Genomic DNA, 283751 nt, shown 5'->3' on the forward strand with positions numbered 1-283751 from the left:
AAGTTTGGCCTTCAGTTGTTTATTTTGAATACTGTGGGTTTTTGCCGTATCGCACTGAGCCCTCCGTTAAAAAAATTGAAGTGGTAGATTGTGATTTTATAGCGGTTCCGCAGATTTTAGCTGTTTTTTTTTTAGTACTGTTTCTAAATTATTGTAGGATTTATTGCACTTTTGGGTGGATTTGTCCTATTTTACCCTGTTTATGACAAATTCACACAATGATTAAATCGAAAATGGGGCTAAAGGTGGCTATAGCAAGTCACTAGGATAGAATCCACCTAAAGGTTGAATTTCACAGAATTTATCTCGTTTTTCTAGAATTCATTGAAAAAAAAATGGAAAATCGGGTTGTAGATTGGATATGGCAACTTGGGATCTATTCCATTTGGAGGATAACTTTTCAGATTTTATCCCGTTTTTTATCAAATTCACTGAAAAAAAAATGGAAAATCGGAGTAAAAATAGCAAATGGGAACTTCAGGTATTATTCACTTGCAGCATGAATGCTCAGAATTGACCCCGTTTTTCTCGAATTCACTTATCAAATCACAGGCGGCCCAAGCTCCAGCTGCGAGATGATCATCTTGCGCAATAACAGTCAAGGCGGAATTATAAGAGTTTGTATGGGCATATTTACGATCGCTCTGAGGAATAAAAAAATACGTCAAATTCTCAAAAAAAATACCTCACCTTACTTCCACAGTGTATCGCTTGTTATCTGACCGCTTACTTTGATGAAAAGAACCCATTTTGGCGATTTGTTCATTTCGAGGTTTTCAACGTACATAAGAAAAGCCAAAAAATCTCAAAACATACTTCCTCACCTGTGGCGGCCATTGCCATCCACGGAAACAACGTGCGTAATGGCCGATCACGTGCGACCTAACAAGTTTCCCATTTATCGCGCGAGATTTTTTCGCTGGAAAAGAGGATGTGGCCTTCCCTATAAAATATTTATCAGTCTGCAAGTTTTGGTGCTATGTTTCACCACTGTGATGTTCTAATTGTTGAGACCGGTCTGTATATTACTCACACCCTTGGAATTTACGCCAATTTAGCGTTAAAAAAAGTTTTCAGACAATTGGAAATTTTCCCAGAAGTCGCTATATACACAGATGCATGTGCATATATTGACGGAAAACTATTGATTTATCTTTGCTTGACAAGCAAAGTGTACATATACATAGAGGACTACGGGTTCTATGCACCGTCAGATAAAACATTGTAACAGAATATTTGAAGGGTTGAGTGCAAAAGAAGCCATTCCAAAAGGATCTCATTCCAGAGGGACATCTGCCCAAAATGCAGGATGCTTATATGAGAAAAAAAAAGAAAACCAAAGTTAAGTAATTCAGATTTAATCAAATTTTTAACAGATGACAATATTAACAAGCATTACCTTCTTGTCACTATTAACATGCATCACGAAAGAAGACAATTGAGAAATAACTATTATTCATACTAATACTAAGTCAAGGCTTTGTCACAGTTTATTTCTCAAAAAGATATTGTAGATGAATATGAAGAATGATTTTATCCAACCGGTGAAATTGGTCATAAACTACTGTGCATTACAAAATTTTTGGTTTAGGTCATGTTTTCCATACACAACATGGGGAGAACCAACAATCAAACATGCATGCTGGTGTCATACAGGTTTGTTTACATACTATTTCATGGGTTAAATAAAATCACTCTAGTTGTTCCTTTTTTAATGTTTCATATAAATTTTGGTTACCTTTTTCCTGCTATGATATCCTTTGTTGATAAAATCATCTCGATAAATAAGATACACTGTAAGTGTTTGGAACAAATAAACACTAAGGAGTGATTACTAAATATTCTTTCTAACCACATGAGCAAACCGTAATTAATCTAACTCAAAATTCAAACTTAAATTGCTCATCTAACAAACAAATAGTTAGTTTAAGAAAAAAACTCCTTCAGTTGTACTTAAACATGCAACACTTCCACGGAAATAAACATCTTCAGTACAAATAATTCAAGCAAATAACTTCAGGTGAAATGGTGATTTTTCGGAATTTGTGAAATATAAAGTAGACTACAGTGCACTAATACACAATAAATCCATTCTATCCCTTTACTCACTTGCAACTATTTGGCTCTAATTGTTCAGTACTATTTGACAGATTACAGAAAGTGACTCTTTCTGTCCTTCCAATTTGCCCTTATATACTTTTGAATAAAATAAAGTTGACACCTGATTGAGGAGTCAAGGCTATTTTATTCACCCATTCACTCACAATGGTTGGTAAGATTTCTTTTTTATATGGGTTGCTGTAAACATAAAGATATTCAACAAATTCTTTGCAATTTAAATGTTTGTGTCATTTTTTAAAATTTTACTGCTCTGGAAATGCACTGGATATGAAACTCTGGAACTAAAAAACTCCAAAGGAGGTTTTGTGGACAGATTCATGGGTCTGATGTGAACATGCTTAAGAGGTCACATTCTCTATTGATGTTCTCTGGCCATGTCTAGGTACTATTCACAATTTGGAGCTGGGGAATTTTGGATATAACTTGAATTAAGCATGCTTCAAAACCCAGTTGAAACTGTTAGAGTGAACACATGACCTTTTAGGTGTTTAATTATTAGTATTACACTGTGCCAAATAGCTTTCCTTTACTGATTTTATTTAAAATTATAAAAAGTCTTTCTCCTCAAGTTGCCTCCATTTCCAGTCTCTCCACATTCCATAATGATGCTGTTCTGTAATGCTCAATAAGACCCATCCATCGCTATCAACTTGCTCTAAGATAATTGCCACATCTATCAACTCTTCTGTGGTCTCCTTGGTTCAAAATTCCAAGGCTCTATCCCACTTGTAATGAAAAATCTTTGTCTCAACCTACCCATCCTTACCTGCCTCCAGTAATCAAAATCTACCATTTCTTCTGTTGTCATCACTGCATGGTAACACCCTCTTGGAACATTTATCCCTTTCTCCTTCCTTAGTTTGAAAAGATATTGCTCAGTGATGGCGTTAAGACCTTGGGATACATTCCTTCTTTCAAATAGAGAATCTGTAGGGTTGGAATCTGTGAAGAAAATCAGTCTCCATTAGAAAAGAAACTTTAATGACACTCAGCTGATGAAAGACTGTCTTTACCAAATTGGTACTAAAATGCACATTTGGCCTACTTTCATTAGGTCGGTTGGACCTCTTTGCTAATGAAGTACTACTAACCAAGTGTCAGTATGTTAATGATAATATGCTATGAATTAACTCAAGGGACAATGAAAACAACCTCATCCTTCTCTTGACCCAACAAACAAATTTAGCATAAGGCAATAAAAAAACATCCAAAACTGGTCATCAAAGGACACATAAAACAAAAGTAATAGTGATTATAGTTGTAATAATAATAGTAATAGTAATTATAATAATAATAATATTCCCCTAAACTACTTGGCATGTTACAAAAACATCTCTGCATAGTATAAAATAATGATAATAATAATGATATTCCCCTAAACTACTTAGCATGTTACAAGAACATCTATGCATAGTTTTAAGTAATAATAATAATAATAATAATAATAATAATAATAATAAAGTAAGAGAAAACCTAAACAGAAGAAAACTATAAATCACTCACAAATTCTGCATACCTTATAATAAGCATCTTTGGGAGGCTTGAGGAGCTCAAACAGGACAAAATCTTCATCATCTGGTTCACTAGCTATAAAAAAAAAAGCACACAATGCTTTCATTAGCAAATAACAAAAAACAAACAAGGTTTATAGAGATAAATAATTATGGAACAATGTAGCAAAAAACTCATCTTACAAAAACAAAGAGACAAAGAGTGAAAATGGTCAACATAATTATTAACTAACTTGAATATTGTTTTCATTTGACAGCTCTGTGTCTTTGTCCAGTAGTCGAATGTCTAATGGTGAAAGAGGAGGGGGGGGGAACAAATAGATCATCATTCATATCGTCATAATCCTCCTCAAAATCTCCTGATTCATACTCACCAGAATAAGCAACACCAAAACCAGCAGAAACTTCTTCCATGGTTTTTTCAGGACTAAATGGACTCACTCCTGTTTTGCATTTCTTGATTCCATCTTCCCCTATTATTGCACTGCTGTCTCCACCAGCACAATGCACAAAACAGTATCTGCCAGTTTTTCATAAACATATTTCTGGCATCCATTGAAGCTACAATCTGCTAAACAAAATATAATATTTGTCAATAAGTAATAGCTATCTATGATTGCTACCTTTAACATACATTTATTGATTAACCCTTTATACCTTAACATCAATAGGCATATTCTCCGTACCGTTCTCTATACATTTCCTGAGCTGTTGACAAGGAGAATTTGTTTAAAAATCAAGAGCTTTATAAGTTGTTGATCATTTCCTTGATTCTTGTGACCTTAATGTTTGATTCAGGGGTGATATTGTAAGGAGAAATTAGAGGCTGAACTCTTAGGGGTTAAAGGGTAAAGATTTTTTCTTTCATTAATGTATTGCAAACTGTACATAACTAGTAAAGCAGAACTGATCCTATTTAATGGTTCAGAGATGACCTTTCTACAAGTAACTGGAGTTGAGGCGATGGAAGATATTATTGCATGCTCAGTGTATTGTAGCATGATAGTATTTAAAAGTTTCCTGTTTCTGAATTCCAGCAGTGGATAACTCTTGTATTCCAGCACTGTTATTTTCCAGCCCCTCTCAGCTGTTCTCAGTTTCTTAGCAGGAGTTAACTGTTGTATTCCAGAACTGTTAATTTCCAGCCCCACACAGCTGTTCTGAGATTACCAGCAAGGAATAAATATTCTTTTACAGTACTTACTTGTATTTTCCAGCCCCTGCAAGCTGTACTGTCTTTTTTGTTTTCCAGCTGGAGGTAACTGTTATTTCTAAGCACAATTATTTTCTGGCCTCTCTAGGCTGATTGGAGTTTTCCTGCTCAAGTTAACTATTATTTTCCATAAAACAGAATAATGTTTTAGGACCCAGGACCCAGGCATGAAGCGAAGAAACCTTCCTTGGAAACCTTGGAAACAAGACAATAATGTTTTTAATTGCTCAGATCAAAACCATAAAATTTTATTGTTTGTTAAAAACAATGTTAGATAATGTTAAATGTTGTATAATGTTAAAATTATCAAGGCCAACAGTAATTCTGAACACAAAATTTAATAAATTTGACACCTGTGGAGTATGTAGCATTGCTTATGAATGAGACAAGAATGTGCTTTTAAATTTCCATCATACTTGAATAATGTCTGTGCAAAATTTGAGCTCAGATGTAGTATTTTCAACTTATAAATCTACTCCTAGCAAGTGGCCCTGGCAACCTATCTTTAAATGTAACTGCCAATAAAATAACCCTCCATCTTCATAAAGATCTAAGTAAGCTTTTAAGGCCTTCCTGTCATTTTTTTAAAGCATGGCCTCACAAACTTTTTCTTTTAGCTCCACTGATAAAAAAACATTAGGGAAAGCCAAATAATCAACAAGCACAACTAGTGCTTAAATAACAAGTTGGCAATTGACTGAGACACCATTAGCACCACAATAAAAAAAGCAAGAACCCTTAACTGGCTGAAACTTGCATCATTCAGTTGCATACTATTCTTCCCACATTTTCTAATAAATTAACCTATATTTAGAGGATACCTCTATAACACTGACACTAGGGAAGGTTCTCAGAGAGGTTACCTTTGATACTTTTATAACTATAAAAGTAATAGCTTTCACAGCAGTTTAAAGTGATTTAATTTTCAAAATACAGTTAAATTCTTCACTTATCACACAACAGCTGTGCAAAGCATATCAATTGTAAATAACAAATGTGGAGAGTTACAAATTACTTTCAGTACTTTATAGTGCAAGTAACATGTTCCTTACCAACAATTTTATCTGTTTTATTTCCATTTAGACTCAAGGGGTTGTAACAAAAAAACAAACTCAAATAATTTTACCTCACTTCCTAAAGCAAGAAATCACAAGACTAAACAACAAGTGTAAAAACTTAGACATACTTAGGCTAGAACCCTAATTCAAAAATAAAAAAAACTACCCCCCTGCAAAAAAAAATGTACCACTGTCTTTGGTACCATCCTGGTCCTCCTTTTCTTTTTTTTTTTTTTACTTTTCTTTTCTATCAACTTGCAAACACATACCATGCTTCTTCTTGATGAGAAGAGTTTCCATAAAAACCCAAATAACCAGAAAGAGTATTGGCAGGATAGATAACCAAATGAGTAGTGGTATTGAACTAAAGCTTGTGGCAATTCACCGACCTGACTATTACACCCTATTCTTTTTTCCCCAGGTCTATGTGAACTAGATTTTGAGCACAGAATGCAATACCTCGCCAAACATCTGCTAGGATGACTCACTTAAAAGTGTGCATGATTATCATCTCTTGCTGAGATAGCACACTTCACTTCATTTTTTTTATTACTACACATATGGGGGCTTTGGTAAGATTGTGGAAAGGAGGGACAACATTTGAGCAGCTGGGTGGGACAAAAATGACAGTGTGGCAGCCATTTATTCCCTCTTGGACGACAAAGTCTAGGGAACCTTTCCTTGGAAATTTAAAAGTTTGGATGTCCAAAAGGGTCCATTTTAGGCCACTATTTCTCAAGTTGGCTAAAAATTATATCTGCTACATGGGAGAGTGTCGACACTGATTTAATGAATAGAGTAGCTTTTACAGAATGAACTATATAAACATTATACATAGCAATGTTGTATCATAGATGATGTCTGTGTGGTCTTGTTTGATTTTTACCTTTGCCTTGCTCAAAAATATGAAATTGTGTCCTGAACAACATTACATTTTGGGGCACAGTGCTGTGATTTCTGACACAGTATATTTAAAGTGATAACTGATGGCAAAGGAATTAATTGATTGGTACTTCAATGATGAATGTAGAGCACAGCAATCAATGTAAACCATCATACCAAAAAACATGGTGACTGGTACATTCACCTAGAACTCTTTGCACAAGAAAATCCTGGAACCACTCAAAAATTCAAGCAGAAAAAATTTGAAAAAATTTAAAATTTGCATACATAATGTTGTTGCTTTGTGAAATATTGCTTTCTACATGTGTCTTACCCTAAGAATAAAGGTAAAATGTACAGACACCATCTTTGTCTGTAAGTGGATTGAATCTATTAAATAAACACCAGAAAAAATAATAATATTGATACATTCCCAATAGGCTGAGGGTTTAGTATAGGTATGCTGCGGTTTAGTTTTATCCTTGGTTTAATTATTTTACTTTTAATAGAGGCCAAATTGATAGTGACATATCATCTCACTATAACTTAGGCTAGGAGCTAAATTTTATCTTTTTTTACACAAAATGCATTTTTCATTCATATATCATTCACAAAACCAAAGGAAACTGATTTTTACACCTAGGACAAAAATTAAGCACAACACATACCTTTTCATAACTAGTGCATAATTTGCTAAGAAAATGTATACAATAGAGCTTACCACCTCATCGGAACTTTTGTTTACTTTGCTTTGCTGATGGTTCTTATCCATGCCTGTATGAATGGGTGAAAGGATTGGTATTTTCTTCACAAAGATAGTTGCAGAGAGTGTCTCCATTGATATATGGATCACCAAACACTCACAATGAATGTCAACAAGACGAAGTTCTTGCTAACAAGTGTAGGAGCAATAATCACTAATAATGGGCAATAGTCTGTATTGAATTAAGTATTCATTTGTGCATGAATTAGTATTTTTTTCATTTTAATGTTTGTAACACACAATTGAAAAAGTATGTAAAATGTGGTAATTTAGTTCAAGGGGCTTTCTTCTAAAAAGATCAAAAGAAAGAAAGTGGCAATGTCAGCCACTGATTTAAATAGAAACGCACATATTATTAAGTGTAGAGTAATTTTGCTGCAAATTTGTGCCCTTCTGGGTGAGCAAAGAGATCGAATGATGACCCAACTGTTACTTGCTGGAGAGCATAAGGAGCCAGCACCCTATCCTTTATAAGAGACCTGATCTTCATCATATGTGTAAGCAGTTTGTAAGTTAACTTTCTAGGATATGTGAAGTTTAACATCGACCATACATCCAATCTGAATTTTTGCGTAGCCCCATACATTTACAATGAATACATGTCTTCCACTGTACCCATAATAGCCATCAGTGTAAACACTATGAGATTGCTACATGTAACATAATACAAATTATTATGAGGCTGGAAGAAAATCACAAGAGATCTGTCCTGTTTTTTAATCGTGTGATATCTAGTGTTGCATGTCCCAAACAAAATGAAAAAGTCAGTCCTCGACACAGAAGGATTCAATGAATCCAGGTATCATGCAGCTACATGAAATCTACTGGAATTTAGCACAAAACTTGAACGCGATCTTTGAAGAATGGTTGTAATATTTAAAATTAAAAAAAATACTAGCATGAAGTGCAACGAAAACCTTACCTTATTGTACGAGCTCCAACAGAAAAGTAAGGAAAGCCATGAGGCAATGTCAAATAGACCTTTTTACAGTACTAGCGACTAAATACAGGAATGGCTCCGACCTGTAATTGGATGATAAACACAGTAAAAGATGAAATAACAATGCGAGTGAAAACACCGATCGGCGTTTTCACATTGCTATCTCATCGTTCCGCTTCGAGATACGCGGTTAACAATAGTCACGGGCAAGGAGTTAAAATATAACTTATTAACTTTTACTATTTTTATCATCCAATCACAGATCGGAGCCATTCTGTAATGGCCGTCATCTTGGAATTCCAAAACCTGAGGAAGGCTGGGGAGATGGATAAAGTCTTACCAAGGGGGTGGTGATAGGTTAATATCAACCATGACGGCTCGATCTGGAAATCTGTCAATAGTTCTTGTAAGCTATTAACTAGCACCTCCTAATTAGATTAGATGACAAATACTTCAGAGATATAATGATGAAAATGCGCAGCAACGCTATGAGAATTTTGATTGTTATTTAGCTCGCTGCACTAACACACGTTGTGGCCGAGGTAGACCCGTGTTCGTGCAGGAAGGAGTCGAATCAGGTCATGTTCATTTCTTTTCCCCATCCCTCCCGTCCCTACCCAGTCTGATACATTCCTTGGTCCCACTCCATCACAACTCTTCCGGCTTTTTCTAAGTTCCGCTATGGCTGGCTGCAAGCTGTTACGATATGTTTGTTTGTTCCTTCTTGGATATGTAGGAGCAGTCACTGCTACCTGTGAGAAGACAAGTGACTGTTCTTGCCGCATGAGTGATGGCAAAGTCTTGAACTTGGAGTCACTGCAGGGTAAAAACCCAGGTCCCAGGTAAAATTCCGTCGATCGAACAACTTTCACTTTTTATACTCTAAAATTTAATAATTTAAGAGAGTATTAAGAGTTAAATGACTGTTCTTGCGCCAGCGTTGCGTTAACCGACAGTTTTGAACAATCGGCAGAGGAATATTTCGTCTCAAAATTATTCGTTGTAGGGCACTCTTTGTGACAGGAACTTAGCGACATGTACGAAGTGTTTGGTTCACAGCGATCGCAAGATCTCAGACGAATGCACGCCCTTATCGGGTGGTACGGCCGCAATGCCCAAAATAGTATGTAATATGTTGTGGTTCAAGGAAATTCCTATGTACACGTACACACATGAACCCACTCATGTCAAGGACTCAGTCAGTGGAAAATCTACAGGGTAATGGGAAGCTGGGTCTTCTGTAATTTTGAAATAAAATAAACCGGGAAGGGCAGGCTAAACGTAGAGAGGTTATCATGGAAAATGTGTACAGGTATTTATATGGCATAATTTGAGATAGATTAAGTGGCACTGTTGCTTGCAAAGGACTGCATGCTGGATTGATGAACTTCATGATTCTGTCCATAGATCAATGTCAGTATCATGGCAACTCTACTTCTACCCCTCCCCTAACCTAACCGCAGTCAGCTAATAACAAGTTAGGGGTATTGTTGGTTTAGGGGAAGGGTGGGTGGGATAATGGAATTGATACATTAATCCCTGTACACTTCATGTCTCGAATACTTTGAACAAATTACAATTTGCTAGTATTTATGGTCATGATGGGGAGAGGGGGGGATCTGAGTAGAGAATGATTGCTGATTTGATTCCATGGAGGAAATATTACACAAATGTGAATTATTCCTTGCAGTCCATAACACTAGGTGATCCAATAATGTTTCGGAAGGAAGGCATCCAAACTTTGATTTGGTAAACATAGAGTTCTTCATTTGTTTTCTAGGAATTTACTTATTAAACAACTCGTGCCCCCTTCCCTTAATTCACTCAAGGTTACATGCCATATGTCATTAGGTCAACTTTTTCATCATGTGTATAATATTTGAATGCTGGTCAATGCTTCTGGTTTGCAATTATAGGCAATGGTGTGTTTCACACCTAAGTATGCAATGTCTAGTTGCTACAAACATACATACAGACAGAGGTTTGTTTGTAGCAACTAGTTGTTAAAAACACTATGTCTGTAATTTGTATTTGAAATACGATAATAAGTGAATTAAAAAAAAAAACTAGCTGCTACAACATCTAGGAAACAAAAGTCAGCCAATTGAATAGTAAGTTGTAATTCAATCATTGCAAGAATTGTGGTGTCAGATAAGACATGATTTAAAACCTACAAATCTTATGTGAGGTGGCTCAGGATCCTTCACACACCGCTTCCTCTGGATCTACCACTGCTAAACTCAGAGAATTCATGCAGCACAAGTTTGAATTTGTAACTAAGTGGTGTGATGTGGCAGTAAATTATTGGTATGTGATCCTGCTGAAGGCTGGTGAATTTAGCTAAAAATGTCGGTGAAGGAGATCATCTTATTTGACTCTTCATTAGTAGTTAAATTTTGTACTATGAAAGGATATCTGCATTTGAATAGACTATAAATCAATATACTTGTACATAATAATCATATGGTGAATTGGCATGCATTTTGATTTGTGTGTGAGATCTTTTTGAGATCTATCAGTGGACAGACACATACCGTAATTTCCGGTCGATTACCCGCACGGCCGATTACCCGCACCGGCCGATTATTGCATACGGCGAAAACAAAAGTCAACGGATTACCCGCACCGGTGGATAACCCGCACGTTGTTATTCAACTTTTTCGGTGGCGAAAACGTGACATTAAGGCGATACATTTCAGTCTTTCGATTCAGACACGTGCACAATTCTGTGTCAATATTAGCTTTATTAGCGGCAATTTCTCAAAAAAATCGATATCTCCTGTTCTACTGGGCCTAACAAGTCCCTTAAAACGGGAAAATTCTCTTTAGCTCAAGCTAGTGAAAACTGGAAATTTGTTACTGATGCGCCGGATATCCTTGGATTATTTTTGTCACCATCAAGGTTTTGTTTTCACGCGTGCCGATAAAAATTTGTTTGTCACGCAACTAATTATGCGTGAAATAAACTCGAGTTGGCATCATGTTTTCGTGCCGCTTTGTGGCACTTTTGATACAATAAAATTCATTTGAGAGGTGGAAACGCAGGTAGGTGAGAAATTTTTTCAATTCAACTTCCAGAAGAATTTAAAATTGTCACATAACCCGCACCTCCCTATTACCCGCAGTGGCGCGGATTTAATGCAAAATCAACAGATTACCCGCGGGTAATCGACCGGAAATTACGGTAAATGATGTGACCAGTAAAAATGTTTTGCTTTTTTGTTATGTAAAATTAATAGATGCCATTTTGCTGTGTGTCTGTTCAGTAATTTATCTTAGAAGACTCCTAGTGTGAATATCAGTGTTACCTTGGGCTGTGTCTGATGTGTGCCACTTTTTTGTTCTCTCTATGGTTTGATGTCATCTGTGATCTTTTACTGAACAGATCCATGGCACCATGGAATTTACATACATGCATGTTTCACTTTTTGTGTCAGTTCAGTGATGATATATAAATTATGCTCTCTATTATAATGCAGCTTCACTGACATGAAGGATAAAGACGACCCACCAAATTCATATAGCTGGAATCCCTGCACAAAGTTCAGTCAAGAGAATGGTTGTCAATATACTTTGGTGAGTCATTTTCAACTTGATTTTGAATTTGATAAACTAGAATTTTGCAACTCTAGTTTAAATTGCATACTCCTATGTAGCTATCTGCCATTAAGTCAGCTTTGTTAAAAGAAAAGAAAGTAAGTAGTTCATCTGTTAAATTAATCTGGCCAACAGTGGCACAAATTGACCAGACATTGACCTGTAAAATACAATCACAATTTTTGTTCCAATGGTAACCTTTCAGTAGCCAACAATCAGTAGAAGGTAGCTGTTCTTCACAACTACCTATGTTGGTTGCAAATGAAAGTAAGGGGTTGGAAGGTATATATCCTCTCCCCTTGGAGGTAACTTTTAGATTTTCATTAATTATTGATAAAAACCTGTTTATGTCCACAATTGTATTAAATCAAACATTTGATTGAGTGTTAGGTGTAATTCTGAATAATGATTGAAAAAACCAGACTGTGGTATGTTATAGGTTTAAGTTAGACTCTCCTTGCATGTCTAAAGCTATGTTAACCTACTTATTAACCTGATTTCATAAGTGTTGCATCTCCTTAGTGATTCTATTCCCCATCTTTTGCCTTTCTTTACATTTTTTTTAGCTATGCCAGAAAGCAGGTGGTAAATATTACCCAGTTGCAAAGGAAGTGAGCAGCTTTGATGAAAACAGTGATGGTGGCATAAGTATAATATACGCTTCAGTTACCGTTACATCACCATCAACATTCACAAGGTAACTGGTCATGACTTAGAATTTACTTTGATTTAGAAATTTGATTTTATTTACCCAACAAAATATTGTGACATGCAAATCAAGGATAAAAGTGATCATGTGATAGCATTTACAAAAACCTTCATGTGGCTTAGACAGTATGCATGCTATTTGATTTCTTTTAAAAGACTAATTTATTATAGTTTTACATAGTATTACTGAGATTTACACTCTGAAAAGACACAAAATAGATTTTCATTCATTTCAAGAAGTGAATCAGATGGCCCATATTGCCTTTTTCATGTGGGAGGTAAACGTTACATCTAATCATGATCAATTAATAAACCTTTAACTTGAATTTGTTTAAGAATATATTGCCATTTAAGTCTGTTGGTAGTAGTGGTTGCACAATTTTTGGTTTGTTTCAGAAATCTCACTTGTTCACTATGCTCACTTGTTTGATTATTAATTTTTATGATACTACCTACTTGTGAGTATTTATTAAAATATATTTACTATATGGGCAGACTCTCCATGAAACCACTGGAACACAAGTTAAAGGATGTAATCTTGCCAAACTTTTCCTTGTGTTGCTTCACCTGAAAAAATATAGGAAGACTACTTATCCTACTGATTCAGGGCACAGGTATTTGCCGGCTGTTACAGAGACAGCTGTTGTTATGATAAAGTTCAGACTTTTGTTGGGTCTTAATTTGCTAAGATGAAATTTTAGTCTCAAATACTTCGCCAGTAAGCTGGGATCCAAAGTCACAGTGTAAATTAGAGCACTCTTCAGGGCTGTCAGAGGCTCTTCAGTGCATTTATGTTTATAAAGTAAGGTAAGAATGATGGCAATTAATGTAGATGTAATGCGCAGGTGAAAATTTCTTTTCCTGGATTGATATTTGTGTAATACAAATCAATAAATATTATTATTATTACTATTATTGTCATTATTGTTGTATTTCTTTTCAGAAAAGCAACCATTAAGTTGAAGTGTGACCAATCTCAAAAAAAAGGAACGTTTAGTCCATTTGTTGAGGACAAAATAAATTCTACAGCGTCATCTTATGTAAGTACCAGGCCTATTTGGAGTGTATGACTATGTGCTTCTATTGCCAATTGAGAAAGAGATTCATGCACACTCAAAGGATTGAAATCACATCGATGTTCATTTTCTGATATGGGGCACCAAATTGCCATGACTCTTTCAGCTTCGTTTGTAGTGCATCTATTTATTTTGCTCTTTTTTGTTCTGTAATGTTTATCTCAGACCTCCTTGTATATTCCCTTCTCTTTGTTATTCAAATGTCTGTTTGGTTTAACCCTTTAACCCCTAAGCGTGACTAGCATCTAATTTCCCCTCACAAATCAACCCAGAATCAAACATTTAGGTCATAAGAATAAAGGAAATGATCACCAACTAAAGAAGCTCTTGATTGCTAAACTAATTCTCCTCCTCGGCATCTTAGGAAATGTTCAGAGAACAGTATGAAGAATATGCATACTGATGTTAGGGTGCAAAGGGTTATAAATATACTGAACTGTTCTGGTTTCCTTTCTCCATAGACAGCAACGTTTTCTACCAAATATGCTTGTTTCGAGAGTGGAGGACTAAGTACTGGCAGTATTCTTCTCATAGTGTACGTAAGGCGACTCAGCATCCGTAACTCAACCTTGCAGCTTAGATAAAATTAAATGCATTTATGCAATGAATAAAGGGGTTAATTCTCTAACTAAAATGAGATGCTGCGTCTTTGGGGAAGTGTAACAACTGAAGGTATTGATGACGTCATCATAAACAACGTTATTGAATTTAGGTAGCATGTTGCTATGGATGTTTACATTTCATGTAATAGATCAAGGAAGACGCCAAAATGTTGTAAGAACTTCAGTAACACATTTGGCTGGGCCTCGTGTGCCACATTTTTGTTATTACCATATTTTGACGTCGGTTTATTACTAGACAGACATACGGAAACACGGAATCTCTTTGTTAAACAACCTTGTCTCCCTGGGGTGGACGGTGTTTCAAAATGGCATCGTTAGCAGTTTTGGAAAAATGTTCCGTGAATTCTGACCTTTCTGTTCAAAGGGATCCTGAGTTAAAATAATTCAATGCCGACCTTAGAATATTTAGTTTGGGGGATTTCTATATTAAGTAATAATGTTTGCTGTTTCTCTTGTAGGTTCTTTCCATTGGTACTAATCTATTTCATCGCGGGGTTGTTATATAATAAAATTCATAAGGGTGTCAGCAGTTTTCCTGAAATGATCCCTAATCATTCTTTCTGGGGCGATGTCCCATTTTTAGTCAAGGTGAGTCTAGAGTTTATGGTAAGATGAGTGAAATCTTTGAAATGTTTCCTTTTGTTGTTTTCTTTGTTTGTTTGGTTCCTTTTTTGTGTTTTCTCTTTGTGGGTCATTTAAACACATGCATTCTACTGAGGTTCGACCTCCATAATGAAAATGCTGCCATTTGTGTCGAAAATTTTATAGCCTCTTTATTCAAGTCACTGGTAGCCCTCTAAATAACGCAGAGCAAATGAACAAAAAACTGAGCTAAACAGCCCTAAACCAGCCCGGAAAACCCACATGATGCAAGGAACGAGGAACGTTTTGTTTTCGTTAAAAACTAAGGGTGCAACCGTTCATTTCCATACAAATCTTTATATTAAATATGTGCATATTTACGGAGGTTTATTCTGCAAGCTTGGGTGACCTGTGGTTGAAATAAATGAGCCGCTTACTCGAGAAAATCCTGTCTAATTGCATACGAAACGATTGTATTTTTGTTTTGTTTTGTTTTATTTTAAATTTTCTTTCAAACCTTTATAAAATGGCTTTAGATTTTAAATTTCTTGAAATGAAAATGTTATTTTAAATGCTTAGATTTGGTCAAAATGTTCAGGCGATTTTGTGTCCGAAGTCAACGGCCCGCACTGAATCAAACCGAACGTGCCCTGTATCCATTTTCAACTTTGAGATATCACTAATAATCGAGATGATGTCTTTTCCCAAATGTGTGTCTTGAAATAAATCATATTCTGTATGTGAGGATGACATTAAAAAGACAAGATCTTCAGAAGTTAATTGCAACGATATCACTGCGGAAAACTTGATAACTTTAGGAAAGTCTGGTATCAACCAGGAACAAACCATTACCTTTCAGTTTTCGTCTAAGTGCTATTATCAACTGGGCCTCAAAGCCTCATGTTGGTAGCACGGCAAATCTATGGGGATATTCCTTCCTTATGATAGAATCTACCTCATTTCTCTTTACATTGATCTTAAGTGTTGTCATGACATAGCTAGTAAATTTGTCTAATCAAATTCAATTGCGTGAGCGTGGTTCATATTCCTATTGTGCACGCTCATGACTTCAGCAAGCAAATCCCTCGAGAAAAAAATTTTCCGTCGGGTTGAAAATGTTATCAAACAATTGGTTCATACGTCAGCTGTGCGTTCATCGAGATATATAGCACTTAGGAAGTTTAGAGAGCACTCAAGAAGCTAAAGTTGCTCGAGGCGTGGCCGAGAGCAACTCTTACGCATCTTTCGTGCTCTCCAAACTTCCCGCTTGCTTCATATCTCGATGAACGCACGCTGACGTGTGAACCAATTGTTAATTGACCCGTGAAGACTGATTCGTCACTTTTTACTGTCCGTTTCCCCTTTTCTTTTACAGGATGGCTGTGTTTTGACATTTCAGGGAATAGCTGGCTGTTGTAGACGTGTGTCTATGAAGTTCAAAGGGGACTCCTATGCTGAAATATAAGATTATACTTAAATTTCTTTTCTTTTTTTTTTACTGTAGTGATAACATTTGCGAATTATTATGTGACTTACGCGCAGGGTAATGAACGCGATAAGTTAAGACTTTTTATGCGTTGCTTTTGTGGTCAGCCTAGAAGATTAAGTTAGGGTTTAGGAAAAAAATGCCGTTAAACATTTTTTTTTGTAGCTCAGTGGCCCCGCTTTTGTGATTCTGTAGCAGCCTTGCTACTTTTAAGAAACGACTCAAAACATTTCTTTTCAGGAGAGCGTTCAGTACTCATTTATAATGCCCAATTTATTGTAAATTACTTATGGATATTTGCGTAGTCTTAGCACTGTATACATGTTTAATTGTTATTATTATTATTATTATTATTATTATTATCATTATTATTACTATTATTATTATTGTTAATATCATTATTTAAAATAATTAGGGACCGCTCATTATCTGTTGGGGGGGGGGGGGGTCGGAGAATTTTGCTTGTTGCCGAGGGTACAGCAATAGATCTCAAAAGACGTCAAAATGTAGGAAGTATATTGGTGACACACTCGGCTGCGCCTTGTGTACCAATTTTTTTTTTATTCTTGTCCCATTTTCCAACTACTAGTTCAGTAGTGTTAATAGCTGCGAGGATCGCTTATATCTCATTTCTTCACCGCAGTGCACATGTATAATTTTCATATATTTCCAGTAATTATTCACCACTTGGAAGGTTTATTTGGATCCAACATTATAACCAGCTCCCAGTTAGCTTGTTAGCTCAGCTGGTAGAGCGCTGCACCGGTATCGCAGTGGTCATGGATTTAAATCCCTTACGAGCCTGAATTTTTTTCTGTTCTCATTTCAACTACTAGTTCAGTAGTGTTCATAGCTGCGACGATCGCTTATATCTCAAATCTGCAATCTAATACTGAACAGGGTAATTGAGTTGCTAATGTGAATTGAGCTTCAAAGCTGACGCATCGAGTGTTAGCCCTCCGTCTAGGCGGATCATAATCTCCAGCACCTCAGTTTCTTTTCTTTACTGAACAACTCATGGCGTCAGGGAATTCATGAGAAAGAAGTGGCTTGTATACCAACCTTTTCTATTTCCTTGTATCCTAGTGGTAAAGGCACGAACGGAGCCAAAGTGAAAGACCCAAGTCTGCCATATCTACCCATACCTTATCTGATACCCCACCTCGTGGGTTGGGAACAGGGTCAATGAGAGAGAGAGAGAGAGAGAGAGAGAGAGAGAGAGAGAGAGAGAGAGAGAGAGAGAGAGAGAGAGAGAGAGAGAGAGAGAGAGAGAGAGAGAGAGAGAGAGAGCGCTCTTTTTTCACATTCGAATAGCTACTGAAACGACCAAATAGCGTGTAGAATAGGTGGGATCGAAGATGCTATGCAATCTGGGCCGAATTTACTTCATACCGCATGTGGATAGGACGTCAAAATGACGGTCAAGTTCGTATATATACCGGATTATATGTCTGAAATATTCCACGCTATGAATAGTTACGAATGACCGCCATCTTGGAATTCCAAAACCTAAGGAAGGCTGGGGAGATGGATAAACTCTTACCAAGGGGGTGGTGATAGGTTAATATCAAATATGGCGGCTGTCAATAGTTCTTTTAAGCTATTAACTAGCACCTGAAAGAGATTAGATGACAAATACTTCAGAGATATAATAACGAAAATGCTCAGCAACGTTATAGGAAAAGTTTCCGAACAGCCCCATACTTCATTATGCATACAGTCCTTTGTTAGAAGAAAACAATAGCGCAAATAATAGATTACCTTTGGGACTATTTGCTTTGTTTTCAAGAAGTTGAATTTTTTTTTACGTCTTTGTTCAAACCTTCAAAAAATCGCCGTTTTTTAATAAAAAATTGCGCTTAATCGAGCGCTTATTTAAAATATTTAACAGGCAAATAAAAAATGGCTATGCTTTATGAAATCTATAAATAAAAACAGCTTAAATTCCGCCTCATATTAGCCTCAAAATTGTTGTTTTTGAAAGCAAACATTCGTAATGCCGTCACGAAAACAAGTTTTGTCTAAAGAACATCTGACGCCTCCCCGCTACCATAGACTTAAGTTAATATATTCACACCTACTGCCTCATTGTCCCTCATTAATACATCCAAACCCATTGTAATTTTCGCTTTTTCTCACCTATTATATAACTAGTTATAGTTCTCACTAGAGCTACCCCCGCCCTACAGTACCATTTTCTTTTTTTTTTTTGAGTTGGGCTTGTTGTTTACAGTTGTAAAGACGCCGATCCTAAAAGTCCTCGCGCGCGTGTCTTTTTACTGGCAGCCCCTGACCATTTGCGGGAAAAACGTTGATACCTTGCGGCCGTGCAGGCGATCAAATCGAGATTTTTTCTGGTTATGATCTACCGAAAATACCCACATTCTCTCTTCTCCAGTCTTCCTCTATATTACACGGGGAGTCCTAAGGTGCCTCCTCGGGTTTTTGGCCCTCTGGGGCCAAAAACCCTGCGGGGGCAACAACAACCTATTGTAATCAGAAGCTACCTTTTTTTCTTATATATATAAATTAGCCTACAGGAAAGTTTTTCATTAAATCTGTCTGACGAGTGCGTAAGCACGAAACTCAGAGTAACAGGGAATCATGCGTGTTTCATTTTAGTCATTTTGAACTGTAAGATGTGCTTGCATAATGAAGTATGGGGCTGTGCGGAAATTTTTCCAGGTTATAAGAATATTGATTGATGTTTGGCTCGCTGCTCTGACACATGTTATGGCCGAGGGTTATGAGATGTTATAGACCCGTGTTCGTACAGGAAGGAAAATGGGAAGATCATCAGTTTATGGGACATCGATGGAGGAACCAGCGTGAGTAACATAAGTCCTTCATCAATATCAGATATTTTGAAAAATAAATGATAATCATTGCACAGGAAAATGTTATATTTTCATGAATAGGTAAATGAAGCTTGTTATTTTGACAGTTGATTTGGAGATCGATTAATTCCATTTGAAGATAGAAGGCTAGGAAAAAAGAATTGTTCGAGAATACCAAAATGAGTAAAAATTATGAGAAATCAGATGAAAAACACCCTCTCTTAAGCCAGTGGTGATAGACAAAGTGGTTTAGGCGAGTCAGGTCATGTCCACGTCTTTTCCCCATCCCTCCCGTCCCTTCCCAGTCTGATGCATTCCTTTCGTACCAGTCTATCACAACTCTTCCGGCTCTCTCTTTCTAAGTTCCGCTATGGCTGGCTGTAAGCTGTTACGATATGTTTGTTTGTTCCTTCTTGGATATGTAGGAGCAGTCACTGCTGCCTGTGAGAAGATAAATGACTGTTCTTGCCGCATGAGTGATGGCAAAGTCTTGAACTTGAAGCCACTGGATAAAACCTCAGGTCCCAGGTAAAAGTCCAGTGATCGAACAACTTTCACTTTTTGAACTCTTCGATTTAATTATTTAAAGAGAGTATTAAGAGTTAAATGACAGTTCTTGCGTTAGCGTTGCGTCAACCATCCGTTTTGAACAATCGGCAAAGGAATATTTCGTCTCAAAATTATTCGTTGTAGGGCACTCTTTGTGGTAGGAACTTAGCGACGTGTACATACACGTACACACATGAACCCATCCATGACCAGGACCCAGTCGGTGGAAAGTCTCCAGGGTAATAGGAAGCTGGGTCTTATGTAATTTTTAAACAGAAAAAAACGGGGGAGGGAGGCTTAACTTAGAGAGGTTACAATGGAAAATGTGTACAGGTATTTATATGGCAGATTTGAGATAGATTAAGTGACATTGTTGCATGCAGAGGACTGCATGCTGGATTGACGAACTTCATGATTCTGTGCATAGAAATCATGGTTTTTATTGCAGTGTTTGAACAACTGTGGCCTACCCCTACCCTAACCTAACCACAATCAACTAACAACAAGTTAGGGGTGATGGTGGTTTAGGGAAGGGTGGGTGGGCAGTTGCTTGGATAATGGCATTGAAGCTATGATCCCTGTATACTTCAGGTCTCAAATACTTCAAACAGATTACAATTTGCTAGTATTTATGGTCATGATAGGGGGGAGGGGGGGATATTTGTGTAGAGGTAGAGTGCTGATTTGATTCCAGGGAAGAAATATTACAGGAATGTGAAGTATTACTTGCGGTCCATAACACAAGGTGATCCAAAAAGTTTTTGGAAGGAAGGCTTCCTAACGTTAATTTGGAAAACACAGAGTTCTTCTTTTGTGTTGTAGGAATTTTCTTATGGAGGGACCCATACCCCCTCCCTTCATCATCTTAAGGTTACATGCCACATCTCATTAGGTCAACTTCTTTCATCACGTGTTTAATGTGTGAACACTGGTCAATGCTTCTGGTTTGCAGTAAAGGGCAAGGGTGTGTTTTACATCTAAGTATGCAATAACTAGTTGCTGCCTACAATATCAAGGAAACAAAAATCAGCCAGTTGAATAGTAGGATGGGATTCTGTCATTGCAAGAATTGTTGTGTCAAATAAGACATGATTTAAACCTACAAATCTTATGGGAGGTGGCTCAGGATCCTTCACACACCACTTCCTCGGGATCTGCTAATGCCGAACTTGGAAAATTCACGGAGCAAAAGTTTGAATTTGTAACTAAGTGGTGTGATGTTTTGTGAATTTGGCTAAAATATGGGGGAAAGATATCATCTTGTTTGACGCTTCACTGGTAGTTATATTTTGTACTATGAAAGGATATTTGCATGTGAATGGACTATAACTCACTATATATAATAATGATACAGTGAATTAGGCATGTGTTTTGATTTGTCCTTATTTGAGATCTATCAGAGAACAGACACATAAATGATGTGACTAGTAACAACTTTTTGTTTCTTTATTATGTAAAACAAATAGGATGCCATGCTGCTGTGTTTCTGTTCAGTAATATATCTTAGAAGACTTCTAGTGAGAATATCAGCTTTTTGTATCAGTTCAGTGATGAAATGTAAATTTAAGCTCTCTATTATGATGCAGCTTCACCGGCATGAAGGATACAGATGACAAGCCAAATGTATATAGCTGGAACCCTTGCACAAAATTCAAGGAGGGCACTAATTGTGAAGATGCTTTGGTGAGTCATTTTAAATTTGATTTTGGATTAGATAAACCAGAATTTTGCAACTCTAGTTTAAATTGCGTACTCCTATGCAGTTACCTGCCGATTAGCCAGCTTGGAAAAAGAAAATAAAGGTAGTAGTTAATCTGTTAAATTAATCTGGCCAACGGTGGCACAGATTGACCAGATATCCTGTAGAATACAATCAAAGTTTTTGTAATGTTCAACTGGTAACCTTTTAGTCACCTGTTGGTGGCCTATTGAATAGGAGTCACGACAGTCGACCAACAATCAGTAGAGGGTAATTGTTCTTCATGATTACCAATAAATGCATATATGTAGGAAGTCTGTTTTTTTATTTTTCTGTAGTCCAGTACTATATATATCTACACCCTTTTTTCAAAAACGGTGCAGTTTGAAAAAAAAAATATAATTTATACACCTTTTGCTTTCTCATGAAAAAGTTTCTCTTCTTATAGTATATATTATAAATATATTTAATTAAAAAAAAATATATATTAATTGATCGCCAATCAAAGTATAGGGTGGGCAGGTATCTACCTTCTCCCCTTGAAGGTAATTTTAGATTTTTGTTAATTAATGATAAAAACCCTGTTTTAGGTGCACAATTTTCTGAAACCAAAAATTTGATGAGTGTTTGGTATAAATGACTGAATGATGATTGATAAAACCAGACTGTGGTATGTTATAAGTTTAAGTTAGACTCTCCTTGCATGTCTTAAGCTACATTAATTTACTTATTAACCTGATTTCAAAAGTGTTGCAATTCTTCTTAGTGATTCTTAAGTCCCATTTTATCTTTTGCCTTTCTTTACATTTTGTTAGCTATGCCAGGAAACACCTTTTGGGGGTTATTATTCAGTTGCAAAGGAAGTGAGCAGCTTTGATGAAAACAGTGATGGTAGCATAAATATAACATACGCTTCATGTACCGTTCCGTCACAACCAAATTTCAAAAGGTAACTGGTCATGACTGAGAATTTACTTTGATTTAGAAATTTAATATTATATACAGCTACCATTACCCAACAAAATATTGTGACATGTGAATCAAGGATAAAAGTGATCCTGTGATAGCATTTACAAAAGCCGTCATGTGGCTTAGACTATGCATGTTACATGATTTCTTATGAAAGATTAATTGATTATTGTAGTATTACATACTGAGATTTACTCTCTGAAAAGACACAAAATAAATTTTCATTCATGACAAGAATTTGAGAGCCAATCAAATTGCCCATATTGCCTTTTTCATGTGTGAGGTAAACAATACCTCTAATCATCTTTGACTTTAATTTTTTTAAGACTAAATTGTCATTAAAGTCTGTTGGTAATGGTGTTTGGTTTGTATCGGAAATCTCACTTGTTCAATTATTTTATGATACTACCTACTTGTGTGTATTTTTTAAAAAATATTTACCATATGGGCAGACTTTCCATAGAATCACTGGAACACAAGTTAAAGGAAGCAATCTTGCCAAACTTTTCCTTGAGTTGGCTTCAGCTGAAAAAATTACAAAAATGACATATTCTATTGATTCAGGGCACAGGTATTCCCCAGCTGTCATAGGGTCAGCTGTTGTTATGATCAAGTTCAGACTTTTGTTGGGTCTTTAATGCTGAGTTGAAATTTCAGTCTAAATACCTCAGCAATAAGGTGGGATTCAAAGTCACAGTTTAAATTAGAGCACTCTTAACCCTTTAAATCCCAAGATCTCAGTAATCGTTAATTCTCCGCTCCAGCTGCTACATATTTCCTTGTAACTTAGTCATGAGAATTTGGTGTTAGATCAAGACAAAACCTCTACCTGATAAGTTTGAGAATTCTCATTATCTTTTTGCTGGATAAGGAATGGATATAAGGAGAAGTTACATGTTAATCACTCTTGGGAGTTAAAGGGTAAGGGCAATGAGGCAGCCTTCAGTCCATTTACGTTTATAAAGTTAGGTATGAATAATGGCAATTAAATGTTTTGTTTCTTCCCAGAGAAGCAATCATTGTGTTGATGTGTGACCATTCTGAAGATAGGGGAAAGTTTAGTCAATTCCATGAGCACAAAATCACTCCTAATAAAGAGTCATTATATGTAAGTACCAGGCCTATTTGGAGTGTATGTATGTGCGTCTATTGCCAATTGAGAAAGAGGATCACAGTCAAAGGATTGAAATCACATGATGTTTGTTTTCTGATATGCAGTAACAAGTCGCCATAACTCTTTCAGCTTCGTTTGTAGTGCATCTTTTTTTCATTTTGCTGTTTTTTGTTTTGTAATGTTTATCTCAGACCTCCTTGTATTGTCCCTTCCTTTTTTTATTCAGATGTATGTTTGGTTTAAACCTTTAACCTCCAAGAGTGACTAGCATCTAAATACGCCTCACAAATCGTCCCTGAATCAAACATTTAGGTCATGAGAGTAAAGGAAATGACCACCAACTAAAGAGGCTCTTGATTGTTGAAAAAATTCTCCTCCTTGACATCTTAGGAAAGGTTTAGAGAACAGTGTGGAAAATATGCATACTGATGTTAGGGTGCAAAGGGTTATAAATATACTGAACTGTTCTGGTTTCCTTTCTCCATAGACAGCAACGTTTTCTACCAAATATGCTTGTTTCAAGAGTGGAGGACTAAGTACTGGCAGTATTCTTCTCATAGTGTACGTAAGGCGACTCAGCATCCGTAACTCAACCTTGCAGCTTAGATCAAATTAAATGCATTGATGCAATGAATAAAGGGGTTAATTCTCTAACTAAAATGTGGTGCTGCGTCTTTGGGAAAGTATAACAACTGAAGGTATTGATGACGTCATCATAAACAACGTTATTGAATTTAGGTAGCATGTTGCTATGGATGTTTACATTTCATGTAATAGATCAAGGAAGACGCCAAAATGTTGTAAGAACTTCAGTAACACATTTGGCTGAGCCTCGTGTGCCACATTTTTGTTATTACCATATTTTGACCTCGGTTTACTACTAGACAGACATACGGAAACACGGAATCTCTCTGTTAAACAACCTTGTCTCCCTGGGGTGGACGGTGTTTCAAAATGGCATCGTTAGCAGTTTTGGAAAAATGTTCCGTGAATTCTGACCTTTCTGTTCAAAGGGATCCTGAGTTAAAATAATTCAATGCCGACTTTAGAATATTTAGTTTGGGGGATTTCTATATTAAGTAATAATGTTTGCTGTTTCTCTTGTAGGTTCTTTCCATTGGTACTGATCTATTTCATCGCGGGGTTGTTATATAATAAAATTCATAAGGGTGTCAGCAGTTTTCCTGAAATGATCCCTAATCATTCTTTCTGGGGCGATGTCCCATTTTTAGTCAAGGTGAGTCTAGAGTCTATGGTAAGATGAGTGAAATCGTTAAAGTGTTTCCTTTTGTTGTTGTTCTTTGTTTCGTTTGGGTCATTTAAACATATGTTTTCTATCAAGAGGGGTTCGACCTTCATAACGAAATTGCAGCCATTTGTATCGGAAATTTTATAGCCTCTTTATTTAAATCACTGCTAGCCCTCTAAAAAGGGCAGAGCAGTTGGACTAAAACCTCATTTTTCTCTACGCCGATCTTAAGTGTTGTTGACCCGTGAAGACTGATTCGTCACTTTTTACTTTCCGTTTCCCCTTTTCTGTTACAGGATGGCTGTGTTTTCACATTTCAAGGAATAGCTGGCTGTTGCAGACGTGTTTCTATGAAAGTCAAAGGGGACTCTTATGCTGAAATATAAGATTATATTTTAATTTCTTTTTCTTTTTTTTAATTCAGTGATAACATTATGCGAATTATTATGTGACTTACGCGTAGGGTAATTTACGCTATAAGTAAAGACTTTTTATGCGTTGCTTTTGTGGTCTGCCTAGAAGATTAAGTTAAGATTAAGGCAAAAAATGCCTTTAAACATTTTTTTATAGCTCAGTGGCCCCGCTTTTGTTCATGCTACTCCAGTCTTACGGAACTCGTTGCCGTTACCAATCAGATTTTGTAGCAATCTTGCTACTTTTAAGAATCGACTCAAAATATTTCTTTTCAGGAGAGTGTTCAGTACTCGTTTATAATGCCCAGTTTAGTGTAATTGTTTTTGGATATATGCATAGTTTTAGCGCCGTATAAATGTTTAATTATTATTATTATTTTTATTTTTATCATAATAATTATCATTATCGTATCATTATTATAATTATTAGTAAAAACTAATTAGGAACCACTCATTATCTATTGCGGGGGAGGAGGACGGAGACTTTTGGTTGTGTCATAAAATTTGCCTTATCCTCCCTTTCCCCCCCCCCCCCCCCCCCACAGGCTCTTAGTGATCTAATGATCTCTTATAGGCAGTGACGTTTCTATAGTCCACCCTTTACACTCTGTTCTCGACGACAGATGGCCTCGCCGTTCCCCCTGAAAACCATTTGATCCCCCCTCCCCAAAAAAATCTTCTAGTACCCCCCTTTTTCCGTGCGATAAATATTGATTGGTCTCTTAGGTAAGAGAATTTGTGAACCTGGCCTACATCAAGTGTAATACGCGCCTGTAATGTTTTCTTCGGTCGTTTATACGCGAGACGTGTTTAGCATTGCCGATGTAGTCTGCCGAACAGATAAGTTAGTGATCAATTGGTAGAAAGCACGTGTCCTCTTGTAGATATTTTTAGAAAAAACGCTGGTTTAGTCGGAGAGCACTGAAAAAAATGAAAAACTAAAAAAAATTTCATGATTTCAGTGCATTCTAATTAACACGCCACTGAGATAAATGCCTTGGACCTTTTAATTAAAACATTTAGCATTTAACGCAAATAGGGTTGTTAATGTCGAGATTTTTAACCGAAATTGCCAGACTGATTCATGCGGTCTCTTCTTTAATGATATAATTTAAACTTCTATAAAAATTTTTGTTACAAATCTAAAATGTAGTTAAATTCTTTCAATAATTTTTGCAGTAAAGCGAACGATGGATTTTATTTGGACATGGTTCTGTTGTTGTGTGCTTTCTCCTGATTTAATTTTTCTTTCCTTTTTCTCTGGTATATGTAATGATGAACTGAATTACGCACGTGTCTTGATTGGTTCTCATGATCTATTGGAAGACAGATTACATGATATTATACAAATAGATCCCATGTTGCCGAGGGTACAGTAATAGATCACAAAATACGTTGAAGTGTGGTATGTATATCAGTGACACACTCGGCGTCGCCTTGTGTGCTAATTTGTTTTATTCTTGCTCCATTTTGACGTCATCTGTAATGTGTAATCTATTACTGAACAGGGCAATTATTAACTGAGTTGCTAACGTAAATTGGCTGGGCGTGCGCATAAGGGTTTTAAAGGGAGAGACCAAAGTCTATCATATCTACCTACACCATATCTTATACTCCACCTCGTGAGTTGTTAACAGGGTCAATGACAGAGAGCTCTCTTTTCACATTCGAATCGCCCCTGAAACGATCAAATAGCGTCCGGAATAGGTGGGAGTGAGGGTGCCATGCCATCTTGGCCAAAGTTACTTCAAACAGCACTCGGATAGGACGTCAAAATGACGGTCAAGTTCTAAAATATTCCAGATTTAATATACATTAAAAAATATGCCATGTAATAAATGGTCACAAATGGTCCCGGTTCCCAAAACATGAGGAAGGTTGGGGAAAAGAGTAAAATTTTACCGAGGGGGTGGTAGACAGGCTAAGATCAAACATGGCGGCTCGATCCGAAATCTGTCAATAGTTCTTTTAAGCTATTAACAAGCACCTCCTAAGGAGATTAGATGGCAAATACTTCAGAGATATAATGACGAAAATGCGCAGCAACGTTATAAGAATGTTGATTGTTATTTCGCTCGCTGCTATAACACACGTTGAGGCCGAGGTATGTGAAATGTTAGACCAGTGTTCGTGCAGGAAGGAAAATGGGAAGATCATCAGTTTATGGGGCATCGATGGAGGTCCCAAGGAACCAGCGTAAGTAATATAAGTCCTTCATTAATATCAGATATTTTTTGAAAAATGATTGATAGAAAATTACAGAGGTTTTAATTAAAGAAGTCGTAAATAACCATAAATGTCTCTCGCACTGCACGTTGTCAAGTGAACGTTGAATGTCAAGGTTCGCCTGATTATAAAATATTTTAAGGTCAGAATGAAATCGAATTGGTGATTAGGAAAGGAAAGTTTTGAATTTATCATGGTGGAAAGTAGAGAGAAAAAGCTTCGCTCACTAGTAAACATATAAGCAAAACGCTAAGGTCACGCACATTTTAGGTTTTATGCGCTATCGTCTGTCACGTAATCCTTTTGGATAACTGTTGTCACGCTAGTCCTCCTTTCTTTTTCTTACAGTAAATCACTCCCACGGCTGGATGTGTCTTTTTGATATTTGTGAATGTACAGAGCTTCTTAAGAGTCCTGGTAAATTCATGGAATTTTGGGAACTAAAAAATGAAATGACGTAGGGAGGAGGGAAGGGGTTACATCCTAATCAGTTAAATTATCTTGTACGCAGATTTTCTGTAATCCCTAAACTACGATTAGATTGAGTGCTTTTAGTCAATTAAGTCGAGTATCTATATTTCCAATTAATGAACGGTGGTCACCCAATTATTTGCTTGAAACTTTCTTCAATCCTGGTTACAACCGTTGAAACATTTCTCCTTCCTCTATCAATGACGATTAAAGAAGAATTTGACCGCCCAGAGAAAGCTCGTCATTTAGAGAGGAGCCGGGTGACTAAGCAAGGTGACTAAGCAATGTGCTCATTTTTTCTCCTTTTCAGCTTCAAAGGCCTTGTAGTTCTGAGCCCTCCGGGTGTATTATACAAATTTGATTGGAATCCATGTACGAAGTTTAGTGCAGGAGCTGGATGCTCAAATGTATTTGTGAGTACATTTGAGAATATGAGAAGATAGTAAGAGATCGGTCAATATTTATCCCTGGCGGGGGGAGGGGGGGTGGTGGGGGTAAGGGGGATCAGACGATTTTGGTTGTGTCGTGATAAAATTTTCCTGATTCCTCCAATAACAAGAAATTATAATTTTTTTGCCCTCTCTCCCCCCCCCCCCCCCCCATTGGCGGTTAATTTGTAATCAAATTATTATAGTTTCTCGTTATATTCTATTGATGACGACTGATCCCCTCGAAAACCATGTGATCTTACTGAAATCTTCAAGGCTATGAATGATGATCGGTTCCTAAATCAATCAATCAATCAATCAATCAATCAACTCATAACCCACCCATCCCTGCTCTCCTTCCTTTCTACCATCGGTCGCTTCCCTGGTACAAATTTATTTTTCTCCCCAGCCTTCCCCTGCTGTTAAAATATAAAAGATGGCAGCTCTAATTTTCAATAAGGAGGTAGTAAACACTCGCTTGCTTAAACCACGCTTGCTCTGTAGGCTAATGTGGCATAAATATTCTTGTCACTAAGCGTTACGACGGCGGTAGCTTATTTTCACACAGTAAATAAGGAATGATCGTGAATAAAATCCCTGGCAGGAAAAGGTCAACAAACGAACCGAGGTTCGCACATTTATTTCATTACACTGCAAATCGTGTATAAGCTCGCAATCGTTTATCCGGAGTTAGAGTTAGAGTAGACAGCTTTGGAGGGAGTTGAAAAGACGATTTCTATTACCGCAAGGTGGCAAGGTGTTCCTCGAATCGCCCTGCGCAAGTCAGCTTGAATCAGAGTTATTAACTTCATCGCGACCAGTTATCAGGATTTTATTAAATGACAGCAACAGATTTATCTCTGCTGTCCCCAGTTCCCTCCGTCTGAATGGAGTTTAGTAAGGAGTGTAGAAATGAGAGTCAAAAAAAATTTGACAAATTAAAGTTTTTCTGGCTGAATTATAGGTGTTCAAGGCAGAGAAGGTTTTTGTTTTATTTTCTGCTTCAATTTCGTTTTACTTACGAGGAAGTTCAGAATCAAACGATTTTCACTCTACAATACATTATATAAATTACTCTCAGTAGTTTGTGGCATCGTTTACAATGGTCCCATAACAACCATAAAACAATCATGTAACTTTCAGAGAAAAATTGAACACCGCACACAGAAGCTAACAGTCCTGAAAATACTTACAGTGCCCAAACTTGCAGTATTTACAATATTTAACTGCTTGATAACTACTGGCGCCAGTAGTAACAAGTAATGATAACAAATACTCACAGTACTGAGTGGTAATGATGAAAATATTACACAACTTTTAAAACTTATTCTGGATACTTAATTTATGATTAATTAATTTAAAGCCAAAAAGTATAACACTTAAAAATAGTACCAAACAATCGAAATAAAATACCGCATAAGGACATTCAAATATAGAATCTTCGCTGATACACTTCTAATTTCGAAAGGAAAGTATAGTAAAGCTTTGGAAAGACAGGGGGAAAACGGAAAATAACGGCCTGGAAAGGATATACAAGCTTAAGTTAAAAGCATAATTTTTTATGAAAATTATTAAGTTACAAACTATAAAAGAAAAAAAATGTATCAATCCTTTGTTATAAATGCTTTATCCTAAAAAAAAAAAAGAGAAAAACAGAAAAAACCCTTTCACTTGCTATTATTTGCCGCTTCCTTAACAGGGTGTTTTAGAGCCAATACAAACAAATCGGAAACTAACCCTTTGATTAGAGGAAGTGGTTAAAAATCCCAACCGGTCAGAGGCAAACCACTTGGCTTTATTCAAAGCGCAAGCAAGGAGTTGAACTCGGGGCAACCGATAACAAATGCAGTTGAACCCTGGACCATCAGATTACAAGTTTATCACAATAACTGTTCGGCAACACAGACTCCTTGTTTCTCAACTATGAAAATGTAAATATATAGCCAGTTAAGTTAACCGTTCTTATTTTAATCTTAGCCGATTAAAGCAATGCAAAATGCGATGAGACAATAACGTCAAAATCAAACTTTATTCTTGGTTGGATCTCAATGATTTATGTGAGATGTTCCTGAGATCCGAAGTAGCAGATCGACTGGGGTGATACGGTTGTGAGCACAGCAAAATACTTGTACTAGATCTTCTCTAAATCCTGGAATCCGTAGAGCGTAGATTGCGGGATTCAAAAGCGAGTTGGCCACGTATGTCATTAGTACAAATATATCAATATAAAAATTCTCTCTCTCTTTTAGTACACTCCCTCGAATGGAAATGGATTTACTAGACCAGTCATAAGTTTGCTAAATTCGCACGGCCTGGGCCATTTTCCGCTCTGCAAGGGCTCCTCGAGCGCGCGTGAAAAAGCAATCACTGCTACCCACTTTGTACATTGTCCTTTGGACTCGGGCGATCACCGATCGGCCTTGAGGCGTCGTTAAAATTTTGCCTTAATGTTCCCATAGAATAGATGGTCGGCTATTAATAACTCTTAACTATTAGGCAGAATTGTTTTAAATATGATTAACACTCTAATCAAATCTTCTTATTCTAGATGTGTGAAACAACGTCCTCTAGCCCATATGCCAACTCTGTGAACAAATTTACAATTGAAAGTGATGGAACAACCACCATAGTTTATAACAAAATTGAAGGGGGTGACCACGAAAGGTATGCTTATTTCAATATTATCTTATAGTGAGCATTTCGAAAAACAAGCTCGTAATTCGAAAGCCTCAGATTTTCGTAGTTTCGTCACGATTGCATGTACCTTCAGAAATCTTTTACGTTCTAGGGAGGTTACCATCAATCTTAAGTGTGACAAAAACAAATACCCGGGGGAAATGGATGGCATCTCCATAAGAGGAACAACTGCAGTAAGTTCTATTGTCTCCTTATATGAGATTTGTTGATAAGAGCTCGTCTTTAGATGTTCGACGTCTTTTTCTTTCTTCTTTGTGTCTATCTTTTTTCTGATATTCGCTCTTTGTATTTCTTTTGTTCTTTACTTTTATTTATTCCTATTTCTTTTTTCCGTGGTTCTCTCAAGAAACAATTCAACGTACGTTGCTTACAGTGGCAATATTACCATTTTCAATTGCTGTGTGAGGGAGTATATATATAGTAAAATGTATTTCTTATCATTTTACCCATTCTGTAGGGGGGAATGTCAAAGAAACCGAAACGTTTACCTGGCCTCAGTTTTTGTTAGGTTGTTTTTCGATTGAGGGCAGTCAAATCATGACAAAGTTTAATGAATAGAGAATAATACCTGAACGCGCGTAGATATGGCATTTCTCTTCGAGTGTTTAACTCGATAGCTCACGAGTGAGGGCAGCTAACGAGTGAGATGCCGAGTTGAACTCGAGGAGGGAAATTTCATATCTACAAGCAACCATGTATTATTTTGTTTATTATATGAACACAACAGCCCTTTACTAAGAAGAATTCAACTTTATTAACGTATGAAAATAAAAGGATTGACAAATCCCGAATAAAAATCGTTCAGTACGTTGGCGCTAAGGCTCAAGCTGAAAAAAGCGGTGCAACGCTACAAAAACAAACAGTGGGCGTAATTTTCAATATACAAAATTCTCAGCTATTGACTTGGTCCTTACCAATAGAAGAAATCTTTCGGGTAGACGGCCAAAATCGTCTAGAGGCAAATCTTTCAGCTGTCGATTTTCGTTCTCAGCCGAGAGAAATGCCACTACCAAAGCCATTGAATAACGTATCTTTCGGTTTTTCTTTCCGTATTTTGGTTTTCTTCCTCTACTAGGAGAGTTTGAACGTCACTGTCTGTAAGCGATACTGATTTTTCAGTGTTTTGGCAGCCATAATCCACAAAAATTTTCGACAAACGATCTTGGATTGAGAATAGTGAAAGCTTCGCCGTTCATCCCTCAATCTGACCGAAGGGCGCGAAAGGCAAGTGACGTATCAGCAGCTGATTGGCGATATCAAATACTCGCGAAAAAATACGATATTTTTTTAAGTGTGTTGTTAACTCCATAGTTTATAAGATAATCACCACGCCCATTGGGTCCATAAGAGAAACACTACAAGAAACCAGTGAGAAGTCAAAGGGGGGTTGGTTTTAGTTTTGCATCTGTTCCCTGAGGAAGATGAGAGGAATGTTTTTAGTCCAGTCAAAGAGCATGAAGAGACAAAACCAATGTAATCCTGAACAACTTTTAACATTTGATTGGAAATTGTTCTATGGCTTATTCCGTTAAATATCGCACCTTTTAGTCAATCACGTATTTAAGGGCTAAAGCGCAGTTTAAGGAAGAATTACTGGGTCAAGAAAATTTTGCCAGTTGCTCAAATTTGTCCTTTCATGCATTGTAAGATTGTGCAAAGCAAAATTGATTGATGAGTATTTATGATAACGCACTGCGCAGAGGCGTAATTGTAAAATATTTACCTGCGTTCAGTTGTTCAAAGGGCGGATGACGCTATCCGACGCATAACTATCCAGCAGAGAATAGGTAACAAAACGTATTGCACTATCTACTGGATAGGGATTTAATCAGCGTATAGCGCTATCCACCCTTCGAACAAACTGGAGCTGATTGTTTTGTTTAACTTCCTTTCAATCTATCCTTATCGTGTTTCTTTTATTCGTAATCCTTTCTTGGAAATAAGAAAATGAATTACGATACAACAAGCTTGAAGTAAGTCGATTTACGATACAACTAGCTTGAAGTAAGTCGATTCCGATTTTTTATTGCCCCATTTTTTCTTTCTTTCTTTGTCGTTTCTTTATTTTTTTTGCTTGCATCGCATTTTATCCTGCAACTGCCTGCCTTCTTTTCTCTTTTTTTCTTCTTTTGATTGTTTGATTAAGAAAAGTCAAAGTGAAATCTTATTTAGCTGTATTTCCATTCATAGTCTGCAAGTCTAATGTCCAAGTGCGCTTGTGAAGATAGCTGCCCTCATCCTGATTTTAGTATAAAAAATGGGCTCAGCATTGGAAGCATCTTGTTGATAGTGTAAGTGCATACTATTGTTGATCCTATTACCGTAGCTTCGATTCCATTTATGGAAGTTCAGTTCGTACTTGGTGGTGTCCGACGCTCCATTGCAGTCGCGCTAATTTTACGCACAAACTGATCTCAATGTGTATAAACCTATAAATCATTAATCGTTGAGCAGGGGTGTCTGCATATGACTTCAAGATCTATTTGCTATGTTGAAGTATTCTCCACTAATTTGCATTGCTATGGTGAAAATAATATTAGTAGCAATAGAAATCTACCTTGCTGACGAACTCAGTTATGTCTAGTCGCCATCAGGTGATGTACGCGTACTAATCAAGGAGGTTATCGTGAATTATATAACCCTCAAATGGAGATATCGTGGGCTGTGGTTAAAAAACCAGTGCTCAAAGGGATCTCAATGATTATTTTGAGGGAGGTTGTGGATGTGTTGGCTAGAAATTTCCAGAGAGGTGAATTTGAAGTTTATACTGTCATGAAGTATTAACATAGTTTATAATTATAGTTAATAATTTAGTTTGTCATTTAACTATGATTTAATCTTTCGTTTATATTAAGATTGTATTTAACGTATGAATTAGATTTCCGAAGTTGTATGGGTTTTGAGCTGTCGTGATGAGTTTCCGAATTGTAACGACCTTGGCTAACTTCCTTAAGTGGATTTGCTTAGTTTGTTTACTGACTTAGCTTTGGACCCAAACGAAAGTTCATGTTTTGGCTAACACAGTCAGAGGTTGATCCAGTTGATCGGAAGCGTTGATTAAGTACTTTGTTGTTCATTACGAAAGTTGTTTGGTTTAGTGTTTTAACAGGAAATGTTTAATCTCTTAAGGTCAGCCAGCGGGCATGGCCACCCATATCTATCAGTAGTGAATATATAAGCATGGTGTTGTTTGGAGCTAACTTAGGAGAGAGGAGAGAAGAGAAAGAGAGCATACTAGAAGAATGTAGACAGTGTAGACAGCGTCAGAATTCTGAAGCTGAAGAAGAAGTCTTCAGTGAGAATCAGTGTGAGAGCTTAAGAGATTCACCAGAGTTACACAGAATGAAATAAGCTTATATGGTAGTAGATTTGTATACTGGAGAACCGAGTAATGAAAGAAAAAAGTGAAAAAGACAGTTTGAGAGTCTTGATGCCTTTTGCCGAATGCTAGTTCCCGCCCGAAATTTAATAGTCTTAACAATACAAGTAAGCTCTACATCCTGCAAGTTTTTTTTTATCTTTATCTGTTATAGGTTTTTTCCATTACTTCTACTGTATTTCATGGCTGGTTTATTATATAATAAATTCCACAAGGGTGTTAACAGCTTTCCTGAAATGATCCCCAATCATTCTTTTTGGGGCGAATTTCCAGTGTTAGTTAAGGTGAGTCTGTGATATGGTCATTAAAATGGTTACGGTACGGATGTCTGATTTTCTTAAAGTTCATGTTTGTTTGATTGTTTTTATTTTTGATGTACTCTCTGGAAAGGACATTTTTAATTTTTCTTTTTATTTTGTATTTGTCAAGAGATAAGGAAAGAAAAAGGAACCAAAGTATTTCTTCTTTGTTTGCTTTTACAGGATGGCTGTGTTTTCACTTTTCGAGGAATAGCTGGCTTTTGTCAACGTTTGTTCTTGAAAGCTAAAGGGGACTCCTATGCTGAAATTTAAGAATATCGTTTCTCGCGTCTTTTTTTAAAATAACTACATAATGAAAAAATTATCGATAAATGGTAAAATAAATGACATATTGGTTATAAAAGTTAAAGTAAGATTCTAATGAATGGCGAAACAAAAGGCTAGTTTCTGAAATAGTACGTGATCTTTATTAAGTATTTCGAAAGGAAAAACTTCTAATATTTTTTAATAAATGATATACTGAAGTACAATGGTGTGGTATATGGTAGCGATTAATCAACTTCTCTGTCTGCAAGTGTTCATGTATTTCACAGCATTGTGCTCTCTTGGGCACAGAGCAAAATTCTTTCCACTTTAGGAAGACTGGAATATTCGTAATGGAACAAGGATGGCAAATGATGGAGAAGATTAGCAAGGATTACTAATGAGGAAATTGAAAACTTGTGGCTAAATCTGTTCAGTGTCACGCAGCTAATCCCCTGAAATGTAGTTAACTCGAGTGGAAAGTGTCAACTGCAATGTCATTTCTAAAGGCAATTGCACTAAAGTGTTTCTTTGCTTCGCCGATGACTTTGGTTACGTTTTCGTATCATTTTTTCCCTTTTTTCTAATTTAGGACGGCGCTCTGTTAACTTGGAGTGATTTGAAATCTACATTTTCCTTTTTTCGTCAGAAGCGCACAAAGGAGAGTCAGGATGAATTAACATGAAATCTGTAAAGTTAATAGACCGACCACTGATAAAAGCAAATATTGCATCATTATTCTTAAGAAAAATTCAGCTTCGATATTAAATCGCTATTAAATCGTTTATAACAATAGAAATAATCAATAATGGTCGACCACTCTCCTCACCAACAAAATATATATCTGATATCTTATTGGAAGCCATAAACATTTGAAGGAAAGTTAATTTTTCGGGGGTCATCAGAACCTCTCTCTTACCACCGTAACAAACTAAATATTTTCGTCACGGAGTTTATATTAACGGTCTTCTTTTAGATCCTTTATCCCAGAACGTCATTGTATTGGGATTTCTTTACACTTAAATAATGATTTAAATGCCCATTTAATACTAATCTTATCATAACACCAAATACTCAGAGGCAGAAAAGGAAAACATTCCCCCATTACTATGGTAGTGTCGTTTTACATGGTGCAATTTCTAAGTGATGACGAAAAAAAATTGTGAGATTGCATGTTTTTGCTTTACCTCGCTCTTTGATACATGTAGGTTCAAAACATTTGCGCCGCTCTCTCGACCATTCAGATGCAAACATTAAACGAGTTGGTCGCCCGCGTTTTCCCGCGCTTTAGGCAGTTTGGTTGTTTTTTAACTCGGGTTCTCATTGGCTCTTGAAGGTATCTTCCTTTCTTCTGATAGGCCGTTTTGATTACCTTGATTTCGGTTTTGTGACTCAATCGAAAAACGCTCTGCCGCAGTTTTTTTTTTTTATTATTATTATTTTTTAATTTTCCTATCAAACAAAGAATTTCGTATTGTAGATGGCATTCAGTAGTAAAAGATGACGACAAAAACTCACATTTTACTCATTGCCAGTGAGTTTTCATAGACCCACTTTTGCAATAAGCTTTCTAGTCTGAAAACCCAAGAAATTGTTACTCAAGCCACAAAGATGCTTTTTTCCTCTAACAGCATTTTAAGTTGTTGTGTTGAACTGAGTTCGCACGGATATCAAAAGCACAAACATCGTCGAGGAATGGCTCAACCTAAACAGGGAAGGGAAAGGAGTTAAAGCAAAAGGAAAAGAAAATATTTGCTCGCGAATAGGATTTTTATGCTTTTTTCCCGATTATTAATGTTCTGTTATTGTGATAATTGCTGATATATGTTAGTCACGTGTAGAGAGCGTTGCATGACAATGCAAGATGCGTGACAGGCCTGGTTAAGGGGTGCGAGTATTGCAATGTATTGACCCCCTACCTTTTGTGGAGTCTTATACTCGTGACAGAATTCAGAGAGTCATTCACTTCAGATTTTTTCGCAAGTGACACGTTTGTTTGTACCCCACCTCCTCCCCTTATTCCAGCCACATGTCTTTGTTTTAGCTCAAGTTAATAGTTGATTTTATTGGCGTTTTTTTTTTTTCAGCTCTCACCTTTACTGGGCAAGCTATTTTTCCCAGATTCAAATATTTTGGGTAATAATTGATTCAGTTTTGATTACTGATTAAACCGGCTTTGGGCGTTTGCTCTCAGCCATTTTTACTCCAGATCAATGTGTTTTGTGATTTTTATGTGCCCAGTAAACGAGCCCGGGAGATGCAGCCCAGTATTTTAGTTACTTAGCAGGCTGGATAGGGGGAAAAGCATAAAGAAGCGATTCGTGCTTTCGTTTTCGTCTGCCGCGGCCCAGGGAAGGTAGGAACAATTAGATTTTTTCAGGTCCAAACAGATAGTTATGTTGGCCCCTACTGAGTTTATTATGAAGTCCTAAAGGTAAACATAAGTGGAGTGAAATGAAACGATTTCGGACTCGATCGAGTCCCTATAGAAATATTAGTCGCTGTTCAATCGATGATTGTTAGTCTTTTACGGCGAAAAGCATGAAAGATTAGCTGCTCTGTGTTGGTTTTACACTCAAGTCACAATGTGTGGATATGCTGTGAACAGCAAAGCGAAAATTTGAAGATTGTACGAAAGCGAATAGAATCAATCCCAAGAGTGTAGCGGTATCGAGGCTGCCTCGATCCAAAACATGCCTTGTAGTTAAAAGATATCTTCAATAGCTTTCAGTGCCGTAGCGCGTAGAATTTGACATTTACTGACTTAGTTGAATCTGGGCCCTCCCGAAGCAGTTTGTTTCATGGTTTTAAGATTTATCCTCCCTCTCTCTTCCCCCCACCCCCGTTCGTAAGCATATATATAGAAATTTGTGTTCCGATTATATCACTGTTCTTCCGTTCTTCTGTGTACCTTGGCTACACTAAGTAAATTTATCTAGGAAAGGGAGTTGACTAGTTTTTTTACTTCCTTGTTTCGACTCCGAAGGGAGGTCACATCAATAGTTCAGTGTGACTTCTTTTATGAAAGAATAAAAAAAATTGGTTGAGAACAAAAACAAAAGCAGACCAAAGTAACGTAATGTACTTGCAATAATGTAAGAAAATATTCTTCATTCACAAAAATTTCTTTCTTTCGATCTTCGTTTTTTGTTTTGGTAAACGTCGTGATTGTCATTGACACGTGACTCTGCTTTTGACGAGGGAATTTCAGCTACTTCCTTTAACTGCATTATTCTTTTTCAGCTTATGATTCAATAAGAATAATTTATTATGATAATAATAGAATTGATCATTATAATAATACAAACAATGATAACCATTACAATTTACTAAAATGCGATTGGTGTATTAGCTGCGTTATTGTCACTTATCAATAAAGGGCAAAATTACTGAGCGCTGATTGGTTGAGAGAGAGGGCATTTTTTTCTTAATCGAGGGCATTTTTAGTAATCAAGAGAGGGCATGATTACCTGTTAATGATTGGCTAATCCGTTGCATAGCAACCGTTCGTTATCTTGAAATTTTGATTTTCCTTCGTATAAATTTTTCCCTTTATTGATAAACAAGTAATCCCATGAGACCTCGTACTATTAAGGATTAATTGCACTTGAGTTTTCAAAATTTTCCAAATTTTGGAAAATTTTGAAAACTCTCGTGCAATTAATCCTTAATAGTACTTGGCCTCATTTGATTACCTATACAAATCATTCTGTACAGTTGTCAGTAATAGGACAGATACAAGGCCAAACATCTTCGGTAGAGACAGCGTCTAAAGGGAAAAATTCCTCCATTATGGAAATCCCCCAATAATTTTTTCAGGATAAGTTGTTGTTGCTATGGTTATTGTGATCAACTTTGTAATTGTTTGGTGAGGTTTTGATGCGCACTTGCTCAGATACTGACAGTGATCTAACAAACGTATTTGTTTTTTTCGGAAGTTGTAACGACAATGATTAATTGGCAACAGAACTTCGCGTCGTCCAATTCTGCTTGAAATCATACTCATGATCGACAAATCGGACTTCCGCTTCGCGGTCGTCCGATTTTGTTGTCACTCGAATGATTAAAGACCGAATTGCATTCCACTCAGTCCTCTTACCATTACTTATCATCAATAGAAAATAATGGGTCCATTATTTTCTCTTGTAATAATGTAATAGCTATGTCTATCTCTGTCTCCTACTTATCCTTCCCCATTAAATGGGTGTGACGTAGAAAACAGAGTCACCAATCGACAAGATCGACAAGCAAAAAAGGGGAAAAACGTAGTCATAATAAGCTGCACGCCACAAAAATTAAAAACAACATATAAACTAACAACAGAGTGATGAAAAGTCATCGGGACGAAAAACCTGTAGAAACATGATCTTCGACCAAACGAAGCGTTTGAACCGCTGTGAGAGTTAGAGGTTAAAAAAAAGCACTGAATTACGAGGATTACTGTGAAATGAAAGTTTCCTTGGAAGGAATTTTTGTTTAGCGCCAATCTACTTCTAATCAAAGCCTTGGTCCCAAGGAATAATCTTCTGTTTTCGCTCTTGTTGTCTAATAATTCAAGGAAATTTGTAAAACGCAGTCAATAAATATTTACATAGGAAGCAAAAGGCAAAAAGATGAAGAACAAGGAAGAACAAGGCTTGTAGAAATAAATACTTTGAATCGTTATGAAAGGTTTTTCTCGTTGCATGCTGTAATTTTGCAAAGAATTTATTCTGATACTCAGAACTTTCCAGATTCTTTTCCCACACTTTGCGTCGTACAGAATCTTTATTATTTTTTTTTGAAAAATACACGATATTGTTCACAAGATTATATTTGAGTCAACGTCCGATTAAAGACGACTGATTACTTTGTCATTGTCACTGATTACTTTGTCTACCCTGGCATCAGTCTCCAAGACTCTAAAGGGTGAACAAGCAGCCCTAATTAAACAAATTTTTAATGTATTAACTCTCAGATTCATTCGGATTCCATTTGAATTTACTTGCGACAGTTCATTGCTTCAAACCAATGTAGGCGTCCCTTCCGCTGATTCAAATGCCATCAAATTGTTTCTCTTACAGACAGAGTAATCTGCCTGTCTTAATCAGCGGATTGAACTTAAGTGCATGGGAAGGCCTACGCACATCGCTTGACAACGTTTTGTTTAATTCAGTGCGACGAATCCGTAATTTAAATCGAAGAAATGCCATGCTTGCAGTAAAAGTACTCATCAAAGCTGTGTGGTACTTCAGAAGGAAGTGATTACCCACAGTTTGATTATTTGATAAGTTTTTGATACGCCGTTGCTCAGGTACAGACATTGATCCAACAAATGTATGTTTAAGACTGCAAATGATGCCTGGGTGAGCGTCTCAAATAAAGAAAGGTCTGACTGATGAAGATTTATTTGTTCATTTGAAGTTCGTTGTCCGATTTTATCAAAACAAGTTTAACCAACACATTTGAGTTCTAAAGTATCGAAGTGCCTTGCATGCGAAGTTGGGTCATTTAAGATCGTTAACAATTTCCTATAAAAATACGCCCGTGCAGACCCTTCGAAACCTCCGAGTCATTGTAGCTAAAGTGAACTGAGATACAAAATGTAAATGACGAGTATTCTTTGCCTTCGCAAAGCTTTATCGTCAAGTACGACAGATGATATAGAAATAACTTGATTAAAAGTCTTTCTCGAGTATCGATCAAGCCGGGAATCAAACTCCTGAGAGGAGATAAAAACCACGACATTACTCTTATTTGCGGCAGTTGCTCTGGCTTATAACTTGGCTAATCCCGACAGTGTTAGAGAAATCTCCGAAAAAGAAGGTAATACCCCTTTTTCTATATTTACGTCTGTTTCAGTACACTTTCCAAGCCTCATCTAAATCGAAATAGATGTAGCTTGTAGTCGGTAAGACGGTCTTTTAACTCTGTTTTTAGAGGAATACTCATTAATATAAACCAACAACTGCATAATTGAAACTCGAGATTAAATCCCCCTTTTTTTCTCTGACATTTATTTAAATTAGAAACTTGTCCATGTTAATTTGCGTAAGTAAGAGGGCTTTTGGCTGATATTTATTTTTGTGCTGCTTCTCGAGATTCATATATGTCATGTAAATATTAAAGATGTTAGTCCAAGAATGAACATTGCCTTTTCTTGCATTACACGTAAAGTGCCCTGAGAATTGCAAGGCTATTGAGACATTCCTGACAGATCATTTAAGAGAATTATAAAAAAAAGAAAAAACACGATGAAGATTGAGTACTTTTCTCCTTGCTTTTGAACTGATGCTTGTCGATTTAGTCGCGAAAACAGACACACTTAAAACAGAAATTAAAACATATGGAGCACCCACCTGCCCCAGTTTCACGTAAGATCATCGCGTTCTTAAAAAAACTAAAAGCCTTTACGCGTTCTTAAAAAACTAAGAGCCTTCACGGTGATGACATGAAGTCACATGCCTGAATTACATTTTGTATTATATTTCCACGAGAATTATCACGCAAGCTTCGATTTTGAGGGCTATTCTGGTTTCCTCTTATAATTACACTGGGCTACAGTTTTTAAGACAGAGTGTGACCCACATAATTTAAAAAAATGTGTTCATAAAATACCTAGATGAGAGCTTTTGAATTAATTCAGCGTTTTCCTTAATACGAGCTGAAGTTTAGCAGGGAGCGAAGAATAATAAACGCATGCCAATGGTAATTTTTCTCTTTGTTGTGGTTGTTCATTTTGGTCACTCCAATTTGGTTGTGCAACTCCCCGTCGAATCACAGTTCGCAGTTATTGATTTAAAATTTAAAAAAAAAAAACAGTTATTATAAGTTCTACATGCAATGCTTGGGCAGTCTGTTTGATTTTAAACTTATTTAATCGTTTGTTTTATCGTTGAATTTACAGAGCGAAGATATTCCTGGATAGTCTCCAGGGACTTAGACTTAGGGACCGATAAGTTTTCGAACATTGGGATTAAGTAGATTCGTCAAGTTAGGGTGAAAAAACTAACTACCTACATCAATTTCAAAAAAGTTCAATTTAGGAAAAAGATAAAGATAAAGTCAGCACTGGTAACAATTTACATTGAAGGGTAATCAAAGAAAACAATCAACTTGAATTTGGTTTACTATCAGCAATGACTAGACGCTGGAGTGAGAGGTCAAGAAGGGCCTTAACTGACCTTAGAAACGGGGGAGATGTGAAAGAAGGGGGTGGGGGGGGGGCGGGAAGGGGGTGGCGGTGAAGAGCTTCAGTTGCCCTGTTCAGCTTATTGTGTTGTGTTTTTTATTGGGGGACAAGTTTCTCTCATAATGTCTTCCTTTATCCAGGATATGAATGGTTAATCGAGGATAAAAGGGAAATCTGAAGAAATGGAATAGGAAAAATGTACAAGTACATCTTCATGTTCTTCCAGCAAACTAAGATCTAACAATTATTTCATTCAATCACATGATAAGCACACACGATTTTATTTTAACCTTACATTGGAATACAAGGCATACTACAGTAGTTACACTCAAAACTAATTCATGCACAACAGATGATCGAATATTTTTCAGTGTACATTATTAAACAAAAAAATCATTGTTTTCCAATAATGCACTTCACTCTTTAAACGTCCTTCTCTACCCAACGGTATAAATGGGTAACCACAATCTGAAAGGTTAATCTGATGTTCAACTGTGTTTTTTTTTCCGAAGAAAAAACTTTCTCATTCTTCCATCAAACCAAGAAGCGAATTTCAGAGTGTACATGTGTTACTAAATACGAAATTATTATTTTCTAACAAGGTATTTGTCAAGATAATATGAAAACTGGACACCAGTACAGAGAAGTTACATGTACAAGGAAACCTTGTCACTTCATTCCGTTGTTCAAGAGAGTTTGTCAATGCTGAATAAGAGGGAAACACTTAATGCTTACGACTAGATTTAAAACGAGTCTTGTATGCTATTTACTTGAACTCTTTAACGGAAGATCCCACCCCTTCCCTGCACCGTGAGTCCCTACAATTATATTATAAAAATATTCCGACATAATGAACAATTGTTGTTCTTGTTGCTTTAGTTACTTGCACGAAACACTCGGAAAGAAAGAAATTAGTACCAAAACCATAGCCACGAAGACGTAAAAGTAATGCAAAACTATATTATTTCAGCATGTCCTCACCATGTTAAAATTTTTTTTTCGCTACAAATGAGATTTACTGGTGCGTTTAAAAGTTACATAAAACTTGCTAGAAACAAAGAAAATATACTTTTTTGGCTCCTACTTGGTGTAGAAGACAGTATACGTCACACTATTGTTTTCATTGTTTTCTTATTTCCGGTTGTGATGAAATTCTATTGTGACGTATACTGTGTCTTCTACACTAAGTAAGAGCCACTTTTCGTAAAACTTGAAACTAGGTCAACGGTCATGACTCTAGTGTGTAGAAGACTGTCTCGTGCTATTTACCAGGCCCTAACCCGGGCTACCTCTGTTAGTGGAGATAACTCAACCCGAATTAGTCCTTCGCCGTAGTTTTTCCGTTTCAAACACAATAATTGCTTTTAATCAAAGCACACTGGCTTCATGTTTATGAAAGAAGACCACACAATTTCTATCGGTTTACTGGCGTAAAAGCCCTAGCGGGATTTGGGAGAATAATAAACACATTTGTATATCACAATCCGGAGGCGAGTGAGTATAACAACCTATTCGAGTGTTCTCACAACATCCCTTGTTTTCCCAACGTACCAACATCCCAACGCGGGTAAACCGATAGAAAGTGCGGTCTTTACCATTGCTTTTATAAAACAAGCTCAAAAAGTTCTAATTTTCTATGATTTTACCGGTGCATTAAAAAATAGGTTTTCGACCAATCAGATCAAGGTGTAATAAGCTCGTTTTCTGATGAATAAATGTACAAAATCCCTTCTACACAAGCTAAAAAAGAATTCCCAACTTTTAACTGCTAAAAACATTCTCCTAACTCCAAATGTGTGCTCTTGCTGAAATAAAAGTTAATAGAAGCAAATACAAGGGTTATTTATCGCAGAAAAATGTCTGATAAAGCAGGAGCTTCATCTTCGCTACAATAACAAAACTAAAAGATTTACGGTAAATGGAAATCTGGGACCAATTATGGCTCACATGGACACCCAGCGAAACAGTAATTTATGTTTACATTTACAGGCCTTAGAGACCAGGTAAGTGGACGATTCGATTGAGGCCTTGGGCAACTATATTTCTTTTTTATTCCAAGCTTTCGTCGCTCTACGGTATCGTCAGAGAATGTAAGAAAATAGAAGTCTTGCATTCCTGAACGAAGCGGAAGATCTGCGAAAGCTTGAAATTAAATAAAATAAAAAAACCAATATCCTAAGGCCTGTTGCACATTTATACTAATATGCTTAAATCAATTTTACACAATTCACTTTTTGGGCTTTAGATTTCACGTGCAGTGTCACGTGATTTTTGATGTAAACAAACCCCGAAAGTTCGGACATTAAGTCGAGTTCGCAGCGCATGCGTCCAAATTTCGGCTTTGGAAATTTTTCTTAAATAACTGGCCACTTTCAAGAAACGTTTGTTCGCTCAAAACTGACATCTTTCTTTTATCATTTATTTGATCGTGTGTCAAACAAGTTGTCATTTCGCTGCCGTTGAAGCAGATGCGAAGGATGTTACAGGAGTCGTTGCGGCATGGAATAATCTAACTAGTTCTGCGTACAGTGATGTATCTGATCAGGTATTTTCAGTGTGTTTAGTGCGTAGATTGTTAAATAAATTCCCGTCTGACAGGAGATTAGTGCCCGCGAATCACTGTAGAACGCGTGGAAGCCTTGATTCCCAGAAATAACACCGATTTCAAATCTATAAACGTGTACGATTGCAGTTGTTTAGTAAGCGTATACCTAAACATAATGGTTACGACAAAGAGACGTGCTTATGGCACCTGCAAAAACGATTCACGATACCTCAACCCCTAGGTAAGAAACGCTAACAGCGATCCGGTCAAGTTTTTTCATTTTCCGGGGGCAGTTAGACAAAAGGAGAGAAGGCGAAGGTGGATAAGGTCATGTCATCGAGGTGACTCGTTCGTGTGCATGAAAAACAGCTACGTTTGTAGTCTACATTTTTTCGGTGGAAATGGTCCAACAGAAGTGGATCCTGATCCCATATCTGCTGTAGCTAGTAAAGAAAGGGCAAGTTAATGCAGTCATTCGTTTATATCATTGTTTTGTTTTGGGAGAAATATATATACCATGCCGAGGTGTCGCTACTCAATCGTAAACGGAAGGCATCTTGCGAACGAGAGGCAGACAAAGAAAGATGCAAGAAAGTTTGCCTTGGCTAAAACCCTTCTGACACTAGAGCGTCAAACTGGTGAATCGACAGAGGAATACGCAGTAGCCAAAGCCCTTTTAAATCTGAGCGTAGAGCCGACGACGAGTTCAGGAGAGCAAATCAAATAATTAAAAATTTTGTACAATCCAAACGGCTGCGACGCGTTAAAACTGTTAACAGTCTTTAGCAAAAATGGATTGGGTATTAGCATACTATGAATTATTAATTCGTCTAAGGCAGTGGTGTCGCCTTTTCGAAATTTGGATCCACTGGCAGAACTATTTTTTCGACTGCGGAGGTGATTTCCACTAACGAGGTTTTCAAGTATCCGCTCACTGAAATCCCCGTTCTTATAGATATTTTTTAAGCTCTGCCACACTCATTGCGTTGAAATCTGCTTTAATTTTGTGATCTACCATTCATAAATTTAACTCTCTTTGAAGGTTGTTCTGAGTTTCGCAAAATTTCCGACTTGCGTTACTTATGGTTAAAAAAATCGGTACATTTATCAACTAAGGAAATCTACACCTAAACAAGTAATTTCGTGTAAGATTCAGGCTTCCTCACGTTCTACAGCGATTCATGGGGACTAATTTCCCGTCAGAAGTGATTTTATTTAACAATCTACGCACTTAACACCCCTAAAATACCTGATCAGATACATCACTGTACGCAGAACTAGTTCGAAAGTGGGAGGTTATTTAAGAAAAATTTCCAAAGCCGAAGTCTGAACAAATGTGCGGCGTGCTCGACTCAATGTCCGAACTTTCGGGGTTTGTTTACATCACAAGTCACGTGACACTACACGTGAAATCTAAAGCCCAAAAGGTGAATAGGTGTGCTCTAAGAAAAGGAAGTAAAGGAATACGAAGCGTATAACTGAGTACACTTGCTTTTGTCATACATACCTACCTATCCAATGGGAAATGCAAAGAGTGATTATTGAAACAGTTTCAAAATAAAAGTTACTCACATTCGTTATCATGGGTAACTAATAAGTTACCTTCTTGTCACTTCCTCTTCTCTAAAATGAAAAAAAGAAAAAAATGACGAGTTACAATAAGGTTTGCAAAATCATCCCAATCCCTCACCGATATGACATATAAAAAACTACACATCTGGTAGCTGTAGAATGCATCATCTTTTTATAAGCATTAGCCAACACGAGATGCTGTCACAATGAAACACTAATTTACCTGAAAAAGATATCCTCCACAAACTATCTGTGTATTATTTACGCGAATAAAAGTTAACAGTGTATCGTCAGAACATTTTGGGTTCTTCAAATTCCCACGGAAGAATGTCAGTACTCGGTCTCTGGGTGATATGCACACGATTTGGGGTATATGTTAATAGTTACGTCGAGTAATCTTTTATAAAGGCTGATCAATTTCTTTTTAAAAGATAACAGCCAGAAGCGATATTACTCTTCGGGATATTACGCATAAGAGACCCTTCTTTTAAAGCCATGTAATTTCCATTTGTTTGAAACTTTTCTGTTGAGAATATTAGATGTAAACATCGCCAAAATATACAAAACCAGGTTTTTAAGCTTTGTTCCTATACTACCTCAGCAAAAAAAAGAAGCCAACCCGCAGGGAACTGTACATATTTAGTGACTAGAGTATTGTAACTTACTAGGCGCTTAATTAAATTCAGTTATAGAATCAGTTAGAATCAGTTATAGTTTTGTTATTTTTTATTGTATACTATACTATTTTATTGTAACTCAAGAACATGCTTTTGAGAACCATTCCGCGATATAGGGCCAGAGTGTTAACATCTTGACCTCGCAATGAGACTTTGGATTGGTTTAGCAAGAGAACGGGAACGTCATTTCAGAGCGGTGCGCCCAGCAAAAATACTGATAACAAACTGGGTTGAAAATGCCGTCACGTTGTGTTAAAAGGTGATTAAGCAAGGAAAACGTGCTGTGTATTCTTGTTCTAGAATTAATTGACTCTTGTTAAAATTCTCGTCCTAAATTTAGCATTAACCAGTTACAATTTAGGGCAAGGAAATGAATGTTACTGTACACTACGTGTCAAGCGTCAACGTGGATGACGTCGGCAAGATTTACTCCGTACCACGTGGTTTGGATACCAAATGAGGCGAATGTTATAATTCTGCTTTGACTTAAACAAAATTTGGGAAGGTAGTTTTAGTTCTATTTTCTGTAGAATTGAGCCCATTAAATACGCTTTTGTTTTCGTGAGAACGGCTTTCGTGATCTCTGTATTACGACTCCTTGATGGCTTTCCATATCGTAGATCATGGCAAGTGATGGTTAAAGCTCCGTCTGCGATGCTTTGTTAACAGCCGGCCTCTTTGATATTATTGACGATGATGAATTGTTCTTTTATATGATGCCTATTCTTCAAAACCTATTTTCTCATACTGGAAATTCCCCAGATTCAGTGTAGACGAGTGGAGCGATGTGGACTGTAATACCGAGCTTAGATTTGCGAAGAAGGATCTGTCTGAGTTATGTGAATGTTTAGAAATTCCGAAAAAAATTATATGCGTGCATAGCATTATTTAGTATATATGCTATTATCAAACGTTCATACATACATATCCAATGTTTAGTGAAATGAGTGAATATTGAAACACCGTCAAAATAAAAGTTACTAAGACTCATTATCATAGATAACAAATAATTTACCTTCTTGACCCTTACGCGCCTCTGAAATGAAAAAAAAATGACTAATTATGATAAGGTTTGCATTTAAAAAAATTATATGCGTGCATAGCATTATTTAGTATATATGCTATTATCAAACGTTCATACATACATAAATTATCCAATGTTTAGTGAAATGAGTGAATATTGAAACACATAGATAACAAATAATTTACCTTCTTGACCCTTACGCGCCTCTGAAATGAAAAAAAAAAAGACTAATTATGATAAGGTTTGCATAATCATCTCAATCACTTAATGAAATGATATAGAGAACCCACAGATCATGGTGGTTGAAGAATGCATATTTTTTCCAAGCATTGACACGCCAGAACATAAGCAAAAGACTTTTGGTGATTCTTAAGAAGAAATCGACGGCTCGACAAATGTTTACGATTTGATATGAAACACGAGTCGTGGGGACGGTTAGAGTTCGTTGCCTGACCGATTGAATTAAATTACCTTATGAGAACATTATTAGTGGAACGCATCCGTAATAATGCACACGTCTGTAGACGATAATAATAACATAATCCTTAGGTTTTCCCTATAAATAAAACTTGTGTAATTCACTGCCGCATATATTTAGTTTCACCCAGTGAAAAAGAGAGAAAAACTTGGATCACAAAAATGTATTCTGCATTGCCACCGATTAGCCACTGATTAGCCACTGATTAGCCAATTGGAAGTAAGCAGACGTTGTGTAAAAGGACGTTAACGCTTATCAGAATCTGCGCAGTCATCCTCTTCATTTCAACTTCACGAGTGTGTATAAACTTTAAGAAGGCCATGGATGCAAAGAGGGAGGAGGTTCGGTAAAGTGGTTAAGCCGAACCTCCTCATTACACCCGTTTTCAATGGGTACACCTAGAAACATCTTTCCCTTTTCCTTTAAATAGCCACACCAAAACATTGACGAACAGATACTCAGCTTCTCCGGCTATTTTGTTGGTCGTTTGAACGGTAGAATCACGCGATGAACAAGAAAGATATTACTATGGAGACTGTCAGTATAGTTCTTTATACGTTTCTGTCAGACGAGATTAATAAACTCATATAATACCCAATAAATGAATCACTATTTACTGAGCCACCACAGTTAAGTTCAGTATCCAAACAAATTTGGTGAACATGGTTGCTATTGTTGTAAATTTATAATACGATGCTTAAATCCGTTTAAGCGCATAGATATGATAAAATAAAGAAAATAAAACTCAACGTATTATTGAGTATATTTGCTTTTACCCAACATACAACATACATAGAGTGAACATTTAAACACTGTCAAAATGAAAGTTACTAAGATTCATTATCATGGATAACAAATCAATTACCTTCTGGCGTCTTCCACGCCCCTAAAATAAAAACAAAATGACTAATTACGATAGAGTTTACAAATACATTCAAGCCCCCGCTGATTTTATGAGGGAAGGGAAAATGGAAGGAATTAATAGTTAGCAGAGCCACCATAGTTAAGTTATCCAATCAAACATGGTGAACGTACATGACCCATAGTAGAGCTATGCATAGAGACTTACAAATAGACAGACAAACGGTTATTACGCTATCTTTCTAGATAAAACCGTCCCTACTTTTGTTTCTCGTTTAGTGCACAGCTTGTAAGGCTGCGTGATAATAGAGATTTCCATGATCATGAGCATCACAGTTAATTACCTTCCCTCTTTTTTCTCCCTCGGTGAAAATAAAACAAAACTGAAAAAATAATCCATATAGATGGTGTACAATCTCGGCTTTCGTGTGCTACTTGCAAGACTTTGTGCCTATAAAGAAGATCTCCATGATTTACTAGCATAGATAATTACCTTCCAACCTCTTCTCTCTCTCTGAAAAGAAGATCAAATAAGAAATTATGATCGAGTATAAAAGTACATCCAGGCCCCCGCTCATTTTATGAGGGAAGGGAAAAGGGAGAGAATCAATAGTAAGCAGAGCCACTAGAGTCAAGTTATCCAATCAAACTTGGTGAACGTTCTTGCCATTGTTGTAAATTTATAATACGATGCTTAAATCATTTTAAGTCCATAGAATGCGCTGTAATGAAATAAAGAAAATGAAACTCAATGTATTTTTGAGTATGTTTGCTACTATTAAACATAAATCCAAATTACTTAGTGTCTGTTTTTACTCCCATGTACTGCAACTCATAATTAAGGTCCAATTCCAATGTCGAATTTCTCATTTGACGGATCAACTTTTCTTTTACGTACTTTATAAGTACGGTAGGATTTGTTTCTTTTCCAAAGAATTTGCTGAGAAAGGAGGAATAAGACGAAAAAGCATGTATCGTTGATAGATATTTTATCCGTTTAAAAGTACATCCATAATTCCTGTGAAAAGGGAAACATAAGAAAATTTTCCTCTGTTCGCGGAAATGATGAAAAAAAATATGATATTTAACAAATAGAGAAGCCTTGACTGTGCTCTGTTCTGTTATAAAGCACGCAGGAAGCGGCTAGAGCACGAAAGAAGTGTAGGGAGAAACACGAGACGTAGTCGAGTGTTTCTTCCCACTTCTTGAGGCTTCTCTATTTGTTTTATAATAAAGAATCCGTTAATTCCCCAAGCATTACTTTCAATTTTCAAAACAAACTTTATTTCCAAAGCGAAAAACAATGTCGTCAGCATGCTCTATACTCTCATAAAGCACGCTACAATAAGCCAATCAGAATCCCTGTTAGAATGGTTCAAATAATCTGATTGGCTGTAAAAGACTAAAGCTGTCAAAAGTGTCAAACCATCAAAGTTCAAAAACCATCAAAGTTCACATTCTACGATAGTTTACAAACCAAAATAGTTCGGCAAGTCGAATTTTAACACTTTTGCCTGAAGTTTTTAAGTCTCTAATACAGAATCTTGAAGTGAAATATTCAGTGAACTTCAGCCGAATTATGGCTCATAAAAACACGCGAGTTTTTTCACATGAAAAGGTAGAAAACAAACTGTTCAAGGCGAGTGTTTTTTGAATGAACGACAGCCGAATTCACCGGAACATGAAGATCGCTCGTGATGACAGCGCCGCAAAACTCGGCTGCAGTGACTAATGTGGATTGCCACTCAACTTATCGGAAAGGATATCAGACCAAGCTCTTATTTTTTCACTCGAAAGGCGGCCGATGTAGTTTCTGAGGCTTGCTTTACTGTGATGACCGGAGATCGCCATGATGAGCGAGCCGCGGCGATGAACTTAGCATGATCATATTCGCTCAGACACCGTCATGATTAGTATGAATGTTAACAATTATGCCAGTTTGGTTACATATTTCATCATTTCTGTTTTGTTCTGTTTTGTTTTTGAACACTGAACTTTATATACTATACGAGTGTTAGCTGTGTTTGATTGTTATAACCGTACGTAAGCTTGCAATCTAACTGAGCGTGAAAATCTTTAAAACTCGGAATGTTTATTTTGTTTTTCCTTTGAGGATTTTCGTATCTGCTCACGTTTTAATAACGTATATTATGGCGCCTGGTATGTTTACAAACCTTTGTTTGATTCTTCTGTTGCTACTTGCCGGCTCGCTTCAGTTCCGAAATTTCACTTTCAATTATCGGAAAAAAAGCTAAAAAAAAGGCCCGGAAAAGCTCGAACATAGTACAATTGGTAGATGGCGTGACAGCCGTAGTTCAGTTCTATGCTCTATACTCTCATAGAGCACGCTCTTTCAACCAATGACAGCGCTCGTTATATCCGAACTTTATTATAAATAACTGATAGCTTTCATCAAACACGAAGCCCGAGATTGTGAAATGGCTTCTCAAAACAGTCTAATTTATTAGCAATAAACACAAAATCAAAACAAAGGCCATGCTTTTATTTTGTTTTTGCTTCCTTTTGTTTCATTGAAATGTGAAAACATGAACAGATTTGCTGGTCAATGTGATGAAAGATGTTTTTGTGATTTTTGCAACTGTGGCTTTTTAATTAGAGGCAGTCGCACTTTGCATTGACATCCCCTGTCGCAATTGTAGAAAGCGGAAGAAGCAGCTACGGACAAGTCTTCCAAGTCTCGAAAACCAAAAGAAGCTAAAAAGAAGTTCCTTTGCTCGAACTTTTGAAGTCCAAAAGTACAGTACAGAGATGTTGACAAGCTGCACGCGAAAATAGTCTTTACTCAAGCATGAACAATCGAACAAGCATTTGTTCAAGTATTGCATCCTCGGCTAATTGATTTCCAAACACACGTGTTAGGATATCCTAACACGTATTTTTGGACATGTGAAATATATATATGAAAAGGTGGGTTACAGATTCCACCAGATAAGAGTGCAAAGCTAGGTTTCTTTAATTGTCTAATTGTGTTTACGAGATTCTTCCAATGAGGGATGTCAGTCGTCAACTTAAGCTTTAAACGGAATTAAATTCGGAAATTTGCTCCACACACAGGAACTTCAGTGTCAGCACTAAAAAGTCAACAGACATCAGTGAAGAATCATCCCGGCTGGAGTTAACTCTGCTTAACGCGCCTCTTTTGTTAGCGCTTAGATATTTTCACAGTGCCTTTATGCCATGCTGTAATCTCAGTATGACCACATTTAGGGAAAAAGGCAACTCTTATATTTTGAAGTTCGTAGTAAAATAAACCTACGTTAACTGGAAAATATGTATTGTAAATTTTGATTTTCCATGGTCCTACCGAAAACGACTACAACCAAAAAAATATAATAGACTTTTCTGCGAAATTTCATTTCCCTTTTAAGTCAGCGAGCTGTAAAGTGGCATGGAAGGAACAACAATAACTTTTAATCCGTGATAACTGTCTATATCTAACTTGTGTGCCAATTGAAATTAACAAAAAGATGAAGCATATCAGTCACACGTAAAAGTCACCATTTTCCTAAGCAATAAACCACAATTACCGGAATGATAATCCAAGTTGGAGATGTTGGGAGAACAAGAGAAAAGTTGTGAAACCACAAACCGGAGGTAAAAGTATAAAAATAGGGAGGTCGTTGTTAAAAGAGACCAACGGTGACTACGTTATCTCTCTAGATAAAACCATCCCTACTTTTGCTTCTCGTTAAGTGCCCTGGAAGTCGAAATTGTTAAAATAAGGTACTTGTCAATAACACGCGTAAATCAAATTCGTTAAGTTAACAGAAACGCTTAACTGAGGACTACTAAGACAGAAACAACAACAGCCATTGAACACTTTAGCGTCTAACTATGTATTTAAAAAAATTGAGGTTACTATGAAAACCAGAACACTACCAAAAGACGTATAGTGATTTTTTTGAAAATAAATCGACGGCTTGGCAAAAGTTTACGATTTGACATGAAACACGATTCGCGGGAACGGTTAGAGTTCGTTACCTGACCGATTAAATTAAATTACTTTATGTAAATATTATTAGTGCAATGCATTGATAATAATGCACACTTCTGTAGACGACAATAATAAAATAATCCTTAGATTTTACCAATAAACAAAACTTGCGGAATTCACTGCCTCATATTTTTAATTTCACTCAATTAAAAAGAACGAAAAACTTGAATCACAAAAATGTGTTCTGCATTGCCTCTGACTAGCTACCGATCAGCCAATTAGAAGTATGAAGACCTTGTGTAAAAAGGACGTTAACGCTTATCAGAATCTGCCTAGTCATCTTATTCATTTCAACTTCACGAGTGTGTAAAAACTTTAAGAAAGCCATGCATGAATGCATAGAGGGAGGAGGTTCAGTGCAGTGGTTATTATAGGCATTATTACAAAAAAATTGAATTGTTGGTATTTGAAAGTTCTAAAAAGAAAACAAAATGAAAAATTACGATCAGGTATAAAAGAATATCCAAGCCCGCTGATTTTATGAGGGAAAGGAAAAGGGAATGAATTAATAATCAGCAGAGCCACCATGGTCAAGTTATCCAATCAAGCTTGGTGAGAGTACAGGAACCATAATAGAGCCATGCAGAGCACAGCAGAGCCACTCCAATCAAACTTAGTGAACGTTGTTGCTATTATTGTAAATTCATAGTGCAATGCTTAAATTAGTTTAAGGGCTTAGAATGCGCTATGATAAAATAAAGAAACTAAACCCAATGTATGGAGTATAATTATTTGCTATTATCAAACGGGCATACATATCCAATGTTTAGTGTATAGAGTGAATATTGAAACACTTTCAAAATAAAAATTATTAAGATTTATTATCATAGATAACAAATAAATTACCTGATCGCCCCAACGTGAACCCTAAAATAAAAAAAAAAATGACTAATTACGATAAGGTTTGCAAATACATTCAAGCCCCCGCTGATTTTACGAGGGAAGGGAAACAGTTATTTACGTTCCCTCTTTTGTCTCCTACGATGAAAAAGAAAAAACCGAGAAAATAATCCATATGGACTGTGTACAATCTCGGCTTTCGTGTGTTACTTGGAAGACTTTGTGCCGATAATAAAGATTATTATGATTTATCAATACAGCCGTGAGAGTACATGAACCATAATAGAGCCATAATTAAAAGCTACGATTTACCCCTCTCAAAAAAATCATCCCTTCCACTTTTATTATACGTATTATTTCCCAAAAAAGTTTAAATTTACGGTATCTAATTCTAAAAATAAATACATTGACTGTATGCAATATCGGCTTTCGTTTCCTACTTGAAAGACTTCGTGTTAATGAAGATTTCTATGATTTATCAGCACAGCTGGATAATTACCTTTTCTCATTCTTGAAGGGTCTGAAAAGAAAAGAAAATGAGAAATTACGATCATGTATAAATGTATATTCAAGCCCCCGCTGATTTTATGAGGGAAGGAATTAATAGTCAGCAGAGCCACCAGAGTCAAGTTCTCCAATCAAACTTAGTGAACGTTGTTGCTAATATTGTAAATTCATAGTACGATGCTTAAATCAGTTTAAGTGCTTAGAATGCGCTATGATAAAACAAAGAAAACTAAACCCAATGTATTGAGTATATTTGCTATTATCAAACGGGCATACACATCCAATGTTTAGTGTATAGAGTGAATATTGAAACACTGTCAAAATAAAAATGATTAAGATTTATTATCATAGATAACAAATAAATTACCTGATCGCCCCAACGTCAACCCTAAAAAAAAAAATACACGAGTATGAATTGAGGAAAACTCAGAGCTAAATGGATACCTAAACTCACTGTTTCTTTTCCTCGTATTTGTGCCTATTAAATGACGTGGACTGACCCCACTCGTGGGTCAAAATTCTTCTGTTACGAGCACGACGACTCGTACCGCAATTATGCATATTAGGTCATGCAAGCCCTCACTTAACTCCTTCAAGGGCCTCTGTAAGGTAATATTTTGTAAATTTTCGTTTACCGTATGTTAGTTAAAAGGCACGGGTAAGCAAGTCAACTAAGGGGCAGAAACTTAAGATTCGTATTCGAGAGACCAGCAAAGTATTTAATCGTATACCGTTGCTGGCATTGGTGTATAATCGTACTGTGTATAATCGTACTAGACAGTTTGTGCCGATAATGAAGATTTCTTTGATCTAGTAGCATAGATAATTACCGTGGAAATTCATTCTCTCTGAAAAGAAAAGAAAATGAGAAATTATGATCGGTATCAGAGTACATCCAAGCCCCCACTGGTTTTATGAGGCAAGAGAAAAAGGGAAGGAATTAATAGTCAGCAGAGCCACCAGAGTCAAGTTACAAATAGACTGACAAACGGTAACCACGTTATCTTTCTTGATAAAAATTGTCCCTATTTTTGTTTCTCGTTTAGTGCACAGCTTGTAAGGCCGTGTGATAATAGAGATTTTCATGATCCATTGCCACAGTTAGTTACGTTCCCTCTTTTTTTCTCCCTCGGTGAAAACAAAAGAAAAACTGAAAAAGTAATCCATATGGATTGTGTACAATCTCGGCTTTTGTGTGCTGCTTGAAAGACTTTTTCAGGATGATTTCTATGATTCACTAGCATAGATCATTACCTTCAAACCTCTTCTCTCTCTCTGAAAAGAAAACAAAATGAGACATTATGATCGGGTATCAAAGTACATCCAAGCCCCCTCTGATTTTATGAGGGAAGAGAAGAGGGAAGGAGTTACAAGTCAGCAGAGCCACCATAGTCAAGTTATCCAATCAAACTTGGTGAAAGTACATAAACCATAATAGAGCTATGCATAAAGAATTTACAGTAACCACGTTATCTTTCTAGATAAAACTGTCCCTATTTTTGTTTCTCGTTAAGTGCACAAGTTGTAAGGCCGTCTGATAATAGATCTTTTCTTGATCCATTGCCACAGTTAGTTACGTTCCCTCTTTTTTTCTCCCTCTGTAAAAATAAAAGAAAACTGAAAAAATAATCCATATGGATTGTGTACAATCTCGGCTTCCGTGTCCTACTTGAAAGACTTTGTGCCGAAAATAAAGATTTCCATGATTTACTTGAGAGACTTTGTGCCGATAATAAAGATTTCCATGATTTACTAGCATAGATAAGTACCTTCCAAACTCATCTCTCTCTCTGAAAGAAAACAAAATGAGATATTATGATCGGATATCAAAGTACATCCAAGCCACCGCTGATTTTATGAGGAAAGGGAAAAGGGAATGAATAAATAGTCAGCAAAGCCACCATAGTCAAGTTATCCAATCAAACTTGGTGAAGTTACATGAACCATAATAGAGCTTTGCATGAAGAATTTTACACCATAGAACGACAAACGGTAAACACGTTATCTTTCTAGATGAAACTGTCCCTGCTTTTGTTTCTAGCTAAGTGCACAGCTTGTAAGACCGTGTGATAATGGAGATTTTCATGATCCATTGCCACAGTTAGTTACGTTCCCCCTCTTTTCTCCCTCGGTGAAAATGAAACAAAAAAATAAATGAAATAAAAATTATATATATGGACTGTGTACAATATCGGCTTTCGTCTACTACTTGGAAGACTTTGTGCCGTAATGAAGATTTCCATGGTTTAATAGTATAGATAATTACCTTTCAACCTCTTCTCTCTCTCTGAAAAGAAAAGAAAATGAGAAATTATGATCGGGTATCAAAGTATATCCAAGTCCCCGCAGATTTTACGAGGGAAGGGAAAAGGGAAGGAATTAATAGTCAGCAGAGCTACCAGAGTCAAGTTATCCAATCAAACTTGGTGAAAGTACATGAACCACAATAGAGCTATGCATAAAGACTTTTACAAATAGACCGACAAACGGTAACCACTTTATCTTTCTAGATAAAACCGTCCCTACTTTTGGTTTCTCTTTAAGTGCACAGCTTTCGTGTGCTACTTGGAAGACTTTGTGCCGATCATGAGGATTTGTATAATTTACTAGCATAGATAATTACCTTGCAACCTCTCCTCTCTCTCTGAAAAGAAAACAAAATGAGAAATTAGGATCGGGTATAAAAGTACATTCAAGCCCCTGATGATGTTATTAGGGAAGGAGAAGGGAAAGGAATTAATAGTCAGCGGAGCCGCCATAGTCAAGATAGTCAAGTTATCCAATTAAACTTGGTGAACGTACATGAACCATCATAGAGCTATGTACAAAGACTTTTACAAATAGACTGTCAAACGGTAACCACGTTATCTTTCTTGATAAAAATTGCCCCTACTTTTGTTTCTCGTTTAGTGCACAGCTTTTAAGGCCGTGTGATAATAGAGATTTTCATGATTCATTGCCACAGTTAGTTACGCTCCCCCTCTTTTCTCCCTCGGTGAAAATGGAACCAAGAAAATAAATAAAATAAAAATTATATATATGGACTGTGTACAATGTCGGCTTTCGTCTACTACTTGGAAGACTTTGTGCCGTAATGAAGATTTCAATGGTTTAATAGTATAGATAATTACCTTTCAACATCTTCTTTCTCTCTGAAAAGAAAAGAAAATGAGAAATTATGATCGGGTATCAAAGTATATCCAAGTCCCCGCTGATTTTATGAGGGAAGGGAAAAGGGAAGAAATTAATAGTCAGCAGAGCCACCAGAGTCAAGTTATCCAATCAAACTTGGTGAAAGTACATGAACCATAATAGAGCTATGCATAAAGACTTTTACAAATAGACTGTCAAACGGTAACCACGTTATCTTTCTTGATAAAAATTGCCCCTACTTTTGTTTGTCGTTAAGTGCATAGCTTTTAAGGCCGTGTGATAATAGAGATTTTCATGATTCATTGCCACAGTTAGTTACGTTCCCCCTCTTTTCTCCCTCGGTGAAAATGAAACAAAAAAAATAAATAAAATAAAAATTATATATATGGACTGTGTACAATGTCGGCTTTCGTCTGCTACTTGGAAGACTTTGTGCCGTAATGAAGATTTCAATGGTTTAATAGTATAGATAATTACCTTTCAACATCTTCTTTCTCTCTGAAAAGAAAAGAAAATGAGAAATTATGATCGGGTATCAAAGTATATCCAAGTCCCCGCTGATTTTATGAGGGAAGGGAAAAGGGAAGAAATTAATAGTCAGCAGAGCCACCAGAGTCAAGTTATCCAATCAAACTTGGTGAAAATACATGAACCATAATAGAGCTATGCATAAAGACTTTTACAAATAGACTGACAAATGGTAACCACGTTATCTTTCTAGATAAAACCGTCCCTACTTTTGGTTTCTCGTTAAGTGCACAACTTTCGTGTGCTACTTGGAAGACTTTGTGCCGATCATGAAGATTTGTATAATTTACTAGCATAGATAATTACCTTGCAACCTCTCCTCTTCCTCTAAAAAGAAAACAAAATGAGAAATTAGGATCGGGTATCAAAGTACATCCAAGCCCCTGATGATGTTATTAGGGAAGGAGAAGGGAAAGGAATTAATAGTCAGCAGAGCCGCCATAGTCAAGATAGTCAAGTTATCCAATTAAACTTGGTGAACGTACATGAACCATTATAGAGCTATGTACAAAGACTTTTACAAATAGACTGGCAAACGTTAACCACGTTATCTTTCATGATAAAAATTGTCCCTACTTTTGTTTCTCGTTTAGTGCACAGCTTTTAAGGCCGTGTGATAATAGAGATTTTCATGATTCATTGCCACAGTTAGTTACGTTCCCCCTCTTTTCTCCCTCGGTGAAAATGTAACAAAAAAATAAATGAAATAAAAAATATATATATGGATTGTGTACAATGTCGGCTTTCGTCTGCTACTTGGAAGACTTTGTGCCGTAATGAAGATTTCAATGGTTTAATAGTATAGATAATTACCTTTCAACATCTTCTCTCTCTCTGAAAAGAAAAGAAAATGAGAAATTATGATCGGGTATCAAAGTATATCCCAGTCCCCGCTGATTTTATGAGGGAAGGGAAGAAATTAATAGTCAGCAGAGCCACCAGAGTCAAGTTATCCAATCAAACTTGGTGAAAGTACATGAACCATAATAGAGCTATGCATAAAGACTTTTACAAATAGACTGACAAACGGTAATCACGTTATCTTTCTAGATAAAACCGTCCCTACTTTTGGTTTCTCGTTAAGTGCACAGCTTTCGTGTGCTACTTGGAAGACTTTGTGCCGATTTGCGTTTTGCATTGCCACTGATTAGCCCCTGATTAGCCACTGATTAGCCAATTGGAAGTATGCAGACCTTGTGTAAAAATGACGTTAACGCTTATCAGAATCTGCGTAGTCATCTTATTCATTTCAACTCTAGGAGTGTGTTTAAACTTTAAGAAGGTCCTGAATGCTTAGAGGGAGGAGGTTCGGTAAGTCGGTTAACCTGTGCCTCCTCATCACACCTATTTTTAATGGGTACACCAAGAAGCATTTTTCCCTTTTCCCTTAAATAGCCAAATACTCAGCTTCTCTGGCTGTTTTGTTGCTCGTTTAAACGGCAGAATTGCCAAGTGAACAAGAAAGATATTACTATTGATATTATCAGTCTCTAGTTCTCTATACTTTCCTGTCAGACGAGATTAAGAAACTCGTATAATACCCTAAAACTGAATCGTTGTTTACTGAATCATTTGGGCTTCATTCAAGATTCCAGATACGTCAAAGAACACAAGATCAAGAGGGTCCTTTATACAGCTCTTATAAGCTACGATTTACCCCTCTCAACAAAATTATCCTTTCCACTTTCATTATAGGTATTATTTTACAAAAAAAGAATTGGATTGTTAGTTTCTAACTTAAAAAATAACCATGTCGACTATATACAACATCGGCTTTCGTTTCTTACTTGAAAGACTTCGTGTTAATGAAGATTTCTATGATTTATTAGCACAGCTGGATAATTACCTTTCATTGACTTCGAAGGTTCTGAAAAGAAAACAAAATGAGAAATCACGATCAGGTATAAAAGTACATCCAAGCCATCGCTGATTTTATGAAGGAAGGAAAAGGGGACGGAAATAATAGGCAGCAGAACCACCAGAGTCAAGTTATTTGCATATCAAAAATTCTCTACTTTGTACGAAGAATTCTCAATTCATGACCTGATATTTCAACGTAAATTATCGAGAAGGCGCCTTCCGATCATCTTTGTCTATTTTGTAAGTCACGCAAGCGCGCAAGCGTTACGACCGATCACGTTTACGCAACGTTTTAGGACAACTCGGCATCTAATCTCCATTCACTTGCTGTGAAAACCTAAAATCCTCAACGTAGAAGATAAACGAACGAAGTTTGAACTGTCAAAAGGAGATCTTGGTCAATTCCAAGAATCATGCAAATGATCTTTGACACGAGCGCAATTGAGCAAACACATGGATTTGCCTTGTTTTTAAGAAGTTGGTGGATGGAAGCTAGAGATATACCCGCGGATTTGAGGCAATCCGTGACCTCATTGGTGTATAAACTATGCACTGATATGCTTTTTCGGCCCGATTAACGCCTGCATTTTGAGAATTCTTTCGTACAAAGTAGTGAATTTTTGATATGCAAATTAGGGTCGAAGAGCAGGATCTCCTCTCATCACGCTGGTTTAAAAAATATTTCAGCTGAAGTTTCCATATTTTGTCTGTGAACTAACTGAATACACCTTGTAACTTGTAGCAAGATAGAATTCCGTGAGCTACATTGTTGCAGTCGCTGCGCGCTGGACGAAATCTTCGAAATTGACACTTTCGATCGCTGTTCACAGGGGCGGTCTGGCCAGAAATGATTTTTGGCTTGTGGTGAAGCAAAGAATTGGAGAACAAATAAACTATTTTTGAAACATGTGTCCTAAACCCTTCTCATGGCAAAAAAATAAAAGAAAACTTTTTTCCGACGGGAAGTCGAGAGGACCGCTCTTAGCGAGAGTGGCACTTAAAAGGCTTCCAAGAAAACTTCGAAACATTTTTTAAAAGTATCTGTCACGATCTGACACCTGTCAATTTAAGAGCGCGTAGGGACAAATCACATGCGCATTTTTAAACAAACAACAGTTCTAGTTGTCAGCGTGGCAAACAAATTCAAGCTGAATGACTCTGCAATGGTGAAATCTTCAATAAAAAAAGTCAGAGGATCCGCAGGAAAGTATTTTCCGAAGACAGCGGATTAATTTAGCTAGCTAATCAGAATCGGAATCATCGCTGATGATGATTCTTCTTTTCTTGGGCTTCGCGGACTTTGGGCTTTCTTATTTTTCACGGGCAATGTTGAACGTGAAGGTGCAGCCTTAAATTTTCCCGATGCAAGCGCCTGAGAAAACTCCTAGTTTACTGACATATTTGGGAAGATTCGCCGGCGAAGTGATGTTTCGTGGACGCTTACTGTTGATGTCTGAGTACTTTCTTGGCCGGAGCGGATTAAAATTAAGGACATTTTCCGCTGATGGTCGGCGGACGCTGCTTTGTAAGAATCGAGGCCTTTCAAATTTCTGTGCCCGCTTAATTGAGCGACGTAATTTACGGGAACCTCTGCATCCATCAGGCGAGATATACAAGTTTTTCGAACAGTGTGGTTGGTGAAATTTCCCTGCAGGCCTACTGATTGCGCAGCTGTTTTCATCAGCTTACCAATCTCGTTCTTGCCGAGTGGTGCTCTAATATACCAGATGTTGCTGCCAGGTCGTCGCCGATAATTTATGGCCAAGTAAAACCGGCTGTCAACGCTATTCATTTCTTCTGGACGGTGACTCTTGAATCCCTTGTAATAGAAAAAACTGGACAACGTTCGTTGTTTGTTGCCTGCGCGGTTGGATTAAATGCTCGTGTATCACCATTGCCGCGGCGGGTCTTAGATCCTCTTTCTGATTTCCAAATCAGGAATTTCTTGCCCGTTTAGTTGTCTGTTTGAAGAACAATGTCGTCCCATTTTAGTTCCCTGCTTTCGTCTCGGGCACGGAATCCAAAGTACAGTGCCAATAACCACCAAGCTGTGCGTTGGAGGGCTTCAGGGTTTTCAGCGCCGAATTCACCGGTGCGAAACAACAAATCTTCTTCGGCGTTGAATAGTTCTTTTGCAGCATGAGGGCGATTTCCTTTCGCTTCTTCAAAAACCAGCTGTTTCTTTTTAGAAAGAAGAACTTCCCTGGACTCAAGGAATTCTCAGTCTTTGATAATGTTCAGTTTGGAGTTCTTGTCGTTTAGATATCGTCGCAAGCTTCTTTGAAATGATTAGAAGAATAGGGGGGCAAGTTCCTAAAAACTAGAGTGGTGCTGTGTCGGTGGAGGGTATTAAAATTTATTTCTTTTTAATCAGCTCAGTTGGTATTTTAAATTGGTCACCGTAAAGAGATTCAGAGGCTGACAACTCGATAATTAGTCCCTTCTCAGACCTTTCCGGTAAACCCTCAAAAGTAACATAAAAATTTTAACATTTAATTAGGTAAAAACCGCGCATAGAACCGCGCCTAAAAACCGCGCGCCGTACACTTGTTAACCCCTTCTCAGATGTTTCCGGTAAATCGTCAAAGAAACATTAAAATTTGCTTATTTAATTGGGTAAAACCGCGCATACACTCCAAAAGATAATCAGTAAAAGAAATGGCTGTGGGCAGGTTAGTTTCATGGTAATTTTTACAGCTCCTATAAGCTACACTTTACCCTTCTCAAGAAAATCATCCCTTCCCACTTTTAGTAAAGATATTATTTTACAAAAATATTTGAGTTGTTGGTATCCAATTTGAAAAACATCTATATCGATCGTATACAATATCGACTTTGGTTAGCTACTTGAAAGACTTCGTGTTAATGAAGATTGCTGCGGTGTATTAGCACAGATAATTACTTTCCGTATTGTCTTAAAATCTGACATGTTTGAAAAGAAAGCAAACTGAGAAATTACGAAATGAAAATTCATCCAGGCCTGGGCTGAGATAATGAGAACACTCCTACATAAGAGAGCTGAATTTTCGCTTAGAACAGATGTAGACCGGCTAGGTTTAAAGGAAAGAAACCACCGTAGTTGTTCGGTTATAAGGCGCACTCGGCTATAAGGCACACCCCCAACTTGGCAACTCAACTGTCATGTTGACAAACTCAAAATATCACGGAAATACTTGGTTATAAGATGCACCGTAAACTGAAGAGAAAAAAAAATTATTTTGTTACAATACTGTTTCCTGTTTTTCCAATTAACTTGAAACAAAGCGAAAGAATCATGTACTGATTCGAGTTTAATTAACAAACGCAAAATTGTCGCACGCGTACAAAAAAGAGCAAGCTTGCACTTGATTGAACAAAAACCACATACATAAAAGTCAATTACCAACATTGCTTGTCCTTGTTATTAATTTAAATAGAAATAACAACTGTCATCAAGAAACTTTGTTTCCCAAAAATATTCACCTTTAAGACGCACTCAAATTTCGGCAGTAATTTTTAACAGAAAACATGAATTTCTCGGAAAAATAATGCGCCCTATAACCGAAAAACTACGATAATATAGTCAGCAGAGTCTGTAAAGCTAAGTTATTCATTCTAATTTGCTGAATGTGTATGAATCACAAGGAGGATATGCATGCAAAGACAGAGAGAGAAAGGGTGAGTCACTTTTACCTCTTACTTTTTAAAAGGTCTGGGAAACTTAAGTCACTGAGCGTACTTTAATTCAGTAACATTTGAATGTAAACCTACTGATCACTTGTAATTTCACGTAAACTACACTTTAAACCCAAAGTTTAAATCGTTAAAAATGAAAAGAACGATCAAAAAGTTTTAGAGATCTAGTTCCTAAGTAAGCCGATGATAAACACACGTTTACGAAGTCAACCTTGTCACTTCATCGATTTCAAATTCCTGAACGCGTATCACACATACGAAAGATACTCATAAAAGGATGGAGGCTATCCACTTAAGGATAAGAAAGCAAAAGAGGCGGGAGCCATATCAATCTCCCGTTTCCATAACCCTTAGGGACTTAAGTCACCAAGCGCAGTCTATTTCCGTTGGAAATATTGCGCATTAAAGAAAGTTAAAATAGTCTATAAAGGAAATATTACATATCGAATAGTTGTTAGAGACCTTTAGTTCCTTGGTAAGCTGAAACTATAAAGCATTTCAAATGAATTGGAATTTTATTGTACTGCATTCAGCTAAGTGCTCCTCAGTTTGAGGCTTCGCTCAATTGATAAGCGATCTAGCTTTTAGCTGTCCAAAATTGTCAATGTAGCATTATGCAACAAACTCATATACCGGTAGGTCATATACCTCTCAAGGACATCTTGTCACTTGAAAATTCACCATGCACACTGGTGGATTCCTCTGATGTCCAGTAATTATGATTGATCTTTATCATTATGATATAGAAAGCAAATTAGTGCTCCCAAAAGAGAACCCCGAGGTAGTCTATATTTCAATTCAGTTTGAGCTTGGCGCTGAATTTTGTCACTAAGAAGACATTTTGATATGCCTTCTTAGATAAATCATGCATTTTGTGTTGTTCAATTGCACTGATACAGGATTACGAGATCTGCCTAACCGTTAACTATAGCCTTGGAAGTTGAATCCCGTCTTATTTGTCTAGCTATTGGGTGGTGTAGCATGATTCGCTCTTGGTTTCCTCGCAATTTTTTTGTGATATCAGATTAGCTGATATCCTTTTTGAATTCCCTCTCTTAAACACCTCGCGATACTAACGCTCAAAGTGTGTACTATCGTCAACATTCTTAAATTTACTGCTGATAACATCATACTTTATTAGCCTTCATAATAATAATCGTTGAATGGGGCAACTTGTGTGTAACAGATACGAGAGGAGTGCGTTGGGTTACTTGAGATTTTGGTCAAGACCCTGCGGCAAATTAAGAGCATGTCCACGAGAGCACCGGCCAGTCGTGCTACATGCCATCTGACCGATTTCAATAAAACTTTACCAGTTTAAAGGGTCTACCTTAAACTCAAACAGACAAAGTGGTTTCTGTTTTGGTTTTTTCCGGGTGGAAAATAGACCACCCCCCGGTTTTTCTTGGCCTGTTCACCAAGAAAATCACCTCAAAATAGGTAAAATGTATGAAGCTCTCACTGCGATGGTATTCAACCAATTACTCTAAAGATTTGCGCACATATTATTACATCCTTAGTAAATCTATGATGCAAGTATCAGTAAATTTGATTGACCGCTTGTCAATCAACAGAAGCAAATAAACGACTGTGTTTTTAGACTTTTCGATTCACCCAAATATTTGACAACTTTGAGGTCAAATATTTCCATTTTTCAGAAAGTTACAACACTAATCTTAATTCCCCTTTATAGTATGTCATTTCATCTCTGCAAACCATCAAAAAAATGTTTGGGCACTACCATATTTTTGTCTTGGATGCCTTTTAAAATCTGCGACTGTGACAAATTTCTCTGAACTACACCTGTCACGCAGTTCTGGCTCTAGCCGGTCACTTAACCAAATAAGCCTACATTTTTAGCTCTTCATACAAGATGATTGATCAAGAGAGCTAAAAAATGAGAAAAACTTTCGAGTTTTTCGTAGGAATGGAAAATTTCACGTTTAGAGATGTGCATGTAGGTGAAAAATCGATTTGCGTTAGCGTTCCTTTCTTATGTCGTTTATTACTTTGGAGATTTGCTAAAATCATCACATAGGATCAATCATCTTGTATGAAGAGCTAAAGAATGTAGGTTCATGTGATCAAGTGACGGCCTATAGCCAGAATTGCGTGACAAGTCTAGTTGAGAGAAGCTTGTCACAGTCGCAGATTTTAAAAGGCATCCAAGACAAAAATACGGTAGTGCCCAAAGATTTTTTTAATGGTTTTTAGAGATGAAGTGATGGATTATGAAGGGGAATTTAGATCAGTGTTGTAACTTTCTGGCAAGGGGAGATATTTGACCTCAAAGTTATCAAATATTTGGAAGAATCGAAAAGTCTGAAAACACAGTCGTTTATTTGCCTCTGTTGATTGACAAGCAGGCAATCGAATTGACTGATACTTCCGTCGGATATTGACTAAGAATGTAATAATATGTCTGCTAACCCTCAGAGTAATTGGTTAAATACCATCGCAGTGAAGGATTCATACATTTTTCCTATTTTGAAGCGATTTCCTTAGTGAAAACCAAGAAAAACCGGGAAGGGTGGGCTATCTCCCCCCGGAAAAAATCAAAACAGAAATCAGTTTGTCTTTTTGAGTTTTGGGGTAGACCCTTCAAACTAGCAAAGTTTCACTGAAATCGGTGAGATGGCATGTAGCACGACTGCCCGGTACTCTCGTGGACACACTCTTAAATTACCCTACGTAAACATTATACGTGGAATGCATCAGTAATAATGAACACTTAAAATAAAGAAAATGAAACTCAATGTATTATTGAGTATATTTGCTAGTATCAAACACACATACATATCCAATGTTTTGCTCATAGAGTGAATATTGAAACACTGTCAAAATGAAAGTTACTAGGATTCATTATCATAGATAACAAATAAATTACCTTCTCGCCACTTCATCTCCCCTAAAATAAAAAAAAAAATGATTAATTACGATAAGGTATGAAAATACATTCAAGCTCCTGCTGATTTTATGAGGTATGGTAATAGGGAAGGAATTAACAGTCAGCAGAGCCACCAGAGTCAAGCTATCCAATGAAACTTGAGAGCGTTGTTGCCATTGTTTTAAATTTATAATACGATGCTTAAACCAGTTTAAGTCCATAGAATGCACTATGATAGAATAAAGAAAATGAATTATTGAGTATATTTGCTATTGTCAAACGTATATATATATCCAATGTTTAGTGCATTGCAACTCATAATTAAGGTCCAGTTCCAATGTCGAATTTCTCATTTGACGGATCAACTTGTCTGTTACGTACATTATAAGTACGGTAGGATTCGTGTTCTTTCTCAATGTATTATTGAGGATAATTGCTAGTATCAAATACACATACATATCCAATGTTTAGCGCATAGAGTGAATATTGAAACACTGTTAAAATGAAAGTTATTAGGATTCATTATCATAGATAACAAATGAATTACCTTCTCGCCACTTCATCTCCCCTAAAATAAAAAAAAAAATGATTAATTACGATAAGGTATGAAAATACATTCAAGCTCCCGCTGATTTTATGAGGGATGGTAATAGGGAAGGAATTAATAGTTAGCAGAGCCACCAGAGTCAAGCTATCCAATGAAACTTGAGAGCGTTGTTGCCATTGTTTTAAATTTATAATACGATGCTTAAACCAGTTTAAGTCCATAGAATGCACTATAATAGAATAAAGAAAATGAATTATTGAGTATATTTGCTATTGTCAAACATATACATATCCAATGTTTTGCTCATAGAGTGAATATTGAAACACTGTCAAAATGAAAGTTATTAGGATTCATTATCATAGATAACAAATAAATTACCTTCTCGCCACTTCATCTCCCCTAAAATAAAAAAAAAGAAAAATGATTAATTACGATAAGGTATGAAAATACATTCAAGCTCCTGCTGATTTTATGAGGGATGGTAATAGGGAAGGAATTAATAGTCAGCAGAGTCACCAGAGTCAAGTTATACAATCAAACTTGGTGAACGTACATGAACCATAACAGAACTATGCAGAGACTTTTACCAAAAGATTGACAAACGCTAACTGCGTTATCTTTCTAGATACAACCGTCCCTAATTTTGTTTTTAATTTAGCGCACAGCTTTTAAGGCCGTGTGATAATAGAGATTTCCATGATCCATTACAAAGGAGACTGATAATTAACAATTTTTTGCCGAAGTTTAACTCCGAAAACTTGATTTTGAGCCAGTTTGTTCTCAATGGAACTAATGGAACTGACCGCTCCTCAGACGTTTCCGGTAAATCCTCAAAGGAAACATAAAAAGTTGTATATTTAATTTGGTAAAACCGTGCACACAGTAAAAATGATCAGTCGAACAAATGGCTGTGGGCAGGTTAGTTTTCATGGTCGTTTTAACATCTTTTATGAGCTACGCTTTACCCTTCTCCAGAAAATCATCTCTTCCACTTTTAACAAAAAAAAATGAGTTGTTAGTATCCAATTGAAAAACATATATACCGATTGTACATAATATAGAATGTAGTGTGCTACTTGAGAGACTGTGTTAGTGAAGATTTCTATGATTTATTAGCACAGATAAGTAACTTCCACACCCTCTCAAAATCTGACATGTTTGCAAGGAAAAAAATGAGAGATTACGACATGAAGATTCATCCAGACCCGGGCTGAGATGATGAGAACACTCCTATATAAGAGAGCTGAATTGTCGCTTAGAACAAATGCAGACCGGCAAGGTTTAAAGAAAAGGAACTAATGTAGTCAGCAGGGTCTGTAAAGCCAAGTTATCCATTCTAATTTAGTGAGCGCCGTACGAATCACAAGGAGGCCATGCATGCAAAGACAGAGAGGGGTAGGGTTAGTCACTTTCACCTCTCACTTTTTAAAAGCCTGGAGGACTTGAGTCACTAAGCACATCAGTTGATTCAGTAACATTTGAATGTAAAACTGCTGATCATCCTTATTTCATGTAATTTCATGTAAACTACAATTCAAAACCAAAGTTTAAATAGTTCAAAATCAAAACAACTAACGATCAGAAAGTTTTTAGAAATATAGTTCCTAAGCAAGCCAAAAATAAATGCACGTTTACGAAGTCAACGTAGTCACCACATCGATTTCAAATTCCTGAGCGCGTATCACACATAGAAAAGATACTCATAAAATGATGGAGGCTATCCATAAAAGGATAAAAATACAAAAGAGGGGGAGGGGGGTTAGTATCAATCTTCCGTTTTCATGAGCCGGAGGGACTTAAGTTACCAAGCACAGTTTGTTTCCATTCGAAGTATTGCACGTTAAAGAAAGTTTAAATAGTCTTAAAAGGAAGTAATTCATATTAAATAGTTGTTAGAGACCTTTAGTTCCGAGGTAAGCTGAAAATATATAGCATTTCAACTGAATTGGAATCTTATCGTACTGCATTCGGCTAAGTGCTCCTTAGTTTGAGGCTTCGTTCAATTGAGAAGTGATCTTGCTTTTTACTGTCCAAAATTGTCACTATAGTATTATACCACAAACTCATACACGTCATATACCTCTCTAGGAAATATTGTCGCTCAAAAATTCACCCTGTAACCCTGGCGGATTCCTCTGATGTCCAACAATTACGATTGGTCAATTACGATGTAGAAAGCAAAACAGTGCTCTTAAAAGAGAACCCTGAGACACTCTATATTTCAATTAAATTTGATCAAAGTGCTGAATTTTGTCATTAAGTAGACATTTTGATAGGCCTTCTTAATGTAGCTAAATCATGTATTATGTTGTTCGATTGCACTGATACACGATTACGAGATCTGCCTATCCGTTAAAGGTGTTATCAATAGCTTTGGAAGCTGAATCACGCCTACTTGTATAGCTTGTATGGTGTAGCATGATTCGCCCTCGGTTTCCTCGCAATTTTTTTGTGGTATCAGTTTAGGTTATATCTAAATACACTGCTTTGCTAAATACACTGACACTTAAATAAAGTTATTATTATTATTATTATTATTATTATATCGATCCTTTACGAATTCCCTCTCTTGAGCCCCTCTCGATGCTAACGCACAGAGTATGCTATCGTCAACATTCTTAAATTTAATACAAATAATATTATACTTTGGTAGCTTTCAGAGCGATAATCGTTGAGTGGGGCAACTTGAGTGTATCAAATACTAGAGGAATGCATTGGTTTGGGATTTTGGTCAAGACCCTGCGGTTCCTCGTGGAACCTATGTTTATTTGAAGACTTCCCGCTTTGATACTCACCTAGGCTAACTTCCTCAAAAGTTACTTTTACGTCTTCTTGAGGTTCAAGTAAAGACCTGCAGAAAATTATTAAAAGTTGAAATTTGAGCTCATTGTGATGTTTCGTGTTTCTGAGTAGAAATATTCAGAGAAAGATTGTATTGTCAAATGTAAAATTGGATTTTTAGAAATCCTATGAAAAAGTTTCATTAAACTATCTACAAAGAATTGATTTCGCTTTTTACCTTAGTTCTTGTTCTCTCTGGAATACCTCTTGGCCATTTACGATAGTTACTTCTAACTCTTTGTCAAATCCAATTTTTTTTAGCTCTTCTTCCAATCGACGCTTCACTTTCTTCCCCTTAAAGTCCTTCACAAATTGTAGTACACTCTGCGGAGTATGGCAACGGAGTTTCACAATGATGGAACCTTCTTCAATATTTATGACCTCAGGATCAGCTGCTCCAATCGCATTCATTCTTTCTAGGCTATTTCTAATCGCATTTTCTGTTTTCCACCTGTAACGTAAATAAAATGCACCCAACGTCACCGCCGCACCCGCTGCCAAAGCAACTCCTGCCACAATGGGGCTGTCAATTTTCAATGAGACTGAGAGGGCCCCTCCAGTGATTGACGCTGATGCCTCAAGAGCGGCCCTGGCTGCCTCTGCCCCAACTACAGTACTTTCCCCAGCCATTCAATATGAACTCGCTGGCTTCCACCACACCGTTATGCCATGAGGTGCCCTACAAAAAAACAAACAAACAAACAAAAACACTATCAGCGAGATTTTGCTACGTGTAGTGCGTGTAATTAAACTTTTATTCCTGAGGAAAGCCTGGTTTAAAATTCGGTCGTTCCATGGTGTAAGAAATGGTATATACATCGGAATTTTGCTATGTTGTACAATTTCATTGGCTTCAACATGATCCCTTGGGAGGTGCAACTTATATGGCATGATGCCATTGGCTTCAACTGGAAATGAAGTATGTTTCGCCATTTCACGTGTTTTCGACCGTGTATTCTTTACAGACGATCTCTTTGCGCCGGTTGGTAGGAGTTTGTTCTTAGGGGAGTAAAATTAATATGTATCTTTTAGAGTTTACATGTCTAAGTTATCACATCTTTCGAAGTTTTTACACGGCAGACGGAGGAAAAAGATTCGATACTTGCTTTCGAAGTTCCTAACGAAAAGCGGCGTCAACATCTCCATTGTGAGCCTATTTCAGACAGCAGTCGACGCGGCGTTCAAGTTACGGGCCTCATCAATAGAAAAATATTTCCTAGCTTATCTCACAGCAGGAAGTATCGCATCGATGTATGTTCACAAAGGAAACCTATTGCCTATTGTGAGCTGTATGGCATTGGGATACATTTCAACCCAAGCAATTTTAAACACAAACCCTGTTGTGGCAGCGATGATATGAATCTGTCGATGGTGACAGTATCAGCGAGACCCATTGCTTAGTGTAGGCTGTACGGCTTTAGATACATTTCAGACCAAAAAATTTGAAACACAAAGCCCATTGTGGCGGCCATTAAATCGATCTTTCGGTGGCTACAACATCACTGAGCCCCGACGGTGGGGTAGTATAATTTACAATCTTGCTTCACGGCATACTTTCTCCGTACAAGTACCCTCTGTTCGTCATGCATCTTCAAAAGCTGTGGTACATCATTGCTTATCATTTTTAATTTGTAAATAACTGTTGGACTAAAAAGTTGTTCTAGCTTAGCATAACATTGTTCCGACTGAGAAAAGATGGCCAATTTTTGTGTCCAAAATTGACTTAGAGCTGCTAAGAAAACAGCTCGAAACAGTTTTTCCTATCATTTCATATTACTTTTTTTTTTAACTTTCCTTTAAACAAAAACCATGGTATTGACGAGAAATTTTAACTGAAATATAATTTTAATAACACCTCGTGTAGGTCGCAAATAAATCGCACACTATGAATAAGAAAAGCAGGTAATTTAGTGTTAACAACTGGGTGGAAAACGTAAATTAGCCACCGTAAAGGTTCGAACGCTCGAAACGTCAGCTTTTTTACCCTTTACGATGGCTAATTTACGTTTTCAACCCAGTTGTTAACACTAAATTACCTGCTATACTCTCCCACCGACGCAGCACCACAGTTTCTTTAGAAACTTACCCCTTTATTTATATGACGAAGAAAAGCTTGTTTTCCTATATGTAATTGGCGATGATGTTCGAGATTATGAGATTGCGCATAAAACTGTGTTCAACGAGCTCAACAATACTTAAACCTTCGCAAAATCGCGAAAGATCTGAATTTACACGGTATTTTCCAAGAATTCTCTTTTCTATACTTTAAAAGGTCAGCTAAGTCACATAACGTCGGCTATGAATTATTTAGAGCAATGACTCTAAAAGTTTAAGGTAGCCCACCGTCATTTTCTTTTCTAGAAAATGTTGTTTGACCCTCAAATCTGATATCTCAGTTTATTCGCACTGAGATATGATGCCTTATGAAATCTAACATTTTAGTATTCTGAATGCCAAAAATCAAAGAAAGCGGTTTACGAGATGAGATGAGGAGAGCCAATTAAATACGCTCCTATATTCTATGGGAAGCAAAAGTGATGATATACTGATGACATTTGGCCTTACAACCGACAATTCAAAGAAATATGACGTAGCAAAAGACAAGTTTGACGGCTATTTTGTAAAGCGAAGTAATATTATCTTTGAACGTGAAAAATTTCACCGACTTAAGCAAGAAAACGGTGAGCCGGTTGATTTCTTTATCACTGACTTATATGGCCTTACCGAACATTGTCAATTTGGTTTGTTACACGACGAAATGATCCGTGACCGTATTGTGGTGGATCTAGCTGACCAAAAGCTTTCAGAAAAGTTCCAGTTGGATGCAGACCTTACCTTGGAAAAAGCCATTAAAAGGGTACGACAGAGCGAATCAGTTAGAAGCCAACAATCTATAGTTAGAGGACAAGATGACGCAAGTCAACCAGCCGAAGTGGACGGAGTTCACAAGTCCAAACCTCAGAAGTCTCTAAGGACATCACAGAATCCTCAAGGGAAAACCTACAAGCACTCGGTACAAAGTGCTCATCCAAAGCGATGTAAACAATGATGTCTGCCAACGATGTAGTTTAAGTCCAGCTCACAAAAGAACCCAGTGTCCTGCCAAAGATGCCTATTGCCGAAAATGTAAAAAGAACAGTGCCCTTAGTTCGGACAAAAATGATAGTCTACACATAGATCCTTGGAAAACAAATGTCTCTATTAACGGCAATAGCGTTGAATTTAAACTCGACGCTGGAGCTGATCTCTCAGCTGCTCCTGACCTCATCGTTCTTAGGCTGAATGCTACATTTAAAATACTAAGAGGAAATCGACAGGGCCTGATGGGTACAAGCTCAAAGTCGCTGGAGTAATCTCCGCCAACTTAAAAGCCAATCACTTGGAGTCAAAGCAGGAAATCTTTGTTTTAGCGGATTTGGGATCTGCACTAGTTGGTAAGCCCGGCATTGAAGCTCCGAACCTCGTGAATGTTGTAAACGCTGTTAAAGAGTCATACATGTAAACATGTAAACATGTAAACATGTAACTCTGTTTGTAAGTTATACGTTGATAAAATTCCCTTACAACTAGGATGTCTGGAAAAATTTGAACAGATTCTCATGGCACAGCCCATTGTGTTTGAAAAAAGTTGTTCTCATGCTCTAAGGTCAACAACGTAAAATACTAGGGGCAATCTGAAATGTTCCAGTAGACTACGATTAAACTTGCAATGTTTTGCCAAGACCCCTGAAAGGTCAGGAATGGTTATGCTAAAGCTGAAAAGAAAACTTTCGTTACAAGTCTTGTTTATTTTCAAGCTGTACACCCTGACATTGTGCTCAATGCTCTGAATTAGCCGAATATTAATAACCCTTTGTATAATTGCATAAAAGTGAATGCTACAAATATTCATGAACGTCTTTCTGAACTGCATCTGTAAATTAGCTCACAAAAGGATAGTGAAGTGTGTCCAATTAGTGATAGAAATAGTGAACAGAGAACAACTGATGATGAAAATGAAGAAGAGAGAGAGGATCCTTCAAATTAATTTTGAGCACCCACTACAGAAACTTGCTTGCAGTCTTATTTAACCTTGTTATCTTCAGACATTGCATTCAGATGCAAATGACGTTTTCAATATTGCACCAGATGAAACTAAACATCCAGTTTCATTAATGACTGAAAAAAGATCTGGCCTTTTCCAGTTATATTCCCAAAAGGTAGATTTAGGTATATGGTGGAGAGAGCAGTTTGCTTATCACCAACAAGATACTTCAATGCCTGTTTGTCAAATTACAGTAACAGATTTGCAATGAATGCTGAGTATTTGTTCTTTGCACAGTTCATAAAAGAATCCGATAGTATTAATATAGCTGTCACAAAAGTTCATGGACTGTCTCTTACTGCATCAAATTTAAGGTCCAGTGTGCAAAGTTTATAAAATCTTTTACGTCAAGACCAGGCTTATTTGTTTCTAAGGCAGATACCAGGTACACCTCCCTACTGGAAAACGTTCGTGTGTAGAGTTGTAGCCATGGTAAAACAGCTTAGAATACTCACCTGGTTTGTGGCATCGTCCTGGGCTGATAGTTGTTTTATATATAACTATTTTGTCGCTGGGATCAAAGGTTTTCGAAGCAATGTTGACCTGCAGCCTGTTTTTAATCATTACAAAGGTGTAACCTTTGTTTGCTCCTACTTCACAGGGGATGGACTTGAATGTTCAGAGACTATTGTGAATGCAGCAAAGGAAGTTTAAGCCTCAAATTTGAACATTAGAGATGGCTTGAAGAAAATAGGAGCAGTTTTTCTTTCAGGTAGTGAAGCTGGTTCACAAGAATGTGTATACAGATGTATGCCAGAGCTTTGGTTAAGGAACGTTTTCCCAAGAACAGTTTGTGTGTTCACTGATTTCCCAGAGAAGAGAGTTAGAGTTGCAAAGAGTAAGCCAGAACTTAACGAGTTACATGATGATAGCGCAGACATACATAAATCAAATATGATAGAACGCTACGTTATCCAACCCAATACAATTGCTGCTGTTGATAACTTGTACTTGGTTGAATTTGCTGCATTCTATTACCAAGTATACAAGACTGACTGCATAAATGATGCACAACCAGGAATACTGACAGTTACCAAGTATACAAGACTGACTGCATAAATGATGCACAACCAGAAATACTAACAGAAGATGCCACAGAATTACATGTTCAATTACCGGCTAAGCACAGATTCTGGTGTCACAAGCTACTTACCTCCCAAAATGAAACTACTCAAAACCAATAAAGTTATGAAATGTAGGAAAAAGAAGGCTGAAGCTCAGTCTGTTGTTACACTAAATAGAGGACTATTTGAACCTGATGCAGAGACTGTCTCAAAAGTACTAGAAGCTTTAAGAAACAGTGAAGATAACCATATGGCGTTCTTTTTTATTCTTTAGACCAAGAAAATGACCAGTTACAAGTGGATATGCAAGACAATAGTGAAAGTGATGGTGAATTATTTAATGAACAATTACTGTCACATCTTGCCTCAAAATATATCTCTGATCGTGCATCAACTGTTCTAACAATCTCATCCCGTATTCAACCAGAGGAAATTTCGTAGGACTTGCTTCGAGAATCTGTGAGGTCATTAAACAACAAACGGTGTATTGCATATGATACTGTCCTTTTTTGGTGCAGGAACAAGATAAAATATATGCTTACTCAAAACCCTGAAAACAAAGACCCAATGTATCTTTGTATCACCAGGGGTCCTGGATCCGGCAAAGGTCATTTGATAAAGACAATATATCACACAGCAGCCTAGACATCTAGACATGCAAGAGGCAATGCTAATCTGCCAACAGTTCTGTTGATGGCGCTAACAGGAGTTTCTGTCATAAACATTGGTGGAACAACAGTTAATACTGCTTTAGTTATTCCAAAAGAAACAGGCAATAAACTTCTTCCGATGTGTGATCAAAAGAAGACGCAGATAAGTGTTTCTCTGTCTGAAATGAAGCTTACTATAATACATGAAATTTCGATGATTTCTAGCATCACACTGCTTGAACTACTTCAAAGGCTAGATTACACTTTTGGTGTAATTACCCATCTGATGCTCTTCACATCTGGGCAGAAAATTGTCCTGTGAGTACAACAACAAAAATCTAGAATAGTTGTACTGAGAACCTCTGACTAGTACCTATAAAAATTTAATGTTACTAAACAGAAGAGTATTGTTAAGAGGGGATATCAGTAACTTGTGGACTTGATTTTGAAGTTAAGATTAAAGAAGGTGCCAAAGTAATGCTTACTACAAACATCGATATTGCAGATAGAATTATTTAATGGCCAAATGGAAACTGTGGTTAAAATTTATCTTGACAGAATTACACAAAAACAAACAGTGGCATATACAAGTGTACGTTGCATTGAGTTGATCGACTTCACTTCAAGGGCTTCACATCATTCTCGGAGAAATCAACAAGAACTATGTCAAGGCAGATCCTAAAGTGTATCAGGATTATGACAAATTAAGGAGTACATGTGTTAACCGAGAAAAAGAAATATCGGTGAATGAAAAAGTGACTGCTAATTCAGTTGTACAGTTATGTCTTCTCAACATACGTTCTCTTAGAAAACAAAGCTGTGTTAGACACGATGTAAATCACTGAAAAAGCGATATCCTGGCATTCACCGATACACAACTTTTACCAAGAGATGGTGACTCGGATATTTCTTGATTCCTCTTACCTCTTACCTGCATGATAATGATTCAGATAAATTTTCTAGTCCGGGAGTTTGCATCAAAAAGAATATTCGCACTGTGTATCAGAAACGTTCTCCTTCTTTGAATGTGCTAAAATTTGGATTCTCTCGCGACAACAAGGAAGTAAAGCACAATGTTTCCTTTATTTTAATTTGTCGTAAAAATTACTTGAAAATTCAAGAATTTGTCAATGGCCTGAATTATTTATCAGAGCTCATACAGTTGATAAACTCCTTGAAGATTTCATCATCAACTATTTAAATAGCAAAGATAGAGAACCTCTAACATTGTTGATGGAGTCTTTGCATAAAAGGCCTACATTCATTTCTGGTAGTTTACTGGACCGCGTCCATATTAGACATGCACACCAGTCTTTTCTGACCATAATGCCATAGGAATAACTATACAAATACATGTATAAAACTTTGTAGAACTGTATACAGTTTGTGACATTTCATTAAAAAAAAACTTAACAATGAGATGAAGGGTGTGGTAATAATGCATTCAGAAATTTTGGCACAATTAAAATGAAATGTAATAACAAACTAGAAAAGGAACAATTTTATTGTCAATGGAATTTCCTTCCATTCAGTCTTATGAATATCTAAGACTGCACTCCGTAAAGAAAGCCTTGCAGACAGCTATATAACAATCTGATAAAACATAAAATTAATACTTCATCATAATAATTTTACAAGTTGGTTAAATTCTGTCGAGATCGATTGACAACCCGTATAAACACACTTTAATTTCATGTACTTTCATTTGAGATATCACCCACTAAGACATGTAAGACATCTGTTATCATGTCTAAAAATGCCTAATTCACTAGTAGAAGGATACAGAAAGAATATTGGTTAGATGTACAAGCTGAGAGAAGAACGTTATCATTTGGGTTAACTATCCCGCCAATCTACACTTTCAAATTGTCTGCTAGTTTGGAATAATTTTCGCCTCTTTCCTTTCAGTGTGAAAGAAAAGAAACTCCAATGATACCTGCTAACCTTTCATAGCTTTAAATACCCAAGATGAAGAAAATGCAGAAAGTTTGCTTATCTCATCTGACACAGACATGGAGAATGAGCCGTTGAATGTTGACAGTTCAATTGATGAGTCACATCTGCTGAACTGTGAGGAACAACACAATAACAATAAAGGTCGTGTAACTTCTGACCAGGAAACAGCACACATCAGTGAAAAACCCCAAATTACCACCACTAACCTCAAACCTGAACTTCTTTCTTCCACCCTGTCACTGAAAGTCCATACAACAATTATACAACTCCAGAGACCACTGTGGATAAAATTCTACAATCTGCTGTTGCTACAGGATACGTTCACAATGTTTCACAGATTAAAAATGGAAAGTACTTTGATTTTCAATTGCAGACGAAGCACAAGACTGTCAGAGCTGTCTGCTTTTCTCCGCCAAAACGAAAGTATTTCAGTAAGTACAGTGAAAGCAATGTTCCAGTGGAAATAAGGAAGGTTAGAGTGGATACTAACAGAGATAATACAATATTATCCAAACATAGACTTTCCAAGAGTTGAAATACCAAGCAGTGTAACTTTGGCCACACTAAGCAGTGTTTGCGTTGGGCGGCTTGAAGCGAAAGTCCTTCACCTGTCCCCCATCAAATGTTTTACAGTCTGGAAAACTGAGAATAATTCAGGCACACCTTTTAGACCCTTCAGACACAACAAGAGTTGTGTTATGGCAATAGTTTTTGAGTGCAGTCGCAGAGGGAAATGCAAAAATATTTTCTGATTGACTCTGCAAAAACAAGGACTAAAATCACACCATCCGATCCATTTACAGAAATCCTGCCAATCACGATAAAAAAAACCGAATGAACATACATTTAACAGTATAACACTCACAGGAGAAATTTTGGGAGTTAACAAGGTGCAATTACCATATCAATTAAGAAAACCTTTTTTCCCCTTGCATTCCACATAGCAGGCGTTGCATGTCACTCCTCAGGCAACCATGAATGAAAGCTGGCCCTGACTCAAAAGTCTGCTCTGTTCCTTACGCTGTTTTTGGACTTGCTTTCATGTATTTTTTTAACTACTGCTTCGTAAAGGGAATAGTTTTGTAGTCAGTGTACAATCTATGATATTGCCACAATACTTTGGTTATCAAGGAAAAGCCCCTCTAATGAATAGTCTAATAATCCTTTAGATGTACAGGTATTTTGTTTACAGTCAAACATACAGTTTCCTCTCAATAACTCTAACACTTAGTTTAGGCTGACTGCTACACAAGCTAAATAATGAAAAAATTTTTTTTAGAAATTCAAATATTTAGTTATCTGTCATAATTTTCAGACATCAGACATCAATTACATTGTTCCGTTATTTAGTGACCCATGGAAACACATTCAAATCTCAGTTGCCACTTGATTCAAGTAAAGAGTTGTTTGCACCAAAACAACTCAACCAAGGCCTCATTTTCCATTTCCCAGGGGCCCGTTGTCAAGCCTGCATTCAATGTCAACACTACTTCATTTTCCTTACTTTCCTAATGCGAAGGCTAACTTTCACAATTCAAACATTCCTGTTTCTTTCGAGCTCAGAGAGAAAATACGAGTTATTTGTATTTATCCATAGATGAAATTCTCGAAGTCCAACTCGAACTCGAACTTGGATCCAAACCCAAGCCTCACTACCGACGTAAACTTGACTAGTTTCTAAGTCTCACGATGTAGTCACTTCGGATGCGATCCAAACAAAGCACGACAGTTGACCCAGAAACCGACCAAAGTATCAACATAGATAGAATTTCATACTTCATACATTTACAACAAGGGAAGGAGACGTAAAAACAAACCAAATTATTGCGCCACTTTTAATTTCCATAGCATAACATGAAGCCTAACCGGACAAACCGGAGAGGGTGACGGTCATTCACTTGTAATGAATACAGTACAGCTCAGAGATAGATGGCCAACGCACGCGCAAAACCTACGCACATTTTTCGCGTTCAACGCAGTCAGCTCGCTCTGTCCTGCATTGTTTCGGAAAACAAAGGTTTTCTCTCTCTCAAAATGCCGCTGCAGAAGCGTCAAATCGACAGTTACATATCTCAACATCTAAGGGACCTAATGGCTGCTGTTTCAATGAAACGTTGAAACGACTTGTCACGATTCCACAGGATTTGTGAATAATTACTTTGATACCAGCCTGAGATCACGACAACTTCGTCTGAAGAATTTGAAATCACTGTGAAAGATGCGACTCGATCGAGAAGTTGGCTATATCAACTTTCGCCCGTAGGTCTTGTTTACTTTTAATCGGCGCTAAAATATTTCTCAGTTTTCGTTTAAATAATTAAACTGTTTCCTATAATTCATTTCACGTTTGAGTGTCTTTGGCTCACGCGAACGCAGGTAAGTATCTATGGCCTTTCGAAAGTCACGCCTAATTAGCTCACGTTCAGATGAGTTTTGTCAGAAAATACGGGTAGACAAGCTCTCTAATCTTGTATATTTTTTCAGGATCCAACAACTTCTTGTTTGATACTTGAGACGTTGCGGCCATTAAGCTCAGATGGCTCGAACATATAACGTACCAGTAGAACTTATGTATTCACTAGTCTATTTGGTATCTGGTGATTTCGCCAGCGAGTGCTTTCGCCAACGTCACGTTCGCCAACGTCTTTGGTCGCTTGGCCAACGTGATGAGTCGCTTGGCCAACGTCCTACTGGTCACTTCGCCAATGTATTAGTTTACTCTAAATAAAAATTTACCATTACTTCTTCTTGCTTCTGTGTGTTGTTTACTTGACTGAGCTGACTTGATTTCCCCGTTCGAACTTAGTTTCCTTCCGTTATTTTGTTCGGACTTAGTTTCCTTCTCTTGTACGCGCAACTTAAAACACAGTGGGCCCACATAAATGCACGCCACGCCACGCGTCACCGGCGCTGTATGTTGCTGAACTTAACTTAGAGCAATAAAGTCGCGTGTGTGCAACCTTTTCCTTAAGTTCTTCTATAAGGTTTATTTGTCGATAACAGAGATTTATATAATTACCTTTGAGACTTCTAGAACAGAGATTTATATAAATACATTGTAGACTACTACTACTACTAATTCTATAACTCCAGCGCATATGAATAGACGCGTAAACTCATTATGTTAAAACTTGTTAATTTTACCCTATTGTTCTAAATAAACCAATCCAATTGCTTGAAACTAACTGGTATGATATTTCGATCCTTCGAAGTGTATAAAACACACTGGCATGCGAAGAATGTTCATTTCAATCATACGATTACGACACTCTACGACTCATAACGAATTATCTCGGATATCTTTATCTCGGAATACTATTAATATCAGGATGGCTACTGCGCAGATTTTAAACTGTATTGTTTGTCACGAACTGGTACAGCCTCGGCAGCAAGCGGTTCAGTGCGATGGATGTTTTCGCTGGAACCATCGAATGTGTAACACCGGTAAGTTATATTTACTTATATATACTCTGATACTCTAAAAAGTAGAGACCTGGGCCAGGATTATAAGTTGATGGAGGATCTAATTTCTCTTTTATACAACTGTTGTTGCTTATCTTACACCTAACAGAAGACATCCCCTAAAAGTAAAAAAAAAACTCATTACACTGACCAAAACTGAACCGTGACCAATGTTATTTAGTTTCTTATATCATCTGACAGTGAACTTACTTAAAATGAACTTACTTAAAATCCATTATCGTCTAAAATGCGGGTCGCGGGTTTTTACTGTACTTTATTTACACCTTTTTTACCATTTTTTACTTTAAGGTAAAAGAGCTTGGCCTCCAAAGGGCGTACATGGACGACGATTCCGTTTACAAGTACATCAGGAAGCTAATGGCCCTCCCGTTCCTCCCGTATCCGGAAATCTAACCGATGTCCGACCTACTCGAGGAGCAGGCCCAAACTGACCAGCTGGGGAGACTTGTCCAGTAAATCCGACGACAGTGGATTGAGAGTGAAGTATTCACCCCAAGAAACCGGTGCGTGTACAAGGAGCCCGTCCGCACAAATAACGACCTGGAAGGCTGGCATAACGCCCTCAATCGCAGAGCTGGAGGACAATGCGGCTTGCCCTTATACCTTTTAATTGAGTTACTTGATCGGGAGGCAAAACTCACAGCTATTACAATTAGGCTGGTCTCTGACAACAAACTGAAACGAATTCAACGACGTACAACAAGAAACATTCAGGCAAACTATTCGCAAGTTGGGAGAAGTATGAGAACAACGAGAAAACCGCTGCTCAACTACTCAGGACGTGCTCGCGTTTGAATGGACCAGCGCGCTCTAACTGATCATGAACGAACTGAACTAGCGTGAAGTAAGCTGAGAATCAGAAGGTTTTGTAAATAGGTTTTGACTAAAGCATTTTTTTGAATCAGAAGGTTTTGTAAATAAGTTTTGCATTGAAAATATTTTGTGAATCAGAAGGTTTTGTAAATAGGTTTTGACTAAAACATTTTTTTGAATCAGAAGGTTTTGTAAATAAGTTTTGCATCGAAAATATTTTGTGAATCAGAAGGTTTTGTAAATAGGTTTTCCACTAAAATATTTTGCACTTGTAAATATTTATAAAAGTACGTATTGTAATTAAAATGTTGTTGATATTATACTTGTTATATTTTATTTCTGACTCGTTTTGAAGGCTGGAAAACAAACTGATTGTTTCTGAAAAATGTTAACTCGTTAATTCACATCGTAACGCATTTTTCAAGTAAAATTTTGAGTTATACATTTTTGGAACATATTTGGAAGCCATCGGAGTTTGTTATTCAACAGTTTTAAATTACCGCGATGTTAGTGCTCACACTTTTTTTTTGGCTTTTTCTGGATCTGTCAAAAATATGCAAATTGTTTGGAAGTCAGCCAAGTGAAACTAGCATTGACTTAAAATTGTTCTGACCCAAGTATCAGCATTACATCCAAAGCATCAGTAAGCACCCTTTTTACTAAGCTATTACTAAGTTATTACTAGATATTTGGCGTTGGCGAATTGACCAGTAGGAGGTTGGCCAAGCGACTCATCGCGTTGGCGAAGCGAACAAAGACGTTGGCGAACGTGACGTTGGCGAAATCACTCGTTGGCGAAATCACCGCAATTCGTCTATTTATTTCAAACGCTGTGGAAAATTTGTCGGCGAGAGATCCAACACCCGAGACTGGCGGCTAAGTTTACGTTTTTCAATTCAAAATGCACGTTCGCATAATTCTAATTCAGAACTTGCAGCTATACATCCTTCCTTAAGCATCTCGTAGTTGCTCGAAACAAGAAGAACACTCACAAGCTGTATGCTAAGTATCATTGTTTGTGTTAGTTATTCAGCTTGTGTAGTATATTATGAAACATTACTCACCCCATTGCTGGAGAACCTCCATTTCGATTTTGAAGTAGAGCCACTTATGTGTAAACTCTGAGTAGATAAGGCTGCATCCACTGAATTGATGGCGTGAATCGAAAAATCTTTAATATACAGCTTCGTTCCCTTATTTCCACGAAATTCAACAAGAGAGAAATTTGCATATGCTTTTCGTAACCAGTCAACGGATCGGCATTTTGTCTGCGCGTGCGCGAGATATTAAAACTTTGCTTAGATTACGATAGAGCTCTATCTCAAAGTTTTATTCATACCGTATAAATTAAACAAGAACGTGAAAATGACGATTACTTATAATTATTTTCTTTTGAAAGGAAAATATAACGAAATTAGGAGAAACGCACAGCAGAGAGAATGCGTGGTCATTCCCAACAAAAGGAATACAAGTATAAACGGGATAGGCGGGTTAGTTTTCCAATACAAAGTGATTGGCCAGAATGAGCACCGAAATATAGAAGTAACAGGGAGAGAGATTGATAATGGCATAAAAAAAAAGAGTAAGGAAAAAAAGCCTTCAGAAATGAGAGGTTGTTCTTCGAGGTTGCTTGGTCAACTGTAGGAACGATTACCACGCATTTGATTTGAACTTTCGGCATTCACATCCTAAATCTTCAAAACTTTGCCGAATCGATTCGAAGTTCTTGTAGTGATCCTAGCTCTCCCTCAGGCACGTTAAGGCATGGTTACAACGTGAAAACGAGGCAAAAAAATTATTTTTTCATTTCAGGTCGTTGTAGAAGATCAAATTTAACAAATTTCGGCGAGGTTATAACTATGGAAATTATCTATCATTCCATGCAATACCATTGCCATAGCAACCATAATTAAATCATAGTCACCCTTGACGACGCCCAAATTAATTACCTTACTTTAAATTGAAATGGGGCGAACCAAATCTTCAAGACTTGAATGAAGTTCGCCCGAACCGTATTGAGGAATAGTTAATTCATATGAGTTAGTCCTGCAAAGGCGTCGGCATCAGCCATATGTCCGTGGATGAATAGGTAAAAGTCAGGAAATCGTCACGGCAGCTTTGGGGTCAACATTGCAAGGCTAAAAAAAGAAGAAGAAGTTGAGCAGAACTAACTTATGTTAAAATTTTTCACATTTGAATCTATTTTCTTTCCCCCATGGCGCAAAATAGGTAGTCACTCGACAATGTTCCGATTCGGACGCCATTTTGTTTCACGGCCGTTGGGAGACTGAAACAGAAACTTCGAATCCCTCTCCCTGGGGAAGAATTTAATTGTATTTATGCCCTTATTCTGGGGGATATGGTGAAATGTACTATGGACTAAAAAGCAGACTTAAAGATGGCGGTCGAAGGAGAGGATTCTTCGAGCTCTCGAATTAAGATTAAATCGGGTCGTTTTTAACTTTAGGGTGCCTAACAGCCATTTACAATGTTCTTCTAGGCTACAAAATACATTTCAAGGTAGTGTTTTCTTAATATTTCCGTAATTCTTTAATAAAAAAATCGATGAGGAATGGCAATGGTCCATTCAAACCTTCGTAGACTTTATATTAGTTCATAAATGAATAAAGTGATCCGCAAACGCGGCTCGTATTACATGTTACATCAGCTCCTTAGTTTTTGGCGCGCAATTTGTCTTAAATTTCGAGCAGTTAGCTAGTTCAAGTAGCAGTGTGGAGAGTTCCAACTTAATAATAATAATAATAATAAACTTTATTTACGTGTCAAATAAGATAGCAGTTTTCCACTAAGTAAGGACACCTAAACTAAACTAATCTAATCTATATAAAACTAAGCATTAAAAATTTATTGGAATATGATAAAAGAGCTCTTCCCATATAAAACCACCCTACCCCGAAATAGTAGACCCCATGTTTATAACACCCTACCCTGTATAATAAGATAATAACCTTAATAATGAGATAATAAGATAATAATAATTACAATAATATGATCTTGATTATATTTAAAATATTTGAGATTTACATAAAATACAGTTCTTGCAATTAATCGAATAGATTAAACTTTGTATATCTACTTTATGTAGAGCGTTTTTTAAATTCTTGCAGCGTTCTTAGTGCTCTTATTTTTCCATCTAACTTAGACCAGATTACTGGACCTAAGTACCTAAGAGTGCTTACCATAGCGCGTAGTACTAACTCTAGGGATAATGAAATCATTGTTTCTTAAATCATATTTGTTGTTATTAATAGCAAACAGGTTCTTGATATTATTAGGGCACAGATCATTTTTAACTTTAAACATTAACACAGCTATGTCATGTAATCGCCTATTACGTAAGGTTTTTAAATTAGCCCTCTTAAGGAGGTCGCTATATGATGATATGCTATCACAATAAACAGCTCTAAGGGCCCGTTCTTGTACCCTCTCTAATTTTCTAGAATCACTAGCTTTGCAACAGTTCCATATAATACTACAGTAAGTTAAATAAGGCAGAATAGCAGCCTTAAAAAGTTGTAATTTAGCCTTGGCTGGGATTAACTTCCTTAATCTATTAATTACACCCACCCTTTGACTGCTTTTTTTACAGATGTTACTTATGTGATCAGAAAAATTTAAATTATCATCAATATTTACACCCAATAACTTAATGGAGTTATATGATTTAATGGCTGTTCCGTTAACATTTAGCTCTAACTGTTCATCATTTAGTCTACCTCCTTTCAATATCATTGATCCATATTTATCAAAGTTCCCTTTGAGAAAGTTCGTATCGTACCAATTTGTAGCTCTTTGTGCAGTATCCTGTAGTTTTGTTTGTATAGTATTGATATCCTTGTTGATTTCGTAGAACTGATGGTCATCAGCATACATCCCAATTTTTGAAGGAATTCCGAACGTCAAGTCATTTTGGAAAAGATTCCATAAAAGAGGTCCAAACGAGGACCCTTGAGGGCATCCTTTCTTGACCCTTTTCCAGGAGCTTGCAATTCCACCAAATCTTAGCCTATTATAGCGATCCATAAAATATGATTTCATTAGCTTGATGCTCTCGTTTTTAAAGCCATATGCCTCCAGTTTAGCAAGTAATAGAGAATGATGAAGACAATCAAACGCTTTACTCATGTCAGTACTTAACAGGCCAACGCTCATCCGATTATCCAGAGCATTTTTCCAGTCTTCCGTCAATGCTAGTAGTGCCGTTTCACAACTGTATCTCTTCCTGTATGCTGTCAGGCTATCGCTCAAACGTTCATTAAATTCTGCTGTAATCTGATTTGTAAGAAGTTTTTCAAAGGTCTTATTTACCATGATCGCTATACTTACAGGACGGTAATTTTCCATGTTCAAACGATCGTCCTTTTTATAAACAGGCACCCACTCGCTTTTCTTCCAGTTCCTTGGCCAATGACAGCTGGCGATACATTGATTGTAAAGAGCGCATATCGGTGTAGCAAGCTCCGAAAAGCCTATCTTAAAAGCAATGGGTGGAATATTATCCCATCCCGAGGCTTTCCTGGGATTTGTGTCTTTCAAGATTTTCTGAACCTCCGGCACTGTTATATCTTTGAATTGAAATGGTTTGAAATCACCCTTAGATATGCGTTGGTCTACGATAGCTTCAATACTTCGGTGATTTGACAGGTCAGAATCTGAAATATCGCTGGTAGGACCAATGTTATCTGCGATGGTTGAGAAATAATCAGCCATGGTCTCTGCGATATCCAACTTGTTGCTGATTATTGAATCATTGACCTTCAGATTCATGTCCGATGATTCCCTAACCTTCTTTGATCCAAGAAAAGGCATGAATGTTTTATAGAATTCATGTGGCTTACTTCCAAGGTCCTTGGACTTCTTCTCCCAAAAGTCTTTAATTGACTTACGTCTAAGTCGTGTGGCTTCGTTCCGTAACTTTTTGTGAAGTTCCCAGTCCTCTTGAGCTTTAGTTTTGTGAAATCTTGTCCTTTAACAATAGGCCGAAAAATTCGGACTGATCCTCAACGTCATCGAAGATTTCAGCCACATGCCATGGAGCTGAAGCTAAATGTTCTTTAAATAGCATCTGATCAAAATTTTTACGTGACCGAAAGTTGATAACTTTTGATTTACATTTAGCCACCCTTTCCTTCATGAAAGTATAGATGAGGGCGTGGTCGCTTAGACCTGGGTCAAAAACATCGCTCTTGGCAAAGTCCTTTGGGACGCTAGTTAAAATAACGTCTATTAGTGTCTCACTAACTCGATCTCCCGTTTTCTGGATTCTTGTTGGTTTAGAAATGAGGCAATCGAGCTCGTGTGTTTCTTGTAGATCTAAAAGTAGTTTACCTTCATTAGTTGTTGGTCTAAGACGATCCAAATTCAAGTCACCAAGCACTACGATGGAACTTCTTAGTAGGTTAGCCCAATTACAAATGTGATTGAGTTCCTCTTCAAGCTGTTGACGATATTGTAATGTGAAATTTGTAGGAGGTCTGTATAATCCAATTGCTATAATGCTTTTCGTTTTGAAGTGGATGTCCAATACAATTGGCTCAATGGTTTTATAGGTCTTGGCAAGTTTGATTCTTTTGCACGTTAATTCAGAGGATACGTAAGCTAAAATTCCTCCTCCTCCTTTCTTCCTATCGTTACGGTAGAGCACAAAACCAGGTATAGAAAATTGACTGTTTGGGTAGGAAGAGTCAATTTTAGATTCGCTAACAATCATAAGTTGAGTTCTAGAGTCTTTTATCAAGCCTGCCAGCTCTTCGAACTTGTTTTGAATACTATTGATGTTAAGATGACACATCAAGATCTCTCTTTTGTATATAATTCTTTCTGCAATCAGGACATTGTTCAGGGCATTGTTCAAATGGTCTTGCAACTCTCCAGGGATAACGCTTTGATGTCGAGAATTAGCATGTACCTCAGAAACAGTAATATTACTCCCTTCCAGTAAATTATTTCCATCATTTTCAAATTCACTAGCTAGCTCAATATTATCCAACTTAAAGAATGGTAGTTCAGAAAATAGGTCACATCTCGGGCATTTCCATGAAGTTAGTGTCGTAGCGATAATTTGAAGAAACTGATATGGTCTTACATTACCGCATTTGATGTGCATTAAGCAATCACAGGATGAACAGCGCAGACTGCGATGGTTTTTTGCGACTGTCCTGCTGCAAGATGCACACTTCTCTGGACCTGGATTTGGGTTGATATCCCCACTCTCGGCTAGTCGCTTTAATTGAAATGCAGATGTAGAATTAGAGTACCTTGTTAACCTCAAACTAAAGAAGCCCTTAGCTGGCGTGTTAGTAATAAACTTTGGTCGCTGAAAATTTATCCAAACCTTGTTCGAGAGGTAGCCAAAATCCTCCGTAAATACATCCCCATCTTTTGCAGTTAATTTAACATCATTTAGTCTTCCAATAAGCCAGATAAGAGTAATAATTTCGTATAACTTTCTGGAGCTTAATCGGATACGTCCGCACGCCATGACGCACAAGGACGAGAAACTTGTGTTTAATTAGAACACAATATCAAATCCCATATTCTCTGCCAAGGCAACAAAGATGTCTTTAAAGGTTGACTGTGCTTGGGCAAGAGTGTTTCTTAGAGAAACTAAAAGTTTAAGCAAAACTGAAAGGATTCCCGGTGAAGGAAATGGAAAGTTTGCTGCTAGATTGCTACAAGATAGATTTAAAATCTTCAATGAACATTTTTGAGAATACCCTGAGCTACACATAAAACGGGAAGACTTCATGCGGCATTACAGAACCATTGATGAAAAATTTTACAACTGGAAAAGTAAAACCGAAAAAGAAGCATACCTAACAGCATTTTCCTCAATGAACTGGAATGAGGGCAAAGTAATTAGTAAAGAAGGGTAAAAAGATCACTCGTTGACCAGCTGCCAGGCCTGTCTTTTATTCAACTCTCAATTACAATCTACCTTCCCTATAAGTAAGTTTTGCAGAGGGGCTAGGAAAGGACCTCTGACTGAACTTAACACAAATGTCAAGAGACAATGTCAGAGAGAACCTAAGGTCACAAAAAGGAAATTAAAAAGCATCAGGGAAGCAATATATGCCACTTATCACTTATCACTTAGTGACATTCTAGTGCTTGTCCCTGAAGCTGGTCTTCAAAAGAAGCCTTCGCCTGCTGAAAAGAAAAGAATGAAGAGAAATGAGTGAAGTCAAACAAAAAAAGAACTAGAGACCAAAATGTCACAAAATGAGAGTGCTGTTCACCTTAGCCTTCGTCAGTCTTACAGTTCAAGACAAGTCCAAAGAATGGCCCTGTCCTTTGAAACCTTTGAAGAGGCCAAGGAGAGAGCAAAAACGACCCCACCAAAGGTCAGGGAACGATCCCACACAGCTTCACCTGCTAACATAGAAGGAAAGTTGGACCAGCTACTAGCAGATGTAAAGTCATGGCCTGATGGTCCTCCAAACTGGTCAGAAAAAGCCAGAATGTACAACATCAAAACCAAGGGAAGTGATTCGACACCTGGCAATGGAGGGCAATTAGTCAAAGCCTTTTTAAAGTAAAAAAAGTAGACATTGCCCGATTTAAGCTCCCATCAGTAGTGCATCTCAATTCAGAGGATGGCCTTACAGATAAAAAAGTGGTAAATTTGTAACTAAGCCGACAGTGGAGAGTTACATCTCTGCAATATCATTTATAAGTGAAAGAAATTGTGTATTAGGATTAAACAAAATTTGATTTATTAATTAAAGAACAGTGAGATTTAAGAGTTAAAATTTAGAATTTAGAAGTACTAGCAATACTGCTAATCATCATTTTCATCAGTTTAATTGGACTACAAATTAGAAAAACATTAGAAGAAGTAGGCCTGTAGTAATAAGAATGCATACAACAGTCTAAGTCAAGTTAATGATGAATATGTGACCCTATAATACTTTCATGGGTTTTTATCATTTCTCTAGCCTCATGTAACAAAAGGTTTGATTAATTTTCCAGGATTCAGGGTACGCAGAGCTATGAGGAAGCAAAAGGGAGGAGAAATTTCTGTGCCTGTGATGCAATCAAATAAACAACTAAAGCAAAGCATCCATGAGGGAATAAAGAGTGGCAAATTTAACATAGGAGAGCCAGTGATATAAAGAGAGATTACCAAATTGGCTATAAATGCACAGGGAGAGATAGAGCAGAAGAAATGCCACTTGCAAGCAAGGAAAATTCCCCTCTAAGACATTAGAAAAGAAGCATTGATTAAAAACAAAGACCTCCTTCAAATTAAAAACGATGCATTTTATGTAGAGCTCAGTGAAAGTGAGATGTGGATGTCCAGGCAACAGTGGAAAGGCCCTATCTGTATATGCTGGGGCAGAGCAGTTCCAGCGTTGAAGATCAGATAAAATTTGTTCCAGCCAGACATGATGATTTAGTAAATTTAACCCAAAAAGTGAAAACAAAGGAGGATGTTGAAGTAGAAGATGAGATGAGATTCATGAATGGAGACAACCCTGCAACCGTGCCCTCCATGCTGCAAATCAGCATGGAGGGCATTATGGTTGCCCAGGTTGTGATAGGCATTTAAGCATGTGCCACGATCTAGATTACATGGCCCAAAGAAAGTACAGAACATTGACTGAATGGCAACAACTGGTGTTAGCAGGAAGAAAAGGAAAAGACGCAAAACAACTCTTGAACCCATTTAAAGATCTCAAGGTCAACGAGCTACTAGCTGAAATTGAAGCAAGAGGACTTGGAGATTCAGACAAAACCAAACCAGAACTTGCAGAAATTTTAAATGAAGAACTTGGAGGGGCAACAAGAATTCCAGCACTGTTGTTTGGGGATGAGAGTGTTTCTGTGGAAAGTCTCAACCTCCAGTCCTATGAGATACTGTGTTTTGAAGCTCTTCACTGCTCCATGAATCACATTAAAAACATTCATCACATTTCTGACATTGACACTCTAATAAAACTTAAAGAAATACTAGCTGTCCAACTTAACAAAGAGAAAAAACAAGGAGTAGATTATCGCAAGACACTAATCTACTTAACTATAGCCCTTTACCAGACAACAACCCATGATGTGAGAGCTTTGCTGGCCACCCTGTGCGAAATGGTGGAAATTTTTTATGCCCAGGACAGAAAGAGGTCACCAAAGTTGATATTAAGGTTGCGTAACCTGTGTTGGAGGCATGCAATTTTGTGCGGAATAGTGATGACCCCAACTAGAGCCCTAACAAGCAGAAAGCTCTTTGGCATATACTTCCATGCATGTGTATCTCATTCCGCCTTTCTTCTCCATCTTGCTTCACACCGTTCAACTAATGCAGAAATGTTTGAGAGGTTGTTTGAGGAGCTGACCGACATCACCAGGAAGACCTGGAACAACCGAGTTGAAAGCTTAGTGAGCAATGCAGTTCTGCATATGCAAGCAGAGAAGACTTCAGGAGGAAACACAGCTGTGACCTGCATCATCAGGCAAGAAAAGGAAATCAGCAACATCGAAAAAGCCCTACCAAAGCTGGGAAACACAGTTTTACCCATAGATGTCATCAACACACATGCTAGGCACTGGGAGGCTCACCTTCAGTCTATTGCTGACTTCCTCGTACCAGGAGAAGGAGTTTTGGTGGAGAGAAATTGAGGATGAAGACTGTATTGAGTTCTTTGATGGTCCTGAGGAAATTGAATTCAGGGGGCAAGGACCTTCCCTTCACCACTTTTGCTCCTCCAATATCAGAATGGAGAAAATTTTCCTTCAACATTGCTGGGAAGAATGCATTCAAAGCGGAATCAAAATACCAGCTACCAGAATTCCCAATGAAAAAAACCACGATGGAGAAGAATGCATGCGACAGAATCTGCCAGTTCAAGATCAGTCATTTGAGAGTGATGGTGAATGTGAAGAAGAAGCTGAAGATACAACTCTATTAATTGATGAAGAAGAGAGTAGTGAAAACCTAGAAAATAATCAGATTCCGGAACCACAGCAGCTGACTGAAACAGTGCAAAATGAGACAGGTGAACCACTGGCTAAGAAACCAAAATTATCTGAAGAAGCAGTGATAAAAAATTTCTTACCTACATATTCTTCCCAAGTGATTCCTGACCTCTAACACAAACAAGCCTCAGAATATATGAGAGCGACAGAGTTTCCGAAGCTTCAATGTGCCACAATGTCCGCCAGCTTTGCCGCCATTTTGAAATGTTTTTCTCTTAGCGCGATTAACTTCGCGGGGGGGATTTTATTATCCTGAGCCATGCCTTAACGAGCCCGAGCCAGTTCCCTGACCTTATATAACTCTATGTTTTAGAAAGCATTTTGCATTAGGGTTGAGTATTTAACACAATCTCAATACTTGATTCGTTTATTTCCAATACTTAGGGATTAAAATCTTGGCATTTTTCCAGGTATTATTCATCCAATTTCATTTCTCATTTGATAGTAATAAAAAGACAGCCCTTTATTCGTTTCAGTGAAAATGTGCTAATGTTATTGGTTCTGAACAGCCTACGTTCTCGGCCAGAAACTAATGGTCTGATTCTTCTAGGAATTATGCTCCACCTGGCACAATTGCGGTGAATATTTCGAAAAAGGTGCAATTATATTTCAATCGTTTTTCACGACGTTGCCGTCTGGGTCATTTAGGGTCCCCGAGGCATCAGTGATTACGTCACTCTTGTATTCGAGTTATATAAATTTTTCATTTTTGAACTTCGAAATCAACTTCCTTTCAGCATCGACTGGTTTTTATCATTTCAAAAACCCTGTAACTGTTTATTTTAATCATTGTCGGAACCGTTAGGCAACGGTCATCCTTTTGGAATATATTTACATTCAAATCCTCAATTGTATCTAATATTCGTATTAATTTGTTCAAACAATCATGGTGGTTACAGAATATTTTTCATGTTACCTTTATTACTTCCATTACTTACATAAATGCAATGATGTGAATATTGTCATTAAATTTAAAAAATTAAAAGACAATGTAGAATTCCTTTGTTACTGTACTAGTGTCATCATTATCATCCCCATTTAATTTTTATTTCTGTGAACTGTTTGATTTGGGTATCCTCTTTATCGCTACTTACTGCGACTTCAGCACAACAATATTATGCGAACAGCGTTGAGGAATGCAGAAAGTTTTAAAACGCAAGTGCTGAGCTATTTATTAAGCTCCTTATTTTTTTAACCCCTCAGAGTAACTGAATTTTTATTTAACCTTAAAATATCACTCCTGAATCAGACATCAAGGTCACGAGGATAAAAAAAGTGATCACAAATTTAAGAGCTCTTGATTGCCGAAAAAATTTTCTCTGTCAGTACCTTAAGAAATTTAAAAAGGAAAGTGCGGGGAATATGTATACGTATGTTAGAATGAAAGGATTAATTATTTCATTTCGCCACTTTCTTGTTTCCATTGCTGTCGTGGTTTCTTTAAAGTCCCTATAAACACGTTATAGCTGAGAAAAGTCCAAATCATATGTATATCCCCTCAAAGCGATGGCGTGGTTTGGAGTTGGTAAGACTCCTGAGAGAAATCGTGGCCTTTCGCCTCTGGAGACTGATTCTTTAGATTGGGCGTGGTCAGGGTATCCCAACGCTGTTGACGAAAACGAATGAAATGCATGAATAAGTTAAATGATGTAAGAGATCACGAAAATAAATGATCCTCGCAGAAGTGTTGGAGTTTTAGCCACTGCAGGAAAATCCTAAAAAGATTCAGGCTCCGAAGGGACCCGTGTCTTCCATATAATTGTTGGCCATTACTACGTACCAAGTGAGCAACGGAGCCATTCGTTGGGAGTGACGCAAATTCTATGGGATTCTTATTGTCCGTGAGGAATCTTCATTACAAGTCGATGTAAAACATTGCTGTCAGCACTAACGACTAAGTATGTGTACGTATAGCGAGTAAAATTATTAGAAGATTCGTCATGTCATCGAAATATTTGGATCTCAACCAGTAAGTCAAGGCTACGTCTGTGGGGACGTAGAGTTGATCGTAAAAATGGCTAATTAACTCTGGGTTAAGGAGAGCTGGAGACACAAGTGTCTCGTCAATGAATACAATAACTGGCCAGAGCTGGAATGTTGACCGGTGTGGACTCTGCAACAAAGCCCGAGCCCTGACCTCAGCAACTTTCAAGTATAGCTGGTCGAATTATTGTTAGACGAGCATATTACTTCTCAATGAAAGCGTTGAGGTTCCTCCAATATATGCAAGACATGTACACTATGCCTTGCTTACATTGGGGATAAAATATACAGACCCATAATTTTATGATTGTACTTGGTGTGTACAAAAGAAAATGAGGAGTCTTAGTGAGAATTGAAACGTTTTCATCTAAAACTGATGAAAATCAACTGCCGACGAGTCAATCACAAGTTTTTCATTCGCACATCGTATTTGAGGTTAGAACATTTCTTTTTCAAACATGGTATCAACAACACATTCTCCCGTTAAAAGTTAGCGAACACTGATGTGGTAGTTACCTCTCTTAGAGAGCCTGGTGTTGTGGCCAACTTGTATATCATCACAATTGGAATGCACACGATTGAAGACAAAGCCATGATCCAGCCTACGGTTTCTCCCCAGTCAGGATACTTGTAACCGTTGTATTCTAGAGGCGAATACGTCACTAGACTAAAGATGAAAACACCCTATGGACAAAAAAGATAGAATCCTTAAGGTGGCTCAAAATAATTTTCCTATCTTTTTTATTTAGCTACTCTCTGATGGACTGTAGCTTCAACGCTTTTACTTTTCATTTCCCTGAAACTCATATCAAAAAATGTTTCATTATTTCTCAACAATTTGTGATCATTTTTCAACTAATTAAGGTTACCATAACAACGCTGCCACCCCTTTGAAAACCCCTACTGTTCTGTTTTTTCTACCTCTAACACAAAACGAGTGGGGTATTCCCATTTCTATCTCTGAACTGTGATAAGCATATAAAATGTGTCTTTCTACGAAACTCTTAAAAGGAACGTACATACAGTTTCGTCTACGATTTAAAATGGCTCTAAACCGTATGGAAAGATTTTTTGCAAACTTGGCAAAGAAAAAGATCGACATTCAAGCAATCAAAATATCAAGAAGCGCTGTGGAATGGAATTGTTACAAAAGAAGACATGCACTTAATTTTCCTAGATTAAGGTTTCCATTCTGGCCAAGGCTCAAGCCAGACTCTCTTTACCCAGATGCCAATGTGTTAAACGTTACGGCAAATTAACATGTATCTAACAAAGTCGTTGCCTTTCCCCCTCTCTATTACGTTTCTTAATGAAACTGAGAATGAATTCTAAGACTGATAAGTAAATATTTTGTCCTACCAAACAGAAAATAGGTGTGAATATCATCCAGCACCACCTGAGCCACGGGTTAATACGAAATCCAATCATATTCTCCATATCGTCATAGAAACGTGCACCACCTGTCGGAAAACCGATAGAATTGGGTCGGTTTATACAAGACAATGGAAACGCGCACATTATCAAAGGAAACGTGGACTGTGGAATCGCACAGCCCCCTAACTTATCGTAACGTTCATTGGAGGTTAAAACTCCTTGAGACGGTTGGTAAAAGCATATTCTGTATCCAAACGTTTTTAAAAAGACCACTTTTAGTCAATTCAGGCGTATAAACAGAACCTCCGTCCACACTTTTGGTTGCATCTATTATCTTCTTACCGTAGATCCAACCAATGGCAATACTTTGAAACAAGGCGATCCACAAAAGAGCAGAGCCACTGGCCGAGTAATTGTCAAAAAGTTGAAAGACGTACATCCCACCCTGAAAATTAAAGAAAAACATCAACATTTAACGAAAATAACGGGCTAAAATTCCACAAATGTATGAGTAGAAGTAATATGACATTATAACCTATCATATGATCAAGCTCGCTGACGCTTTTTCCGTTGCTCGTCTGGTTGTGAAATTACTGAGAAATCGACACAGGCTCGATTGGAATCCTCACAGGGCCCTGAGATTTTATTTTGTTATAATATCAACCTTCTAACCTTTAAAGTTGTTTTCTACGCTAAAGCATGGAGAAACGTTTGCATTTACGCTAAAAGAGAGGTCTTACTGCTATTCTACCACAATAGCGTTGTTTTAAGGATTAGAGGAAAGTTAAATATGTAAAATCAGAGCTTATATCTGTTTTTGCCGATTGCAGTTGTGGTGTCGTTTAAAATCGCACTTTTCTTTGTTGCATGAAAGAGACATATGCTCAATATTTTTTTAATCGTATGTGACTATATAAAAATAGATATCCCTTTAAAACTAGGGCAAATGTCGTTGTAAAACATGTTCCATTCCTGCAGAGAAATACTTCGTAAGTTCGCCTTTCTACAGAAAATCATTTGTTTTTACGTTCTATGATCTTTTATTTTTTTGTTTTTTTGGCAAATCATCAATCTCATGGGAGAATTTTAAATGAAGTAAAAACTCTGTGGAGGCTTTTGATCAGGGTTTCATTAACCAGGAATTTTTATAATTGATATAAAAAGTAGAGCTACTTTTCAAAAGAGCTTGTTCAGGCCCTCATTAATGACCTTAAGCAGTCAGGACGGGAAAGGCGAGCAAGACGTGAATTAAGAAACTAATTCTTATTTTTGGTAAGAATTTCACGAATGACTGGACGTACGTGTTTACCATCTCTTACGTTACCACACCTCAACTTACGCTTAACGCATGTGAGCATAGTTGAGTTCAACATGGAAACATAAATGACCTGCCGTCGGAGTTTGTCCCTCAAATTTTGGCGATTTCGCGGTGTTATTTGCGTTCTAGTTGCTGTCGTCGTGGTTTGCTTAAGCTCCCTATTATTAGAGACCTTTAGCAGTTACGACGGCAACGCCAAAGAAGACGTCGATTTAAAAATGAATTTATATTTGTTGTTGGAATATCGCAAATTAGTGGATATGATTAACATCCCTAACAGTGCCGCAAGTTAACCTCAGCATAGCTACGAGAACAGCGTTGAGTTCCAAATGGAAACTTAGATAATTTGCCGTCGAGGTTTCCTTTCTCGGACTACGCAAATTTTGATGATTTCACGTTGTTATTTTGCAGAGGACGGCTGAGAAATGTACACACTTTGAAAACACACGAGCTGAGCTATTGTTCTGCTCTTTCCATCTTTTTTTTTGCTACTTCCTCGTTGTCGTCGCCGTCGTGGTTTGCTAAAAGTCCCTACTATTAGTGATCGGCACGAGAGTTTCTTCACCTGCGGAAAAGTAAGAGGCTTTGAGAAACGCAAACCAGCAAGAAGTGTGCAGTGAGTGTAAGTCTCATTATTAGTGCCACTGAGATCCCCGGCACCGATCCTAGAGGTAAACCTCTCGCCGACTCGACTCAAATCTTTTCGCAGGCGGAGAAACACGCGTCCTGCGGGGCTCATCATTAGGGCCTGCTTGTAACCTAGTTCCAGAAAGTTATAACATAAGATCTTTACGTTTTTCTTTTATGCTTTTGAAGGTACCTTAGTAACCATGGACAAACCAATGAGATACCAGATACAGCACATAAATGCGATGAACATCTCTTTACGATAACCACGCCTCAAGTGTCTGGGGAACAGGTCCACAATGGCTGTTACAAATCCCTCAATGCCCACAAACTTGAAATAAGACAAAAATTAGAGGTCATTATCATAATATGCGCCTTCGTGTTTTCTGCAATGTTTATGCACAAACTTGTAAAACACACAAGATATCCAGTTCAAAGTTTGATAAACTGCAAATTTACTCTAGTACCTCGCTGTCGAGTCCCAGCAAGAAGACCATAAAGAAAAACAGCACCGACCACAGAGGGGCCAAAGGCATCTGAGCAACGGCTTCTGGGTAAGCGATGAATGCAAGTCCTGGACCTAGGGAGGAGGCGATGTGATGAGTTAGAGACTAGTAAGGGGATGTTGGAGGATTTGGGAGGGGATCTCATGGTTTTCAGGGGAAACAGAGGGATTACTTGCCACCAACATAGTGTAGACAGGGGACTTAAGAAAATTTGATTTCTGATGAACTGCCAACGAGGGGGGATAATATGTATATTATAGAGCCCGAGGGATCAGGTAAATTTTATCGTGACATAACCAATATCTTCTGAATGAGGCAACAAGTAAGATCTTGAACGGCTGTGAATACATGAAAGTCATATATTTGAACTGCGGATAAAGACGTGAATATGAAAGCGATCTTCACGGTCCTTAATTCACCACTTCACGGGTTTATTTGGAACCAATACAGTGACTAGCTCTCAGTTGGTAGAGCACTGCACCAGTACCGCAGAGGTCATGGGTTCAAATCCCGTACAGGCCTGAATTTTTTTCAGGCCTTCTTTTCACTACTGCTTAAGTAGTGCTCATTACTGTGAAGATCGCTTTCATATTCAAGTAAGATCTCCTCAAACAAAGTTTGAGAAGATACAACTTAATGAACTAATAAACATATGCGAGAGTGGAGCGAGTTTTCTGGACTAATTACATAGGGATGGAAGGCAAATCCAATGCAATCTCGAGTTGGTTTCAGCAATTGTTTGAAAATTGCTCTACCCAGGCTCTACCCGTCTTTTCTTACCCCCTTTTGCCACGTCCTTCACTTCAACCCCTTGCTTCTGAGCCATGAAGCCAAGAACTGAGAATATCACAAAACCGCCGTAGAAACTTGTTCCACTGTTTACGCAAGCGAATATTATGCTGTCCCTGTGCGAGAAATAGCATTAATTGTTAAGTTAAAATGTTTAACACAAATCTTCGCTAATTAAACAAGACATCCAAGCTTGCACTTCTGCTTTTTATTTATTCAGAATTTAATTGTCTAGAGCAGTTTTCAATTGAGAGCCGGAAACCAAAACCCAAGTAAACACAGAAACCAATCAGAAAAAGGGAGGAATCCCCATGAACCAATGGGAACTCAAAATAAAATCAGGCACCCTGCGTAAAGCGCGGGAAAACGCGAGTAACCAAGTTGAGACTTTAGTTTTGCATTTGATTGACCGAGGTGGTGGCGAGAGTTTTTAGACCAATTACGGGAAAAGTTAAGAAGACTTATGCAAAGCAATCTACGATCAGCTGAAAACCGCGTTAAATACTAGGTAACTGGGTTTTAAATAGATACAGGTGTTCGACCCCTTTGACTCTTCATTATAAAATCCTATCAATGGTGTCACTGTGTTCTTAAATTGGATTTTCCAAAGCAGCTTCGAGTTTTAAAACGTGAGTAAATTTGCTGATTGAAAGCTCAGTTTCGCTATATCTAGTCCCATAGAAACGAAGCCATAATATCTCAGCTAGAACTGTGGAAAGGTTATCGAAACGTCACCAAGTAGACAAGAGGCGACACTCTTGACAAAGAGACCAAGCAAATTTTCTTGTGTTTTCTAACCTGTAACAGTTGTGATGGAATCTGTTGTAACTCCCGAGGGCAATCAACGTTCCAAGTCCAATAGAATATGAAAAAAACACTTGCGTTCCAGCATCAAGCCACACCTTCGAGTTTGAACAAAAAATAAGAGTAAATAAATGACCAAGTGTAAACTTTAATTTAAAGGTAGGTCTCAACGGGGTAATAGCTTTTACGGCTAACAGTTAAATTTTTGGCCCATTAGTAGCTAACAGTCAGTTTTTTCCCGTTGCAATTAAAAGAACAATTTTTACGGTAAACATTTTTTACGAATAACGGTCTAAAATTGTCAATTTTTACGCCTAACCCATTGAGACCCTCTTAAAGCTTAGAGTTCATAAGTAATTAAAAAATATATATTCTTTTTGACTTGGCCCATTCAATTTCAGTTTTTAAAAATTTCTTCATCATTTCTCACCTGACCATCAGCCAGTCGAGTAAAATTTGGAGTGAGGTAAAACTTGATCCCTTCAGCAGCACCAGGTAAAGTGACGGCTCGAACGAGTAAAATCGTCAAAAGTACATAAGGAAATGTGGCAGTGAAGTAGACAACCTGTGAAACATATCATTCATGTAATGATGTGTTCCTTTACCTGTCCGTATGTTTGCTTGTTGTTGCTGCTGTTTTTTTCTTTTTTTATAATTGTGCCGTTGTTGTTAGCTAGTTATATTGGCCAATATTGTTGTCTCTACAATAAATGGTTTAAATCCAGATGTAACATTTGAAGTTGCGGTTTAATCGTCTTGGTGAGGGTAGTCCCGAGAAAGACTATTGTCGGTAGAAGTGACCGACGTTTCGACAACCTAAGCGGAAGTCATCATCAGAATTAAGTGATGAGTTTTTGTCAGTCGAGTGTTAATAAGTGCAGCTCTTGTAAGCTGATTGGTCAGTTTAGCCGTGATTTATCGGCAATAAGGCTCGAATGGCGTAATAGATCATGACTGGTCAGTGTGGATCCGTTGGTAATGTTGTCGTTCTGTTCGGTTCGCCGGTTTATGGTGTAAATGTCGTGGATAAGTCGTTGGTATTGTGTCAATAGGATGTTAACACCTGCTATCTATTAACATAAGAGTAACGCAGTTAAATCGAACCCTGAGAAAGAGAATTAACGAATTGAGGGTCGCACAAAATCGAGATTGCAGTAGTTTAATTTCAACGTGCTAATCAATTTTTATTTTTATTTCGGTTTTCATTTTACGACATATCATTCGAAAATTGATTTAACCAAACTAACCTTAAATGAAACATCTTTCTCTACCTATTCTGTTTACTAATAAGAAGCTGTCGATATTGCTAATCCTAGCCGTAAACAGGGCGCGTATCAAGTGAACTGTAATGGCGTAGCTCGCCATAAAGTTCCCCGAAGATCAGAGAATGAGTATCAGAATGCGTAGGTCTGAGTTTCGATTCATCGTGGTGACGAGACGAAAACGGCATAATTATAAGTTTTAAATTAACTGTGTTAAGATCATCCTAAGAAATGATTCGGGTGAAAGAATATCTAAAAAGGCCAGAAAGAAGTGACAGTTAAAATATTTAATATAATTTAGATATTCCTTGACCCTTTCGAATTTAGCTTTTAATGAGGGATGATAAAAATTCAGTTCGCGAGGAAGCTCTTCTGGGAGTTTTAATAGTAAATCTGGATTGTAAGAACATCAATTAGAAACAAAAAGTTAGATACGTTTCCTATAATGGAAATTTTCTCAAACAAGTGAGTAAAATTTAAAAGTCTCTTAAACTCTGGTTTACAGATTTAATGAATGTAACCGAGGAAGGTACAGTTCATAGACCCAACGTTCAGGGGTGATCTATAAACGCCTGGTTAGTTAGGCATGTGTGCTCCGATAAAGCTGAATTTTCTCTTTTGCAAAAGAAAACCGTTTTTTTTTATGTCTAGGACAGGCCAAACGTCAGTTTGGTACACGTTTGAAAGAGCATCAAAAAGCGGTTTTCTTTTGGGATAATTCTAAAATTATCACCACGTATTGGCGTTACTACCAGCGCCTTTGTTTGGAAGCTGGGCATATTAACTCCGCCCACGCTCCGTTAAGTCGTGATAATGGCGGCTTACTTCCTGACGCCTATTTACACCTTGTAAATTAGTCAGCTAGTGATCATATAAAAAGACCTGTTGTTACAGCGTTTAGATCACCCCTGATGAAGGCATTAGACAGGAGTGTCGAAACGTTGGGTCTATGAATTGTAACTTCTTCGGTTACATTCATTGAATCTGTAAACCAGAGTAGCATCAAACCATGTCTGAACTAAATTCTATCTATGAGAGGCAACCTAAGAGAGCAAGAAAATTAAAAATGTTAAGATTACAGCTCCCTCACCTTTCCTGTGGATTTGACACCTTTGAAAACACAGAGGTAACAGATAATCCAAGCCAACAAGAGACACAAAGCTACATCCCAGTTTACTATGCCGGGTTCATCCAAAGCAGTGCTCAGCTTTAAAACTCTATGTCTAGAAAGAGAGGTAAGTAGTGTAATTGGAAATCATCTCGGTACTCGGTTGACTTATGAACTTGCCTACTAGATATATTTGTTAAATTGTTCAAATTGTTGACAGCCTGCATAAAAATAATAACAGTTTTCTTCCCTGTCCAAATGAATGACCGACTGACTGACTGACCAACTAACCCACCGGCTGACTAATCGACTGACTGACTGACTAACCCACTGACCAACTAACCAACTGACCAACAGACTGACTGAACAACTGACCAACTAGCTGACTGACTGACTGACCGCCTAACTGACAAGCTGACTGACCGGCTGACCAACTGACCGGCTGGTTGGCTAACTGACTGACTGACCAACGGACCGTCTGACCAATAGACTGACTGAACAACTGACCGACTGGCTGACTGACTGACCAAATAACCGACTGACTGACTGACCAATCTTCCAACTCACCGACCCGCTGATTTATTATATGAATGACTCACCGACTCACCAACTGCCCAATAATCAAGAGCTTCCTTAGTTTGTCATCAATTTTTAATTCTCGTGACCTTAATGTTTGAGTCAGGGGTGATAAGTCACTCTTAAAGGTCAAAGGGTTAATACTTAACTACTTTACAGCTTCACTTACTCAAAATACTCCTCACTCGCAGACACTTTAGCTGCCTTTGTCACTGCAGTTGGCACTGTTGACATGTTCGACATGTTCGCCATTACGGTTGGTATGACTGTAGTATTGGCTATACTGGAGCCTTTTTCAGATGTGATATAGTCGACACAATTCGGTGTGTTCCATTCATTGCCACAGCGAGACCAAGGAAGCTTGGATTGGAAAGACGCGAACATGTAAAACAGAGCCCACCCGAGGATGACGATGTAATATATGTTTAAAAACTGAACGATGATAACACTTGCCCATCCAATGCCTGCAATGAAATCAAAATTCAACTGTTTATATATCTATATCTATATATATATATATATATATATATATATATATATATATATATATATGACCCATGATATAAGATATCATGGGTTCAAATCCTTTATTGGCCTGAAATTTTTTTATTCCTTACTTTTACTACTGCTTAAGTAGTATTCATCACTGCGAAGATCGTTTTCATATTTATATTTCATAAGTGAAAAGGATCATCATCTCGCCGACAAAAAGCAGCAGAAGGTAAAAGAAAATGCCTAATTGTAGGTATATCTTTCCACTATTACAATGAAAGCCCATCAAAGCCATTTCCCATTAAACTCTCTGTTAAACAGAGTGGAACAGCTGGTGGAACGAATGGCGGAAGATTTCCGAGGCTCAGTGTAATGTAGTACAACAAGAAAATATAAACTTGCGATATCTCTTGAGTACAACTTGAAAATCATTAATCGAGATAAACTTCTTACTTGGCGCTAGCAAGATCTCGGCACTAAGTTACAAGGTAAAAGGTATTCAGAATGTTACATCAACCATTTTTACTTCTCTTCCCTCGAATTGTTATTGATGTAACTTATTTTATCGTTATTTAGTGGTCTCGTATTAGCAATGCTTCGCTCTTTTAAACATTTATGGTAAATGGGGGCTGATGCTTGAAACGTTAGAATCTCTTTGCCTTAAAATCTTTTTACGGTGGCCATTTTTCATTATAAACTCAGCTGATAGGTCCAAATTATATCGTGATATCCCCCCTTCCCCAACCTACCGACACAGCACCACAGTTTCCTTTAAAAACTTACAATCTTCATTCATTATCACTAACAGAGTTACGAGAAAACTTATAATCATGATTTCTTGATCATCGTTTGCCACATCCAATGGGACAAAAATCAACAATAGAACTGAACTATTACATACATTTTAACTGATTAAAACAAACCTTGAAAAAGCGGACATATCAGCCATGCTGTAATTCCACCTTGACTTGCAAACTGTCCCAGGCAAACTTCCAGGATCAGAACAGGGACACCAGCAAAAATGAGGCAAATTAGGTACGGGATCAGAAAACATCCTACATGAGGTACCCGGTAACGCATGCAAACAAAACAAAAATGTGGATAATGAATTAAGAACTAATCACAACTCAGTGGAAAACACATCAGCCAGAGGCTTTCTTTGTCGAGTGCACCTCTTAACAAAAACCTGTTCATTGCGTTTGAATCATCAAATAATTTTCAATTGTAAAGTAAAACTTGCTGTTTATAATTCTCAAATAATATACACTGGTTAGCTTCGTTGTCAAGGCAATTTTTTTTTATCTTAAAACGACGATAAATCGCTCGAGGTAAAAGACCATCCAAACAAAAGGAAAGTGAAATATATTCAGGAGCTGGAACAATTACATCTTGACTATTTTAAAATGGAAGCAGTGTAGAGTGGACTAGGGGTGGTTTCAGTTAAAATCTACATATTTGTATTTTTCCATGTATGCAAAAAAAACTTTTCGCTTTCTGATCTTGACAACGAAAAGAAAAGTTTTCAAGCTTATAGAGGGAGGGTGATTAATGATGTACTAAAACACCAGCCCTCAAGCCATTGCTAAAGTTTCAAAGACGTCACTGTTTTGCATAAGTATTAGCTCTATTGCAGTCTTTGTAAACGTTCCTAAACGATTGTTCGATCGCGCCTAAAGTTATACTCTAGTCACAGAAATGTTTGTTGCTCTCAGCAAGACAAATTTTTTTCAAATTCAGTGTCAGGTACATCATAAGGCAACTACTTAAAGTTCTCAAATGTAATTAAATAACGTTTGCAGCCGAGTGTTGAGGCACGACGTGAATGGAGCCCTTCAGAACAAGTTTGACCGATGGGATTACTCGCTTTCTCAGTTGGTCTCAGAAATACAGAAAGAAACAGTTTTCAGATTCATTGTTAAGCACATCACGAGGCCACTAGATAAAATTTTCAAATCTAATCAAGTAAAGTTTATAGCCGTAGGCTTGTGAGACACATGTATGGCCTTGACGTGAGTGACGCATGGACGGAGGCATCTCAGTATAATGTGGTGAATGGATGCCAAAACAAGGTTGACCAAAGATATATTTTACGAACTGTTTTTCAAGCTGGCTAAGCTGCAGAATACCCTGCCACTCATTTAAATGTCACTGAAAAAGAATAACGTTTATTGTGTTATGCCTCCATCTTGGAAGCGTCCCGACGCATATAAATGAAGTGGACCAAAGTGGCACGGTATTCTGCAGTTGCTCCTTCGCGCTTTGTTCGAACATACTCAAATGGAAACGAATGTAGTCTCGCCAGATTATCAAAAGCACCAGCATTTACATAATACAAGTAAATTTACAATAATCGTCATCAACCGTCCTGACGCCATCTACACTCACCTCCACCATTTTTATAGCAAAGGTACGGGAAGCGCCAAATGTTTCCCAGTCCAACAGAGAACCCTACGAGGGCAAGAACAAAGTCGATCGTCCTGCCCCAAGTTTCCCGCTTATTGACTTTATTATCCATTGATAACGGGCAGTGGTTCAACTCAACTGTGTGCCGTTGGAAAACTCCTTCATAATGAGTGCGTACGCTTCAAATTTCCATCTTATTTCCATATACATAAATCATGCTTTGAATGACAAATGTCTATAAGAATTGGAAAGGAGGTTTTTTATTTTAACTATTTTCTTTTCTGGTAGGTCGACCTATCAAGTGCTTGTGAGAGCTGATTACGTGTATGAGTTTATTTCAGCTTTGAGAAGCAAAAAATCTTACGATTAACGCGTTTGTTGTGCTTTTCGACAAGTTTTCTTTTCGTTGATTATGATAATTTTGTTTTTTTTTAAATAATTTTAAAAGATATTCAAACGATAAATATTAGTAAGCTTGAGCCTGAAGTAGTTGTAGTCATGTAAAAATAACGTTTAGCTCTTCTGATTATCGGAGAACAGAAAGAAGGAGTGGTCGTATCCAAGAAAAAGTGACAATGGTGCACCAAACAAATACTAGTTTCTAAAGGAATTTATTTTAAAACTTTAGGAAGAAAAGGTTTACACTCATTTAAAGTAGGTAATAAAACATGTGTCTAATGATTGCTTTCCTCTAACGGACAAATGATATTTACAAGATCAAGTTAAGCTAGCCGTATCATAAGTATGGACTTTGGCATCTAATCCATTATTTTCTTATCTAGTTGCTATGTTTAGTGTGGAATTTAGTTCTTGCGCGCATTTTTGTAGCTAAGGAGCCGCTCTTAGCAAATCGTCGCACATACCCATTAGCACTGTGTTGGTGAGTGTCTCTTACGAAAGCTAGAGGTCGTATCGCAGAGTACCGATTCAGATTTAGATAGTGAGGGTAGTTATTCAGCTTGGGTAGTATATTCTGAAACACTAACTACTCACCTTATTGCTGGAGAACCTTCATTTCGATTTTAAGATAAAGCCATAGCTTTGTGTAAATTCTGAGTAGACGAGGTCTCATCTACTGAATTGATAGTATGAATCGAAAAACCTTTAATATACAGCTGCTCAACAACGAGGCGCCAGCATTCAAAGAAACAGCGAATGTTGATTCGTTCCCTTCTTTCGGCGAAATCCAAGTATAGAGAAATTTGCATATGTCTTTCGTGACCAGCAGCGGATAGGCATTTTATCTGCACATGCGCGAGATATTAAAACTTTGCATAGATCCCGATAGAGCTCTATCTCAAAGTTATATTGATATATGAATTAAATAAGAACATGAAAATGACGACTATTTATTATTATTCTCTTTTGAAGGGAAAATATAACGAAATTAGAAGAAACGCACAGCAGAGAGAGTGCATGGTCGTTCCCAACGAAAGGGATGCAACTATGAACAGAACGCAGCTCTTCTCGTTTTCAGGCTAAAAAAATAAAAATGTGGGATAGGCGCGTTAGTTTACAATTATCAAGTGATCGGCCAAAATGAGCACGGAAATAAAGAAGTACCAGGAAGAAAGATTGATAATAGCAGAAATAGAACTGAGAACAGAAAAAAGGTCTTTAAATATGGAATGCTTTTCGAGTTTGTTTGTAAATCCTGTAGGAAAGATTAATTACCAAGCCTTTGATCTGAACTTTCAGCATTCACATCCCTAAATCTTCAAAACTTTGCTGAACCGATCCGGATGCCTCTACGCTTTAGAAAGCATTTAGCATTAGGGTTTAGTATTAAACACAATCCCAATACTTGATTCGACTATTTCCAATATTTAAGGATCAAAATTTTGGTAGTTATCCTGGTATTATTCATCCAATGTCATTTTTAATTTGATATTAATAAAAAGACAGCCCTTTATTTGTTTCAGTAAAAATGTGCGGATGTCATTGGTCCTTAACAGCCAACGTTCTCGGCTAGAAACTAGTCGTCTGATTCTTCTGAGATTTATGCTCCACCTGGCACAATTGCAAATGAAAATTACAAATGTAGGTGTTGATGGAGGGTAGCTTTTATTTTTAAAGAAAAATGGGGGAAAGGATAGCTAAAAAAACGTTCAAAAATGACAAATTTATGTATCGAATACAAGAGTGACGTAATGACTGATGCCTCAGTGACCCTAAATGAGCCAGACGGCAACGCCGTGAAAAACGATTAAAATATGAATGCAACTTTTTTAAAGATTTTTCGAATTGTTTGATCAGTGTATCGTCTTCAACGCTACCAGACCTCGATGCAACTTTAGCACAACAATATTATGCGAACAGCGTTGAGGAATGCAGAAAGTCTTAACACGCAAGTGCTGAGCTATTTATTCAGCTCCTTATTTTTTTAACCCTTAAGAGTAACTGACTTTTTATTTAACCTTAAAACATCACTCCTGAATCAGACATTAAGGTCACGAGGATAAAGAAAGTGATCACAAATTTAAGAGCTCTTGATTGCCGAAAAAATTTTCTTTGTCAGAACCTTAAGAAATTCAAAAAGCAAAGTGCGAGGAATATGTTTATGTATGTTAGAATGAAAGGATTAATTCTTTTATTTCGTCACTTTCTGGTTTCCATTGCTGTTATGGTTTCCTTAAAGTCCCTATAAACACGTTATAGCTGAGAAAAGTCCAAGTCATATGTATATCCCCTCAAAGCGATGTCGTGGTTTGGAGTTTGTAAGATCCCTGAGAGAAATCGTGGCCATTGGCCTCTGAAGACTGATTCTTTAGATTGGGCGTGGTCAGGGTATCCCAACGCTGTTGACGAAAATGAAAGAAATGCATGAATAAGTTAGATGGTGTAAGAGATCATGAAAAGAAATGATCCTCGAAGAAGTGTTGGAGTTTTAGCCATTGCAGGATAAGCCTAAAAAGATTCAGGCTCCGAAGGGACCCGTGTCTCCCAGATAATTGTTGGTCACCACTATGTACCAACTGAGCAATGAAGCCATTAGTTGGGGGTGATGCAAATTCTATAGGATTCTTATTTTCCGTGAGGAATTTTCATTACAAAAAATTGTAAAAGATTGCTGTCATCACTCGCGACTAAGTATGCTTACGTATAGCGAGTAAAATTATTAGAAGACTTGTCATGTCATCGAAATACTTGGATCTTAACCAGTAAGTCAAAGCTACGGCTGTGGGAACGTAGAGTTGATCGTAAAAATGGCTAATTAATTCTTGGTTAAGGAGAGCTGGATACAAAGGTGTCTCGTCAATGAATACAATAACTGACCAGAGCTGGAATGCTGACCGGTGTGGACTCTGCAACAAAGCCCGAGCCCTGACCTCAGCAACTTTCGAGTATAGCCGGTCGAATTAGTGTGAGACGAGCCCAATACTTCTCAATGCAACCGTTGAGGTTCCTCCAATATATGCAAGACATATTCATAATGCCTTGCTTACATTGGGGATAAAATATACAGACGCATAATATCATGATTGTACTTGGTGTGTACAAAGGAAAATGAGGAGTCTTAGTGAGAATTGAAACGTTTTCATCTAAAACTCATGTAAGTCAACTTCCGGCGTTTCAATCACTAGTTTTTCAGTCACGCATCGTATTTGAGGTTAGCACATTTCTTTTTCAAACATGTTTCTCATTCTCCCCTTAAAGGTTAGTAAACACTAATGTAGTAGTTACCTCTCTAAGAGAGCCTGGTGTTGTGGCCAACTTGTATATCATCACAATTGGAATGCACACGATTGAAGACAAAGCCATGATCCAGCCTATGGTTTCTCCCCAGTCAGGATACTTGTAACCGTTGTATTCTAGAGGCGAATACGTCACTAGACTAAAAATGAAAACACCCTGTAGACAAAAAAGATAAAATCCTTCAGGTGGCTCGAAATACTTTTGTTATCATTCTTTATTCAGCTACTCTTTGATAGACTGTAGTTTCAACGGTTTTTCTTTTCATTTCCCTGAAAGTCATACAAAAAAATGTTTAATTATTTCTCAACAATTTGTAATAATTTCTCAACTAATTCAGGTTACCATAACAACACTGCCACCCTTTTGAAAACCCCTACTGTTCTGCTTTATGTACCTCCAGCACAACACGAGTGGAGTGACTCCCATTTCTATCACTGAACGTACATACAATTTCGTCTACGATTAACAATGGCTATAAACCGTATACACAGATTTTTTGCAAACTTGGCAAAGAAAAAGATCGACATTCAAGCAATAAAGAAATCAAGAAACGATATGGAATGGAATTGTTACAAAAGAAGACATGCACTTAGTTTTCTTAGATTAAGATTTCCATTCTGGCCAAGGCTTAACCCAGACCCTCTTGACCCAGATGCCAATGTGTTAAACGTCACGGTAAATTAACATGTATCTAATAAAGTCATTGCCTTTCCCCCTCTCTATTACGTTTCTTAATGAAACTGAGAATGAATTCTGAGACTGATAAATAAATATTTTGTCTTACCAAACAGAAAATAGGTGTGAATATCATCCAGCACCACCTGAGCCACGGGTTAATGCGAAATCCAATCATATTCTCCATATCGTCATAGAAACGTTCACCACCTGTCGGAAAACCAATCGAATCGGGTCGGTTCATACGAGATACTCAGACAATGGAAAACGCGCGCATGATCAAAGGAAACGTGGACTGTGGAATCGCACTGCCCCCTAACTTATCGTAACGTTCATTGGAGGGTAAAACTCCTTTGGACGGTTGGTTAAAGCATATTCTATATTCAAACGTTTTAATAAGGATCACTTTTAATCAACTCAGGCGTATAAATAGAGCCTCCATCCCCACTCCTGGTTGTTACTATTATCTTCTTACCGTAGATCCAACCAATGGCAATACTTTGAAATAGGGCGATCCACAAAAGAGCAGAGCCACTGGCCGAGTAATTGTCAAATAGTTGAAAGACGTACATCCCACCCTGAAAAATAAAGAAAAACATCGACATTCAACGAAAATCACGGGTTGCAATTCTACGAGTAGAAGTGAAAATGACATTATAACCTATCATATGATCAAGCTCGCGGACGCTTTCTCCGTTGCTCGTCTGATCGTGAAATTACTGAGAAATCGACACAGACTCGATCGGAATCCTCCCACGGCCCTGAGATTTTATTTCGTTACAATAGCAACCTTCTAACCTATTTTTGAACTCGTTTTCTATGTTGAAACATGGAGAAACGTTGGCATGTAGGCTAAAAGAGAGGTCTCACTGCTCTTCTACCACAATAGCGTTGTTTTAGGATTAGAGGAAAGTTATATACGTAAAAACCAGAGCTTATGTCTGCTTTTGCCGATTGCGGTTGTCGTGTCAAGTTTAAAATAGCACTTTGCTCTGTTCTAAGTTAGAGACATATGCTCAATATTTTTTTTAATCGTATGTAACTATATAAAAATACATATCCCTTTAAAACTAAGGCAAATGTCGTCGTAAAACATATTCCACATTCCTACAGAGAAATACTTCGTAAGTTAGCGCTTCTACAGAAAAATCATCTGCTTTTACGTTCTATGATCTTTTATTATTTTGTTCTTTTGGCATATTATCAATCTCATGCGAAAATATTAAATGAAGTAAAAACTCTGTGGAGGCTTTTGATCGGGGTTTCATTAACCAGGAATTTGGTATAAAAAGTAGAGTTACTTTTCAGAAGAGCTTGTTCAGGCCCTCATTAAGGACCTTAAGCAGTCAGGGCGGGAAAGCCGAGGAAGACGTGAATTAAGAAAACTAATTCTTATTTTTGGTAAGAGTTTCTCGAATGACTGGACGTGTTTACCATCTCTTACGTTGCCACACCTCAACTTACGCTTAACGCATGTGAGCATGGTTGAGTTCAAAATGGAAACATAAGTGATCTGCCGTCAGAGTTTCTGTTCTTACGTCACACAAATTTTGGTGATTTCGAGGTATTGCTTTGCGTCCGCGTTGCCGTCGTCGTGGTTTGCTTAAGCTCCCTATTATTAGAGACCTTTTGCAGTTACACGGCAACGCCAAAGAAGACGCGCACGTTGATTTAAAAATGAATATATATTTTTAGCTGGAATTTCGCGAACAAGTGGATATGATTAACATCTCTTACAGTGCCGCAAGTTAAACTCAGCATAACATACGAGAACAGCGTTGAGTTCCAAATAGAAACTTAGATAATTTGCCGTCGAGGTTTCATTTCTCGGACCAGGCAAATTTTGATGATTTCACGTTGTCATTTTGCAGAGGACGGCTAAGAAATGTACACACTTTGATAACGCACGAGCTGCGCTATTGTTCTGCTCATTAGATCTTTTGTTTTGCCACTTCCTCGTTGTCGTTGCCGCCGTGGTTTGCTTAAGGTCCCTTACTATTAGAGCTCGGTACGAGAGTTTCTTCGCCTGCGGATAAGTAAGAGGCTTTGAGAAACGCAAACCGGCAAGAAGTGTGCAGTGAGTGTAGGTCTCATTATTAGTGCCACTCAGATCCCCGGCACCGATCCCAGAGGTAAAACTCTCGTCGACTCGACTCAAATCTTTTCGTAGGGGGAGAAACACGCGTCCTGCAGGGCTCATAATAAGGGCCTGCATGTAACTTAGTTCCAGGAAGTTATAACACAAGATCTTTGCGTTTATCATTTATGCTTTTGAAGGTACCTTAGTAACCATGGACAAACCAATGAGAAACCAGATACAGCACATAAATGCGATGAACATCTCTTTACGATAACCACGCCTTAAGTGTCTGGGGAACAGGTCCACGATGGCTGTTACAAATCCCTCAATGCCTACAAACTTGAAATAAGACAAAAATTAGAGGTTATTATCATAATATGCGCCTTCATGTTTTCTTCAATGTCTATGCACAGACTTGTAAAACACACCAGATATCCAGTTTAAAGTATGATAAACTGCAAATTCGCTCTAATACCTCGCTGTCGAGTCCCAGCAGGAAGACCATAAAGAAAAACAGAACCGACCATAGAGGGGCCAAAGGCATCTGAGCAACAGCTTCTGGGTAAGCGACAAATGCAAGTCCTGGACCTAGGGAGGAGGCAATGTGATGAGAGACCAGTAACACCTTTTTTCTTGGGGGGTGGGGGGGGTGGGGGGGTTGGAGGATTTGGGATTTGGGAGGGGATCTCATAGTTTTCAGGGTAAAAACTGCCAATGAGGGGGGATGATATGTATATTACAGAGCCGAGAAGATAAGGTAGATTTTATCGTAAAATAACCAATATCTTCTGAATGAGGCAACAAGATCTTCTTAAACAAAGTTTGAGAAGATACAACTTAATGAACTAATAAACATATGCGAGAGTGGAGCAAGTTTTCTGGACTAATTACATAGGGATGGAAGGAAAATCCAATGCAATCTCGAGTTGGTTTCAACAATCGTTTGAAAATTGCTCTACCCAGGCTCTACCCGTCTTTTCTTACCCCCTTTTGCCACTTCCTTCACTTCAACCCCTTGCTTCTGAGCCATGAAGCCAAGAACCGAGAATATCACAAAACCACCGTAGAAACTTGTTCCACTGTTTACACAAGCGAATATTATGCTGTCCCTGTGCGAGAAATAGCATTAATTGTTAAATTAAAATGTTTAACACAAGTTTTCGCTAAATAAACAAGACATCCAAGTTTGCACTTCTGTTTTTTATTTATTCAGAATTTAATTTTATTGAGCAGTTTTCAATTGAGAGTCGAAAACCAAAACCCAAGTGATCACAGAAACTAATCAGAACAAGGGTGGAATCACCATGAACCAATAGGAACTCAAGATAAAATCAGGCACCCTGCGTAAAGCGCGGGAAAACACGGGTAACCAAGTTGAGATTGGCTTTAGTTTTGCATTTGATTGATCAAGGTGGTGGCGAGAGTTTTTTAGACCAATTACGGGGCAAAGTTAAGAAGACTTATGCAAAGCAATCTAAGATCGGCTGAAAAGCGCGCTATCGTGAAATACTCAGTAATTGTGTTTTAAATAGATACAGATGTTCGACCCCTTTGACTCTTTCATCATAAAATCCTATCAATGGTGTCACTGTATTCTTAAATTAGTTTCTTCGAGGCAGCATCGAGTTTTTAAAACGTGAGCAAATTTGCTGATTGAAAGCTAAATTTGGCTAAATGTAATCTCATACAAACAAGGCCATAATATCTCAGCTAGAACTGTGGAAAGGTTATCGAAACTTCACCAAGTAGACAAGAGGCGATACTCTTGGCAAAGAAACCAAGCAAATTTTCTTGTGTTTTCTAACCTGTAACAGTTGTGATGGAATCTGTTGTAACTCCCGAGGGCAATCAACGTTCCAAGTCCAATAGAATATGAAAAAAACACTTGCGTTCCAGCATCAAGCCACACCTTCGAGTTTGAACAAAAACTAAGAGTAAATAATTGACCAAGTGTAAACTTTAATTGATAGGTAGGTCTCAATAGGGTAATAGCTTTTACGGCTAACAGTTAAAATTTTGGCCCATTAACAGCTAACAGTCAGTTTTTTTCCCGTTGCAATTAAAAGAACAATTCTTACGGTAAACATTTTTTACGAATAACAGTCTAAAATTGTCAACTTTTACGCCTAACCCATTGAAACCCTCTTAAAGGTTATAGTTCATTAATGACTAATAAAAATGTTTTTCTGACTTGGCCCATTCCTTCATCATTTCGCACCTGACCATCAGCCAGTCGAGTAAAATTTGGAGTGAGGTAAAACTTGATCCCTTCAGCAGCACCAGGTAAAGTGACGGCTCGAACGAGCAAAATCGTCAAAAGTACATAAGGAAATGTGGCAGTGAAGTAGACAACCTGTGAAAGATATCATTCATGTAATGATGTGTTCCTTTCCCTGTCCGTATGTTTGTTTGTTGTTGTTTTTTTTACGATTTTTTTTTTATTGAGCTGTTGTTGTTAGCTAAGTATATTGGGCAATATTGTTGTCTGTATAGTACAGAACCCAGATGTAACATTTGAACGTGTGGTTTAATCTTCTTGGTGGGGGTAGTCCCGAGAAGGACTGTTGTTGGTAGAAGTGACTGACGTTTCGACAAACTAGGCGGAAGTCATCATCAGGGTCAAATGAAGAGTTTTTGTCAGTCGAAGATCAGAGGTTGATTATCAGAACGCGAAGGTCGGAGGTTCGATTCATCGTGTTGACAAGACGAAAAAAGCGTAAGTTTTAAATTAACTATGTTAAGATTATCCTAAGAAATTATTTGGGTGAAAGAATAAAAGGCCAGAAAAGAATGAAAGGCCAGAAAGAAGTGCCAGTTAAAAGATTTAAAATAATTTAGATATTCCTTAACCCTTTCGAATTTAGCTTTTAATGAGATATGATAAAAATTCAATTCTCGAGGAAAGTCCTGTGGGAGTTTCATTGGTAAACCGAAGTTATAAGAACGTCAATTAGAAACAAAAGGTTAGATACGTTTCTTATAACAGAAATTATCTCAAACAAGTGCATAAAATTTAAAAGTCCCTTAAACTCGGAAGAAAATTTTACTTAACAACATAATTCTCTCTATGAGAGGCAACCTAAGAGAGCAAGAAACTTAAAAATGTTAAGATTACAGCTCCCTCACCTTTCCTGTGGATTTGACACCTTTGAAAACACAGAGGTAACAGATTATCCAAGCCAACAAGAGACACAAAGCTACTTCCCAGTTCACTATGCCGGGTTCATCCAAAGCAGTGCTCAGCTTTAAGACTCTATGTCTGGAAAGATAGGTAAGTAATGTAGTTGGTAATCATCGCGGGGCTCGGTGACTTATGAACCCGCCTACTAGATATATTTGTTCAATTGTTTATATTGATGATACTCTGCGTGAAAATAATGATAGTTATCTTCCCTGTCTAAATGAATGACCGACTGACTGACTGACCAACTGACCCACCTGCCGACTGATCAACTGACTGACTGGCCAACTGACTAACTGACCAACTGACTAACTGACCAACTAACCAACTGACCAACTGACCAACTGACCAACTAACCAACTGACCAACTGACCAACTGACCAACAGACCGACTGAACAACAAACTGGCTGACTGACCGACTGACCGACTGACCGCCTGATAAACCAACTGACTGACCGACTGACCAACTGACCAACAGACCGATATCGATTAAACAACTGACCAACTAGCTGACTTACCAACTGACTGCCTGACAAACCAACCGACTGATCAACTGACCAAATGACCAACAGACCAAATGAACAAATGACAAACTAGTTGACTGACCGAATGACCGCGTGACTGACCAACTGACTGACCGGCTGACTGGCTGACTGGCTGACTGGCTGGATGACTGACTAACTGGTCGTCTGACTAACTAACTGACTGACTGACCAACAGACCGATTGAACAAGTGACCGACCAGCTGACCGACCGACTAACCGCCTGACCGACTGACTAACTGACCTACTAACCAACTGACTGACTGACTAACCTACTAACTTACCGACCCGCTGATTTACCAAATGAATGACTGACCAACTGACCAACTGGCCGATTTACCGACTGATCGAATAGTTTCGAGTACAAGGTACTCTTTTTTCCCGCAATAAATAAGCTTAAAACATCGGGACGCTGCCCATAATCTTTTACACATAACGCACACTGTTTATTTGACTTTGACATTTGTTAAAGTGGCTGTAAGGAAAATTTGTTTAACAATAAAGAACTTCTTTAGTTGGTGATAATTTTTTTTAAATTTTCGTGACCTAAATGTTTGAGTCAGGGGTAATAAGTCACTCTTATAGGTCAAAGAGTTAATATTAAACTACCTTACAGCTTCACTCACTCAAAATACTCCTCACTCGCAGACACTTTAGCTGCCTTTGCCACTGCAGTTGGCACTGTTGACATGTTCGACATGCTCGCCATTACGGTTGGTAAGACTGTGGTATTGCTGGAGCCTTTTTCAGATGTGACATAGTCAACACAATTCGGTGTGTTCCATTCATTGCCACAGCGAGACCAGGGAAGCTCGGATCGGAAAGATGCGAACATGTAAAACAGAGCCCAGCCAAGTATGACGATGTAATATATGTTTAAAAACTGAACGATGATGACACTTGCCCATCCAATGCCTGCAATGAAATCAAAGTTCAAATGTTTATATATATATATATATATATATGTATATATATTCACTGTAAGTTGTTGTTCGTAATAAACCCGATATCGCAGAGGTCATGGGTTCTAATAACGTACAGGCCTGAATTTTTTTCAGGCCTTACTTTCACTGTTGCTTGAGTAGTTTTCATTAATGCAAGGATCGCTTTCATATTCTTTTCTTAAATATTTTCATATATGCACTGCCATCGATTCATCACTTCACGGGCTCCCAGCTGGCTTGTCAACTCGATCAGTTGGTAGATCATTGCACTGGTATCGCAAAGGCCATGGGTTCAAATCCCGTATAGGCTTGAATTTCTTTTCAGGCCTCACTACTGCCTAAGTACTATTCATTGCTGCCAAGATCGTTTTCATATCTTATCAGTCTCTCATGAACGCAAAAAGGTAAAAGAAAATGCCTGATTGTAGGTATTTCGTTCCTCCCATACATTCTCACTTTCTCTTAAGCTGAAATTGTCGAGACCCGGTGTAATGTAGTACAACAAGAAAATATCAACTGACGATATTCTCTTGAGTACAACTTGAAAATCGTTAATCGTCTTACTTAGCGCTAACAAGATGTCGGCACTCAATAACACGGTAAAAGGTATTTGAAATGTTACATCAGCCAATTTGACTTCTCTTCCCTCGAATTGTTATCGATGTAACCTATTTTTACGTTATTTAATGGTCACGTATTAGTAATACTTCGCTCTTTTAAACATTTATGTTAAATGGGGGCTGATGCTCGAAACGTTAGAATCTCTTTACCTTAAAATCTTTTTACTGTGGCCATTTTTCATTATAAACTCGGCTGATAGCACAAAATTATATCGGGATATCCACCCTCCCTCCTCCCCTACTTACTGACACAACACCACAGTTTCTTATGGAAACTTACCCTCGCTATTTCTTATCATTAACGGGGTTACGAAGAAAATTATAATCATGATTTGTTGATTATCGTTTGCCACATCCAATGGGACAAAAACCAACGATTGAACTATTACATACATTTAAATCGATAAAAGCAAACCTTGAAAAAGCGGACATATCAGCCATGCTGTAATTCCACCTTGACTTGCAAACTGCCCCAGACAAACTTCCAGGATCAGAACAGGGACACCAGCAAAAACGAGGCAAATTAGGTACGGGATCAGAAAACATCCTACATGAGGTACCCGGTAACACATGAAAACAAAGCAAAAATGTGAATAATGAATCAAGAACGAATCACAACTCAGTGGAAAACACATCAGCCAGAGGCTTTCTTCGTCAAGTGCACCTCTTAACGAAAACCTGTTCATTGCGTTTAAATGAGCAAATAATGTTCCATTGTAAAGAAAAACTTGCTGTTTCTAATTCTTAAATAGTATACATTGGTCAGCTTTGTTGTCGACGCAATTTTTTATCATAAAACGACGATAAATCGCTTAAGGCAAAAGACCATCCAAACAAAAGGAAAATTAATTATATTCAGAAAGATCTGAAACAATTACATCTTGACTATTTCAAAATGGAAGCAGTGTAGAGTAGTCTAGGAATGGTTTCAGTTAAAATCTGCATATTTTTCCATGCATGCAAAAACTTTTCGATTTCTGTTCCTAACAACGAAAAGAAAAGTTTTCAAGCTTATAGAATAATTTACTAAAATAATGGCCCTTAAGCCCTTGCTAAAGTTTCAAAGACGTCACTGTTTTGCATAAGAAGTAGGTAAATTGTATTCTTTGTAAACATTCTTAAACGATTGTTCGATCGTGCCTAACGTTATACTTAAGTCACGGAAATATATTAGTTGCTCGCAGCAAGACAAAAATGAAACAGTTTTTCAAATTCAGTGTCAGGTACATCATTAGGCATCTATACAAAGTTCTCAAATGTAATTAAATAAAGTTTGCAGCCTAGTGTTGAGGCACGAGGCATTGACCCGAGTGACACAGAGATAGATGTTTGTTAGTTTAAAGTGGTGAAAGAAGCCGTTCAAAACAAGTTTGACTGTTGGGATTACTCGCTTGCTCACTTGGTCTCAGCAAGACAGAAAGAAACAGCTTTCAGATTCATTGTTAAGTACATCACGTGGCCACCAGATAAAATTTTCAAATCTAATCAAATAGAGTTTATAGCCTATGGCTTGTGAGACACATGCATGGCCTTGACGTGAGTGACGCACGGACGGAGGCATCTCAGTATAATGTGGTGAATGGATGTCAAAACAAGGTTGACCAAAGACATATTTTACGAACTGTAAATTGTTTTTCATGCTGGCTAAGCTGCAGAATACCCTGCCACTCATTTACATGTCACTGAATAAGAATAACGTTTATTGTATTATGCCTCCATCTTCGAAGCCTCCCGACACATAAATGAGGTGGACCAAAGTGGCAAGGTATTCTGCAGTTGCTCCTTCGCGCTTTATTCGAACATACTCAAATGGAAACGAATGAAGTTTCACCAGATTATCAAAAGCACCAGCACTTACAAAATACAAGTAAATTTACAGTAATTATCATCTACCGTCACGCCATCTACACTCACCTCCACCATTTTTATAGCAAAGGTACGGGAAGCGCCAAATGTTTCCCAGTCCAACAGAGAACCCTACGAGGGCAAGAACAAAGTCGATCGTCTTGCCCCAAGTTTCCCGCTTATTGACTTTATTATCCATTGATAACGGGCAGTGTTTAATATCAACTGTGAGCCTTTGAAAACTATTTCATAAAGAGTGCGTACGCTTCACATTTCCATCTTATTTCCATATTCATGAATCATGCTTTGAATGACAAATGTCTATAATAATTGGAAATAAGGTTTTCTATTTTTAACTATTTTCTCTTTTGGCAGGTCGACCTTTGAAGTGCTTGTGAGGGCGGTTTCCGTGCATGATTAATTGTGCTTTTCGACAAGTTTTCTTTTTGTTGAATATGATCATTGAATATTTTGTTTTTTTCTCTGGTTTGAATAACGCTAAACGATATTCAAAAGATAAATATTAGTAAGCTCAAACCTGAAGTAGCTGTAGTCATGTAAAAGTAACGTTTAACTCTTCTGATTATCGGAGAACAAGAGCAAGGAGTGGTCGTATCTAAGAACAAGTGACAATTGTGCACCAAACAAACACTAGTTGCTAAAGGAATTTACTTTAAAACTTTAACAAGAAAAGTTTTACACTCATCTAAAATAGGTAATAAAACATGTGCCTAATAATTGGTTTCCGCTCACGAACAAATGATATTTACATGATCAAGTTAAACGAGCCGTATCATAATTATGGACTTTGGCATCTAAGCCATTTCTTTCTTATCTAAAAACACTCTGCTTATACTTTATGTTGTTTATTTATCTCTCTCGATTAGGATTATCGTGTAAAATAGCGCTTCGTGAGTAGCCGTCATTTGTAACTTTCTCATTGTAACTTTGTCATGTTTTAATTGCCGTGTTATCGTGCAGGTATCTGATACACAAACTGTGCCTTTTAGAACCAAAGAGGTTAAAAAAAACCTTTGAAAAACAACTCTGACCTGAAGTGCAACACAGGAGAGATGCTAAGCGTGACGAAATTTGACGGTCTTTCAAGTCAACAACAGCGGGCCGTTTTTTCTTGAGAGTGAACTAAAACATTTTACGTCATAAATCGAGAACAAAGCTGTTACAGAACCCCAAGAACTAGAGCAAACTATGTCAGTGGTTTTTTTTAACAGCGAATGTTGATTCGTTCCCTTATCTCCGCTTAATCCAACAATAGAGAAATTTGCATATGTCTTTGGTAATCAGTCAGCTGTGCGAGGTTTTAAGATTGCAATAGACCTCTATGTCAAAGTTCTATTGATACATGAATTGCACTGGAACGTGAAAATTGCGATTATTTATTATTATTCTCTTTTGAAGGGAAAGTATAACGAAATTAGAAGGAACGCACAGCAGAGAGAATGCATGGTCATTCCCAACGAAAGGGATACAACTTTGAACAGAACGCAGCTCCTCTCGTTTTCAAGCTGAAAAATAAACAATCAAGTGATCGGCCAAAATTAGCACGGAAATAAAGAAGTACTACGAAGAAAGATTTATAATGGCAGGAATAGAGCTGAGAACAGAAAAAATGTCTTTAAATATGGAATGCTTTTCGAGTTTGTTTGGATACCTGTAGGTAAGATTAATTACCAAGCCTTTGATCTGAACTTTCAGCATACACATCCCTAAATCTTCAAAACTTTTCTGAAACGATCCGGATGCCTTGTAGTGATCTTAGCTCTCCAGTTCCCTGACCTAATATACCTCTACGCTTTAGAAAGCATTTCGCATTAGGGTTTAGCATTAAACACAATCCCAATACTTGATTCGACTATTTCCAATACTTAAGGATCAAAATTTTAGTAGTTATCTTGGTATTATTCATCCGATGTCATTTTTCATTTGATATTAATAAAAAGACAGCCCTTTATTCGTTTCAGTAAAAATGTACGGATGCCATTGGTCCTTAACAGCCAACGTTCTCGGCCAGAAACTAGACGCCTGATTTTTTCTGAGAATTATGCTCCGCCTGGCAGAATTGCAATGAAAATTACAAATGTAGGTGTTGATGGAGGGTAGCTTTCTTTTCAGAAAAAAGGGGGAAAGGATATTTAAATGGCGATGATAATGATGACACTAGTATTAGTAACAAAGGAATTCTACACTGTCTTTCAATTTTGAAATTTAATGACAATATTCATATCATTATATTCATGTAAGTAATGGAAGTAATAAAGGTAACATGAAAAATATTCCGTTAACACCATTATTGTTTGAACAAATTAAAACGAATATTTGATACAATTGAGGATTTGTAAGTAAATATATTCCAAAAGGATGACCGTTGCCTGACGGCTCCTGCAATGATTAAAATAAACAGGTACAGGGTTTGTGAAAAGTCCCAATAAACACATTATAGCTGAGGAAAACCAAATCATACGTATATGCCCTCAAAGCGATGCCGTGGTTTGGAGTTTGTAAGACGCCTGAGAGAAATCGTGCCTTTTGGCCTCTGGTGACTGATTCTTTAGACTGGGCGTGGTCAGGGTATCCCAACGCTGTTGACGAAAATGAATGAAATGCATGAATAAGTTAGATGATGTAAGAGATCATGAAAAGAAATGATCCTCGCAGAAGTGTTGGAGTTTTAGCCATTGCAGGATAAGCCTACAAAGATTCAGGCTCCGAAGGGACCCGTCTCTCCCAGATTATTGTTGGTCACCACTATGTACCAACTGAGCAAGGAAGCCATTGGTTGGGAGTAACGCAAATTCTATAGGATTCTTATTTTCCGTGAGGAGAAGTCGATGTAAAGATTTTTGTCATCACTCGCGACTATGTGTACGTATAGCGAGTAAAATTATTAGAAGACTCGTCATGTCATCGAAATACTTGGATCTCAACCGGTAAGTCAAGACTACGTCTGTCGGAACGTACAGTTGATCATAAAAACTGCTGATTAATTCTGGGTTAAGGAGAGCTGGAGACACAAGTGTCTTGTCAATGAATACAGTAACTGGCCAGAGCCGGAATGCTGACCGGTGTGGACTCTGCAACAAAGCCTGAGCCCTGACCTCAGCAACTTTCAAGTATAACCGGTCGAACTATTGCGAGACGAGCACATTACTCTCCAATGCAACCGTTAAGGTTCCTCCAATATATGCAAGACATATTCACAATGCCTTGCTTACATTGGAGATAAAATATACAGACGCATAATGTTATGATTGTACTAGGTGTGTACAAAGGAAAATGAGGAATCTTAGTTTGAATTGAAACCTTTTCATCTAAAACTCATGAAAATCAACTGCCGACGTTTCAATCACTAGTTTTTCATTCGCGCATCGTATTTGAGGTTAGAACATTTTTTTCTCAAACATGGTATCAGTAACACTTTCTCCCCTTAAAGGTTAGTGAATACTAATGTGGTAGTTACTTCTCTTAGAGAGCCTGGTGTTGTGGCCAACTTGTATATCATCACAATTGGAATGCACACGATTGAAGACAAAGCCATGATCCAGCCTATGGTTTCTCCCCAGTCAGGATACTTGTAACCGTTGTATTCTAGAGGCGAGTACGTCACTAGACTGAAAATGAAGACACCCTGTGGACAAAAGAGATGATATCCTTAAGGTGACTCATTCTGGCCAAGGCTCAAGCCAGACTCTCTTTACCCAGATGCCATTGTGTTAAACGTAAAGGCAAATTAACATTTATCTAATAAAGTCACTGCCTTTCCCCCTCTCTGTTACGTCTCTTAATGAAACTGAGAACAATTCTGAGACTGATAAATAAATATTTTGTCTTACCAAACAGAAAATAGGTGTGAATATCATCCAGCACCACCTGAGCCACGGGTTAATACGAAATCCAATCATATTCTCCATATCGTCATAGAAACGTTCACCACCTATCGGAAAACCAATGAAATTGGGTCGGTTCATACAAGATACTGAGACAATGGGAAACACGCACGTGATCAAAGGAAACGTCGACTGTGGAATCGCACTGCCTCCTAATTTATCGTAACGTTCATTGGAAGTTAAAACTCCTTTAGACGGTTGGTCAAAGCATATTCAAAACGTTTTAATAAAGACCACTTTAGTCAATTCAGGCGTATAAACAGAACCTCCGTCCCCACTCCTGGTTGCAACTATTATCTTCTTACCGTAGATCCAACCAATGGCAATACTTTGGAACAAGGCGATCCACAAAAGAGCAGAGCCACTGGCCGAGTAATTGTCAAATAGTTGAAAGACGTACATCCCACCCTGAGAAATAAAGAAAAACATCAACATTTAATGAAAATCGTGGGCTGCAATTCCACAAAGGTATGAAGAGAAGTGAATTAGACATTATAATCTATCATATGATCAAGCTCCCTAACGCTTTCTCCGTTGCTCGTCTATTGAAAATGTAAAACCAGAGCTTATATCTATTTTTGCCGATTGCGGTTGTCGTGTCATGGTTAAAAAATCGCACTTTTCTTTGTTTCATGTTGGAGACATATGCTCAATATTTCTTAATTGTATGTAACTGTATAAAAATACATATCCCTTTAAAACTAGCGGAAATGTGGTCGTAAAACATATTCCATTCCTGCAGAAAAATACCTCGTAAGTTAGCGCTTTTACAGAAAAAATCATTTACTTTTACGTTCTATGATCTTTTATTATTTTGTTTTTTTGGCAAATTATCAATCTCATGAAAGAAATTTAAATGAATTAAAACTCTGTGGAGGCTTTTGATCGGGGCTTCATTAATCAGGAATTTGATATAAAAAGTAGAGTTACTTTCCGAAGAGCTTGTTGAGGCCCTCACTAAGGACCTTAAGTAGTCAGGACGGGAAAGCAGAGGAAGACGTGAATTAAGAAAACTTATTCTTATTTGTGATGAGAATTTCACGAATGACTGGACGTGTTTACCATCACTTACGTTGCCACCCAAACTTACACTTAACGCATGTGAGCATGGTTGAGTTAAAAATGGAAACATAAATGATCTGCCGTCAGAGTTTGTCACGCAAATTTTGATAATTTCGCGGTGTTGTTTTGCCTCTTTGTTGCTGTCGTCGTGGTTTGCTTAAGCGAGAGTTTCTTCGCCTGCTAGAGGCTTTCAGAAACGAAAACCAGCAAGAAGTGTGCACCGAGTGTAGGTCTCGTTATTAGTGCCACTCAGATCCCCGGCACCAATCCCAGAAATAAACCTCCCGTCGACTCGACCTTAATCTTTTTGCAGGAGGAGAAAAAAGCGTCCTGCAGGGCTAATAATAAGGACATGCTTGTAATCTAGTTCCACGAGGTTATAACACAAGATCTCTACGTTTTTCTTTTATGCTTTTGAAGGTACCTTAGTAACCATGGACAGACCAATGAGAAACCAGATACAGCACATAAATGCGATGAACATCTCTTTACGATAACCACGCCTTAAGTGTCTGGGGAACAGGTCCACAATGGCTGTTACAAATCCCTCAATGCCTACAAACTTGGAATAAGACAAACAGTAGAGGTCATTATCATAATATGCGCCTTTGTGTTTTCTGCAATGTCAATGCACATACTTGTAAAACACACAAGATATCCAGAATAAAGTTTGATAAACTGCAAATTCGCTCTAATACCTCGCTGTCGAGTCCCAGCAAGAAGACCATAAAGAAAAACAGAACCGACCATAGAGGGGCCAAAGGCATCTGAGCAACGGCCTCTGGATAAGCGATGAATGCAAGTCCTGGACCTAGCGAGGAGGCGATGTGATGAGTTAGAGACCAGAAACAATTTTTTTTCATGGGGGGGGGGGGGGGGGGTTTGAGGATTTGGGAGGGGATCTCATGGTTTTTAGAGGAAAAGGAGGGGATCAGTCGCCACCAACAGAGTATGGACAAGGGCCTTAAGAGGATTTGATTGCTGATGAACTGCCAATGAGGGGGCATGATATGTATATTACAGAGCCCGGGAAATCAGGTAGATTTTATCGCGAAATAAACAATATGTTCTGAATGAGGCTACAACTAAGATCTTCTCAACAAAGTTTGAGAAGATACAACTTAATGAACTAATAAACATATGCGAGAGTGGTGCGAGTTTTCTGGACTAATTACATAGGGATGGAAGGTAAATTTAATACAATCTCGAGTTGGTTTAAACAATCGTTTGAAAATTGCTCTACCCAGGCTTTACCCGTCTTTTCTTACCCCCTTTTGCCACGTCCTTCACTTCAACACCTTGCTTCTGAGCCATGAAGCCAAGAACCGAGAATATCACAAAACCGCCGTAGAAACTTGTTCCACTGTTTACACAAGCGAATATTATGCTGTCCCTGTGCGAGAAATGGCATTAATTGTTAAGTTAAAATGTTTGACACAAATTTTTGCTAAATAACAAGACATCCAAGCTTGCACTTCCGCTTTTTATTAATTCAGAATTTGTTTAGAGCAGTTTTCAATTGAGGGCCGAAAACCAAAACCCAAGTGATCACAGAAACCAATCAGAACAAGGGTCGAATCATCATGAACGAATGGGAACTCAAAATAAAATCAGGCGCCCTGCGTAAAGCGCGGAAAAAAGGAATTAACCAAGTTGAGATTGGCTTTAGTTTTGCATTTTATTGATCAAGGTGGTGGCGAGAGTTTTCAGACCAATTACGGGGCAAAGTTAAGAAGACTTATGCAAAGCAATCTAAGACCAGCTGAAAACCGCGCTATCGTTAAATACTTAGTAATTGCGTTTTAAATAGATACAGGTGTTCGACCCCTTTGACTCTTTCATCATAAAATTCTACTAATGGCGTCACTGTATTCTTAAATTGGATTCTCCAAGGCAGCATCGAGTTTTTAAAACGTGATTAAATTTGCGGATTGAAAGCCCAATTTGGCTAAATGTAATCTCATACAAACAAGGCCATAATATCTCAGCAAGAACTGTGGAAAGGTTATCGAAACGTCACCAAGTAGACAAGAGGCGACACTCTCACGCAAAGAGATCAAGCAAATGTTCTTGTGTTTTCTAACCTGTAACAGTTGTGATGGAATCTGTTGTAACTTCCGAGGGCAATCAACGTTCCAAGTCCAATAGAATATGAAAAAAACACTTGCGTTCCAGCATCAAGCCATACCTTCGAGTTTGAAGAAAAACTAAGAGTAAATAATTGACCAAGTGTAAACTTTAATTTAAAGGTAGGTCTCAATGGGGTAATAGCTTTCACGGCTAACAGTTAAAATTTTGGCTCATTAATAGCTAACAGTCAATCTTTTTCCCGTTGCGATTAAAAAAAAATTGTCACGGTTAACATTTTTTACGAATAACGGTCTAAAATTGTCAATTTTTTTACGCCTAACCCATTGAGACCCTCTTAAAGCTTGGAGTTCATGAATAATTAATAAAAATATATTTTTTGAATTGGTTCATTCAATTTTTACAATTTCTTCACCATTTCTCACCTGACCATCAGCCAGTCGAGTAAAATTTGGAGTGAGGTAAAACTTGATCCCTTCAGCAGCACCAGGTAAAGTGACGGCTCGAACGAGCAAAATCGTCAAAAGTACATAAGGAAATGTAGCAGTGAAGTAGACAACCTGTGAAATATATCATTTCTGTAATAATGGAGTTTCCAATCAGAGTTTTAGCTTTTAGTGAAGGATAATAAAAATTCAGTTCTCGAGGAAGCTCTTGTGGGAGTTTCATCGGTAAAAGGAGATTGTAAGAACGTCAATTAGAACCAAAAAGTTAGATACGTTTCCTATAATGGAAATTTTCTCAGAGAAGTGAATAGAATTTAAAAGTCCCTTAAACTCGGAAGAAAACGTCACTCAACAATATAATTCTCTCCGTGTTGGGCGACCTAAGAGAGCAAGAAATTTAAAAATGTTAAAATTACAGCTCCCTCACCTTTCCTGTGGATTTGACACCTTTGAAAACACAGAGGTAACAGATTATCCAAGCCAACAAGAGACACAAAGCTACTTCCCAGTTCACTATGCCGGGTTCATCCAAAGCAGTGCTCAGCTTTAAAACTCTATGTCTGGAGAGAGAGGTAAGTAGTGTAGTTGGTAATCATTGCGGGGCTCGGTTGACTCATGAACCCGCCTACTGGATATATTTGTTCAATTGTTCAAATTGATGATGCTCTGCATAAAAATAATAATAGTTATCTTCCCTGTCTAAATGAATGACCGACCGACCAACTGACTGACCAACTGACCCACCGGCCGACTGACTGACTGACTGACTGGCCAACTGACTAACTAACCTCCTGACCAACAGACCGACTGAACAACTGACCAACTGGCTGACCGACTAACCAACTGACTGACCGACTAACCAACTGATCAACAGACCGACTGAACAACTGACCAACTGGCTGACCGACTAACCAACTGACTGACCGACTAACCAACTGATCAACAGACCGACTGAACAACTGACCAACTAGCTGACTTACCGACTGACTGCCTGACAAACCAACCGACTGATCAACTGACCAACAGACCAAATGAACAACTGACAAACTAGCTGACTGACCGACTGACTGCCTCACTGACCAGCTGACTGACCGGCTGACTGGCTGGATGACTGGCTGACTGGCCATCTGACCGACTGACCAACAGACCAACTGAACAAGTGACCGACTAGCTGACCAACCGACTAACCGCCTGACCGACTGACTAACTAACCAACTAACCGACCGACTGACTGACTAACAAACTAATTGACTGACCCGCTGATTTACTAAATGAATGACAGACCGACTGACCAACTGGCCGATTTACCGACTGATCGACTAGTTTCGAGTGCAAGGTACTCTTGTTCCCTGCAATAAATAAACTTAAAATATCGGGACGCTGCCCATAACTTTTTACATATAATGCATACTTTTTTCTAAACATTTATTAAAGTGCTTATAAGGAAAATTTGTTTAACAATAGAGTTTCTTTAGTTGGTGATTATTTTTTAAAAATTTTCGTGACCTAACTGTTTGAGTCAGGGGTAATAAGTCACTCTTAGAGGTCAAAGAGTTAATATTAAACTACCTTACAGCGTCACTCACTCAAAATACTCCTCGCTCGCAGACACTTTAGCTGCCTTTGCCACAGCAGTTGGTACTGTTGACATGTTCGACATGTTCGCCATTACGGTTGGTATGACTGTGGTATTGGCTATACTGGAGCCTTTTTCAGATGTGACATAGTCAACACAATTCGGTGTGTTCCAATCATTGCCACAGCGAGACCAAGGAAGCTCGGATTGGAAAGATGCGAACATGTAAAACAGAGCCCAGCCAAGTATGACGATGTAATATATGTTTAAAAACTGAACGATGATGACACTTGCCCATCCGATACCTACAATGGAATCAAAATTCAAATGTTTATAATATATATATATATAAGCTCAGTTATGCACGCATTCTGATTGATTCTCACTTATGATCTATTGGAGGACAGACGTATAGATGACGTCACCATTAAAACTTTTTCCGTATATTTTAATTCTTTATTATATAAAACAAATAGATTCCAAGTTGCATACTGTGCCTCGTGCGCCACTTCTTTGTTCTTACCACATTTTGACGTCATCTGTGATCTATTACTTAACAGACACACGGCAACTTGGAATCTATTTTTTAAATATATTCACTGTAAGTTGTTGTCCGTAATAAACCCGGTATCGCAGCGGTCATGGGTTCAAATTCCGTACAGGCCTGAATTTCGTTACTGCCAAGATCGTTTTCATATTCATATCTTACAAGTCTCTCATGAAAGCATCATCTCACCGACAAAAAGCAGCAAAGGTAAAAGAAAATGCCTGATCGTAAGTATATCTTTCCTCCCTTACATTCTCGCTTTCTGTTAAACTGAATGGAAGACCTAGTGCGAGCAAACGGCGGAAAACTGTCCAGGCTCGGTTTAATGTAGGACAACAGAAAAATATGAACTGACGATATTCTCTTGAGTACAACTTGAAAATCGTTAATCAAGGTAATCGTCTAACTTAGTGCTGGCAAGATGTCGGCAATCAAGAACACGATAAAAGGTATTTAAAATGTTACATCAACCAATCTTACTTCTGTTCCCTCGAATTGCTATTGATGTGACCTATTTTCACGTTATTTAATGGTCAGGTATCAGTAATACTTCGCTTCTTTAAACATTTATGGTAAATGGGGCCTGATGCTCGTAACGTTAGAATCTCTTTACCTTAAAATCTCTCTACGGTGGCCATTTTTCATCATAAACTCAGCTTATAGGACCAAATTATATCGGGATATCTCCCCCCCCCCAAACTTACCGACACAGCACCACAGTTTCCTTTAGAAACTTACAGTCTTTTTTCATTATCTTTAACAGAGTTACGAGAAAAATTATAATCATGATTTCTTGATAATCGTTTGCCACATCCAATGGGACAAAAATCAACAATAGAACTGAACTATTACATACATTTTAACTGATTAAAACAAACCTTGAAAAAGTGGACATATAAGCCATGCTGTAATTCCACCTTGACTTGCAAACTGTCCCAGACAGACTTCCAGGATGAGAACAGGTACACCAGCAAAAACGAGGCAAATTAGGTACGGGATCAGAAAACATCCTACATGAGGTACCCGGTAACACATGCAAACAAAACAGAATTTGGATAATGAATCAAGAACGAATTACAACTCAGTGGAAAACACATCAGCCGGAGGCTTCCGTCGTCAAGTGCACCTCTTAACGAAAACCTGTTCATTGCGTTTGAATCAGCAAATAATGTTCAATTGTAAATAAAAACTTGCTGTCCATAATTCTCAAATAATGTACATTGGTCTGCTTCGTTGTCGACGCAATTTTTGATCATAAACCGACGATAAATCACTCGAGGTAAAGACCATCAAAACAAAAGGAAAATTAAATATATTCAGAAAGAGCTGGAAAAATTACATCTTAACTCTTTCAAAATGGAAGCAGTGTAGAATGGTCTAGGGTGGTTTCCGTTAAAATATGCATATCTGTATTTTTCCATGCATGCAAAAGCATTTAGATTTTTGTCTCTGACAACGAAAAGAAAAGTTTTCAAGCTTATAGAAAGAAGGAGATTGATAATGTACTAAAATACTGGCCCTCAGAAGTTTCAAAGACGTCACTGTTTTGCATAAGTACTAGTTGTATTGTGGTCTTTAAAGATTCTTAAACGATTGTTCGATCGCTCCTAACGCTATACTTTAGTCATGGAAATATGTTAGTTGCTCTCAGCAAGAGAATAATGAAACAGTTTTTCAAATTCAGTGTCAGGTACATCATTAGGTGTCTACACAAAGTTCTCAAATGTAATTGAATAAAGTTTGCAGCCGAGTGTTGAGGCACGAGGCATTGACCTGAGTGACGTACGGATAAAGGTTCGTTAATTTAAAGTGGTGAATGGAGCCGCTCAAAACAAGTTTGACCGATGGGATTAGTCGCTTTCTCATTTGGTCTCAGCTAGAAAGAAAGAAAAAATTTTCAGATTCATTGTTAAGCACATCACGAGGCCACTAGATAAAATTTTCAAATCTAATAAAACAAAGTTTATAGCCGATTCCTTGTGAGACACGTGGATGGCCTTGACGTCAGTGACGCTCGGACGGAAGCATCTCAGTATAATTTGGTGAATGGATGTCAAAACAAGGTTGACCAAAGATATATTTTACGAACTGTAATTTTTTTTTCAAGCTGGCTAAGCTGCAGAATACCCTGCCACTCATTTACATGTCATTGAATAAGAATACCGTTTGTTGTGTTATGCCTCAATCTTAGAAGCCTCCCGACACACATAAATGAGGTGGACCGAAGTGGCAGGGTGTTCGAATTCTGCAGTTGCTCCTTCACGCTTTATTCGAACATACTCAAATGGAAACGAATGAAGTTTCGCCAGATTATCAAAAGCACCAGCACTTACATAATATAAGTAAATTTACAGTAATCATCATCAACCGTCACGCCATCTACACTCACCTCCACCATTTTTATAGCAAAGGTACGGGAAGCGCCAAATGTTTCCCAGTCCAACAGAGAACCCTACGAGCGCAAGAACAAAGTCGATCGTCTTGCCCCAAGTTTCCCGCTTATTGACTTTATTATCCATTGATAACGGGCAGTGGTTCAACTCAACTGTGTGCCTTTGAAAAACTATTTCATATTGAGTGCGTACGCTTCACGGGCAGTGGTTCAACAGTGGTTCAATAGATTTCCATCTTATTTCCATATTCATAAATCATGAATGAAAAATGTCCGTAAGAATTGGAAATGAGGTTTTCTATTTTAACTATTTTCTTTTTGGTAGGTCCACCTATCAAGTGCTTGTGAGAGCTGATTACGTGTATGAATTTATTTTAGCCTTGAGAAGCAAAAAAATTTACGATTAACACGTTTGTTGTGCTTTTCGAGAAGTTTTCCCTTTGTTGAATATGATAAATTTTTGTTGTCTAGTTTGAATAATATTAAACAATATTCAAACGACAAATATTAGTAAGCTCGACCCTGAAGTAGCTGTAGTCATGCAAACGTAACATTTAGCTCTTCTGATTATCGTAGAACAAGAACAAGGAGTGGTCGTATCCAAGAACAAGTGACAGTAGTGCCCCAAACAAATACTAGTTGCTAAAGGAATTTACCTTAAAAACTTTAAGAAGAAAAGGCTTACACTCATTTAACAGGTAATATAACATGTGTCTAACAATTGTTTTCCACTAACGGACAAATGATACTCACATGATCAAGTTAAACGAGCCGTATCATAAGTATGGACTTTAGCATCTAGGCTATTATTTTCTTATCTAAAAATACTCGCCGCTTGCTTTATATTGTTTATTTGTCTCTCTCGATAAGGATTGTCATGTAAAATAGCGCTTGGTGAGTAGCCGTCATCTGTAACTTTCCCACTGTGACTTTGTCATGATACACAAACTATGCCTTTTAGAACCTAAAAGGTTAAAAAAAAAAAACTTTGAAAAACAACTTTGATCTAAAGTGCAACACAGGCGAGATGTTAAGCGTGACGAAATTTGACGGTCTTGCAAGTCAACAACAGTGCGAGGAAAAAGTAAAGCAACAGCGGGCAATTTTTCTCGAGAATGAACTTAAACATTTTACGTCATAAATCGAAAACAAAGCTGGTACAAACTAAAGAACAAAAGCAAACTATCTTAGTGGTTCTTTTAACAGCTAAATTAATTCAATCACCTGAATTCGAACGTTACCTCGAACTTAGGAACCCATTTCCTTTGTTATGAATTTTTCGTTTATTTGATTTCAGCAACACTTCTTGACATATTTAATTAGTTGAAATATTTCTTCTGAAGTACGTCTTAAATGTTCTTTCGTCCCTCTCGCCTTTATAATGATGCCAATTACCAATGTGTCTATGCCATGTTTCTATAAATACTGATATTACTGTGTTAATTTTTCTATAAAGACCAATGTTTTAATAAACGCCCATTTTTCTATGAAGATGTTTCTATGCCGATGTTTCTATACCAGCGTGTCTATACCATTTAGCAGACCATCATCGAGAGGAGCAGGGGAGGATGTAGGTGTCACAAAATTTGCAAATGGGAGTGTAGCCCGAAATCCCTGACAAATCGAATTGCCGAGTGTCTTTCGTATCACTAACGTAGTCTTGTGCTAGTTCTCAATAGTCACCAAAAGGCAAATACTTAATAGAGTCGACTACTGAACAGTGTACTCGAATTATAATGGAAATTAATTCAACTGCAGCTAACGTTTTTTATCATTAGAAGGCTTAAAAGTTAGTACGTTCTTCGAAGTCCTCTAAAGCAATTTTCAAAACCATCTCTCTCCTTTCAATAAGTAAGACCTTCGCTAGATCTGATCGCTTGTTGTATACTTCTTGTTAATGCTAGACTGCTTAACTCGTTCATATCTCAATATCTAGTAATAATATCACACAACTGAATAAATCGACATAAATATTGCAAATATTCCTTACACTAATTTAAAGTAGGTAATAAAATATGCGTCTAATTATTGTTTTCCACTAACGGACAAATGATACTCACATGATGAAGTAAAACTAGTCGTATCATGAGTATGGACTTTGGCATCTAGGCCATTATTTTCTGATCTAAAAATACTCTCCGCTTGCTTTATGTGGTTTATTTATCTCTCTCGATAAGGATTGTCATAAAAATAGCGCTTCGTGAGTAGCCGTCATCTGCAACTTTCCCACTGTAACTTTGTCATGTTTTAATTGCCGTGTTATGGTGCAGGTATCTGATACACAAACTGTGCCTTTTAGAACCAAAGAGGTTTAAAGAAACCTTTTAAAGACAACTTTGACCTAAAGTGCAACACAGGAGAGATGTTAAGCGTGACGAAATTTAATGGTCTTGCTAGTCAACAACAGCTACGTCTACTTGCACCTGTGCGCGGCAAAAGTAAAGCAACAGCGAGTAGTCTTTCTTGAGAGTGAACTAAAACATTTTACGTCATAAATCGAAAACAAAGCTGTAACAGAAACCCACGAACTTAAGCAAACGTTTTTGCTAGCTTTTAACAGCTAAAATTAATTAAATTATCTGAAACCGCCCGTTACCTCGAACTCATAAACCCATTTACTTTGTTGCGAATTTTTCGTTTACTTGCTGTCATATTTCTAAGTACGTCTACAATGTTCTTTTGCCCCTCTCGCCTTTGTAACGATGTTAATTACCAGTGTGTCTATGCCATTGTTTCCATAAATGTTGATGTTCCCATGCCAATTTTTCTATAAATACCAATATTTCAATAAACGCCTATTTTTCTATGAACATGTTTCCATGCCCATGTTTTTACGCCAGTGTGTCAATGCCATTTAGCAGACCAGCATTGTGAAGAGCAGGGGAGGATGTAGGTTCCCAAAATTTGCAAATAGGAGTGTAGCTCGAAATCACTGCCATTTAGAATTGCCGAGTGTCTTTTGTATCACTAACGTAGTCTTGTGCTAGTTCTTGATAGTCACCAAAAGGCAAGTATTTAATAGAGTCGACTACTAAACAGTGTACTCGAATTATGAGTACAACGAAAGAATGAATTAAGAGAATGGACTTTACAATGAGTTATGAGTATGGACTTTGGTATCTAAGCCAATATTATCTTTTGTAAAAACACTCTCCGCTTGCTGTCTGTTGTTTGTTTATCTCTTTCGATAAGGATTATCATGTAAAAAAGCGCTTCGTGAGTAGCCGTCATCTGCAACTTTCCCATTGTAACTTTGTCATTTTTTAATTGCTGTGCTATCGTGCAGGTATCTGATACACAAGATGTGCCTTTTAGAACCTAAGAGGTTAAAAGAAACCTTTGAGAAACAACTCTGACTTAAAGTGCAATACAGGAGAGATGTTAAGCGTGACGAAATTTGACGGTCTTGCAAGTCAACAACAGCTACTTGCACCTGTGCGAGGAAAAGGTAAAGGTAAAGCAAAAGCCGGTAATCTTTCTCGAGAGTGAACTAAAAAATTTTACGTCTTAATCGAAAACAAAGCTGTTACGAACTAAAGAACTAAAGCAAACTGTGTCAGTGGTTCTTTTAACAGCTAAAATTAATTCAATCACCTGAATTCGACCGTTACCTCGAACTTAGAAACCCATTTCCTTTGTTATGAATTTTTCGTTTACATGCTGTCAGCTGCACTTCTAGACATAATTAGTTGAAATATTTCTTCTGAAGTACGTCTGCAATGTTCTTCCGTCCCTCTCACCTTTATAATGAGGTTAATTACCAATGTGTCTATGCCAGAGTTTCTATAAATACTCATGTTCCTATGCCAATTTTTCTATAAAGACCAATGTTTCAATAAACGCCCATTTTTCTATGAAGATGTTTCTATGCCGTGTGTTTATACCATTTGGCAGACTAACACTGAGAGGAGCAGGGGAGGATGTAGGTGTCCCAAAAATTATAAATGGGAGCGTGGCCCGAAATCCTTGACAATTCGAGTTACCGAGAGTCTTTTGTATCGCTAACGTAGTGATACAAAAAGACAAAATTTGCATCTGGCAAGAATTTTCATTTGAGGTATTTTTTGACTTATTTAAACGTTTAAAATGAATGGAAATAATATATTACCATAAGACACTCTGTAAAAATTATAATAAGCCGGATGATCTTTCTTAGTCTTTTTGGCGGTCCTATTTTGACATGTTCGACATCTTTTTTTCTTAAAGGCGACTTACAGTATACAGCTATTTCAATTTACGTTGTCGGATCAAAGCTTCAAGGGTACGGGACAAGACCGAAAGGCGGTATGGGTAGATTAGAATTAATTATAGGCTTTCGGGGTTGTCGGCGCGAGATGGACATGGAGGCTGAAAATACAATTAGTATTGCCAACATTTCTTTCATCCAAATGGCTCGCCATTGGAGATCTTCGCTGTATGGACGAGGCATTGTTAATTTTGCTGATAATTATTCATTAAGATCCCATATTCCCCTTCGGTCTTGTCTTGTAGGCTTGAGGCTTTGATCCGACAACGTAAATTGAAATAGCTGTAAACATGTTGTGTAACAGTCTTCGAGGACTAGTTTCTCTTAAGATATCTTTTCAAGTATGATTCTTATTCTGTTAGTAAGTTCATTATAATTTTTATATTACTAATCTTGTTTTAAACATCTCGAAGGTATCTACTTAGTATGCGAACTCCGCTCAGCGTAGCTTAACGCGATTCGCTGGTTCAATGTAAAAGCATGACGAAGGTTAGAGATTAGAGATTTATTAATAGCTCAGCAAGCGTCACCTTATAAGCGGTGACCCACACTCTCCTCGCGAGATCTGAGCTAGTACCCGTTGTATTAACTTGAGTAGAAAAGAAGAGAATAAAGAAAAACTCAACAGAACGAGTGTTAGAGTTTTACTTCTAACAGTAGTCATGTGCCAGTTCATACTAGTCACAAAAAGGCAAGTACATATTAGAGTCCACTTCTAAACAGTAAACTCAAATTATGACAGAATTTACTTTAACTTCAGCTAACGTATTTGATCAATAAAAGAATTAAAAGCAAGTACTTTCTTCAAAGCCTTCGAAAGCAATTTTCAAAGCCCTCCATTTCCTTTCAATAACTAAGACTTACGCTAGTTATATTGCTCATTGGGGTAATGATATGATTGCTAATTGTACACTTCTTATTAATGCTAGATCGCTTAACTGGTTCATATCTCAACATCTAGTTATAATATCACACAACTGAATAAATCGACATCAATATTGCAATTATTCCAAAGAATAAAATGCATTGGCGTTTTCAAGTCATTAGGCCTTCTGCTCTTTTTCTTCGTTGTCTTTCGTCAACAGAGCAGCCTGGTGTCCCTCACGATCTTCAAGTTCAATTTCATCCCTTTTCTCTTCAATCTCAGGTATAATCAACTTGTTCAAACGCTGGCAATAAAAGAAAACGTACAACTCACTGAAATCTCATCACATAAAGTAAAACTATCACCAACTGTCTCATTCCATGATTTTAAGGGCGATGAAATTATTACTGCGTCTACTAACTACTTAGGTAAGTTGCCCCTTTGTTATGTACTCTTAAGAGATCATAATGGAAAACGCCTCGAGTGCAACATTTTTTGTTCTTACCACATTTTGACGTCATCTGTGATCCTTACTTAACAAACGCAAGATAGCATTGAAAATATTTGTTAACCCTTTAACTCCCATGAGTGACCAAGACAGAATTTCTCCTTACGATATAAATACAATATCAACAAGATAAGTGATGAGATAAAGAACAATACCAATTTGGGGATAATTATTTGATCTAATACTAAATTCTTTGAACTAACATTAAACGAATTGTATGGTTGACGGTAAGGAAAATTACAAATTTGATCTGGGAGTGAAAGGGTTGATTAGATTTGTCTCTCTTTCAAGGTATGTGACGCGGGTCGCCGAGGAAGGCATTCTAAGAATTTTCGCAACTTCTGTGCTCATTTCCGACGTCTGAGCGCGCACTAATAGAAAATGTCTAACTGCGACCCCACAATGACTGAATCATGTACCTCTCTGATTGTTCCTGTGGTCTTGATCAGTTTGTATATCATCACAGCCGGGATACAGGTTAGCGAGGTTGCCGTCAACAACCAACCAAAAGCCTGGCCCCAGCCTGGATAAACGTACTTGCCATAACTCATGGGCTGATACGTAACCAGGTTAAAGATGAAAATGAACTGCAACAAAAGTTAATACATAATTAGAGTCCCAGCTTGTTTAGCGGCTCTACCATGTTCTAACTACGAGGATTATGTCCCACGGGCCAAGCGGCCTATTACTGCCAGACTTTAATCCTGTTTCAACAGCATGTGGGGACTGTATGGGGTAATTTTCATCGGAGCTAACCCTAATCTGTCCCTCTTTGTAGTAAGTTCTTACCTATTCATACGTTATTCGAAAATCTTTACATTTTAAAAACTATGTACCGTAAACTCACCGCACAAAAACTGGGCGCGAAAAAACACCAACACCAACCGATCCATGGATTGATTCGAAATCCCAGCATGCTCTCCATGTTGTCGTAGAAACGATTACGACCTGTGTTTAGTTTAAAACATAAATCTTCATTGCTGCACGTTTTGATATAAATATGAAAGCAACAACACACCAAACGTGCGTTTTGTTGGAGGTTTTCTCAGTGTTTTATCAGAGTATTTCAGCAAATGACTTATGGGAACTGATACGTTGAAGGGACTACAAGAAGGTGTAAAACTTCGACCTCTTTTGGTCATATCATATATAAAAATCATTGTGTGAACTTCGGATTGAGAAATGAATATAAAAGTAATCTTCGCAGTAATGAACACTACTTGGCACTACAAGGCCTGAAAAAAATTCAGACCTGTACGGGATTTAAACTTGATTTGAACCCATGACCTCTGCGGTACCGGTGAAGTGCTCTATCAAGTGAGCTAACTAGCCAATTAGAAGCTAGTTATTTCAATAGCTAGATTCGAACAAATTCCTAGGAATATCTTTCGAGCAGTCGTCGAAAGTTAAGAAATTTTGAAAAACAAAATAAGGTTGAGAATGCTTGAACCGCGAAATTTAATGCCCTGTTTTAATACTTGCCTGCTGAAATCGCGAAAAAAAAAATCCTGAGAAATATTGTTTCGCCAAAACTGCGAAATTAAATTCGAATAAAGTAGGTGAAATCTCACGGCTAATACATGACCCCGATTCCAATGCCCAAGGAACCAACCCAGTTTTTTAAAAATTAAGCAAGCCTAAATATCATCATTCTTCAATGGAGATACTATTCTATCACAGATCACCCCCATGATAAGCATTCTGTAATTTTACTTCGACAATTTATCGTGAGCCTTTCAATCTCCCTGTCTAAGAAAGGTAAAAGGGAATTTATATCTTTACTGCCTCCCCGCCTCCGCACCCCCTGGGAGCAGAACCAGACTTCCTTAAAGGATGATACGCATACTGATTCAGTTAATTCAGTCTGTAATTGGATTGGATTGTTACTTACCATACAGCCACCCAATAGCCAGACATTCGCAGATGACAACCAGTAGCAATACAGATCCGCTTCCAGAGTAGTGATCAAACAACTGGAAGACGTACATTCCACCCTAAAAAATATATTGATTTTACTTGTTTACTGTATGGAAGGAAATTCTCTCTTAAAAGGAGAAGTGTGCTCTAGTATTCCTTTGATTTTAATCTCCACGTTCAAGAAAAATACAAGAGATTTCGAAACTTAGCATGTTTTGAGGATTCAAAGATAAATCTGAAATATTGGCAATATTACTCGATACGCGCCAAAAACTTTACAACTGCTTCAATAATTTATTATGATAGTCGAACATTTTGTGCAGAAATCCTTAACACTGCAGGACAAAGTAGTTTCAAGTTAAAGTTCGTAATTTTCACTACTTCCCAGACTATTTTTCCTTCTAATAAATTCTGAATTTCCGTCATTAATTTGGAGTTGGATCTCAATTACATTACAGTCATGCCGTATTTACTAGGTAACTGAAGCGGCGAGGTATCAGTGAAGTTTTTTTGCGACCCAGGTGCTGTCCTAATTCTGTGGAGGCACTCGCGAGAGGGCTATCTTTATATAAAACTAGAATCCTCCTCCTCCTCACAGTAATAGGCGATCATGTTCAAATGATCATTTACTCTCTCGTTTTCAATGGGCTTCTATATTAACAAAAATTTTAATGTCATTGCATCTTCTTTATGATCCAAATTTTTCTATATCGCCCTTTCGAAGTAAAACATTAATGCTTTGCATGAGATGTAGTTTAGGAAAACTTGTACCTCACAGAGACTTGGGACACAATTAACGAATAAGCACTGTATCTTTAGATGCAGCCCTTTTTGGGTGCGACAGTTATTACTACATTCGCTCTCACATGGTTCGCCTGTTCGAGGACGACGCTTAAACAAGGGCGTCACGGTCTATTCGTCACCTTAGTAATTAAGGTGGTCTTTTCAATCAAAACAATCGTGATATACCGCTAGTTTTTTAACAACAAAGCAACCAGAAGTGAAGCATACCTCGGTAACCATGGACAGCCCGAGGAGAAACCAGACTGCACATACAACAGCAGTGAAAATTTCCTTACGGTAGCCACGTCTTAGGTATTGAGGATACCAATCCACAACTGCGGTCACAACACCCTCGATACCTACAAACTTAATTCATAGAGGAATCAAAAATCAGTGGCTACGCAATTCAAAGAAAAGAATGGAAACAAGCTATGGAAACTTACTTTAGGTTATAGACTAAATTGTTAGTGTTCTTGAATATGGTTTCAAAAGGATCTTGTTTTCGTATTGAAGATCCCTCGATTAAAGAATAGGGTTTGACCGTTGTAAAGGTCTGCTTTCCCATCAGTTGTTTTCTATCTCATGTTTTAAAATACTTATCCTGACCATGATAGTCCATTATATTGTTACACACTTAGATGCCATGCTTTTAACAGGAGGTCGAGATTGACCTATTGTAACAGGAGCGATTAGGACGCCAGACTGTAATCTGGTGGTCCAAAGTTCAAGCCTACCGCCCTGCTACTCAATGGATTTGCTCTCGCTAACCCCGAGTGCCACTCCTTGACTGCGCATTGTTTGTACCTAACTGGTCTGCTTCCGGCCAGTTGACACTTTTCAACACTATTTTTATTTACATTTTTTTTTTCAATTTGTTTGTATTGGCTTGGAAAATGTTACTTTCAAGATAATAAACACTATTTTTGATAAACTTTAAGGCACATTTTACAAGCAAAATACTCTGTCATGATCCCAACTACTTTCACTTCTCCTTCATAACAAGGTCACTTTCAGCCTCACTCCTATTTAGGGGCAAAGCAACCAAGCACACAGCGGTAATTAAAAGAAAGCTATTTAATCATTACTTCTAATACTCAGCCCGAGAGAATGCAGGTAAAAAATATTCTTTACCTCACTGTCCAGGCCCAGCAAAATAATCATGAAGAAAAACAGAGCGGACCACAATGGAGCTAAGGGCATCTGAGCCACGGCTTCAGGATAAACAATGAAGGCCAGTCCAGGACCTACAAAAAAATTAATTAGATCACGAGGCATTTGGAGGAAATTGTAAGTTATACACTTTCAGCGTGATCGCCAGAGTATTGATTGCTTGAGCCGTGTGAAACGTGGTAATCTGACTCCGGGAAGGTTAATCTGGTAAAGAGTTTCTGATGCGTTAGTCCTTTGTGAGCTAGGTGCTAAATACTGTTTTACCTGCTTTCGCAACGTCCATTATTGGAACTCCTTGATTTTTGGCCATAAAACCCAACACAGAGAAGATGAGAAATCCGCCGTAAAAACTTGTTCCACTGTTAAACAGGCTGAATATGATGGAATCCCTACACTCAGAGATAGAAGGTGAACATAATTAAAAAGCCAATCGTGATACCTGTAAATTGGCAAAACAGCACTTCAGATACAATGACACCTTCATAAAAAGGATCCTAGAGGTCTCCCCCAAGGGAAAACGCACTTAATCTTGAGTAGATGACTTGTGACAAATCGTGTTCATGACTAGTTATTAACCCTGCGGAAGGTTTCTATGGGAGAATAATAACTGCGGTCGCTATTACAGACTGAAAGCAATGATGTTTTGACTAGTGACTTGGGTCAAGGTGTCGCAAACAGACCGACCTAGCTCGGTTTTATAGGATGTTTTAAAAAATAAATAATTCTATTTTGTTTCTCTAAAATGGTTCAGGCATCTATTTGCTTACTTCTTACTACTTGGAAGATCACAAGATTTTTCTCCAGCTTTAGCTGGGGTTTAGAATGTTTGGTTACGTAACACATTTTAACCGATCGTGGCTAGCGAAGTATTTGATTGATCATTTAACCACCTGTAAAAGTTGTTCTTGTATTTGTTATAGCTCCCAAGCGCTGTCATCGTTCCTGTGCCAATGGAATACGAGAAAAACACTTGGGTGCCAGCATCAAGCCATACCTGTAGAAAAGCAATTTCTATCTCAATAGAACAGTTTGAAGTTACACACAATGTCTTAAGCGCAACCAAGAAATATGTAGGGCGATTTAAAGATCAAGACACGTATACCACGTGAGGCGATATTCCACAAGATTGGCCAAGATCGTCAAAAGCCAAATTCCCGATATTAAGTAACCTTTTACAAGCATTTCGTAAACAACTCTCGGTTTTTAGTCTTCAGAAAAATTTGACAAACAGAGAATGCTAAATGACATAAACTTCGATCGTATTCAGACTGGTTTGATAATTATTTTTCTCTATTAAAACTCGATGATTCTAAGGACTGCTGCATTATATAATTATTATTGGAATAATATAGATGGAAGTGAGATACAAAAGAAAATAAAAGAGATGACTGACTACCTTAATTTTCGAACTCGAAAAATGAGAACAATTTTCTTGAAATTAAAGACGAAGAAAAAGTTTTCTTCTCAGCTTATTAGCACATGTCGTTTTGTGCGTGTTCGGCCGTGCGCATGATTGAGAGTTGGAGCAAGCTTACGCTTATAATGCAGGGGGGGGAGGGAAGGGGGTTAATTCACCGGGTACGGTAAAATAACAGGTTACCCGGCCATCACCAAGTCTTGACAGATCAGGAGTCAGATAAAACTTAATTCCATCGGCTGCTCCTGGTAGAGTGACACCACGGATTAAGACTGCTGTCAACAATATATATGGTGCTGTGGCAGTGAAATACACAACCTGAAAATTAACAAAACAGTGCTTCTTATAAATGATCAGCAGCAGAAAGACAGACAGACAGAGGAAAGCAAAGACAGACAGGTGGATAGGACGGACGGAGGAACCGACCGACAAACGGAAAGATAGACAGTCAGAGAGACCATCAGATAGACGGACAGAAGGACGAAATACGGCTGGACAGTCGGAAAGTCGTACAGTCGAACAGACGGACAGACAGACAGACAGACAGACGGACTAACGGACAGACAGATAAGAAGAAAAACAGAGGGAAAGACGGAGGTGAGAACGGACGAACGGACAGACAGACAGACAGACAGATGGACCGACGGACGGACGCACGAACAGATAGACAGACAGACAGATGGACCGACGAACGGACGCAAAGACAGACAGACGTACTGATGGGCTGACGCACGGACAGACTAAAACACAGAAAGAAAGAAGGACCGATACGCAGGGTCAGATGGAAGGACGGGTAGAAAGAGACATGTGTGTAGAAATGGGTTGAATGGAAACGATAGAGACATCGTGGGCCCAGGTGAACGGTTAGATAGATCGACAGCCAGAGGGCAAACACGTTAGCCTTTTTCATAAATTTACTTATAAAGAAAATTAGCCCTTACCTTTCCACTGGACTTAATTCCTTTGCAAACACACAGGTAGCAAACAATCCAAGCCAACAATAGGCACAAAGCTAGGTCCCAGTTCACTAGACCCGCTTCATCCAAGCCGCCAGAAAGTCGCAGAACTCTGTAGCTATTTCAAGAAAGAAACAACGAATTTCATAAACTAGGAAGACATTGAATGGCTAAGGAGCTAGCTAACAAGCCATGATACCCTAATTTTTTCAAATAATTGTGATAACCATTGATTCTACCAAAACGTTTTTATCACACTGTTAAACAGACAGGTAATGAAAACGAAGGACAAATAAACTTTGAGACACTGCCTTACGTTGATGAAACAAAAAAAATTGCGAGGTCAGTGGTTAACAACATGAAAATTATCATCTTCAGTTGATTATCCTCAAACATTATCATAACAGCCGTTATGAAGCATGGAATTCATAGAAATAGAGTGTTCCTTAAATGGTATAAACATTACTTACTCCCAGTATTCCTGACTTGCTGAAACGCTGGTTATGGCCGAAGCATTTTGTTCGGAGATATTTAATTTTTCACCACTCTCGACACAGTTTGGTGTGTTCCATTTATTTCCACAACGTGACCAAGGCAGCGAGGATTGGAACGAGGCAAACATGTAATAGAAGGCCCAGCCAAGAATCACGGTGTAGTAAATGTTAACATACTGCATAACCAGCACCCCAGCGTAGCCAATACCTAGAGTCAAAACCAAATTTAGTGACAAATCGATGATGATGACCATGACGATGATAATGACGACGAATAAATCCTGTTAGTCAAACTATAATTATGTAATGTCATTTGACGCCTTAGGAGAAAATTTTGGGGCCCTAATTAAACTTGTGCGACGGCCAATATATCTTCGAAGTCCCTTTGTCACACACTCATCGGCCACTAGTCGAATATGATTTAACTCATACTGACACAATTTTTTATCAAATTCATTTTACGAGGAATAAAGAACCATAAAATCACCTGACCAATCCCAACACACGGCTTCATACTACAGTTGTTAGCCTTGGTGCCGAAAAGGGATGAGCATATCGGCCTGATTGGCCTGAACGGATATGTGACGACAAAACGGACATGGAGTTTGAGATTTTAATACACAAAAAAGACAACATTAACATAGCAGGGAAGTAGCATTCTCAAGGAAGGAGAAGATAAAGAAAAAGGACTGATAAATGACGAACATGAAAAATATTTCCCTATCGACGAAATGTGACGAACTTTCAAAAGATCTATTATCTAACATTTGTTCGCCATGAATTCTCACCCTGAAAAATTGGGCATATTTTCCACGCTGTAATGGCACCTTGACTTGTGTATTGTCCCAAACTTATTTCCAAAACTAAAGCAGGAACACCGGCCAGGATCAGACAGATCACATAGGGAATGAGGAAACAACCTAAAAAGTTGAAAGGATGCTATCAATTTCTGGGAAATGTAAACTTTACAGGTCTTATCTATTAGTCTTACATGCGATGGGGCTCGATGTTAGAGGCATTTGGTTCGGAAATCGCGTGTTCTTCCTAATTCTTAGAAAAAAAAAAAGTTTCTTTCGATGTAATATTATTTGTCCATTAAAATGGCAGCACAGTAGCTATTCACTGCTAGTTCAAAAACGCACGGGAAGCACGCGATACTGGCGTCTTAACTTCCGCCATGAAGCTTGAATACAGTAGACTTCCGATTTGCAAATGAGAGGAATTTATAAGTATACATTCCCCGGAGCGTATATGCTGAGACCCTACCTCTTAACTAACATCGCTTGTAATGTCAGGCAAGCGAATGACAACTTACTCAAATAAGGTTCTCCAGCTATTCAAGCTCATAGAGTGATTTAGCAAGAGGACGGGAACGTCATTTCAGAACGGGAAAGCGCGCAGATAGTCTGGACGCGACTCTTTTTCGACTTCTGGTGTTAGCGTTGCCGTTCTCCCCAACAAGTTCAGGAAATCATTTCGCTGGTTTTCCCGTCTCGATCAAAACGCCTGGGATTTTCGTAAATTTTGCGCTTATAAACGAGATAATGCTGTTTGGAATTATTTCATAACTCATTTCCAGGATAACCAGGTCCCTTCCTTTGGTTTATTAATCGGTGTATTTTGGGAAAATTTACCGCTTCATTTATGCTGAATTCCCGAAAGGAAACAAAATCGTTGGCAAGCGCCGGATCCAAGATTTTAGAGCTCAGTACACTTGTAATTGAGCATGGCTTAAAACAGCGAAAGGGTTGTTCTTTGATACATTTCTTTAGTCTTGTATAAAAAATAACTCTAAGAATGGGACGCTGTTAATTTTATTATGAATCAATTCATCAATAAATTAAACTTGCTTTATGTTGAAGTTTATCAAAATGAAATATCACGGCGTTTACCTACTGTATTATTCAGTGTTATTTGTTTTTATTGTCGTTTTTACCGTGATTGAAAACTCTTCTGCGAATTGAAGTCAGAGCTGAAAAAAATTGAGAATAGCTCAAGTATGCACTTTTTTTCTGTTTGAAATTTTTGATCAGCACCGGTGAAAACTAAGACAAGAAAGTCATGCTCTCGCTTCGAATCAAGTTGATTTTAGCACGGCTTTTTAAATCTATTTATTTGATTCAGTCTTGAACGACTTCATTCGTTTTAAAAAAAAATCAAACAAAAACAAAATAAATAAATAAATAAAACAGGAACGAAGTCCTATTCCTAAGTCAAACCGTTTCGTTGGTGACTAGTTTGAGTTAATTTCATTCTTTCACGGATAAATAGGAACTCACCGTTAACCGACTCCATCGTTGGGTCGCTTGGTTTCTACATGGTTTCGCCATAACTCCTAATAATTTCGTTCAAAATGCATTTCAACTTTAAGAAGGTGGTGCTTAAAAGAGATGTACTGTCATAATAAGGAGAAAAACGACGACGATTTCTAAATTATCCTTTACAAAATTATAAAGAAAAACGAGAAGTGCTGAAATCTAGTAGCACGAAACGTAATGACAGCGACACAATTCATAGGAAAAAAACTATTTTAGTGGGTTAAAAATTTGATAGATGAATCAGCAGACTCGAGACTAAACTGGGATGGAATAGTTTCAAAGTTTAATCGCCCATGTGGATTCATATTAACAACTTACTTGCCGTATCTATAACTATCCTCTGTTTGCGCTTGTTACATAACTCTCAAAGAAGATAATTTCGTTGTCCTTCGAGTGGTCTCTAAAACTGAAAATTCAAAGGTGATGGTGATCTTTAAAAAACCGAGGTGAGGATTCTCGTTGCAACGACTGCTAAATCACTTTTCAACACAACGCGACGGTGTTCTCGACCCAGTTTCTATCGATATTTTTGCTGAGCGCGCTGTTCCCAAACGACATTCCCGTCGTCCTCTTGCTAGACCACCCTATTGTTACGCTATTCGCTCAAAAATAAAAACAGGTGAACCAGACTCACCTCCTCCATTCTTGAAGCACAGGTAAGGAAACCGCCAAATGTTACCGAGTCCAATGGAAAATCCCATCAAAGCAAGGAGAAAGTCGACCTTCGAAGTCCATGTTTCTCTTTTATTGATGCCTTCAGCCATGTTGATTATCGTATTTCGGTCAATTCAACCAAGTTGTTTTAAAGGAATCTAAGATCATAAGAGAATAGTGATAAATTTATAGAAAATTGAATATAGATATTAAGTAACACAATGTTCTTTAAGGCCGCTTGACATTTCAAAGTCACTACTAATCAAACGAATAATTAATTGGTTTATCGCGCGCAAAAGTGGATAGTGACTTTCTTAAGCTTACTCAAATTGCACTCCCTCGACCCCTTTTTTTCTTCCTGTTCGAATGTTTTTACGCATGTCCTATAAATATATGTGAAATGAAGTCTTTTCTATATAACCATTCCGTTTGGGACGCTAGAAAACAAATCTTTTAGCTACATTTTGTGTTTGAAATTAAGGACCTCCATCCTTTGTGTAATTCAAGATGACGACGCACATGTTGATTTTTTCAGGCGAAATCCGACGTCGATCTAAAAAGTGCTCAAAATCTCGAAACTTTTAACTTGCGGTTAACACTCCAAACGTGGCGCTAAAGCTCTCTATTGCCCTTAAAATTTCCCGCTTTTTCTATGCGCTGCGCCCAGTTCCAGTCACACATCAAGTTTTTCTGTTTCATCTTATTGAATCACCATTGACACTCTACTGTTTACCTCATGTACATGCAGGTCCGCGCTTAGCAAATTTGTAAAATTGTATTAGATGCGAGTAGTAGACTTTTAGCCGTCTTTCTTTCAGTAAAGTGTCGTTTGCTGTTCAGCAGCAAAGATCAATGCAAACTTTAATGATTCCTCGTCCTTGTCTTACAGAGGAGAGCCGAGAGAAGGCTGCAAAGTCTCGAGAGGCACATAATTTTTCAAAATAACCGAAACAGCCAAAAGGTCAAATCCACTTCGGTAGAAATGAAGGACACATAAGTGGTAATCGCTTGCTGATGATATACGAAAGAGAGTGTTTGATTTTATCAGGGGAGAAAATATTCAAAATATGAAAGCTGCTTATAGTATCAAGCAATGATCAGGACTTTCCGAGCACTGTTGCGAACTTTTATTCGAGGTGAAAGTAGGCGAATTCTGTTCGGTTTTACGGAATTTGTAGAGTTAGATTCTTCGACAAGTTATGAGACCAACAATTCAGAAGAAGACAATTTAGTTTTCATTTTCTGCATGTTTACAGGCGTTGTAATGGTCATCACTCAATAATTAAGACAAGAAACACGAGCCTTTACCCTTCAAAATGCCCGCCACCTTACATTAAATATCCTAGGTGTTCTTTCATGAAACTTAGTGAGACTAGGAAGTTAGTTTTCCCTGCAGGCTAAGATGACTTAAGGCGATCATGGATCTTTTTGCCTGCGTTAGGTTCTCGCTGTAGTAGATACCGTTGATAAAACGCACTTAGAGGACATCATATAGCTGCGCGTGAATACGGATTTTTTTCCTCAAACGTTCACGATACCTCTCGAGAGTAACAGATGTTATCAACACGAGAACATTAATTCATATCCACATGCAGCCATTAAGCGTTATTTTTATCTAAGGATAAAGATATTGATTACGTATCGTCTGACTCTAAAAACGTTTATGGCTTTTAAGGAGCACTGAATTCCGTATGAATTCAGAGATCATCTTTCGCTGAAAACTACTTCAACTTGCGAAAAAATTTGTCACAAGTTCTCATAACAATAAATGTCTTCCTCTCAAAAGATAATTGTGCTTAACCTTTGCAAGGGTCTTAACTTGAAATAAAAGCCTCCGTGAAAAGTAAACCCCCAAGTTGATCAACCTGGTTGCCATAACGACCTGGAGATCCTGACATGTGAAGAATAAAATAGCACGTCAAAGATGTCATGTTTGGAAAGAGGAAAAAACTCCTGCTATCCATCGATATTTTTATGATAAAATAACAAAGATAGAATTTCCTCTGGAACCAGATTATTGAGTATCCTCAAAGAAACTTCAGATTCCCAAGATATCACAAAATAACAAATAACTTGAAATTTCCACAATGATTTCCCTTGACAATCAGCCTAACACGTCCGGTAAACTCTCAAATTCTATGACTTTACAAGTGCTTTGATCGCCATATTTCGCGGCAATGCCTTAGATAGAGCAATTTACAGCGACTCGCTAGACTATCATCTGGAAACGACCGCATAAAAAAACACAGGTCCTTTTACTAATTTTCCGCCCTAATAACATTATGGTTCACCCAAATTTCTCGTAGACTTAATACTCTACGTTTTTGTAAAATTTTATCGGGAACATGATTTGCAATGATTCGCCAGACGACCGTCAGGTTATCTGAGTAGGTGCGACCGACTTCTCGCTGAGAACCACAGTCTTTTCACCAATCTTCTGCTATTTTTGCATCTTTCAAAAGTATTTCAGAATGTAACAGCCCAATTTAATTACCTCAAGACGCTTACCTTTCAATTACCCTGAAAAGCAGAACGGTAGTCTAAGATGGCCAATGTGGACAAGACAATTAAGATCAAAATGTAACTTGAGTGGAGTAAGCGGGCAAAGGTCCGTAATTTTACTCTCCGCCTGCGAATCAAGGTAACTCACATTACGTATTTAAATACAAGTTGTGTTAGTTCCGGCTTCTGCTCAACGACATTTCGTTAACAGCCGAGCCGACGGAGTGAGGTGTATAAAAACTGCGAAAACACTTCCAAATGGGACACAATCAGGACACGCAGCTCGCCTCCCGCTGGCGATGCTAGCCATTGAAAGAAAATTAAAAAATAAATAAATAAAAAAACTGTGTGAGTGGTTCACATGCAATCAGTCGATTTAGTCTACATCGCATTTAAAAATCACCTCTAGTGTTTAAACAAATATACTGCAAGCGATTCATGTTGATCTTCAATGTCCTAAAGTAAAATTTTTGTCGGCGAATCAACGCTAGATGAATTTAATTTGTGATTTATCGTGTATTGTGTCCATGTTAAAATATACAGCTAGAATAAGTTCGAGGGACGGAGGGAGGGTAGCGGCCATTGAAATGTAAAGGAAAACTCATAAGAAATGTCTGAAGAATCTCCGTTGGAAACCAGCTGATTGAGTGGGATTAGGAAGTTATGAATACTTGTTAGTTGATAATATGACATGAGCGTCAGCTTCCCTCCCTTTTCAAATTGGAGAGGTCACACTCCATCTTGTATCCTAAGCGCGAGTCGTTACATGGTTGACCGATCTGTTCTTCCATTGGCAACAAATATTGAGTTCTATTATGGCAAACGGGAATCATGTTCGGCGTTATTAAATCATGGTTTATTCATTTTCTATTGTTTTTCATCAGCCTATTCAAAGTTAAGCACTGAATCGTGGCTGGTATTACAGAGAAGTTGAGTACGAAATTAGGGAAGCAAGTTCAAAATTACTTCCTCTGGAAATGGATATTCACAGAAAAAAAGTTGAATTCGCGATAATCTGTCATTAGTGACTCTTGTTTGAATGAAAATTTGATTCATAACATAATACACGCTAGTTTTTATCAAGAGACAAATCATCATTTATCACCTAAGGGGGGGGGGGGGGGAAGGATTTTGGTTGTGTCACGATCGATTTTATCTGATCCCCGTTACCGCTCTGTTAAATCTTAGGACCCTTAACAAAGCTGTCAAACAAAGATAGGCTGTCGAAGGATACAAACAGCGTGATTTCGACGTTATCCCTGACAAATGGAAAAAAAAATCGTATGACAAATCAAAGATCGCATACGAAAACAATCGTCTCGGTTTTCCCGCCTCTTGGGGGCGCTGCAGCTCGTCAAAGTGAATGAGCGTGAATCTTAACAACGTTCCCTGTTTGCCAAGAATCATAGCTTCTAGGTTTGCCGACTTAAAAATAGTTGAGGAGTTTGTAGAGAATCGAGTAAACGAGATAAAGACTAAAAGAGGAGATTTTCCCTTAGCAGCTGAAAGCATACGTAAGTGAAATATTGATTACTTTGCTCGTGCTATTTTTATTTACATGTTGTGAGAATAAACTTTACGCTTTCACCAACCATGACATAATCGACGCACGACCGATCAAGTATGAAATAGCGTTTGCAGATGCATTTTGTTGCCAAGTTCCCGTCTACTTCAGCCTCCAGTTTCAAAACTCGCAAGTTGTTTTTTTTCCATTCCATCCCGATTGAGAGACCTTTTGAAGTAACAAGATATGCTAAACAATAATAGATTCCGACTGAAAACAATGGAACTTTTACTCTTAAAAGCGACGAAATTACAGTATTACTTATACTTCGATTCCCAAATTTTTTTATGGGACTTGAAATATCTCTAATCACTTATAACCTTGCTTTTTATTCCGAGTATACTTTTCAAGTAGCACGGGATCATTTAGCAGACCTAACGCAATTTTATCAAAAGGAGCCCTTTGGACCTCTTGAGTATGTATTCATGTACTTTGAAAAGCGAACCTCAGGCATGATCTGCGATTTTCATCTTAAACCTTGATTTCTGAGGAAAATCTGAATATAATTTTTCATTTCGTTTTACATTTGCAAAAATTGATTTAAATTTCCTTGTTTCATCAAGATTTTCTGTGTATTGTGTGTCGCATAAATTCTACTGTAGTGAAAACAACTCTAAATGTTGCCCCGAGCAATCTTACGCTTCTCTCGTACTCTCCAACCTCCTGCATTCATCTTCACCTCGATAAATGTATTCTTAATTAATGAAAAACAGCCCTTAATTCGTGAAAGATTGCTAGAGACTTGCATTAGATCCAATAAGAGAAGAGTTAACATGAAAGTTCAACTTGAAGCTCAGCTAGGTGAGCAATCAGGCACAAGTAAGCCTGCCTTGTTAGCTCATACTGAAGAGTGCTGGACTGCCGTGCAGGAGGTGGAGCCCAGACCGAACAATATTAAGGGTATCTGCAAAAATTGCCTTCCAAAAATTGTAAGCTGCTCAAAGCAGTCTGGCGAAAATCTCCCGCAAGTCTTGTGAAGCATCATGAGCTAATAAATATCGCGCTATAGAAATACTTCATAACTATTATTAAGCCTGTCCACGGTTAAAACTCTTCGCTAGGTGACGTACTGTCTAAACTGTTCTAGCCTCGCTTTCGTCCTAAGACCGCAAAGCTGTCGAAATTAGAACATAAAGAAACTAAATTTAATCACATCCCTAAACCGAATCGAAGGATGGTTAAAATACACTGGAGACAAATTCAGTCAGAATATGTCTAATGGGCTTTCAAGTTCATAATACCTCTGCCGAGTTTGCGTGTGAAGTGCAGTGCAAGACCTCGAAAAACGACGAAGTAAGGTATCGCAAAACACACAGCAGTGTAGCCGTAAGTAAATTGTGATAGCGATATTTAAAATCTCGATTTAGCATATTCCATAGATAAAATTTATGATTGCACGACTTGATGGTGCTGCTATACACATAAAGAAAGGCTATTTAAAGGATTTTTTAAACATTTTGTAAATTTTATCGCAAACTAGCCCTCGAAGCACTTCTATTTACTATGTATCTGTCTGTCTAGCCGGTAATTTGAGTAAAGTAATTGAAGAAGTACAAACACGACTCTTTTTAAAGTATATTTGCAACTTTTAGTGAATGTTATCACAACTTAGCCCCAGACTACAACTATGTACCATGTATTGTGTCATGATCAAAATCTACCGCCTCCACTACCCTCTAAAAACACTCTCCGCGAACTGAATGTTGTTAGCTTCTCTCGATTTGGATATGCATGTAAAAGAGCGCTTCGTGAGTAGCCGTCATGACTACTCATGCTTGTCATGACTTTACGTGCAATACGGTACATTTCAGCAACTGGAATGAATTCTAGGAAAATTGAGAGATTGAAATTGTTATTTCGTCGGTCGCTACCTTCCACGAGGTGTCTTTCATCGGAAAGGGATAGAATTTCAGTGATAATTTTTTGCAGAGATTTAATCACAAACAAGACTGCCCTTGTGTGAAAAAGGTAGAGGACGACTTTCAAATTAAGCAAACAGAAAACCGATGGCTAAAGGTTGTCTAAGTGTGTTCCCCGAAATTCTTGCAGAACTACTCCTAACAGGAGATAGTCTTTTAACATTCATGTGAATATTGCAGATGAGATTGAGGTTAACACGTAATTTCGTCAGTCGCTACTTTCCACGAGGTGTCTTTAAGACATCTCACCGGAAAGGGATAGTATTTGATAACGTTTTTGCGGAGATTTCATCATAAACAAGACTGCCCTTGTGGGAAAAAGCTAGAGGACGACTTTCAAATTAAGCAAACAAAAAACCGATGGCTAAAGCTGGTCGAAATGTGTTCCCTAAATTCTTTCAGAACTACTTTTAAAACGAATCAGTCCTTTAACATTCATATGGAAATTGCAGATGAGATTGAAGTAATTATTTCAAGCGGTCGCTACCTTCCACGAGGCGTTTTTTAGACGTCTCACCGCAAACGGATGGAATTTGATAACAGAGTGCAACTGACAGCGGGGCGCGATAATAGAGATGACTGAATGCATTGAATATCACCCTCTGTTTGTGAAGCAGTTTTGAATCTATTCAATAACTCTGTGAATGGTTGGTCATCCTTTTGTCTTGTATTTTTAGTCAACTTTATCATCTAGAAAAGTAGCCAGGAATGGCACAAATTGTAAACATTATTTTTATATTCTTCAAAGACAGATTTTCTTCAAATTGGTGGAAGTAAATACAAATCACCCAATGTAATAATGCTAAGTCCTGCAAATAGGCAGTTTTTTTGATGTTGACGATATTTATTTTAGTTTTTGATGGATGTCTAGTAGCAAAGTATTTGATACTATAGAGAGTTCATCGATTATTATCAGTTTTAAATCTGACAGTGCCGTTCTTATTTGTGTTTTCTTTTGGTCTGACATTGGTGTTATATTGTCACCTGATTCTTTAGGGATTGCATACCAAGAGTTAAAAAACAGTTACAGGATAAACCAATAATTACATAAAAACTTAGGCAAATGCAAGCACAAAAAACAAAGTTTATTTCCAACAGAAAGCCCGGGTGAACGCAAATATGCGTCTAGTTATATTTCCATGAAGCACGCGCCTTACGTCACACCAGTGCACTGTTGAGAAATAATACACGCAATCTACGTCATCGGTACGAGCGCGCGCAATTCACAATACATTTTATAAAAGAAATAAAAAACTTGTTCCTCGAGCATTGTTGAGTAATATAGGCACTTGGGAATTTTTAAGAACACTTGGAGAAGTGCGAGAAGTACTCGCCCTCGGCTAGTGATTGTCCGCACCTTTCTCGTGTTCTTAAAAATTTTCGCGTGCTCATAGAACTCAACGATGCACTCGGCGCGTTTTTTATTTCTTTAATGAAGCACGCTACAATGAGCCAATTAGAATCTCTGTTAGGATGGTTAAAATAATCTGATTAGCTATACAAGACTGAAGCTGTCAAAAATGACAAACCATCAAAGCTCAAAAACCGTCAAAGTTCACGTTCTGCTATATATAGTTTGCAAACTTAACTAGTTCGGCAGGTCGAATTTCACACTTTTGCTTGAAGTTTTTTAGTCTCTAATACAGAAACTGAAAGTGCAATGTTCACTGAACTTCGGCCGAATTTTGACTCATAAAAACACGCAAGTTTTTTCACAAAACAATTAGTTCAAGGCGAGATTTTTATGAATAACCGACAGCCGAATTCACCGGAACATGAAGATCACTCGAGGATGACAGCGCCGTAAAACTCGGCTACTGTGACTGATGAGGCCTTCCACTGAACGCATCGGAAAGGATATCAGAGCAAGCTCTAATTTTTCACTCGAAGGGCGGCCGATGTAGTTTATGAGGGTTACTTCACTGCGATGACCGGATATCGCTATGATGAGCCAGCCATGCACGATGGACATCAGCATGATCGTAATCGTTCTGACATTGTCATGATTTGTATGAATTTCAACATTTATGCCGGTTTGGCATTTATTACTTTAAATTGTAGTAAAACTGAAACTTTATGTATACTTATTATACAGTGAAAATACCTTACTATGATACAGAATAAAGACAAACCAATTTAAACAAATATATAAATTCATGCGAAATAGAATGTCGATTCCGCTCTCCGATGCTCAACAACTGAGCCACAGAGACTATGATGAGCAGGTCCATTACGAAATTCATATATGACACTCGTCTGGCATACTGCTAGGATCCGCGATGTAAAGATCGAGAGCGTCATGTTTTGTAAATAGAATAAGAAAGATAGTAAGTATTAAGCTCGGTAAAAAATAGAAAAAGATGTTTCCTGTCTTGCCACGAGCGCGGGACAAAGAAAAAATTCTGAGTCCCATGAGGAACTGAACTTTCGACATTCGGATTCCGCGTTCCGATGCTCCACCACTAAGCCATAGAGAGTCTGTCTTCCTTATTCCTGATATTTTTTCCATCCCCTGATTTTCTAGAAACTTTAGAACTTGCATAACAATAGTCTGACACAAAATCGTAATTCATAAACCGACCATATTGATGACAAACGTGCTTCCATTATCACAAATTAATCTTGTTTTTGACTACATTTATCATCCGTGTCAGACCTTATTCAACGAGATAAAGACATGCAACCTGTGCCTCAAGGCAAAATGGAAAAATTCTTCATCATATGCAAACTGGGCGCGGGCGCCTTAACACAAATTAAACGAACTGACGGGTGTGCCGGCATGCAAGCAAGTATCTGATAACACATTCTCGAACGACCAGCCTCTAACGGGAACCTCAGTCGGTCAGTGTTTCATGCATCTGTGGTGCAATTTTGTGATAATTATATAGCTCCACGAGTGTAAAACACTCTGCGAATCAAAGGTAAGGTTTTTACGTATGTTATAAGAGATGTATTTTTAAAACAAAGTAGTTTAGGCTTGATTATCACGCGTTGAACAACGAATACGAAGACATTTCGTTAGTCAAATTGAAAACATAGCGTAGCATTGTAAAAATACGTATATTCACTCTCGTGATGATGGCATTATGGGGGCACCGAAGCATGTAAAAAGACAAAGGAACTTTTTTTTGATACTTTTCAATTACAGTACTATTTTAAAAAAGTAATTAAAAATTCAGTTTTTCATCGAGAGGTTGCACAGAGGTGGTTTTTGATGAAGAATTGTGCGTTTTTTAAAACTACTTTTTTTTGTAAGTATTTTATATGTTTTGTTATATTAAGCCAATTTACTGCTTATTTGGCTTGACAAAAGAAAGTTGTAGTAGAGGGGTTAGGCTGAAGTAGTTTAAACGGTAAGATTATGCGCTGGTTCCCTCATAATGCTATTATCACATAATAAGAAATTTTTTCCTCTCAAAAGATAATTGTGCTTAAGCTTAGCAAGGGTCTTACGTGAAATAAAAGCCTTTGTGAAAAGTAAAGCCTTTATGTTGATAAACATGGTTACCATGACGACCTGGAGATCTTCACATATGAAGATAAAAATAGCACTCTAGTTGCGCGAGGTAAAGGTATGATGTTTTAAAAACAGGGAGAACCACCTGTTATTCATCGATATTTATGTGATAAAATGGCAAGGATAGAATTTCCTCTGGAACCAGATTATTGAGTCTCCTAAAAGAAACTTCAGATTCCCAAGATATCACAAAATAAAAAAATGAATTAAAATTTTCATAATTATTTCCCTCGGTAAGAAAATTAACCCAACACGGCGGTAAAATCTCAAATTGCACAGCTTTTACAAGAGATTTGATCTCCACGTTTTGCGGAAATGTTCTAGATAGAGCAATTTACAGCGACTCGCTAGACTACCACCTAGAAGCGACCACACAGTAAAAACACAGGTCCTTTTACCAATTTTCTGCCCTAGTAACATTATGGTTCACCTGGCCGGCTTAATCAGCCCAACAATTCAGAGTAACTTTTCAAATTTCTTGTAAACTTAATACCCTAAGTTTTCGGAAATGTTAAAGTCGTTAACATGACTAGCAATGATTCGCCAGACGACCGTCAGGTTGTCTAAGTAGGTGCGACCGACTGCTTGATGAGAACCCCGATCTTTTCACCAGTTTACTACTATTTTCTTCGCATCTTTCAAAAGTATTTTGGAATGCAACATTTAACAGCCAATAAAACTACCACACGACGCTTACCTTTAAATTCCTTTGAAAACGCAGAACAGTAGTTTAAGATGGCCAATAAAAGAGGAATAATGTGGGCAAGACAAGTAAGATCAAAATGTAACTTGAGTATGTCTAGAGTAAGCTGGCAAAGGTCAGTACTTTTACTCTCCCGCCTGCAAAACAAAGTAACTCACGCGATGTTTTTAAATACAATTCGTTTTAGTTCCGATTTCTGCTAAACGACATTTAGTCAAAAGCCGGGTTGATGGAGATAAGTGTATGAAAACTGCTGAAAATAGCAAAATTATAGTCCATCTCTTTTTTCATATTCATCGAATGTTTATCTTCAATACCCTTGACTAAAGTTACTAGCGGCGAATGATGTTCGACACTGGATGAATTTAATTCATTGAGTGATTAACGATATATTGTGTCCATGTTAAAAAAAAAAGCTAGAATGATTTTGAAGGAAGGATGGAGGGGTGCGGACACAGAAGTGTGAAGGAAAATTTATCAGAAATTTCAGAAGAATCTTCGTCAGAAACCAGCCGGTGGAGTGGAATTGAGACGGTTAATTATAAAATTAGCGTCAGCTTTGTATTCATCCCTTTCCATGTCATAGAGGTCACAATCCATTTTGTATCATACGCGTGAGTCTTTACATAACTGACCGATCTGTTCTTCCATAGGCAACAAATATTGAGTTTTATTATCCAACTGCAATAAGTAGAGTACAAATAACGCGCGAATGGAGTAGAAACATCCTGCGATATTGTATGGTTATTTGGAAAGTTGGTTATTTTTACTCGTTTGCTTGTTTTTCAATCGTTGTTTGTATTTTGACTCGCCTTGCGGGCTCGTCAAAATACGGCAAAACTCGTAAAAATACTCAGGGATACTCTACACCAAAACGTCTAAGATGTTATAATAATAGGGCAAACGAAAGTTTTCGCACGGCGAATCATGTTGGGAAATAACAATAGTTTGTCTTTGGCGGCTCTTGTTTGAATGAAGATGTGATTCACAACATAATGCGCATTTGTTTTATCTAAGAGATAAGTCATCGTTTATCACCTAAAGGGAGGGCGGGCGGATTTTTGTTGGGTCAAGATAGATTATACCTGAACCCATATGGGGCTCTGTTATATCTTATGACACTCCTCACCGGCTGTTAAATGGCAGTCAATCTTTTAATGTCCCCCTTCCATACTCCGTTGCTGACGACCGATCCTCCCTTCGTTCCCCCTAGAAACCATTTCATCTCCCTCAAAGTCCTCCTCCCCCTCTTTTCAAAGTATGTTTTTAACTATTTGTAAATTTTATCTCAAATTACATCCCGGAGTATCATCTCTCATTACTATGTATCTGCCCGTCTAGCCTACGGTAATTGGAGTAAAGTAATTGAAGTAGTACTGACACAACTCTTCTTAAAGTATGTTGGCAACTTTTTGTTGCAAATATACTTTAAAATATTTATTTATACTTTAACTTACTCTACTCAACCCCCAGACTATTAACTATGTACCATGTATCGAGACACATTCAAAACACGCCGACTCCCCCACCCCTTAAAAACGCCCCCTGCTTACTGAATGTTGTTGTTTTTCTCGATTAAGATTGAAATGTAAAAATAGAACTTCGTGAGTAGCCGTCATTAGCAACTTCTCCGCCTTGTTATGTTATGATTTCCTTGTCATTGTACGGGTGTCTGATACACAAGATAATTAATTTAAAACTTTCCATTAGCAACCTGAAGAGATCATGACTTAACGCGCAATAATAAGGTAAAGTTGTAAAGCGGAGAGCCGTTTGACCCTTTTAAGAGCGCCTGTATTTCAAAGTTAGGTAGGCCTTAGAGAGAAACAAACCACTGCATACTTCGTTTGGCTGAATATAGATTTATTTTCGAGGAAACCGATGATAACTGAATTCCGCCATAATTTAAAGCTCAACTGCCGCTTTTGAAGCTCAAAATTTCAGGCGGATCTGAACGGGTTACTTTTGACCTATTTTCAAACTAGTCGAAGTAGGTCGGATAAATTCAATTAGATTGTGTAAATAGGCGGTAAAGAACTGCTCAACTTATTGTCATCACATGTTTTGATGTTGTTTTTCAAGATTTGGAACTTTTCATCAATCCAGGTTTTTTTTTCATTTTGTGACGCGACGTTCCGAGATCCGCCTGAAATTTTGAGCTTTAAAAGCGTCAGTTTGGCGGAATTCAGTTATTATCGATTTTCTCGAAAACAAATCGATATTCAGCCAAACGAACTATGCAGTGGTTTGTTTCACTCTAAGGCCTACCTAACCTTAGAATATGAGCCGAATTGTTTTTTTCGGCTGTTGCCACCATGTTATGAAAATGTTCGATTTTCGGCCACATTTGTTCTCAATTGTCATCAACTGAAAAAAGTGTAGGAACAGTGGGTGATCTCTCTCTCGAGTGAGCTGAAATCTTTGTATCATATACCTAAAACAAAGCCGATAGCTAACCTCACAATTCAAGCGAACTTTGTCAACAGTCTTTATAGAAATAGAACTGAGATACTACGAACACCCTGATTGGTCAAAAACTGCATCAACTGAAGGTAATAAAGAAGGCATGTGCATTGTTAAAGATATAAATCGATATAAAGAGCGCGCAAGTGCATTGTTGAGTTATATAAGCACTTGGGAATTTTTAAGAACACGAGAGAAGTGCGGACAAGCACGAGCCGAAGGAGAGTGCTTCTCGCACTTCTCGAGTGTTCTTAAAAGTTCGTAAGTGCTCATATAACTCAACAGTGCTCGAGGAACAAGTTTTTTTTAATTTCTTTTGTAAAAGGTATCGTGAATAGCGCGCGCTCGTACCGATGACGTAGGCTGCGTGCATTATATCTCAACAGTGCACTCGTGTGACGTAAACCGCGTGCTTTATGGGAATATAATGGACTCTTTCTGACCAATCACGCCGCGAGCATTTCTTTGAACATTTTATTTAAAAAAATATAAAAAACAGAGCTTTCAATAGAACTCAAATAAAATAGTATTTTGGGGGGTTGGTCTATTTTAAGGCAGTTCACTTGGATGGTCCATCGTGGTCCGTGGACTGGGGGTCAGTGTTTTGTCCATCATCCTTTACATGAAATGGCGTGGTGATCCAAGAGTGTGTTTCAACAAAAATTATGGAGTTTGAAGATATATAACTCTGTTATCTCTTTATCTCCAGTTGAGTTTTCCATACATCATAAAAGGTTATCCTTTTTTAACGTCTGTAAGATTTGTTACAAAAAATGATTTCAAGTACAAGGTTGTATATATTTCAACAAAGAAGAAAGTGCATCGGCGTATTTATGAGGCCTTCTGTTCAATTTTCTCGTTCTCTGTTGTCAAAGGAAGAATCTGATTTCCTTTAAAATCTTCAAGTTCAGTTTCTTCCCTGTCCTCCTCAATCTGAGGTATAATCAACTTGTTCAAGCGCTGTGAAAAAAGGAAGTCTATCAGTATTAACAGAACTTTTACCTGTCCTATTCTAAGATTTTCACCACGATTCACAAAAATACCTGGCCTTGCGCCGGTTAATGACTATCAACCAAGATCATATAAACAAGAGAATATTGACTGATGTCAGTTGATATTCTCTTGCAATAAACTGATAGTAGCTTAACTGCTATGTAGACGATAAGCCCATACCATCCAATGGTCATTAATGCTGTTTTCTTTTAGACGATATCAGAACCGAAAGCGCGATAATTTTGATAAAGAGATTGAAAGCAAACTGATTAAACAAATGCCTGGAATAAAAATTTGAAGTTTTTAAAGAAAGTACGTGATCACTTTTATATCGATTGACCTAATGTAAGGTCTAGAACACTCAATGGTCGTCGAGTTCTTTTGTGTTTTGATGGACCGAGACGAAGCAGCAAGATAGGCCCATATTGCCCGCTCGGATAGCCAATCAGAACACAAGATTCGCTTCATTTTTCCCACGGGCACAACTAACTATATAATTAAAAAAAAAGTTATCGAAGGACGATCTCCACGCATCACGTAATGCTCGTGCGTGTGTCCTTGGATTTATAAATTGAAAATAGTGAAACGAATTCGAGAGTGTGTCTGTTTTCGAATGTCTTGGTTGCTGTTCGATTGGAGCTTCACTGATCGCTGCTTCAAAATGAGCGAAGCAAGTTTTTAGAGGAAGGTGCTCTTAGTGTGTTTGCCCTTTTGCGCTCATTTCCGTCGTCTGTGCGCACACTGCAAAACAATGTCTGGGTAGGACGCTATGATTAACGAATCATGTACCTCTCTGATTGTTCCTGTGGTCTTGATGAGTTTGTAAATCATCACAGCCGGAATGCAGGTCAATGACGATGCCGTCAACAACCAACCAATAGCTTGGCCCCACTCGGGATAAACGTACTGACCGTAAGTCAATGGCTTATATGTTGCCAGGTTAAAGATGAAGATGAACTGCATATTAAAATCAATGCATAATCATTTAAAGTATATCAGAAACGGACACGTTTTTTCATTTAGTTGCCACCAGCCCACATGGTATCTTCAGCACGTGCTCTCTCTAACGCCAAGGAACTTTGCGACACAAACTTAATGGCCGATTGCTACCGGAGATTACTCCTATTTCAAAAGCAGGCAGGGACTGGACAGGGTAATGTCCATAACAAGTAACCCCCCTCCCACTGAATTTTAGTAGCTTTCTCTGAGAGTCTGAAAGTGCCTATTTACACTTCTGTATGGAGAGAGGCCAGGTGCCTTGTTAGGAACACACCAGGGGTCTTCTTCGGCTATTCACATGCCTATCTAGTTGTAGGTTAACGATCAGGGCGCTAACAATTAAAATACGACAGTTCATAAAGCTAAAATGTTTAGGGAGTTGTGCATCCTATGCACGTCTATAAAATACGTCCATGAAATACTGTGGAAGAAAGTAAGTAACCCTGTAAAGATTATTAACTACAATGAACAAATCAGTTCTCACAATATAAATAATCACTCTCTACGTGTCGCAAATTTTTCATCGCTTTTGTTCGAGGAATGTTTTCTTTACATTCCTTGACAATGCTTTTAGATAAGTTAAAGCTTGGAAATAAAGATACGGCAGCTTAAGGCCTCAATCCAATCACCAATTTAATCAACATGATACTGAAGGACACCTTCAAGCATTTTTTGCATTTTGATTCACCTGTTTAGTATGTTTATTAAATACCAGAAACTTACCGAACAAAACATTGGCGCTAGAAAACACCAACACCAACCAATCCATGGATTGATGCGAAATCCCAGCATGATTTCCATTTTTTCATAAAAACGACGGCGACCTGTGTACAGTTTGACACATTTCTTCAAAGTTTCGTGTTGGAGTATAAAATACAAAATGAACGTTACGCTGCACGCAATTTCCCTGTTGACCACTGCCCAGAGTTATTTTTGACATTTATTCAGTGTTAGCTAAGACTTGCTCCGCAAATAATTGCTAGGAGTTTCCATGGTTAAGGGTCTACATGATTGTTTCAGAGGAAGACTCAAAGGTAAAAACTGTGCTATCATTTCAAGGCACTTCTACCCGTGATGACGTGATGAAGCACAAAATAAACGCAGCCTGTCTTTAAGCCTATTCTGAGCCCCCCCTCCCCCCTCCCCCATGGGACACAAGTGTATTCCAGGTAACCCTCAGCATGTTGTGACGCTCCCCTTAAAATCTTTCGGTGTTTCTTTTATGCTCTTGGATTTACACGAGGTACTGTGAGGCAGGAGTGCACACGGCTGTTTCAAAACGCCCGCCAGTGGAAATTTAGTTCGCGCATGTCAGATTGACATTTTCAATTTGAAACCGCTGAAAATGTACGTTTAACGGCTCAACAAGAAAGAACCCACTGATAACTAGGTCGCAAAAAGTATATGCGCAAAGCCCAAGGAAATAGCTAACTTATGCGCAGACATTGTATTTTGCTTCCCTGGTTAATGTTCTCCTAGGGAAGATTGCGTGTGCGGGATAGTTAACTATGCGACGGCTTAATGGCATCTTGTTTTGACGCGAGATGACTTATCGCCTTTCTGAGGTCTTCTTATTTTCAGGCAAGATTCTGATTGATTCGAATTTTTCTTTCAATAAAGGAACAACTCAGGCTTTACCTCTCTCCTTTGCCATCAGTTTCTTTACCATGACGTTTTAATCCGAATTGTTTTGAGCGGTGTAATCTGCGATTACACATCACCACCGAAATAGTAAATATGGCGTCCATCTCCCCTTTGACCTCGAACTAATGTCCCTAAACTACGCGAATTTATCCTCTGAATGAACTCATGCTTACCCATGGGCTAAACAAAGAATACACGATTTATGACAAACTGATAAAATGTCCACGGCCTTCTGTTATGTGCAAGAAAGTCGAGCTACGTGCGTGTGATTTCCTCCCCGAAAAGTGTATGTCATCGATCTGTCACGGGGAGCTACTTGAAATAGTGAAAGCACGGACAAGACGTTTCTTTCGGTCAACATTTCAATCATGATCACGGATAATAAACCTTACAATTATATGTTACCATTTGTGCTTTGATCTGATAGTTAAATCGTTCTTCTTGGCCGTGATTAACATGGTTTTTGGCGAATATTCCCTCTCCCTTCAAATGGAATGAACTACACGCAATAACACAAGAATGCAAATATTCCCGCACCCCTGAAGAACCGATCGAGAGAGATAAATAGACACCCCTTCCTGAAACAAGGTACAAACCCTAAAGATGTACCCTTCTGAAGCAATAAAAGGCCGGAAAAAGGAACTTCGGAACATATCTTGAGTCAACTTAGAACTGCGTTGCTTAATCCAAGTTTAGTTTACAACTCGGTTCGATTAGTGCATTCAGATGGCTAACTTTGGTCTCTCTGAACATCAACAAATATTGGAAAAAATTTGCCGAATTTGTGGAGAGCGATTGAAGAAGGCAAAAGATAAGTATGAGAACAGTTTTCTTTGCGCTGATAAGACGGAGATTATTTTCACAGCCTTTGGTGTCAAAGTTCGTAAAGATGACCTTGATATGTGCCCTCTAAGTTCTGCCACAAGTGTTACAAGCTTGCTTTAAGAGGAGGCACACGCCTTGCAATCAATGTGTGGCCTCCACACAAACGCACTGGAAACTGTAAGATCTGCAGTTTCTTTAAGGATCAACAGAAACCTGGTAGGAAGAAGAAGACTAAACCTGGAATAAAACCCAGAGAGGACTCAGCTGAACCCAAGGAACAGGTGGAAATGGTGGAAGGAATGTCTGGCACTTTAAGCTTCCAACCTGACCCAGCCTTACTCTCATTCTCTGAGGAGGTAAAGAATCTACAAAGCTTTAGAGGATCAGAACCTCTTTACCCGGAACAGTTTGTTGAAAACATCAAGCATTAGTATATGTGCCCAATTTGCAAAGAGGTACTTGATCAACCAGTCCAGACGAAATGTCGAACTCCACACATATTTTGTGCTAGTTGCTTATCATTTTCTGTTGCCTATTGCTGTGAATTATAGTCTAATTATAGTTGGTTATCATTTTAGGAATGGAAGGCTGACATGGAACAATGCAATCCCAGAAAATGAAGTGCACATAAAACTTGGAGGAGATGCTGGTGGTGGGTCATTTAAAATGGCCTTCCAGATTGCTAACCTGAGGCATCAAAATTCTAAAACCAACACAGTGGTCTTTGCCATGTTTCATGCAAATGATAGTTGGGCTAATTTAAAGACAGCCTTAATGAAATATAAAGAACAAGTAAACACCTTGAAAGAAGCAACCTGGGTGTAAGTGAAAAAAAATTTACCACACTTTTAGTTAATCGGGACAATAAAGACTTGAAATAGCATAATATTAATTAAATTTTTATTTTTGTTTTGCCCATTTCTAGAGGTAAAAAGAAAGTGGTTTTCCTGTTTGGTGACTATGAGTTCCTATGCAAGCTATTTGGAATAGCTGGTGCCTCAGGTATGATCCAGACAATAATTCACATATACAAATAATAATGATTTAGCAATTCAATAAAAGAATATAAATGTAGCCTCTACTCTACATAACTATTTCTGTGAAACAGGTTTCCACCATAAGAATTGTATTTGCAGGCAAATATCCATGTCTTTGGTACAAGATAAATCATGAAGTAATGCAAGTCTCTTGCCATAAACGTGGGCATGCTGAAAAACGAAGTCTTGAAAACATTCAAGAGGATTATGATAAGTTTGTAGCAGATGGCTCTGTTACAAGTCAACAGAAGTTTTATCACAATGTGATTCACGAGAAACTGCTGGACATTGAATTGGACAAAGTAAGATACAAAAGTTTACTTTATTGCTTTGAAGAGGGACTTACAGGCCACCTTACTTAATGGTTGTCTATTTCAGGTTTGTGTTCCTGGACTTCACATTAGCTTGGGTGTGTTTAAGAAACTGTTTGACGAACTTGAGAACCAGTGCTTTGAGCTGGACAAAAAAATTCAAATGGTTCTAGCAGGAGACAGTGAAGAGAATGATGAGAAAATCCAGGCACTCAGAGCTGCCCAACTACATACCAGACAAGCACAACAATTTAATGAAAAAGCCAATTATTTACAGGAGTTGCTGAATTTACAAAGTCTGCATGCTAATGTTGATATCATGCCTGCCTACTTTACACTACTACAGAAGGAGATAGACAAACTCCTTGGAAATGCAAAGGAGGAGGTAAAAATAATATATTGGTGCTTTCCAGTATCATAGCTGTACAATCCTCCAAATCCATTTTACATGTTTCAAACCCATCTTAATTTTTTAGTTAAAGAAGTTATGATTTTATTTTATAGATCATTTATTTGTAATATTACAAGGGCTCAAATTATCAAATTATAGCAACTAAGCAGTAAGTCAAATAACCCAGATTTAAATAGTATTATCTCAACATTATAGGAAAAGCTTGCAGATGAACAAATGGAATTGGCTGCCTTTGAGAAAGCCAATGGACCACTATCGGTTCATTTGGATGAGGTTCTCAAGAAAATGAATGTTGAGAGACAAGCTTATCATGGAAAATCATTCATTGGTAATCATGTACACACTTGCTGCAAGGTAACACAAATTCTACCCTTAGAGTAGGAATTTGTTGAGTCACAAAATTTCATTGAATTGTTGCATTTGTTTTTTTGGTAGGAAGACAACATCATTAAACTACGCAGTGCTGTGCTGACAAAAACAGAGGAGCTGTGTCCTTCCTTCCTTTCTCAAGCAAGAGAAATTAGCGTGAAATTTGAACAAGTTTTTAAGTTATTTGCTGCTTGCCACTTTGTCTATGACAGTGCAGACTATCTCAATGATGGCAAGATTGATAAGCTAGGTAACTGAAAGAAAAAACCTGACTTTCATGGAAAAACATGAATACAGCAATAAGATCATGTCTTAAGTCCACCTTTTCTTGTTTTCTTGTTGCAGAGGAAGACATCACAAATTTTCTTCAGTTCCTTAGGGAAAAATTTCCAGACATGACAATCACACCAAAGCTGCATATGCTAGAAGAACATGTTTGCCCTTTTCTTCGACAATGGCACATGGGCCTTGGATTCTACGGTGAACAAGGGATTGAAGGAAAACACTCTGAATTCAATACCCAGTCCCAGCATTTTGACCATGTGAAGAAAAAGGACACGAGATTGCGTCAAATCCTTGTCAACCATCACATTGCCACGAGTCCGGAACTAGCAGGGAAAGCTCCCAAACCTAAAAAAAGAAATTTAAAACGAAAAGCGAACGAGTAAAACTCTTTCCTTTTCAATAGCAATGTATCGGTTCGATGACTAAGAACGAGTACTATGTGTGTAAATATAGAGTAATTTATTTGCTCAACTTCTAATTTAGACGAATAAAAGTGTTACTACAATCTTTGGAACCAAAACTAAACCTTTCCAGTCGTTTACAGACTGTTTCACTTGAAATTCAGTACCTCCGAGATTCAAAATGGAGTCGTATAACGGCCGATCTTAACATATTAAAAGCGCCTCGAATGGAGTCTTAAACAATTCGGATTAAAACACTTACCTCTGTCGGTTGTTCAGTAAGGTTTCAAGTCTTCTCTTTTGACTCTTGCTTTGCTGGGAAAAATTCGAGCCTTTTCCAAATTGAAATCAAAGTTTTCAGTTGATTTAATAGGGTGTGCTTGCTAGACTCCACCATAGCAACGTGTTTTCGTCGAACACAGGCAAAATTTGACCGATTTTACTCAAATTTTCGACGGCAAATGCCTCTTCTATTTGTAAGCATCCGCCATGCTAAATTTCACCCGCATACATTAGATACGCAGCAAGATTTCATTGGCTAAACTATATCTAAGCCCAAAGGGTTGCCATGGACGCTAGATTTATGCAAATGCATAATTTTGTATTAACCAGAGAAATAATAATTAACTCGATCTTTCCTGTAGACCGCATGCGCGAACTAAATTTCCACCGCGAAACAGCCGTGCGAGTGTGACGCGGGGCAAAACTTTGGCCGTCGTTCATGGCGCAAGCTCAGACCATTCTGAGGAGGGTGGTGGAACACTTACCATAAGACCAACAAAGCTTCTACTCTATATAACAAACCGATTCGAATTTTAAAGAAAAAAAAAATATTAGTCATTACTCAAAAGTTGGATTGCTTCTTACCATATAGCCATCCCATAGCCACACATTCACAGATGACCACCAACAACAGTACTGATCCGCTTCCAGAGTAGAAATCAAACAACTGGAAAACGTACATTCCTCCCTGGAACAGGGTTTTCATTCATGATTTGTAAATAGAATAAAAAAGAAGGCAAGTTTTAATCTCGGTAAAGAAATAGAGAAACATGTTTTTCGTCATGTCACGAGCGTGGAACAAAGTAAATATTCTGAGTCCTCATTAGCTTTTATTTGGTTACTATACAGTGAGGATATCTTTCTACAGTAGCACATGGACTTATGTGGAGGACCTGAATTTTTCAGGCCAAGTGGACAAAGGTGAAAAGAGACTGGGGTGAGACAAAAATTAGTATATTTTTGGAAGTAACTCCCTGAGTGATATTATTTCTTGCTCTGAGAATTACCTTCCTAAGACATAAATTATAAATTCCAGCCACCAGTTTTAAGATTAATCTATTCTACACGCATACTGATAAGCTGTAGGGGGGCAGTAAAGGGTGTCCTCAAGCTTAAGACGCGTGATTAATTAAGGTTACGGCCAAAATTAATATGTGACGCGTGAATTTTACGGAAAAGCGGGTGTGATTTGTTAATTCATAAACAAGCGTGAGGCGTGATTTGCCTCTAGATATATACGTGACCCGCGCATTTTTTTCTTTCATTTCATGGAAACCTCTAGATTTCCCTGATTTACACATGAAAAGAGATTTGAAGTTTTTCATTTGATATATGTGAAGCGTGAATTTTTCGAAAATTACTGCGCCGAACATAATCAGGACGCACTCTTTGCAACCCTCACGGTATACGCTAACTTCCAACAGCTAAGCAATCATGAGTGTCAATATACCTCAGTGACCATAGCCAGCCCAAGGAGGAACCAGATCACACAGACAAAAGCGGTAAACATTTCTTTGCGGTAGCCGCGCCTCAGGTAGTGAGGATACAAATCCACAACGGCGGTCACGACACCCTCGATACCTACAAACTTAATTTATGAAGAAATACAAAAATCAGTGATTGCAGACTCCAGACGAAAAGTATGGGAAAAGATTATAAAGGAAACTGTGCGTGAAGCATCTGTAGTTTACAACGGTCGGTGTCCTTTAACGAGATTTTGACGTGAAATTGCTTCTGCATTATACATCCCTCAGATGAGCAAAAGGTTATCAGATTATCAGAGACCCTCCCTCCCGAACTGCTACTGCCCCCTCCCCCACCCCCCCGGCCCTCTCTCTCGTCCCTTTCAATGTTGTTTTGCATAGTAACATTTGCATTTAAGAAAATTAAAAGGGGAGGGGAGAGGGTGAAAGAAGATTGTCATGGACGTTGTTCTGGAGAAGTATCCCAACCAGTTATTTCTGGGAATGTTGGTCTATGAAAAAAAACTTTGACAATTTGAAACAGTCTCGGCAACCAGAGCAATGCATTTTTGTTCATGTATATGCGTTCCAACAACTGTATATTCTTTTGTTCGTTTGACACAGGATTAATAAATCTTTCCACTAGGGAGAGCACGTTTGGCCGTTGAAAAATTTGTACAAAGGTTGTATATCTTGTAACAGGGTAAAAAGCAGTGAATGACTAGACTCTATTGAAGTTTGGAAGCACGCGCATGCAACGATTGTTTTATTTAACAATTAAAGGAAGAGTCTTCTCTTTATATTTTTGTATTTTGACCATTGAAATTCACCAATCAGTATCAACAAAAGCCGTTTTCCTCAGGGGTTTCAGAAAAGAATTCCGTCGAATCATTTACAGTTTATACGTTGAATGCGACAGCTTTCAATCAGGGTTATCTTGCGATATACTCTAAATTACATTCTAAACTAAAGTGATAATTGCTCTATGTGTTGATTAGTGACATCTATACCTCACTGTCCAGGCCCAGTAAAATTACCATGAAGAAAAACAGAGCAGACCACAAAGGAGATAGAGGCATTTGAGCTACAGCTTCTGGATAAACTACAAAGGCCAGTCCAGGACCTAAAGGGTAAATAACAGAGGTTTAAAGCAATGTATATCACACGCGTGTCATTTTACACTTTGAGCGTATCATAAAGCACACTGCTAAACAAAAGTTACCGTGTCTGTCTCTGTTCCGCTCATTAAACATACACATATCTGCAAATTTGTGACACGCTCGGCTTAGCGTGTCATGACGCGCGCGTCATATTTTCTCGCATAAGCGCCACTCCTGAATAAACGCCCCCCTTAAATAAGTGTCGCATTTGGAACGAAAAAGTTGAAAGGCGCGCCCTTAAAACCCTCGGTCACAGTACAGCGCTTATTCAAATCCTGAATCCTTTAACTTATCTTCAACTTTAACTTATCCCTGTTTCATATGCAGTTGAACATCTGGGGCGAACTGAATGCAAAAATCGTTTCAAATTCACAGATTTAGTTAGGTCTAAGTTGAGCGAAGACACCCTGGTAATGCAATTGAAAAGTGCTGGAAGCCACAAATGGTGACAATCAAAAGACGCCGCCGTTTGTTTCTGTAAAATTTTCTATAAAATTACATTTGAAATGAAAAGAGAATATTTCATTGTCGTGTCCAATTTTTTAATAAGCGCTCCTTTAAATAAGCGTCGCATCGAAGGTGTGAAGAGTTAATTAAGTGTCGCGGAGCTTTTTTGAGTACATATACAAGTATAAAGTGCTGTACAGTTTATTTTGTAAAAATGTCAGACGATTAATGTCACATTTCGTCAAGTTTCCTTGGCAACTTTGTAAATATTGTTAACCTGGTTTAGCAACGTCCTCAACTGTCACTCCTTGATTTTTAGCCATAAAGCCCAACACAGAGAAGATGAGAAATCCGCCGTAGAAACTTGTTCCACTGTTACAGAGGGTAAATATGATGGAATCTCTACATTGAGGAAAAAAAAAATTCTGTCTCCGATCATAATTGAAAACAGTTTTTCCTTCATTATCTCCTTCGAAAGTTATGTAACTTATGATTGAACTTATGATTGTGGAGTGTAGAGGCAGGAATGGAGAATATTTGGCTCGACGCTATGACGTACAGACGTATCTTAAAGAGCTCCGTGCGTCATGACCGAGAGCTGAGAATGTTCCCGTCACGCCCGACCTAAATTAGTCAATAACAATTTTATCACATGACGGCCTTTACTTCTTTTTCTTCCTTTCTTCTCTCCGCTTTTATGTCGCAGGACGTATGGTCCTGCTTATGCCAACGCGTATGGCTTTTATCATGAGGGATTTTTGTTAAAGAAAGGGCGCGCAGGGTTATAACGGTCATTTGATAAGTACAAGAGAATATCAACTGATATTCTCTTGATAAATGTATTCCTACAGGCTCGTCAAAATTCTCAGCGATACTATACACCAAAACGTCTAAAAAGTTACTTATTATCCAACTGCTTATTTTTTCTGCTAAGTCTTTCTGTTCGTTTCTCATAAGGCGGGAAAAGCAAATCGGATAGAGAAGCGTAGCGTGCGCAGCCGACTGGTTAAACAAGTTTTTTATAGTACAAAATAACCAACTGTCCAAATAACCGTACAATATCGCAAGATATTTGTACTCTATTCGCGCGTTATTTATACTCTTACTTTGTGCAGTTGGATAATAAGTACTATTACTGCCTTACCTGTAAAAGTTGTTCTTAAATTTGTTATAGCTCCCAAGTGCTGTCATGGTTCCCATGCCAATGGAATACGAGAAAAACACCTGGGTGCCAGCATCGAGCCAAACCTGGAAAGATATTTGATTTCAGTTTTCATATTAAATTTTGAATAAGATGTACAATTTGAAAACATAAAAACAAAATCTCACACAAAAGTGAAATTTTTGGGCGAACCATATGAACGAACCATGGATCCTTAACTGTGATCGGGATCAAGATTTACATATAACCATGAAATAAAAAGTTTGAAGCTCAGAATGATTACGTCAAGAATGACTAAGTTGACGTAAGTAAGTTTGGCGATATTTCGCAAGATAGGATAGGTCGGAAGTCGCAACTACAGGATAAGCCGAAACCAGTTACAGTTTTTAGCTGACTGTTAACAAAAATTCCGTCGAAATAGGATGGACAGAAAAGATTTCAGTTTTAGTTTCACAGCTCATGCCATTTTTTTGCATGTTCGGCCGCGTACATAATTGAGAGACAGAAGCCAGCTTCATCCTTTCACTCCCAAGATCTCATAAATAATGATTCTTACTGTATGCCAAAAAATTTTAATAACATTTGTTCTGAGAACTTGGTATTGGATCATACGACCAATAATCCACTGATTGATATTTTGCTTTGTTTTCATCAATTGTCTGCTCGATCTGGTATTGATATTGTGAGGAGAAATTAGGCCTTGGTCATTCTTTGGAGCTAGTGGGTTAAGTTTAATGCAGAGGGAGGCCTGTTTCACTGGCCTCGTCAAAATAACAGCCTACCTGGCCATCACCAAGTCTTGACAGATCAGGGGTCAGATAAAATTTTATTCCATCGGCGGCTCCCGGTAAAGTGACACCGCGGATCAAGATTGCGGTCAGCAGCAGATATGGAGCTGTAGCGGTGAAGTACACAACCTGCAAAAAATTAGACAAGTGTTTTTATAAGAATAAAAATTATCGCAGAAGATTAATCGAGAAATGTACTCCACAAAAATTATCAAGAGACAGACAGCCAAAACCGAAGAGATCTAAATTACAAAGATAGACTACAACTAAACGTGGATGAACGGATTGAGTGTCAAAGATAAAAAGAAAGTACGTGCCTAGCTAAAAACACCGATGACCAGAAGGGCAGGCGAAGAAACAAAGAGAACGACAGACTGACAGATTGAGAGACTAATAGACTAATAGATTGACAGACTGACAAAACTGACAGACTGACAAATGAAAGACGAACGATTTCCAGACAGATCTTTAGACAAATCGCAGCACTCCGACAGACAGACAGGTAGACTAGACGATGATCAACAGACGAAAAGTAAGTCTTAAGCCCTTTTGATTAATGAGCAACTTAAAAAGAAAAAGAACAATTACCTTCCCACTAGACTTGACTCCTTTGCATACACACAAATAACAAACGATCCAAGCCAAAAGCAGGCACAAAGCTAGGTCCCAGTTCACTTGCCCCGGTTCACCCAAGCCACCAGAAACTCGCAGAACTCTGTAGCTATTTTGATAAAGAAACAATGACATTTGTAAAATAGCGAAACATAACTAGTGAATTGTTTATCTAAATTTTAAAAGCGTAACTGGAAGTTTTGTATGAAGGGAAACTCTCTCCTGTGCTTCAAAGTGTATACACGTGTCATAAGTGTAGAGACACGGTTGCGCAATTGCACTGGACCGAAAGCGTATACAAACCATGTTATTAACAACTATTGCGGTGTTTAGGCGAATTTCACATATTCGGTTTATATAATAGCCGTCGAGAAATATAGAGTAGATTAAAATTCAGTGTTCCTACACTAATATATAAACATCACTTACTCCCAGTATTCCTGACTTGCTGAAACACCTGCGATAGCGGAGGTATTTTGTAAGGAGCTGTTTCGTTTTACACTGCCGTCTACACAATTTATTGTGTTCCATTCATTTCCACAATGTGACCACGGCAGCTTGGATTGGAACGAGGCAAACATGTAATAAAAGGCCCAGCCAAGAATCACGGTGTAGTAAATGTTAATGTATTGCATAACCAGGACCCCAGCGTAGCCAATACCTGGAGAGCAAACAATTTAATTGATAAATGCATCCTCACTGGTAGATGGTAAACACATACTCAAATTTCCTGCGAGTTTTGAGTTCTCCGCAATGGAGAAATAACCTAAGCCGCTAACAAGACATCCAGACGTCGAAATCTTCTCTTGACAGAGGAAAATCACCGCAAACAGACAAAAGGCGTCGCAAAATGGGTGGAAATGGACTCATTTAATCGCAATATTAAAGCCTGATGAAAACTTCTGCATGTCTAAATTTCTGTAATTTCTTTAAAAAATTTCACTCATTTTAAACAGCCAGAATGTGGCGTAATTCATGCTACATTTGAAGTCAAACTTATTCTACGGGGAACAAAGAATCCACCAAACATTGGGCTAATGTCCCAATCTAGCTTCATAGCTTCTTTTATAGCAAAATCACATCAACAAATCGACAGAACGATATTTTCAGTCACTTTTGCGAGATTCAAAACTGCTTTCAGCTTGAAGGTGACGAACGGTAAGATAACAGCTTAATGAAACAGAAAAGCATAAAATAAACCATGCAAAACAAAGGAAGACTTAAGTTGTGTAAGAATAAAGAAGATCGAAACGGAAATAATGATAATGACGAGCTTCGTCGAAAGTTTTCAGGATCCACAAAGCGTGACGTAGCTCCAGAAGGAACTGCCTTGTAAGTAACTTCTTTAAACTGATGTGTTTTACAACTCCGTGACATTTCGTGGCGCGCGAGAGTGGACAGAGAAAGAACGTAAATCAGAATGCCGGATGAGGAGTGAGGTTTTGACGACTTCTTACCTTGAAATATTGGACATATTTTCCAGGCTGTAATTCCACCTTGACTTGTGTACTGTCCCAAACCAATTTCCATGACCAAAACAGGGACACCAGCCACGATCAGACAAATCAAATAGGGAATGAGAAAACACCCTAGGACGTTGAGAAATACCGTAAAAATTAAAAGACATGATTTACAATGGTCATTTTTCTTGGGCTTAATATACGACTGGGCGTTATATTGGAGAGAAATTTGAATAAAAAAATCATGCGCTCCATCTATTCATAAGCAATAGCCTTAAAAACTTTACCAAAATAGTTCAAGGGACAAGAAGAATAATAATGCCTTTTTAAATTGTTCCTAGTTTCCGAGAGTATAAAACAGGCCTGGGGTAAAGATCAGTGCCCATGAAGTAGTCCCCAGGAGTTTTAGAAACACATTCTCTTCAAACACAAGTCCTCGAGATGAAAAACAAGTATAACGCGCCAGGTGGCCCGTGACCCACTTAAACGAATCTTATCCCGGTTTCGTAAGACTGAGGCGGCTGGGGTAAGCACTTTGCAAACCTAATGAACAGGATGCTAAAGTAGCCCACCGCCGGATTACCCCCCCCCCCTCCTTTCTCGGTCGAAATTCTATATCCAACGTTCACCTACCGAGAGACTGAGACAAAGTGTCTCAATTTGCGTCCGGCGTCCTCTTTCCCGCTGATTCTAGCCCCATAAGTTACAAAGACTCAGTATTCTTACTAGTCTCACAGAAACAATAACAGGTAAATCAGACTCACCTCCACCGTTCTTGAAGCACAGATAAGGAAACCGCCAAATGTTACCGAGCCCAATGGAAAATCCCATCAGAGCAAGGATGAAGTCGAACTTCGAGCTCCACGTCTCCCGTTCATTGATACCTTCTGTCATTTTGATTTTTGAGAGCAGATTGATTCAGCGAATATATTTCTGCAAGAACCTAAGCATTCACAACACTTATTAAAAGCTATTAAAGCACAATTCTTTTGTTTTTCAAGTTAAGATGTTCGTAGCCTTAATCACATAGGTTAAGTAGTGCAAAAGTAGCTTGAAGCCGCCTAAAATTTCAAAGTTATGACTGACAAATGCTCAAACGAAATAAACTGGTCAGTCACGCAGGCTTGTACATAGTCCTTCAGGCGCAACTGCGCAACTTTAAACATTCCTAACCTTATGACCCCCTAAGAGAGACTAGCATCTAATTTCTCCTTACAATATCACCACTGAATCGAACATTAAGGCCAGAAAAATAAAGGAATGATCACCAACTAAAGAAGCTCGTGATTGTTGAATAAATTCTCCTTTTCAGCACTTTAAGATAAGTATACAGAAATGTATGGCGAATATGCATATTGAAGCTAGGGTCTCAAGTTCAGTATTTGATAGGTCTTCGTTGGAGACATTATCATCTGATATGCCTGCGTAGAGACTGTAGGGGAAATTTCACATTTGACATAATCAGTTAAGAGCTACAGGAAAGCTACCTACTTAAGGTACACCCTTTTTATGCACTTTTTGCTTGTAACAATTGGCTGAATGGAAAAGGTTTGTTTATTTATTCATTTTATTTTAGTTATTCATTTGCGATTTATAGATAGGCTGGCCCAGTTCAGCTTCAGTTTAAAGCTGGTTTAAATGGGGGCCTGCATAAACAAAACAAGGCCAGACCACAACACCGGAAACCAAGTTCCCAACTCTTTGCGAGAAGAGCGTTAAGTTCTCTAACGCCCCTTGCTAACCAGTGCAGAGATGATGCAGTAGACGGGGCCTACGGTTTCAGATATCGTTCTTATCAGTGAAGACTAGAATGCTTAACCATTTTCGGATGTCATAGCAAAGAAAGAACATTCTCCCCAGTTATTTTAAGGCCCCGGTGTTGGTCCGGTCTAGGGCTTGAGCCCACAACCTTCCGCACGGCAGTCAAGCGCTCTACAACACGACCTTACCACGAAGATCATTGTTGTTGGGTGGATAAATTTAGAAACGTAACTTTAGTTCTTTTTGGTTGGGCCTTGTAGATGCAGAGAACTTCAATTAGTTGCTTAAAAATTAAAATAAAGAAGGCGAAATCGTTGCGATATTTTGAAAGTTGAGTCGTAAGTTTAGGTGTTTATCTGAATTTTCTAAGTTTCTGTTGAGATGATCTAAAATTATCAAATTTTCCGTACTTGTTCCTAGTTTTCAAGTAATTTCTCTCGTTCGTAGTTAGGTTGTCTATTAATCAATCACGAAGAGCCGAAAGAGCAAAAATTGGTTTCTGTCATCTGGTCCAATATTTATTTAAAGCGTTTTTAATTTCCTTTGATTTGACCCTTGAGCTAAGGGAACAGATACACCATTGGCACGCCCCCTTTACGAGACAACATCGATAGCCTTCCCTGAAACAGAGGTGAAGACGTTACCCTTGAAAGGGCAGTAAAGAATATTTCCTTTTCAAAAGGGGAAAACAATTCATTTCTTGCCGTCTGCTTTCAGCTTTGCACCCTGAAGTAAAGGAGTTTGTCGGAGTTGTAAACAAGAGAATTCTCGTCACTATTCCTTTAGTGAAGGTGAATAAAATTAAATCATACGCCTGTACACGTTATTATGCGAAATTTGTTGATTCGAAGTTTGATGCATTGCAGAGAGGAGCGCTGAGAAAACGCTACAAAGTCTCAAAAGCACGTGGTCTACTAGTAACTGTTTAATCGTTGCCACGATCTAGTTGCTGTTAGCCTCATGATTTCCATTTTAAGTCACGTGAAGACAAGAAGAAAATGATTCCCCCGAGACCGAGACATTGCTGAGATATCACGAATATAGCAAAACAAAAAGAAATTACATGTTTTAACTTGCAAAGTTATTAGGCCAAAAAACACCGGAAAATTTTCCAATTTAGATGTAATGTTTTCATTTTGCAGAAAATGTCATAGAGAATTTGCTGTGATCCGCTAGACTATCACCTGGTTGTAGAGTGGTTACCCGCGCACACTGAAAACGCCGGCCTCTTTACTCGGCAACCTCTCGCACTTGTTATTTGCATCTTTTGACAGTGTTGCAAAAGGTAATATCTAACAGCTCGAATCAACTGCCTCCAAACGCTTACCTTCCAATTCCACTGTTAACACGGCACGGTAATTTAAGTTAGCCGGTCACAACTCACAACAGGAACGCAACGGAACCAAATACATCAGATGCGAGCGTAATATAAGCAGAGGAGAGATGAGTAAACGCTTGTTCAGGGCCTGTTTACACGTACGCTGAAAACGCCGGCCTCTTTACTCGGCAACCTCTTGCACTTGTTATTTGCATCTTCTGACAGCGTTGCAAAATGTAATATCTAACAGCTCGAATCAACTGCCTCCAAACGCTTACCTTCCAATTCCACTGTTAACACGGCACGGTAATTTAAGTTAGCCGGTCACAACTCACGACGGGAAAGCGACGGAACCAAATACCTCAGATGCGAGCGTAATATAAGCAAAGGAAAGATGAGTAAGCGCCTGTTTGGGGCCTGTTTACATGGAGGTGGGGGCCCCCAGGTAGATGAGGTAACCCGCTTAGCCAAGGTCGAAAAATAAAAGCGTTTACATGCAATCTTATAACCCCGGGGTGCTGGGGTGAGGTTTCTTGAGGTTGTTGTTGCGCTTGCAATTAGGGAGTTTGAGCAGAGGCTTCCCAAGTTCACATCTCGAAAAAGACGAAAGATTAATTCTCGGACACTTATGTATTTATTCATGAAAGCGTAACGCATTGCGTTACGCGGTGTTTAACTTCGCAAGGAACCGTTGACTTAATACGTTATACGGAATAGTTTGGGAAACCAAATATGGTCGATTTACAACGCTAAATATTCCGAAATGTGAACATTTTACACTCCTTGTGTGTCCGTTGCGGTTTCTGGTGATTTCCGCCATGAGACGGCTAGGAAGTGTACAAATATTGTACATGTTTCGCTTTTGAGCTTTTTGCCATGAATGCGACCCCAGCTAGGCGGGCTACCCCACCTTGACACATTTACATGGCAAATTGTCACCCCGGCTGACAGGGTTACCCTACCTGGCAGACCGGGCAACCCGCTTAGGCGGGTCACCCCACCTATCATGTAAACGTGATCAAAATAAAATAAGAAATTATATGGACAGGCGGGTTACCTCATCTTCCTGGGTTCCCCCACCTCCATGTTAGTGGGTGAACCTCACTCCAGCACCCCGGGGTTGTAAGATTGCATGTAAACGCGTTTTATTTTTCGACCACGGCTAGGCGGGTTACCCCATGCAACTGGGGTCCCCCACCTTCATGTAAACAAGCTCCTACTTACGTGACAAAGCAACTCAATTAAGGAATCGCATCACAATGTATTCGAATAACAGTTTTTCGCTCTCAGACACAAGATCGAGGAAGTTTAGTGAAAAGAGATAAACAAATCATGAATAAAACACAACAACAACAACAAAACAAAAAAAACAAAAACAAAAAGAAACAACGAAATAAAAGCAGCGGCATCATCGATTCGCAAAATTTTCGGATGCGTGACATCCATACTCTAGTTTCCGGTTGCAATATAAGAACACATGACTGCCTACGTTTTAATGTACCTGCTCCGGATGCCAACCACTTAACAAACCGAAATATTACACTAAGCGGGTTATGTAACCCGAATTACGCACTGATATAGATCTCCCAATGACATTAGGCTCATCTTCGCTTTCATCGACTTTTGGAAAAGTCCACGAATCTCGTATCGTGCAGGCAACTCGTTGCGTAACCAAACGATCTGGTGTCCCAAATACAGCGAATAATGATCCGTAAAATCGCAAGCTAAATACTAGGAGGAAGAATTGTGTTCGACACAGTTAAAATAGACCTTAGTAATTTCACCTTGTATTCGCTAAAGGTATTGCTTTTGACGTCTTTGGTGATGGTTGTGGGTATACCAGATCTAATTAACGTTCTAAGCAGACGCTGAAATTTCCGAACCTGTACTGGGCGTTGAAATAAAACTGCGCATTTTGCTTGCATTGCTTTCCGAATCAGCACGCATCAGCTATTTGGATTATATCACTGAATATTGAACTAATAAGGAAAATTTAAGCCAGCAACTGACTAAGAAAACATCATGGCCAGATGTTGTTTCAACCCAGAAAAATGAAGTCTTCAAAAATGCAGACTTGATAATTTTACTTCAAATGGACAAAAGTCCTAAGTGAATGTATTACTAAATAACCGGAGAAGCAGAACTAGTTTATTGCTTAATTCGTCTGCTGCAGCGTGAAGCTGCTTGTTATCGATGAATTTAACAACCAATGAACATTAATCGGCAAATTTTCCTAGCCGATTCAACTACCTACTGTATGCTAATAATCTAACTTACGTGAAGATGTTTTACCGGGTAGATCGCTCAGACTTTATGCGCCGTTTCTCGAATATGCGGGTTCATTTTCTGAACAGGGTTTTATCTTTACTACCATTACTATTAACAATGTAATTATCTTTATTAGTAGTTGTAGTATTATTATTATTACAATTATATCTTTACTATTATGATCATGATGATGATGGTTATGATTGTTACTATTATTATTAACTCACACTTAGGCTGAGGTGAACTAAGAACGAAAATAACGTTGATCAATGTTGAATATTCTATTTATTCATAAAACTACTATTCAAAACTTAAATTCATGTGCTTCCACGAGTGTAAAAAGAATGCTTAAAAGATACTAATTCAAAAGCTGTCATGACAAAGGTCATATTTCTAATTACATGATACTACCACGAGAAAGAAACCTAGCGCTTATTATTTGGAAGAACTGTTTGTCTTGACTGCTACATTTGCTAAGTAGGAGTTTCTCGGTAACATCAATCAACATTCAAGTTTTATCAGCTCTTCTGATGAATTCTTCTTAGTTAAACATAATAGAAACTAGAGATCGGCCTGGCCACGAGTTTGCCTTACTGTGGTCAAAGCTTTGCAACCCCCAACTACTTCCATTTCTCCCCAGTAAAATAATTTTCGTTAATTGCAAACGGAGAGCGTGAGAGTTGGACGCGAGCTCCGAAGTAGGGGCAGCAGAAGTTTTCCTTCTGAATCACCCCCACCCCCCCCCCCCTCAAAAAAGGATTTTGTTTCCCGCGATCTTTGCAGCGACATCAAGGCAACGAAAAAACCCGCTTGTGAATATCCAACGATTTCAATCCGGGCAAGTTAAAAATTATACGTCGCTGAGATATCGCAGTTGTTAAGAACGCTCAAATTTTATTGCGATCTTGCTACGAATTGGAGTAGAAACTGAAACTTCGCTCGATGATTCTTCGGTATTCACGTTAAAGGTGTTTCTTAACGCATAAAACTATTACCATCAGTGATTGCATTTTACAAAGACCCACAAAAATGATGAATCGACAAACGCACGAATTTTAGGCCCCGTCCACACGTATCCGGATAAATTTGAAAACGGATAAATATTTATACGGTTACGGGTTCCGTCCACACGTAAACGGCGTTTTCACACACCGAAAACGGATAAATTTGAAAACGTTCTCCAGAGTGGATAAATTTGAAAACGCTGGCTAAGCGTCTCCGTGTGGACGCCTCATCCGGATAAATTTGAAAACGATTTGAAAACGATGACGTAACGATTCAAACCTGGTCCAACGCGTGCTCTCGGCCGATCGACCATTAATGAAAACATGGCGAATAAACAAGCTCAAGTTTCGGTACTAATGAGTCTCATTTCAAGCATTGTGGCTTATTTTCATATTCCCAGGATACGCCAGACTGCGGGCACATGTTTTGCTCTAAAGAGCATGCTCAGTAGGCGACGTCATCGTTTTCAAATCGTTTTTGCGTTTACGTGTGGACACCGAAAACGATTCACAAACGGCAACGTGTGGACGCGGATAAATTTGAAAATGGATAAATATTTATCCGTTTTCAAATTTATCCGGATACGTATGGACGGGGCCTTAGTTGCAATGAAATCATCATAAAAATGGAAGCTTCGGTCTCCATGCTCACGATTTTTCCAAGCACTCACTTCGCATGCAGTTTAGCGTAAGGGAAAAAAACTGCTACGAACAAGTCTGAGGCTTAGTTAACACAATGAGAAACCTTAAAATTTTCCTAAACTCCCACAAATTTGAATTGCGTTGCATAAAATTAATATATTAGCTTAAATCTCAGCGTAGCCATCTTTCTTGAATTTGCTACTAAGAGAGGAACATCCAGTTTTGATCGCACCACCAGTAAACACAATTCCGTCCTGAAAAAAAAAAAAAAAAAAAAAAGTAAAAAAGACATTAAAAAAATATTCACCTTAGCAATTAAAATCCATATATCTATACATCTATATATTCAACAATCACTACCTGCAAAATAGCGAAGCGAATCGAGGCGGGACGGGACTAAACATTAAAATAAATTTTTCAATAACAAGTTTGACTGGACAAAGGAAATAACTGAGAGAGCATGCTTATACTCGAACAATATAAATAATAATAATAACAATAATAATAATAATAATAATAATGATGATGATGATTATAAGACACAAAATAAAAAAAAAATAATTGTAATAATTAAAAAAACACTACGATAAATGATAGACAAGCCAATTAGACATTGCACATAACAATTCGAATAAAATTACACGTGAAAAAAGAAAGAAAGCAGTGGTGAAAGAAAAGTCAGTGAAATTGAGGCAGCCAAACCATTGTTCCATACCGTAGGTTCACTCAGTGTTCTAATTTATATTTCTTTACCTTTACAAGGAAAGGAAAGTCGGCCCAGAAAGAGTGATTTGGTAATAACTCTGGCATGCTCTCTACACCACGGCCATATCGGTTTATCAACACTCCGATGATAATGTACATGAGAACTAATGGAAAAAAGCTGAAAAGAGACAGATCAAGGAACTTTAGGAATTTACATACGAAATCTACAACCGACAAACAACACACAAACAAACAAACAAAAAAGAGGTATTGGGAACTTTAGGAATGAAGATAACTCATCACTGCAAAGATCATTCATCATTTATCACTAAACGGTTTTACTGAGAACCAACAAAATGAGCAGCTCTTAGTTGGTTTGCTAGATGAGCTGGTAAAGAACTGCATCGATGTCGCAAGGGTCATGGGTTGAAGTCCCGTACAGGCCTGAATTTTTTTAGGCTTCATATTCATCACATTAGCTTTTTTATTCACTACTGCTTTAGTCGTGTTCTTTACTGCGAAGATCACTCTTATCTTCATGACTGAGATTCACCTTTTCAGCGCTAGATTATCCAACAAGAGAACTCATTTTACTTTCCATGTGGATACTGCTTCTTTAAAAATAACCTTCAAATGTTTCAATCTTTAGTGGTTTTACCAATGCAATGAACGATGGGTTTTTGACCAATCAGGGCGCTCGCAGCATCTCAGTTTCTTTTGGAAAAACAAATAAATAAGCCACCTTCCTTAACAAGAGACAACAGTCGTCGATTCTAGTTAGAGCACGTGACTACACTTTTAGCATAATCTTACATAATAAGAAGTATACTGCCAACACTGAGACCTCCTGATGATCCTCCTTCGGCACATGCATACTTTGATTTTAATGTTCCACTCTAGGAAAACAAAAGTAGCAAACGTAAAATTAATTAATTCCTAGATGCACTTTTTTCCATTTATAAAACCTTTTCACAAACTTTCATTTATTCTTCTCCCGTGGATACCATGACGCGCCTTAAAATATGTCTACAATGGTTATTGGGCAAAAGATTGAATAGGGGCACTCCGATATCCGCTATTAAACAGTCAGCTTCCTCGTTAGGATCTGACGTTTTAATTTCAGATCGAGATAACCATATTTATTCCAACAAGCACCGCCGCGCTTCTTAACTGTTCGCACCTAAGGCACGGCCCGTTTTTCGGAAACAGCCGCCGATAACAGTATCGGCAGCTGCTCCTGAAAAAAGTTCAAATTAAAACCCTTGAAGGCCTAAGGATGATGAAAACAACGACACCCTCTTTTTTTCATAGGAATTTTGGAGCGAATGCTTATTTAACCTTTATTTATACTTCTCAAAAAAAAAAGAAAAGGAAAAAGAGCAAAATAAAGACGTTCTTTGGTGACTCTCAGCCTAGGTATGTTCTTAGTATGCTCTTAAAATTTTAGTTAATCTCAGCCTGAACGTTCATCTAAAATAGAAAGAAAAGAAAGAAAACAGGAAAAAAAAAAGGTGTAGTATTTGTTTCTTTAGTTTTTCATTCATACTACCCAGCATTTCTACAAGCAAAGGAAAAAAAAAACAAACAAACCAAGAGGCAGATAATTACATATGTTGAGGTTCCTGTGCTTGCTCCAGATTCTGTAAATTCTGATATTTTTCCATTCCCTGTTGCACTTCGATCGCACACCAAAGTTATTTTAGACATCCTACAAAGTCACATGTACAGCAAAACACAAAGACTGGTTATTGTATTTATATCACTACAAACCACAAATGATAACAATCTTTATGCAGATTTGTTAAAATAAGTCGCCAGTTGCAACCGGCGCATTTTACCCTCTACTATGAGAAACACGCAAGCTATTCCGAATAATGCTTGTGGCTCTCAGAACCTTTGCAGGTGGAGGGACCCTCGACCCCCAGCGCCACCAACCTTGCACACAGTCCGGTTACTCAAAATCTTTGTTAACAACCCTGTTTATTTATATATATGCGTGGTTCTGCAAGCAGGAAAGATGATGCAAATTCTCTATTCTGATTGGAGACTAAAGCTAGCAAGAAGGCTTGTTTTGGTCAACACTTGGTTAATAACGCGACAGACATGCTAGTAAAATGAAACTTGAGGGAGGAATACTTCATTCGCCAAAACTCACGGACTACCCCTCTACGCGACCCCACCCATACCTCCCTCGTCTCCATCCTTTGCTCCGCTGCTACTATCGCCGGCGCCTTTTCCTATTTCGCCTCGTCACTGTTTTACAAACGAGACGCCTAGCTCAGGCTACTAGGGACCTTAAGCAGTCAGGACAGCAACGCATAAGAAGACTTCGATTAGAAAATGAATTTCTGCCTTCAATTAAAATTTCAAAAATGACTGCATTTGTTTACCGTCTCCAACGGCGCCATACCTCAACTTCAGCATAACGTATAAAAGAAGCGTTGAGTTCCACATGGAAATTAAAATAATTTGCCGTCGCGGTTTCGGTTCGCAGACGACGCAAATTGTGGCGATTTCATGTTGTTGTTTTGCATAGGACGGCTAAGAAATGTACAAAGTTTTAAAACACACGTTCTGCCGATTAGATCTTTTGTTTTTCCACGTCCTTGTTGCCGTCGCCATCGTGGTTTGCTTAAGGTCCATACTATCTCTCCTACAACTTCGATCCTCTTACTGCCATTCACTAACTGAACTCTTAGAAGAGGGTCTCGATAAGGTTAACCGCTAGCCGTACAACGCCGAAAAAAAAAAGCTGTTAGACGTAAAAATTGAAAAATTTTAGCTGTTAGCCGTAAAACAATGTTAACCGTAAAAACAATCTACTGCGACAACATTGGGAAGATATTTAAACCGTTAGCCGTAAATTGGCCAAAATTTTAACCGCTAGCCGTCACATCCATCACCAAGACTCTCCTGGAGAAACTAATGAAGAAGCCTTTTCTGCGATATTTACCTAAGTAAGATTTAGAAATTCGCCTTTCTCAAAAATTATTTTTCGGGATAGTTGAATTACATCAAGGCAGATGTAAATGAGGTAATTCAAAAGACTGAAGAGGCAGGGAAAGATGTCCACACCAAGAACGAAGAAAAATCCGAAATACTAACCTGTCAACTCCCATGAGTGACCAAGATAGAATTTCCCGTTACAATATTAACACAATATCAAGCAGACAAGGAAGGAGAAGAAAGACAAATATTAATTAGGGAGATATTAGTTGATCCGATACCATATTCACCGAATTGGCTTTCTAAGAATTGATATGACAGACAATAAGGAGAATTAGTAATACGATCTTGGGAATGGAAGAGTTGAGGAAGATGTTTAAAAGGGTCATTTTGACTCCTAAACCCGTTGAGGAAATGGATGCACAGTCTTGTCACGCAAGCCTCTATTTAAACGCCACAATGCCAATGAGTCGAGCTGAAGTGTACCCCGCTGAGTTGCGTGTTTGTCGTCGCTTATGGAAAATATCTCCTGAAAGCTGCTCAACAGGTATATAGTACAACTCAGAGAGAACGAGATATAAAGTTTATCATATTCAAAAGAACGTATTTCGTGGAGTCGTTTCAGAGGGAACATAATTCGTTATGGTCCACGTTCGATCACCAACTTCACAACTTTGCTACAAACGAGATTTCAACTGATGAACATACGTTTCCCAAGAAATAAGCAAGACAGAGATGAACCAAGGTATGACATTTTTATACTCAGGGAATGCTCATATAACGAACTTAAGTTATTTCAGTTAAAGAGGACAGGTATGCTGATTTGCGTTCAATCGAGCACATGGCGTGATTTGACTAATTTCGTGTCTTCAGATGTCTTGCATGCGCTATTTTGAAGAGTTTTCTGTCGGGCAAAAAGTTCTTAAAAGAACTTTACGCATACCGTAAACTGTCGCCCATAAGTCCTAGGCGAAAATAGCTTCCTAAGGCGGTTTTAGGAGGGCTTATAAACGGAGGGGTTTATAACCGGAATAAGAAAGCGCTCATTTGAAACGAAGTTCGCGAGCTCTAGAAATACTGATCAAAATACGTTTAACATTGATTGTTTCATCTTTTTTGTTTCTGGTTTTTTTTTTTATTATAATCATATATAAATACAAAATTTAGCTTTCAAACGTTATATCAAACCGAATTCGCTCCAATACATTTGGATTAGAATTACAGCTAACATCACGAACTAAAATGAAACTTGGCAAAACGGAAGTTCAGACTTTTCACTTTAGGTTCGTCTCTGCTCTCCTATTCTTTGAATTTTAACGTATAATTCACATAATAGTTCCTATCTCATAAACATGAAAAGCTAGAGGGTGGCTAACAATTAGATGTAATTTCTTGGTACCGGGGTAGCTCTCTATAAGCGGGGGAAGGCGGGCTAATAAGCGGCAGTTTACGGTATTTGAAAATCATTCCTTCCATGGTGAAAACAACTTATATTCATAAATTTAGAGAGTACTCTGCTTTTGCGAGTGGTTCAAAAATACTGATCAAACCAATTCTTACAAAATTACGTTTTCCACACATGAAAGAGTTCATTTAAGAATATCCCGCTGTGTAAAACTTCCTTGACTCAATATCTTTGAAACGCCAATCGGGGAGGAGTGGTCTATTTTCGGCCTTGCCTAATGTCGTGATCCCATTCAGGTGAATGCGAATTTCGTTTTTCTCGATAGTCTGAACATGTCTCAGGAAAAAAAAAACTAAAAAGCATTTCAAATCTTACCCGAGGCTACCTGTATGCATAAAATGAGATAATTTAGAGTATCAGCGCTGTAGAAATTTGTTTATCTTCATTTGATTTTTGCACCGAGGTTCTCTTAGCCCTTTAACTGCCATGGGTGACCAACACAGAATTTCTCCTTACAATATCAATACAATATCAAGCACACAAGTGAGGAGAATAAAGGGAAATATCAACAAGGTGATTATTTATTGATCCAATAATAAATTTTCTGAACTAGTACCTAAGAATTGGATGGCAGATAGTAAGGAGAATCACTAATGAGATCTTGGGAGATAAAAGGTTAACTTCATCTAATAAAATCAGATCAGAACAAAAAATAAAAAAAAAGGAAAAAAAGGCTCCAATTTTGCTATTATTCATGACAAACTTCACTGGCTTACATCAATAATGCTTGTTGCATGCTACACCTGATTATTTTTTTTTCCGTCATCTTTCATTAACCCTTTAACTTCCAATATCTCTTTAATAAGTCTCCTTACTGTCTTTCATACAATTATAATGATGGCAATTTGGAGAATTTGGTATCAGATCAATTAGTAATCCCATAATTGATATTTTACTTTATTCTCATGACTTGTCTGCATAACACTGTCTAGAAATAGTAAGGAGAAATTCTGTCTCAGTCACTCACAGGAATTAAAGGGTTTTTAACAACAGTAAAAAACAGTAAATGCAAGCTGTTTATTAACATTTTTTTCCATGTGTTACAAAAAATGTCTGAAGGATAAAAAACACAATTATAGTCTCTAATTGACATGAAAAAATGCTTGTATTTTTGTCTTTGAACATTGTGAATTCCTTAAAGCTCACAGTTTTCCTCAAACTTCCTTCTCCTAAAACTGTTCACAATTCAGAACAAATACTGTCTGATCAAATATCCATGCCTATTGAAGCCAAAATGAAGGATGTTGTCTGTACATGACATATCAGGGTATCTACATTTATTGTGTTATGAGTAATTGTTGTTGTAATTAAAAGCTTCTGGAAATCTCCAGACTTCTTGGTCATACTGACATTCATACCATAGAACTTTCTAGAACTTTTCATCAAGTCACAGTTATTATGTAATACTACTTAAATAGTTCTTTTGTAAAGCTTCTGGAATGTTCCAGAACACTTTGTGAATGTATATAAAGACTCAATTATGTAATAGTAGTTGTTGTTGTTGTAGGGAGTGACTGACTGTTTAGAAAGCTAAACTGTGAGAGAGAGCTACAGTGGAAGATTGCTAGTTTGAAGAAACGATGGGGAGAAAATTGTGAGTTCACCTCAGTGGTGAACTAAGATATAGACTGTGGCGGTCTTAGGTGAGTCTATTGATGATAAGTGCTGTGCTGCCTTTAGGAGTAGCTCCTTATTAGGAATACTACTCATTGTTTAAAGAAGTAGGTAACTTTGTAGAATCGTAGTGTTTTTCTGTCAGTTAGATTATACCATAACAGTTGTCCTTTAAAAATCAATTACATTGATACAGCACAACATTAGAGTTGTTTACTTGCCTTCCATGGGTAGGCTGCCCACCTTCTATGACTCCGTATGAAATAACTACATTGCCAGAAGCATCCACACTAAAACTGGTATCTTTGCTTCCAGCAGGGGTCCCAGTGGAAGTGGCTACTTGACAAACCTAGGTATATATTGTAAGAATAAATACGAGTTTAAGTATAGCTAACAAGTGCAACATCCAAATTAAGGCCAAGGAATACTTCAGGAGAAAAATCTAGGCACCTTGTTGTGCCACTAGCCACTAGTTGCATACTGCTTCCAAGAAAAGTCGCCACTGATATACTGCTGTCAGTCACAAAAATTCAAACTGGTTTGAATTTGTCCAACAATTGTAGCACCAGGAAAATTTTTCATGGAGTATATGCAATGCTAGATCAACTTGTTCAAGCACTACACAGAATATGCAGATTAAGGTCTGAAACTGGGACTAGCTGATTTTCCATGAGTCTCCTTTGCAGCCATTGTTTGGTCTCATCATGCAACCCTGTTACATGACAAGATAAATAATGGCTGCAAAGGATATTAGTCTCCTATGGCACTAAAAATTGACTTTTGGCAACCAGACTTATATTTGGTCTTGAGAATGTTCTTCAGGTTAATCAGTGCTCAAATATTTTATTCTAAAGCTCTCAAACATCATACACAACTGATGATTGTTCATGGGTGAGAATATGGTTCCAGCAGAAAAAAAAAATCACATTCAACACTCTGCCTCTTTGTAATTTTCTGAGGCAAACATTTTACACATTTTACTTTCTTTCCAAGCCTCTAGTCTTATAAGCAGTATGGAGTTTACACAAAATGAGGATCTCCTAGTAAAGCAGGCTAACAATAAAAATCATGTACAAAGGAGATAGGTTCCAAAGAAACTATGTTGATGAATCCATGGGGACTATTACAGGATAAAGTGGTTTACAATATCAATTGGCACTCAGGGAGATTCTAGCGCTGAAGTTTCAAGCTTTAGCCTTTCATCAGAGCAAAATTGGTTCTGATGCAGGGCTTACGCTTGGAATGTTAGCTTTTGAATTTCTCTATAGTAGCCAATTCACCTTACAAAACTGTTCCTCTACAAAATTTTTATGAGTACATTGACAATTTCAGGGTTTTAAATTTAAGCATTATACCCAAATTCACTCACCATGACTTGTTTACAGCCTAGAGAATCATTTGGGTCATCAAATGGTGTGCATGGATTCCAGTCAAAAAAGCGGCCAGAGCTGCCACCTATATTTGTGAAGCTATTTCAAATTTGAACAAAAAAGGGTAAATTCAACTGTAGCACACTAAACTTATAATCTTGGTTAAAATGGCCAAATTAAACCAAATACTATAAATTATATACAGATTTCTTCCCCTAACTCCTTTAACTCCCAGGGGTGATTAACATGTATCTTCTCCCTATCAAACCCATGCATTATCCAGCTGACAGGTAATGAGAATATTCAAACTTATCTGGTAGACATTATCTTGATCTAACACCAAATTCTTGTAACTCATTTACAAAGAAACTGTAGCAGCTAAAAGGGAGAATCATAAATCAGATCTAGGAGGTTAAAAGGTCAAAGGATGTTCTGATATTTCCTTGTCATCTAAACTTTTTACTGAGAAGAGATTCTAAAAACATATTGAGTAACATGTATAGTAGGTACATGCATATTCCACTTGAAGTTTCACAAAATAAAACCAGCACTAAATGACTGTGAATGAATAAAATTCATGTATGGGAACTACAAATAAAGACGTGCATATTAAACCGATCTTCACAGTAATGAACAGTACTGAAAGTGAGGCCTGAAAAAAAATTCAGGTTTGTACGGGATTTGAACCCGTAATCACCTCTGCGATACCGTTGCAAAGCTCCACAAACTGAGCTAACTTAAGCTAACTGTGAGCTGGTTATTATGTCGGTTCCAAATAAACTCGTAAAGTGATGAATAACTGACTGTGAATAAATAAAAATTAATCAGTGAACTGCGGATAAAGACGTGAATGTGAAAGGGTTCTTCACAGTAATGAACACTAGGATCAAGAGCAGTGGAGTTGTGTTCTGTCCAGCACCGGCAATACCAGTTAAGATTCTGAAACTTAACACCGTCCTACCTCGGTTTTGAACCACCGTCCGCATCTTTCAAACTGACTGTCGAACCATTCTTGAACTTGCATGTACATACATCAACCTTATCGCAGGACTCTTCCGATGAAGAAATTGCGACCCTTAGTATGATGAATAATAGTAGAAGGCCTTTGCTTCCTAATTGCGCCATTTTGGACATATTATTATTATGTAGATGTCTGTTCAGATCATGTACATGATCCAGCTAATCAGGTACTGCGATCTATTTTGCAACAGCGGCGTGCCGAGGTTGTTCCAAATTTACCTTTACCGGGAGGTGGGAGGGGGAACGGGCGAGGTTCGTTAACAGGTAAATGATCTTGCAATTCCCAACCCATTTCAAAATGAAAAAAGAGAGATTATTTAGAGTTCTCCTTGTGAGCGTTTTTTTCTTTTGCTAGTATTGGCTGAGCAAATTTAAAACGGACAGTTCAAATTAAACCACCGGTGGCTCAAGCTTGCAAAATGAGCAAATGTGTCTTCGTTGCGCAATGCATGGGCGACATTTAGGGTCACGATATGCGACTAAACTGTCGCACTCTCAAGCCTAGGATTCTATAAAGGGCAAAGCAGATGAGCTCAAACCGAATTAAACGGTCCTAAATTAGCTCAGAAAACCCACACTATACAAAGGAACAATCTCCTACGCGAGGTAATTTTGTTTTGTTTTTTTCAAAACTAGTTCAGATTTTTTAGGTTGAAGGTGCAACTGTTTATTTTTCTAAAGCTCCTTATCTTTCGCCCATTGCGTAACGTAAGATCCTTAGCATATTTACGGAGGCTCATTTGCGAGCTTGGGCTATCTGTGTTAAAACTAGAAAAAAGGTGCTGTTTTTAGATCCTTGAAGCTTCCCTTGAACAAACACTGTATTTCCTCGAATAAGCACCCATGCTATAATCAGCGCTATCCCCTGAATTAGCACCAACCCATAGGCCATAATGTTAAACAAGCACCCCTCTTGAATTAGCACCCCTCCTTCCTCGATTTCTAAAATAGAAGAGTTACAAGAAAAACCTTTTTCTATTGCCATTTTATTCATAACTTTTTAAAGCGTCAACTACGGCGGAATCGTCACAAGAGAATAGACAGCGAATCAAGGTTGGTTCCCTTTCTTAATCGTACAGCTGTAATTTAAGAACCAGTTAGTATTCGTCTCTTGGCTGGCTATTTTGAATACATATTTTTAGAATCGTAACGTAACACTGAATATGTACATGTAACTCTATCTTATGACAAATAAAGAGTTATTGTTACTTATCAGACTTATCTGTTATGGCCGGGGAGGGGGCCTGGGGAGGGGAGTTGGAGGTTTTCTAATGGATCACATAGTTTTCAGGGGTAACAGTCGTCTCAGTCGTCTCAAACAGAGTTTAAAAGAAGGACTAAACAACATTGACTGCCAATTACCTTGCAATGGGGGGTTGGGGGAGCATAAGAATTAATAATAATTCATAGCCTTATAGATGGTCACGTAAACTTAATCGTGACACAACCAATATCCTGTGACACCCCAGACGACAAATAATTAATGACTGCTCCATTACACAGTTAGGTGAACCTGCTAAAATGTTTCCTCTCAATCAATACTTGTGCTTGTACTCAGAATCAAAAGCCGTTCACGCTGAGGGGATGTGCTGCTCGATGTGCTTTCAACGAAGTAAAAGTGTGACTTTTTGTTTTAAAGTAGAAACGTGCATGCTATAAATGCGTCGTCAACCCCGTTTTATCATGCAGTTTCCCAGGCCCCAAAGAGAGTCACAGTATAAAAAGGAGACTTTGTAAATAACCAACCTATACCAAGTCTGAATAGGTAGCTTATAACAAACTAACTAATTCGTAGCTCGATATCATTGAAGTCGATTTTCTTCTTATTGGCTAATGGGGATGTTCCATGGCGCACTTTTGGGATTTTGAGAGCAAGAACATTTTGGTAGGTAGGAATTTAAAAATGGTAAGATTAAAAAGCTAAAAAAAGTTGTTATCGTGTTACCAATCTAAGTAATTAAGATTAGGTCTGTAATTGGCCACAGATTCTACTATACTGGGGAAGGGGTTCTGAAAGGCCAGCGGCACATACCCAGCAAAAGTAAGTACTCCCTTCTATTCCCCTCCCCCGCTCCCCCCCCCCCCCCCCCTGCGTAGTCTCACTGGTCTGTTTACATGGAGTGTCAAGTTTACTCATTGTAGGCAGCTGGGGTAGCCACCATACCCGTTTTCACAACTTATTGTGTGAATAAACGGTAGTAAGCAGCCTATGGAGATCCAAGCATGTCCACAACACAGGTCGTGTTCATAGCAAAGCTGATTTCGACAACAATTGCCACAAACCCGGGACCAACATGTGCATCCCGGGCCACACATTCCTAAACAATCGTTGTTGTAGGGATCAGAACGCAAATCTTGACAAGTATTGTGTTTATCTTCTTGAAAAAGTGCTCTCTTCTCTCGTGTCACACTGCTGCCTGGGACAACGCTGCCATTAGAGCCGTATTTTGGTTCTAAAGTCATAGCAAGCATGTGGAACCGCATCAAGAGAGGGTGGTTACCTACGTTCTTTATCAATTCAGTCGACAGGTGGTGCAATAACACAAGCTTCCTTGTGTTCTTCAGCCGGTCCAATGCCGAATGAAATTTGTCAGAAAACTCTGAATCTCGGTTTGTCACGGGATAATTGTTTTCCAAGTAGAAGATTTCCTTCCAGGTATTGTCATGTAGGTTGCTGTGTTTTCTTGGAATAAACTTGAGATACACAGGAAATTTAGACGACTTTTTCCTGTTGAAATTGAACAAAATTAAAATCTGTTACTACTTGAGGTATTTTCAACATACAAAATTAAATGCAGCCACGTCACCAAATGTAGTTTTCACCTTTTTAACTCGTGAATTGCGCGCATGCGCAAGAGCGAGTTATAGATACGATGTGGGGAATGGAATTCGCTCGCTCGCTCGCTCGATTGGTCGATTCCTGTAAACTTTTTTTAGATTTTAGGCTTTTGAGTGCATTTTATAGTTTTTGGCGAGCAATAAACAGACGAAATGGCGACCTTTTTTGCTAAGAATAGTGGTGGGGTGAAAAAGAAGCCAATGATAATCTTTAAAGAGTTTTTTTTTTTTCGTTTTAGTTTCAACAAGCGGCGCCAGCGACTGGCAGGCATGCAAGGATTCACACTGAAATAACAGAACAACCTTCGTTTTTCATAAAATTGCAATTTACAATCCTTGAACTTGAAAACAATCCGAAGATTCATTGAAAATATCACTTACTGCGAAGCGCTTGGAGTTTACAGATGTTCAAAAGCTTTTTCTGTTATAGCGTGAGATTGAGGACAAAATTGATCATTACGTTTCGTCGCGTGTGTTTTTCCTGTGTGAAGCAACAAAAGATGCCGGCGACTGACGAAATAACAAGTTAACACGAAAATCAGATAACACCTAAACAAACAATTTTAGCTACCGATTTCAGTGAATTTTTAAAGAAAAATTTTCTTTTAAGTTTTTAGGACAATTTGAAGATTCAACATACATACAACGTACTAAAATGCGAAAGTTACACACCACGAAATTGATAACTACGCCTGAAATGAAATTCTATCTTGTTATTGATTATACGTTGCCTAGCACGTGACTTAAATCTACCCAAGCGGAGATCCAAAATGACGGTAGCAGGCTTGGCTTAATTATATCACTCAAAACTCGTTCCCGTTTGTCTCATTTGATAAAGAGGGAATCGTTAATGTTTTTATTAAGACAGTATTGCCTTGATTTTCAAATATTTACAACGAAAGACAGTAAATTTCACTTTTCACCCACATTTACTTCCAACCTTTTCTTTTGAACCAGAAACAAAAATGATAGACGTTTAAAACACATGACATCATCCACCTTGTCAAATGTAATAGCATAATCATTTCAATTGTAATCCCTTCTTATCCCAACGTTACTTTGTTTCTTTGCTACATTAGCGAACACTGAACTACTGCTCGTACTCTAGATATGACAATCAACCACAAAATTCCCTAAACCAGATAACATTAAACATAATCTAAAAAATCATGTGTCAATTCACGAGTTTGCTCACAGAGCACTTTGATTTGAGATTAAAGCGGAGCGCGAGTCACTCGCTCTTACCGGCTGCGGTCTTGCCTGGTCGACGCGTGCTCTGCGCTAACCTAATTTTCAAACGCATATAGCAAGAAAGAATCATTTATAACCACTGCTCGACAGACTACAGTTTTTTTAACTTGTAAATCAGACCAAATGTTTCATCCTAGTAAGTTCTTTTGAGAAGAAATGACGCTTTGTTGTGACGTGTGGGTTACTTCTCTTCCCGGCCTCAATTTTAGCTTAGCTTGGTAACTTTTCTTTTGCACTTAAGACACGTTTCATTTCATTTTAATATCAAATTTGAGACGAATCATCTAAAATTCAAATTATACTTTTGTTTCGGGTGTTCAATTATGATCACTTTTCGTAACCAGGAGGTCTTAGGATTCGAGATGCATTCCTAAGAGTGCTGAAAATCACTTTGACAATTGCAAGGACAAAAAGTTGCTTTCCACCTATTGAATTTTCCTTTTTTTTTAATTTTCTTTTTTCTTTTGAAGCTGGGAAGAAACATACAAAGGGATTTGAAAAAGCCTGTCTGTTCATTTCCTTTGTTTGCGTTCACTCTTTGAATTTTAATAGACCGAAAGTAGTTTCATTAATTTCTTGCCATTATTGAGTGTATTTCCGCATTACGTATTTTTGATTGCAACTAGGAGTAGAGAATGGTATAAAAAGTAAATTCCCTTTGAGTTTACTCTGTTACATAAATCAGTCAGACAGAAAAAGAGAACAAAAAAACTAACCCTTTACGGCAAATTCAAATACTTTCACTCTAGCAATCACACTGCTTACTAGCTTAGTTATCGCGTCTGTCGCAAACTTGATTTCTATTCAAGTATTCAAGACTTACCCGAGAAACACATAGTCCAGTACTTGAAAGAGGAACATTCCATCCTGTAAGTCCCTGAAGTGGGCTAACGTTCCGTTATCTTTGCTCTTCAACTGAACAAAACTCTCGTTTATGACGAAACACAAAGCAAGGTCTTTCCTTTGACCATAGCAACCTTCAATGTTCTCTGCTGAATTCTCTTTCAAGGTCAAAACGGCGCTCTTATCCGCCGCAGTGCCCATCACTGTAAGAACTAAGAAAGCGAACACGAGAAGTGAAGGAATGGAGCAAGACAACCACATAATGAAAGTCGTTCGTCGCTCAACGCAGATGTAAGGGAATACTGTCGTAAGTAACTGTTGAAGTCTATTTCAAAGACTTCCCTTTAGTAAACTGATAGAAAGTGAAAACTTTGTTCATGCTTTGTCAGCTAAGAAAGGGGAGTTCCCCCTAATACTAAATCGATCTTGCGTTGCGTCATCCTATAAGGAACCATGACGCATTAATATTTTTCTGCCATGATCATGGTGGATCCATTAATCAGACCGTTGCAAGCTTCAACACCGACCATATTCATGATGATGGCTGTCCATGTAGCTCCACAGGCCATTTTAAAATTTACATATACAAATTCTAATTCAGACACGCGTCACGGATGCTGGTCACGCAGACTGGTTCGCATTTGAATAAAACCCTCGCACTTTCTATTTTCATAATTTATTCTTTTAAGCAACATTTCTGTTTGTGAAATCCATACAAAGGTGTTCATCAATTTTAGGTTTTGGGAGTTAAGCTAACAATGATATTATTTCGCGCACTAATCTCGATAAAAATCCTACTTCACCCACCATTTTTATTGAAGTCTTAATTACTTATTCCGCATACCGCGAGCACGATTGTGAGAGCACAGGCTATGCTGAGCTGATGGGAGGGGAGGGAAGGGGAGGGGGGGTTAAGCGGAAAGGCGGTGATTTTTTGACGAAAAGAGTTTTTCCACATCAACTGGTTTCGAGCATTCACGCTCGCTGGTAATGAAGGAAGGTAAACTCCCTAGTGTCAAAATACTCTCAGTTTCAATCCATGGATGGATTATGGTGGAATGATGAGCCAATGAGCCAGGGGCCGTCCATTGTTCAGCATGAGCTTTAGAGGGTTTCGCCCCCCCTTGAAAGTTCGCCAACCCCAACATTAATTTTTGCCTCGTTAAATGTAGCCTGATAGAAGACCTTGCAATTCAAAATGGAAATATAACTATTTAGAGTTTTTCTTTTGTTTGTTTTTTTTCTTTTGCTGGCGTTGGTTGAGTAAATTAAAACGGACAGTTAAAACGACTGGTAGCGCATGCTTGCTAGATGAGCAAATGTGTTTACGTTGGACAATGCATGGGTGAAATTCAGGAATCATGATATGCAACTAAACTATCGTACTCTCGACTTTGGAATTCTATAAGGGGCAAAACAGATGAGCTAAAACCGAACTAATCGGCCCTAATTTCAGCTCAAAAAACTCACTCTATGCAGAGGAACAACCTCTTACGCGAGGTAATTTTGTTTTTATTCAAAACTAGTTCGGATTTTTTAGGTTGAAGGTGCGACCGTTTATTTTTTTAAAGCTCCTTATATTTCGCTCATTGCGCAACGTACCGTAAATTTTTTTTGCATATCAACGGAGGCTCGTTTGCGAGCTTGGGCTACCTGTGTTAAAACTGGGAAAAGATGCTGGTGTAAGATCCTTGAAGCTCCCCTTGCACAAACACCGTATTTCCTCGAATAAGCGCCCATGCTGTAATAAGCGCTCTCCCCTAAATTAGCGCAAACCCAAAGGCCATAATGTTAAACAAGCACCCCTCTCAACCCTCTCGAATTAGCACCTCTCCTCCCTCGATTTCCAAAATAGAAGAGTTACAAGAAAAACCTTTTCCTATCGCCATTTTATTCATAACTTTTTAAAGCGTCAACTACAGCGAATCAGTACAAGAGAATAAACAGCGAATCAAGGTTGGTTCCCTTTCTTAGTCGTACTCCTGTAATTTAAGAACCAGTTAAGATTCGTCTCTTGGCTGGCTATTTTGAGTACATATTTTTAGAATCGTAACGTAACACTGACTATGTACATGTAATTTTATCTTACGACAAATAATGAGTTATTGTTACTTATCAGACTTATCTGTTATGGCCGGGGGGGGGGGGGAGTCGGAGGCTTTCTGGGGATGATATGGTTTTCAGGGGTAACAGTTGTCTCAAACAGATTTTAAAAGAAGGACTATAGAATATTGATTGCCAATTACCTAGCAATATAGAGGGGGAGCATCAGAAAAATTCATAGCCTTATGGGTGGTCACGTAAACTTAATAGTGACACGACCAAAATCCTGTGACACCCCAGGCGACAAATAATTAATGGGGGGGGGGGGGGTATGGGGGAGAATAAGGGGAGCATAAGAATAATTCATAGCCTTATGGGTGGTCACGTGGTAAATAGTGACTGTTCCAGACTGGTCCCTATATGAGCTTCACGTGGGGTAAAGCTCCTAATTTGACAAGTAAGATCTGGTTTTTAGTTGAACAGTATATATTCAGCCGACCTACCTTAAATGTTTAGGTTAACAAGTTGTGTTCGTGCTTATGCAATGCAAAACACTCTCCACTCTACAAAACTAGTTTGAGCACATGCTCAGCAGTTACACAGTTAAAAGGTAATCGGGACGCGGTACTTTCTAGAAAGAGGCTAATGGAGACGTGCCGTTGGACTAAGTCGCATTTTCACCACTAGTTGGGACCGCGCATTTTCGGTATTTTGGGTGTAAGAAAATTTTGGTAAATAGGGATTTAAAAATGTGCAGATTGTTGTGACAGTATTACTAAAGGTAGCTAAGATAAGGTCTATAATTGGCAACAGAATATACTATAATGGGGTAGAGGTTCTAAAAGGCCAGAGGCACATACTCAGCAAAGGTTGACCCTACCTCCTTCCCCCTTCCCTCCCTCCTTCGAGAATCTGTATGCGCGGAGTGTGAAGTGTACTCATTGTAAGCAGCTGGGGTAGCCACCATACCCGTCTTCACAGCTCAATGAATGAACAATCGGAATGAGGCAGTTTATGGTGTACATGTCATGTCGACAACATTTGTCATGTTCAAAGCAAAGCCGATTTTGGCAACAATTGCCACAAATAAAATACCAACATGAACATCCGTAGCCGCACATTCCTAGACAATCGTTGTTATTGGGATCAGACCTCAAATCTTGACAAGAATTCTCTTTCTCTTCTTGAAAAAGTGTTCTTTTCTTTCGAACGTGTCCAAACTTGGTCTTCCTTTCTTTGTATCGTCCATCTTCATTGCTCCATCGTCTTTCAGGGACAACGCTGTCATTAGAGCCGTATTTTGCTTCTAAAGTCATGGCAAGCATGTGGAACCGCATCAAGAGTGGGTGGTTACCTACGTTCTTTTTCAATTGAGTCGACAGGTGGTGCAATAACACAAGCTTCGTTGTGTTCTTCAGCCGGTCCAATGCCGAATGGAATTTGTCAGCAAATGAATCTCGGTTTGTCATGAGATGTTTGTGTTCCAAGTAGAAGATATCCTTCCAGGTATTGTCATGTAGGTTGCTGTGGCTTGCATTGAGATGCACAGGAAATTTAGACGACTTTTCCCTGTTGAAAGGGTACAAAATTAAAATCAGTCACTTGAGGTATTTTCCGACATGCAAAATTAAATGCAGCCACGTCACCAAATGTAGCTTTCACCTTTTTTTCAGATAAACACGGAACGCAAGTAACTCGCACTTACCGGCTGCGTAACGTGGCTGGTCTACGCGCGCTTTGCGCTAACCTGATTTTTAAACATATAGCAAGAATCATTGCTCGACAGACTACAGTTTTTGGACTTCTAAATTAGACCAAAAGTTTCCTCCTGGTAAGTCCTTGTTGAGAAGAAATGAGGCGTTTTTGTGACGTGTGGGTTACGTCTATTCGTGGCCTCAATTTTAGCTTAGCACTTAAGACACGTTTATCAAACTTGAATTTGAGACGAATCATCTAAAGATCAACTATATTTTTGTTTCAGGCGTTCGAGATGCTTAAAATTACTTCGACAATTGCAAGGAAAAAAAGTTTCTTTCCACTTATTTAATTTTTTTCTTTTTGCTTTGAAGCTCGGAAGAAACGCACAAAGGGATCTGAAAAAGTCTGTCTGTTCATTTCCTTTGTTTGCGTTCACTGAGCCAGACCGAAAGCAGTTTAATGAATCCCTTGCCATTATTGAGTAGGTTTTTGCACTACGTATTTTTGACTGCAACTACAAGTAGAGAATGGTCAAAATAAAATCCCCTTTGAGTTTACTCTGTTACCTAAATCAGCCAGACAGAAAAAGAGAACAAAAAAACTAACCCTTTACGGCAAATTCAAATACTTTCATTCTAGCAACTACACCGCTTACTAGGTTAGTTATCGCGTTTGACGCAAACTTGATTCCTAAAGAGTAAAATTTAACCCACTTACAATTATGTCTTCAAACGCATTTACGTATTCAAGACTTACCCGAGAAACACATCGTCCAGTACTTGAAAGAGAAACATTTCATCCTGTAGGTCCCTGAAGTGAGCTAACGTTCTGTTATCTTTGCTCTTCAAGTGAACAAATGTCTCGTTTATGACGAAACACAAAGCGTGGCCTTTCCTTTGACCATAGCAACCTTCAATGTTCTCTGCTGAATTCTCTTTCAAGGTCAAAACGGCGCTCTTATCCGCCGCTGTGCCCATCATTGTAAGAACTAAGAAGGCGAACACGAGAAGTGAATGAATGGAGCAAGACAACCACATAATGAAAGTCGTTCGTCGTTCAATGCACACGCACGGGAATACTGTTGTAAGTAACTGTTGACGTCTACTTTAAAGACTTCCCTTTAGTAAACTGATCGAAAGTGAAAACTTTGTTAATACCTTGTCAGCTAAAAAAAAGGGGAGTCCCCCCGAGTACGAAATCGATCTTGCGTTGCGTCATCCTGTAAGAAGCCATGACATATATTTTTTTTTCTTCCATGATCATGGTTGATCCATGATTAGACCGTTGCAAGCTTCAACACCGACCACATTCATGATGGTGGCTGTTCTATGGACGGCCGCCCATACTGTTCATGTAGCTCCACAAGCCACCGTTTATAATTTATACGTGCAAATTCTAATTCAGACACGTACACACGTCACGGATGCTGGCCACAAAGACTTGTTCGCATTTGAATAAATGTCACGCAACTTCTGTTTTTATAATTTATTCTTTTAAGTAACATTTGTGTTTGTGGATTCCATAAAAAGGTATTCATCAATTTTAAGGTTTTTGAAATTCAACTAAATAAGAATTAGAACTAAAAATCGATCTCACCGTCTGAGTTCTAACATTTCCTAGCTCCCTTTTCTTTTCCGAGTACACTAAACATTCCAGGTACTACCCGTCTTTGTTTCGTGTTGTTACTCAAGAAATGTAATTGATTGATTTCTTTTACTTCAGTTTCAATAGTATTTCGCGCTCTGATCTCCATAGAGGTCCTATTTTACACGATTTCCATCCAAGTCTTGATTCCTTATTCTGCATACTGCGACCATGACTGTAACAGCACAGGCCATGTAAAGTAGATGAGGGTGGTGGGGGTGGGGGCGGGGATGATCTCCCCATAAGGCTAGAGCTGTAACATTCTTATAGTCACCTTTCACTTCCAGTTAATTGGCATTCAATACTCTGCTGGCGATGAATGGTCCGCCGCCACCGTTCCCTCCGAGAACCACGTGATCCCTTGAAAGTCTTCCGACCCTCCCCTCCCCCACCTTCCAGGCGATAAATTATGACTAGTCTCTTCGCTCAGAAACCGGTTATTCTGGCCAGCTAAAAGCGTTCCGAATTTTAAAAACAAGAACAATGTACTCGAAAAAATGGTGAATGAAAGGCGAAAAAACGGGAATGAAAGGCGGGGGTTTTGTCGATGACAAGAGGTTTTCCACGTCAACTGACTTCGAGCATCTTCTCCCGCTGGCAATGAAGGAAGGTAAACTCCCTAGTATCAAAATGCTCTCAGTTTCAATCCGTGGATGGATTGTTATGGAATATTATGGAATGATGAGCCAGGAGCCAGGAGCCGTCCATTATTCAGCATGGGCTTTAGAAGGTTTCACTCTCTTGAAAGCCCGCCAATCCCAACAGTAATTTTTGCTTCCATTACCACGAGTTCACTCCATCATACATAATAAGCTCGTTGCTAAGTATCAGGTATATCTACTCCTACACCTTGCATAATGAAAAATATGTTTCTTCTTAGACAAACTCACCAGTTCTTTAAACAGTATAAATTACCACTAATGCTTCCGACTAATCTCAACGACTCCCCACCGCTAGGACAGACGTCCTCACAGAAATTTCACCCAGCACGCTTAACGCGTGATGGAAAATCTTGACAATGGTGTGTAAGGCACGCAAAGTTCCCACCATAGGCTGAATTTATCAAAAATTATTTCTCCGCCTCTTACCGCGTTAAATTGATTGTAGGAGTTGGGAAAGAGAAATGTATATGTATTTAAAACTTTTTGCTAACGGTATGCGGATCTATACTTTTAGAAAATATACGCCGCAGCTTGCAGTTGTCACGTGAATACCTTTCGTGACATTATTGTCACGCAGAACCATAAAAACATACCTCAAGTCTACGTCTTACGATGCTGTCTACAACTTGGACCTCGATTTTACTGTTTATATCTTTTGTCCACAGCTCATCTTCTCGCTCATTCACGATTGACTATGAAAATGACGTTTTTCTTAAGGATGGAGAACCATTCCGATACATTTCGGGAAGTTTTCACTACTTTCGCGTTGCAGAGTTTTACTGGAAGGATCGATTGGCAAAAATGAAAGCCGCGGGTCTGAATACCTTGCAAACGTGAGTGAAAAAACATATCTATTGGTGACTTTAAGTTTAAAAGTGAATTACTTGTCCCATATAATCCAGACCAAGAGAGTTTCATCGCAAGGTCAAAAATTGGTTCTGGTTTGCCTTAAATTAAACAGCTTGGCGAAGATACATGTGATTGTCAGTACCAATTATATTAGCCCAGTATCTTGATCCTTTTCTCAACGATTTTTTGTCGTTGTAAAAGCTGAAATATTCGTGGTCTTCGCTAGGCGTTGTTCGCTGAGAGATTCTTGTCACAATCCCCTGCATGGGAATCTGAAATGTTTACGTTTGCGAAGTTAGTAAATACACATGTTAATAATAAAACCTGCTTCGTGATTTATGTAATTGATAACAACTATATATATATATATATATATATATATATATATATATATATATATATATATATATATATATATATATATATATATATATATATATATATATATATATATATATATATATATATTGCTTGAGCTAAGATCGAACCAGCTTTTTGGAAACAAAATATCAGGGTAAAGGAGTTTCCACATGAACGGCCACTTAATTTTACGTCTATTTGTTTGGTGGATTCCTCTTCACTTGTTTGTCCCCCTTCTGGTGGTCTAGTGTTTGTTAAACCAAAAACATGAATGGTGCCCTATCTGCTCCTTTTCAAGTCACACAATTCATTCTTCATCAATAAATTATTAGTCAAATCAGGGCTTAATTTTGTGCGTTGATTCATAGTTTCTAAATCTTTATGGCCGTCAGAAGCACCATTTATAGTTTTCCCATACCATATGCAGAAAGATCCTGAAAATTTTCAGATGAGTTGACCGGGAGGAAAAAAAATGACACCATGAAGCTTTCATGGTCATTTTTAATTGCTGTCATTTTACTGGCAACAATATTTACAGGCACAGCAAGGAAATCTAAAAAAAGGAAAAAGTGTACCCTTAGGAGAAGTTTTAAAATTGACTCTAAGGGGAACCAGTTTCTCAAGGATGGAAAGCCATTTAGATTTATCTCTGGGGATATGCACTATTTTCGCATCACAAGATGCCATTGGAGGGATAGATTTACTAAGATCAAATATGCTGGCTTGAATGCTGTAGCAACGTGAGAGTTGTTGTGTTTATAAATGGTTAAATGTAAATTACAAGTAGAGCATGATTTTCATCATTAACTGCATCATAGGTGGATACAATTTAGTTTCTAGGAAGTTTTATTGAAAGGGAAAAGGCAATGTCATGAAGATTTTATTCATCAATTTCATTTTCTGTTATATTTATGGTAGCACTATCATTGATCTATATTTCAGTAACAACAAAAAACAATCATTTTCTATGAAAGACAAGTCCAATGATTTCTCACTCAAAGTTGCAGTTAACTGTGACAAAAAAAATCATATTTTTAACTTGTTATTTTAATAACTGAATGTTTACAGGTATGTTGCTTGGAATATGCATGAGGCTCAAGAGGGAAAGTATGATTTTGAAGGAAACAATGATTTGGTTGGTTTCATTCAGATGGCTCAATCTGTTGGACTTCTAGTCATTGTTAGAGCAGGTTGGTTTGTTTGTAAAATGTGATATTTGGACAGGCCATGCAGTTCAGCTTCAAATGGACGCCTGTATAAACATTAATAAGGCCAGACTACAACGCGGGAAGCTATATGTACACACCTTACGTAAATACTTCCAAGCTGGCCAATCAGCCAGCACAGAAAACAGTATCAACCTGTCTGGTGTACAGTCACTTAAGCATGACATTTGGTAGCCCCAGTCTGCTTGACATGCCACAATTCTTTCAATACTATAAATGCAAATGTTTAAAGTTACTAATCAGCTTACCATTTTACTTAATCAACAGGTCCATATATTTGTGCTGAGTGGGATCTGGTAAGCTAGTTTCCATGGATCAAAAATGCTATTTTTATTATAATTAGCAGCAATGTTGCAATCTAATTGGCCAATTTGGTGTTGTCGATTAGAGTAAAAACAAAGCTGCTTGCAACAATGTGTCACACAATGATCATTTTTGATATTATGATAAAAACAAATCAACAGTGGTTTAGCATGGGCTCTACTCATTCTACAATGATTCATGTCATCATGGTGTTCAAAATGTTGTGGACTCTCGAGGTGCAGCCAAGTGAGTTGTCATTAAATTTGACCACTGTGATGACAAATATTGTTGTTGATTAGAGTACAGATCACACTAACATTGTTGATTTGTCAAACTTACCATCATACATGTGTATATACATGTAACCTGCCATGTCAAAGCTAGGAGTGAGATTTTTATCCTCACAGACAGATGGATGTCAGTATTTTTGTGGAGTACCCTTGAGCCAGAAATGATCAGAAATCATTATCTCCAAAAATTTTCTGAATATTTCCTTATAATAAGGCTTAATGCAAAAATGTCCCCTATGCTTTCTCTTCAACAGTTGAAACTTTTTGCGAAGTGATCATTCATATGAACTTTTTCTCTCTTTCATTTATTTATCTGAGTGTATTTTTTTTTGCCCCATGCATTCCTCAAAATTTTTATACATAAGCTGACATGAGACTGTAGTTTCAATTTGCAAGGTTTAGAAATTTTGAGATAAATTATCAACTTGATTCATATTAGTTAATTCTTAATTAAAAAATGATGTCTCTGTCAATTTTTAGGGTGGCTTTCCTCCCTGGCTGCTTAGAAATTATACAACAGCAAAATTGAGATCATCTTCAGACAAAGGTTGAGGAGGAATTTTCTTTTGTTACATAGTTTGTTCGCACATAATTACCCCATTATGTTCATTTAACATGACAATTACCACTAACAATTATTCACTGATGTGGAAGTAGTTTGAGTTAAAAGTTTTAGGTTTAAGTTGTAATCAAAATGAATATTAAAATTGATTTGAATTAACCTTTTAACTCCCAAGATTTCATTAGTAATTCTCCTTACTGTCTGCTATCACTATGAACTGTGGTTTTATGAAAATTCCATGAATTTCATGTGAAAAACCCATGAAGATCATTTCATGGCCCATGAATACTGCAAAATGAAATTTCATGGGGTTATTTTTAGCCCTGAATTTTCCATGAATTAGGGGAATTTTTTTCATGACCCATGAATTTCTTCAAAGTCTATTTTTATGACCCATTGATTTGCCATGAAAGTCACCAGAATTAATTTCATGACCCATGAATTTCTTTATATGCCAACTTTCATGAACCATGAATTTCTTCAAAGTCTACTTTCATGACCCATTAGTTTCCCCAGAAAGTCATCAGAATGAATTTCATGCCCATGAATTGCAATCAAACAGCATTTCATGGGCTAACAATTTATTTGTTTTGGGAGAACAAAATTAATGGGCCATGAATATTCCCTGAAATCTGTTGCCCACGAATTTCATTGATGAATCCATAGGCCATTAAAAGTGGTATTAATGAGTTCATCACAGTCACTGATTTATCAACGAGCTGACTTTCATGATCCGTGGAACTGACTTGTTGTAAATTTATCCACTGATGGAATTTTGGTGTACAGCGCGAAAACTGTCGAATGAAAATGTCCCTATCTTAAGTGGCCTTTGTTAACGTAAAATGTACAGGAAATCACAAAAAAAAGACTAAAAGCGATGGATCTTCAATTTGCTCCTTTGTTGAGACAAATGGGGCTGGAGGCAATGACCCAGATGTTTGATCCTTGATTTTTTGGGGCCTTTTTGCCTTCGCCATGCCTGGAAGACTTTGTTGAATTTTTTCTGCCTCACTGCTGGCTTTGATTGTTAGCCATGACTCTGGAAACCTGTTCAAGGCCTTCTCTTACATTCTTACGGCTGAGGAATCTTCTAGGGCTTTTCCAGTAAGGCACCTGCAGAGTACAGATGCTTAAGTTGTACAGCAATAGTACGCATTGCATCTACACGAAATGTGGAACAAAACAGTGAAAAATCAATCACTTTGTCACCTCAATTTGGAACTTTGAATAGTGTGCAAATGTAACCTGAAAAAAATGCTATTTTTACCTCGTTTATAGAGTCGCCGGTTAACAGAGTCAGGCCATCTTCTCAGTCGGGATGAAACGTTACCTTCATGTATTCATTGAGATCGCCTTCTACAACATCGTTGTTGATTTCGTGATCGCTTTCACAGGAATCACTGTCGATATCAGCTCTGACTTTCTTGGACTCTGATGTCCTGTCAATTGTTACTTGCTTCGAATTCCAAATACCGAACAGCTTTTTGTGCTGCTTTATTTTGTAAGATTACAGACGCAGCGACGATACCTCTTCGGAGTCATTTCGTAACGTCGAACACGACAACCTGTGAGGTCACTATGTGACCGCTGACCTATGATGGCTGCGATGACCTAAGGTCACCACGTGAAAGTACACGTGATTTACGAAGAAGTGGCGGTTTTTTTCGTACCTCGAACGGAATGGTTCCATTCCAATTGCATTTCTCGTAGTTTTTGTGTAGCAGTCTCTTTTTTTCCAGATCAACGCAATGGACCGTCTGAAAAGTTTTTTCAAAGAGGTTTCCTCAAGATGAAGTTATCGATATGCATTACAACGTGAAGGGGTAAGTTCAAGCTTGGTCATCTTATTACGCGTAAACATCGGAGCGCACGCGCGCAAACTATTGATTTAACTTGAAAATTTTTAATCTGTGACCATCTGGCGAAACATCACAAGAGTTTGTATGGAAATACTTACGACCGTTCTTAGGAATAATAAATACAGTCAAATTCTGAATACGAAATACCTCACCTCACTTCCACAGTGCGTCGCTTAGTATCTGACGGCTTCATGTTGAAAAGAACCTGTTTTGGCGAGTTATCCATTTCTTGGTTTACTACGTACATAAAAAAGGCTCTTAGATAACTGATGATGTTCTCCCTTTATTTTGCAAACAGTGAAGAGTGTTGGTCTACAAAACTGATGAAAGGAAATGCAAACTTGCTAAAGCAGCCTATCTTGGTCCAAATGATGATGAAGATGCAAATAGTAATGATAACCGAAAGAAGGATGGCACATTCAGGTGGCCAAAACAGAGAGACACTGACATAGTCAGCCATAGATATATCTTCACACATGCAAGAGTGCAGAAAGTTGGTAATTGTTTTGTTGTTAGTTACCTTGAGAGTATTGATCACAAGTGTAAAACATATCAAGAAATTTACATGAATGCTGTTTCATAAATAGACATTATAATAACTGTCCATAACATTTTTGACATGATATTAGACGAAGGAAATGATATTTGAAGTTTAGACAAAAATACATCAAACCAGTGAGTATATTTTCAATAATTTCGTCCAAATATTTTTCACATCAAATTTATTTATAATATACCTTCAAAATAGTTTAAATAAATAGAAACATAGGAGCAGAATCTGTCTCCACAAGGAAAATCAGTGATATCAAAATAGAGCCAAAAATCATTAACATCTTAATTTTATGCAGAAAATTTTATACCAACTTTTTTTATTTAAGAAAGTGTAGACTGAATTATCACAATTTTGGAATCCTAAAGTAATATTTATGTACAGCTGGTGAAACAAAATAAACTATCAGAGAATCCAGACTTCTGGTCATGTCTTTCATGTACAACAGGACCAAGAAGTTTCACAGATAGGTTAGTTCTTCAGTGTATAATTTAAGTGATAGTGTATGTATTACAGTTATGGTATACTGCAAGCTATACACTGAAGTACAGTCTTTGGTACAAGAAAAGTGAAGAATTTTTAATTCCAAATTCACAGGGTTTCCAAAGAATTTTCATGGTGCTTGCATATTCCTAACAACCCCATGAAAACTAACTGGCAATTAACTTTCATGTGCCATGAAAAAACCATGTAGAGGCCATGAAAATTCAAGGAAAATTTTCATGGTCAATGAATTTTTTACATATTCACAGGATATTCATGGGTCATGATTTGCTGCAACCCATTAAAAACTAGTGAACTTTGACACCATGAAATTTTGGGCTTGAAATTCATGGGTTTCTCAGTACCTTTGAAAAGGCCATGAAATGCCATTTTCATGGGTATTTCATGGCTTCTAGGTCACTTTACTCAATATTTCATGGGTCGTGAATATGGAAATTTTCACAGGTTTTTCATGGGATTTTTCAGGTCTTTTTCATGGCCTTGAGACCATGAAAATGTCATTGATTTAACCATGAAAATCCTGTGAAAAATCTGTGAATTTACAATGAATTATTTCACAAGATTTTCATGGGTTTTGAGTTCATAGTGTATATAGTTCTTGTGATGTTGGTTTGGAGAATTTGGCATTGAATCAACTAATAATCCCCTAGTTGATCTTTTTCTTTTTTCTTGTCACTAATGTCTACTTCATAGAGTATTGATATTGTAAGGAGAAATTCTGTCTTGGTCACTCATGGGAGTTAAAAGGTTAAGATTGAGATTAATAAGTGTTAATTAAAATTGTTTTAGTATAATAACCACTCAGAAATCAAAGGATTAATTTATTTCTGTCAGGATACAGAAGAAATGATCGGAAATGAAACCCTTGATGCACAATTTTGTTTCTGGTTGCTCAGAGGGGGTGAACAGCACAGTTGCTTATCACTTCCCAATAAAACATTAGTGTGTGCAAAAACTCCTTTTCACCTGTGTGGTATATACCAATGCTATATACTTAAATTACTTTCACAAAACCTTACAAGGATTCATTTAATTGGTGCATGAAGTTGACAATATCATTTACTCATTTGGAGGTCATAAGTTATCAAAACAAACAATCCCCCCCCCCCCCTCACCCTCCACACACACACAAAAAAAAAAAAGAAAAAAGAAAAAAAAAGGAAAAAACCTGTTATTCACTTAGGTTGTCACCTGCATGCTTTGATTTTCTGTGGAATGCCATGGTTTTGAGTTTCTAAAATTTCATTCAGTAACAGATGATGACATAATGACAACAGGTTCATTTAAAGGAAAATAGAAAACAGATTGAAACTTTAAACAAAAAACAACACTAACTTGCGTTAGTGTTATTACCCTTTTGTTACCTTGAGTGACTGAGACAGAATTTCTCCTTACAATATCAATACAATACCAAGTAGACAAGCAATGAGATTAAAGAAAAATATAAATTAGGGGATTATAGTATGATCCAATACCAAATTCTCCAAACTTGAATGATATAAGAGTGGTATGGTCGTAAGGAGAATTACTAAAAAAAATGAGATCTTGGGAATAAAAATGTTAATTCATTCACCAAATCAAAATTGTTTAGTCTCTCATGACTAGATCTGTTTGTAATTTCCTGATAGGTTATATTGCTGCAGTGGATCGCTGGATGGGTGTCTTGCTTCCAAAGTTAAAGCCACTTTTGTATGCTAATGGAGGACCAATCATTGCTGTTCAGGTAACAGGCTGCATTTAAGCCATGTAATTTGACAGCTGTTGTCTAGAAAGTTTTCTGCCAGTACAGAGCTCCTTCTAAGTTCTACAGTGATCATTCCAGCCTGTAGTGATTAGGTCATTGAGGCAACTAATTACTTAAGAACAATTTAAATGCCTCCAGGTTCAAAAACTGGCCCAGCATCTTAAAATCATTCAGTCAAGCTCCACTCACAGATGGCAAAATGTGCTTTAAGATTCAAGAGGGCTCTGAGAGCTTAATTAATTAAAGATAATGGGACACCTATCACTGATGGCAAATTGCACACATTGATGATCAATATCACAAAACAACAGCTTATAAATTTTTAGCATATTGGTAGTCTCCTTCACAGGGGTTGTTTGGTCTCATCACACAATGCACTCTCTTGTGTGGGGTAGTGAGTGTGTTGTGTGACAAGACCCATCAAAAGCTGCAAAGGAGACTTAAACCTAATGGCCTATCTGGCTAGAGCATATCCAGGTTTCTGTGGCAAGAGGCTTACAATGTCATTGCAACCCCCTTGGATAGTATACGTATTGCCAATCCAATTTGCTGGTTAACAAGGTAATTTGGTATGATCAACTGAGTTGATTTAAGAGTAAATTGACCACTGTAAAGAGTTTCAAAGCTGACATTTTGAGCATTAGCCCTTCATCATTTGCTCTGATGTAGCGTTAACGCTGAAAACGTCAGCTTTGAAACTCTTTACGGTGGCCAGTTTGTTATCAACTCAGTTGATCATACCAAATTGCCCTGTTACCCTCTCTCAATGACCAAGCACCACAGTTTCTTTAGAAAGTCACCCCCTTTATCAATTTGCTGGTTACCTCTAAAATGTTATAAGGTCCCCTAGACAGTTGGTAGGTACTCATTTATAGTTCTGGTTAGAGATATGCACTGTCAGTATAGCCTGTGCTAATTTGCTTTAGAACTTGATGTTATGACGAAGAAAAGAGTTAAGTTGGGACCTCTCATTTTATAGTCCATGCAGTGCACTGACCATTGTGCTGTTTTTATTGAGTGTACACAGTATCAAGCAAATTTCTGTGCTTGTGTGGTAGAATGACAACAGAATGAAATTTATCAGATTGAAGGACATAAAATATGAAACGTAAAGAAAATTTTTGTCAATGCAATCCATGAAGTATCAATGCCACTTGAGAATTTACCTCATGCAATTTTTTTTTGTTTGCACTTTTAACCCTTAAACCCCCAAGAATGACTAGCATCTAATCTCTTCCTACATCATCACACCTGAATCAAACATAAAATGCATGAGAATAGAGGAAATGATCACCAGCTATTAAGCAGCTCTTGATTGTTAAACAAATTCTCCTTTTCAGCACCTTAGGAAATGTATAGGGAACAGTATAGAGAATGAACATACTGCAGATCTTAGGGTGTGGAGGGTCAATGGTTTTCAATATCTTTTCAAAGGTAGAGAATGAATATGGTAGCTACTTCACCTGTGATCACCAGTATATGTCTCACCTTCAAGAAGTGTTTGAACAACATCTTGGTAAAGACGTTATACTGTTTACCAATGATGGTGCTAACGATAAAATGCTTGAATGTGGATCACTACCTTCTCTGTTTACTACAGTGGATTTTGGGCCAGGTAAAAATAAGAATCTTCAATTCCATTATGATATATTAACTGACTCCCAAGATCTGATTGTTAATTCTCTCCTATTGCTGCTACACAATTCCTTGTTTCTTACTTAGGAGAATTTGGTGTAAGATCAAGATAAAAGCTTCTTCCTGATAGGTTTGAGTATTCTCATTAACCATTTCCCAGAAAAGCTATGGGTATCATAGAGAGAAGTTACGTTTTAGTCACTTCTGGGAGTTAAAGGGTTAAACTCTTAAGTGAGATTAGCATCTAATTTCTCACAACATCAGCCCTGAATCAAACATGGAAGTCACAAGAACAAAGGAAATGATCACCAACTAAAATAGATTTGTGATTGATATACAAATTCTCTTCATGAGCACCTTAGGAAATGTATAGAGAACAGTATGGAGAATATGCCTCGTGATGAGGAGTTGATCAATTATGGTTGACAGTAATTTATTATGGAGTTACCCTTTTCAGTCATGCTTTAAGAATTTATATTTTTTTGTAACCATTAAGAACCCATTTGAATTGCGTTTTCTCATGTTTGCAAGTCGGTAGCCTCTATGTCAGTGATTCACGTGCTGCTAACCTCACAACACATGAGCTACCCTGCCGATAGATCAAAACAATCTGACCTTATGAATAAAGGGGGTAAGTTTCTATAGAAACTGTGATGCGGCGTCAGTGGGAGAATGTAACAGGGCAGTAATTTAGTTTATCAACCGAGCTGATAACATAAATTGGCCACCGTAAAGAGTTTAAAAGCTGACGTTTTGACTGTTAGCCCCTCGTCCAACGCTCTGATGAAAGGCTAACGCTCGAAACGTCAGCTTTTAAACTCTTTACAGTGGCCAGTTTACATTTTCAAGTCGATTTGACCTAAGATCAGAGTTTGTATATTTATTTCTTGCCCCACTGAGAGATAAACACCCTAATATCTCTTATCTACAGGAGTTGATCCTGCAGTTCCTTTTACCCTCCTGCGAAAATATCAACCCAAAGGACCTCTGGTGAATTCTGAGTTTTATCCTGGCTGGCTTGACCACTGGGCTGAGCAACACCAGACAAGGAATGCAGCAGAATTTGCAATTTACCTTGACAAAATCCTTGCACTGAATGCCTCTGTTAATATGTACATGTTTGAAGGTGGCACCAACTTTGGTTTCATGAATGGTATGTAGGAAAACATGGTAGCTGGCCACAGCTACCAGCAAACCTGTCCCGATTCGTCTCAGATCTCCCCGTAGGCGGAGAGATGCGCGTCCTGCAACGCTAATGAGGGTCTGCTGGCGTAGATACGAGCAGTCCCCCTCTTCGGCGAATTCCGTTGCGCAGGTCAAAAAGAATCAGGGAAAAAGGGAGGCGCTACTTTTCGAGCGTCTTACTCCAAGGGCTCTCCGCGTCGCTTATTTTTTTTGTTTTGTTTTGTTTCGCACGACGGACCTCGCCGAAAGGAGAGAATGTCCGTGATCTACTACTAGCTGGCAATTTTTTACGTTTTTCTAACAAACCACCATGGTACGGAGAGAGGCTTAAAATGTCTTCTAAACGACCCAACACTTTTGAAAAAAGAGTCTAGTGCTCTTGCCATGAAGAGAAGTTTTGTGTCTCCTTTACCTACACAGGAAAGATATCCTTAGATGAAAATTAAGAAATAGTTCTTCGAGAGGGATTCGACTATATTTGTTGTATTTTTTTAACTTTCTTGATAAACCCTTAGGAGCCAATGGCTATCAAGATAGTCGCGTCTTCCAACCACAGCCTACCAGCTATGACTACGATGCTCCACTGACAGAAGCAGGAGACCCTACTACAAAGTATTTTGTAATCATGGAAACCATCGCTAAATATGCCACAGTCCCCCCAGGTCCTGTCCCTCCCCCCACGCAGAAGTTTGCGTATGGAAAGGTCAATATGACCAAAGTAAGTACACTCAGATTCTCTTTGCTTGTTTTGTTACTATTGTCTGGGTTGACGTTACGGTTTTGGAGTTAGAGTAGATACTGGAAGGCAGACCCACTGTAACATATAAACTACTTATTTTGTGTTATAAAGAAGCAAATGAATTGCTAATAGTGACGTCATTTATGCATCTGTCCTCCAAAAGATCATAACTGGGAACCAGTTAAATTGGTATAGGTAATAACATAATTTCGTCTGCAATTTGGTGTTCATAAGCACAAATAAAATTTCAATGACAACAAAATTGCACGAGCCTGTAGCGTTCGCGCTATTTGTAATTTGCACCCATTACAACTTTGCACTCGTGTTGCACGAGAATGCACTCGTTTTCTCCCAATCAGAAGTGCGTAATTTTTCCATGTACATCATTACGCGCGTAATTCAGCCTATCATATTTCAAAGTTATTGGTCATGCAATGGTTTCTGAAAGGACCAGCACGTAGGAAAGTTCTTAGAGTGTTTCTTCGGGGTAATCATAACTTTTGTATTTAATTGCAGATCAGTTCTATTTTTGATGCCCTGCATTTCCTTACACCATCTGGACCTGTTTCGAGGAATGATACTTTGAGTATGGAGCAGATCGGGCAAAACTATGGATTTATCCTGTATCGAACGATTATACCCGTCAGTGGTCCTGCCGCAGACCTAGGAATCCCTGGACTACGGGACAGAGGAATTGTGTTTGTGAACCAGGTATGTAATACAAAAGTTGTTGATTCACAATTTCAGCGTAATGCATTCCTTTGAAAATGCGAGTTAAGTGAACTTGGAATTTTCTACACACATTCTTATTTAGGTCGCATAATTACGCGTTGCTTCGAAATTTGTTCTTTTTGGTTACAAGAAAGACGAGTAGTATTTAAAAGATGAATGAATTGGAAAGAAAAGCGAAAGAATCGGGATAAAAACGGAAGTGTAGTAACTTTAACCGGGGTTATTTCAGGGTTTCCGTCATCACAAACTTTACCTCATTTTGACGCAATGCGTCTTTTAAGGAGATTGTTCTCCGTGTGCCCAGAGGTTCAGCAGGGCAACTCTTTAACAAGCAATAAATGAAAATAAATAAATAAATAAATAATTGATATATTTATTGAGAAGTTCTTATCTGTGTAGGTCCGTCAAGCGACACTTATTCGAGTAGGTGGAAAGACCAATGCCACCATAGAAGTTAAAGAAGGCGCAACCTTGGACATCTTGGTGGAAAACATGGGCCGGGTTAACTACGGCCCCCATTTACAAGACCCAAAAGGGATCCTTGGAAATGTGACCCTTAACGGCGCGGTCCTCAGAAACTGGACCATATACCCTCTGCACCTAGACGATTTTATTGGTCGTAAAAAGTCTTCATTGATAAAGCTCAAAAGCAAAAGTAGTGTTCAAATCCCATCGTTTTATCATGGGAACATTCCCCCTGCACCAGAAGGTATCCCAATGGACACGTTTCTCAAACTTCCTGGTTGGTTTAAGGTGAGATATACAGTTGCCTACCTCTTAGAACAAATGCAAAGTGTATATTTAGTTAGCTTATACGTGTATGTCTTTTAAAAGACGCAGTATTTATTTGCAAAGGTTGACAAACACTTTTAGCCTCATTCCCACACTTATCTGATTGCAGTTGTGGGTAGATTGAAAGCGCAGACTGTCCTTGCGGTCACTCCTTTCCTCTTTCTATATATGTATATGTTTAAGAAAGATGTTTTTCGTCTTTTCACGAGCGTGGGACAAAGAAAAAATTCTGAGTTCCCATGAGGAATCGAACCTCAGACCTTCGGATTCCGCGCTCCTATGCTCTACAAATGAGCCACTGAGACTCTACGGTGAGCGAGATCTGATACAAAGTTTATATGATACGCGTCCTACATACTGTTAGGATTTACAATGTCGATAACGTCATGTTGTTAGTAGAATGAGAGATGGTAAGTTTTTTAGGTCGGTAAAGAAATAAGAAAGATGTTTTTCGTCTTGTCACGAAGAATCCGAAGGTCTTAGGTTCTATTCCTCGTGGGGACTGGATGGAGAATTTTTTCTCTGACCCACGCTCGTAGCAAGGCGAAAAATATCTTTCTTTATTTCTTTACCGACCTAAAAAACTTATCATCTCTCTTAATATATTATGTATATGTTGTCAGTGCTTCGCAATTTTTTATGAGGGTACGGAAAAGTCAAATGTTAAGCACTCCTAAAAGTTTTCTCATCTTTTATCTTGCTTTTACATGCCAGGGTCAGGCTTTTGTAAATGGATTCAACATTGGACGCTATTGGCCGGTGGTTGGACCCCAGATCACCCTGTATGTCCCAGCGAGCATCCTTAATTCGGGTAAGGCAGTAACCGAAGTTGTTCTATTGGAGCTAGATAACGCTCCTTGTGAGGATCCCAAGGACTGTTTTGTGGACTTCGTGGAAACACCTGTGATTGATGGACCTGTGCGACCCATGACATCAAAGCAGATTTTGCCAGATGAGGTTTACGACGACTGGACTGCGAAATATAAGGACTTTTTACCCTCGTACGTCAAGACAAAGAAGCAAGTTTTAGATATCCTCAGTTCTCGGCTATAGATAAGAACGATTTAAAGTTGTGTGAATCCTTTAAACCCGATGAATGACCTGCTTGGAATTTCTCCTCACGGTAATACAGCTGAGTCATTCGTTAAGATCACGAGAATAAAGGAAATGATCACCAGCTTGGATTGTTAAACAAATCCCCCATGTCATTAGATTAAATTAGATTAGTTTAGAGTATAACGAATATGGATACTGATGTTAGGGTGTAATGGGTGAAATGAATATTTTCAACGAAGATACGACTGCAGATAAATTGGAAATTCAATTGCTGCTAATCCAATTAAATAAGATAAATTTATTTTTGGTGAGGACTTGTATTAAATTTTACTTAGTAATTACAATAAGATATAAAGAAATTCTCCCAAGGTGAACTACAAACAAAAAATGTGAAATAATTAGTGAGGTGATAAACTCTGAAGGGGTTTTGCGATAGTATAATTCTAATATTTATGGAAACGAAAATAATTGTATTTGTAACGTGATAAACACGGGTTGTAATAATATTTGGAACGATGATGCGGTCTTGTTACGTAAACAGAGATATTTTTATGCTTAACATTTTAGGAAATTTTTTTGATAGGATCAACAGTAATAAAATGGGTAGTAATTTCATGATTTTCTGTTGTTGGTCAAATTCTTAAGTATCCTTTGCTATGGCACGTTATCGGGCTCAAAATTACAATGCAAACTTTTTTTCAGTTTATATTTCGAAACCTATCTTTTTATTTACAGTGATTTTCGAACCAGTCTTGTAATTACTTTCTAGTACGTTTAGTAGCTGTTAATGCATGCTTATTTACGAATAAATTTTCCCTCGACATTTCTTGCTGAAAACATATTCTTGCTGCGCGTTTGTAGGGGTGATTGACACACACTTATTGTTCTAATTTTGAATTGTAAAATTCATTAATTTATTTTGCGCGCACGATTGCTGAGGTACAGATTAGCACTAAAGCTTTTTATGCGATTTTCCACCGAACGCCTTAGGTCCTGCTTCTTATGTGATCAAACTTTTGCAAATTGACCATTCAAATTTCCTGCGAACTAGACCGGTCAAATTTTCTGCGAATACTTCACCGCACTGTGTTATAGCCAAGTAGTTCTGTATTGCGTTGAATAAGCAAGTTGCATTATGCTGTATTCAAACCTCTTACATGGTAATGAAACTAGAGAAATCAGCTTCATGAAAAAAGTTGAGTTGCATTGCTTCGCATTCCTTTTGAGCGTGGTTGCGTTGCACCTCTCTCTTCTGAGCCGAGCTGGGATGCTTCTGCATCGTGTTGCGCTTAACAGTTCTCCATTGCGTTGAATCACCAATTCGTTTTTTTTTTTAGACTGCCAGTGTTATTGTATTCAGATCTAAGAAGCCACGATGCATTAAGATTCAGTAGCTATAGCATGTTAGTGTGTATGACTGATCTTAAGCTGCTCCGATACTTAAGGTTGTGCTCTGTACTTACCTGGTGGCCTGGGACGAAACCTTGGCGGGAGATGGCTTTGAAGGGGATTTATTGCCTAAGTGCAGCCGCACCCTCCCCCTGAGGAGCAACGGAAGCGTTACTCCTTGTGGGGGAGGGAGGGTGCCTCCCCGCAAGCGTTTGTGGAGAACTGCATGATTGCATCCGCCGCCGCTCTTGGCCTTTTGGCTCGTCGTTACTCTTAACAATTGAATATTTCTTTTTGCATTGCACTTCTTTACCTGGAAAAATCTTCTGTAGAGAAGCTATTTTTTGCAAGAAGCTCGTTAGGATATCATTTCTCCTCAGTCACATCTAAATAGGATCGTGAAGCTCATTTTACGAAGACTGCTTTTATCTCAGTTTTGATATTAAACATTTTAATTTCTGGGTGGAGATGGGGGATGAAAGGGGAATTGGCTTTCTTTTCTTAGATAAAGAAATGACCCAATACAAGAAAAACCAAGTTCTTTAAAAAAAGATTCATGGAATTTGAGGAAAGTGAAATTCCAACCCCATGATGAGGTGGCAGACGAAATAATCTAATCACAGGGGCATCAAAGAGGGCAATTAAAAACCGTTTAAGAGTTTTGACTTGCTCCCTTTGATACCCCTGTGAAAATACACAAGACGAAGAGTTTACATGTTTCAATAAACTACTACTATAATCAACCATTCTGAAAGAAAGAACTATTTTTCTTCGCTGTGCAGTTGACTTTTGTTATTGCAGACACCCGCAGGGGGAGATTTAGTGTCCACACTAGCGAGAGGCCGTAATCGCGGGGCAAGAGAGATAAATACATTGTTTTGTCTTCAAAAATATGAAATTGATATGTAACTACGCAACGATAAAGTTTGTAACGTGGCCTCACGAACCGGAGAAAGATCTGGCCGCAAGCAGGAAATTCTCATGTTCTCACCCAATTGAAGAATGGTCTCTTTATTTTTCTTTATCCTGGTGTCGCTTTGGATTAAGTGAGTCAGGATTTTGGACGAAGTACTTAAGTGTACGCAATAACGAGAGAAAAAAAAAGTGAAATATTAAGCAGGGGGGAGGGGGGGGGGGGGGCATGAAAGTGTCCACATTTCCAAAAGAGCGAATGTCCATCAGAATGGGAGTGTCAGTTTCAGTCACTTGGTTATGCATTTTGTCAGGGGGCTGGCGCTTGTTTTCAATTAATAGAGGGGATGTCTGTAATAGCGAGGGGTCTTCAGGGCGAGAGTCGACTGAACTTAAACTTTTCACCCTGAGGCTCAATCATGACCGTGTGGTATCGTGGTTTAATTTTTCAGATTTAGGCTTATTTCCTCTCAGGCATTCCCATGTTGTACTCCTTGACCTGAAAGCGGTAAATTTCTTCAACTATTTAGCATAATTAGAGAAAACTTCTGTTCACACATTTTTGCAAAGCAGCAATTACTATTAACATTAGAAGTACCATTCCCCGAATGAGCCAATGCACATTTGGTGGATTGTTCTTCCAAAGTCAATAATATATCCGTTGACTAAGAACAAAATGTGGAGGCTTAATCTACCTTTCTTGAAAAGTAAAAGAGCTAGTGTAAACGCAATAATATCATGGTCTTCTGAAATCTATCCTGACACTTCAAAGTTATAGGAAGTACCTCTTTCCTGTTTGGCTCTCGTATATCGGCACACCTCTGGATTACAACTACTATCATCTCGTCTTTCGAGGTCATACACCTCGATCACCTGTGTGGAACGAGGAAACAAACGTGTCGTTGTGATTTGCCCGGTACCAAACATTAACACTGCGCCTTAAACGCGAAGGTCATGGGTTCAAATCCCGTACAGGCCTGAATCTTTTTCAGGCCTTATTTTCACTACTGCTTAAGTAGTGTCCAACACTGCAAAGATAACTTACAAATTCATTTCTTAGACCGCAGTTTACAAAATTATTTTTATATATATTTACAGTCATCGTACCAAACATTGCCACCCAACTTAATCTGGATAATAGATCCTTCACTTCAGAACGAAATGAAGACCTTGGAAAAAAGTTGGAAAATGTTAAAATTGAATGAACCCGATACCTGCGATGAGAATGATTCTGCCATGCCGAATCTTTCTCATCCTTGGTGTTGGGGCTCATACACATGGACAACTTTCGAAAGTTGACACTTGTGCGAAGTCGAAACATTAATTTTAATTTCTTCCACTGTCAATGCACGATCCAGTGCGTGAGAAACAAATGTAGGGTTAATCTACGTTTCCAGAAATATAAGAAAATATCATGGTCAATGACATTTCTTTCTTGTAACTTAAAACCTGGCAAACGAAGATAATCTTAATATTTAGGTTACTTAGGTTTTGCTTCATTATACTACGTGGTAGTTTCAGAAAGCTGGAGCCAAGTGCTCAACCAATCAGAGTAATTCAAAACTTAAACACATCCCTCTCGTTTTCCCGCGCGTGAGGCAAGGGTTATTTTTGTATACCCTAATTACTTCTCATTGCTAGCCTTTTCCTGTATCATATCAGTCGCTATGATTGGCTTGGAGTTTGTATTGCAACTCTTATTCAAGGCGCTGTAATGCTGCCCATTTGTTGTTTTTTTTTTACAGCTGATTGATCTGACAGTTTTAGCATATCCCCATTGCATTATGATCGGGGAAGTGTTACTCCAAGTGGCCGGAGGGAGGGTGCCTCCTTCGCGAGCATTTGTGGAGGACCGCATATTTCTTTTTGCGACGCATTTTTTTTTTTAACTGGAAAAGTCTCTTTTTTTTTTTTTTTGCAAGAAGCTCGTTAGAATATCATTTCTCCTCAATCACATCTAAATGGGATCGTGAAGCTCATTTTACGAAGACTGCTTTTATCTCATTTTTGATATTAAACATTTTAATTTCTAGGTGGAGACTGAAGATGATAGAGGAATTGGTTTTCTTTTATCAGATAAAGAAATGACCCAATACAAGAAAAACTAAGTTCTTTTAAAAAAAGATTCATGCAATCCGAGGAAAGTGAAATTCCAACCCCATGATGAGGTGGCAGACGAAATAGTCTAATCACAGGGACAACAAAGAGAGTATTCGAAAACCGTTTAAGGGTTTTGACTTGCTCCCTTTGATACCCCTGTGAAAATACACAAGACGAAGAGTTTCGTCTTCCAATAAACTATGACTTTATAATCAAACATTTGAAAGAAAGAACTATTTCTGACATTGCTGCTTGCTATACAGTCGACTCCTGTTAACACATTTTTGCAAAGCAGCAATTATTATTAACACTAGAAGTACAATTCCCCGCATGAGCCAATGCATATTTGATGGATTGTTCTTCCAAAGTCAATAATATATCCGTTGACAAAGAACAAAATGTGGAGGCTTAATCTACCTTTCTTGAAAAGTAAAAGAGTGTAAACGCAATAATATCATGGTCTTCTGAAATCTATCCAGACGCACTTCAAAGTTATAGGAAGTACCTCTTTCCTATCTGGCTCTCATATATCGGTACACCTCAGGATTACAACTACTGTCATCCCGTCTTTCGAGGTCATACACTTGGATCACTTGTGTGGAAAGAGGAAATAAACATATGCATGTCATTGTGTTTTGCCCGATACCAAACATTAACAATGCATTGGAAACGCGTAAGTCATGGGTTCAAATCTCGTATAGACCTGAATATTTTTCAAGCCTTATTTTCACTGTTCAACACTGTGGAGATCACGTTCAAATTCATTTCTGACACTGACACTATACTGAGATTCTGTACTTGGCTACAAATTACAGATATCCTCGTAAAGAGTGTTGTGAATATACATTTTGTTTTCGCCTCATATGAGGAAAAAATGCATTTTCAGTGGCTAATACCGTGCTTAATTCGATAGTCATGTTGGTGTACTTTTTCGCTTTCCGAAAACTCTGACAAAGCTAAATTAAGCATGTCAAGATATACCTTTTCTACTCCGTCGCTTGAAGGATCGTTTTCCATGTCATCATACTCAACGTTTTCCGAGTGTCATCTTTCCCTAAAAAAAGACGAAATGGAAAATGATGAGTATGATTTGGCTTCAGAAATAAATCCTGCCACACCAAAACGAAAGACACAGTCGTAGATAACGAGAAAGGTTTAAACGTGTCTTTGTTTTATTGACGTCACAAAGGCTAATCAAATAAACAAAAGAAAATTGATGCTATGCGCGCGGTTTTCTTATCATTATTTAGTTGACTCTTCGTTAATAAAGTTGTACGTTACCGAGGTCACTCGATCAAAATTAGCCAATTGCATGAAAATGAACAATGGCTCCAACTTCAGTTATATTACGCACCGCTTAATAATCGGTCACTGACCAAATCCCCCAAATTTATCTCCGATGTGTACTGTTTATTAAATCTTCTTTAAACGGTCACCTATATCATTATGAAGTGGATGGCTTTCTAGGTACCTAATTATTTCGCTACGCATGTCTTTTAAACTCATTTATTCTTATTTATTTCGTTACCATGTTCCCACCAATAGCGTGGCTCCATTTTTCTGCATACATACATACACTCCACCCAAAATTCCTCTATTCGCTCTGACGAAGAGCTAATTAAGCTCGAAACGTCAGCTTTGGACGCTCTCTCTTTACGGTGGCCAATTTAAATAATTTGCACCACAGTTTCTTTAGATAGTGGGGATAATGCATGCGCAGAGGAAAATCTTTAAGTTTGTACGGTTCTGCTTGGCTTTAATTAAACGTTGAGGAAAAAGAACAACCGCGAAAAAAATCAGCGATAAAAATTCCTTGATTTACCCTTTACATTATATCCTTCACATATAAGAAGTTATGAGGTGTATAATAATGTTTATGTTTATCTCGATAACATCGCTTGACGGTTGGTTAATTAGTAATTATGTTAATGCAATACTCTTCCACTTTGGGAAATGGACCAACTCAGAAACTACTCAAATGTACCTCTTGCCGCGGTAAAACTCGGTCCCTGGGAGCGACTCTCACTCACCCACACGGTTAGGCTTGGGGCCTAACATAATTAGAACTTTTCAAGATGGCGGCCAAACAAGCTCAAATTTGATATTTAGTAATATTTCCGGTTACAAAATCGTAAACAAAGACGATGTTGTGCTAACTACATCGTAGAATAGTCGGTACCAGCAAAAAAAGAGACATATAAGAGCTGATAACTAGAAATCTGTCAAACGAATGCCGTGCCACATTCTTACGTCTGCCACCAAAAATAGATTTTAGTTACGAAATGTGGTGGTGCAATGTGGGGGAAGGACCGATATAAAAGCCACAGTGATTCTGCGATTCGTTACAGTTCGATAAGGAAGGGACATCTATATAACCAAATTGATTTGATTGCTCAGTAGGTCGAATTCTTGAGGAATTATTTTTTTTACGTTAAAACAATGGCATATAAAGCAAGGTCGTCTGCTGTGTCAGTTTTTGACGAAGAACTAATGAGTGACTTCCTGCGAAATGTTCGCATTATCGGCAACGATCTTAAAAGTGGAGACAGCGATGAGAAACAAGAGCAAGTGATGGAAAAGAAACTTATTAGGAAAAATGGTAATTTTAGCTCTACTTTGTAACTGAAGAGTTTCGCTAACACATCGGCGAACTCTTAGTTTAATTAATATTCGCTCGTTTGAAACGATGAACAGGTATTGCCAATGACAAAACGAAGTAACTAGGCTAGTAATCGTTTAAATCTTAATCTCTGATCTCCTTTTCTAGCTGTTAAAATGCTTTTAAATTGGCTAACGGAATTTGGTGTCTACATTTGTGTCTTCTCATCACCTGTTTGCAAAACAGTGAATTAATATTCTATGGAGAAATTACCAGTCAATCATCTCTGAGAGTTTAAGAGTTAATTATTCAGACTGAATAATGATTCAAGTGTGATGAAAGAAATGTAGTTTTATAATCTTTTGCTTTGGTATCACAGAATCATATGCTGGAGAGAAACTTGGAATGAGCTGCTCCATTTGCCAAGTAATTTTTGAATCAGTTGAAATTCAGGTAATATGATTTGATTAAAGATTTTTTTTGAGAACTAGTGTATGCAATTATTCATGGCCATGATTAGTTTTTGATTTTAAATGTTTCCCTTATTTTAAAATACAGTTATCTGGCATGAAAATGCAATAGGCTGTCATTAAAACAATAGAGTTCATAGAGAAAGATGTTTTTGTTTTGTCACAAGCATGGGACAAAGAAAAATTCTGAGTCCCCATGAGGAATTGAATCTTAGACCTTCGGATTCTGCGCTCTGATGCTCTACCACTGAGCCACATATACTTCATGCTAAGTGAGGTCTATCATGAAGGTTATATGACACATGTACTGCATACTGCTAGGATCAGCAACATCAGTGGCGTAATGTTTGTAGGGTTATGTTTGTAATAGAGTTTATGTTGGCCCAGGGGCAAGCATAAAGAGATCATGAGCCTGACTCGGACTCATGTTTGCAATTTAGGTTAAAATGACTCTGTGAACTGGGTCCAAAACATGTTCACCCCAAACAAGAATTGTTATTATTATCATCAGTTTGGAGGGCATTGAGAAAATAAAAACTGAAAAAACTGACCATATAACAGTATAAATTGCTTAAAAAAAATTAACCATAATTGCTTAAAAAAATTATACAGTTTTCACCGGTAATTCAACTGTATGACATGTATCTCATTTTATTTATCCTACTTTAGCTTTTCTTCGATTTGTTCCAACCGTAATTAATTAATTTTAGCTATATATTAATGGATAAAGAGCCTCTTGGTGGAAATACTGCTAATAAGATCATTATTATTTTACATTATTATTAAATTGTAACTCAAATAGGCTAGAGCTTGTCATTCACAAACTTTCAATTGAGAGTCTAGTGAGAAAATAATTTTTCCCTGTGGAAAATTGAGTGAAGTAACAACTAATGCAATATATACATTTTTTACTAAGAAATTTTTTCTTTATTTGGCAGAGAGAGCATTTCAAGTTAGATTGGCATAGATTTAACTTGAAACAGAAAATTCTAGACAAGCCTATTATGTCAGAGGAGGTATTTGAGGATACTATTTCAGGTATGTTATTATAATTGTACATTTATTTCCTAAATGGAAATAATTTTCTAGTACCCAATGTTATGCAACCAGTTTTCCACATTTGGATTTGTACATGACGTTGAATTTTTTGCAGATTATTAAAACCACCATCTTGATCTTGTCTTACTAATCTTGTTTTTTTTTTGGACCTTGGGCTAGTACACTACAACAATTGACATGTATTTTTCTGGTGTTCTTCTGGGTGTCAGTGAAGGCAATCTAAGGGCTAATGACATACTACTTAAATTTTATTTAATTATTGTGTCTATGTAATTTTAAAAGAATTACATCTTAATTTGGCATGACTGCGGCAGTGTTGTTGTTGTTTTTTTTTCATCTTTTATGCCCTAATATAATATCAGTCTGCATTTTCTTTAAATTGCTTTCCAGACATTTCTTATGGTATGAACAATGATAATTTATTTCACCATTTAAGATTTTTTTTTTAGTTGGCTATATATCATTTCCTTTATTCTTGTGACCTCATTGTTGGATTCAGCGGTGATACCACAATTAGAAATTAGGTTTAGTCACTCTTTGAGCTTAACCCCTAGCTTCTAAATTCTCCTTACAATACCACCCCTGAATCAAACATAAAGGCCATGAGAACAAAGGAAATGATCAGAAAGAAGCTCTTGATTATTAACCCTTTCACTCCCAAGATCTAATTAGTAATTCTCCTTACTATCTGCCATACAATTCTTATGATGTTAGTTCAGAGAATTTGGTATTGGATCAACTAATAATCCCATGATTGATATTCTTCTCTATTCTCATCACCTGCCTGCTTGATATTGTATTGATATTGTAAGGAGAAATTCTGTCTTGGTCACTTGTGGGAGTGAAAGGATTAAAAAATTCTGAAGTTAAAGTGTATTGGTTTAAATAAAATTAGGCTTATTAAGAATTTTTAATCCACACACACATAAATATATATTTTTTTTCCTTTTTTTTCACATTTTAGGAGAGGTATCAAGTATTTCTGGTTCTGACAGTGATACAGACAATGATGATGGTGATTTGATGCTAGAATCAAGTCAGTGCAGTAAACCGTCCATCAACAGTCTCCTGCCTGAGCAAAATATTAACAGTGAGACACATGCAAGTCTTAGGCGGCAACACCCAAAGGTTTTTTTTGTGAATGGAGATGGAGAAGTGATGTCAGTTTATCGCAGTGTTTTGTATTCTGTCCAGGTAAAATGTTATTGTATTTAGTGTGGCATATTATCATTGTCATTATGGTGACAAAATTAATTTGTAAGGAGTTCAGCTGAGTTACTCAGCCTTTTAAGCTGCATGTGGTGCATGTAAGCAGCAGCATATTAAGGGGTTTCCAGCCTGAGACTTGGTTCTTATTTGAAAATAGGGCAAATACCCACGGCAGGTAGAGTCAAGCCAAGTGACCCACTAGGTGCTAAAGCTTATTATTTGGTCTCGGTAGCTTGAAGCGACAAGCTAAGAAATACTGCCACTCCCCTTGGATGAGATTCTAGTCCATTGCAGCTTACCCTCCCCTCCCCCTGCCCCCAGCATTTTGTCAGGCTTTCTTGGCAGTGTGCAGGAACCCTTGAACAATCTTGGGTGAGAGAGGCAGAGCTAGAGGTAAATGTCTTGCCCAAGAATACAACACAATGACAGGAAAAGTGTCAAACCTGTGGTACATATTGACATTGAGTCCTCTGTGTGAACTTACTTATTTCTCTCTGCCTCTCCTGCTTAACCCTTTACACTTTAACATTGGTGTTCATATTCTCCACACTGATCTCTCTTCATTCCTGTGGTAATGACAAGGAGAATTTGTTGGACAATCAGGAGCTTCTTAAATTAGTGATCATTTCCACAATTCTTGTGACATTTACATTTTCTTCGAGGGTGATACTGTGAGGAGAGTTTAGAAGCCAGTCACTCTTAAGGGTTAAAGGGTTACTAAAATATTTGACAAAAAAGGCACCAAATATGCCTTGTGAAAGGAAATGGGTCCCTAGTTATTTGCTCTGATTACTCTCCTCTAAGGAACCTGACTGGTTCAACTGTACAGAAGATCCAAGTTTGTGGCTTGGCATGGCTAAAGAATTGTTACCATATGCTGTGTCAAAATCACGTCTTCTTTGTTTATTGATCAAATTTAGGACAAAGTGACTTTCAAATTAAGTTATGTATGCATTCTTCTTCAGTTGCTTTGTTCCAATTAAATTGCCATACTTCTTAAACAAAGGGAAACTTAAATCAACTTATTTTGAAATTGTATAACCTGAATTTTCTTTTAACCTGCAATAATTATTGATGACATAGGTTTTCACTCTTTAGAGGTATCTTTCTCAGGAATGTTTTAATTGATTTTAATTCACATCAGAACATCCCAACCACTCCACAAGACACGTTGTCACTGTTTACAAGTCTAACAATGAAATGTTACTGGATTGTGTTGATGACGGCTGGTGGCCATTTTGCTGGAGCAGTTTTTAAAGGAAACGAAGTTTTGATCCACAAAACATTCCATCGATATACAGTCAGAGCAAAACGAGGAACAGCGCAGGGTGCCAGAGATTCACAGCAAGGCGGGAAGCAACCAAAGTAAGTGAAGGGTTGATTAATCTGATACAAAGAGCTGAAGAAAGGTGTGACAAGCACAAGGCAAAAGCGTAATTGTGTTTATGTTGTAAACATTGGAACGTCAACCAGTTTTCACTTTGTGGTAAGATCTAATATTGCTCGTTCAACTCAGCTACACAGACCATGTGGGTGAGTCAGATCAGAGCCCTGTGTTCTTGCACACTTGTGGAATCAGCCGATGTCATAATAGTCCTGTTTAAAGATAGAGTCAGAGAGATGACGGTAAATTTTTAACGTGGCCACCATAATGAAGAAAGATGCCGAAATTTTGTCGCAAGTGTGGCACAAAATAAATAAATACTTTCCCAATGAGTGCTAGAGGAGATATTTTTTAATAACCGATGTATCTCACGCAGCTGTTAAGCTGTTTAGGGGGCAAGTTTAGATTGTACAACAGTGCACCTTTTTATTTTATTGAAAAAAAATGTCTGTACTGATCGATGATGCAATCAATGGTTTAGCGATTATTACTTTGTACAGTATCATGGTGATAGAATCATGGTGGTGAATATATACCTCTTATTTGTCCACGCGCAGGTCTGCAGGGGCTAGTTTAAGGAGACATAATGAAGCTGCCCTCTTCCAGGTGAGTTTATTATTAACCCCCCCCCCCCTCCCATCAACCTTATCTCCCAGGATCTGACTTTTAGTTCTCCTCACTGGCTGCTACACATTTTCTAGGTATTCCCTTTGATTCCTTAAGAGTGACTAGCGTCTAATTTCTCCGTACATTATCACCCAGAATCACACATTAAGATCACGAGATCACTAGAATAAAGGAAATGATCATCGGCTGAAGAAGTTCTTGATTGTTTAACAAATTTTCCTTGTCATACTTCAGAAAATGTATTTGAACTTGTCCAAACTACATGATGGTCCATGAAAGTCGATAATTCGTGTTCCAATACGCGTGATCGTTTAAACTATCATCAACTATCATGACTAATAGAACGGGACTGTACATTGAACTGTGCAAAATTCTTATAAACAGGAGGTTCAGGATCTCCTCGAGGCGTGGTCACAGCACGTGGAAAAATGCCACAGGATTTTCATTCGAACACCAGCTTATAACAAAGCGATGTTCTTTGGAGGAAGAAAACCACCCTTCAAGAGAGGTACGGTCCAAAGTGAGATTTCCACTTGTGAGTGAAACGATATGAACAAACAAGCAACCGTTGCGACTTAATAAAAAATTCTCGTTACTTCTGCCATACAATTCTTACGATGTTAATTCGGAGATTTTGGTATTAGATCAACTATCAATCCCCTAATTAATATTTTTCGTTATTCTCATCACTTATCTGCTTGATATTGTAAGAAGAAATTCTGTCTTGGTCGCTCGTGGGGTTTAAAGGGTCAACTTCTTACTTTAGATGATGCGCGCATCAGAACGATCCCATTCGCAACCAGAAGACCGACATTCAACGAAGTGAAGCGAGTCCATCAGGAGTTGTCCAGTGTGCAGTTGCTGGGTGAGACTTTTTTTTTCCTCTTGCAATTGGTAAGAATTTGTCGTTGCGCATTTGGCTCAAGACATTTAGGGAACAACTACTTCTTGTTATTATAGGGAAGGACAGTGATGTAGAACTACAAGACCTTCTAATGAATTTGACTCATAATAAAGCAAAGGAAAATGTGCCAGCAGTTGACGACGGCGATAAAATTCGTTCATGGCAGGCAAGTCAGGCCGTCGCCAGCGACAATGAGGTAGCAATTGACTCTCAAGAACGAAACATTTCACTTGAACGCAGTGATGAAGGTCAGCCCGATTCAGGTTCTACAACAAAAGTTCAAGAAGCGCCGAAGAAAACGAAAAAGAAGAAAGCAAAAAATATTAAGAAGGAGTCCGTTGATGGGCTTCAAAATGCAGAAGGTTAGTGTGGAGGCGTTTTAGCTCTATTCCTACAGCGGACTCAACCCTGTAGCCTCCGGGATTGACAACTGGCTAATTTCTCCTTAAATTATAATCCCCGGCTGAGATAGAAAGGTCTTGAGAGTAAAGGAAACGATCCGGTGCCATCTAAAGAAGCTCTTGTTTGTTAACAAAATTATCCTAGACAGTACCACGGGAATTCAATGGAGAATAGTTGGGAGAAGATGCATATTGACGTTAAGGTGTAAATGGTCAAAATTCACCTTTTTTGCCTGGCTTACTTTTCCTTGTACGTTAACTTTTTAATCCCTAAGGGTGACTGGCATCTAATTTCTCCATACCATATCACTATTGAATCTAACATTAAGGTCACGAGAATTAAGGAACTGATCACCTATGAAAAAAGCTCTTGATTGTAAGACAAATTCTCCTTGTCAGAACCTTAGGAAATGTTTAGAGAACAGTATAGAGAGTATGCATACTGATGTTTGGGTGAGAAGGGTTAAATCGGAGAATCCAGCGTCACATCATTCGATACCCATCCCGACTCTGGTTCATAACTCTTTTCTTTCACTCTCTCTGCATGGTAGTGTATAATGACTGTGTGAATAAATGTTTGCCTCAAATCAGGGTTGTTTACATGCTGTAATAGATATAATTTTATATTTTTTCTTTCAGTTTCCCCAGAGAGGCGCCTATGGAATCGGCTTTACTGCGCTATTGTGTCTGCAAATATAGGAGTAATTTCTTCACTTCTTGGCGGAAGTGTCCAAAGCAACGGAAAAGCTTGTATAAACACTGAGTCAGCAAGCGTACTTCAGGAAAAAAATGAGGGCATGGAGGAAACTAAGAAGTCTGGTGTATCAGAAATTGAAATTAACGATTCAATAACAAGTGAGGATGAAGGAAATAAGACAAGTGATGATTTGAAAACTGACTCTAATATTAATAGGAGTGTAAAATGCACGAAAACTGATACAATCGAGGAACTGGCAAGTTCAGGGATTAGTAATGAATTTGAAGATTCTCCATCGCGGAACGGAGAATTGTCTTCCGCAAGGATTTTGGACGTTATCAATGAACTGTTTGGCGAAGGAGGTGACTCGCTTCTTCACGTAGCATCACGCTCGTCACGAAGGGAAATCGTGTTGCGGCTGCTGGAGTGTGGTTCTGATCCTGCTGTGAAGTAAGTGGCTCTAATGATGGACAAGTAGCGTACCCTCGATATGTTTTATTAGAAGGTTGTCCGTTGGTTCTGAGAATACCACCGCTGACCAACTAGAGAGATTAGGATTTGTGAAGCATCGAGATGATCTGAATCAGATCAGGGTAAACCTGATCTGATTAATAAAATAGTAGACTTTATGTTCGCGGGCCTAAGATGAATCAGCCCCTACTCAGAGTCATTGAGTCCAAACTAATGGTAGAGGATTAAAACGACTCTGAGAACAACCCAAAACACCATTATACGCAGGAACATGAACTACATTACTACTTATTATAACTGTGAAGATCATGTATTACCATTACCTCACTTTGAAGGGCATTGATAAAACAAAAACTGAAAGAATTGCAAACAATACAGTCCGAACAATCACGCGAACTTGCGGTTGGGCTAAAATGCATATTTGGCCGTCAAAAACTCTCTTTAAGCCCGAAAAATGCACCACGAAGAGATAACAATTGCTGTGTTTATCGTCAGGGATGAAAAGGGGAGGACTCCATATGCCGTCGCCGGCGACAAAGAAACACGGAATGAATTCCGACGGTTTATGGCTTGCCACCCAGATCGTTATGATTATGTTAAAGCACAGGTATGTTTTGTGAAAAGCCCAGTGTCTTCAGTGATTTTTTTGTTGTATCATGAAAGAGGCAAGTCTACGCACGAGACTGTCCAACTCACATGGTTGCCGAAACTTATTCTGGCGAATAGGAGAATGACAGTCAATGGCACTTTTTATTCCAACACTCCGACAGGTTTCAAACATGACATTTTCGATCACGTGGTGAGCAGTTTTGTAAATTTTTTTTTTAAAAAAACTGTTCACATAAGAAAAGACTTCAATTCCCCCAGGAATGACTCGGACATCGATATGGCCGCCGCCATTCTGTTGTGTTATAACTAGTATGGCCGCCGTGACGTCATGTATGAAAACGATTTTTCCAATTTAAGAGTGCCTAAACGACCGAAACACAGTGACTCAGCGTAGGATTGAACGCCTACCTCACGATTCGCTCTCTTCTAGGCCATTTATTGGGGTGCACCTGCCATTTTCGTTCGTGGTTGGTTTTTATGCTGTATAAAATCCTATAACAGTTGTTGATACCTTACCCGAATAAGGCGTCCTAGGGAATTTTTGTGAGAGAGAAAGAAGTTGGGTCTCTCGCTAGTTGCGAAACGACCATCGATAATATTCACATGATTTGTTTGATTGTATGGATTACGGGGTTTTCTTAATTCCGTTATTTGATGTGTTGTTTTTGTTACTTTTTTTTGGTTTTTTTTGTTTTAGATTCCAAGTGCACTTACACCAGAAATGGAAAGTGAAAAGGAGAAACGGAATGCAGAAAGAAAGAAAGCGCAGAAAAAGGCGCAAAAACAGAGGGCCAAGGTAGAGCAATGAAGAGATCACCTGTCTTATCCAGTAATGGACTGTTTTGCGATCAAGTTGTGGTTTTTAGTAAAAGAACCGTTTTTAATCACGCGACTCTAAGGAATAGTTGAGTGGTTTGACTATTCACGAAATATATCCTGTATGGTTTGAAAGCTATTAACAAGGCGAAACTTAGGAGACGTACATAATGTAATGAATAATGGCTGATTTATATTTAAAGGAACAAAAGGCTATTGAGCGAAAGAAAGAAGAGGAGGAAAAAGAAAAGAGAGCATATCAAGCTTTAAGCGACCGAGAGAAGGTAGGGTTAACGAAAAAATAAAAGATAAAAATGTACGACATCATTCTTAAGACTTGAGAAGTTATGGATGTTACTTGGCCCTTTACCTGCCATAAGAGATAAACATGAAACTTCTCCCTGTAATTTCCCTGACATTATCCAGCAAACAGGTGATGAGAATACTCACACTCATCGGGTAGATTTTTGTAATCATCATCTAACACCAAGTTCTCATAACTAGTTTACAAGGAAATCTGTAACAGCCAGAGGGGAGAATTGACAACAGATCTTAGTAGTTAATGGGTTAATGGATTAAGGTCGTCAAAAACGCGTGGAGGGTGGTTAAAAATGTTTTTTTCACAATAACAAATTAAGAAACATCTTCCTTTGATGATCTCGACCACTATCCATGATAGACATAAAAAATATTTCGTGAAAAAGGTCAAGGAGAGTCTGAAAACAAGAAAACTGGAAAACTTGGGGTATGCTCAACACTGAAGCACTCGTACCAATCGGGTATATAGCCCTCGTGTCTAGGTTGCTGTAATAACGTGAAACGACTTAGAAAGTGTCGCTATCGCTTCTCTCTCCTCGTCAGACATAATTAAGGACCCATTGGATAGGGGCGGGGAATCTAATGCTCATCAGTTCGCTATTCATTATGTTACTTTTCTTTGTTTGTAGCGGGCCCTTGCAGCCGAGAAAAGATTCGCTCAACAACAGGCAGCCAAACAAGCAGGGGTCACCTCTAGGTGAGCTTTTTAGAATAGGTAGTTTTGTTCCACCCACCCTCAAAATCTGTTGTTTTACCACCATCCAATTCAAATTTCACGAGTTTTCTTAAGCTCAGTGGTAAGCCACCGACCGCGAAATCGTAAACCCTCAGGTTCAAATCCTGTGGGTTGTTCAGATTGAATTACTTAATCTTGTTTATAATAAAGTTCGGATATAACGCGCGCTTTCATTCGTTGAAACAGCGTGCTCTGTCAGAGTATAGAGCATGCTTACGACACTGTTGTTCGCCTTGGAAATAAAGTTTGTTTTAAAAATTGAAAGTAATGCGTGGGGAAGTTAACGGATTCTTTATTACAAAACCAGTAGAGAAGCCTTGACTGTGCTCTGTTCTGTTGTAAAACACTTAGGAAGCGACTAGGGCACTCAAGAAGTGGGGGCTTGCGTCTCGGGTTTCTCCTCACACTTCTTTCGTGATCTAGCCGCTTTTTGCGTGCTTAACAACAGAACAGAGCACAGTCAAGGCTTCTCTATTTATTACATTGTCTTTATTTCCACAAATTCAACAAAAACAACGAAAACAATTGCAGCTGTGCGTGGTGCAGTAAAAGTTTGGTTGGCCAAGTTCCCTTTGAGCGGCTCACGCATAAGTACTGCTCTACAGCTTGTGTGAAGGCTCACAGACTGGAAATAGAATCTCAACAAAGATAGCAGGGCGTTGGCAGTTAACCAGCCTCTCTTATTCCAGAAACTTTATAAACTGAGAATAACCTTCTGTCGTTGCTGATGTATAATTCTCGAAAGAGTTTCGCAGTGAGGAGCAAGTGTGTTGGAATGCTAAAATCTAGTCTCTTGGAAGGTTATCTTGAATAAATTGTATCACAAGAGTGACATGACAAATCAATACACATTTTCTGTATATCGTGAGAGGTATATTAAGAGAGGAAAATGATCCAGGGGTGGGGGAATAACCTAATCGTGTAGTCTAATCGTCCGGGTGATGTTAACTCTGAGTGATCCGACTACCAACCCTCCTTCATTGAACAATGGAAGGAACCTCACAATAAGACTGACTGAACACAAACGACAGACTAGAAATATTGATGTCGACTCATCGCTATTGACTGAGACTCTACGTAGTGCCTAACCTACAGCCTACTGCACTCGCGTCTTTCAACGACTGACTCTGGAGAGCTGGTTCCGTAACTTAGAACACACTCCCCCTCGACAGGTGTCAAACTACTGGCACTATTCAAACTAACACGGTATTCACGACATATATACAAGAAGCGAACCGAACAGAACGACCTCATTTTACCGACAGATCAAAACTGACCAATCTCGACCGACTTTCACCACTTGAGTCCTCTAGCCAATAACTGACCACACGAACTGGACTCATTACACTCGACTGACAACAACTCTTCAATTGACTCTAATGATGATTACTTTCGTTACGGTTGCCGGCACGTCAGTCACCACTACCGAGAGAAGTCCTTTTCAGGACCACTGTCACTCAGACGATCAGACTACACGATCGTATGTGTCTTTTGTTTCTTCATGTAAGGCTGCTGTCCTTAAAGGACACAAGCGCAGACATAGTTTACTGTTGAAAGACTTGAATGATTTCTCTTAAAACAATTTGTTTCATTCAGGGATTTGCGCGATTGTTAAAAAAAATGGACGATCATGCACACATTTTCTCAAATCCAGAGGAATTTCTTTTTCCATCCGAGATAGTAGCTCGTCCACTTCACTTCTGTTCATCCGGGAACTGAGCGAACGAGCAACGCGAACCGCTTCACCCTAAAAATATATCTCAATGTTAGTCAAAAGTCTGAAATGCTAAGGAAATTTGATATACTTTTCTTTAAGATATACTGTACAAACCAATGCACCAAGAAACAAAGAGGTAAAAGGGTGTCCTAATGTCTCACGCGTGTTAATCGTGTTTCCGTTATTTTCCTGTATGAAATATTTTATTGAGAAACTGATGCAATACCTGGAGATAGTGGATAACTTTAAAAGGTCTGCACTTTGACAGAGAATTGGAATCGCCGCCGTCCTTTTGACAAATAAGCTCTGAAAGAGAGGAAATATGTGTAAATAATAAATTTAGGTGACACAAATACAAACGAAGTTCATAGGAAACGTGAACAGCAAAATGTCCTTCATACTTTTTGTGTAGGTTTTATGAGATCCAATCAAGACAGGAGAGGCGGGGAATAAATCTTTATTGTACCGCGTGAGTAGGGGAACACTATTAGTCGCTTAATGCAGCGGAGACCCGAATAAGCTCAGGCGCAACAACAATAACCGAAAAACTACAAAAACAAAACAAACAAGGGAACAAATTAACACGTTCTGAACTGAACCTGAGCTTGAGCTATATAGCATGTTCTTAAACTTAAAATACGTATAAAAGATACGACTAAATCAAAGTTACGTGGCGCAAGACTATAGGTTCTTGACTGTACATACAAACGATGATAAACGGATTACAGGGCAAACTATGAGGTCGCATCTTACCGAGAACTTCTACCAAATCTGGCACTCCATAAAAGGGTATGCTAGTAGATATTCTATGTAACTCCACTTTAGTCTCTCCACTTTCAACATCTGGAAACAAACGTAACTGATCAATAGGTTCAATGAATATTTCGTGAACAACGTTACACAGCTTCATTCAGTTAAATTCCAATCAACGAATCGCTGTCGCAAACAGTAAAAAGGCTCAATCAGCATAAAAAAATTATGCCCTCTTGAGTCCTCGTGATTATACTTCTTAGGGATTATTCCTAAAGCCTTACCGTTTTTTAAACAGATATCGAATCCATTTGCTGTTAGTCGTCCGTCATCGATCCATCTATCAGAGACAAAAACATTTTATCCTTGAGCTGGAAAAGAAAATTTCCTCTGTTTCCCAATATTCTTTCATACACTCGGCTGACAAAAAAATTCTGGATCAATGTCAGTATCAACTTCGCACTAACCCTTCCCCTAACCCAACAACCGTCAAAGGATAACAAGTTTAAAGTTTAATGTAACGTTAGGGGAGGGGTAGGTGCGCTGTTGCTTAGATACTGACATCGATCCCAAATCTTTACTTGGCTCTGATGATGACTTCCGATAGGGTTATCAAAATGTCACTCATCACCACCGACAAGAGTCCCTCTCGGGGCTTCCTTCACTCGGTCGATCAGAATACCCAATCGATTGCTAATCCTGGGATGAAACACTTTACTTTGATTACGAGTATATGAAAACAGGTGCATTTTCTTATTAGGGAGTTTAAGAAAACCACGACGACAACGGCAACGGGAACGCCACTAAACAAAAAGGTTTAATGAGCAGAACAATGGTTGTGCACGTGCGTTAAAAATCTTTGTAAATTTTTTTGCGTCCTCTGAAAAACAACAACGTGGAATGACCAAACTTTACGTTGTCTGGAGAACATGAACGACAACGGCTAATTTTTTTAAATTTCTATTTCTAATTTAACGCTGTGTTTCATGTTCAGTTTCGCGATGTTTTGACAGTGAAAAACAAACTAAATGACTTTAGAGTACCGCGAGATTCGTAGGTAAAGTATAAGTTCATTTTTTAACCAACTTCGTCCATGACGTCGCCTTCGTCGTTTCTTAAACCCCCAAATGAGGCAATGATGCTTCAATTCGAAAAGGTCTCCTTTCACGTTGCGTTGTTTTCTTCTGCCTAACCTACGTAACGTGGTATGACACACACGGCTCTGTCAACACAGCGGTCAAACGTCTGCGCATATGCGAACGCTGTAATGAGTAATTAGCGTGTTTTCTGGCTGTCAGAATCAAGATTTCTCACACGAGTTACAAACAATCACACAAGCCAGCAAGTCATGGTGTTTAAAGAGTCTAACATTTTTGGTAAAGCTCAAAACAAAATTATTTTTTCTTTCGCTTATTTTGTGAGACTGGTTTTTTTTGCTATATTTTCCTTTGAAATTTTTCGAGGGAAATTGGGAAATTGGCGCGCAGCCGATCAGAATTGATCCCCTCACGCACGCCAAACGTTTGACCACTGTGTTCTTCCCGTCATACCTTGTGGTGTCCGGTGGGTCACAATTAACACTCAAATTACACAACATTCTCCAACAATCTGGGCCACCAACACTTCTGAAAGAAAAGAAAATGCGAAAAGAAATGTAATGTCTAATTCAATCTAAACATCATTTCGCAAACTGCACCGTAAATTTGATTCACTGAAGCACTGAAAGAAGTGAAGTGATTTCAAAACAGACTTTAAAAAGTTTTTGCCATAATTTCTGAGACAAAAAGGAAGCTGCAGCCTGTTATTTTATTATTAGATTTTCCGTGTTGATGAAGTGCACTCAAACAGGTTTCATTTGCAAGGCATCGGTGGATTCCTGTTCTCTACACGTATAGTCTCCATAAAAAGGTTGAACATAATTAAGCTGGTAAGTAGTTCCTTTCTATTTTTCTCTGAGATAAATCTCTTCAGCACCAAGGGGTCAATGAGAACTTATGTAAACAAGCGTTACTAACTTCAAGTTAAACTTCACTTGAGATAAGTTTTTGTTTTTTATCGTATTGACTACGAGTAGTCCCTCTTTTTCGACGAAGCCCGTTACGCAAGGCAAGGAAATCGTGCCTGTAGAACTCAGAGAATCGTGTGAAAAATCGCGTGCCTCGCTCCCAGAGTTGCGCGTAGCGCACTAACATCAACCTAACTTTTTTTCGCTGACTTTTTCAATATGCGCGACGAACTTCAAAAAAAGGAAGGACTGCTCATAGTCTGATGAGAGGCTAGTACAAATTGTCCATAGCACTATGAGTACGATATTTCAAACCAAAATAGTCCAGGATACATAAACACTTTATTGAAAGTCGATCTATTCAGTGTCACAAAAAACGTGTATAAATGTGCATGCGTACCTCTCATTTAAAATGACGGGATGATCCAGCCTTTCTTTTGGAAGAGAATGACAAGCCATCAGCCGTTGGAAGAGAAGCTGCTCTTGTACTCTGCAGCGAAAAGAAACAATTGATGAACCACAAAATTCTACCCAGCTTAGGAGCAGTGCCTTTATTTTTTGCGAAATCTGTTACGTGAGTAAAAAAAAAAAAAAAAGCGAAAAAAAAAAAAATATATCGGCGTGCCGCGTGGCAATCTGGGATTGGAAAACATAAAAGGTTGGAACCCTTTTGTATGTGCACCTCACTCCCACCGTTCCGCACGCCGCGCTAACATCTTTTTCGCCTTTTCCTCCTGACTCGCATGACTAACTTCGCTGAAAAGGAAGGACTGCTTGTTGTCTAAATTCTTTACTATCATTTTGAGTTAGACAAATTCCATGACAAACTAGGAGAATAACCATTTTTTTTCTTTACCTGTACTGATTGACACAAACAAGATCCTTTCCTTTCTGCATTAGCCAAACTCCCCAGGGATCCAGCCGACCAATCAAATGGTCTGTATTGGAATGATCCTCTAAATTGCTAGGAAGAGACATAACACGAGAACAAAAATTTAAAGTGACCTGAAAACATGACCAAATAAACAGAAGTAAATAGAAAAAAAAAAATTTCAGAAAGCTTCAGATTCAAAAGCCAACAAATCAAAGTTAATATTGAATTTAATTCTTACTTATGGAAATTCGATTCCCCCGCCAAGTGTTCTGATAAGAAAATTCTAATCATTGTAAATTACTAATTTATTAACCCTTTGACACCTAAGAGTGACTAGCATCTAATTTCCCCCTACAATATCATCCATGAGTCAACACAAGTCACAAAATAAAAGAATGTTAAACAAATTCTCCTTATCAGCACCTTAGAAAATGTTTTGAGAACAGTATGGAGAATATGCATACTGATGTTAGGGTGTAGAGGTTTAACAATTACTATGTCATGAAGCCCAAAAGCTCTCCAACCTATAGCATTATCCTATCACCTGTCTAAGACGTGTTCATACCTTGCTACTTTAGCTCTCCTTTTTGCCAAGTTCTTTAAGTCACCCAGGCTAAACTGAACTTCTTTTTTCTTGTAGAGAAGTTTTCTTTGAAGAGGATTTGGTGACATAACTTTGTTTATCAGAGGTTGATTAGTTATCTAGTAATGAGATGGTAAAAATTAATTGAAAAATTATTACAAAATGAGGTATTGAGGTACATGCAAACTTTATGAAGGTACGTATGGGCATTGTTGTCATACTATGGAGATCTAATGACACCTCATGCATTCCCTCCAAATATGGCAAAACCCAGAACAACACCTTCCCCTCCTGAGAGTCTGCTGCATATCCCAATGGTTCAGCTAGTGTGAGTGACAAATGTTACCAAAGTGACAGGAAACAAAATTAAAAAAAACATTTACACTCAGAACAAAAACCAGACCCAGGAAATGAACAGCAACTCAGAAAGATATGTAAATAACCTACTTTCAGGAGAAAATTTTGAAAAATCACAATAATATTGGTATGATTGTTAAGAGCAAAGAAGTACTTGGTTGATCATTAACTTAAAGCCAATACATGTACAGACATATTGACCATTGTAGGAAAATTATTTTCAATAGATGATGTTCTAGGTATTGGACATCCTTCAGTGCAAGTACTGGTAAATAAGTTGAGAGTCAAATGGCCAGTCAAAGAGCAACTTTATACAATGGTCATGTAATTTGAAACTGCAAAACTCACTTCTGGCATTTTCTTTATCTTCTTGCTGGATAGGGACAGCCTTGACTTGTCCTACAACCAAAAGAGAGTAAAAAGGACAAAATTTTCATTAATGTGTTTCAAAAACTATCTTTGCTGTTCAAATTGATAACTCGCAAACATCCTTGATTTTCCACAAAACTTTTTTGGTGTTCTTCAAGATCTAAAACCTTGAAGATGCTTCAAAAATGATGTGAATACAATCGTGTATTGACTTTTTATTATCATTTTTTTTGTTGTTATTTTTCATTTTTCTTCACTTTCCTTAGTGCATACCTGGGGGCTTATTAAATATTTCAGCTAATAGGAGGGGTGCTTATTGGAAGGAAGATGTAGACTGGAGGCACATACTATATTCCTGTACTAATTCCATTGCAGTTGAAGCTTAGAAAGTTATTTTTAAAAAGTGGCAATAGAGACAGGTTTTCCTTGCATACGTACCGTTTAAGAAGGCGAGGGGGGTGCACTTACTTGAGCGCTGTTTATTTGACATTAGGGCCTAGGGGGTGGGCATTCCATTGAATGGGGGGTAATTTAGAGTAGGGTACTTTTGAGAGTATGAACACTAATTTGAGGAAACATGGTAACCAAATCCTATGACTTCCTTAGACATAGAAACTTATAATTGTGGAATTCCGTGATTTTCCAGTTGTTTCAGTCCTTGACTTGACTTCAGGTTGCTTTCAAGCTCTTGAAAGAACCATCAGTAGTCTTAAAATTAAATAAAGGTGTCTGGTTTTTTTTTTTTTTTTAATTTTTAATTTTATTTAATTTTTTATTTAATTTTTTTATTTGAATGAACACTGTTGATGAGTGTACAGTAAAATTCACCTGTTCAGATGAGTGTTTCCTCTTTCCAAGATGAGGTAATGGAGTCCTTTTCAAAGACAGTGTTCTCAAAGGACCAGGGGTCACTAACGACACAGGCTGCAACAGCATGAAACCCTTACAGTTTAGATCAACAGACATCTTGTATATAACTTTATTCTATGAATTAGGTATTGCTTTGTTGGAATACTAATGTCAATGGACAATCTTGATTAAAAAAAATAATCTATGGAAATAATTCATCAACAAGTAATTGCCCTAAAAATATGACTTACAAGCACAATTTTTCATGAAATAAATTTCATTTGACCTGAGGATAAAAATCAAGTGAAACAATGATCTTCACTGCGAAACTTCAAGGAGCCTGGAAAAAAATTCAAGCTACTACAACTACATTTGCTCCTGGCCTCCCAAATACAAGTTGTGCACTTCTATATTGTACCTGTCTTTTGTGGAGGCACAGTTCACCTGTGTGATCATTGCGTTACCTGGGAAATGGAGTAACTGAATGGAGGTAGGGTGGGGAGGGTGGATTACTCCCTTAACGACACTAGAGACCGAAAAAAACATACAATCCTGTACATGTAAGTTTGCCCATGGAAAAAATGATCATGATGCATTCTGACCCCAATGGTTTGAAACTGGGAAAAGATTAAAACTTTTGGTCCAAAAATTGGGTAAAGGTTTGCATGTTCTTCAGAAGTGGGTCTGAGAACATGAATGGTTTACTGTTCTCAGCTAGTAAAGAGAGTGTGGGGGATCACTCACTTTGATCATAATTGGGGTAACGGTTTTAAGAACCCCACCCCTCCCCTTTTCATTTGCCTCTACAGAAATTTGGGTAATTTTTTATTTTTTTGTGTAACAAAGAAATTACAGTATGTCAACTACATTTTTAAGGGGATTGTTTTTCACTGCCTCTACTTCTGCTACTATTTTCAACTCAAAGTTCAGATTGTAAGAATAACATTGCATACGAAGCATGATTTTTGTTTTGGAACTTAGCAATGCTTACTGAACCACTGTGAATGAAGTTTTACAATGATGAGTTTGACCAGTTGAGAAATACTTATAAAGCTTAAACTGGGTCAATTAGTATTCATAGCTTTAGAAAGTAACACTGTTTCCTTGGAAGGCAGACTGTATTTATCTATATCTCTAATTCACACTAAAGGTGATTGATCTTTTTTGGCTTTGTTCTTGCCAATGTATGACTTTTGTTAAAAAAGGATGGCATGACTGTATTGGGAACTTCGAAAATGCTAATGTTTTGTCTCTTAACTGGGTATTTAAGCAAAATTTTCAGTTTGTCAACTTGAAAGAAACAAGTCATAAAATTCCAAGTGTGTCTTGAGTGCACCTTATAGCCGAAAAAAATTATGGTATATTGCTTACTATTTTTACCTGCACAGGATTCCCTTGCTTGTCAACAATTCCACCTCCCATACTCCATTGCTTGTCAGTATATTGCACCTTGGTGCCTTCAAATGAATGTCCTTTAGAGATTTCCTCACCACATGTTGTGCTCTCTTTATTCAAAGTCAATGTCAAATTTTGTTGAGTAGACTTCTTGGCAGAGTAAACATCATTCAATGGACCAGTGGTATCTAAGTCAGAATCCTCAAACAAATCATCCAGACTAAGTGAAAACAAGTTTCTCTCTGAAGGACTGCTAGCAGCAGCAGATGTCAAACTTTTATTCCCAGACAATTCCTGTTGTTTTTCCAGTAATTTTTCCTTATTGGCTGCATCTGGGCCATTTTCAGAGGGAGTTGTTTTAGCAAATAGTACTGATTTGTTGCCATTAGCATTGTTCAAAACTGAATTTCTTTCAGAAACTTCAATGCCACCATTTTCAGCAGTGTTTCCAGGAATCTCTTTGAAAGAATTAACCAATGTTTTGTCAATATTATTAACTGATTCATTCATTTCAGCCAAGGTCTTGTCACTTAATGACTCACAGAGTGCTTTAGATGGCAAAATATTTGACTGGAATGAGTCTTTGTTATTCAAAATCCCTGAGTTTTTCTGTAACGGGGAAAATAAACATATTACAGGAACGTCATCTACTGATTCGCCATTTTCTGTTGATTGAGTAGAAGATTTTAGTGCATCTTTCCCTTGGTTGCTTTGACTTGTTGGTTCATGACAAGATGATTCCTCCAGCAGCAAATCTTTCTCCTTGCTTGAAGTACTTGTGGGGATTCTATTGCCAGTTGTACCAAAAATGTTTGCTAGCTTACTATGGTTATTGTCAATATCTTGTTCCTTGTTTTGCATGTTATCATGTACAACGTTGCTGTCCAATTGAATATCCATTCCTTGTTGATTGTTTTTCACTCTGGCATCCCCAGATGTCTTGGTTCTTATCTCCCCATTCATACCACAAGTGTTAGTAATGTCACCAAGTTTATCAGAAGCAACTATTCTGTTCTCTAAAGCAACATCACAACTAGGGAGTGTGTTGTTCTCCTCTGAATAAAACTCATCCAACAGCTTTGTCAAAACTGTCATTAGTTCATCTTGGTTTGTTAACATCACACTAGTTTTATTGGGTTCCAGATTGACGTCCAGGCCTTCAGGAGGTATCATGATGCTTAGGAAAGCAACAGGGTATCTGTTTGATGCAACAGGTGCTTTTCTGTTGTAGTATTGCTTGATCAACTGTGATTAAAAACATAAAATTTGTATAAAAACCTGCAGCTACAGTTTGTAAAGCTTGTCTTCAAACTCATTCCAAAGCATGAAGCTACAGCTGTACCAAGTGCATAGCTACCAGTAACATTTGCATGGGAATAATCCTTATACTCTTGTGCAAAATTACACTATTTCCAAAAAATTAACACCATCCGAGATTCCCACCACATTTTTTCTCAAGCAACAGAAGTTTTCTTGTTGTTTCCACATGGTTATTTTTATGAACTGAGACAGTGCTTTTGTGATATATTCTTATCAAAATTCACTGCTCAGCATTTTGATAGACAGGCTTAGAGATAGTTATTTTTAAATTCTGATTTTAACCCTTTGACCACTAAGAGTGACCAGCATATAATTTCCCCCCAACCTTATCACCCATGAATCATACATTTAGGTCACGAGAATAAAGAAATGATCACCAACAAAAAATGCCCTTGATTGCTAAATAAATTCTCCTTGTCTGTACAGAGATCAGTATGGAGAAAATACATACTGATGTTAGAGTGTAAAAGGTTAACCCTCTAACCCCTGCAAGTGATTAGCATCTAATTTCTCCTTACAATATCACCTCCAAAATCACACACAGAAGTTACAAGAAAAAAGGAAATGATCACCAATGATAGAAGCTCTAGATTGTTAAACAAATTCTCCCTATCAGCACCTTAGGGAATGTATCAAGAACAGTATGGAGAATATGTCTACTGATGTTAGGGTGTAAAGGGTTGATACTGTATACACAACGAACTTTTTACTAGTACAGGAGTTAATCGTACTCCTTAGCAGCGAAAAGTAGTTTAAAATTTAAATTTCTTTCACAAGAACAGATCATAATGGCCCGCAAAGAGCTTGAAGCTGAACTATCCAATGACCTGTTGTTCAATGATTCAAAATATTTTTTAAACTATATCTAGCAATAAAGATGCATTTTCTGTACCTGAGATATTTGTTTCATGTAAACAGGCCTTCCATTAAAAAATATAAAACATCGATCATTCACTGCACGTCCAGTAACTTCCATATCAGATCCTGGCCTCGGAAGGTATCCAAGTATATGAATGCCACTCTCTTCATCATCATGATATTCTACTGAACCCATTTGTGCCAACAAAGATGTTCCAAACACAGTCAATAATGCTGTTCGCTCATCTGCAACTTTACTCTTCTGCCAGACGACTGCCTTGTTATGACGCAAAATGATCCTCAGAGATGGACGTATAATTGCATATGCCATCACCAAGTCCTCCACTCTTTTCAACTCTTCTTTACATTTTTTGGTGTTGCTTGAAAATTGTTTTCTCACAGGGAGGTTTTTAAATAAATTTGCTGCTGTAACTGTTGTCCCAGTTGTTGTAGGTTTTGGTTTGGTGGCTACAATCTTCCCATCACATTCTAATGTGTACAACATGCCAACTTCTTCAAATTCTGTTTTTGTCAATATAGACAAATTGCTGACAGATGAGAGCGAGGCTAGAGCCTCACCACGGAAACCGTATGTATGCAGGGATTTCAAGTCATCATCAGTTAAAATTTTTGACGTGTAATGGGGTTTGGCCAAGTAGGGAGCATCATCGGGTTTCACACCAGAACCATTATCTCGAACTTCAATTCTTTCCAATCCCCAGCCGTCCTGAAAATAGATAAAGTAAGAGCTACCAGTAAAAACTTTGCTTCAAAGGTAATCATCAAAACAGCTGTTAGACACTCAAACACCCTTGAGGGTAACAAGGAAAGATTGTCAACCAGTAGTTTTTCCTCTGGGGAGAAAATAGTTGCAATCCAAAACCAAACAAACTTATTCGCAAACTGAACCTTGGTCGAGAGCGATATATACTTTTAATTAGTTAACTTCCCGGAGAACAAATTGATCTCACTTACATGTAGCTTATTAATTTATTTGATGAACGAACATGTACAACATGGATTTCCCAGTAATGAGAAAAAAATATATTATAAATGCAATCAAAAATGAGCCAAAAAAAAGGAATCTTACCAGTTTGATTTCAATGCTTGATGCTCCAGCATCAAGAGAATTCTCGATCAGTTCTTTCACTACTGAGCTAACGGAGGTTATCACTTGTGAACTAGCGATCAGCCGAATTGTAGATGAAGGTAAAAGATTCATTGCATTCTAGTTTGTACCATGAGTTCTGCGTAAGTGTCGTTTATTTTTTAGACCTTTAGATTCATTCACTTGCTGACAATCTCTTCGCAGGCAAGTCTGTGCTGCTTGCCGCCATATTTGATCTTAAGCGGGAAAACGTTCGAATCATGTGACTTATGTTCGGATAACCCTCGTCATTTCCTACGAACATATACGGACCTTTACGAACATTACCGGTAACTTATCGGACAGAGTTAAATGACAGAAATAATAGATACATTAATATTGACGGGAATTGTTGACTTCTATCATATTCCATAATGACGCATTAACAATAAGCTAGGCTCAATATCCAATCAAAGAGAGTTTTTTCTGTCGTTTAATTTACACAAGGGAATAAGCCCCAGGGGACGATTATTCACATCAAGTGAAGTGGTTGTCAATGGTGATAGCAGGGCAAAGCGGACTCACAACACTCGATCGCACTTCAAAAGATAGATTTCACCCATTTCCTCGAGTTGTTTTCTTATGAAAGCAATTTACCGCTGATTTGTTTCAAGGTACAACTACCTGTTTTGTTTAGAGTTATAACCGAAGGAAAACGATTGTTCTAAAGCGAACGATTGTGCGAAAAGTCACGAATTTCAGTTCAGTCGAAGGGGAGTCGTACCATGGACCACGCTAATTTCTGCTGTGTTTTATTTAGATTTTGAGGAACAAGGAAAAGCAGTATGACTGCCCCAAGGATGTATACAGCCGAAACGGAAAAACTATTGAAAGAAAAAGGGCTGCGATGTGTCTGCGAGTTATGCGATTGTGGGTAAGTGAATTGCAGGTGAAACAAGCATCTCTAAATGTAATTAAGACTTTCGTCCGACTGAGATGAATTATTGATTCTGCAACAGCCCTATAGAATGCAACCAGCTGTTTCATTGTAATTCACACAAAAGGAATGAAAATTTTCGCGATAAATGAATTTAGTAGTGCTAAAGGACTTTAAATTTTGACTGCGAAGATGTTGAAGTTCAGCCGCAGGAATGCGAGTTGTCACGACTGGGTTTGCACGCGCATTGACGATGTGGGCACAAGAGATTTATTTGTTTATTCGTTTATTCATATTTTCTGTTCGTCTTCTGAAACACTGTTTAGAGGTTTATTTATGTAGAAAGAGAAAATGTCATTCGTAAGGTTAAAACAAATTTATAGCGTACATTTATTTAAAGGTCGAAGGGGTTACACCATAATATTCTCAAAATGCTCATAAAATGTCCTCGATGTTGCTTCCAGTTAACGGTTTATTTGAGATACTATCATGAATCAACTTGTAGTATAAACAGAGCGTTATTTTATATCATGAGTTTCATGATATCGGTTGTTATTATATGAAACTGATTGAATACTTCGAGAGTCTCGATTTACTCGTTGCTGTTGTCGGGCTTCTCACATATCACGAGTTTGTCTACGGATTGTTCCACAGAGGAAAATATTGAGATTTTAATTAACTTCGTTCAAAACTCCTGGAAGTCGCATTATTTGAATTTTTGAGATGAATTGCTCTCTGAAAATAGTAGCTGAGAAAATTTTGAATATCAGCAATGAGGTTTCTTCGCAATGAAGCGTAGATTATTTGTCACGAAAGGCTGATATGACGACGCGCGAAACACATTGTCGCGCGTGGAAGAGGAGAGGAAAGATGGCGTTTTTTTTTTCTTCTGAGATCCATGATAGACATGCAACGTATTTCTATTTTGAGAACACGCAATAGCTCCATTTTTTTTTCGGCTGGCAAAATATTGAGGGGTGGGAGTTTGAAATCCCCTCAACTGACCTGTGCTTTAAACTTCTGTTGAAAAAAAATCAAAAAATGAATGAATAAATAAATGCATTAATTAAGGAATTCTAAGGAAGGAACGATGATTATAGACCATAAAAAGGTGTCACATCCTGTCGACTAGCCGCGATATACTGCTTGCTAGGACATAGCTCAAGGTCCGTGAGGGATATAAAATTATACTTATTTACAGTGTAACTATTTATTAGTTTTTCAATATCTTTTTTTTTCTCATCTTTAGCGGATACCATCCTCACATCGGCTGCACAAAAGAGCCACAGAAAATGAAATCTGTATTTAAGCGACCGGGGCTGGCAGATGCAAAGACTAACTATCAAAACACTTACACTTCACATGATGGAGCGAAACCTCGCAATACAAGAAAGCCACTCCCGCGACTTAGGAACCCGAACCCTCCCCCTATGGACTTCAGAACGGTTCAGAGATTGGAGTTTATCCCAAGGAAACCTGAACCACAAGGAAGCTGTAAGGTAATAAAGGGGTTTTAAGCTTGGGTTTAATGATGACATAACATTGCTTATTTTACCATGTTCCTGTTGATTATATTAGGCTGAAGTCTTAGCTATGGTGTGAGTGTAAAAATGACGCGACCAAAAACGAGCGAGTGATTTTGAGCCAGTTACGCGAGTAATAACTAAGATTTAATAACTAAGATTTAATCGGGTTTGAATGAGAATTCGCACGCGACTGCCTAAATGCTTCCTGACACACATTCCACACGCAAAGTGTTACAAATCACCAAGTTTTTTGCGCTTTCTGGATCTTTCTCACACCTGTACGTTATCTCAACTTGAGACGCAAGTACTAAAGGCTTCTCATTCAAATCTTCTTATTTCGATAGATGATGGATAATTACAAGCCACCTGACGAGAAACTGGACGGAAAGACAATCTATGCGCAAGAGTTTGTAAACCGAGGCCCTCCAGAGTTGGTGAAGATAACGCGACCAAAAACAGTCACGCAAAACCAGGGACTGAAATTTCAGTCGGCCACCACTCACAACCAAACGTTCACACCCAAAGTGCCCAGCCCCCAAGCACCGTTTGGCGAACTCCCTTGTTACACGGGGGGAATCCTCTATCCTGAGAAAAACGGCAGATATGACGTAACAACCTGGAATCAAGACGTCTACCGTGGTAAATTTGCGGCGCGCCCCGACGCCTTCAAGCCTAAAGAAGCGCAAGTGACCATTGGTATTGAAGGAGATCACCTCTTACAAACGGTTCATAGGGATGCTTTCAAGACACCAACGAAAGACGCCAGGCCGGAAATGACTATTCGCCAGCCGACGCTCAAGACCCAGAAGCGCGCCAAGTTTCAGGGCGAAACTCAAGCTAAGAGCGACTTTCCAGGTTTCGGCGCGAAAATGCCGTTGCCACCTAAACCCGTTACACCACCACCCGCAACTCTCCGATTGGCTATGGACAACGGGCGTGATTTTGAAACAACCAATAATAGCTTTTACAAGATCACGTGGGATCCAAGGAAGATTGAACGCACAAAGGCCCTAAAGCCGGATAGCGACGAGTATGTGCCTCCAGAAACAAAATTTGCCACCACCACCATCACCAAAGAAGATTTCAAAGAAAAAGAACCCGTGAAAGTCACGAAAATAAGGCCACCTTCCAAAATCGAGCCAAACAAAGCGAAATTCTTCGACGAAACTGCCTACAATGCTCAGTTCAAGCCATACAGCAAAGTTCCTTACATCCGCTACGGTGATTTCCACGAGACAAACTTTTACCGCAAGCCTCTTGTGAAATTCTACACAGACGGATCAGTGACAACGCAAGACTTTAAGGGCGCTGAAGGTGGACGGCCGCGCACTTGTATTAAACCAGAGGAGAGGTTTGAAAAATCAACTGAAAAGATGGATGGTGCAACAGTTTACAGTGAGGCGTATAATCGCAAGAAGCTCCCGGACTGTTCATATTTAGAATGGATGAGCAAACACTTGGCGAAAAAGGCTTTGGCTACCGTATGACAACTTACACACATGTACTACGAGTGGAAGGAAACAATTTCATTACGCAAATCTCAATTTTTTAACCGTTTGGTTAATTCTTAAATCTATCAAAACATGATTATCTTATGTGTAAATATTTCAAATGAAATCTCGTAAACCAGGTGGTCGGTGTCAAGGATTTGATGTGTTGTCAAGACTGAAATACCATAGACACTAATTGTCCTTTTTTTTGCTGAAAGTTGTAAAAAACAGAAAGGTAAAACTATAACAAGATGTCAGCTTTAGAACAAATCAATCGTATTTTGAATGTGGTTGCAGTTTGGCTTATTTTACTTCATCCTCACAGTAGTAGATCCTTCGCGCATGTTTACGCTACTCAGGGAGACTTCCTCGGTGTTCGTACGATCCCAGGCCCTCTCCGCTAGGACCTCATTTCCTAATAGGGTGCTTTAAGACTGGAAAAAAGGCCCATGGTCCAAATAAATATCTCAGTTTAAAACTTGTACTTCAAAGACTGTTGTGCCCAACATTTCGTACCATTCGTTTTGCTTGTTTTTTTCGCGTTACACATCTTTTTTTTTTTTACTAATGAAATCACCGAGATTTGCATGGTCTGATAACGGAAAAACTGAAGACAAAATTATTTAAGTTTCTATTTGGAACTCAATACGTTTTGCTGAAGTTGAGGTATGGTAACGCAAGAGATGGTAAACACAACCAGCCATTCGCGAAATTCTAACTAAATAGGTAAATTTATTTTTTAATCATCTTTCTCGGCGTTGCCGTCCTGACGGCTGAATATTTTGAAACATTGTTCAAAAGCCATGTATATTATCTCCGGGCAATGAAACAACAAGGTTAAATCGACCTTAGACGGAGAAATCTATTTCCCACGCGTCAAAGGAAGTTCCCATTCGATTAGCAACAAAGGAGATTCACCTATGCAGACGAGTTGGGTAGCCGTGATAACCATTTTCGCCATCAAACCCGTAAACAAACGGAAGAAGGCAATATGTCGATAAATACTGGGGATTTGCATAACGGCAACATGCATCGTGTTGCAGACAACCCTTGTGCAAACAACAATCGCCGCACACCCAGTGCCAGCACCAGCATTTCTTCCCGCACATTCCAAAACATTCTTGGTCTGATCCATTGCGCATGTCTTCGCAATCGTGCGATTTCTCGTTTTTATTGGCCCCAATGGTACTATCGTACCCAGTCCCTCTTAGAGGTTTGTGAGATTTTCCTGATGGACAAACGCGATTAACAACATTGACTTCATAATCCATGTGATTCCTTGTAAATCGTTCCATAAAATGATCCTTTGGAGTGTTCTCCAGTGGTCCTCTGGAGCGGATGAGACCCAAAAAGAACAAGTTGCATCTTTCCATAACTTTTGACAGGTGAGAACTCGACAAGTATTTGGATAAAGTTGCTGAGATTTTCTCCAGCGTTACAACTTCGTTTTCAGTTAGAGATCTTCTTCCTCTCCTCTTAAAATATGCACCATGTTTGGTTGATCGCAAAATTTCTTTGACGAACACTTGATGATCTCCTGGGGAATTGCTTTCATAGGACAGTTCTTTGAACTTGCGTTTGATGATTTTCCGTGCGAGAGATCTCGACATGAACATCGGTACTCTCCTTTCCACTGCCTTGTGTCTGAGGTAAGTCAAAACATAGAAATGTTTATCTTTCAATCGAGGTGTAAAACTATGAAATTTCATAAGGATTGGCAACCCCAGTTGATAATAACAAATTACCTCGTTATACTCTCCCACCGACGCAGCAGCACAGTTTCTTAAGAAACTTACCCCTTTATTCCTTTATCAGATGTAAACTTAGACTCATAAAGATCAAAATGAAAAATTCTTCTGAAATGTGGTCATTACACCGAAGGACCAAGTACACAGAAGGAAAAAGACATGGTTTTACTCCAGCTACTCGTACTAATTCATTATTATTAATTATTAATTAACTAATTAATTAATTATTATTAATTCATTATTATTGTCAAATCATTTCTAGACTAACCTTGATATGAAAGCTGCGTGTAAACTTTTATTAACTAAGCGATGGAGCAATTGTTTGTTCATGAGAAAATTTCTCGGGCGTAAACAGCAAAGCAACGCAATAGTATTATAACTCAGTGTAACATCTATTCGTTGCCTACCTCAACAATCCAGCGCCGAGAACTTGTAAGTATTGGATATCTTTCTCCTTATTAGTGTGATATATCGCCAAAGTACGCCCGTTCCGATTATACGTTATACGTATTAGCCTCTCAGACATTTAGAAGTAGATCGGTGAAACTGTCTCAGCTTGGCCCTGGCCTTTCCAGCAGCCTTTAATAATACTCCCAGCAGCCCTTGTAAATTCAAGGCTCTGTGTAATTTTGGCCTCCATGTCTAAGTTAAAAAATCGGAGGAAAAAAATAAGCAAACAGCGAGAAGACAAAGATTTCTCCATCGTCTTTGTATAAGCGCTGGTTTTCTTAAAGTGGTATGGATCTTAGACCTTCTACGATTGCTATCAGAAGGTGGTCTCTGGACTTAGTTCATGATTAGATCCCTGTTATGGAGACAAAACAAACTGTCGGTGTGACTAGGGCTAGTGTTTTTCACGTGCATGAGGCATCTTGGACTATGTGTCGGGAAAATACACTGAAATGTAAACACCACAGTTTCTTCAGAAATTTATCCTCTTTATTCATTTTCCCATAAATATCCTCATTAAGTGGAAATTGTAACAGGAGCTAACTTCATTCAATTACATCTTAAATATTAGTACAGCTTTCTCTCTAACTAGACTCAGAACTATATTTATTGAAAATGCTAACTGTTTGTCACTGCTAGAACTTTTGGGAGGGTGGTCCCAGTAGGGGTTTATTTGAACACCCTCCCCTCCCCTCAACTTATGACATATAACAATGGAAATGACACAATATGAGATAACGGCAAGAATGTTTTTCCCATGCTGTGATCTCATTAATTTTTCTTCTACTCTTTATGTGGAAAAAAACCCGCAAATTTACGTTATTGCAGAAACAACTGAGATGTAAGATTACCAGCTTTCATGTCTTGCTTTTCTATTTTCAAAACACGAACAGACATGAACTGATAACATTTCTAAACGCAGCTGGGATATCCCCCGTAGCTATCACAATTGAAGCCATAAAGAAATGGAAACAGACAGTATCCTGACAATCGTTTTTTCCTACAACATAAATCGTGTTCGTAACATCCCTGATGATAACAACAGTCATTACAAACAAGATTCCAGCACCAGCAGCCTGCTCCACACATTCCTAGACATTTGTTTCCATCCGGATCTCCTCTAAGATCTCTACAAGAGCTCCGCTTTCTGTCAAAAAGTCTTAGGTATCTGTGGGCGGCGGTTTGTTGGTCACGCGCGTGCGCAGCGACACCAGGCGTTCCCAGCAAGCTCATGGACATCACATGGAAGGCTTTTGTTGCGGCATTTTCTCTTGCTTCGTCGTGTAGGGCGTGCGAAACATCCAACAGAAGTTGCATTTCTGGTTTCCTTCGAAGCCTCGTCATAGCTCTTTGGTACAGCTCAGAAGAACTTTGTTTCATACCCTTTGGCAGATCTGTAACTCTCTCAGATATTGAGTCTTCGGTCCAAATATTGGATTCCTTTCCGATAACAAACGGCTCGGAGCCAGGATGGGGCCTACCATGCAAAATGAAAACCAAAATGTATCCACCTTCTCGAGGGACTCAATAGTGTCAACCGTTAGCCGTACGTAAAACGGCCAACAAAAATTAACCGTTAGGCGTAAAAATGGACAAATCTTAGTCGTCGGTCGTAAAAAATTTTAACCCTAAAAAAAACTTTCTGGCTACAACAATGGAAAGATATTATAATCATTAGCCATAAATTGGCTAAAAAATCGGGGGGGGGGGGGAAGGATGTTTCTTAGTGCCATAGATCATGGGTTTTATAACAAAGTCTTTATGAGTTTTGCTTTCTATAGAGATTAATTTTGGCGAGAATCAAAGAGCTAGCGATTTTTTTCCTTGCAAAATTTTCACTCTCATTCGCAGTCCCTCTACCCTGCTGCGCCTCCAACCTTGCCTTCTCTGCTTTCACAAGTAAGCTGTTAACCTTTGGAAGGCGGTAGTTGTCTGAAATTGTTTTAGTTTAGCTCAGTTTTGTTTTTGTTTGTTTGTTTTAACGCAACAGGTTAAAAGCATTGTGAAAACTTTACTGGTTGTACAAGCATCGTGCTAAATGATTAAAATTTCATTGGGCGAAAATCACTCGCTTGTTAGTACAACAATGAAGTAATGATATATGACTGACACTTCACGGGGTATTTCTAAACAAAAAAATTATTACTAAAACTTACCACAAGAAATCGTGCCCCAATACTTTTACGTGAGTTCTTTGACGATTTGGCTTACTAAATTGCACCAGTACATTGTTGTTTGTGTCTGTCAGTTGTACAAACCCGCGCTGAATCTCGAAGCACAAAGAAAGTCTTTCGTTTTTACAATAGCAACCCTTGACGAAGCTATCTGAGCGATTCTTTAGCTTGAGAGGGGATTCACCAGGAGTACATCCTAAAGTTGCATCACAGAGGCAGACCAGGAATAAAATTTGAAGCAAAAAATGTTGTAAAGTCATCCTGGAGGCGAATGTTTCTCCGTAGATCCTTGTCAACAACACCTTTGAAGAAGAATAGAAAATTGGCGTTTTTTTTAAAGTCATTTGTGCGAGTATTGCACCATGACCACGGCGCCAGTAGGAAGAACATGCATTGTGTCAATATAACCCATTTTTCCAGTTTCCCTTCCCCTTCTTTCTTGTGGCTGAATTTTCCAACGAGGAGTTTCGATTACTCAACGTAGAAACTAAATAATTAATATTTCAATCTTGTCTTAAGATTTTGAAGCTACGGAAAATGTTTGATCTCGATGACCTTCATGGCTGCAAAGCGGTATATTCTATATCTATATTGCTGCTAACATCAACGGAATATCGTTTGTCTACAAACAACAGAAAATTTTATAAGTGTAAAGTAGATTCATTGGTAACTTGCCTAATGGCGCTCCTATTTGGGCCCGCTAACCAGCAGGAATTCCTAGTCAGCGGTTCGAGTCTTACCCCGGATAACGACCTGAAATTTATTGACCATTTCTTAAGTTTTCATGTTCAAATTGTTAACTAACGTTACTTTTACGAGTTGAGCTCCAAGGTGGATATAAATCAGCGGAACTCTTTTAAGAAATGATAATGATAAAAAAATGGTAGATAAAAAAAATAAAAATAAAAATTCATTCATTTCGTCAGTCAAGATTCGCCGTGTTGACTGATTATGGCGGCCACTTCCTATCGCCGGTCACAATAATATATACCGCATATTGATGTCTGAAGTTCGCCCGGATTTTCAATTAATTAATGATCAATACACATTCCTCGTCATTATTATTTTTATCAACTGTTTTCAAGGTTTATTCGTCTGACACAATGTTTACAGCTAGTATCTTCCAAATATATAGTTTTCAATCTGTGAATAATCATAAAAAGAAAGCTTGACCTTTCACAATCAGAAAAAAAAATAAAACTCGTCGAAGTAGAATTCTAATGGAGTAAAGGGTTGGCTTAATATACTTGAAATACCTATCATTTGACAAAAACTTAATTAACATGTAAACGAACCTTTTAAATAAAGACTTGCTTGGTAATTTTCCTTGCAGGAACCCTCCGTTGGTGACGAACTGAAAATGGATGGCCCAGAGTTTCTCCTTAGGACAGAGAGAAAGTTCAAAACGTGGGGAAAAAATTGTCGAGATTCAACACAAAGTCAAGCTAATCAAACCTTTCCTTTCCGTTTTACTTTAGGCCTTGTTAGGTCACTGCTTTCCTTTCCAATCCCCTGCCACTCTTGTTGTCATGCGATTTACCTTAAAAGCAGCCCACATCATTTTAGCTTTCTGAAACACGATATATCTATACAACAAGAATATTGGTTATTTTGTTTAAAGTGGTTCCCATTATAAAAATTTCAAAATATTACATAAATAGCTAGGTTCATAGTATTGTGCTTTATTAGTGTCTATACTCGAAGTGTGGTTGCTTGCCAAGATTTTTTACAGTCTGAATACTCCTCTTGATACAATACACGCCAAATTATTCAACTATCATCGCAGGAAATGAGGTTGATCATATGGCAGCTCAAAATAAATTTTCATGCCAAGAAGATGAATTTTTCCTCTTCGCATAGCGCCAAATTTAGTTCAGTTTTTAATTCTTCTTAGCATATACTCAACAAAATATCTTGCTCTTGATTAGATCTCATAAGTCAATGACGAAAGCCGAAACCGAGTTGAGCTATATACAATACGGGATTTTGACTTTCGTATTGAGGTATTGTACTTGATATTTTAGCTTCTACGATGAAAAAAAAAATTAACTTTATTTGCCTATAGTCATTGTCGTAAAAGATCAATAACATGGAAATTAAACATATGAGAATCGATCTTCAAAACTCTGAACAACTCTTTCGAGTAATCTACACCTGGCACGTGCAAAGTAGCGTTAAGAGATGATTTGATTAGGAGTAGTGACTAGACATATTTAAAAAAAGCATGTTTGCCTGTGCAATTTATGATTTATGGCCTATCGGCTCGTGAAACTTGTAACGCAATGATGAAGTAAGTTTTTAAAGTATTGGAGAAATCTTTTATTTGATTTTCTCTGAAAACACAAAAGTAGAATTTGATTTGATTCGGGCCTTTTGTTATTCCCAAAGAGGTTTACATCATCGAGAAGTACGCAAGGACACAAGGACCCTTGATTGTCGGACGTCATCGTCTCGTCTGCGGAAACCAGAAGTGGTTGGTGAAGGAAATATGACGTAATACCACACAAATTGGCTTTCAAGATAAATACCAACATATCTTAGTACGAGGCCTGCAAGTAAGCATGGATAGCATGGATGGAGGGTGGGGGCGGGGGGAGTGGATCCTGTGCCCCCTCCCTATCATTTTTTGGGTAGGAAGAAACTGACAATGCGCCAGCACCGATGTGGGTGGTTGTGATTAGTCAAAGTGACAAGCCCGGTTAATATACGCTACATTTTGTAAGTGTAATGACTATTTACCCACCATTTTGGCACTTTAACTTTACTTTAACTTTATTGAAATTTGTTACACGTACAGAATAGTATCGGCAGCTGGAGAAGAAAACAGGACGATGTCCCAATTGATATTCAACCCCACTTATATAAACAGGAAATTTCAAGTCTCTAACTCTGACACAAGGTGTCAGGCGTGAATCATGAGGTTTTCGCGAAATGAACGTCACGCATATTTTAGGGTACAAATCACGCCTTACGCTGGTTCATAAATTCACGAATCACCCTCGCCTTTGTGAAAAGTTAACGCTTCACATGTAAATTTTGGCCTTAATCCGTGGGGAAGGAGAGAATCCTTCCACCTTTCTTTTACCAGGGTTTGCGTTTCAGTTAGCTTGTGCATGCGAGGTTTTAAGTTGGCTGGTTGGGGTTGGCTTATTGTTGCTAATAGTCCATTTTACAGTTGTGTGCTTGGTTGCCAAGCCTTTGAATAAAGAGTGAGGCTAAGGGTGACCTTGTTATGATACAAACCTTGCTGCTTTTCAAATGTAAATTACTTTGTAGATACTGGTCTCTATCACAACAAGGTCACTTCAGCCTCACTCCAAATCAAAGGCTTGGCGATTAAGTGCACAACTGTAAAATGGCCTATTATGAGCTAAATTCTGCAATTTTTAGGAATAACATATCAATCCTACGATTCAGGGTATAAGAAGACAAGTCATGTATCGATGCAAAAAGAAAACACTGATATCTTGAAAAGACTGTTTCATGCGAATTCATAAAACTGTCGAGCATGTTTTTCCCGCTCAAAAGTCGTCCATGAATTTTAGTTAATGTTAATTCCTGTCCGCCAGATGTGATTTCATTTGACCTGATTTTATTTTGGCCTTTAAAGTACACTGCAAAGCTTTCCGCATGCTCTAATGGTATAATTTTTTAAACAAATATAATTTTTTTAAGGATGATATTTCAGGAGACGAAGTCCTAGAGAGATGGCGTGGCATTCTCAATGTCAAAGATTTGGTCCTGGATTTACTAATCACGGCACATAGGTGCGTCTGCGAGTACACAACAAACTAGAGATGAAAAAAAATTTAATTACAATGTCATCGGAGCCATGAGTAATGAAGAAGAACCAGATCGGTATGTTCTTGTGGGAAAACATCGAGACGCATTTTTCTTCAGAGCCGCAGGTGCAGTGGTTCTACCATTTTGATGGAAGTCGCTCGAGTCCTCGGAGACTTGCGAAAAGACGGCTGGAAGCTGCGAAGGACATTTAAGTTATGGAGTAGGGGAGCCGAGGAGTTCGGTTTAATAGGCTAGGTCGAGTGGGTTGAGGAGCACACCAAGCTACTCGTAAATCGAGCAGTTCTTTACTCGAATACGTATGTTGCTATGGGTGTCAACTACGTCTTGATTGCTCAGACATGCCCGATGCTTGCCAAAGTGATGTTTCATAGAATAAAGACGATCAGCAGCCTGGATAAGAGGACCCTTTTCAACAATCGACTGGAGAGATATGGGAGATCAGCAGACTACCCCAGAAAGCCCTTCACGATTCCCGTACCTTTTTTCTGCGATTATCTGCCTTTTTGTATGAGTATTGGCGTGCCAGCCGCTGACTTCAGTTACTTTTATGACGATGAAAATAATAATTTTCTTCTTTACCCAGTTTATCATACGCGGATAGACTGCTGTTATTGGATAAAATTAATATAGGATAAAGTTCGTGGATCCCATGACTAAACTCATCGGCGGACTCGCTTTCATTTTAGCGACACTTCTGTTTTCTATTTCAAAGTCTTATGTTATGCCAAAGCAGTCAAAAATTCTTTTGGAATGATTGATGAAATACTGGGCCGCTGGAATGTATCGAAGACGCTCGTACATGATGCTTTAGAGAAATTTATGGATGCGAGTACTCTTTTTCATGCGGAAAAAGACAAGCTTGCTGGAGAAGAAGGCCAATTGGTTGTCAGGAGAATCAGTGAACAAATGTTTCGGGTGGAGAGAGCATTTATCAGTCCCTATTTGAAGTTAAATGACCCGATCATGCAGCATGTTTATTCACGAAACTTGTAGGGACGATCCTTTCCAGGCATTATGGAGGCAAGAATATAGGCAACGCCGCTGATGTGAAGAAACAGCTGTCACTGGTTGCAGAAGCTGTTCTGTCTGCTGCTGATATCATCAGGCCTATTGTTTCCAGTAAGCAACGAGGAAAAAAAAAACCTGTCATGAAATTGATGAACACGGTCCGATGTTTGTAGCACTTGCCCTAGTCATAATTTAACAGTAACACCAGTGTTACTGCAAGATTTGCATTTGATGGGTTGAGAAAGTGGCGCGGGTTTTCTGAGCCAATCACAAAGTGAAATGAAGGAAAACAGATATAAATCCCGGATAACATTCGACATTCAAATGGAAATTGAATCATAAAGTTTACCGACTTTTGAGCTTTCAAAGAGTAACAAATTTGAAAACGATCGTCGCCTTTTTTCAATTTTGCTCAGCATCTCGGCCAATAACTCGGGATATAATATGAACCTCACAACATAACCACATCATTGAACTTAATCTCGTGCTAATTGAAAAAAAAAAAAAAAAAAAAAAAAAAGAGCCGAGGACAAAGGCAGCTGATATTTGTGATCTAGATGTTGTAAATGTGTATCTATCGCGTCGTACCTGTGTGATCAGACAACTGAAACTTTTTTTTCAATGTGGCGGTGTTCGAAGCCCAATTCGAGCACATTGAAAAAAAAAATTGTGCAAGAGTTAGGCTACTTTCTGGATTAAAGAAAAGAAAAAAGAAAAAAAAATGTGCAGTGGTTTATTTTGTCTTAAGTTTTAAAGGGAGGCGTTTGATTTCTTGCGAATAATTCTTTTAAAGATCCCTGTTTTTCGCCTGCGTATTTAACGGTCGAGAGTCAGTCATTTAGAGAACTGGTAAAGAGAGATGATTAATTAGGATTGAAAGTGATCTTAACTTTGATTTTGGCCAATAGTTTATTGAAAGATACTCAAGGATGGAAGCTAAGTGAAGTCCATTTTAAGAAGGTTAAAGCCCAAGCCAAAGAAACTCAGAGAGCCCATTATTTAGAACAAAGGATAACAGCATAAAGAGCTTATCAGAAATCAAAGCCATCGTACTTAGCTGTTCTAAATTCCACCATATTACGACTTAGTTTAGCTTATGATTGGTTGAGAAGGTGGTGCGTGTTTTCTGGACCAATTAAAGGAAAGAGTTGAGCAAAATCAAAATAATCACGGATTACTGTCGACGCTTCAGTTTTAAATTGGGTCGTTTCCTCTTTGAATAACAGACAGAGATTTTTTGGACAGTAATGTAAATATTCAAGGCATATTTCCCTGCAACAGTTTAAGAGAGATTTAGGAAAAAAATTAGCAACAGTGTCTCGACTGAAATCAGTGCAGTATTGCAACTGTCAAAGTAAACTACTCAATGAATGTGTGAAATTACGAAAGTGTAAAGATCTTATCAGTGACTGATACGACAAGAAGTGTATGTTTCCTATCGTAAAATTACCGATAAGTGAAATCTGCTACAAAATTTTTGTGCAGTATTGGTCATCCTTTTTCGTGAATTTTTTTCTCAGCGGATTCACAGGTATGTGTTCTCGAGACATAACGGAGAGGCGATTTTAGTTGCATTTAACTTAATCCTTTCCCTCAAGTACCGGGTTGGAATTTTAAGAGATTTTTGTCAAATTTGCGTCATGTAGATGTGGTTAGTGACGTAATTCCGAATGCGTAAATACCAATTTGATGTCGTCTTTTTTGGAAGGAAATCCATGTAGTCCAAACTGAATTTCTTTGAGTCTTCTTTCAAATTTTTCCTCTCCTACTTACTAAAGTGCAAAACGCAGGAGAACTTAGTCGCAGCTTTGTGAATCAAACTACAGCATTTAACCTAATGGAGAAAAATCCAATCTGTCTTAGATAAACAGATACACGATCACTATGTGCGTGCATAATCGTTCTTATCTCAACGTGAACTGTGTTTATTATCAACTCTATTGAACAGGTTCAAAAGGTCAAGTCTATCCTTAATGCATTTTGAAACACTTGGCTTCGCACCAAGAACTCACACGAACATCTGTTACTGATATTTGCATACTTTGCGTTCTTCTGACGGGTCCGCGTTGTTAACGTTTGTCAACAAGGAAATAGGTGCCGTTTTCAGGCATTTAAATCTAAACCTGCAATTTTTGTGATCTGGCATTTCAAAGTTTTTTATCGTGGCTCTTTAGCCCACACAGTGGGAGCTTATCCCATTTTCCGCCCTACATGAGTTGGAGTACTACCTCTCCGGCTCGGCTGGGATTCTTTTCCATCACAGGAAATTGAAGTTATACACGAAAGTCGTTTTTACTCTGAAAATTTCTTTTAAACCAAACTTGGCGCCTTCGCCAGGTATAGATCTCCCTGTAAATTCATGGTTTGTGGATATTCAAAAACGAGCCTAGGGAGCCACTTCGCATTCCGTTGTAAATCAAACTCCCAGCGCGCATTTTTTTTAATTTTTACACCGGATTAATTCTTGGTGTGCAGAAGTACAACCCTATCATTTTGGATCATTTCCAGAACTGTAGATTTTTGGTAGAGTACGAGATTATCTAAGATACGGTTTGCTGGGATATAAAAGATTCCCTAAAGCTCGTGAAACTGATTGAAATCCGCATGGATTACAGAAAGTTTGATAGCGATTGCAATTGTCCGTTCGCTGCTAAGGTTTGTAGCCAAAGCACTTTGATAACAAGGAAACATCACACGTAAGCCCACAATCGACTGACAGCATGAAGGGTAGACCTCAAAGTTCCGGTCAAAGCGAAAATAGTTGTGCAAGCCTCTAAATCACAGACCAGATGAGAACAGAATAGACTTCCCCTGGCGAGCCCTAAGAACAGGATGTTATTGAGAAATTGATTATAGGTTTGTGGGCGGAAGTTCTTACACAGATAACCCCGCAAAAAGGCTTATACTCACTTCCGTAGACCCGTTGTCAATACTAGGCAAAAATGCGGGAGCGATCTTGAATAATTTTTCCATGCAATTGAAAATGGCAAGGAGTAATGTATAGAACTTTTTACTCGTTGAGTGGAGGTGTTCGTCATACACAATGCTGGCAACATTTGAGTCGAATTATTTACTTTTCGACATGGTTATCTTGCCCACAGTAAACGGAATTTGTCAATGTAATGTTGTATCGCATAAACAAATCTGAAATGGTTTAACGCGGCAGGGTGGTAATACAAACATGGCAATGAAAAACTTACGTAAGCCGTCTGGATAAACAACATTTAACATCCAAGTGGTGGAATTTAAAATTAGATTTAAGTCCACAGCGACCCATAACCTCTTTTAAATTCTGTCGATAAATGACCTGAAAAACCACCACACTTTACAACTCGCGGCAAAAGTTGTCCTCAACTTATCATTTGGTGAATAAGTCTGTACTTCGCTCGGCATTCTCGGATGCAGTGAATGATGTGCAGAAAGAACACCATTCTTGGGATTAAGAGAATTCAAGTGCAAAGGATTCTAGAACATACATGCTGACAATCACGAGATAATGTTACACGTCATATTTTTTACTTTGTTCTTATTTTTCAGAGGAAGTCGATATCCTCGCTCCACGTTCTTTATCTCCGTTGGTAAAAGATAAAATAGTGATTTCAGATAAGCGATAACATTTATTGCTTACGGTTATCCTAAAAAAAGTGTTACTCTCTCAATTGCCGACTGCTATTCACAAGCAAGAAAAAAAATTTAGGTTTTTCATTAAGATCAATGTCTGCTACGTACGTCAGCACTTGCTTGTTTAGCAATATATCATAGTTTTGACACACCACACACGTAAATGTTGCTTCTCGTTGTTTACAGGATATGCTAAAGAGAATTTCTTAGAAAAAGAGCCCTTTGGTTTGCATGAGTATGACCCTTTTTTTTTTTTTTACGTTAAAACACATTTCAAACGTTTATTTACAACTAGGCGGCTTAGGAAGGATTTATTCGATACGTTTGGTTAACAAGTACGTAAGTGGTTGACGAAACAAGATAAATGCCTAGGGGAACATTATTTTCATTTAAAACATATGACCTGAAGCTTGTGAATTAAGCAATTCATTTTAAATGACAGAGTTCTTGTTAGCTGACTTCCTTTAATTAAGGTTCACCGTAAACCGCAACCAATTGATCAGTCTTCGTTCTCGGCAAGCGCGTTTTTGAAGAGCTGCCTTTGGGTGTTACATTAACCACACTTCACAAATGGAATTGGCTAGCTCCAAACTTCACTTATCAGCGTCAGTCTCATCTGAAATTAGTTTTGGAGGATCTCGTCCTAAAAAGAAGCACATTGTTTTGATCGTATTGTTCATTGGGATTATTTCAGCATCGGGCGGTTTTCTTCTTGGATACTTTTTGAAAGGTGATAAAGGGAGAGACAGCCCAAAGACTAAAGACAAAAGTGAGACAAACCCTCTCAACGGCGATGAAGCTTTCAGCCACTTTAAGAAGAATGTAAACACCACAGAGCTCGAGGAAACCTTGAGGTATACTTCTAAACCATCAATGATGTTATATTAAGGCTTGAATTCGGGTCCCTGTTGTTTGACGCAAATGTAACAAAATTGCAATGGTTTTATTTTCTTCGATAATAGTTTGCTTGTTTTATTCGTTAACTAAATTTCACTTATCGGCCACAAACTATGGAGGATATGTTAATCCGTATGTGGAATGCTAAAAGTGATAATGCGCCTTTCTGCATTATTTTCCTTCTGTAGCTAACCTATAAGTATCGTATCCTCGCTGATTTATTACCCGCGGGTCAAAATATGATTAAATTTATATAATTGCGAAAAGACTCTTTAAGGGTATGAAGAACCCGCCAAAATTTGCTTCTCTCCCACTTTGTGGCTTCGTAGCACCGTAGGTATAAGCGTGCAACGTATTTTAGAGACGCAGATTTTTCCTGGCTTTTCCATAGCTGTAGCTCACCTGCTAGATTAAAATCTTTACCAAATGTCTCAACCTTAGAATAGGAATAATGGAACAGATTCCCCGCAAGCTGATTCGACTGTGCTCATTCGTTCGTCGAACAGATATATTTTATTTTTGTCACTAGACAAAACAGGACTAAGAAGGCAACTAATTTCCCCTCTAAGAGGAACAAAACCTAAGACCTTCGGATTTCTAAATGCTCGCGTAGGTACAAAGGCATATGCAAGGTCCATATGTAATATGTGTCCTTCATACCGCCAGATTTAGTGATGTCGAGAGCGTAGTTTCTTTAAAATGATATGACAAAGAATTCATGTAGATTGTAACTACTTTTCCCTACTGAAGTACCTACGTTTTTTATATCTCGCTCTCTCGCTTTTCATATATCTTAGTCTAAAGCGAAAAATAACCGAATTCGTAGTTATCTCCAAACCATACAACTGATCGAAATAGTTTTGATATTGGAAGAGGGGGCAAGTTGAAACAGGGCTACGAATTATTCTGAGTTCTTTGACCATCTTTCATCAATTGTCAACATTTTCTCTCAGTTTTGAGGAAGTTTATCAAGTGTATAGCTTTTCTTCATGGTGACATTGCTTGAAGCTTCCATCGTCAAAACTTTCAAAACTGATTCAATTATCAAATAGATTTATTTTACCATAACTGATGACGTACTGATCGACAACCAAATTCCTTTGCTAGAATACAACGTAGACACAGGAAAGCGACTTTGACATCAATATGTCAGGAACTTCTTCCAAGTATTAAGACTGATCTCAAACATTTCCACGGGCGTTTGACTTAAAGAAAAACCCATGTTCCCACAGAGAACTCGAGTTTAAGTTTGACTTTGGATCCTTTATAAATTTCGGATCCGTCATAAACCTTCCAGAACGCGATGGTGAGGGTATTCAGTTTGAAGGGAAAAAGTTCTCCGCATGCCGCTTTCATCAGCAATGTCGCAAATAACTTCCTGTGTGGTAAAAGAATTAATCAAAAGGTTTGCCGGTTTGTCCCGGGTTTACCACACAAATGACTCACGAAGCAAACTTTTTAATTCCATTTTAGGAAAAGAGACGGAATAACGACCTAAGCATTCGAGTTATTTAAAAAAAACAAAATTGCTGGTGGAATGAAAATTTGATTACCGACATTAGCGATCATTACGTCGTATCGATTCAAAAGATTCTTTATATATCAGATGTCAACATTGTGGTTATTGATTTCATTCTTACTCTATTGACCTAATCCTTATGATATGAGGATTTAACCTTTTAGAAAATGGAGTTTATTCGGATAACTTTACTTCGACTCTGAAATCGCAGCAATACCTGTGATTTACGCTTGGAAAATTCACTCTTAGAAGAAATATCTACTTTGATACTAATGGAAAGGAAGGAGAAGCATTCGCTTTCAATTCCAAAGAAATTCCTCGATAATTATCCTTTTCCGGTGGTATAGGTTCAGTATCATCTTTAATTCTTCAAGTATTTCCTCAAAAAGTATCCTTGTACAAAGACTCTTTAAGACTCATCTCCAATGTGTATCACCAACATAAACTTGTCCAGGAAAACGTTTTCCAGGAAAAAAAATATGATCTAATGTAAGAGTGGCATATCATTCATGAGTAATGGAATCCTCCTTCAATTTTATATTCTTAACAAGAGAGCTGGAAGAACTTTGGAAACCTTACTATTAGATATTTTTCTCGACACACAGTCGACGCGTTGTCTGGAGAATCTTATTGCCACCTTTGCTGAATCAAGCGTGAACTAGTCGGTGTACTAGACATGCACCTCTTGGTTTTCTAGAAGCACTTTGTATTTCTTTGTCGAAATAACATAGTTTGAAAGTGATTAAAATCTCGCTTTCTTTGTATTTAGCCAAAATATTAGATTGACGTTCACCTTGACCTGCCGCTGGTCAAACAGAGAGCAGAGTTCTTGTTTGATCACGAAATTCTGGTCTTGTCCATGGTTATCAGTTGACTACCAAAATAAAAAGATGCTGAGATAATATTTCTACTTATATAAAACTTTTTTTTTTATGAACTAAGAAAGACGGATTAAAAATCCTATTAATGTAAGGCGTAGTCTTCATGAAAAATTCAAGGAATTCCTTCGCAAGGATGCACTAATCATATCTTTAATTCATTACAAGATGAATCTTACCTTGGATTCTATTGGCCCACAGGTTCTATTCCCAGGTCCCTCATATGGCTGGCGGGGAGAGACAACAACAACTGGCATATAAATTGGCTAAAAAATGGCGAGAATATGGATTTGACAAAGTCGAACTCCCGAAATACAATGTGTTACTGTCTTATCCAGAGGATAACAACCCCAACACCATCTCAGTTGTGTCTGAAGACGGAACATTCGTCAAAACGTTTAAAGAGCAGTTAAAGGTTACATTTCTCTCTTTCCAAAATCTTTTGCTTCAAGTGTCTCTCTGCCACTTAAAAAAAGGCATTCTCTCGAATGTTCGCCAGCATGACATTTCGTTTTCTGTGAAATAGGTCTCACCTGGCCCAGGGATCAAGGCCACAAGTTTGTTTACTCCATACACTGCATATTCCAACAATGGGACTGCTGAAGGGAGACTGGTGTACGTCAATCAGGGAACTGCGAAGGATTTGCAAAAGTTGGAGAAACTTAATATATCTCTGAATGGCACCATTCTGTTGACACGAGACTTTTGGAGTTTCTTTACCTTGGTCTGTGAAGTTTTCCTCTTTCTGACTACATATGCAATTGATATATAATTCAGGATGAGTCATGCGAGATGCGATTAGCGCTATTGTACAAAGACTGCACGTTGCTGTGACTTTCTATTCTGTGTTAGCCCTAGTCCTGGTTTTCGTAGTCCGACAGAATTTTCATTCAATTAAATGTTGATTTTATTTCCAGATGCTTAGGTCAAAAGTTCCATGTTATTGTGAGATATTGCACTTGTTAAAATGTATTTCCTTCAAGTTTTCTACGTTTTAGCGTCTTGATTCTCTTTGAGCCAATTTCTAATTAGGCAAGATTGTCCCACTTTTTTTCCCCCTCGCCATAAGAAATAGAACTGTTTACTTACCTATGTATTTTCTTCTTTTCTCATTAGTCTCAATTAGCTGTCAATAAAGGTGCTAAAGGGATCCTAATGTACCCAGACCCTAACATCTACGCCCCAAAAGGCATAGGAAAAAATTCCACTTACCCCAACGCACCGTGGCTTTCCTCTGAAGCAGTTCCCTTGGGTGGAGTCTATGGTGAGCTTGGCGACCCCTTGTCGAAGGGAGTCCCTGCCAAAGAGGGCATCTTCCAGAAATCAAAGAAGGACTGGCACGTTGGATTGCCCATACTTTTACAACCAATATCGTATGGGACAGCACGGTCTCTATTGGAGGAAGTTGGAGGTAAGGATGAACATGACATGATTGGCTTGTCCCAGATCAATGATGCACAGATATGAAAAGCGCGAACGATCGGTAGTATGTGCTACAGCTTTGTTGGACAATGGATGAGGAAAGGTGCTCTAACTTCGATAGAAACTTTCAGTAGCTTTGTTTTATACCGTTGAGAGAAAAATATATTTAATAATCATGCATGAATGAAACGGTGAAAACCTCAGCAAGGTGTAATACTCGTAAGGTAGGCTTACGGGGCTTGAAGTTACTGAGGTCAACTGCAGAACGTAAGCATTTTTTTCTATGCTTTACATTAAATTTTTAACTCCTTTAGTCTCTTATTGTAACCCGCGATAAACCAAATATTTATCTTCCTCTACCAGTGGATGATATACCCCCAGAATGGCTTAGAGAGCTCAACATCACGTTACAACTTAACCCTCGAGGCTCTCGAGGAGGGAATAGAACCATAAAACTGACCATCAACAATCAGCTGGTTCAAAAGACGATTTATAACGTGATCGGTACTATTAACGGCTGGCAGGAACCAGATCGGTACGTTTTCTTAGGAAACCACCGAGATGCATGGGTATATGGCGCTGCGGATGCAACCACGGGGATGGCAGTTCTGAAGGAAACAAGCAGAGTATTGGGAAAACTTATGAAGGGCGGTTGGAGACCAAGGAGAACAATAAAACTGTGCAGCTTCGGTGGAGAGGAATTTGGCCTGATAGGTTCTGTTGAATGGATGGAGGAAAACTCTTTGATCTTTAAGGAGCGAGGTGTGGCTTACTTGAACACTGATGTTCCAGTGCAAGGAAATTATGTTCTTTTGGCTCAATCTAGCCCACTGCTAAGCGACATTATATACAAATGGACAAAAATGGTTGAGGTGCCATTTAAAAAGGGTACTTATAAGTCCATATATGATGTAATGTTGGAGCGTGGGCCAACGCCTTCAAACCCACATGAGCCAAAACTTTGGGCTTTCCAGTTTGCGAGCGATTACATACCGTTCTTCTTCATGGCGGGTATACCATCCGCAGATTTTAGTTATTTCTTTGGCTATGATGAGAATAAGGGTGGTTGGCAGCTTTATCCATCTTATCATACTCAGGAAGACAATTTTTACTGGGTGAAGAAATTTGCTGATCCTGAGTTTGAGATTCACCGCGCCATGACTCTACTCATGGGTGGCATGTTGTTGGATTTATCAGACTCTCAGATCATCCCTTTCAATTTATCACGACTCACGAATACTCTTCATCGAGCGTTTAATAGCCTTACGGCCTTACAATCGTCGTTTATGTGGGAAAAAGCGGTACGTGAGAGCATTTCAGCTGTAAACAGATCCATATCGAACTTCTCAAGATCATGCGATTCGTTTACGAACTTTGTCAGTGAAGTTAGTCGTGGAAAAAACGTGAATCCTCTCACAGTGCGATTGTTAAACAACCAGTTGAGCCAAGTTGGAAAACCCTTTATAGATTCCAGACTTATTACCACAAACCCTCATATTTACCTGAATGTTCTTTTCAGGGACACTTTTATAGGCGTTTTTGGAGCGTTTCAGGAAGCCAATAAAACTAATGATACCACAAAGATTCGGGAGCAACTTTCTATAGTTTCAGTAGCTATTTCCACAGCTGCTAAGATCTTAGAACCTATCAAACTTCCCGAGAAAAAATGAGAAAATGGGATCAAAAAACCGTCACCCCGGCTCCATTGACTTGCTTGACGTTCATTTGAAATGTCAGAAAGTTGCAATATGCTCCAACATAATTTGATAAAATTTTGCGAAAGCTGCTTGGTGATAATATAGTGTAAGGTCGCAGAGACCATTTTTCGAAAAAAGTAGATATAGCAATTTGTACAAATTAATAGCTAGTCGTATGTATTTAAGTTTAATTACTTCCCCATTAAAACTACATAACTTTTCCTTCATAAAAAGGGATTCATTTGCTATTTTTGTGCGTAGGTTATCATTTAGTAAACTTAGAGTAGGTAATTTAAATAAACATGTAGGTAAACTATACCTTTAAATCATCAGTCAGTTGTGAGAATTTTAAAAATCATTTGTGGTGGTTCAACATATCCCAAGGTTCTTTTCTATGGCTAAATCCAGACGTAGTTGTTTTGGATCAACTGCCTCCATAATAGGTTGAAAAAGATTAGATCAAAGTATCATATTTCACTGGAGAATAAATTTTTTTATAAACATCTTCACGTTGAGGGTACTTTCCTTACGCTATTTCTGTCTAAGGATGCTAAGATTTCGGATATACTTTAGTTTGCAAAGATGAAAGATAATGATATTGATCAGAGACTAACAGTGACAGGGAGAGCAACAACGACAGTGATAGTTACAGACAGGGATAGTCACAGTAACAGGCAGTGATAGTGACAGGACAGACAGTGACAGTTACAGTGACAGAGAGGGAAAGTGACAGATAGGGACAGTGACTGCGACATTGAAAGTGACAGGACAGACAGTGATAGTAACAGTGACAGTGGCAGTGGCAGTGACAAAGACAATAATAATGACAGTGACGAAGACAGGGACAGACAATGACAGTGACATTAACAGTAATAGAAAGTGACAGTTACAATGACATTTACAGTGGCGGTGACGGTGACGGTGACATTGATGGTGAAATCAGCACCATCAACTAGATATCACAAGAAATACCTGCAAAAAATACGAAAACAAACACAAACGTACAAAGATGGGAAACTATTAACTTGAGTCTGAATATGTGGTTACGTGTGCATTCATCCTAGACATCTTTATCCTGCGTGGCAGAAGAATAGACGACGAGAAATTTAAATGCTGGCGTGTTGCAAAAGTCGATCACATCATAAGATAGGCAACCCACATATCGAGCCCCATATCAATTGCAACACTCAATGTAAATTGTGTCCGAATTGAAAAACAAATAACAACAACAATAGCAACAACACCGCTTGAAAGACGGGCTTTTACGTGTTCTTGACGCGAGATGCGATACCATAGGACAAGTGACACTTAAACGAAGTGTCTTTCGCAGGACTAGCAGACAGGATTACCTTTAAGAATTAACGAAGAGTTTACTTTATTCTTTCCAAAATTTACTTTGGCATTCCTCCCAGTCATTTGCTACAGTCGTCAACAGATGTTTGTGTGCAGCTGTGTTTCTTTCTGTATTGACAAATAACAAAAACATTCACATGAATTCTTAAGAATGGTCCTTTTTATAGAAAATTTATTTTATCTCATAAAAGTGGAGGGAGATGATTAAAAACCTCAAATTTGCAATTTGGGTTTCTTTAGGTCAAAAATCATTACTGTACGTACGAAGACCCCATGGACCAAATGGAGTGTCTTTAAAATCTTTGCCGTTGCAGTTTTGTAGTGTGAGTTATAACTTGATAATCTTATTGCTTCACGACGGATTTGAAGGTTTTGTTTTCCAAATATGCAAGTAATGCTCTCCTAAGAATTTCTCAATCGACAGGTTCGAAAATGCTTATTTGTTGTGTTGTTGGCGCGAGCGTTTTTGACCATTACACCTCTTATACATATAATGCACAAAGAACAAGTATTAAACACACAACATCGCCATGAAAGCAGTTATAAATTCTATTGTTTTCCTTCGCCTTACTTATAGACCTGATTCGATGACAAATGTCTCATTTCGGTTTTTCTAACCTAAAGGTCTTAAAATCTAGCTTATCTAGCTAGAGGCCCCATATATTTCTGAAGAATAGGCCATTCGTTCTAGCTAAATTCCATGGGATTTTCAGCCCTTGTTTCGTTCCAATGTCGTCTTCAATGGGTTATTGCTTAGGTAGAAATTTTCGTTCCATAATTTACTTACACTTCTGATCAAAATTATTAACGGTGCTTCATATGCTTTGCCGACTTTCCCATCAACAATTAGTTGTGCATTGCCACTACTATTGAACTGCGTTTAGAGAAAAAACATATCATTACTTCTTTTGTTAACTCTAAACAATTGTCAGATACAGACTCGAAAGGAAAAAAAACTTCACTTTAAACTGGCGTTACCTCACTAAAAATTCAGAATCGTTTCCTTTTGGAAAATATAGCTTTTAAAGCGGTGGTAATTACTCTAAACGAAATTATTGTTTAACGCATAGAATCTTTATCTCACAGGCTTGAAAAGGATCATCTAATCTAGAGGAAAAAACAACATTTGTTTCTTATTGCAGAATTTATTTGAATCGAATTTATTTTAATAAAAAGGAAAGTGTAACGACTGGCTTGTCTCGTTTGTGACGTATTCAGTGCACCTCGTTTATCTTAGTAAGAAGAATACCGTTTCAGTAGGGAAAGAAGTTTTTTGAGTTATCAAAAAAGTTCCACATCAGTTGGGTTTCAAAACTCTCACTTCATTTCTAAATGCTTTTGATTGGAAGGGAAATTTCTTTCTTTTTTTATATTTTTATTGAAGGATTTTTTATTACTATTTCCTTTTTCAAGATACCTTTTTTAAGAAAAAAAGCAAAATACCAAAAAACAAAGACAACAAAAATCCACCCATCCTGACAAAATCCCTGACAGGGGGAACCTCACTAAAGACCGCGACTCTGCTTAGTGTTCAGTGTTCTAGAGAAGTCCACAACTGCGGAAACCATGCTTCATTTATGAAGTGAATAATGCGAAAGGAACATGCTCAAGGACCTGATTTTACGAATGGATCGGGACCTAACCAATCCTCGGTCGCTCCGAGATAAACTCCTTGGCTGCGCCGTGTAAATGGCTAACTGATCTGCCACAAGCCAATTGGGTTTTTCAAGCACTTAAGTTGATTTCAGTCATTGTAAAGTGCTATTGGATAGCCATAGAAATAGCGCTATATTAATAAAGTATTATTATAAGTATTACAGCACTGTCACCGTCACCGTCTGTGTCACTGTTATAGCCACTGCAACAAATTTTGATCCATATTGCTTCATTGGGGCCATTGCCTTTCCCGAATAGCACAACCCTTTGATTCTATTTTCCAAAACATTATTGTTATAAGCTCAATTCGAACTGGTTATGGTAAAAACTACTTACTAAAAAGCTATTTCAAGGATAAAGTTTTTTTCTTGTGGCTGCTTCCCTCCTGTTTCGACCTGATGAATAAAACCTCTACAGGCAGTTATAAAATGTAGTGGATTTTCATGAACTCTACTTATAAATTGAGTTTGGTTTGTTGTGCGAACCAAACCATTTTATTTCGTAAGTGAAGACCCTTAGAATCGCCAGTTAGTCTTCTCAACTGGATAACAGATGCACTATCTAACTTTTTCCACAGAGTTAAACTCGTGGCAGCTGGTTTCTATAAAGGGGCCTTTCCTGTCCGGGCTTTCCTCAGAGTACCAAATTGGGGGTCTTGCTTATGTTTACCGATTTAGCTCCTCATGATGCTTTCTTATGGAAATATATCCAAAATACAACGGTATCAGAGGTTGTTCCGAAAGGAACTGAATTTAGAAGAAAAATTTCCAGCTTTGCCTTGACAAAGGTATATCTGTATGTATAACCAATAGCCTCTACTTGATTTGGCTATTCGGCAAACAATTTTCCTAGAGCTTCGCTCTCGAAAATTGTTTGCATCTTGGAACAGGTAATGTCCACGGACAGCTCCCGATATCCGTACAAATTTTCCCTGCTTACTTCTGGATGTTTTACTTTTTTTTCTTTTGGGTGTTCTCAAGTACGACTCAATCAACAAAAAAAGATTTCCTTTCTTCTGTATCAACCACAAACCCTCTCTCATCTAGAATTAATTTTGAAACGAAGACTTATCGCAGTGGACGTAAGCTTCGAAAATTGGGGAATATCGCTTGAGTGATATCCGAGAATGTCACCCACTTTCAGCTAGGGGATATTCGGTCGCGTGTTGCGTTTGAGCCAATTGAGCGCCAGCAGAGATATTTGAAGGATCATTAACTAAGAACTATTAAACCACACCACGAGATTGGAGAATGCCATAAGCTGTGAGTCACCCTAAGTTACTCGGAGACAATACTCCCAGCTTCCATTCTCGGATGGTGGTAAAGAAAGGTTCTACTCAACCGTATTTCTCCGGGTAAACAATATGCACCAATGTCTTAAGGCCTACCTAGTAAGGTTCAACACCAGCTGGATAAGGTAAACTAATGAATGTGCTGTTCCAGTTTTTCAAACCTTGTCGCCTCAATAAGAAATAGATGACTTGGAATGCATACAAAAAAGGGGCTTTTTCCGTCGTTCTCGCCGCCTTATCTTATAAGCAAACGTTTCTAGCAACGCCTGACCTATAGAGTTCTGCCCATCCCGGTCGCATGGTATCTTAGAGAAACAACTCCCATTATTTAATACCCTCCTTTCACTGTTCTTCCCAACATAACTTTAGCCATGCAATAACTTTTTTGATGTCAAGGATTGGGAACCAGGAATAATTTTATTTCGCATTAATGCATCTGGGTAGTAAATTCTTGTTACAGGCAACCGTCCACTTTTTCTCCTTTTAAAAGCATATTATTCGGATCCTACATAATCCTCCTTTGCCTAATCCTAGTCTCTTTCTTTTTTTTATTTTTTTTATTTTCCTGTCTATGGAAAACAGTATAACCTTTTCAAAGCTTGTTGGAATCTTGCACTGTATAATAATGTCTACAAGTTTATCCCAAAATGTACGTAATCTAGCATCTCGCTGCGATTTGTATATAAGTAAAGTACCTAGCTTTCACATATTTAGCTAATTAAATGATGATGAATTGCCGAGTGGTTAATTGTTGTATTGACTCAGACCTAATTCTCTAACTTACTTCAGCTTAAGATTGCGATAGGCCGGATCACTTAATTACTCTGATAAATAAACGTCACCAGCCTCTACCGCTCCATGAAAGACTTATTTTCTTTTTCTCTAATTTACAAAAACAATCCAACCAATCAGGAGGACAATGGAAACTAATCAGTTGCGACTAAAGAATTATCGTGGCCTAAAAAAATCATAATACATAACAATTGGCTTTTACCCGTCGCCTATTGAATCCATTACTTAATGATATTCCTATTTTAACTCATATTTGCTGGATGGGTGCAATTTAGTGGCCCATACTGCACCACCATCAGTTGGATTTATCTTTACATTCTTTGGTTGGGAGTTTCTGTCGTTCGGAGATGGGAAAACAGCGTTCGTTCGAGCTTTCATTCGAGCTTTAATCTGACCAATCGTCTCTGTTTTAATTTTGCCCTCCAATCGCTCCCTAATCTGTTAATAAACATAAGGTTTACATTAATCAGTTGCTGAGTTCTAAAATCCGCTTATCCAGGTGGGCCACAATCCGTAATGATTTGCTCAATGTTATGATATCTTTTTTTTAGTTTTGATCTTACCTCGCTATTTCTCATACGTTTCCAGTGCAAGATGAAAATCAGGACACCCTACAATACAAATATAATTATGGATATTAAGTCATTTTTTTTTAAAAACACAATATCATGACAAGTAAAGAGATCTTTGCGGAACAGAGCAGTTATTAACTCAGCAGAAAATAACTTGTAAGTTTATGAAGGGAGAAAAACAGATGGTTGAGGGATTGACTAGGGGATTGATTGGCTAAACGGCAAAATGGCTATTAAAATGATAAAAAAAATTTAAAAAATTTAAAAACTGAAGCAATGACTGATAGATGGGTAGGCGGAAGGACTGACTAAAGATTGACGGTCTGATTGCTACATTGATTGACTGATAGATGGAATTATTTCGTTTGTTAAGAGTATTCAAGTCTCTAACTTTTATTAGCAAAGCTAAAGGAAATTTACAGCAAACCTGAGTAGAGTTGAGAATGGTAAAGATGTAGGCGAAAGCCTTGTGTAGAGGTGACAGGAGACCAAACAACCAAGTGATGCCAAGAAAGGGAATCATCAGAACACATACTTTGATGCCAAGTCTAAAAGAGGACAAATGATAGAAAATTCCAGAGCTTTCAGATGACTTTAGCTCTCATCGTTATAACCAAACAGAAAATCATGTAAATGAGCCCTCTCAACCCTCGGACGTACAGGCACAACCTTACCCCAACTTTGTTACGAGAAGGCGGGGGGGGACCGTGAAGCCTTACTTTACGCTATTTCGAAAAGTTTTTAACTTACATAGATAGCCTGTCAGGTCGTCTACAAGATGATGTTGAAATTATGGGATACATATGCAAGTGCCGCTGCCGGAGCGGGGAAAGGGTAGTGACCCCATTTAACATGGTGCATATTTCTCACTTTTCCACTTTAATTTTTGGCTTGCCCATCATTATCAAACTAGGCAAGAGAATAGAAAATAAGACTCGATCAGAAAATTAATAGGGAGTTTACTATACTCTCCTTCTTCAACTTTAATCCTGCTATAGCTAATATCAACCCTTAAACCACACCTCACTTGTCATTTAATATTTGACATATCTATATGCTAATTTTCATCAAGTTATCGGCAAATATGTCTGCAAGATAAGTCAACAGCTACTCAAGTGGAAAGTCGCTCAACTAAAATCCTTTCGAAACATTAAAAAAAAGGAATAATATAAAGCTCAATCTAACCGAACTCGCAGAATCTTGTTGGCTCTTGTTTGCGGCAGTGTGGTCAACTTTCTTGTGATACGTGCGAGTATAAAACTGTTAAGCTAAAAAATCAACCCAAAACAAAAAAATAAATAGATCAATAAATAAATATAAAGAAAAGAAAAGGAAAACGACAATGAAGGAACGTGCATGTCTTATATGTCAAGTATCTTATTATAAAGTTATAGCTTTGATATTAACTTGCAAAATCTGATCATAGCTTACAACTCCAGTTGCCGTCAGAAATGTAACAAATATCCAGATCAAGTCATACGTTGACGGCAACCAACAACTTAAAAGGAAGAAAATAGGAAAGACAAAGCTAAGGGAACAAGAAACTGGCAAAAAATCTCGAATCAAATCAAATGAAAATAAAACCAAAGCTCATAATTGAGAACAACTAAAATGGCGACATAATAAAACAAAAGGGAAAGACAAACAAACATCAGGGAGGGATGAAGACAAATAGTGCGCTTTGCTGCCTTAAAATAAAAAAAAAAAAGAATGAAAGAGATGATGATATTTGAAGGCTGAAAAGGAGTGTAAGAGAAAGAACGAAAGAGGAAATGAACAAGTCAGCAAAAAACGCGAAATGGCAGATTTGAGCAAAACGACAAACAAATCTAAGGGTATTTCTTTTTAAAAAGGAAACCCAAAACAGAGATAAACCAATCCAATCATGGAGAGGAAGCAAAACAGGAGGTAAAATTGACGTAAACTTTGTTTCTTACTATTCATTGCTGGTGTAGCTTTGAATCCCTCCTTTTCCAATCGCAATGCTGAGAGAAGCGCTGACCATAATGATGGGGAAACCTTCACACACAAAGAGAGGGGGTTGGTAAAAGTTGGCGTCAAATTATATTAGCAATAAACCGATTCAAATTACGGTAGATCAGCGCTAACAATAATAAATGTCATTATAATTAAAGGGCAATACCTCATGCCATGAAGTGATACACTATCAACCTATTGCTGATGTTGTGAACTTTCACAATCAACAAGTAAAAGTAGATTCCTTCCACTAGCATCCAGCAGAAAGCGGCCATGACGAAATACTGCGTAAGAACTGCTACTGTGATGCAAATGGCCTGCAAAAAAGGAAAATAACATTTTTCTTGCTCTTCTCTTTTTTACTTTGATCATAAATTTTAAAAATTTTATTATCAATTTCGTTAAATAAATTTCAGATTCGAAATAGATACCAAAAAACTTTAAAAAATGCGTGACAATGTTTATGACGAGATTAATTATTGTGAATGTGAGTAGAAATTACTCACTGGGTTATCCAAGGCGTGCATTCCAGCGAGAAAACTTATTTGACCAGCTGCGATTGATGCGACGAGACTCAGTCGTATTTGAGTGAGAGGTTCATGAACATCTCTAATTTAAGAAAAATATACCACGGTGATTTCTATATATTTGGTTTTTAGTATCAACCAATCAAAGGCACAATAAAATTGACATTGATTACTCACGTGAACAAGGAATACATGATTATGGTTGGAATCATTCCGATGATGGAAAGGCTTAATCCTATGTAGGTGATAATCTCCAGAGTATCTTCGTACTTCTGAGACAGCTGTGTAACAAATCAGAAACAGAGGGAATAACATCTTTATCTACTTAGCGAACATATGAGCAATGCTTAAAGCAATATTGAAAAACGTAATACCACACTGGCACCACTATAATCGACTAAGACACCAAAATGAGTCAAATGATTGCAGCTGCAGACTGTTTCTTCTGTGTTGCTTAGGGATGTAACTACATGACATCCATCTTTCGAAAATCCGTCTTGACTAAAAAATAGAATGAGATAATTAAACCATTAAATACTTAAAGTAATAGGCAATTAATAAGATGAAATCCTATATAGTTTTTATTCTACTAACTGGAATTATTCACTTAAGCCGGTTGGATATCGAAGATTAGATTCAGAGCCGGTAAGCAGCATCAATTTGATTGCTCTTGAAATGGCTTATTTGTGTCTTTTCAACGTCTCGCTTGGCTTTTGGCTTTGACGGGTTTTGAGTTCACCACCCAGAAACAAGGGTACTTTGGGGTGAAATCAAAGCACAGTCCCTTCATTGATACCTTGATTGTCAGTCAAGGTACAGTCCCTTCACTGATACCTTGTAAAAACTTATCGGTCAGACGTCTACTCTGGTTGAGGAGACGTTATTTATTATCAACAATTACAGTCTGTCGACTTCCTTTCAAGACCGCTCCTACCAGTTGGACCGTTACACGAACGTGTGATCGTGTGATCAATGATATTAAATATTCCTTGCGATTCGAAATTCAACCAATTCAGAAAAAAGCAAGGATATTGTTTGTGACGGTGATGTCAGTTGTTTTCCTATTTTACCTTTCGCTGAGGCCACTCCAGAATGTGCAATGCTTCTCTCTTGGATCATTCTGAAAGTTGATTCAAGTTTAATCTCTTTTTTATTAAACGATTCATCAACTAAACCTAAACTCATTGAAATTGAAACTGATCTAAACTGAACCGACTGAATATAACTTTGCTTTCGTTAATACCTTCAGGTTCTTGAACGTCAAAATTACATTTTCTTGTAGCTTTACAGGTTTGGGATCCATAGCTGCCATGATAATCCTAGTTTGCACGTGGCTAAATAACCAAATTATTCTATATGAGACATCAATCAAAAGGTAAAAAACAACGGTCACTTTTCTATTCATTGCGTGGGCAATGACGAGCTAGTAGCATAAATGTCAGTTTCCGAATTAAGATTTCTAAAATATTCTAGACATATACAAACTCGGCGAAGCTCTAACAGGGATTCTGAAACTTCGCTTAAGTCATAACGCCTATAATGGTTCTTTTTACCTCAAGTTTGACGTTCAAGTAATAAGCAGTAATACTAATCGTTTTCGTTACTTCGCTCACTCTTGCTTGTCCGTCTCAGCGGGATAGGAAACATGATCTGTAAGGCTAAATGTACTTTTTATGGTGGGGTCTACTTATCACTGCACGTTCCTCTATTTAAATTTTTCATCGATGGGCTTTTTAATAAGACGGACGGAGGGTATATTATTCAAGACTAAACGTCCTTTGATTGATCGGATAGATAAAACTAGTCTCTGACTGGGTAAAAAAACCGAATGAATCCTTGAATATTCTCAAATGCACCAGCAGCTATATAATGTTAGATATTTAAGCCGTTCACGTACCATATTTTGTCAGACTTTGCTTGGAGTAAATCATGTAGATCCTTGTACATACATCCTACTATCACTGATCCTAAAAGGGAGCAAAGCAAACACCATTTAGCTCAGAAGTCAGTTAACTCAAATTTAAAATGATTGCGTTCTATCGAAGATGGTATAAAGTTGCCATGAGTTGTTTATCGTGTTTCAAGTTGCATTTCAATAAGATACTGATGAGTCAAAGAACCTTGGAGTATTAAATGTTGGAAGATAGCTGCGGTGTATACAAACCATTGTCTCGAAAATTTCTTGGGGAAATATTGATAGAGGCTTGCCATTCTTGCTCCTCTAGATAGAAGTCACTTGCATTTTGTCTGTAACCATTTTGAATAGCGAGGACTTACAAAAGAAAGGGAAATATTCAATGTAAATATAACATTGATATTCAGAATTATAAAAGTAACAAACTAAATTAATTCAGTCAAGTTGCATTGTCCTTCAATAAATCAGTTAATCATTCAATCTCCCTGAAAGTCAGAATGAAGGTCAGTCTGTCTCAGCCATTCAGTTAGTGGACTGGTCCGTCATTCCTTTCTTCAGTCCTTCTTTCTGGTCATACTCACACATATTTCGGAGATCGATCCTTACTGAACGTCGCGTTCCACTAAGATGGTACTTGCCATAGCTAAGAGCAAACTTCTCGAAGGCAACTGCCACCCTAAAGATAGATTCCGTTCTGAATTCGTCTACTCCAGGCTGGTCTTTTCCATGGGTGATGTTCAGGTATTTAACGGTGAAGTTTCCAAACACATTTGCAGCCTCCTGTAAGTACATAAAATGCATTGTATTTATGTCTTTTTTCACTGACCAAGGCAATCAAAGGCAATAATCATAGAAAAAGTTATACCATGTTTCAGGAAATTCCATCCCTGAAAAAAAAAACAAAACAAAAAAAAACAACAACAAAAAAAACACTGATCCTCTCAGAGTAAAAAAAAATCACCAACCGGTCCGGCATACTTAAAACACCAATTACTCTGTAACCATAGGCAAAAGAGTTTCCGTCGCCGTGCGGATATTTATTCACCTACAACATATATATTTTATAATACTTACAAATCCATTCGAAGCCGGCAGTTGCATTTCGTTACACATCTAGAATAAATGGCTTTTATACTTTATTATTGAAATCACCTACCAGCAAGGAATTATTGCTGGTGACAATTAGGCCACTGAGTTTTGAAACAGAATCATTTGCCTGAGATAAAGAAAACGGTGGTTAGGTATATAAACCACAAATTCCATGAAAAATTAAAAATATTACGATATATGAATAAGAAAAAATAAAATGTATATTACCAGCTTCTGAATTTCTTTCAACCGTGATTTAGAAGAAGATCTCGATAATGGAGTTAAAGAAAATGTCAATGTTGGTGATGGTAATGGTACAGACTTTAGTACTGATGAGGGCGGTGTTGATGATCTCTCTACTGAGATGTTTGACGGTGGGGATCTTATTGACAATAACGTTAATGATGGTACTATTAATGAAGACGGTTTTGTTGACAGAATTTCTATTGGAAATATAATTGATGACGAAGATGTTGATGACGACCTTGCTGTTGCTGACACTGTTGAGAAAGGAGATGTTGGTAGTAATGTTGCTGCGGTTGATACTGATGATAACGATGGTTTTAACAACAACTTTGCTGTCGATAATACCATTGACGATTGAGTTGTTGGTAATATTCCTGGTAATGATAATACCGGTGATGAAGATGGGAACAACTTTCCTACTGTAATTATTATTGATGACGAAGATGTTGGTGATGACCTTGCTGTTGCTGACACTGTCAAGAAAGGGGATGTTGGTGGTAATGTTGCTGTGGTTGATACTGATGATAACGATGGTTTTAGCAAGAACCGTGCTGTCGATAATACCATGGATGACTGAGTTGTTGGTAATAATCCTGATAATGATAATACTGGTGATAAAGATGGTTTTGGGAACAACGTTTCTACTGTAAATATTATTGATGACGAAGATGTTGGTGATGACCTTGCTGTTGCTGACACTGTCAAGAAAGGAGATGTTGGTGGTAATGCTGCTGCAGTTGATACTAATGATAACGATGGTTTTAGCAAGAACCGTGCTGTCGATAATACCATTGATGACTGATTTGTCGGTAATAATCCTGATAATGATAATACCAGTGATGAAGATGGTTTTGGGAACAACGTTTCTACTCTAAATATTATTGATGACGAAGATGTTGGTGATGACCTTGCTGTTGCTGACACTCTCAAAAAAGGAGATGTTGGTGGTAATGTTGCTGCGGTTGATACTGATGATAGCGATGGTGATTAGTCAATGATTGTCAGTGATTATCAATAGCTCAAGTGATTATCACTTGAGCTATTGAGGATTTTCTCAGGGCTGGAAATCCGTTTTTACCATAAAACCATTCTAAGGCACCTTAGCTCTAGTAACGAGAATAAATAAAAAATATTATAGAGGGGAAAAAATGCCAAATTCTGATTCAGGGTTATTTATGTCTTCCCCTTGGCCCAGGGAATAAAAAATTAACTAAAAGAAAAAAAAACAAAACAAAACACAAAAAGCAAAAAATAAAATAGAACTTTAGTGCCCTGCCTATCTTTTTTATAGGGAGCGTGACGATTTCCTTTAACGAACTTACACGAAACTCAAAGCTTTCGAAGTACTTTCAGAGGAATTTCGAGAACAAATAAGAGATATTAGAAAGGGAAAAAAATGCCAAATTTTGATTCAGGGTCATCTATGTCTTACCCCTTGGCCCTAAGAATAAATATTAATAAAAAACAAACAAACAAACAAACAAACAGAACTTCAGTGCTCTGCCTACCTTGATGTTGGTTAGCGTTACCATCTTTTCTAGGGCCCATAGCAAATCACTTTATTCCTTATCATTATTATTCAAAACCCATTACCCTTTCATTATGGCTATCTTTCTTTAGAGCATCAAACCAGATATCACGGCTAGATTTTTCGGATACCTTCTCCGTGTTTATTTTCAGTTTTTCATTTATACTTTGAAAGTATGTTTTTTTTGAGATTATCGAACAAAATAAAGTGTCAGTCTGGTTTTATTGTCAGAGAGGTGATCAATAGCCACCTGGATATTTTTTCTTTTCTGTTTTATTTAGCTTCGGGTAACAAGACATGACAGGAGTAAAAATGAAAATGAATAAGTCAATGAATAAAAAACCTGAAAAAGTCGAAAGTCAGATCGACGGGTTTCGTCTACCTCTCCCTTTTTATGGCAACACTTTAAAGTTGAAAGATTATACTTACCCAGCATAAAATATAATAACGAGGCAAATAAATTTTCCGAGATAAATGTCCACTGAGCATCCTATCCAATCTTAGTCAGGGATATGTTTGACTTTCTGTAGCAGTCCTCGTTACGCAATTTGTACACAATCGCCGACATATGCTTTTTCCCGATATCTTTTCCAAGGATTTTCAGAGGTACGAAAGAGTACATATCTCTGAGTCGACGATTGCTATTGTACGGACAATACTCATCATATGTTTATTTATAACGAGCCAGCAACAGATGCTCAGCAGACTTTTTGATTAATGAAAAATTCACGGCATCTATATTGTCAATGTTGCAAATTTATACACATACATTCATACATACATACATGTATATATATATAATAAACTTTTAATATTTATGGACGTTTTGGGAATTTTTTGGGAAGTAACAAACCAGATATCACGGCTAGATTTTTCGGATACCTTTACCATGTTTATTTTCAGTTTTTCATTTATTTTTGTGAAAGCGTGTTTTTAGAGATTATCATACAAAATAAATGCTGCTGCGGTTGATACTGATGATAACGATGGCTTTAACAATAACCTTGCTGTCGATGATACCATTGACGACTGAGTTGCCGGTAGTAATCCTGATAATGATAAAACCGGTGATGAAGATGGTTTTGGCACCAAGAACCAGTTGCAAATATAGAAATGACAAACTAATCGTAAATCACACCAAAACATCAACAAAAAGACAAACAAACAAAGAGCCAAACAAGCAAAAACTTGTAGAGCAGAACTACCTCGCAGCAGTCATGCACATACGTTTTAGAAATTATTTGCTGAGCGTGCGTTGGATCGCACTAACACCTACGAGATGGCAAATAAGCAATTACATATTCAAAGAGTGCCATTGGAAAACTGTTCAATTAAAATCTTGCTGCGTGAGCATGTATAAATTTTTTTTTTGGATTAAGTCTCATAATTAAAAAAATCTAGTTAGTCTCGTAAAAACGAGGGGAGGTCATGTACAAAGCCAAATCACACTAAGAAAGTGCACTTAAACAAAATGGACACGACAAGAATTAACTTACACTGAGCGCAAGAAACCTCTAACTCACACCGTACAAAACAGCCGCAAGAACAGACAAAGAAACATAATTTGGTTTAATCCGCCCTTCAGCATGAATGTAAAAACAAACATCGACTGACCTCTGAAAAACAACTGCCTCACTTCAAGCGTCGTCTACAACGCCAACGTAGCAACAGAAAATGACACAACCGTTAAGCAACGTTACGCGCAACACAAACTTTCTTTTCGGAACAGAAACTATTCAAACAGCACGAAACTATAAAAGCATGTCTGGACGCTCAAAGACAGCAACACCAATTTTACAATAAAATGGAGTATTTTAGCGACCGCCCCGGCCCACAGCAACAAAAGCAAGCGGTGCCACTTGTGCCTCACAGAAAAACTTTATTTAGTTAGAGCTAAGAAACCGTCTTTATTAAACAAAAGAACAGAACTCATTTCCAAATGCCGCCACGAGAATAAGTTTTACTTAGCAAATTTCACAAGCCGCCAACAATAGCTCTATAGAATCTTTATTTCACACATAGATCAAATCATCACACTACTGAATTAATTAGCAACTCATCTAATTTGTATATATATGGTATGTTTTTCATTCAATAAAGTTCTGTCTGACGAGCGCTTAGGCGCGAAACTCAGAGTAACAGAGAATCCATGCGTCCTCTTTGATTCCTTCACTTATACCCAGCTCTGCTACCACAACATTGAGCTCCCCCCCACACACACACACACACACACACACACATATATATTATATATATACATATATACATACATACATACGTAAAGCATACTACATAAAATAATACAAAGATCAAAGATTATATTTAAAGATAAGCCTATTTACAAACAACATTCTTAAATCTGTCAGTCTTTATATCTGGGCGTTGAGAGCTCTTTTGTTTCTGAGTTGATACTTTGTTTCTTTCTTCTTCGGAATGATGTCACTAAGCGGGCAATGGGGATCCACTGAACGTACCTTGAAAATCTTCTTATCTGCCTTTTCTAAAAGTTCTCGAATGTCCATTCTCTCGCATGTAGATGTGTATTTCCTTTTAAAGCATCTGGCCATAAAGGTTTGTATGACCGTGAGATCTGAGTCTATAGCGCCATAAACGGGCAGACCATAAGTGAAATTTGGTAAAACTAAGGCGCTAAATAGGTGGTCTACTTCACCTTGACTGAAACCTTCCTTCCGTAAAGATCTTAATACAAACAGACACTTATTTGCCTTAATCAACATAGCACGTACGTGTTCACTATATTTACAATTTCTTCTGAAACGTAACACCTAAACTTAACAGCCTCGTGCATTACCGAATGTTATTAACTTGCGCATTATCCCGAATAAAACCTTTCTTGCGAAAAATAATTTCTTTACATTTCGACGGATTACAAATCATACTATTTTCCTTAGACCAAATTAAAAACCGATCCACCAAAAGTAGTAAGAATTTTAAAGAACACACCTCGACCAGCTGTAGCCACCGGTTGTTTGTTTGCTTGATTTGAAGGGGCACTCTAGCTTCTTCACACAAGGGCAGTCTTGTTCACGATGAAAAATCCGCAAGAAAAAATCAGACTCGATCCTTTTCCGAAGACATGTGGAAAAGACACTTCGTGGAAGGTAGCGACTGATGAAATAACATATTTACTTCAATGTCACTTGAAATTTCATGGGATGAATTTCCTCAGAGCCCTAGTCAATATTGTTTTAAATTAAACCGCAAAAATTCAGTTTTTAATAAGCTTTTGTTACACTGTCTGAATCGACGGTCCGTTATCATTAAGTCGACAGACTGTTCTCAACAAGGAGATAAGATCATCCATAAACTGAAACGAAAAACAAAAGAACCTTTAGGAATACTGAGAAATCGATAGCTGGCAGAAGCCATGACGCCATAACGACCTAACACAACTTGTCATAACAACC

At 37.9% G+C, this 283751-nt stretch overlaps 21 protein-coding genes, 4 long non-coding RNA genes and 4 pseudogenes across 47 annotated transcripts; 12 read left to right on the top strand and 17 right to left on the bottom strand.

Annotated features, from left to right (window-relative positions):
- Positions 1–1342: 1342 nt before the first annotated feature.
- On the bottom strand, positions 1343–8686 carry LOC149039828 (uncharacterized). Of its 5 annotated transcripts, none has more exons than XR_016179681.1 (6): positions 8471–8686; positions 7507–7559; positions 4837–5040; positions 4007–4200; positions 3638–3708; positions 1343–3063 (listed from the first exon to the last, which is right to left on the bottom strand). It is a non-coding gene; the product is annotated as an uncharacterized LOC149039828 (long non-coding RNA). The 5 variants fall into 5 exon arrangements; XR_016179680.1 differs by having other exon boundaries at positions 4007–4203; XR_016179679.1 differs by lacking the exon at positions 8471–8686 and having other exon boundaries at positions 4007–4203; positions 5898–7559.
- A 157-nt stretch (positions 8687–8843) lies between these two features.
- LOC149039829 (uncharacterized) lies at positions 8844–18514 on the top strand. Of its 2 annotated transcripts, XM_089182103.1 has the most exons (8): positions 9139–9330; positions 9495–9706; positions 11968–12064; positions 12652–12782; positions 13737–13833; positions 14331–14404; positions 14951–15080; positions 16450–18514. In XM_089182103.1, the coding sequence occupies exons 2-8, from the start codon at positions 9600–9602 to the stop codon at positions 16537–16539; spliced, it is 726 nt and encodes a 241-aa protein (XP_089038229.1). In that variant the 5' UTR covers positions 9139–9330; positions 9495–9599; the 3' UTR covers positions 16540–18514. The 2 variants fall into 2 exon arrangements, with proteins under 2 accessions (XP_089038228.1, XP_089038229.1); XM_089182102.1 differs by lacking the exon at positions 9495–9706 and having other exon boundaries at positions 8844–9330.
- Positions 18515–18983: 469 nt separating this feature from the next.
- On the top strand, positions 18984–26596 carry LOC113672282 (uncharacterized). 2 transcript variants are annotated; one of them, XM_089182100.1, is made up of 8 exons: positions 18984–19388; positions 19823–19925; positions 21533–21629; positions 22461–22594; positions 23623–23722; positions 24216–24289; positions 24836–24965; positions 25274–26596. In XM_089182100.1, the coding sequence occupies exons 1-8, from the start codon at positions 19289–19291 to the stop codon at positions 25361–25363; spliced, it is 828 nt and encodes a 275-aa protein (XP_089038226.1). In that variant the 5' UTR covers positions 18984–19288; the 3' UTR covers positions 25364–26596. The 2 variants fall into 2 exon arrangements, with proteins under 2 accessions (XP_089038226.1, XP_089038227.1); XM_089182101.1 differs by lacking the exon at positions 18984–19388 and having other exon boundaries at positions 19621–19925.
- A 703-nt stretch (positions 26597–27299) lies between these two features.
- Positions 27300–35381, top strand: LOC113672281 (uncharacterized). Its single transcript, XM_027188560.2, has 7 exons — positions 27300–27586; positions 28398–28500; positions 31064–31179; positions 31304–31385; positions 33403–33503; positions 34746–34875; positions 35074–35381. The coding sequence occupies exons 1-7, from the start codon at positions 27417–27419 to the stop codon at positions 35161–35163; spliced, it is 792 nt and encodes a 263-aa protein (XP_027044361.2). The 5' UTR covers positions 27300–27416; the 3' UTR covers positions 35164–35381.
- Positions 35382–42587: 7206 nt separating this feature from the next.
- LOC113676607 (uncharacterized) lies at positions 42588–84552 on the bottom strand. Of its 3 annotated transcripts, none has more exons than XM_089183250.1 (25): positions 83450–84551; positions 70514–71014; positions 70290–70345; positions 67873–67893; positions 67495–67515; positions 66948–66968; positions 60372–60392; positions 59339–59359; positions 58832–58852; positions 58475–58495; positions 57976–57996; positions 57468–57488; positions 57111–57131; positions 56614–56634; positions 56099–56119; positions 55675–55692; positions 55212–55232; positions 54837–54857; positions 54344–54364; positions 49976–49996; positions 49487–49507; positions 48329–48349; positions 48135–48155; positions 46443–46493; positions 42588–44130 (listed from the first exon to the last, which is right to left on the bottom strand). In XM_089183250.1, the coding sequence occupies exons 2-24, from the start codon at positions 70963–70965 to the stop codon at positions 46480–46482; spliced, it is 939 nt and encodes a 312-aa protein (XP_089039376.1). In that variant the 5' UTR covers positions 70966–71014; positions 83450–84551; the 3' UTR covers positions 42588–44130; positions 46443–46479. The 3 variants fall into 3 exon arrangements, with proteins under 3 accessions (XP_089039376.1, XP_089039377.1, XP_089039378.1); XM_089183251.1 differs by lacking the exon at positions 83450–84551 and adding an exon at positions 73171–73447; XM_089183252.1 differs by lacking the exon at positions 55675–55692 and having other exon boundaries at positions 83450–84552.
- Positions 61605–62668, bottom strand: LOC149039830 (uncharacterized; annotated as a pseudogene).
- On the top strand, positions 74668–76128 carry LOC149039831 (uncharacterized; annotated as a pseudogene).
- Positions 77620–82705, top strand: LOC149039832 (uncharacterized; annotated as a pseudogene). Its single transcript, XR_016179926.1, has 2 exons — positions 77620–81533; positions 81861–82705. The product of XR_016179926.1 is annotated as an uncharacterized LOC149039832 (transcript).
- A 5009-nt stretch (positions 84553–89561) lies between the features above and the next one.
- On the top strand, positions 89562–92490 carry LOC149039833 (uncharacterized; annotated as a pseudogene).
- A 786-nt stretch (positions 92491–93276) lies between these two features.
- Positions 93277–105794, bottom strand: LOC113676603 (sodium- and chloride-dependent taurine transporter). Its single transcript, XM_089181438.1, has 13 exons — positions 105600–105794; positions 104138–104269; positions 102892–103186; positions 102129–102261; positions 100207–100341; positions 99771–99874; positions 98964–99088; positions 98145–98257; positions 97871–98008; positions 96075–96177; positions 95718–95818; positions 94875–95042; positions 93277–93981 (listed from the first exon to the last, which is right to left on the bottom strand). The coding sequence occupies exons 1-13, from the start codon at positions 105727–105729 to the stop codon at positions 93874–93876; spliced, it is 1785 nt and encodes a 594-aa protein (XP_089037564.1). The 5' UTR covers positions 105730–105794; the 3' UTR covers positions 93277–93873.
- A 1699-nt stretch (positions 105795–107493) lies between these two features.
- Positions 107494–119508, bottom strand: LOC149039834 (sodium- and chloride-dependent taurine transporter-like). Its single transcript, XM_089183255.1, has 13 exons — positions 119271–119508; positions 117772–117903; positions 116419–116707; positions 115195–115327; positions 114287–114421; positions 113874–113977; positions 113053–113177; positions 112544–112656; positions 112270–112407; positions 110464–110566; positions 110098–110198; positions 109302–109469; positions 107494–108415 (listed from the first exon to the last, which is right to left on the bottom strand). The coding sequence occupies exons 1-13, from the start codon at positions 119398–119400 to the stop codon at positions 108308–108310; spliced, it is 1779 nt and encodes a 592-aa protein (XP_089039381.1). The 5' UTR covers positions 119401–119508; the 3' UTR covers positions 107494–108307.
- Positions 119509–121412: 1904 nt separating this feature from the next.
- On the bottom strand, positions 121413–131464 carry LOC149039835 (sodium- and chloride-dependent taurine transporter-like). 2 transcript variants are annotated; one of them, XM_089183253.1, is made up of 13 exons: positions 131215–131464; positions 129704–129835; positions 128289–128583; positions 127130–127262; positions 126682–126816; positions 126253–126356; positions 125437–125561; positions 124867–124979; positions 124593–124730; positions 123412–123514; positions 123053–123153; positions 122680–122847; positions 121413–121801 (listed from the first exon to the last, which is right to left on the bottom strand). In XM_089183253.1, exons 1-13 carry the CDS (start codon positions 131342–131344, stop codon positions 121694–121696), a joined length of 1785 nt encoding a protein of 594 aa, XP_089039379.1. In that variant the 5' UTR covers positions 131345–131464; the 3' UTR covers positions 121413–121693. The 2 variants fall into 2 exon arrangements, with proteins under 2 accessions (XP_089039379.1, XP_089039380.1); XM_089183254.1 differs by having other exon boundaries at positions 129704–130701; positions 131215–131397.
- Positions 131465–136092: 4628 nt separating this feature from the next.
- On the bottom strand, positions 136093–158045 carry LOC113676599 (sodium- and chloride-dependent GABA transporter 2). Of its 5 annotated transcripts, none has more exons than XM_089183260.1 (15): positions 156745–156811; positions 149054–149174; positions 146526–146703; positions 144362–144493; positions 143550–143781; positions 143065–143197; positions 142307–142441; positions 141597–141700; positions 140971–141095; positions 140668–140780; positions 139765–139902; positions 138728–138830; positions 137684–137784; positions 137256–137423; positions 136093–136632 (listed from the first exon to the last, which is right to left on the bottom strand). In XM_089183260.1, the coding sequence occupies exons 3-15, from the start codon at positions 146653–146655 to the stop codon at positions 136507–136509; spliced, it is 1740 nt and encodes a 579-aa protein (XP_089039386.1). In that variant the 5' UTR covers positions 146656–146703; positions 149054–149174; positions 156745–156811; the 3' UTR covers positions 136093–136506. The 5 variants fall into 5 exon arrangements, with proteins under 5 accessions (XP_089039386.1, XP_089039390.1, XP_089039389.1 ...); XM_089183264.1 differs by lacking the exon at positions 156745–156811 and adding an exon at positions 148347–148436; XM_089183263.1 differs by lacking the exons at positions 149054–149174; positions 156745–156811 and adding an exon at positions 157880–158045.
- Positions 158046–159673: 1628 nt separating this feature from the next.
- Positions 159674–177377, bottom strand: LOC113676598 (sodium- and chloride-dependent taurine transporter). 3 transcript variants are annotated; one of them, XM_089183257.1, is made up of 14 exons: positions 177221–177377; positions 174628–174806; positions 173861–173992; positions 172833–173064; positions 172380–172512; positions 171786–171920; positions 170986–171089; positions 170119–170243; positions 169245–169357; positions 168222–168359; positions 167357–167459; positions 161929–162029; positions 160996–161163; positions 159674–160173 (listed from the first exon to the last, which is right to left on the bottom strand). In XM_089183257.1, the coding sequence occupies exons 2-14, from the start codon at positions 174755–174757 to the stop codon at positions 160045–160047; spliced, it is 1743 nt and encodes a 580-aa protein (XP_089039383.1). In that variant the 5' UTR covers positions 174758–174806; positions 177221–177377; the 3' UTR covers positions 159674–160044. The 3 variants fall into 3 exon arrangements, with proteins under 3 accessions (XP_089039383.1, XP_089039382.1, XP_089039384.1); XM_089183256.1 differs by having other exon boundaries at positions 176952–177306; XM_089183258.1 differs by lacking the exon at positions 177221–177377 and having other exon boundaries at positions 174628–174889.
- Positions 164563–165575, top strand: LOC149039836 (uncharacterized). Its single transcript, XM_089183265.1, has 3 exons — positions 164563–164676; positions 164811–165013; positions 165090–165575. The coding sequence occupies exons 2-3, from the start codon at positions 164852–164854 to the stop codon at positions 165441–165443; spliced, it is 516 nt and encodes a 171-aa protein (XP_089039391.1). The 5' UTR covers positions 164563–164676; positions 164811–164851; the 3' UTR covers positions 165444–165575.
- Positions 165015–167172, bottom strand: LOC149039837 (uncharacterized). The gene is made up of 2 exons (XR_016179927.1): positions 166752–167172; positions 165015–166433 (listed from the first exon to the last, which is right to left on the bottom strand). It is a non-coding gene; the product is annotated as an uncharacterized LOC149039837 (long non-coding RNA).
- A 2099-nt stretch (positions 177378–179476) lies between the features above and the next one.
- LOC113676600 (uncharacterized) lies at positions 179477–190090 on the bottom strand. Its single transcript, XM_027193276.2, has 7 exons — positions 189918–190090; positions 188956–189055; positions 187808–187935; positions 183170–183269; positions 182375–182457; positions 181610–181739; positions 179477–181110 (listed from the first exon to the last, which is right to left on the bottom strand). Exons 1-7 carry the CDS (start codon positions 190088–190090, stop codon positions 181021–181023), a joined length of 804 nt encoding a protein of 267 aa, XP_027049077.2. The 3' UTR covers positions 179477–181020.
- LOC149039838 (uncharacterized) lies at positions 184945–191186 on the top strand. 2 transcript variants are annotated; one of them, XR_016179928.1, is made up of 3 exons: positions 184945–185252; positions 187480–187615; positions 187905–191186. It is a non-coding gene; the product is annotated as an uncharacterized LOC149039838 (long non-coding RNA). The 2 variants fall into 2 exon arrangements; XR_016179929.1 differs by having other exon boundaries at positions 185016–185252; positions 187902–191186.
- On the bottom strand, positions 190947–195480 carry LOC113676597 (uncharacterized). The gene is made up of 2 exons (XM_027193273.2): positions 194889–195480; positions 190947–192704 (listed from the first exon to the last, which is right to left on the bottom strand). The coding sequence occupies exons 1-2, from the start codon at positions 195167–195169 to the stop codon at positions 192110–192112; spliced, it is 876 nt and encodes a 291-aa protein (XP_027049074.2). The 5' UTR covers positions 195170–195480; the 3' UTR covers positions 190947–192109.
- A 1300-nt stretch (positions 195481–196780) lies between these two features.
- On the bottom strand, positions 196781–200002 carry LOC113676596 (uncharacterized). Its single transcript, XM_027193272.2, has 2 exons — positions 199406–200002; positions 196781–198520 (listed from the first exon to the last, which is right to left on the bottom strand). Exons 1-2 carry the CDS (start codon positions 199684–199686, stop codon positions 197890–197892), a joined length of 912 nt encoding a protein of 303 aa, XP_027049073.2. The 5' UTR covers positions 199687–200002; the 3' UTR covers positions 196781–197889.
- Positions 200003–200694: 692 nt separating this feature from the next.
- Positions 200695–215959, top strand: LOC113676606 (beta-galactosidase). Of its 3 annotated transcripts, XM_089183268.1 has the most exons (12): positions 200695–201124; positions 201621–201788; positions 203233–203354; positions 203658–203686; positions 204464–204530; positions 209087–209181; positions 210637–210817; positions 211769–211990; positions 212538–212740; positions 213278–213472; positions 213893–214246; positions 215000–215959. In XM_089183268.1, exons 2-12 carry the CDS (start codon positions 201757–201759, stop codon positions 215336–215338), a joined length of 1839 nt encoding a protein of 612 aa, XP_089039394.1. In that variant the 5' UTR covers positions 200695–201124; positions 201621–201756; the 3' UTR covers positions 215339–215959. The 3 variants fall into 3 exon arrangements, with proteins under 3 accessions (XP_089039394.1, XP_089039393.1, XP_089039392.1); XM_089183267.1 differs by lacking the exon at positions 200695–201124 and having other exon boundaries at positions 201511–201788; XM_089183266.1 differs by lacking the exons at positions 200695–201124; positions 201621–201788 and adding an exon at positions 202499–202904.
- On the bottom strand, positions 203032–206090 carry LOC149039839 (uncharacterized). The gene is made up of 2 exons (XR_016179930.1): positions 205813–206090; positions 203032–205658 (listed from the first exon to the last, which is right to left on the bottom strand). It is a non-coding gene; the product is annotated as an uncharacterized LOC149039839 (long non-coding RNA).
- A 5825-nt stretch (positions 215960–221784) lies between the features above and the next one.
- Positions 221785–232883, top strand: LOC113676604 (tRNA endonuclease ANKZF1-like). Its single transcript, XM_089183271.1, has 15 exons — positions 221785–222341; positions 222721–222794; positions 223750–223849; positions 224835–225064; positions 226224–226444; positions 227021–227069; positions 227475–227598; positions 227857–227955; positions 228051–228356; positions 229035–229542; positions 230059–230170; positions 230870–230968; positions 231192–231272; positions 231936–232003; positions 232574–232883. The coding sequence occupies exons 1-15, from the start codon at positions 222182–222184 to the stop codon at positions 232692–232694; spliced, it is 2352 nt and encodes a 783-aa protein (XP_089039397.1). The 5' UTR covers positions 221785–222181; the 3' UTR covers positions 232695–232883.
- A 702-nt stretch (positions 232884–233585) lies between these two features.
- Positions 233586–244592, bottom strand: LOC113681653 (PMS1 protein homolog 1). Its single transcript, XM_089183270.1, has 13 exons — positions 244210–244592; positions 243154–243846; positions 240927–242186; positions 239526–239621; positions 238677–238727; positions 237954–238090; positions 237371–237478; positions 236915–237004; positions 236060–236134; positions 234794–234849; positions 234513–234602; positions 233986–234065; positions 233586–233789 (listed from the first exon to the last, which is right to left on the bottom strand). The coding sequence occupies exons 1-13, from the start codon at positions 244339–244341 to the stop codon at positions 233631–233633; spliced, it is 3027 nt and encodes a 1008-aa protein (XP_089039396.1). The 5' UTR covers positions 244342–244592; the 3' UTR covers positions 233586–233630.
- LOC113681654 (uncharacterized) lies at positions 244536–248429 on the top strand. The gene is made up of 4 exons (XM_027198762.2): positions 244536–244880; positions 245027–245140; positions 246393–246642; positions 247014–248429. Exons 2-4 carry the CDS (start codon positions 245052–245054, stop codon positions 248154–248156), a joined length of 1482 nt encoding a protein of 493 aa, XP_027054563.2. The 5' UTR covers positions 244536–244880; positions 245027–245051; the 3' UTR covers positions 248157–248429.
- A 442-nt stretch (positions 248430–248871) lies between these two features.
- Positions 248872–250719, bottom strand: LOC149039840 (uncharacterized). The gene is made up of 2 exons (XM_089183276.1): positions 250315–250719; positions 248872–249803 (listed from the first exon to the last, which is right to left on the bottom strand). Exons 1-2 carry the CDS (start codon positions 250431–250433, stop codon positions 249074–249076), a joined length of 849 nt encoding a protein of 282 aa, XP_089039402.1. The 5' UTR covers positions 250434–250719; the 3' UTR covers positions 248872–249073.
- A 113-nt stretch (positions 250720–250832) lies between these two features.
- Positions 250833–254118, bottom strand: LOC113681655 (uncharacterized). 4 transcript variants are annotated; one of them, XM_089183274.1, is made up of 5 exons: positions 253987–254118; positions 253827–253912; positions 253207–253284; positions 252514–252833; positions 250833–251834 (listed from the first exon to the last, which is right to left on the bottom strand). In XM_089183274.1, the coding sequence occupies exons 4-5, from the start codon at positions 252789–252791 to the stop codon at positions 251270–251272; spliced, it is 843 nt and encodes a 280-aa protein (XP_089039400.1). In that variant the 5' UTR covers positions 252792–252833; positions 253207–253284; positions 253827–253912; positions 253987–254118; the 3' UTR covers positions 250833–251269. The 4 variants fall into 4 exon arrangements, with proteins under 4 accessions (XP_089039400.1, XP_089039401.1, XP_089039399.1 ...); XM_089183275.1 differs by lacking the exon at positions 253207–253284; XM_089183273.1 differs by having other exon boundaries at positions 253827–254100.
- A 6644-nt stretch (positions 254119–260762) lies between these two features.
- Positions 260763–267882, top strand: LOC113681657 (putative N-acetylated-alpha-linked acidic dipeptidase). Its single transcript, XM_027198764.2, has 5 exons — positions 260763–261818; positions 264460–264673; positions 264785–264982; positions 265375–265669; positions 266044–267882. The coding sequence occupies exons 1-5, from the start codon at positions 261535–261537 to the stop codon at positions 267348–267350; spliced, it is 2298 nt and encodes a 765-aa protein (XP_027054565.2). The 5' UTR covers positions 260763–261534; the 3' UTR covers positions 267351–267882.
- Positions 267883–272075: 4193 nt separating this feature from the next.
- Positions 272076–279885, bottom strand: LOC149039841 (adhesion G protein-coupled receptor L3-like). Its single transcript, XM_089183193.1, has 17 exons — positions 278778–279885; positions 278617–278676; positions 278042–278240; positions 277710–277817; positions 277443–277512; positions 276789–276879; positions 276616–276665; positions 275920–276046; positions 275723–275826; positions 275525–275627; positions 275189–275335; positions 274979–275103; positions 274473–274539; positions 274227–274309; positions 273469–273589; positions 273033–273080; positions 272076–272907 (listed from the first exon to the last, which is right to left on the bottom strand). Exons 1-17 carry the CDS (start codon positions 279585–279587, stop codon positions 272707–272709), a joined length of 2514 nt encoding a protein of 837 aa, XP_089039319.1. The 5' UTR covers positions 279588–279885; the 3' UTR covers positions 272076–272706.
- Between the last annotated feature and the right edge of the window lie 3866 nt (positions 279886–283751).

This window comes from Pocillopora damicornis, chromosome 9 (genome assembly GCF_964200805.1).
Source record: "Pocillopora damicornis chromosome 9, jaPocDami1.2, whole genome shotgun sequence".
NCBI classification, from domain to species: domain Eukaryota; kingdom Metazoa; phylum Cnidaria; class Anthozoa; order Scleractinia; family Pocilloporidae; genus Pocillopora; species Pocillopora damicornis.

What these genes read in the sequence shown, in the direction of transcription:
- LOC113681653 (XM_089183270.1), bottom strand. Translation starts at nt 244,341, where the DNA reads ATGAATCTTTTACCTTCATCTACAATTCGGCTGATCGCTAGTTCACAA. An exon ending in AGATAAAGAAAATGCCAGAA is followed by an intron (nt 238,091 to 238,676) that starts GTGAGTTTTGCA and finishes TCTCATTACTAG; the next exon opens with ATAACTAATCAACCTCTGAT. An exon ending in CCCGTCATTTTAAATGAGAG is followed by an intron (nt 236,135 to 236,914) that starts GTACGCATGCAC and finishes CTTTTCTTTCAG; the next exon opens with AAGTGTTGGTGGCCCAGATT.
- LOC113681654 (XM_027198762.2), top strand. Translation starts at nt 245,052, where the DNA reads ATGACTGCCCCAAGGATGTATACAGCCGAAACGGAAAAACTATTGAAA. An exon ending in TGCGAGTTATGCGATTGTGG is followed by an intron (nt 245,141 to 246,392) that starts GTAAGTGAATTG and finishes TCTCATCTTTAG; the next exon opens with CGGATACCATCCTCACATCG. An exon ending in AACCACAAGGAAGCTGTAAG is followed by an intron (nt 246,643 to 247,013) that starts GTAATAAAGGGG and finishes TTATTTCGATAG; the next exon opens with ATGATGGATAATTACAAGCC.
- LOC113681657 (XM_027198764.2), top strand. Translation starts at nt 261,535, where the DNA reads ATGGAATTGGCTAGCTCCAAACTTCACTTATCAGCGTCAGTCTCATCT. An exon ending in TTTGGAGTTTCTTTACCTTG is followed by an intron (nt 264,983 to 265,374) that starts GTCTGTGAAGTT and finishes TTTTCTCATTAG; the next exon opens with TCTCAATTAGCTGTCAATAA. An exon ending in TCTATTGGAGGAAGTTGGAG is followed by an intron (nt 265,670 to 266,043) that starts GTAAGGATGAAC and finishes TTCCTCTACCAG; the next exon opens with TGGATGATATACCCCCAGAA.
- LOC149039836 (XM_089183265.1), top strand. Translation starts at nt 164,852, where the DNA reads ATGCAAGTCTCTTGCCATAAACGTGGGCATGCTGAAAAACGAAGTCTT. An exon ending in TGGACATTGAATTGGACAAA is followed by an intron (nt 165,014 to 165,089) that starts GTAAGATACAAA and finishes TGTCTATTTCAG; the next exon opens with GTTTGTGTTCCTGGACTTCA.
- LOC113676606 (XM_089183266.1), top strand. Translation starts at nt 202,645, where the DNA reads ATGAAGCTTTCATGGTCATTTTTAATTGCTGTCATTTTACTGGCAACA. An exon ending in GAGATCATCTTCAGACAAAG is followed by an intron (nt 204,531 to 209,086) that starts GTTGAGGAGGAA and finishes ATTTCCTGATAG; the next exon opens with GTTATATTGCTGCAGTGGAT. An exon ending in TACAGTGGATTTTGGGCCAG is followed by an intron (nt 210,818 to 211,768) that starts GTAAAAATAAGA and finishes TCTTATCTACAG; the next exon opens with GAGTTGATCCTGCAGTTCCT.
- LOC149039834 (XM_089183255.1), bottom strand. Translation starts at nt 119,400, where the DNA reads ATGGATAATAAAGTCAATAAGCGGGAAACTTGGGGCAAGACGATCGAC. An exon ending in TTCCATCACAACTGTTACAG is followed by an intron (nt 113,178 to 113,873) that starts GTTAGAAAACAC and finishes TTTCTCGCACAG; the next exon opens with GGACAGCATAATATTCGCTT. An exon ending in TCACACCTATTTTCTGTTTG is followed by an intron (nt 109,470 to 110,097) that starts GTAAGACAAAAT and finishes TTTTGTCTACAG; the next exon opens with GGTGTTTTCATTTTTAGTCT.
- LOC113672282 (XM_089182100.1), top strand. Translation starts at nt 19,289, where the DNA reads ATGTTATGGCCGAGGGTTATGAGATGTTATAGACCCGTGTTCGTACAG. An exon ending in CTAATTGTGAAGATGCTTTG is followed by an intron (nt 21,630 to 22,460) that starts GTGAGTCATTTT and finishes ACATTTTGTTAG; the next exon opens with CTATGCCAGGAAACACCTTT. An exon ending in GGCAGTATTCTTCTCATAGT is followed by an intron (nt 24,290 to 24,835) that starts GTACGTAAGGCG and finishes TTTCTCTTGTAG; the next exon opens with GTTCTTTCCATTGGTACTGA.
- LOC113676596 (XM_027193272.2), bottom strand. Translation starts at nt 199,686, where the DNA reads ATGTGGTTGTCTTGCTCCATTCATTCACTTCTCGTGTTCGCCTTCTTA. An exon ending in CTGGACGATGTGTTTCTCGG is followed by an intron (nt 198,521 to 199,405) that starts GTAAGTCTTGAA and finishes CCCTTTCAACAG; the next exon opens with GGAAAAGTCGTCTAAATTTC.
- LOC149039841 (XM_089183193.1), bottom strand. Translation starts at nt 279,587, where the DNA reads ATGGTATTATCGACAGCACGGTTCTTGCTAAAACCATCGTTATCATTA. An exon ending in TGGAGTGGCCTCAGCGAAAG is followed by an intron (nt 276,047 to 276,615) that starts GTAAAATAGGAA and finishes TCTATTTTTTAG; the next exon opens with TCAAGACGGATTTTCGAAAG. An exon ending in AACAAGATTCTGCGAGTTCG is followed by an intron (nt 273,590 to 274,226) that starts GTTAGATTGAGC and finishes GTCCTCTTTTAG; the next exon opens with ACTTGGCATCAAAGTATGTG.
- LOC113676604 (XM_089183271.1), top strand. Translation starts at nt 222,182, where the DNA reads ATGGCATATAAAGCAAGGTCGTCTGCTGTGTCAGTTTTTGACGAAGAA. An exon ending in GGTTCTGATCCTGCTGTGAA is followed by an intron (nt 229,543 to 230,058) that starts GTAAGTGGCTCT and finishes GTTTATCGTCAG; the next exon opens with GGATGAAAAGGGGAGGACTC. An exon ending in CTTTAAGCGACCGAGAGAAG is followed by an intron (nt 231,273 to 231,935) that starts GTAGGGTTAACG and finishes CTTTGTTTGTAG; the next exon opens with CGGGCCCTTGCAGCCGAGAA.
- LOC113676599 (XM_089183263.1), bottom strand. Translation starts at nt 146,655, where the DNA reads ATGGCTGAAGGCATCAATAAAAGAGAAACATGGACTTCGAAGGTCGAC. An exon ending in GTGCTTCAAGAATGGAGGAG is followed by an intron (nt 144,494 to 146,525) that starts GTGAGTCTGGTT and finishes TCAACTTTTTAG; the next exon opens with GTTGTTTCCTCATTCCCTAT. An exon ending in CAAGACTTGGTGATGGCCGG is followed by an intron (nt 141,701 to 142,306) that starts GTAACCTGTTAT and finishes GCTTTTCTACAG; the next exon opens with GTATGGCTTGATGCTGGCAC.
- LOC113676597 (XM_027193273.2), bottom strand. Translation starts at nt 195,169, where the DNA reads ATGTGGTTGTCTTGCTCCATTCCTTCACTTCTCGTGTTCGCTTTCTTA. An exon ending in CTGGACTATGTGTTTCTCGG is followed by an intron (nt 192,705 to 194,888) that starts GTAAGTCTTGAA and finishes CAATTTCAACAG; the next exon opens with GAAAAAGTCGTCTAAATTTC.
- LOC149039829 (XM_089182102.1), top strand. Translation starts at nt 9,170, where the DNA reads ATGGCTGGCTGCAAGCTGTTACGATATGTTTGTTTGTTCCTTCTTGGA. An exon ending in GGTAAAAACCCAGGTCCCAG is followed by an intron (nt 9,331 to 11,967) that starts GTAAAATTCCGT and finishes ATTATAATGCAG; the next exon opens with CTTCACTGACATGAAGGATA. An exon ending in ATTCTACAGCGTCATCTTAT is followed by an intron (nt 13,834 to 14,330) that starts GTAAGTACCAGG and finishes CTTTCTCCATAG; the next exon opens with ACAGCAACGTTTTCTACCAA.
- LOC113672281 (XM_027188560.2), top strand. Translation starts at nt 27,417, where the DNA reads ATGACGAAAATGCGCAGCAACGTTATAAGAATGTTGATTGTTATTTCG. An exon ending in GGAGGTCCCAAGGAACCAGC is followed by an intron (nt 27,587 to 28,397) that starts GTAAGTAATATA and finishes TCTCCTTTTCAG; the next exon opens with CTTCAAAGGCCTTGTAGTTC. An exon ending in AATTTCCAGTGTTAGTTAAG is followed by an intron (nt 34,876 to 35,073) that starts GTGAGTCTGTGA and finishes TTGCTTTTACAG; the next exon opens with GATGGCTGTGTTTTCACTTT.
- LOC113676600 (XM_027193276.2), bottom strand. Translation starts at nt 190,090, where the DNA reads ATGTCCAAAATGGCGCAATTAGGAAGCAAAGGCCTTCTACTATTATTC. An exon ending in TAGGCTGTAAACAAGTCATG is followed by an intron (nt 187,936 to 188,955) that starts GTGAGTGAATTT and finishes ATATATACCTAG; the next exon opens with GTTTGTCAAGTAGCCACTTC. An exon ending in ACTTTCCTTTCCTTGTAAAG is followed by an intron (nt 181,111 to 181,609) that starts GTAAAGAAATAT and finishes TTTTTTTTTCAG; the next exon opens with GACGGAATTGTGTTTACTGG.
- LOC113676607 (XM_089183250.1), bottom strand. Translation starts at nt 70,965, where the DNA reads ATGGCTGGGGAAAGTACTGTAGTTGGGGCAGAGGCAGCCAGGGCCGCT. An exon ending in GGAGATGAAGTGGCGAGAAG is followed by an intron (nt 60,393 to 66,947) that starts GTAATTTATTTG and finishes TTTTCTTTTCAG; the next exon opens with AACCTTCGAAGTCAATGAAA. An exon ending in GAGAGAGAAGAGGTTGGAAG is followed by an intron (nt 49,508 to 49,975) that starts GTAATTATCTAT and finishes TTTTTATTTTAG; the next exon opens with GGGCGTGGAAGACGCCAGAA.
- LOC149039840 (XM_089183276.1), bottom strand. Translation starts at nt 250,433, where the DNA reads ATGTCTGAGAGGCTAATACGTATAACGTATAATCGGAACGGGCGTACT. An exon ending in CTCGGCGCTGGATTGTTGAG is followed by an intron (nt 249,804 to 250,314) that starts GTAGGCAACGAA and finishes GACTTACCTCAG; the next exon opens with ACACAAGGCAGTGGAAAGGA.
- LOC113676598 (XM_089183257.1), bottom strand. Translation starts at nt 174,757, where the DNA reads ATGACAGAAGGTATCAATGAACGGGAGACGTGGAGCTCGAAGTTCGAC. An exon ending in AATATGTCCAATATTTCAAG is followed by an intron (nt 173,065 to 173,860) that starts GTAAGAAGTCGT and finishes TTTGCTCTCCAG; the next exon opens with GTATTGGCTACGCTGGGGTC. An exon ending in TGAGGACGTTGCTAAACCAG is followed by an intron (nt 169,358 to 170,118) that starts GTTAACAATATT and finishes TTTACCCTTTAG; the next exon opens with GTCCTGGACTGGCCTTTGTA.
- LOC113681655 (XM_089183272.1), bottom strand. Translation starts at nt 252,875, where the DNA reads ATGACTTTAAAAAAAACGCCAATTTTCTATTCTTCTTCAAAGGTGTTG. An exon ending in TTGGGGCACGATTTCTTGTG is followed by an intron (nt 251,835 to 252,513) that starts GTAAGTTTTAGT and finishes TTTGCATGGTAG; the next exon opens with GCCCCATCCTGGCTCCGAGC.
- LOC149039835 (XM_089183253.1), bottom strand. Translation starts at nt 131,344, where the DNA reads ATGGATAATAAAGTCAATAAGCGGGAAACTTGGGGCAAGACGATCGAC. An exon ending in GCGAGCGAGGAGTATTTTGA is followed by an intron (nt 127,263 to 128,288) that starts GTGAGTGACGCT and finishes CTCTCTCTCCAG; the next exon opens with ACATAGAGTTTTAAAGCTGA. An exon ending in GAAGGACGTGGCAAAAGGGG is followed by an intron (nt 124,980 to 125,436) that starts GTAAGAAAAGAC and finishes CCTCCTCGCTAG; the next exon opens with GTCCAGGACTTGCATTCATC.
- LOC113676603 (XM_089181438.1), bottom strand. Translation starts at nt 105,729, where the DNA reads ATGGATAATAAAGTCAATAAGCGGGAAACTTGGGGCAGGACGATCGAC. An exon ending in GCGAGTGAGGAGTATTTTGA is followed by an intron (nt 102,262 to 102,891) that starts GTAAGTGAAGCT and finishes CTCTCTTTCTAG; the next exon opens with ACATAGAGTTTTAAAGCTGA. An exon ending in CACCAGGCTCTCTAAGAGAG is followed by an intron (nt 93,982 to 94,874) that starts GTAACTACCACA and finishes TTTCGTCAACAG; the next exon opens with CGTTGGGATACCCTGACCAC.